This window comes from Mastigoproctus giganteus, chromosome 4 (genome assembly GCF_048544385.1).
Source record: "Mastigoproctus giganteus isolate SK-2022 chromosome 4, ASM4854438v1, whole genome shotgun sequence".
Taxonomy (NCBI): domain Eukaryota; kingdom Metazoa; phylum Arthropoda; class Arachnida; order Uropygi; family Thelyphonidae; genus Mastigoproctus; species Mastigoproctus giganteus.
This window is the reverse complement of record NC_143578.1, coordinates 193,567,775-193,816,732: the sequence shown is the minus strand read 5'-3', so window position 1 is coordinate 193,816,732 and position 248,958 is coordinate 193,567,775. Positions and strand designations below refer to the sequence as shown.

Here is a 248,958-nt window from a genome sequence, read left to right as displayed (position 1 = left end):
AAAGTAAGACAAGTGTAACCGCTCCTAAAGCTAAATCAGAACATCTTGAATCTTCAAGCAAAAGTACCAATTTCTACGACCACAAATGTCGCTACTGATTCTTCACAAATAAAACATTTTAGTCCGGACACGTTGACTAGGGCTGCTACTTCAACTGCCAGGAAAATTAAAATACCAAACGTCGGGACTATCTTACTTTCAGATCTTTCCCCTGTCGATGCACTTACTTTCCTGCGAGAAGAAATTGAAATTTACTTATTAAACGACAATAGTAAGGTTACAAAAACTGCCATCATAATTCAAGACCTTGGAGCGGTCTTGAATTAGTTGTGAATGGTTTGATTACAGAAAACGAAGCTCTTAAGATGAAAGCAAACCCAGGGTCCTGAGCTGGATATCATCATTCTTCTCTTTCTTGGTGATTCCTTTCTACTTCTCTCTCTCTCTCTCTCTCACTCAGGGGGGTAACTTGGGAATTTTTTTTTTTTTTTTTTTTGGCTGGTGCACCATAAGCCTCAGGCTTCCTTGTACCATATGGCCATTAATAATAATAATAATAATAATAATAATAAATAAAGATGCGGCAGATAAGAAGTGATGAGTCAAAAACTATGCCCACACCTCTCTCATATGCTTCTGTGGCAAAATCTTCAACTTCTACAGAATTAGTTGATACTTCTTTGAACGTAGTTTCTCCTGAAAATTTCTCTGAGGCTACTGCACAATCCCTTGCAAAAATTTCTATTAACCAAACAGACAGTCTGCAATCCGCTAATGTTAAAACTACTTCAACCAGAAAACCACATTTATTACTCCTAAAGGCATCTGAGAGTTATACTCTTACTACGAGCACTGATGTTAAAGAACGTGTAGTTAAAACCTTAAAGCAAGACTTGAAAGAAGTCAAAGTTAAAGCTCTCCGTCTCATTAAAAACAAAGGCGTAATTTTAGAAACTGATTCACGTAAAGATTTGGATACCATCTCTTCCTCAAAAACCTGTCTGATGTTGGAATCACCCCTGAGATACCTAAGAAATTGAATCCAACCTTATTGGTATACAATATTGATAATGATTTAACCAAAGAGGAAATACTTGATGATTTCTACTTCAAAAACCTGAAAGAATTTAAATTCACACGTGAAGAAATCTCACTTTCCGATTTAAAATTAGCTCCAAATCAAAGAATACTTCGAATTGGGTGTTTGACTTTACCCCACGTATTTTTTCAGCTATCTCTACTTTAGACAGGTTATTTATTGGGTGGACCGCTCACCGATTTCAGCCGTTCACTGTTGTGACGAAGTGCTATTGTTGTCTTGCTTTTGGACACACTTCAAGTACGTGTAAACAAGAAAGACCTTCTTGTGAACATTGTGACAAACTAGGCCATATCTTTGCTGAGTGCCCCAGCAAGGATCAACCGCCTGTCTGCATTAATTGCAAAGAGGCACAAACATGATGAGAGATATCAATAAGAGATATGGTCAGAGATATCAACTGTCCTGAATACATAAAGGCTCAAGACACAGTAAGGCAACGAACAATTTCCTTCTAATATCACAGTCTTATCGAGTTCAAGCGCTTCCCAGTCAAATATTTCGACTGTAAACTTAAAATTTCTGCAAGCCAATGCTCACCATTCACGCACCGTGGCAGATGAGCTACGTCGTGTATCTGAGGAGGAACTCATTGACATTCTCATTCTTCAAGAACCATATCATAGAAAAGGACGAATTGTCGGATATCCTTGCTCTTATCGGATTTTACAACCGACTCATACAGATCCTAAGGTAGCCATCGTAATATTTAATAAAACTGTTGACGTTTTACTCTTGTCCTGTTTAACATCACAGCATGCTATTTGCATTCAAGTCTTGAGTCCTAATCACTCGACTTATGTTATCGCAATGTATTGCCCCCCGTCATCTGACATGATTCCTCACCTTATTCAGTTTATTAGGCCCTATTCCTCTGTTAATTTTACTCGACTCAAACTCCAAGTCTGCATTGTGGCATAGTTCTTTCACAGATGCGCGGGGATTACTGATTGAGGATACCATCTTCTCTCATCAGCTTACTGTCTTGAATCAACCAAACCAGCCATGTACCTTTTCTAATTCCCTGGGTGAATCAAATATAGACATCTCTCTAGCCACAGCCCGTATTGCTCCTTATATTACAGACTGGCACGTCGAAACTGACCTAACAACAAGTGACCACCGCTCTATCGTCTTCCTGCTGGGATCAACTCTTTCTCTTCAACAACCTCTTCGTAATCTCATACGTTACTCTCTTAGAAACATAAAATGGGAACGTTTTAGTCGTTCCGTTCTCTCTCACTTGCCTGAAGACAACCTAGAAAATTTTAATTCTCTTACAACCGAACAACTAGCACTGCAGATTCAAAACATTATCATCACTGCAATTCAGAAATCTACGCATAAAAAGAAACTAAAAACTAACTGCACACCTTGGTGGAATAACGAACTTTCCTCTACTCGGAAACTTGTACATAAAGCCAGAAGAAACGGCGTACTTGGCCTCAAGAAGAAGTAAACAGATTACATGAAGAACACAAAACTCTCAAAAGAAAATACATAAAATTGATTTATGAAAGCAAATTACAATCCTGGCACAATTTTGTCCGTACGTCTGGGATTAACAATAATCCTTGGGGCGTCATCTATAAAATTGCTAAAAATAAAATGATATTGGGTGACATTTTTAACTCAATTACCTCCGACAGTATGGAAACTATTACACTAACAGACTCCATAAATGCCATCTTGGACCAACTGCTGCCTAATGATGATCTCACTATTGACACTTCACACCATCTATCTATTCGAGATTTAAACCAAAAATACCTTCCTTTAGAAGAAACAAGTCCATTCACTGCAGAAGAACTTACTTCAATCTTAAATAAAATTCAGTCAAACAAATGTCCTGGCGATGGCCTAATTGACAATATATTTATCAAACACTTTTATGACCTAAGGCCCAAAGTTCTACTTAAATTATTCAACAACTGCTTAAATACTGGAACGTTTCCCAAACCATGGAAACACGCCATTCTTAAGATTTTTTATAAACCTGGTAAGCCACTAGATAATGCCAGATCCTACCGCCCCATAGCCTTGCTCTCTCACCTGGGAAAAGTGTTAGAGAGATTAATCGCCAATAAAATAACCACACTGCAGGGAGCCACAAGCTCCACATCCTCTCTTCAATACGGATTTAGGCAAGGGCTTGGATGCGAAGACGCCTTATTAGAACTCCACCACCTCATTGACTGCTCCACTTCCAAGTACGTTATGGCAATCTTTATCGATTTTGAGGGCGCTTTTGATACTTTATGGTGGGAGAGTGCCCTCAGTAGACTCCGTTCCAATCACTGCTCTCTTCAGCTTTATAAACTTGTTAGAAACTACTTTGCTGATCGCACCGTCACCGTCATCATTAAAAGCACGAAGATTAACAGATCTGTCTCCCGTGGTTGCCCCGAACGATCAATTTTTTGGGTCCCTTGATTTGGAACCTAGTTCTCGATGATTGGCTGCTTAGGACGACTGAATTTCAAAATGTGCAACAACTTGCGTATGCAGATGACATTATCATTTTAGTGAATGGAAACTCAAGATCTGAATTAGAACTCTATGCCAATAAAGTACTCTTTGAACTATCGTCCTGGTCCTCTAAGAACAAATTAAAATTATCCCCAACAAAATCGAAGATCATGATTTTTAAACACAAATTAGACTATCGCAGACCACCTTTTGTAAAACTTGACAAGAAATCATTTCCACTTGTCCGAAGCACCAAATTTTTAGGAGTCATCATCGACGACCGCTTTTCCTTTACTGAGCATATTCAACATTTGTCCGTCAAAGTTAAGGGTTTTACCGCAATGCTGCTCCAAATTACCAGACAAGACTGGGGACTGAACACTAAAACCCTACATCTATTTTACAATGCTGCCATAAGCCCAATTACAACCTATGCTACCAGCCTTTGGTTTAGACGTACTGCACTCAAAACAGTACAAACCAAGTTATCGACTATTCAACGTTGTTTTCTCCTTAGCCTACTTCACGTTTGCCGACAGTATCAACTCCAGCTTTACAGACTCTTGCAGGCACCATTCCGCTTGACTTGCATGTTGCGTTTAGAGGGCTTTGCTTTTACATCCGCAAAGGCATTTCTACGGAATTTCAGGGAATCATTGTTAACCCTCAGGCTGATCCCAAAACTGAGCGAACCAGATGCTGGAATTTGTTAGTGAACACCTGGCAGAATAGATGGAATTCTACTGAAAAAGAAGCTCTCACCAAAAATTTCGTTCCCGACATAACTGCACTACTCTCAGTATCCACCAGAAAATGGTTTTCGCCCTCACTGTTTACCTCCTACATACTAACTGGTCATGGTTCGTTTAACGCAAAACTCTACCAATTCAGATTTTCCAATACAGTCTCCTGTCGATGTGGGCTACTGGAAGACTCTCCTCACATACTTTTTGAATTCTCCATTTACGAGGATCTAAGATCGACTCTTAAGGCAACAGTACCAAACTTGTGTCCCGGAGGTGAGAAGATACTCATTTCTGTCAACAATTTCCAGGCCCTTCAAACCTTCTGCAATGCTGCTTTTAATCGCAGGAAGTCTCTCAACCTCAATGTTAAGAAAACACATCATAAATCATAATACAACTGTGCGCTGCCTCGTCGTCCTGATGACGTCACATACAAAATTGCTGTGGCTTTCAAGAACACGCAAAGATTTTAACAGATGCTGCACTTCTCTGACTCATCCTTTATCAAGACTCTATTCAACTAAACCTCTGCTCAGTGATACCGTCATCGACCAGAGTCTTCTGACACCACTCCAGTTTAACAAAATTCAGAATTATATCAGAACTTGTTCCTGCCGATCATGATTGAATGGCATTACTACTTCTGTGTGACACTACACCTTTTCTATTTGTGGACCACTTTGGGCAGCACTGCATAAAGATGTGGGCAAGAAATGGATAAAGATTTATTTTACTTTTTTTTTTCTTTTTTTTTTATACATATATTTTTTATATGTATTTTTTATTTATTTTATTATTTTTTTTTACTTTATGCTATTCTCATCCTTATTTCTTCGTCTTCTGTTTGTCGTGTGTGTGTGTGTGTGTGTGCTGTTGCCGGCTTGCTGGCACGGGTTCTTTTGAATGGCTCCAAACCCTTTTTGGACATTCAGTACGTGACTGTTGATGCTGGCCATGGTTCCTGCGCAGTTGTGGCCTACCTCCCCGTGGTGTAGACGGACACTGGGCAGGCTTTCCAGGTGATCGCCTGCCTGGTGACAAAACGGCCAGAAACAACTAAACAACACACACACTGCACGAACATACGTTACACACATTTCTGGCCTGTTACAGTGCTTTGTAACCATCACAATGTACAAAGACGGAGTTGAACTTTCGTTCAGGTGCCGTCCTACATAAGATACTATACATGTCTACATATTCCACTCTCTCTTTCTCTCTCTCTATACAGGGTGATTCACTACCAATGCGACAAACTTGCAAGAGGTGAAGGGGGCACAAAGACGAATCAGAATCACATAGCATTACAGGGTCCAAAATGACTTCGTCATGCGGTAGAGGTTGTGTGAACAGCGATCCCGCTGGAAGTCAGCATTTGCGAACCGGTTCCCGAGGCAGTAGGATGGGCGAGTATTCAAACGTTGAACTGGCCGACATGCACCTCGCGTATGGAGCTGTGGACTCTAACGGGCGCGCCGCTCTGCGCTTGTACCAGGAACGTTTCCCGCACAGGCGTGCTCCTCATCATACGATTTTCGCACGTGTGCACTGAAGGTTACGTGAGACTGGTTGTTTCACGAGAGGTACCATGAATCGAGAGCGAACGACGAGGACGCCAGACAATGAGGAGAATGTCCTACGTCTTGCAGAAGGCAATCCGAGTACGAGTACTCGAGAGATAGGCCAACGATTGGGTATTTCCCAATACACTGTATGGAGGATCCTGTCAACAAACCAAATGAGTTCATACCATCTGCAACGCGTCCAATCATTGGAGCCTGCGGATTATCCACTCCGGAGGATTTTTGCTACTTGGTTTCTTCAACAGAGTACGGCAGACAGGGCATTTGCTGCGTCCGTATTGTTCACGGATGAGGCAAGTTTCACAAGAGAGGGAACCTTCAATCAACGTAACGCCCATTTGTGGGCTTTGGAGAACCCCATGGTAAGCGAACACGTGCAACTCAACACCGTTTCTCTGTCAATGTTTGGGCCAGCATTGTTGGAGACCACCTCATTGGACCGTACCGTACCTTCTTCCCCTCGTCTGTACGGTAGGGCATACTTGATCTTTCTACAGCAAGTCTTGCCCGAACTTATTGTAGTAGTAGTATCTTATGTAGGACGGCACCTGAACGTCAATTCATCTCCGCGCCCGAACTTATTGAAGAAGCATATGTTGCTCAGTCGTTGGCCCGCTCAATGTGGTTCCAGCATGATGGGGCTCCCCCTCGTCTGGACGGTAGGGCATACTTGATCTTTCTACAGCAAGTCTTGCCCGAACTTATTGTAGTAGTGCAAAGTGTGTTAAGTGTCTAACGGCACCAGGGGTTCCCCCCCATCTCCGCGTTGCTTTCATTGTGAGTGTACCAGTTCACTGGGAAGACCAGAGATTTAAAAGTGTATGGATCATGTGAGTGTGTTGTGTTATGTACCGTTGTTCTTCTGGCCATTTAGCCGCTGGACCCCAGCTGAGGCCCAACGTTGCCCGCACTTCGCCCCGTGGAGGCAGACCAGGTAACCACTAGTTTAAATTTGCACTCTGGCAGGTCCTGCCACCTAGTTTCCTGGGATTTCAGTGGCTAGGACCTTTAAAAAAAAAAAAAAAAAAATTTGCATGGGAATATGGCGCTAGAATTAGAGAAGCCAAAATGGTGGGCGAACAGCGTAATTTAGACACGGTTATTTTTGGCGTGTGGGACATTCGCTTGCATATAGATAGAGTTGGGTAGGGAGAATGAAGACTGGAGGGATACAGACAGAAGAATGGGGTCAATAGGGGAGACGACCCCAGGTAGAATCAGTGGGGCATGCCCATACCCCACCAGAGGGAAGAGTGGGGTCGGCAAGGAGGGGAGGAGACAGGAAAGCCGTCACCTCCCCCCCGCCGGGGTAAGGGAGAAGAAAGGGCCGAACAAGGGAGCCGGCTCAGATCACTAACATGGCGTGTATGTAGCAAAGCTGTGGCTTCGTCAGGTCCATGACAGTGTACAGTCCATTAGTTGGTCAGTGTTGGGATAGGAGCCCATCCACTGCTGTTCCAATAATCAGGGTGTCAGTGTGGGATGGTGTCACTAAGGGGATATATGTCTCCTCCAGTTAAGTCCTAGTCATTGTTGTCCGTTTCAGTTGTCAGAGTTCCAGTGTCGAGTTTAGGGAAGTTGTGGTAATGCTCGTAGTCTGCTGAACAGTTCGTGCGCAAATTTCGAGAGGCTCTATAGTACTCCTCCTCCGACAGTACAAGGTGTTCCCGATCCTTCGGGTTGAAACATATTTTGGTTATAAAGTGACATCTTATATCATCAAAGAGGGGGCCATTCATGCATCAGATGGGTCCATGTCTGATTTTCACTGCAGTGGCATAGCGGTGATTCTTTTATTCCGAAGGTCGAAAGTTTGGCATTAAAGGAACCATGTCCCGTTAGAAGGAAGGTGGTGTAGAGCCCCGGTGAGAACCAGGCCGGCTGGTGGGGGTAGACTTGGGTAACGTCCGGGATAAATTTCCGGGTTATGGCGCCTTTAGTTGATTCTGCCCATCCGGACTGCCAGGTTTGCCGGAGATGGTTGATAAGACGTTTTTTCTCTATGTTGCTGTTGTTGGCTGGATCGGTAATGAAGCCGATGCAGGATACACTTTTACCTCTGGACAGTTGAAAGAGCATGCCGCAGCGGACAATTTCCAGGTCCAGGGGGAGTGATCCTGCCAGGGCCTGCAGCGCATGAGAGCTGACAGTGCAGCATGCTCTTGTGATGGTGAGCAAGATGCTACGCTGTATTGATTCTAATTTCCTTTTGTTCACAGCCGTGGTTGCTTTGTTGTACCAAATCCCTGCAGCGTATGAGACGGCAGGGATGAAAAAAGCCTTGTAAAAGAGAGACAGGGTCCGTTTCCGTAGTCCCCAATCTTTTCGTGTGACTCTTGCTATGAGGGCTGAGTAGTTCCTGATCTTTCTCTGGAGATAGATGAGATGTGGGGTAAAGGATAAGTTTTTATCCAATACGATTCCGAGGTATTTTAGTTCTGTAGTTAGTGTAATCGTGGTTCCTTCTATTTTGATTTGTGGTGGCCTTCTCGTGTCGAGAGAACCTTTGAGGATGTCTTGGTTGGTGATATTGTTAGGTGGTTCTGCTTCGCCCACGTTTGCAGGGAGTCAATTGCCCGGTTTGCAGTGGCTTCCAGTTGTGCCCGGCTGTCCCCCTCCAGCATCAGGACCAGGTCGTCTGCAAATGCTTGTGCATCTGCCCCATTGAGATTCTGATTGAGGAAGCCGTCCATCACCAGATTCCAAAGGAGTGGCCCCAGGATTGAACCTTGTGGGCACCCCCCGGAAGATAGGCCGAGTAAGTTGAGAGTAGGGAGCACATACTGAGATCCTTCTATCAGATAGGTAGGTTTTGATACAGTGGTATAGGTTATTGGAGATATTTGCCTCCCGGAGTCTGCCGAGGACACTTGGCCACCAGAGTGAGTCAAATGGCCCAGCAAAATCGACAGAGATCATTAGGAAGTATTTGCGGTTACAGTTGTTAGCTGCGGTTATTCTGCGTTCCAAGGCGTCTACAGTGGAGCAGCCTCTACGAAAGCCAAATTGTTTGGGGGATCGTAGCCCTGCTTCTAGGTAGTGGGTTTCTATTCTGTTGTGGAGTAAGTGTTCAAATAGTTTGCTCAGTACCGGTAATAGTGCTATAGGTCTGTACGACTCCGGAAGTTCCGGAGTCGTACAGACTGTACAGATTGTAGTAGTAGTATCTTATGTAGGACGGCACCTGAACGTCAATTCATCTCCGCGCCCGAACTTATTGAAGAAGCACATGTTGCTCAGTCGTTGCGCCGCTCAATGTGGTTCCAGCATGATGGGGCTCCCCCTACATTACACCAATGACGTCCGCCAACACCTAAGCGTTATATTTGGACAGCATTGGATAGGTCGTGGTGGACCAGTTCATTGGCCTGCCAGATCGCTGGACCTATCATGCCTGGGCTTCTTCTGCTGGGGTCAAATGAAGACATTGGTGTACGAGACCCCCGTTGATTCAGTTGAAGACCTCGTCGCTCGTATCTCTGTAGCTGCTGGGGAGAATCGAGACACGCCAGAAATCTTCCAGAACGTTAGGGATTCCATGCAGCGGCGCTGTGAAGCCTGTGTGACTGCTTCTGGTCGAACATTCGAACACCTTCTGTAGCATGGCTTTTTGCCAATGTAAAACTTGTCATTAAAATGATTTCTGTTACACTAACGAGTTGCTGTTTCTGTTCTTTTTCTTTGCTTTTTTGTTCACGCGACCTCCCGCATGACGAAGGCATTTCGGACCCTGCAATGCTATGCGATTCGTCTTTGTGCCCCCTACACCTACTGCATGTTTGCCGCACAGGTAGTGAATCAACCTCATATATATATATATATATATATATATATATATATATGGCGCCTCCGTAGTCAGATGGGAAGGAGCAGCAGTGCGTAGCACACGCTTCTTGATTAGACCGGGGTTCGAGCCCATCACCACCAAATACGGAGGATGCGGAAAGGTCAGGGAATTATCACCACATATCCCGGAGCAATATGGCCTTAGTTGCTAATGCTCCTAAAAACCAAAAACAACAACACATGTGCATATATATATATATACTGAGTGGTTATAAAATAAGTTTTCCTGTCCAGGAGACCCTAATGTCAAAACGGTTAGAATTAACGCTGTGAAATTCTGTGGCTATGTCATTTAGGGTATGGGGAAGCGATCTGTAGAAGGGAAAAAAAAAAAAAAAAAAGTTCAAATTTCGGCAACTAGGGAAGAAATTGGCACTGCAAACATGAGATGGAATACTTAACTTACGATTAGATTTTAATATCAGAACTTAGAAATCTACAGATATTGTTCTATGTTCTTTCCTTCTGAAAATGGAGGACTGAGTGCGACACAGTTTCATTGGAGATGTTGGCTACATGCTGTTTAATGTTTACTTTCAAATCGACAAGCGTCTGTATGCACCACGGTAAACTCTGTCTTTCAGGTTACCCCATAGCCAGAAATCACAGGGATTGAGATCTGTGATTTATCGGGCTGGCCAGAACTGCGGAAAGTCTCCAGAAATGATCGCATCATTTCCGAACATTGAACGGAGCAGTTCCTTCACTTGTCAACCAACACAGTGAGGGGCACCATCCTGCATTAACGTCTCCAAGCATTGCCTTTCTTACAGAGCGGGAATAATGTGATCTCGTAGTGCAGTACCCTGCACTAGTTAACGTACACCTTACTGGGGAGGCATGTGGTGTAGACTCTTCAAAGAAAAATGGTCCGATTATAACTGAATCCGCACCATACTGTAACGTATGGACTTCGTAGTGGTCTTTCATGCACAGCAGATTATTATTATTATTATTATTATTATTATTATTAGCCATATGGTCAAGGAAGCCTGAGGCTTATGCTGCACCAGCCAAAACAAATTCCGGAGTTACCGAGAGAGAGAGAAGTAGAAAGGAATCAAGAAAGAGAAGAATGATGATATCCAGCTGAGGACCCTGTGTGTGCCAAGCCCATACTCACCAGATGTGTGCCTCCTGGGAGTATGGACGAGAAGTTCGTACTCCCAAGAGGGAGTACGAATTTCTCCTAAATGTACAAAATGCACGAACTTCTCTAAATAGTTTTGTGCATTTACAGCCCCATGAAGAGTGAAAGAGCCTCATCAGACCACAAGATCATTCCAGCCCATGTATGGTCAAGTTCCATAAGAGCCAGAAATCGTAGAGCAAAGTCTATTCGTTGTTACTGATCACAAGAATCTAGTTGTTGCACTAAGTGAATCTTGTACGTGAAAACCAGCATAAAATTATTCGAAGCATTTTACGTACAGTAGACCAAGGAAGATTCAAATCCCTTAACACACCTCTGGTAGTCCACTACTGATTGGTAATGTTTCGCATTGTGACCAGTGGTGTATTCGGGCCGGAACGACGTCCCGTTACTGTTTTCTAAATATCATAATAGAAAATCATTAAATTTATACACCTAATATTATGAAACCATGGCATAATCAAAGGGGAGGGAGAAATAATATCGATTTTACCCATTGTTACTAAAAATATATATTAATCTTTAAAATTAATAGATTTCTTTAACATTTACTTAAAAACAAAAATATAAATTTCGCAATGAAACTTGAACGTTTCTTACTGAAGTACAATGTGTTAGATAAAGAGATCCAACGAATGATATATACTGTGATGCATGCGAACGCTGCATTTTGATTCGCCATGAGCTGAACGCTAGAACTTGTTGTTATATGAACCATGAGTATGAAGTCTGATTCAGTTACTGTACAGTCGATGTGGCGTGATCATAAAGTCTTCTGGAGAACGAGCATTCCGGTACTATTTTTTTTAGCAAGACACCTATGATAGTGACCATTGCAACCGCCACTTCATCCACTACCTCTGTCTTGATACATGGTTGTCCCCTGCCCGGAATTACACCTAACTCCCCAGTCAGTCGCTTAAAATTTCTTTATTAGTTTTCGAAGCCACACTGACGTCAAAGGTCCTTTAAGTAGTAGTAGTAGTAGTGGCATGTGATGCAAGAAATCAAGTGTATGAGCTTATGCAGCATCAGCCAAAAAAAAAAAAAAAAAAAAAATCACACCATTCCCTCCAAATGCCTGTCCAGTTCCCCCTTAAATTTATTCAACCTATCAACTTCCACAACGACAGATGGAAGTTTGTTCCAGCAATTAACCACCCACTGGCTAAAGGCAAATTTCCACACATCTATTCTACAGGTGTCTTTCAATTAGGTTCACGGCTCACATCTGGTGAGTATGGGTTTGGCACACCCAGGGTCCTGAAGAGGATATCATCATTCTTCTCTTTTTTGATGATTCCCTTTGACTTCTGACTCTTGTTCTCTCTCTCAGGGTAATTCAGAAATTTTTTTTTTTTTTTGGCTGGTGCAGCATAAGCCTCAGGCTTCCTTCCATCATATGGCTGATAATAATAATCTGAGCAAGTGGAAGAACCCCCAGAATTCAACGTGCTCAATCCATTGAAGGCCATATACACCTTAATCAGATCACCTTGCAAGTGACTAGTCTCCAGCTGCTGCAATTTGCAGAACTTAAGCCTCTCTTGGTAAGAGAACCCCTTTGTTCCTCTCATTAATCTTGTTTCCCTTCCCTGTATACGCTCAAGCAAATCTACATCCTTACTATAACGAAGCCTCCAGACCTGTACGCAGTACTCAAGGTGTGGCCTGACCATTGCTTTATGCTAAGGGATAATCACCTCCTTTTCCTGCTAGCAAAATTACTGTATATCATTGACAAAACCCCATGACCTGCTCTTGCCGGCTGTCTGCATTACTCAGAAAACTTCATATCTGACTGCACGTACTCCCAGGTGTTTTTCAATTTTTACCACCCTAAGAGTAGTACCACACAGTTGGAACGTTCCTCTGGGGTTACTTCTACCCATATGCAGTACTTTGCACCTGTCAATGTTAAACTTCAGTTGCCACTTCTCAGCCCATCTGCCCAAATTTTCTAGATCCTGTTGCAGTAGCACATCGCCATTAACAACCCTACCAACCTTTGTATCATCTGCAAACTTCGACACTAAGCCTGATACACCTTCATCAATATCATTGATAAATATACAAAACAACAGTGGGCCCAACACTGAACCCTGTGTGACTCCATTAATAACGTTAGTCCACAAAGAGCAGCGTCCATTGATTTCTACCGTCTTCTCACACTCAACCACCCTTTTATCCATTGTAGCAACTTACCCTTAATACCCTTCTGCTTCAATTTGTACCAGTAGTCTTCCATGCGCAACAGTATTGTTGTTGTTATTTGGTTTTTAGGAGCATTAGAAGCTAAAGCCATATTGCTCTGGGGATATGCGGTGGTCATTCTCTGACCTTTCCGCATCCTCCGTATTTGGTGGTCACGGGCTCGAACTCCGGGGCAACAGTGTCAAAAGCTTTCTAGTCCGTGGGGACTTCCACTGAGTCCAAGGATGCTCTCATAATTATGGCTAAGGGTTTACTTAGTTCCTTTGCTGCCCCCTTTAATATACCTGGATAGATCCCATCCACCTCAGGTGCCTTTCTTATGTTTAACTTTTAACAATTTCTCCTCCACTTTGCTCTGTTATTACAATATCATTAAGAAAACACTGTTACAATTTGATAAACTTTTGGCATTTTCCTTCTTTAAAAACTCATGTGTGAATGTAGATGCAAAATATTCATTCAGTTTGATATCTCAGCAGGATCATCAACAGTAGAACCACAGATATCAAGTGGACCAATGTGATTTATCCCCTTCCTTTTAGTTTATATAAGTAAAGAAATCCTTGCCATTTTTCTTAGCATCCTTTACCAAAGTTTTCTCGTAATCGCCTTTGTGACTTGATTACAGACTAGCTTATATCTGCCATAGGCTTCTGAGTCGCCTGATAATTTATATGCATCCTTTGCATTTTTTAGTTCATTTGACAACCATTTAGGCATAAACCTTGAACAATATTTCTTAATAGGTGTGAAGTCTAGTAACTTCCACGATTAATTCCTTGAATGTTTCTTAGAACTTGCTGTTGGTAACATCATCAGTTGGACCCGCTGTACAGAATTTAAAAACTGCCCGAGACTACTGTAACTGTAGTCACCTTTACGGAAGAAAAAAAAAAAAAAAACTCTTCCCTTTACCCCCGATGGTAATTATATCTTTAAGTAAATCCCACATCAGCAACACTGTGATCACTACCACCTAGTGGTTCCTTTATCTTCAAATTCTTAACACTCGAATGATCACTGCTGATAACCAGATCAAGGGTATTCTTGATAATTCGAGAATACCCTCGCTGGTTGCCTCCCAAACATGCTACTGCAGGAAACAATCATCCAATAAATCCACACGTCGTGTTAGTCTGCGAGTGACCAACCAAATTTTCCAGTCAATATCTGGGAAATTAAAATCTCCCATTATAAGACATTCCGATTTACAAGCCCACTCTATTTCTCTGTAGAACTGTTCGTTGTACTCATTCGAGTCATTAGGCTTATAACACACTCCTACTCTTATTTTTATGTTACACCAAACTGACTCAACATTGCACTGTCCATCTATGGCAACTGGATGCACTTCTTCGATTTTATGTTTTTCTTAATTAACAGCATAACCCCTCCTCCCTGTACTCCCCAAATTCCAATTTTGCATTTCTAATATCTGTGTAACACGTCTCTACTGTCCCAACAATATCCACCTTTGATGTCTTTACTAACACTTCCAAATTTATTTACTATACTTCTAGCACTGGTTTTCATGCAAGTATACATGCACCTATTCTTATTCTTAGTTACCTAACACATCCCATGTATTTTTCATGGCTGCCACAGTCCCTTAAACCATCAGCATCCCTCACTGCAGCTCATTCTAATAGTAGAGCAAGAATCACCTCTCCCTGCGGCTACTTTTAACTTTCAGTCTGCGATTTCCCCAAGCTTGCAGTTTTCCGACCGATCTAATGCTGCCACGGTAGCATCAGCAAACACTCTTGCACCCTTTCTATTTAACTGTATACCACCCCTGTAGAAGCAATTGCTCTTGTTAACAAGCACAGACCATGCTGGAAAAAATTTTGCCCATGAGCTTTGCTCAATCCTCGAGGGTCGAATTGATTATACTCCCATCATATACTCCCTCCTATCGTGTCTGGACAGAATTGCAGACTTTCAAATTTAACCCTAACTCACGAATTTTTTCAACATCGACCTGTACTTAAATAAATCTGCAGATCTCCTACTCTTAAATGTCATTTGTACTAACATGTACAATATCACACTATGTGCCCTTAAAAGATGATATCTGCTCTATAACATCATCAACTTTTGCCGCTGGAAACATACTCTGCTCCTGTTCCGTCTATAGAAACATACTCTGGTCCTGTTTCGTCACCAACAATAACTAAGTCTTGTGGCCCAGCACATTCTGCCTTGGAGATTGCCGCCGTGTTGTCTGATGCACAAGAGTAAGCTCTGGCATTGAGTTAGGCAGCTGAGAGCTTACTGGCTTTTCATATTAATTTCTTCAAGGGCATCTACTGTACACCTTAATATCTCAGACGCCCATCAGAATGCTGATGCCTTCTAGAGAGTGCAGTGTCTAATATCTAGACACTCTCTGCACCTGGCACACACACAGACATCCTCCTTGGCTAGATTTTGTTCTGTTCCAGAGGGTTCAGCAAGCACTTCACAAGTTTCACATCTTTTTTAGGCTCTGATGCGTTGGAGAATCTCCTCCCTCAAGTTCTCCCCCAAGTCACAGCACTCCAGTCTCTTTGCTGTTTCAGTCTGGGGCATATTTAAATTTAATAAGATCAATAAATTTAATCAACTGTCAATACTACACTATCTAATAGAATCCTAAATACAGTGATGTGTATTACGCTAGAGCTACCTAGTTACCACAGTTAAAAATTTGAATTCCCTACCACTCTCTATGTGAAAACAATGGCTGCAAGATTCGAACGAAACAACGGTTTAATGTATATTAAGTAATCTACAAAAACTACCTAAATTAAAAATTAAAAATAACAACCGCTCATTTAAGTTATGGGGGCCACCGTAACTAGAACTATAAAGCTACTTATAAAGTGATATAACCGACAGAAGGGGGATGAATGGACTGGCAATGTGCGCTTAGTGATTTTGAACTCACCCTTATGGTTAGTACAAATCTGTTTCCAACTGGAATGGAGAACTCATCCCCACCCCTTGCAAAGAGATTCTAAAGTGTATCTTTCATCATGTAGTATGATTGGTCCTTTGAGGTTATGACGAACATGGTGAGATCTAACCTTCCTTACATTTCAAGGGTACAGCTCCAAAACGGAGTACACAGGCCAGCTGCTAGTTAGTACATCAGACTGAACCTATTGTTAACTCTAGGAGGCTTCCAGATCAGCTAGTGTATAATCTTGCTACCTCTACTCTGCCAGATACTGTTGTTTATTTGGTTTTTAGGAGCATTAGCAAATAAGGCCATATTGCTCCGGGGATATGTGGTCATTCCCTGACCTTTCTGCATCCTCCGTATTTGGTGGTCACGGGCCCGAACCCCGGTCTCTAATCAAGAAGCGTGTGCTATGCTGCTGCTCCTGTCCACCTGGCAGATAGTGACTGGAGGGAGTCTGAGTAGGGTGTATGTGGTGAGCATTGTCGAGGCCACATCATATCATGATGTTCTCTTATTCCTACCATGTGTACACTATATCCAAAAAGATTAGTTACTTCAAACGTATCCTCCCCTTCTATTGAATACACCATGAATTGTCAAACTAATAGAGCAAGCTTATCTGTAAAAAGATCTAAACACTTCTTAGTTCATTTCACAAATACAGGGTGTCTCAAAAATATTGATACAAACGTTTAGGGGAGGTAGGTAACATCTAAAGGAAAATGAATCACACAGGAACTCATAACCGAAAAACGTTTATGAACGAACCCATAACCCGGAAACGTCACAGTAAGTCGGTACATGGCACTGTTCAACAGTTCGCGATAGGGAAAATTTCTGGTTTACTCATTCAAGCAGTAGTTGCCACATGAAGAGCATGCATTGATGTAAGAGCTGTGAGCTGGCAGACATGCACCTAGTGTATGGATTAGCAGCAGGCCCACAATGTGCCCCCATGCGGCACATTGCTTCGCAATAAACATGTATGGTCAGTGACTGCTTAGTCGGCCCATAGCTGTTACCATCCCGCATGAAATCTGCTAAATATCGGATCTTTCTTGAACAAGTTCTACCAAGGTTACTTGACGATGTTCTAGCAAATGTAAGATGCAACATTTGGTTTCAACACGATGGGGCACCTGCCCATTATGGAAGGTGTGTTCGTGACCATTTGAACAGGCGTTTTGGGCGTTGATGGATTGGGCGTGGTGGACACGTTGCCTGGCCCCCATGCTCACCTGATTTATTTCTGCGGGGGGGGGGGGGGGGGCTCAAATTTATCATGTAATGTATTCATACATTATAGATCTGATGCTGCAATGCATTGATTCCAGCTGCAAAGGAAGTTTTCTCTTGGAATCCAGCAATGGATCCACTGCAACAATGTCATTGATGGTGGGAAAATGGATGTCAGACAGGTATTTTTTGGTTAGAAAATAGATGAAATTCTGATGGTGCTAGATCTGGTGAATATGAGGGATAGTCTAAGATTTCAAAGCTGCACTCAGCAGTGCAGCTATGGTAATGAGACCTTTACAAAAATCTATCTATAAATCCATGCTCCTTTTTGGTTATAAGGACAATTTTTAGCATGGTGCACTTAAAAGGATTTAATTTTTTCTCTGGCATGTTATCCTGGTGGAAAGAAACTCCTTGGCTGAGTTTTCCCCGTGTTTGTCTTTGATGTATTTATGCAAACACCTTACAAGGTCTGCGTAACATGCCCCTGTGATTGTCAGAAGGTAATCCACCAGAAACACATCAGCATCCCAAAAAAACTGATGCCATTATCTTGCCAGCAGAAACAATTGACCTGGCTTTCTTTAGAGGGGGAGAGGAGAAGAGCTGCATTTCCACTGTATGGCCTGCCCCTTTGTCTCTGGCTGAATGTGACAGATCCACATCTCATCCATGGCAAAAAAACATTGCAAGGAAATTTGTTGGATCTGCTTGAAAATGTTCACTTGATTTGATGACTCTTGTGAGTTTTTGATCTGCTGTAAACAATTTTGGGGCCCATTGTGCTGACACCTTTTTCATAGGGGGAGGATCTCTTCAGATGAAATGTCCTTGATTCTGGCAATATAATGAACTCCCATCCACTGATCACTTTTCACGAAATCATGCACACCGTCAGCAATCCGAAGAAATGGTCTTCAGTAGGGTTAACACTGTACTACTACCCTTTCACATACTCAGACCACAAACTTTTCAAATGCTCTCATATTTCTAAATTCAATGCAAAACAAACCAGTTGCTGCAACAGAATTGCTAAGCCGTTTCTTGCATGAAAAGTTTATGATTACCATACTGTTATTTAAATCTCATCAGCTGCCAAATGAGACAGAGAACTCAAGTCTACCCCAATGCTTCATGTAGTAACGTAGCATTACATGCGCACTGAACCGGAAACATTTGTTTGTTTTTGGTTGAACTACTGATGTTGGGCAGAAACCAACTCTTCATAATATGACTTTTTCATACCTTTACATTTTGAAGGATCATTAACAAGACTGGTAGGTTTCACCAACTTACAGTACTTTCATTTGTAATAACAGCATTCTTCCAAAAGTGTAACATGCCACAAGTCGGAGGACCACAAATATTTGTGTGCACAATTTTGTGATCCTATATTATATAAATTATAAATAAAATTATACATTAACACAGCTGTCAACTTTTGACTTCCAAAAAGCTAGAGATTTGATAATGGTAAGCATTTCATTCTTTTATGCCACCATTGCTGGTGGTTTTACACCTAGTACTATATCCAATCCCCACCATTTATGACACTTGATGTGACTGAATTTCATTATAGTACGTAGCATAATGTAAATGTAAGCAAGAAGGCAGATTTTTTAAAATCCAGACTACGAACCTGATATTAAATTTCACCAGAACATAGGCAATTTATATTAAAATACAGCCACAGGATTGTTCTAGTACAGTATACTTGCAAACATTAGGATTTCTCAGAATGTAGATTTCTGTGTGGTTTGTCTGTCAGACACTAAATGATCATGACTGCTTCAAGGAGGATACCGTTGCACATTTTGTACCCTAAAGAAATGTTGCCACCAAGATCATTTCAAAAATTTCACACAAGAATATCTGAACTGTGTATTTTTTCATCTGCCCGAATATCCTTTTATACTCAATTCCAAACAAGACTTGAGATAATTTGTTATAAAATGGATGTTGCTTATTGTGATCACTTTGGGACTTAGTTAAACTGATAACCAAAGAATGCAACTGTTCAGCATTGTTTACTAATGCAGAGAGGAAATGTGTACATAAAAATATAGAAGTGGACAGAAAGAAAACATTAAAATCAAGCGATACACAATATTTCAATTTGACTGTTCACTATTTCTTCAAGAAAGTCAATGAAAATGTAACTGTAAATGTTTCTGGAAATCCATATAAACCATTAAAAACAAATAGAGAAAATATTAAAATCAAGAATTTGAAAAGAGTTAATGCTCTACTGTAAAATGTCAGATTGGTTGGAATAGATACAGTATTTTCTTTCATGGAGCAACAAACAAAGTAAAATCACTAACTAGCAAGACGAGCTGGGATTCAAGAAAAAATCAGTTTACATAATCACTTCCACTGCACATGCATAAACTGTAATAAAGCAAAAAAGTGACAACACAAACTGAAGCACTGATTACAATAAAACAACAGATGCAACTTGTTTTTTTTTACATGAGTCTGATCAGGAGAATGACTTCATAAAAGTGATAACATTATGCAAACAATTACATTGTCTGAGTTCACAATAAGTTACACATTATTTCAAGTTTCCTCTTGCATTTTAATTCCCCAACCACAGTCCATTTTATATAATTTCTTGCTTATTTCATAATGGCTTCTGGTACATTCTTAGACTGAAACTGACAGAATTGATACTGCCAAGTATCTATTCCTTTACATTCAATGACAGAGAAATACTGGAAACTCCATAAAAAAAAAAATTTCAAATTTGAAAATGACACACTGCCAATTAAAATTTGCAATATGCTGGCACTAAGAAAAACAATTTGCAGTGGGAAATTGTGCACTATGTAGTCACATGCTATAATAAAGTACTTCTAATTGAATAAATTTACATAATCTTATTGTATTTTAGACTGTCCATGACATTGGCAGCAGAAGTACTTAAGTCAGAATCATCCTAATTCTGTCCAGTTTGTTTAATTTTCTTCCCAAATGAAGTTGGAAGAGGGGGGGGGGGGGAAGCAGCTGGCATAACAAATTTAACGCACATTCTACACACATGCTTTGAAATCTTTGTCAGTGACATGTATTAATTTAAAGTGTTTACATTATTTTTCCTTTTAGCATTTCTCTCTAAATAGTGGTAAATTTCCATCAAATATTCATCTATTACAGAAAAGCATACTGACCTCTTTTCAACACACAAATTAATAAGATGAAAAGGACAGCCTATTTCCACCAAGTGCTCAATCTCCTCTTTTAATACATTGCTTCTCCAGCCTTCTGTTATGTTTAAACCTAACATAATAGGTAGGCTGACCATAATTCCTTGAGGCCAAAATGGGATGGGAACGATGAAAATGGGACTATGAATGAGCTGATGCTTTGAATTCACAGTTTTTTCCCTCAGCACAGCATCCTTATGTTTCTGGCTACGTAGATGTTGGTTAATGTCACTCCTACCTCTATGACTCATGGATGACCATAATTCCTTGAGGCCAAAACGGAACAGGGAGAAGAAACATTGTTCAGAAAGAGCAGAAAAAAATATTCAATAAATGTTTTTAGGGCAACTGTACATCAAGTTCACACCAAGAATATTTTTCGGATGAATGTATTTCGTGTAACAAATTTTGGTCTTTTAAGATCTTGTCATAAAACTTATCACACTCCATATTACATTTTGCTTCATGGCTTTCAAGATTTCAACACTTAATCAGAATTTCTCCTTCGACCACATGCTATTCATTATGGAAAATATTCTCTCCACAGGTAGGGAAAGAAAAAATTTCACAACATTACTAAAATCCTGGAAAGCTAGACATTTTTCATGCATTTCAGAAAATATTTGAACCGATCCATCAAATACAGAAATGTTTTCTTCATTCCATGTGTCCAACTGCCTGACAACAATTGCTTTTATAAATGCCCACTGATCAAATATGTGAGTTTCATCTGCTCTTGTTTGTGTAACAAGCTCTTCGAAACTGTCCGGCATTTCTTTCCATTCAGGAAAGAAATGACTGACAGTATTTCTTTCTCAGTAATACCCATTGAAATTTTTTAGAATTTTCCAAGCTGAAATATTATCTTTTTCAATAAAACTAATATATATGTTTGGAATGTTGAACCTTGATCTCTTGCAAATGCTTTTAGTTGAAATACTTTTTTTCAACGTAAACATAACAGGACATTTCTCTTGAGAAAGAAAATATGAATGAAGTCCATCAAACATGATTAACATTCTGTCAATTAATGGGCCTATGGACAAAAACCTTGTATTTCCATGTTCCAATATTTTTTTATAATTGTCTCCAGCAAATTCACAAAAGTTAAGTTCTTTGACTCTGACTGTGTATGTAAAAACGTATTCGTATATTTTAACTGCAAAAATGAATATCGATTTGTAGACAGTCAACAACACACTGGAGACAACCGTGAAAAATGTGTACCACAACCAATAACCTCTCGCTCCAACTGATTTTCAATTTTTTTCCATACATTATTTTTACCAACTGTTTTACAACCTCCAAAATCTGTGTTGGTATTATCAGCACACAGAGCAACGATTGTTTTGTAAGGAGAATTTATCTACCATTTTCTTCAACATAATACTTTGTAGTTTGGGTGTTTCACCATGTAAAGAAGTAAAATCTATAATTTTAACTTTAACACCACAGTACGGCAAAAATTACAGCACAACAATTGGAAACAATTTTTTTTTTTTTTTTTTTTTTTTATCATTGTTTTATTCGGGTTTTTTTTTTTGGCTGGTGCAGCATAAGCATAGGCTTTCTTGCACCATGCAGCCATTACTAATACTAATAGTTTCCTGTCTTTTTTTTTGTGTGACACATCTAAACTTGTAATGCTTTTATTTTCATTCAAATCCATTATTATTTCATCCGGTATATATGGTGATAAAATGTTAGTAATCATTGCTTTTGACTTTGTATGTGCAGAAGAAATTTTTCGCTGATAAATCTTTTTTTTTTTTTTTTTTTTTTATCAATTTTGACAAGTGGTCATTTGTGAGAAAAGTCTGTGATGCACATGGTATGATAGGCAACAAGAGCTTCATATGCTATGATTTATCACATTCTCCATCATCATGTCTTACCAATTGAGCTGAAACTTTGAACCAAATTTAAAGTTTTCTCAGCATCCTTATGTTTCTGCATAGTAGATGTTGGTTAATGTCAGTCCTACCTCCATGAGCAACAGAAAAATGAACATTACAATGCTGACGAACCATTTTTGTTTTATCACTATACCAATTGTCCAGTTTAATAAATTTGAATTCTTTTTTGAAGGTCTTTGTTAAATGTGCAATTTCTTTTTTGACATTTTGAGGCTTAAAACTTTTAAAATTGTAAAATAAAAACTTTCAAGTGTGTGTATGCGATAACTGACAAGCACACAGAACAAATGCTGACTACAGATTATGACATGCAGCACATTGTTGAAATGATGTTAAAGGCCTATGACAAAAACTGGTCTATTTGAGTCGTAGTGGTAACCACTAGCAGATGGAATTCTCTGCATTTGATTGATGCACCTCTACCCAGTGGCAAGTGGAACCCCTTGCAATAACATTAGACAATATGTTAAAAATGTTAATGACCTTTTAGTAGCTTGAAAATATAATAGTTGTGGGTGGGCCCCCTTGTCTCCCAGCAACCAATATTTTTAGACCCAGTCCGCTACTGCCTCTACCTGTGGTTACATGCATGACTACTACCCACAATGGCAGCCATCCTACAACATAATCACAATTATAGGTTATGTAGCACCAATATTTAAGTGTTTTTAAAAAAAAAGGGGACAAAAATGATATTTTTACTAAAATGACCAATCTGGTCATTTTGCAACTAAAATGACAAATTGGTTAAAAAAAAAAAAAAAAAAAAAAAAAAAAACATGGCCCGTATGGTCAGCCTAATAATAAGGGCACTATCAACACTAAGAACAAGGCAGTTTTGTAAAGGAATCCCATGTGCTTTCATATAGTTCAGAATATGCTCAATGTTGTATCCTACAGTCACCTTCCAAGTGTTGCCACTTAGAGCAAGCTGCTTTAATTTGACAATTTTTTAGTATAAGAGATCACTACAATGTGATACAGCTTGGCATCATTGATTACTGCTACCTTTTAGCAATTGAAAATAGCACATTTTTCGTTATCATTATCCTTCTTTCCCTCTGTGCTACTTGCTCTTAGAAAATATTTCTGAAAAATATGCCTGCATGACTAACAGAACTCAGAGGAAGATTGTGTTCCACAATAAATGATATGAATAAACATTTGGCATATATGATAATATAACATTCCCTGTGACTATTATTACAACTATTTTTACATTTCTTTCCACACAGTACACAATATCCCTATGATTACTGGCATGCAAATGTCTAATTACATTTTATTTCTCACCACTTGTAAACTGAAAAATCACACCTGCATACAGTACACAAAACAAATATGTTATCCTTTCGAAATTTAATAATAATTAGCATTAGTAGTGGCATATAATGCAAGAAAGCAAGCTTATACATCAGCAAAAAAAAAAAAAAATCCCATTCACCTATTGATTTGTTTCAAAATGTGTCCAGTTCTTCCTTAAATTGCCACCTTAATAATCACCACCTTATCCTTGCTAGCAAAGTTGCTGAATATCACTGACAACACCTCACGAGCTACTCTTGCAGCCTGTCTGCACTGCTCTGAAAACTTTATATATGATAGCATAATTAACCGAAGGTCTTTTTCATTTTCCACTACCCTGAGTGCAGTACCACACAGTTGGTACATTACTCGGGGGTTACTGCCACCCATATATGCAGTACTTTCCATTTGTCAATGTTAAATATCAGTTGCCACCTCACTGCCCATCTTTTCCAGAACCTGCTGCAACACTGTTCCGTCATTACTGTCATAATGGAAAGCCTTGCATGTGTCTTCCGAAATGTCTTATTTCTTTTGGATTTCACTGGACGACCACATGGCCAGAGGAACTCACAAGGTAGAGAGAGAGAATACAAGAAACAGCACCGTATTCAGCAGTCATGAGCTTGAACCCGGGTTACTCAAGGCACGTGTACTTATGCACCGGCGTGCCTGACCATTTGGCTACAGCGGCCTCAGACTAAGTCTGAGGCCACCGTAGCAGTCTGAATATGACTTACAGTACTCTTAATATTTGTATCATGTACCAGTGTTTTAAACCAAGGACTTGTCCCTTTCACATTTCATCAGCTACTTTAAATAAACGAAATCAATCTCTATTTTAAAATAAAATATGCCAGTTGCAGATTATAATTTTTTTATTATAAAAAATGCATCTGGTAAGTAGGTACATAAAAATTTGAAATAAACATCAGAACTAAATCAGCAAGTAATTAATGAGATTTCTGGTGTTCTCCAGAAAATTATAATTTTATTTCTATGCATTGTGATAAACCATTTGCCAACCCCTGTTTAAACTTGGCTGTTGATATTGCCTTAAACTGCCAGTGAGAAATCTTTACAAGTAAATAGCTAAAATTCTGTCCTATTGTGACATATTAATTTTTTAATTAGAAAATAATCTAAAACTGTACTTTATTTGAAAAAATATCAGGACTGCATTTCTAATTTCCCCCAAATTCCCCTGGATCACAGATTTTGAAAAGGTGGCAATTCTACCTGCAAACTAGATAATCGTCACTCCAATAACGGAGAGCTTGGCTAAACTCTGTACCATTTATCACAAAATATAACATTATTTATACCATGTTACATATACTATTTACAATTCCACAAAGACTGACAAGGAAATGCTTACCTATAACGTCAGGCAAATATGCAGTCAATATTCCAAAATGGATGAAGAATTTTAATTTTAATATAACTTCCAAACTTGCCCTATTAGAAAAATAAATATACCACATGACCAGAATAAAGTCTACAACCCAACCTCAGTTAAAACAAGAAATTGAATACCCACTAAAAAAGTAATGTTAAAAAAACTAATGTGAGGTCAGAAAATGTGACCACTGCTTCAACAAGTACACATACACTCCATTTTATTTCATCTTTAAAACTAACTGAAAGCCAAGTGATTGATATATATAAAAAAAAGCTATTCCCCAAAATGTGAATTGCTGAGGTAATTATCATAACAATAATTATAACTACAGCAAATCTAGCACAACCTGAAAAAAAGATAAAAATCATCCTTCTGCTTTCACTGCTTAGATTATATGACCAGGGGAAACTTTCCCATAGCTTTATAAAGTTTGTTGATAAATGAAGCTCTGTGATGGATGTCCCTCACTGACTGTTACTAACTGGCTGATGGCTACTGTTATTCAAACTATATATACACATAAATATGCAGTTTCGTTTTCCACTGATGCCACATCCCCAGGGGGTTCACATCTGGTGAGTATGGGCTTGGCAAGCCTGGGTGAGAATGATGATATCATCATTCTTTTCTTTCTTGCTTTCTTGGTGATTCCCTTTTACTTCTCTCTCTCTCTCTCTCTCTCTCTCTCTCTCTCTCTCTCTCTCTCTCTCTCTCTCTCTCTCTCTCTCTCTCTCTCGGTAACACAGGAATTTTTTTTTTTTTTTGGCTGGTGCAGCATAAGCCTCAGGCTTCCTTGCACCATATGGCTAATAATAATAATAAATCACACTGCCAATTTTGCTGCATATATTTCTTAACTGTAGGCCAGGCAATTAGTGTATTACTCACCCTTGGGAACTGTAATAGTGGCTGCTGAAGTTGGCTATACAAAAGTTTCCTGGGCATTACATCCAAAGGCTCATTTGACAAGCAACTGACAAGGGACACCAGAGTTTGAAATTTGGTTTTGAGTTTTGATTATTGCAAAGTTTTCTCTGATCATATTTACCTTCCCCCCTCCTCTCTAGTTTAAGGCATAGGGTATTGTTTCCTAAAGCGAGTAATTGCCATAGTGGGAGCATTGCTTCAATACTGTTAAAATACTGCAGGATCTTACTTTAGTTGATCTATGGATTTAATACCAGCAAAGTCAATTATTAGATTTCAAAGTCCACTAATATTTTTGCTGGATTTATAAGGTTCTACTGTAAAATTACTGATGCGTACGAGCACTATTACATGCTTTATGATGGCAGTTGATTAAATATGCTATTTTTATCCATTTATAAAAAAGTGTTGCATGTCACACAATCCTTTATCATATCATTATTTCTATGGGAAATCAGTTTTGACTTATGGCACCCTTTCTAAGAATATAACTGCTGTAAGTCTGAGAAACAACACCTGCACCACATACACATTTATCATAGAATGCAAAAAATAAATGGTGATTCTCATAAGTTAATACTTATCTAATATAATCATTTCATTAAGTGATAAGCATAACAAAGGAGTAAATTCAAAATAGTTTTAATGTAATTCAGATGGGATTGCTATCTAAGTCAATCCAGAACTGTACTCAACTGCTCTGCTGTATTCTCTAGGGCAGTGGCTTCCAAAATGTGCATCACAGCACCCCAGGGTGCTGTGGGATAATTGCACAGCAATACTTGGCATCTGTTAGACACTGCACAAACCACTAGCTTGAAGTAGTTCACAGTTTCAACATTACTTGTTTGGACCTAATTACTTAATAAACAGAACTCTTAGGTATTTCTTTTGTCCTAGGGGCACTGCTAAAAAATTACTGAAACACTAAGGGTGCTGTGAACCGGGAATCTCTGCTCTAGGGACAAAATATAAAAGAAAAACTTCAAGTTAAACACCGAATAGTAGGATTTTAAAGTAACAAATAAGCACATCAGGGGTGATAGCATGGAACAAAACTAAGGGATTATAAAAATAACTTTTTTAAATTTAAAAGAAAATTACATAATGGACAATTAGCAACATAATTTCAACATGAGAAGCTTTACATGATCTAAAATTAATAATAATAATAATAATATAAAAAAAGTGATGTAATGAACTGTTAAGTGATCAGTACCCCTTGTTCCAATATAGTTGAAAATGCAACAGTATAGAATGTTCATGAAATTAGGCATGAAAAAAATGTTTATGAAGTATAAAGGAAGCTTTTAAGGTCTTTGCATTATTTTATCACCATTATCTGCTCTACTACTACTACTACGGAAAACAGGCTGCCACAATAATATTCTAAGAGACAGCATTTCAAGAGGAATTCTAGTTGATGTATTAGGTCCAACAATATTCATTATTTATCAAATATACTACTAGCTCAAGTTTGCATTAATTTACCAGAAATGAAAGATATTTGATACTTTTGTGACAAACCTAGTTTCCCCCCACCCCCACCCAGCTATGTATAAGTGATTAACTTTTGTAGCTTGATGCTAGCAGTACATTTGATTTAATAAGAATGATTCATGAGTTTTTAAAAAGGAATTTTGAATACTACAACAATTTTGGGTTCAACAATATTCACTGTTAGCAAAGTGTGCAGTTATTTAATACAGATGACTATCTGCCGCAAGAGTGTCAAACATCTGGCTCATAATGTTACATAGCTTGAAAAGAATTACTATGATCCATGATACAGTGATGGCAGTTAGGGAGGAAGGAGGAGTAATTAACTTCACCACTGAATGCAGTGAATTTGACATAAAGTTGTTGCTAGCACAACTAGAATTTAAAATATACACTATCCTCCAACATTTAGAGAGTTTTTTTTCTCTCTTCAAATAGGCACCTGGAGTTTGGAAAATAACCATTCATAATAACTAAAATAATATAAATATATTGTCAACCTAACAAATGACAGACTAGTTTAACAAAATAAAGAATTATAAATATAAGGTAACACTAATACAAAAAGTTGGCAAATGGGGCAGTCATCTTTGAAAGCATTGGTATTTTATCATATCACTTTTATCTTTATTTTATTTTAAATATACATTTTTGTATTTATTATTTTATTAAACTAATCTGTCATTTTTTGGAGTGGTATATATTAATGTATTTATTACAAATGATTAGGAAAACTCAATCCAGAAAATAATTACAGAGTACATAGAATAGGTATGTGTAATAGAATGGGACAAGCTTTCTTCACAAGAGGTGAGGCAACAAGTAGTGGGCAATGTCCAATTACCAGATAAGAGAGAGTCCGAGACAAAACACCCAAATCAACTGAAATAGTTATATAGTTATAAATATCGTACAGAAAGACAATATAAAAAGTAACATGACTTCATTTCAAGCCAGGTGGACTAATTTTTTTTGTCCGGTGGGCATGTTGGCAATTGAAATGCATAGTGAGAGGAAATTGCAAAAGAACCCATAATGAGCAGACTCAAAGAACGACTAACAGAAAGACAATTGACATAATAGGTTATCACAGTGAAGCAGCAGTTCATAAGCCATATTAATAATAGTTCAGTAATATGTACATATTACTGCCCATCCTGATGCAAATAGAAGAAGTAATGTGATCTGGAATTTTGAACACAGTACACATATCACCCATATTGTATTTTACCAAGAGTGAAGCTGGTAGATGAAAACAGGTGCAGGCCGATTTTACATTTTCTTTTACATTCATAGAACTGCAACTGCTGCTGCCTATTGTGATAATTCTTTGGACGGCTATATTTGTATCAACATGATTAATGCTTGTCACAAAGGACAGTCAGCACAACCAGTGGCAAGCCAGAACAAGGCAAAGGATACCAAGTTCAAGCGGAGAAATAGTTGCAGCCCCATGTGAAGTGGTGGAGAAAAATTCTTGTCACCATACACCAAAAATGTATGGAAAATGTTCTCAAAAAGGTTAGTGACACCATATACACATGAGGGGAGGGTCACATTGGATATTAAAAATTTGTTTTCTAACCACATGTTTTTTCATTTGGTGTCCCAATAATTGGAGGATAGTGTACATTGAGTATTCCCTCAATTTTCTATCATAATCTGAAATTCTAGTTCCTTTGTATTGAAATAAGTAAATTGGTCCTGGAATTATTACAAGTGCGACTCCTGGTTATGCTTAAAATAGAAGACATTCACTGTTTAAAAGCAAGTAAATAAAGACATACTTATATTTCCAAGGGCACTGTGCAATGTTTATTTTGAAAATGTAATCTGTGTATTTAACAGGAAGTTGTTTCATTGAACATTATATATATATATATATATCTATTTATATATGTGCATAAGGTCTGTGTGTGTATGTATGTGTGTATATATATATATATACACACACAAACTTGTTATTATACAATCTTTTCAGTAACTTCTCACAATGTGCTATATTGACCATTAGACTGCAAAGGTCTCCTAGTCTTACAGACAAGTACCAATAATAAAATTTAGTTATTGATTGTCCTTATAGAAACTTCTAACATGAAAGCTATCCAAAAAATTTAATTTATTAAAAAAAATTAAAAAAAAAATTAAAAAAAAAAAAAGAAAAAAAAGAAAAGAAAAAAAAATACAAGCTCTTTAAATGCTACATCAAAGCAGTGTAGCAAGGGATGAGGTACTCATTCAAAATTCATGTTAGCCTTATTCTGATAAATTCATTAAAATCTCAAATATTTTGGAAGGTAACTTACTTCATATATGGCATTGAACAAAAATCTGTTCATTCTTTATATTCTGCACATATGGAAGACTGAGCAACACAGCACTGGATTGGGAAGGTATGACAATGATTACAGTGAAAAATGGAAATGACTGTCATGATGAAATGATGCTGTTCAAGATTTCCTGAATTTCCATGACAGCCAATATATGATGTTCTCAACAAACAGATAGCTAGCCAGCAGCCAGATAGACAGACACATACACATAAACATATATAATCTGTATTTTGATTGTGACCGTTCATGATGTTTTTCCATTCTTTCATTATTTACAATTTTTTTACATTTTATACACAACATTTAAGAATATCACTGAAGAATTATCATCAGCAATATAGAAATAAACTGGTCATTGCTTACTACAATTTTCTTGAGCACGTTTTTTCTTTTTCTTTAGCTCCAGAAAAAAAAAAAAAAGCAAATGATCCAAAGCTTGATGCAATTGAAGCCTGTGTCCACAACCTTAAAAATACAAACCTTTATCAATGATTTGTGTCTGAGAGCTTTTTTGCTTTGGCTAATGTGTATAATAAAATTACAGTGTACAAAATTAAAAGAAATAGGAACCATATAAATACTGCAGCAGCCAGCTGAAGGCACATGGGGAAGGGAGGAAGTTTACAAGAACATTCACAATTAAGTCACTGCTGCATTTTGAAAAACTGTTTTGAAAGGAAGGAGGGATGTCTTTTTAGCATGTGCACACACAAACATGTACACAGAGCGATCACAGATACTGTCATGTCAGTTTCCTCCAAGCACATGGGTGCAGCACTATTTTCTTGAAAAGTTAGTTTTGATTGCTGAAGAATACTGTCCAGGAAGAATCTTGCTGCCAGCAGCAAGGGAAGCTATCAAAATAAAAGATTCAGTAATTAAAAAAAACTAAACAAAAACATCTGGATTATAAAATTAAGATTATATGAATTAAATGAACATATCAGAAATGATCATTAAAAATTCATAATTTTCATATTAAGTATAAAATTACCTGCTAGCATCCCAAAACGGTGCAATTTCTGCTCTAAGCCATTTAGCTTTTGGGTATTCATTTAACGGGGAATAAATCCTTAATTATAACGTATGTTATAAATAGTAGGGGTTGATGATTGAAGTTGCAAGGAATATCATAAAAAAGTTATTCTCTAATAATATTGACAATATGATGCAATATTTACAGTTTCAAACTATATTAATATGAATTTATCAAAAGGACTAATATCATTAGCAGATCATAACTATATATAAAATGGGATATCCCATATTAATAAAACTAAAACACAAGTTAAATTTAATTAAGTTTCACTCAATAGAAGTTAAGTATAATTTAAAAAAAAAAAAAAAAAGAAGAAAAAAAAAAAGGGAGTTACAGAGAAACTGTTCAAGCTGGTCACTGATGTAAATAAAATTGTTCAACAAAAATATTGAGCTTAAAACACCACACAAATATTAAGTGCATAATAAAATGGCTAATGTGTATAATAACAAAGCACACCAAAAGTAAAACAGAGAACAGGTAGTAAAAATGTACTTGACATATTACGAGCATTAGTATATAATATAACAGAGTAATTTCAACTTTAGATATTTTACAATATATTTGACAGCCCAGAGACATAGCAATGTTATAATGATTAGTGATGGCTACACCACAAATCTCTATACATAGAAAAGTTTCATCACCATAATCCAAAACAGCAGGTATACAAGGTCACTAATGAGAGTATATAAATCAGTCCTTCTGGAGACTATTAGTCTTCCAATGGTAAAACCTCGTTAATTCTATATATTTGAACAATTCAAACCACTGTTTGGAATATTACCTATATTTTGCATGTTTTATAATTGTGAAAAATTCAAAATTTTGTAATCCAATGTCATTATTTAGTCCCAAGAAGTAAAGCTTGAAAATAGGCACTACAAAAAAGCAGAAGATTTTTTCATTCAAAAGAAAATGATAGCTATCCAAGAAATAAAATTACAAATTTAAACTATAAATTATTTTATAGTTTATAACTATAAATTTAAACTATAAATCTATTATATTTATCATATACATGATAAATCTTTTGATTTCAAGCTTTCAATTCATCTGAATCTCTTCACCTGGAGTGAAGAAAGTATGGAAACAAAGAAATTCCAAATACATTTGCATGTAGTGCATGGACATGTGTATATAATGGAAAAACAAGATAAACCCTCCTTATGCGAATTTTTACAGGCCAGCAAACACGTATTTTTATTCTGAGAAATAGTTAACATTATTTATTTATTAAATAAGCGCCATAATGCAGTTGTATATTGACAATGGATTATTGTTCAATTTAACTGAAAACTATTTTAAAAAATTCCAGCAAAGAAAGGAGTACTTACTCTTTAATTTAACGGTTAATGCCTATGCACCTTTATAAGCAAGCATGCAGTGTGTTTAGAAATTTTTAGTCTGACCATATGAATATTTTTCATAAGTTTTATATAATTTCAGCGTAAATACACCACAGTTTACCCATAAATTTAATTACATAAGTAGTGTAACGGTATCGTTCGATTATATCTCATATTGTGGCTACCTTCCCTGGTATTGCATTACTTTGAATAAATAACGTTTCTATAGTAGAGGAGACTACTGTTATTTATTCTCAGTGGGCAGGCAGGTACCTTGATAATGCAGATATGCCATCACGGTTGCAAAGTTAATTCCACAATATGAGAGATGCCAAATGGTGAAGATAATCATAATATTTTGAATACTAAATGCACAAGGCAAAATGTTATGGGTTGAAATTAACTATATAATGTTAGTGTAAATACACCATAGTTTATCCATAAATTTAACTACATAAGTAGTGTAACAGCATCATTTGATTATGTGAAAAGTTCAATTTTTACTCAAGTTAATTCTACTAGAGAAGCTTTATTTATTCGAAGTAGTGCAATACCTGGTATCTCATTGAGAAGGTAGCCACAATATGAGATATAATCAAATGATGCCGTTACACTACTTATGTAGTTAAATTTATGGGTAAATTATGGTGTATTTACACCGTTATTATATAGTTAATTTCAATCCATAACGTATTATTGCAGTGTGCATTTAGTCTTCAAAATAAAAGTTTTATATAAAAAAATATTTATCATAGCAGCACTTAAAGGAAAGTTGCATTTGATTACCTCTAATGAAATTAATTAAATTACTCAAAATCCCAAAGTTACATATAATAAGCATTATAAGATCAAAATCAATTTTGAAAATCAACATAAAAAAAAAAATAAATAAAATAAGAATAGCTCATGGGGTTCTGTCAGTGATGTACAGAAACTTTGCCAGCAGGAACAAAGTGATTACGCCATTGTATAAAGCAAAGGTTGCATCTTGAATAGTGCACAGAAGTCTGGAAGCCCCATTTTAAGAAGGATGTGGATCTTTTGGAAAAAGTGCAGAGATGAGTAACCAGATTAGTCAAGAACACAAAGGGGTACTCTTACCACAAAAGATTTCAGTTCTGCATAGTGCAGTGCTTGGAAACTGGGAACTTTCAAGGAGACCACACTGACTTTAAGACTTTAAACAGATGAGTAAATTTGATGATGCTGGTATTCTTACTCTTTCATGAACAACATGCAAGGGGATAAATTTAAATTAAAAAATTATGGCTGCTGGACAGATGTGAAAAGTTTGCTTTTGGTCAGAGAGTAATTGACTGTTGGTACAAACTACTATCTGGTGTTGTGGAAGTGGGCAGCATAATAAATTTAGGGAAGAATTGGACATATTATTAAAGGAAATGGATACATGAAGTGGGCCGTGTTGTGTTTTGGCTAATGCTGTATAAGTCGATGATGCTGCCTTGCATCACTGACCACTACTAATACTAACTGAATAAAAGGCAAATCTTTTCTGCTAAATCTACAGAAAATAGTTTAACTGTGGCCTTTACCACTTTAAAATTTAAAAACATTTGTGCAATAATAGAACATTAAAAAAGTCTCAAACTTGGTAGGTCCTGGAGATATGTGTGCACGTGCGCATGCACACACACACACACTTTTTTTTTTTTTTTTTGAAAAGGGAGTACTTTTCAAAAAACAGCAGAAAAACACTGATATAGAGTATAAGCAATTTAACCACTTGTTGCTTCAGCTGTCTTGATTTGTAAACTTATTTTCCTTAGTCAAACACTACACAGTATCCTTACAATGTACTTTAGGTTACATGCAAGATGGCCAGCTATTCATTCAAGCAGAGCAAATAAATTACATACGAGGTTATTGTTGGTTTTTAGGCACATTGGCAACTTAGACCATATTGCACCACTGTGTACTATTTGTAGAATGTGTGTTCACAAGCTGATGTGCATGCTGTGGTGGCTGAAATTTATAAATTTAAAACAGGAATAACTAATGTGGGAAAACCCTATTCCCTGTAACAATTTATTATGGGGAAGGAAAATACATATATTTACAGATATATATTTGTAAAATAATAAGAGTAGTTTACCTCAATATAGTACGTAGAAGACTTCCAAAGACTTCCACAACCTAAGCTAAAGATACTCTCCAGAAATTAAAATGAAAAAATTGAACGAGAGTATCATACGGAAGTGTTCTACGTATTATACTGAGGTAAACTCTTCTTATTATTTTACAAATATTAATATCAACGTAGAACGTATTGAGCATTACAGCTCTGATTCATACTATCTAATAGATATATATTTTAAATTAAATTTAGGAAACACTTGAAGCATGAAATAAATACAGCAAAATAATTAATGCTGTTAATAGGGTTATAGGTAAGGCAAGGTGCTATTTTGTTTCTACAAATCTAACCACCTTTATATCAAAACAAAACAAAAAGAGAGAGAGAAAAAAAGGGGGGGAGGGAAGAAAATAACTTGTTTTGATATGAAACGGTTATGTTCACAAGGCTTTTTTGTCAATATAAAAAAAATATAGATATCAGTATATATTTAAAAATATATACTGACATTTAAAAATAGATAAATATTAATGTTAATATAGCACATAATTTATATTTATTATATATAATAAAAAATAAATAAAAAAAATCTACTTGTCACTTTGCTGCCCTTTTAAAATTTTGTTAATTTTATTAGCAATGGAATTGGTGCTTTCCTTGAAGTTTTGAATACACACTCACAATATTTTGCCTAACATTACTGTTTTCTGATTGTGATGTTGATAGTCCTAAGGTCAAAGAGAAAGGCATTGACGATGAGAGTGATATCACTTCCACATAAGGATGGATATAAAATAAAACTAATAAGGAATAAAATATGTCCAATGTTTATTGTACTTGTTCTTCCATACAATAGCAGACTGTTTCTTAAAAATAATAAAAAAGTTACCTGTTTCATCAACACAACCTAAGCTGTAAATGAATTTAGCAAATTTCCTTACCCTATACTAAAATGGGCAAAAGATATTTAGATAGATAGATTCAGAAGATAAAAAAAAAAAAAAAAAAAAAAAAAAAAGTTTTCATCACTGAATAAAATACATTAAAACAGTGTACTGGTTTCTTCTAGCTTAGCACAGATGTATGTCAACAATAATCAGATGAATTACATAACACACATCCAGGGTAGATCCACATTACTGTGATTAACTTTTTTGTTAATTCCTAGAATAAGTAACATTACTGCTAAATAAAACTGTTGGAAAAATGTGTATACTTGGGTGTAACACTGAACAAGAAGCCAGACACCCCAATTATACTTGGGAGTTGGTGGGTAGGATGTGGCACTCAACAGATCAACCTCAGAAGTTTGAGTTTTGTAAGGAGGCAAGTAGGTCTTGTAATACAAGTGATTATTTTATTCATTAATTTATAAATACATTAAAACAAAAAAGCTAAAGACGTGAAAGACCAATATACTACACTGACCTGACCGTTCTGAAAATTACTGCATCTTCCTTGTAGAACTTGTTGATCCTGAATGGCAGATTCACACCTTTTTCGGCCTAAGCCGTCTTCAGAGTGGTAGAATAACATCATAAGCCTACTTTTATGTCGGTAGGCCATACCACTGCGCTAAAAAATGATAATATAGAACCCTATGTATTTATGATTTAAATCCGCATCAAAGGGTGGTGTAAAGATTGTAATCTTCACAAGTTGTTGTGTTTAAATTTAATAACCTGTGCTATCAGTGATTTGGAAATTAATCAGATGATTTTTATTGTTATAATTTGCAGAAATTTAATTTTAAAAAATTTTGACAGAAACTAAAAATCAGTAATAAAGAGCTGTTTTCTTTAATTTATACAACTGGACAACTTTTATCTATTTCAATAACGCAGAAAAAGTTTTAGTTACGGTGGCTGGCAATATTATCATGAAATAAAAAGCAAATAAAGCCTGAGCTGTATGCATGTGACAACTTCATGAGTCAAATATAGCCAATATTTGAAATGTAGTACGAAAGTATTGTATAGATAATATGCGTAATGACATAATTAAGAGCAGGAGTTATGGAAGTGAACATTTCAGATATGGATTAACTAAATATATTTATCTAAGAGTTCATATGTTAGTTTTACAGTGGTTTAAGCTGAAGTTATTCTTCTACTGTACTATTCATCAAGTGGATATTAATACAAAAAAATGGTGTGTGTGTTTGCTTGCATGCGCACACACAGGTGCATTTGCATTATCCTTCAAAGTATAAAGAGAAACACTGGATTTATAGCTTCTATTATATATATATAGATGGATTATTTTAGCTAAAGAATCCAGGTAGGCTTTTTTTTTTGCATCAAAGTGGTGTTATTAAATAGACTCAGTTTATCAGAACTTTAAATTCAACTTCTAAAGGGATTACCATGCTTGCTAGAAATGGCATTGTCACTTAACATAGGAAAAGTGACACATGGTAGATTATTTCTCTAGTTATCACCACACAAGATTTATATTTCATTTCATAATCATTGTTCACTACAGTGAATTTCCATCCATTGTTTTGGTAAAGCACATCTATTTTATTTCTTTTGTCAAAAGTACTCATGTAATTGATCTTCTCATCTTGTACCATCAATAGGAATTAGTGGGTTTTATACTCAGTTCTGTGTGTAATTAAGTTTTATGTTGTACATTTGTCAACATTGTAAGGTTTTGAAATGTTGTTCACTTTCTTTGGAGATACGGTATATTAAAATTTTATATTATCTAAATAAAGAGTGAAGTTTTCTTGGATGATCATCTATCTTAATGTTAAACTTTGCAGTTTCAATTTTGCATATGGCAAAATCAAAGCAGTATCAAAGTAATGATATACATACTTATTCTTATAAAGAATAAATATGTACAACCTTATTTTAATTAATTCAGCTGGTCACTGTATTTATTCTCTATTAAATGCTAATACTGTATTATAATTATATCATTCGTAAATCTTATTTTAAGATCGCTAAATTTAAGAGATGAGATAGAAAATATTGGTCATATCAAGAAGGGTTAAAACACTTGTTATGCCTATGTTACTCAAGAACACTGGAGTAACATTTACATAGGCATAACAAGACTTTCAAGACAAGCTATACTTTGAAATAATTGCAAATGTGTGAAACTGTACGTTGCAGAAAAATGAAACTAGAAGCTGCAGATATGTGCCACCGATAGCTGGCTGATTAATGAAGTATGGAGATTATACATATATTCACATGTTCGGATTTTAATTAATAATTCAGTCCAATTACTTATGTAATAACATTGGGAAGTCTTAATTTTGATTTATTTAAAATCAAAATTAAGACTGGTGGGAGGGAGAGAGAGACTTATATTTTTGATGTTTTAGAACTACAATTCAAATTACAACCTATATACAAGTATTATTGCAACCAAGTAATTTAAAAGACTAATTGACTGTTGTAGTATCTCATTTAGCAATACAAGTTCAAAAATTAAGGTAAAAGGATATTCTTAATACTTGCAATAAAAGTTGATAGGTAAAGTTAAGAGACCTAAAGATTCTCTTTTTATATACAATGCAACCTTGATATAATGTTGGTGTCAGGTGACAACTTCAATAGCCACATTATAAGCAAAGCATATTATAGCCAAAAAATTTTTTTAACCATTTCCCCCCTGTTTTTTTTTTTGTTAACATAAATACACTTTACTTAGTAAATACTTTATTTACTAATGTTTTATGAGCATAGAGACTAAAAGAAAGTATTCCCTTTACATTTTATGCACCCATTTTGCCAGAACTGATAACAGCATTTTTTTCAGTACATAATTCTTAATATGTCACTGTGCCTTCTGTTTGTCAATTGTCTTCTCACTGTTCACAGAGGCTGCAATCTCTTCCTCACACAGGTAATGTGCAACTAGAGCTTCTGCTCAATCCAAGCAGCCAGGTCATTTCCTCCAAGACTGCCACCAAATACATTACAAGCAGCTTTTGCTTCTTGTTCTGAAAATGCTCCAAATTCAAGGTTAGTATTAGTGATCTCATCTTTCGCAATACATTTTTCCAGCAGTGTCCAGCTGTTGAGTTTACCTTCTCCGAAGCTAATCCAATATCGTATGCAATGTCTTTCATCAGTGTTAATGTTTTCAGAAATTCTAGAACTTGAATTTCTGAGTTCACAATATCAGCAAGTAGCTCACAGCGATAGCAGACTCTGAAGGCTTGAATCATGTCCTGATCCGTAGGTTGAATTAGCGCAGTTGTGTTCCTTGGCAAAAATGCAACTCTAATCATGCCATCTTTCAATTTCAGGATATCAGCTAAAAGATGAAGTGGGCACTGATCTAACAGTAACATAGGCTTTTTTGTAACAGTAACAGAAGTTTTTTGGAAAGCAAGTGATGTCTCATTGATGGTACAAACTCACTTTCAAACCATGAAGCAAAAATATTTCTTGTCATACAAGTGTTGGAGCAATTTTTATAAATCGCAGGTAGAGATTTCATGTTGATGTGCTTAAAACACTGAGGACTTCAACTTTTACTGCTGTGTAATGGCTTTATCTTGTGATTTCCAGTTGTGTTTGCACACGCACACACACACACAGAGAGAGAGAGAGAGAGAGAGAGAGAGAGAGAGAGAGAGAGAGAGAGAGAGTCGTTATGCAAATCAAAGCAACTGCAGGTGAACTACGACACGTTCGTGGGTCAGGACATGGTATTTAAAAACACCCGATACCGAGCTCTGTTAATCAGTGTTACGCTTGTTCTTTAGCTGGGAAAGGCAGTCATAAGCGGGTTTGATAAAAGTCAAGTTGTAATGGCCAGATGACTGGTGGGGTGCTCACAGTCAGCCGTGGTTAGTACCTACTGAAAGTGGAAATGCTGGTGATGAAAGTAATGTGTCACAACACAAAGTACAGGCAGGCCTCGATTAACGCGATTAATTCGTCCCGCGAGCGCATCGCGCAAAACGGAAACGCGTTAATCGAATATCATAACCAATAAGGAAAATTATAATTGGTCCTTGAACTTCTGGAATGTCCATAAAGAATTTTAAAAATACCTTTTAAATAACTTTTTAACTGTATATAATGTAAAAGATCAAACCTTTTGTTTGGGGTTCTCTGCGATACGAAAGATTTCATCTAATTCTTTTACCGTTATCTCCTTCGCGGTAACATTTTCATCTGGCTCACTCTGGTCATTTAAAAATTTGAATTTTTAAATGCAAGTCTGCATTGACTTTATTAGCAGGAGACAAACAACACGTCTTCTTCCGATGGTTGATGGAACACACCGAGGCGGGCAGCAAGCAAACGTTTGTTTATTGACCGTACGACTCGCGGTAAGCTTAACGCGCGATTGAAATATTTTTCAACTATCGCATAAAAAAAAAAAAAAAAAGATCACATTAACTGGAAATTTGCATTGTTTAAAGTGAAAAGTGGTATCATTTTTCAAATAGCGTTAACTGAATATAGCATTAATTGAATTTGCGTTATGCGAGGCCTAGCTGTACATCGAACCCTGCTGAAAATGGAGCTGTGTAGCTGCAGGCTGCTCAGAGTGCCCATGCTAACCACGGGTCACCAGCGACAGCACCTATAATGGGCACGCGAGAATCAAAACTGGACCTTGAGTGATTGGAGGAAGGTCGTCTGGTCAGATGAATCACGTTTTCTGTTGTACCATGTGGACAACCGGGTACGTGTGCATTGTTTACCTGGAGAAGTGATGGCGCCCAGATGCACAGTGGGACAAAAACAAGCCGGTGGCAATAGTGTAATGCTTTGGGAGATGTTATGCTGGGATACCCTGTGTCCAGTCATCCATGTGCTGGGCACTCTGATGTCTACCACCTAAATAAGCATCACCTGTGGTCTGTGTTGGAACAGCAACTCTGATCCGTGGCATCTCAACCACGGACCCTACAGGAGTTAAAGGATCTGCTGGTTACATGTTGGTACCAGATAATACAAGACACATTTAGAAATTTTGTAGCATCCATTCCCCGCTGGGTACAGGCTATTTTGGCTGCACGTGGAGGACCAACATCATATTAGGTAGGTAGTCATAATGTTTTGGCTCATCAGTGTGTGTGTGTGTGTGTGTGTGTGTTAAGAAAAATCAGAAATCCCTTCCAAGTTAGCTTTGTTCATTATTTGCAGGAGGGAGAACATTAACCTCAGATTGAAAAATATCAAAATAAAAGAAATCCAACTCAGAAGATGAAATTTCAGGAAGGTTCTTATCCCACCTCTTAATATGAGTATTATATACAGAACAAAGAAACTGGTTGATTAATTCAAGTGGAAAGGTTGAAATTTTCTAAACTAAACTATGATGATCTACTGAAATAGTTCCAAATTTTGCTAAATGAAGGTTTAATTCTTATGGTACCAATTTCTGAAGATTTTGAACAAGGATGATCACAAATATAAAATGAGAGCCATAAAAGAGAGGGGGGGGGGGAAATTGCAATTCGAAAAATTATATTTTTTTTTTTCTCTAACTGCCCCCTAACTTATATTAACTCAACATAGCATTTTGAATTCTGTCTTTACATCTTGATTTGTTGGCAGGTAAATGGAATATTGAGGAATATTAAATGAAAGTTTACTGCAATGCATACTGTCGCAGCTTCCAGTTTGAGAGAGAAATGGGTGGGTGAATTACATTTACAATGCATTTAACCCTTTCAGAAATACAAATGTAGATCCATTTGAAAGGTTGACTTGTACAATGTTTGTTAAAGTATGAACTATCTTAATTCTAGCATATGCTGCCATTTATTATTTGTATTTCCAACCAATTCTAGACAGCTCATAATAAATGGCTAGGGTTGTCAGATGTCCAGTTTTGATCCAGATAATGACTGGTATCTGCTCAATTTGTTTGTGTAACTTTTGTATCCTCTAAATTTTGTAACCATTGTTGCTGTTTAGGTAGAACTACATTAAGTAATCTTTATTATTCTCAGATAGCTAGAATAATAAAATTCTAACCATTTCAATGAAATATAAATTTTTATGAACAGATGAACATAACGGTTTCTTCACTGAATATATGCAATGTAAGTATTCATTTTTTAACATACTTCTCAACTGCTTGTTAACAGGAGAGTGATTCTACAGGGATGGGATACACTTAAATAGAAAGGGTGCAAGAATATTTGCTGATGCTATCAAGGCAGAGTTAGATGGGTCGGAAAACTGCTAGCTTAAGGGGGGGGGATACACAGACTAATAGATTAACAGTAGCTGCTGGCAGAGGTAAAAGTGATTCTTGCACTACTATTAAAATGTAATTGAGCAGCAGCCTGGAAAGCAAGGCAATGGGGATTTCCAGGACTGCTGGGAGTCATAGTGGAACAAGTAAATACACGGGCTGTGTTAGGATAACTAAAAGTAGAAACAGGTGCATGTATACTTGAATGTACACCAATGCTAGGAGTATAGTTAATAAATTCAATGAGCTTGAAGTGAGTCAAGACATCAAAGGCAGATGTTGGGATATCAGAGACATGGTGTCACACAGACATAAGCAGTGCAGAACTGGAATTTGGAGAGTACAATGTGTACAGAAAGGATAGACAAAACAGGAGGGGTTATGCTGTTAATTAAGAAACACAAATGTTTCTTAATTACCTTTTTTAGAAACACATTTTTTATGTGCCTGTTTATTTGTGAATTTTCTTTAAATTTTTCTACTATGTACACCATCTCACATTGTTATTTCTAATAGTTGATATAGTTTTATTAAACGGCAACCTCAAAATAGCCTTGAAAATCAGAAGGAAATCACACTTGGTAGACACTGTTATCCAATTTTTGACTTACAAAAACTGAAGAAAAAGAAAAAAAACAAACTGAAATTTGGATTCAGAAATTAACAGATTTTTCACAATTTTATTCTAATCATAGGCAATTATGGCAAATAGGGTAACACTGAAATTTATTTATTTAGTTATTCAAAATAAGAAGAAATTAATATTTAAAAGCATCAATGCACAAAAATTTCATTTTAAAAACATCAGTGTTTTATGAAGAAATTCCCTCCAGAGCTTACCCCCATCAGACACCAATTACAGGGAGCCCACACACAATAATAAAAATACTAAATTACTTTTATTATAAATTTTTGCTGAATTTATTTATTATAGCAGGATTTTACTATATCTCTTATTTTATTCACATATTTAAATTTTTTTAATAAGCTACTAGGGGGCTTTGCCCCCTGCTCGTCCACACTCATGCATGCTTTTCTACGTAAAATGTAGAGGTATCAGAGTAAGTCAAATCTCTTATACGTAAAAGACACCTGTTGAAATGCACTGGTCGATATCTAATCAGGAAATGATCTATGTAATTATTTACTTGTGCATTTGTAGTGCGCGGCATTCTCAAGGTCGAATAAATATTACGGTAAAATTCCAGAATGGTGTACACCCTCTAACATGGCGGCAAACAAAACAATGGGAAAGCAGTGATTGACAAGTTGTGACTCCCATATTTCAACAAATGGACAGGAACAAAGCAGTGATTGGTAGATGTCAGTGATTTCCCCACCCACTGTCCTCCTAGGTTGATGTGCCTAGGGTGTTTTTCCCCACATTTGCCACTGTTTTTAAATCAGGAACTGGTTTTCCCATTTTAAAACAGTAGGATGGAGAGATAAACACTATCTAAGCTAAGCCCCCCCCCCCCCCTCTTTGATGACACAAAACAATCAGAAAAGGGAGATGCCATCACCTGTCAATTATTGCAGTCTTCCTTGCTTTCATCGAAGTACCTGCGCGGTACTATACTGAACTTCAGCCAATATCACTGTAATTATTTACCTGCATTTACACAGGTCACTTAGGAAAAGGCCTTTTGCTTCGGGTTCCCATAACGCATGAGGAATGTTGCATCCGAAAGAGGACTAAAATATTTAATTGAAATATTTACAAACTATACAAATATTTAAAATCTTTACAAAATACTAAACTACAGTATTTACAAATACTGTATACCAATATTCATTAATATACAAAAAACGTTACAATGGAACGTCAAATGTTAGACAGCGAATCACGTGCATGAGGTTGGCGAACGTTATGGAGGCAGTTTGTCAATAATTAATTGCATTTGTAGTGGCATAATTGCCTTGCTCTCTTCTTCCATTGGCTCAAATAAATATCACTAGGAGGAAAGCATTTTTAATGTACAGAGAGAAAACTGCAATCATTAATCCAGTATGACAACCAATTTGCATATTAAAATTTGTGATCTCAGTTGTCAACTTAAATTTTTATTCAATTCTACATTATATGTTTTGCTATGTATAATATACATAAATTAATGTAAATGCAAGAAATCAAAATACTACCTAAACCTTAAATTAGGTTGCTGTTATGATAAGAAATAGTAAAAATGTTTATAAAGTCAAAGCAAAAAGTTCTAGGACTGAATTTGTCCTAGAATGTTTTGATCCTAGCTTCTTTTTTTAGCCCTTTATGTTATCACTTTTATGAAGCCCAATCAGAAATATACGGGTTAAAAAAAAAAAACTTGCATCAAAATTTACACCAAATATCTATCAGGGTAACTAGGAAGCTGGAAGAATTCTATCCTGTTTCCCCCTTTCAAATTTCCAGACAAATCACTTTAACCAATGAAGTGCCATCTACTTACCTGTTTTAGCAGAACAGTATGGACTACTGACATAAAAAAAGATTTTAAGTTAGTCTATAAGACCTTTGATGGTGACTCTTAACTGAAAATCATATAGCTTATCATTCAAAGTCAACAGGTTTTACAAGGAAGATGCTACAGGGAGCAAAAATGGTCAGATCAGTTTGGTGTGTATGTATATATATATATATATATATATATATATATATATATATCAAGAATATTCCCTGTATATGCATGTGACTATGCACAAAAATTCTACGGTCTGCCTCACAAAGGCAACTACAAATATATATATATATATATATATATACTACACTATGTTAAATGGATACTACAGGCTAAAAAAATAAATAAATAACAATCTAGTGGTTGTTTATAACACTCACCTGGTATAGACAACCACTGCACATTAAATAAAATAAAATAAAAAATTAAGGGCATAATGATCACACTATCTCATTTCTTTTGAAGGGCTAACCTCGACCAGAATGACATATCTCGTACTTCTATTTTTATAAAATAAAATAATCTTAATTTGAAGTATCTGAACAAGACAAGAATGTCATTTAAATTTATAATCATTAAGTATATATACTTCTGCTAAATTCAACTTTGAGTATGGTTTCCAGGTGTCTGGTTTGATCCAAACAGGCTGGTAAACAAACTGAGCAAACACAGAACAAACAAGACTTTAAAATAACCCTCATGGCACCAGGAAGTAAATAAAGACATCTTACATTTAGGGAACTTTGGTGTAACCATTTCTAAGGTTTTGGAGATGAATAATTGTGATATTATGTGTGCATAAATGATTTTTGCTTGTTTTCCAAAGCAAATATATGCTCTCAAGTAATGGAACGATGTGAGAGTTCTGAAGATCTAGGACAATTACCCACAACTGAAGCAACATATTGATTAAGTCTAATTCCAGGGTACACCCAGTTAAACCCTATTTTGAAAAACTGCAAAAAATACTATAAATAAGGTTATGTTTCTGAAGATAACTAGCTGGTCTATGAAATGGCCAAGATTTGAAAATGGATTAAAACTTACAGATAGGTTTTGCTATCCTGTAGTCTGTATTTCTACATAATTTATGAAAACCACTCTTAAATAATAAGAAATGATTTTTTTTCTGTAATTTGTCTGGCTGATTAATAGCTTGCTCTTTTATGGATAAAATTAAGTTCTCAGGATACACACGTTTCATAAGTTATAATCTAAATTATAACCTTATGTCATGAAAGGCTGTAAATATTTTTTTGATCTCGGATAAATATAACTCTGACAGGAGAGCACTTAAATTAAGACCCATTGGTAATCAGTAAATCTGCCTGTAAATCGTAATTTCAAAAGTAAGAAAATTTGTTTCAATTAAAAGTTTTACTAATTCAATTCTATGCAGGAATCTTGTTCTCACTTTAAAAAGAGTTTGGCCATTGAAAAGTAAAGCCCATAAAAATGAGGTGGAAACTATCAAAAATAAAAGTTTTTTTTTCCTAACACAAGTCACTTATTTTCTAGAGAAATAAGCTATTGGTTGGTTAGATGTTATTGGTAATCTACTGTTAACCAACTAGAATAACCCTGCACTGTGGCCGTGATGGACAGGTTGCAACATAAACTGTGTTTTTTAATCATATTATCATTATTTTGTTGCAAATAAAGATTCTCCTCCTCTTCTAGAAAACCTACAGAAAACATGCTTTACTTGCATTCCTTACAACAAACAGTAGTTTTCATCTCTCATACAATTATTTAGAAATAAAGAGAGTGATGAAACCCATTTTTAAATTATAGTCTATCTTCAAATCTCAGTCATTTCATAGACAAACTGGTTCTTTTCAGAATCAAGCTTGTTTATAATATTTTTTGTATTGCATGTGATTTTTCATCTCAGGACTTGACTAGATATATTCTGGAACACAGAATCAGCATGTTGCTTTGGTTGCAGTTAATTATCCAAGGGCTTTGGAACTATCACATTATTCCATTACTTGTAAACATTGATTTGCTTTTGAAAAATTCAAAATAATGGACATACATATGGCATAATATAATAAATTATTAATCAGCAAAATTTCAGAAATTAAGTTATTCCATAAATAAAAGACATCTACATTCACTACATGACTATCTGGTTGTAAGTGCACAAATGTGAAAGCCTCCTGGTATTACAGGATTATTTAAGTCTTGTTCATTAAGTGTCTAAAGTTCAGCTTGCCTGTAAACATGACTCATTTGTAGAAAAATCCAGTCCAGCTTAGTGCTAAGCTATTTTAATAGACTTGTTCCATGATGTCCCATTTAAGACTGTTTGTACATTTCCACATTCGCGTGAACTGCAGATGGGTACCCTTTTGTTGATTTAGATGAAAATGTGGGTTGTAACTTGTTTCCTGAGCATTAAATTAATAAGCAAGTAATTTTATTGTGTGCACTGTCTAAAATGCAGTATTTTTGGAGGTGGGGAAATGAAAGTGTTTTTTTTTTTTTCAAAGCTATCTACTTCAAAATACACTGCATCCCCTTAGCCCTTATGTGGGGGGAAATGAAAGTCAGTGCTTTCTTTTTTTTAAAGCTATCTACTTCAAGGTACACTGCACACCCTTAGTCCTTTTAATAAATATTAATAAACATTTAATAAACATTAATAAATTTTAATAAACATTTATATAAAAAAAAGTTTGTAAATAAAATATAGCAAATCTCTAGTAAAGATTGAAGGAAACATTGAAGATCTAAGACTAAACTTGGTATGAGGTAGGGCTGCACCTTATTGCCACTATTTATAATTATTATGGACTATTTAATAAAAGAATGTAGGTTACTAACAAAGTTTAATGTGGGAAAAGTAAAAATTGGATCATTATTAAATGGAGATTATACTGTGCTGTGAAATAGTAATTTGAAAGGAGAAAAAAAAAAAATCAATCTGAATAAAATAAGGGCTGTAGTGCAACTGGAATGCAAATTAACTGCATAACAATTAAAATTACGAATGCTAATTGAAGAAGTGATAAACTTATTCAGAACAAAAAAAAAAAAAAAAAAAAAGATATTAGATATTCAATCCAGTTTTTAAATCTATGGAGCAGAGAGCTGGGCAAGAAATAAAGGGACTAATGAAAAATTTGAATATTTACAAGTGATTTTTAAGAAAAATAAATGGAACTAACAGATGGAAGCAATCATAAGACCACATTACAAATAAAGAAATAAGAAATTCTTGAAAATATATCCAATCGAAAGTAACTGAAGCAAAATTAAGACGATATTTAGAAAGAATGGGAGAAGGAAGATTAGAAAACATATTTGAAGCAAAAATGAATGGTAATGACCCAGAGACAGACAAAGAAGGTGGTTTGATAGGGCAAACCAAACAGGAAAGCCAGAAGAAAACAGGTCAACTCTGGCTATTGGTAAAGCTCTAGGAGGAAACAGTAAATGGAAAGCAGAGTTTAGGACTGATTTTTACTACTACCATAGTGACTTTCTTCTAATCTCTCTCATATTTCATCTACAGTGAGGCCTCGACTTATGATGACATCAACATCCGATATTCTCAGGAACCGACGTACCTTCAATACAATCTTTTATTTTAAGGACCGATGGCTTTCCAATATAGCATGGGTTGGAAATTTTCAGATGTGTGGCATGAAGAACATCACTTGTATGATTGTTCTCAACCAATTAGCATCTTTGTTATTGTTCAACAAAATTCCCACATGTTATAATACTTTGGAGAGTTTCTTCATCTTCTGTTTGATGTGCTTGTTCAGTGTGTAAGCAGTGTGTTTTTGTTAATTATACATAATTACAATAATTTAATTGTGGTTATTTTTTTAGCATTAGTTGAGGCATGTGTTGCAAGAAAGCAAGTTTATAGAGCATCAGCAAAAAAAAAAAAAAAACACACCTTCCCATTTCACTCATCCGGTCACTCCAAATGTTTGTCTAGTTCAGCCTTAAATTTATTTAAACTATCAACTTCCATAACAACAGATGGAAGTCTGTTCCAGCAATCAACTACTCACTGGCTAAAGGCAAACTTCCGCACATCTATTCTACAACTGTCTTTCCTCAATTTGAATCTATGCCCCCTCGGGTTCTTAATCTCAGCAAGTGGAAATATCCCATCAGCATTGAGTTGCTCAAACCATTCAAGGCCTTGTACACCTCAATCAGATCTCCTTGCAGGTGCCTAGTCTCCAGATGTTCCAACTGACAGAATTTAAGCCTCTCCTGGTAAGAGAACCCCTTTGTTCCTCTCACCAACCTTGTTGCCCTTCTCTGTACTCGTTCTAGCAACTTTACATCCTTCCTAAAATGAGGCCTCCAGACCTTTATGCGGTACTCAAGGTGTGGCCTGACCATTGCCTAATACAAAGGTATAAGGCAATGGTCAGGCAGAGACCTTGTCTCTGCTAGCAAAATTCCTATACAGGGTGTTTCAAAAGTGATGGTCAATAATTTAAAGGTGAACTTGTACAAACTACAATATGCAAAAAAAAGTCTAGTAAACATGGGTCCTTAAGTGAATTGTTTTCAAGACATTTCTAGTTGGGACCACCATTGACAAGGTGAATTGTAGAGAGTTGGGATCCACCACTGACTTGTTTGTTTAGGTTACGTTATGCTCATTCTCTCCATTTCCCTCTCTCAATGCTCTGAGATGTAGCAGGCATACTAGTACTCGTCAAAGGATAGTCAACATGGAAAGAGGTTAAAGCAACGAAGAGTATGCAGACATACACTTCATGTATGGTAAAGCCAACGGCAGTCCACTCAAGGTTGCACGTTTGTACCAAGAAGCATTTCCCATGCGAAGGCAGCCCAACTGGCGCACATTCATCAGGGTACATCAACGCCTTAGACAACATGGGTGCTTCACAGATGGAGTATGAGAAGGTAGGCCCAGAAGCATAACACCTGATGTTGAGGAAAGTGTTAGAAAGAACATCCTGTAACATTTAACTTAATCATCTTATGTTTAATAAAACCACTCTTAGCAAAGGATTCCCAGCTTTTTGCTAAACTAGCGTTCCCATAGTCAGTGGTGTATCTTAACAGAAAATGTGCATTATCACGAAAATGGTTCATTTGCGACCCGATGCTCACTGGGACTTTGTTTGCTTATTTTAGTTTGTACTTTATACCTTTAAATTATTGACCACCATTTTTGAAACACCCTGTATATCATTGACAAAACTCTATATCATTGACAAAACTCCATGACCTGCTCTGGCAGGCCATCTACACTACTCAAAGAACTTCATATCAAAGAATTGCACAATTACCCCTAGGTCATTTTCATTCTCCACCTCCCTGAGTGTAGTACCACACAGTTGGTATGTTTTTCTTGGGTTACTGCTACCCATACGCAGTACTTTGCATTTGTCAATATTAAACTTCAGTTGCCACTTCTCAGCACCATCTACCATGGGGAAGTCTTTTCTAGATATGAAGTTCTCTGAGCAGTGCAGATAGGCGGCCAGAGCAAGTCACGGAGTTTTGTCAATGATATATAGGAATTTTGCTAGAAGAGACAAGGAGGTGATTTTCCCTTTGTATAAGGCAATGGTCAGGCCACACCTTGAGTACTGTATACAGGTCTGGTGGCCTCATTTTAGGAAAGATGTAGAGTTGCTAGAACGAGTACAGAGAAGGGCAACAAGATTGATGAGAGAAACAAAGGGGTGCACTTACGAAGAAAGCGTAAGTTCTTCAAGTTGCAGCAGCTGCAGACTAGGCACCTGTGAGGTGATCTGATTGAGGTGCATAAGGCCTTGAATGGTTTGAGCAGGCTCAAACCATTAATCATCAGGGTACATCTGAGCAAGCGGGATACTTCCGCTTGCTCAGATTAAGAACTTCAGGGTGTATAAATTCAAATTGTGGAAAGACAGTTGTAGAATAGATGTGCAGAAGTTTGCCTTTGGCCAACGGGTAGTTGATTGCTTAAATAAATTTATGGCTGAACTAGACAACCGTTTGGATTAAATGGGAAAGGGTTTTTTTTTTTTTTTTTTTAGCTGATGCTGTATAAGTTTGCTTTCTTACATCATATGCCTCAACTAATGCTAATGCTAAGATCCTGTTGCAGTAGCATACTGTCTTTACTATCATTAAAAACCCCTGCCAACCTTTGCATCATCTGCAAACTTGGACATTAAGCCTGATATACCTTCATTGATATCATTAATAAATACACAAAACAACGATGGGGGCAGCACCGAACCCAGGGAGACTCCACTAATAACATTAGTCCACGTAGAGCAGTGTCCATTTATTACTACTCTCTGCCGTCTCCTGCTCAAACATCCCTTTATCCATTGCAGCAACTTGCCCTTAATGCTGTACCGCTCCAATTTATACAGCATTCTTCCATGTGCAACAGTATCAAAGGCTTTCCTGAAATCCAAGTATATGATATCAAAATTATTTTTTGCATCCAGTTCCTTTGTGACCATTCTGTAGTATTCAATCAGATTGGTCAGACAAGACTTCCCCATATCAAATCCATGCTGTCTGCACTATTACTGCAGTCTTGTCTAGGTGTTCCTGCATCACTTCTTTAACCAGTGACTCCATTATTTTCCCTGGAAAAAAAGTTAAACTTAAAAAAAAAAAAAAAAAAAGAAGACAAACTGCAGCCATTATCAACCCACTGCAGGATGGAAGCCATATTCATGGTGAAGAAAATGGACCATAATCTGCAACACTGGTCCAGTGCGGGTTGGCAGATCAACCATATTTAGCAGTCAGGGGCTTGAACCCCGGTCTACTCAAAGAGTGTGTGCTACTGCACTCCTGCTCCTGACCACTTGGCTACGGAGACACTAACAGGTCTATAATTATTTGTGTCACCCTTTGAATGCCCTTTGTGAATTGGGTATACATTTGCACATCGCCAGTCCACGGGGACCTCCCCTGAATCTAAGGATGCTTTCATAATTATGGCTAAGGGTTTGCTTACTTCCCTTGCTGCCTCCTTCAATATAACTAGATAGATTCCATTTGCTCCAGGTGCTGTTTTTATGTTTAATTCCAAAATTTCTCCTCCACTTTGCTCTCTGCTATTACAAAATCATTTAGCTCCCTGTTAGAGTTTAGTAAACTTCTGTTCTTCCCTTTCTTATAGAATTCCTCATGTACAAATGTAGATGCAAAATACTTATTCAGTTTGTCAGCTATCTCTGAGTAAGATCATCAACAGTCCAACCACCAATATCAAGTGCACTAATCTGATTAATCTCCCTTCCTTCTAGAGTTTACATAATTAAAAAATTCTATTTTTCTTTGCATCCTTTGCCAGGGATTTCTCATAATCAGCCTTCGCTTGCCTAACCTTCTTTGTGACTTGATTACAGACTAGCTTACATGGCTTTTGTGTCACCTGCTAATTTATATGCATCCCATGCATTTTTCTTCTCTGCCACGAGCCTCATTAGTTCCTAAATCTTAAATAGTATTTCTTAGTTGGTATGAAAATCCTAGTAGCTTCCAAGATTAATTCTCTGAAGGCCTCCCGTTTACAATTCACTGTTTTTAACATCATCAGTTGATTCCACTGTATAGAATTTGTAGTCACCTTTACGAAAGCAACCTTGATGGTAGTTACATCTTTAAATAATTCCCACATCAGTACATTGTGATGACAGTCACCCAGTGGTTCCTTTATCTGTAAATTTTTAATGCATGAATAATCACTGCTGATAATCAGATCAAGAGTATTACCCCCTCTGGTTGCCCCTTGAACATATTGCTGTAGAAAACAATCCTGCAATAAATCCACAAAGGTCATGCTAGCGTGCAAGTGACCAAATCACAAGTTCCAGTCAATATCTGGAAAGTTAAAATCACCCATTACAGACAATCTAATTTACTAGCCCATTCTATTTCTCTGCACAATTGTTCATTGTACTCAGAGTCCTTAGGCATATAACACACTCCTACTCTCATTTTCCCTTTCCCAGTGTTTATATCACACCAAACTGACTCAATATTGCTTGTTATTGTTTGTTTGTTTGTTATTTGGTTTTTAGGAGCATCAGCAATTAAGGCCATATTGCTCCAGGATATGGGTTGGTCATTCCCTGACCTTTCTGCATTTGGTGGTGACAGGCTCGAACACCGGTCTAATCAAGAAGCATGTGCTACGCACTGCTGCTCCTTCCCACCTAGCTACGGAGGCGGCTCTCAATATTGCACTGTCCGCCCCAGAGAGTGCTTGGCCTTTGGCACTCGCACAGTGGCTCCTGCCCCTGTGACTTTTGATCCCTCTACCCATCCCCTATTTCTCCTTACTCGGGTGGACTGCCTTCTCTATCTGTCCACTTTAGCTTGTTCTTCACATTCAGAACCCCCTTCCTCTTGTTCCCCAGGCCTTCTCTTCTCTTCCTCTCTCTCTCTCTTTTTTTTAACTTGGTCTTCGTCCAGGACGCTCAGGCGACCCTGGCGGAGACCAGCCAGAGAATAAAGGGCAGCCTGGCTACCTCCTAGCAGTGTGTGCGGGCAATGTGAGGTCCCATCAGGGGTCCTGCGGCCAAATGCCAGGACACCCAACAGAACCTAACGCAATATGTCATATACAACAGACAACACTTTTCTGGCATTTACAGTAGTTCTGTATTTCTTCACAGCGTACATATGGTGCAGATGTGAGAAATCACAGGTGGCACCTGAGCCTAACACTATGTACACTATGTCCATCCATGTCAACTGGATGCACTTTGTTAGATGTGTTTCTTAACTAACAGCATAACCCCTCCTCCCTTCCTACCGTCTATCCTTTCTGTACACATTGTACTCCCAAATTAAAAGTCTGCAAAAACCCATGATAAAAAAACATGAGAGTAAAAATTAGTACATTAGTACAAGAGAATGATTTTCCTCAATCTACCATTTCTACAATACTTGGATATTCTAAAGAGTGTTAAAGTTAGTGATGATTCCACATCAGTGCATAAAGGAAGAGACTTTATTGTGGAAATGGAAAGGCTTTTGTTGATATGAATTAGGAAAAAGCAGATTAAGTGTGACATAGTGCCTAGACAATTTATCTGCAAACATGCTAAGGAGATCTATGATGATCCAAAACTTAAAACTCCATGAACCAGTGGCAGTGCTGTGCACTTTGAAGACTTCAAAGCTAGCAGAGGCTGGTTCAAGCACTTCAAAAAAACAGGCAAATATCAGAAATGTTCAAAGGCATGGAGAGGCATCCAGTGCTAATAAAAAAAGCAGCTGAGGCCTTTAAAATTGAATTCCAATAATTTGTTGATCAGAAGGGTTATCTTCCCCAGCAAGTTTTTAACATTAACACTGGAAGTGAATGCTCAGAAGAACATACATCACTATGGATGAGGCTAGTTTACTTGGGCATAAGCCTATGCAAGATAGGCTCACTCTCCTGTTGGGTGCCAATCTCTCTGGAGATTTCAAGTTGAAGCCTTTTCTTGTGTATCACTCTACCACCCCCCCCCAGAGTATTTAAACAACAAAAGGTTGACAAAGGCATGCTGGGAGCGTTTTTGCACAGTAACAAGAAGGCCTGGGTTACAAGATATATCTTCAATGAATGAGCGCTTGAAGTTTCTGTCCTTCAGCAAAGAGTTATCTTGAGAAAAATAAGCTTCCTGTGAAGGTGCTGCTCTTGCTGGATAATGCCCGCCCCAGGCCATGATCCCAACCTTGTTCAATCTCTTGAAGCACAATTTGGCTTTGTTCAATTCAAATTTTTGCCACCCAACACCACTCCTCTTTTTCAATCAATGGACCAGCAAGTGATAGCAAACTTCAAGAAAATTTACACCAAGAAAATGTTTGCAAGTTGCTTTGCAGTGACCACTGGTGGAAATGCTGTCGTCCTCATGATTTTTGGAGGTCGAAGTTCAACATCCTGGACTGTGTGAGGATGATTGTAAGTTCTCAGAATGATGTTTCCATCAGGTGCTTATATTCAGTCTGGAAAAACATCTGGCCTTTAATTATCCATAACATTGACAGATTTGAAGATGATGGTGCTTTGACAAATGATAGTGTCACTCTTGGTAAATCAATGGGTCTGGAAGTTAACAAAGGGGATGTGGAGGCCCTTAGTGATGTTCATGGGCATGAGCCAACAACAGAGGAGCTACAAGAGTTGGAGAAAATTGTAGAAAGTAATACTGGAGAGGAAGAAAACCCAAAAAGTGTCAGCTGAAGACTGTCATTTCATGATGTACAAAATGGAAGACGAAGTCATTTCTTACTTCAGGAAGCTACAAAAAAGTCGTCAAAAACAGTCTACTTTGGATAGTTTCTTTGTTAGTAGCATCAAAAGGCTGAAAAAGAACCTGATGCCTGATATAAGTCCCACTACCACTAACATTGATTTCATCAGCTCTACACTTCAAATCTAAGGTAAATGCTAATTTATTGTTTGTTTTTTATTTTAAGATGTTTTATGACTATTTATTAAATAATCTTTATAAAACACTCATTTTTAATATAAAAATGAAGTATAATATTTCTTTGTCCAACATCATTTCTTCTCTTCTCCACCTTAACATAAAACTTTTATATCCTGAATTCAAAAGTCCCCTCCCAGCCAGTCTCACAGCACTCTACCATGTCCACTTTATCCCTACATATTGCCTCCTTAGTTAACCAATCAACAACCTCCCCCCAGCATAATCACAAACCATACTGCTCTCTTAATTCTATTTCCTATCCTTCTCTTTCTCTCCAATGAGCATTTTGCTCAACAGCCTAATATCCTTCCTCTCATATGTGATGGGTTACCATCATGAATGAGGGAAGTCTAATTATGGAAGTGGGGCCTCCGTAGCCAGGTGGGCAGGAGCAGCAGTGCGTAGCACACACTTCTTGATTAGACCGGGGTTTGAGCCCGTGACCACCAAATACGGAGGATGTGGAAAGGTCAGGGAATGACCACCGCATATCCCTGGAGCAATATGGTCTTAGTTGCTAATGCTCCTAAAGAAAAAAAAAAAAAAAAAACAGAGGAAGTATTAAGATTTTGAATGTGTATTGAAAAGAATTTTCCTCAAAATAGATTGCAATTATCCTGCAACTATTGGCCAAATTCTGAAAGAAACCTTATTCTTTGAGACAGTGATGTGGCAGGATTTTTGCATGTTTATACTCCAACTAAAAGATAAAATATTGTCACCGTCTGGTATATTTTCTTTCATCATATCTTAGTTTTCAAAATTACCAGATAGAACTAATATGAGAAAGAAGTATTTCATATGCTGCCTCAGGAGTGGCCAACCTACAACATAGTATCACACACAACTCTTAACAGTGGCACACTTAAATTCAAAATTCAGAAATGAAGATAAACACATTTAAATCCCACTTTTCTCAAAAATTACGATCTGGTTTCATTATATGACAAACACAATTCATATTTACTGCATGTTAGTGTTTGGTGTAGGATGTGGGGGCATTAGTGAATTCAAGACATCAGTACAGTAAGGACAAACATTTCTTTCATTATCTTGCATTAAATTTATTTTAGAAACATTACATGCTTAACTTAAAATTGCCTTCCACTATTAACAGCCCAGGTTTTGTTTATAACAATGGCACTGCCATTCAGACTTGGCTGTCAGGAGTATTTCTGAAGCTGTGCCAGAATGACAAGATCTGAATTCAGTTTTTTCTTCCTGGTTGCATTCCTATGAGGAATTATTAAAATGCTAAGATGAAGGACCACTGTACATCAATTCTTCTTTCATAATAGCATCTGGTAGGTTCTCACATTATAACTAGCATAACAGGTCTGCAAAATATCATTTCTTTACCTTCAACAATACTGAGAAGTACTGGAAACTTTTCTGAAATCAATTTGTTTCTGGTTCAAAAATTGTTCTCTGAATAGCATTGTTGGGTGACAAATTGGTGCTCCAAATACAATTATATTTAACTTAATGCTTCTGAAAACCTAGCTGGGAAGCTTGCTCCCTACAAATTCTGTATGGAGCTAGCAGCCTTTTTAACAACATACATTTGGTTCTAAAATTCGCAACAGAAAGTCACTGGCCAACAAACTTTCAAAATTTATCAAACTAATTCATGAAGTCATTCCACTTCTATGCATGTACTCAATATTTGAACACTTTATGGTGAAGTTTTACTGCATCAACCAGTTTTGATGTTCAACATACATATTGTCTCTGCACATGTCCCTCACTGGTCTTCTGTGCCCATGATTGACAAGGAAGGTTGTCTTTAATTTACTGGCAGGGGAGGTGTTGTTTTTGCTCATATTTCTAGACTATCAAGCAATGCGAGTAAGGAGTTGAGGTGTGCAATTGTTTTCTCTGAAAACAAATGTTTAATTATATTAGCCAGAGGTTGTGTCACGTGTTGCACTGGAAATGAAAACATGTAGATAAATCTGGCATGTAGAAACAATGAAATAATGTGAAAGAAAAAACTTTTTTCAAAATATTAATATATAGTATCAAATTGTATAAATACCTACATGCCATGTAGGTAGCATTTATGGACAATATGGGAAGGTATTAGCACACTGCTTTGTGCATGTGAGAGGGAGAAAATAGAAACAAAATTACCTGCTCTAATGATCCCACATTGCATTTGTTACTCAGAATTTTTCTTGGAAGAGATAAAGGTTATTTGTGGCTGCTACAGCAATAATATTTTCATGTGGATGCCAAGCAGTATGCAAGATTTTTTTGTTAAAATCTAAGCTATCAGCACTAATTTCATCTTTCCTTCTTTTTACTCCAGCACACACCTAAGAAAAAAAAAAAAAAAAAACCTTAACTGGTACTATAAAATTGAAATTATGTACTATTGCATAATCATTTTTATACTAATTTACTGTCTAATTATGAGAGAATTTCAAAGAGTAATAGTTCTTGGGCTATTTTTTTGATATGGTTACACCTAAATAAAAAAAAAAAATAATAAAAAAAAAAAAAGTATAACAATAACAATATTATATGTGAAATGTCTTGTTTGAAGAGTTTGAAGGTGGTGCAAGTTTGTCAAATCAACATGGGAATGACAGTTCTTAAAACATAAAAAAAAACCCACCAATGATTAGTTATTTCTTTGTTATGAGCAAAAAGTGTCACACAGCAAACATCAATGAAAAAAAAAAGTCTGTGCTAACAGATAAATCAAAATACCTAACAATATATATTTTCTATTTTAAATCATATGTTACCTGCTATCAGAAACAATAGTGCCTGTTTTCAATGGGTTGAATGTAAAACTGAAAAAATAAAAAAGTGCATATTCTTTGCATCTAGTTTTCACAGTTAAAAAGAATCAGGATAATGTGCTTTTCAGATAATCATTATCAATAGGCTAAGGCAAAGTGAAAGAACAATGACTATAACACAGATAGCAACTTTTCACTTTGAAATTTGGAGATCAGAAGGAAATTAGGAGATTTTTTGTATAGTTCATACTAGACTATAAATTAAATTTCATTAATAACATAGACATTTTATATTAAAATATATACACAGGATTGTTTACCAGTACAGTATGCTTCAAAACATTAACATACCTAAGATTTTTCTATCTGTGGATATTCTATTAGACACTAACTGATTTTTATTGCTTCAAAAGATACTGTTATCTTTTGAAAAAGATTTATACTTCAAAAGACTCTGCCCTCTTCAGAAATGTTGGGGAAAAGTTTTGTTTATAACAATGGCCCTGCTCTCTAGACCTGACTGTCAAGGAAATGTCTACAAGCTTCACCAGAAAGAGAAGATCTGAACTCAGTTTGTTTTTCTAAACTAGCTGAATATTTTCTCAACACTCAGCACTGCTACGATGAATTGTTAAAATACCCAAGCATGACCTGGGCTACTTTATTATATTTCAAGATTACTTGTACACTTGTCAGTTTACCAACTAAGGAATCACTGTACATCAATTCTTTCTTCATTCATAACAGCATCTGGTAGTTTCTCACACTGAAACTGACAAAAATGATACTGCAAAGCATTTCTGCTTCATCTATTTCAACAAGTACTGGAAACGTATCCACAAAAAATGCTGCACTGCCAACTGATGAAATTCATGCTACCTCAGCATTTATAAGAACATCATTTTTCAATGGGAACTTGTGCACCATGTAGCAGCAAAGTGGCCCCTCACCAAAAAAAGCTGTTGGTAAAATAAATTTTCATATAACATTCTTCAACACATCTACAAGTGATGATCTCAGTATGTGATATATATGGTGGATTGAAGAACTATGTTTTGATTTTCAAATGGCATAACATATAACTAATAAGCAAACTGCTTTATTCAAGCTAGAAGAGAGGAATGTTAACAGACTTTCTGCACAAGTGGGATAAGTCATTAGCTTGCTTGGCCTGTTTAGGATTGTTTCACTAGAAGTCCATGATTCGGTTTTTCTTGAACTCTGTGTCTTTCAAACCTTTTGGATCATGAACTGGACTTAGATATAAGCCAGTGGCCACTCACCAGTTGTACTTTATTTTAGTAACTCTGAAAAGTGCTCATATGACTTTTCTTGCCACTCCTAAAGTCTTCTTTAATTACACTTGTCAAAGGTTGCCACTGTTCTACCAGTCTAGTTACACATTTAATCAACATGTACACACAACAGATGAAATTGTTTAAATCTATTTTTCCTTCTAGCACTTCTCTTTACATAGTAGTAAAAATCTATCAGTTATTTATATACGTTTACAGGAAGGCATGCAGCTCCCTTTTCAGCACACAAAGTAATAAGACACTAAGGACATCCTATTGCCTCCAAGTGCTCAATCTCCAATTTTAATACACCAGTGTTTAAGTCTAACATAACAGGGGCATTATCAACTAAGTGCAAAACAGTTTTTTTAAAAGGAATTCCAACTGCATTCAGGTTGTTCAAAAGAAAATGCCCACAAACTGAATATCATGGCAACTCATGAAGATATTCACAATATAAGATATACTTAAATGATACTAATTTTAACTACTTTAGTAGGTTGCTGCATACAAAAATGATGCATTTGCATTAACCTGTATGACAGTAACCAAATTAACTTATACACCTGGTGAGGATGAATTAATGATATCCTATCAAATATTTGCTTGTAGAGATAGGGAGGTCATTATACTACCATATAATGCAATTGTGTGACTGCAATTGAAACACTGTGTCCAAGTATGGAGACCATAAAAAAAAAAAAAAAAAGCAGCAGCTTCTCAAAGAGAACAGAGATAGACAATCCAATTGGTGACACTTGTAACAGGACACATGTATGAGGAAAGACCATGAATATGTGGCATACCGAACCTGGCAACCAAGTACCTTACAGAAAATAGTAAAATGAATGAAAGCACTTGTTTTTTATTATTATTATTATTGATGATTCCAGAACTAGAGGCCATAAATTTAACTTACAGGGAAAGAAATTTAGGCTAGACTATAGGAAGTTTTCTTTTAATCAGAAAGTTAACTGTTGGATTAAGTTACCTCTGTGGGTGATTGAGACTGGCAACTTGGGGAAATTCAAAGGTAAGCTAGATAGTTACCTATGCAAGAAGAGTAACACATAGGTTGTTTATTTTTAATATTTTTTTTGGCAAATGCAGTAAAACAATGTGGCTTCTTTGTACTATATAGCTAATTCCTCTTCTCTCCTCTCAAAGTAACATCACACTGTCACCGATTCCCATAAGTACTTTGACAAGCTTATGCAGCTGTAATTAGAAAGAGTAGTTAGCACCATGTTATGAAATTTACTGAATGAGTGGCAGTGTTACAAGAGAGTAATGTCACCCTTTCTTGTATGGATTACAAAGTATCAAACAGCAAAAATAATAGGTTCTCACTTTAGAAAGTATGTATAATTACACATACCTTCTAAATAAATAATTTATGGTAGAATGAAAAAGTCCAGTGTTCTACTCTTTTGTTACTTTTCAAATGTAATCATTTGAAAAGTAATTGTTTAAATCTATTTTCCTTCTAGCACTTCTCTCTACATAGTAGTAAAAATCATAGAGTTGAAAAAGCTGTTTCATTACAGTTGCAAAATTTTACCTTTGTTGGGAAATTATGTATTTTATTTTAAATAAGTTGTCAAAGCTGAATGAAAGGAAAATATTAAACATAATGATAACCTAAAATAAATAATGCAAAAAAAAAAAAAAAAAAAAACACCCTACTTTCAGGGATGTTAGAACAGTTAATGTAATTTAAAGCAGTGAATTAATTTTAAGCACAAAAAAAATTAATTCCATACAACCAGGTAATATTTCACAACTGTGAAATATTACCTAGTCTCACTCTCATACAATTATTACATAACAAAAACAAACAGAAAAAAACAGCTTGTTTTAATTTTCAGGTAATAGACAAACTGCACAACTATTACAAAGTAGTGGAAACTAAACTCAGCAATCTTTATGTGCAAGAAATTAAAAAAGATTTTACATATCTTGTTGTGAGCTTCCTCCTATCCCTATGTTAGTTGTGTTCAATTTGACCTCAACAATATTTCAGAAATTTGTGCTTCAGCTACTCCATCCATATAGCTGAAACACCTAATACCTGTTGTTGAAAATGTTTTCTCTGAAATCTGAAGAAAATTCCAGGGTTAAGTTAAACCTAATTATATGCATGTGTTGAATGCATATACGATGAAGGGTTATTGGTAGTAAGTTTGATTTAATGCTGTATGCTTTCCTCCAATCATAACAGTTTCTGGCTTCATGATACTGATGCATCGTCTAAAATCAAACTGTTTATGCACATGTGCATCGCATATCATGCAGCAAGCCCTCGTGTTACTGACACACTCTAGTCTAATCAAAGCACAGGTTGAAGTGCACAGTTTTTTAAATTTGAACTGCTCACCAACAGGTCTAAAGACAGTTTTAATTTTTTTAAAAAAGTAAAAAAGATAATAATAAAATAAAATAAAAATAAATAAAAATAATAAATTAATTAATATAGAACATGGATAGGTGGCATAAAGAAATGAACAACTTTGAACTGGATGGGAGGGATTTGTCACTCTTTTTTAGGAATTGTCTGGATATGAGCAAATTTCCAAGCAGAAGGGAAAACACCTCTGGAATAAGAAAGTGAGAAAAAGCAACACAGAACAGGAGTAAGCTCAGGAGCACAGGTTTTGAAAACAAGTGGAGAAATATCATCAAGACTGTTCAAAATCCTTCTGAAAACCTTTTGAAGGGAGACCACAGGAGGCACTGAATGGAGTGTACTGGGAATGGTAGGTGGCAGTTTACCATAGAGCATTCTGGTTTTGACAGAGGTGGGGAGATATGGGCAAAAGTTGACCAATCACTTTGGCAAGAGACCAGAATGCTTGACTACTATTTGGACAAGAAGCAAGTTTTCTACTCTTAGCCTATTCAAAATCTAGTTTGGACTGATTAATAAATGCTTTACAACTTTTGCAAGCTTTGGTAGAGGCAGAAAATGATGCTAGAGATTTGGATACAAGCCAATTGCAATATGCAACATTCTAATCTTGAACAGCGTTAGCACATTTATTGAAAAACCAAGGTTTAGATAAAGGATGAGATTTTAAGGTGGAGTGTGGAATAAAGGATTTCATCCATACAAGAATAATGTCACTGTCATGATCTGAGCAAATGTTGACATTAGAAGAATTGAAACAGTAATCCGACTACGGAAAAGAAGAAAAGTAATCTTGCAGATCATCCCATTTTGCATTCCTGTAATGTCAAACAACAAAAAGTTGAGAATGGCTATGAGAGAAAGGCTCCATTGGAGAAGAGACCATCACAAGTTGTGACCTGAGGTACCTAGAGCAGTGGTCTTTAAACATCTGGAACCCTTGTTTCTAAATATTATTTCTGTAGAATCCTACTCAGTTAATACGGTTTTTAGGTATATAAATGACTTAAAATTTGTAGAATCATAATATGTACTTTACTGAAACAATTATTATTATAATGGTGAGGAGAAGTAGAAAGGAAATATAATTATGGGAAAAAAAATATATATATATATATATATATTTTTTTTTTGTGAAACTTCAGAAAATGTCTTGTGAAACCCAGCTTGAATATCACTGACCTAAAGGACAACAACACCCCAAACGTGTACTTGAAGGGTTGTTTGTAAAAAAAAAAAAAAAAAAGCTCAAGAGGAGGGGAGTTTGCCAGAGATTTGCTCTGGAGACTAAACACTAGTTCCAACACTTCAAGCCTCCAATAAGAAAAGTGGTGGTATTGCACAGGTAGATGAGAGTCATCTACCACCTAGTATTGCCTGGTAACACAGAGGGGCAGCATTCCTCCATGTGGCATGGGTGCCACACCTTGACTCCTCCTTAAGTTAGTTTGCACCTGGGTGGTCACCTCCAGTATACTAGGTGCCATATTTCAGGACTTGCACATGGGGTTACTAATAATCCTACCAATGTGAAGGTGCAAGCAGCAGTCAGGAAAATTAGACCAGCTATTCATTAACAAGTTAGAGGACCCAATGCAGCCTTTAAATTTCATTGTGGACATAATTTTAAAAATTATGTCTGCAGCAAAATGCATATAAACCCCAATGTTGTTTGTCAGGAAACAGCAGCAACTTCAGAATATTGTATTTTGAACAACTCAATATTGAATTAATCATGACATGCTGTGCTTATCCATTTGATGGATATATATCCTTGTTCAGATCTGAGAAATAAGTTATGCTACTATGTCTGTTTATTGATGTTAATTTTGCGATAATAACAGACCGAGTTAGTTGTAGGCCAAAAAAGTCAAGAGAATCATTTATTACCTCATAGAGAACTTTTTTTAATTTAACTTTAGTATCAAACCAAAAATATTAATATCAGCAGAGCTTATGAACCTAACACCACTGACATTCGTCAATTTGGAAAAGCAGACGTCTAAGAGTATTTTTAATTTGATGACAATATGAAAAATATTACAGTTCATCAGTTCTTAAGTTCATTCTATACACAAGTTTTATCTGAATTATGAATGGGGGATGGGGAGAAGTTAATCTACACTACAATTCTCAATGAAAACTGAGAATAATAAATTGCAATAGAAGATATCAAATGGAGCCTCCAAATTAAGGAACAAAGTTTATTGTGATGAATAAAAAATTTCCTTAATAAAACAGATAAAGGTTGCAAAGACCAGAAGTTAACAACGTGTCAAGCGAGTGCTATTTTATTTCATTCATTTTGATTCAATTTCTATTTTAGAGGTTAAAATGTATTTAAGTGTATATTCACTTATAAAAGTACGATTCATGGCTAAATCACATCAAATTCACTTATTTGCACTTGTTCTGGAAAGGAGTGAGAAATTCGTGAAATATTTTAGAGTGGGGGAGGGGATACAAGGTATTAAAAGTTTGGGAACCTCTGTTGTAGACAATCTGGCATGAAAATTAGTTACACAAATAAAAGCTATGAACATTGTGAGAGAGAAGGAAAATTTAGATTTCAGACTAACCAAAAACTGAACAAGTTAATAGGAATAATTTTAATAAAAATGTATGATTAGATGTGGAAATAAACAACACAATAAGTAAAGTAAGACAGCATTGGAATTCAATTAAATTCATTTTGAGCAAAAGAGAAAAATTAGTTGTTATAATAGTTTTAAAGCCTATTTTAACCTCTGGGGCTGAGAGCTGGATAAGAAACAAAGTGAAATGATCATGGAGAGCGTAAAAGATATTTGTAGCAAAAATTAATGGTTGTTGTTTGTTGTTTTATTTTTAGGAGCATTAGCAACTAAGGCCATATTGCTTCGGGGATATGCGGTGGTCATTCCCTGACCTTTCCGCATCCTCCGTATTTGGTGGTCACGGGCTCGAACCCCGGTCTAATCAAGAAGTGTGTGCTATGCACTGCTACTCCTGCCCACCTGGCTACGGAGGCACCTGCAAAAATTAATGGTAATAGACCCAGAGGAAGATAGGAAGGTGGATCAATGGCATCAGGGAAGCATTACAAGAAATGGGCTTACTCTGGCTATGGCTAAAAACCTGATAGGAAAGAGGAGAGCATGGAAAAAAGTGAATAATAATAATAATAAAAAAAAAAAACCGATAGTACAAAAGGATTGATCTGCATACCACAATGATCTACAGATAGTTCTCAACTTTATGAGTTAATTCATTCCTAGTGTGTGCTCGTAAAGCAGGAATTTATTTCCCACAGACAACGTTAAAAGTAGAGGTTACATTATCAACAATGAAATTAGTTAGCTCATTAGTTTGTTTAAACAATGATTGATTTATCCAAAGAAATGAAAAGTAGCCTGTAAAATCAAGCAAATTATAATAATAAAGAAATTATTTATGACTTACAAATGTTAAAGAATGTTTATTCTTCATCATCACCATCGATTAAATGCACACTCTATGATCACTCATTATTTGGCTCGGCACTTGGTTTGTTGCACAATCTTCAGAAATGTTTCAAGAGACGTTTGTTTCCAAGATAATCTTCTCTTTTCTTTATAAAATTTCGATAGCATGCACAAACATTTTTTAACAGAACGCACAAATTGCAACTAATATGATTTGCACGGAGTAACAAGTTTACGAAGCTTAAAAAAAAAAAAGGGAATGAAGAGAAGATTCTGAAAATTTATTTATTTGTTTTTTATACGATTGAAGGTTTCAGTAAAGAGGAAACACATTTCCCCATAATAACGTAAAAAACCACACAACAGAGTTTACTACCCGTTTATGATTGCTTGCAGTAACAGAAAAGGCCAATAAACTGGAAAGTGCAAATTGTTCTTATTGTTTTATGGTAGGGACCTCCAGAAATGTGCTTTAGAAAAATATCACAAAGCAGTTCAAAATTGGTTGTTATAACAGAACATATGATAACGATGGAAGTGTAGTGCATTTTAATGATTTGAATCAGTAAATAATACAATTTCCACTACAAAAATGACCTTTTAAAGAGTTATATAGCAAAAATTTCAACTTCCGAGGTTGTGGAATGAATCACTAAAAAAACAGTGTATTATTGGGTTCACATTACGATATTTTCACGATACGATGGTGTCTCTTGAACGGATTAATATTGTAAAGCGGGAAACACTATATTGTATAGCTATGTGCGTGGTTTGAAATGTGGTATTTATGAATGTTTAACATACATTTTTTGCAATTAATGTTCATATTTTCAATTTTGTTGACACTTGAAGAAAGGAAAAAAAAAAAACACATAAACCCGGGAACTGCCTGTATACACTCACTGGGTGCAAAATGGATGAAGAGTGCTGACCAACAATCATACAGAAGGATAAGTAGCCTACATCTGTAACAGCTATTTAAATTTATAGGAATAAGTGACATCCATTTGCAAACATCTGCTCTGAGGATATGAATTCTGATTAAGTTTTAAAAAATCTGAATTTTTAAAAATTTGTTTTGCCTCAAAGCAGTTATATTAATTAATAAACAATCATTCATGATTTTACAACTATTTATAGAGATTTCCTTGAAGACATGCTAAACTACAAATTTTTTAATTCTTAAAATTTAAGCTCCTGTCATTTCTGACAACAAATAAAATTTTAAGTTACCTTTTTAGGCTTCAGTGCTGTCTTTGGTTTTGCTATGTCTCTACAAGCTTCTAGCATAACTTCTTTTTTTGAATTTCGATCAAAAATTCGAAAGAAATTATTGTAGGATCCTGTCATTATATAACTGAAACAAATAATTTTTCAGTATTATAGCATCATTAGAAATATTTTTAAAAAGCACTCATTAAAAAAATGAAAAGTATTTCCTTTTTCAAACTTAGCTTAATTTTTAAGAAAATCTTACAAGGAGATTCAGAAAATAATATTTTGCTACAGTGAAAGTATTAATTATGCAATATGATAATTAAATATCAGTCCACATACTTCTGGTTGTGTACACTTCAGCATATTTTCTTGATAACATTTGAAAAACATTCTTTGGTAGAATATTGAGACTACTAATGGACTCATCTTTACGGAAACAGAAGAAGGGAGACAAATTGTTTTTTTAAGCAAGTAAGGAGAGTAAGATCTCCATGATGAAACGGTTCTAATGTTATTTTCATAATTTTATCATCTTGGGCATAAGCCTCGAATTTTATATCTTCTAATTGAATTGCCATATTGAACCATATTGAATTGCTTCAAGAAATGTGAAATTAAATTCAAATGAAATTTCAATGGTGAATGAAAAAGATGGAAATGAAAAAAACAACCTACCATTATCCAAATGGTTGCTACGTAACAACGTTGTAGGTTTTAACACGGATAACATTGATGAATTTGTATGAGTCAATGACAACTTATTAACTAGTGGTCTTCCGACTGACGATGACATTGTAAATGCTGTGCTCAACAAAGAATATGATGACAAGTGAATCAAAATCAGTGATGTGAATCAAAAGAGAATCAAAACAAGGTGCAATGGACGCATTAGTAAATTTTTTTGAAGGAACTGAGGCAAGTAATGAGACTTAACGTGTTGAGTGTTTTAAGGGGAAACTTAAGAAATATCAAAGTGAAATCTTTCAAACAAACATCAATTAAGATTCATAAATAAAGACTAATTGAAATTGTGTTTAGTATTACGTGTACTGTAGTTTATACTAGCATATTAATACAAATAATATGTAGGTATATATTTATATTATTTTTTTCTCTCTATTTCTTGTTTTTTGAATCTATCTTTTTATCAAGTTATTGAGAATTTAAAAAACGTAGGAGGTAGATTTAATTCATCACTGATATAAAGGTCTCATTGTCGAATGGCCCCTGGGGTTTGCCCATCTCTGCTATCACTGATATAGCAAGTGATGGTTATAACTAGGAAATTTTGTTGGTCCCTTGATGCTCGTTATAACCAAGTTCGACTGTACTGCAGAATTTAAATTGCTTAAAACCTCTTAAAATACTTTCCCGACTTTAATCATTACTATACAGAGTGGGCACTTAAGTTCAACTACCTAATATTCAGAAGGCTCCTCTTTAAGAACAGCCTAGTTTTATTGTGGCAGGGACTCAAGTTCTGTAAGCATGCCACAGGGATACAAGTCCATGGTGACTCAACTGTTTCCCAACGTTATTTCAAATTAGATGATTGTGGATCTCTCCTCCAAAGGGTTCATCCCACAGATGCACAGATGGATTGAGATCTGGTGCCTGGTGGTCAAATTTTGAATTAGGCTGAATTCACTCCTGTACCTGGAACAAGTTCTGTACAATTCTGGCCTGAGACATGATACATTACCCTGTTGGAAGAACCCATTTGCAGATTGACACATTGCAACCATAAAGATATGCATCCAGTTGAAAACAGTTTCCAGATCAGCTGTGGCATCCAAATGTTACTCCACTGGTATAAAGGGACCCCAGTGTGCACCATTAAGTGCATATTGCCACGACCACTACCACCAGCCTTCATTATTGACACCTGCAGGATGTCCATGGATTCATCCAGTTTTTGCCATATTCTGGCCTCCTATCAGTGTGAAACTAGCAGAAACAAGGATTCATCAGATCATGGAAGAACATTTTTCCAATTCTCCACTGTCCAAATGTTGATATTCCCAAGCCCAATGTAACAGTACCTTGTTGTTGCTTTTTTTTCCCCCTGACAAGGAGAGGGACAGAGTTTGGTCATCATCTGCAATATCCCATCTGTTACAAGGTATGAGTTGTGCATTATGAAATGCCTCTTTGTTTACTGCTGTTGTAGTGGGTTATTATTTGACCAACTGTAGCCTTTCTGTTACCCTTTACAGGTTTTGTTAACTATTGGCTTCTCGCGTCAACAAGCTGCATCTGACCACAGATTATCTGGTTATGGACCAACTGACAATTATTATTTGGCTACTGACACACCCAAAACACAGTTGTACATGAAAGCTTCAGAAGGGTTGCGGCTTCCGATATACTTACTGGTATGTCTGTTGGCAACTATTATGCCATAATCAGCCACTTAAAATCTTTCGTATTGCCCATTCTCAAATGAATTGCACATATACAAGATCTCTTATGTATCTGCCCACTTTCTTTATATCATGATACAAATATGTAATGCTTTTACTGAAAGTGCAGTCCACTTCATGAAAAGGGTAGGTATATCTAATGACATGCCCATTCAGTATATACAGTAATATAAATTCAATTTTGTTTCTGATCTCTTGACATCAGATTGCCATATGAAATGAAGCTGATCTGCAAACATTTTTCTGGGAGGGGCACACCTAACCTGTTCACAGATCAAGATCTCATCTCTATTACAATACTCATACACTTATTGAATTCAAATCAAATGAAAACTTACCTTATAAGAAAGTCATATACAAACGTCTAATAATTTTGATCTATTGCCTTCTGAATTTTGTATATAGTTGTCACTATCTCTCCCTTCTGCACAGTGCAGTTTTCCCTCTAAATGTAGAATACATTTAGAGGGAAATAAAATAAAATGATATTATATACTAGTGAAAAAACTGCATGAAAGGTAGAACACTATTCGACTCAACGGTGGCTATATCAGTAGCCACCATCAAGTCACTCTGTGGAAGCAAGTACATTCTGTGAATATTTTCACCATCTATAATCCCCATAATTCGCCGCTGCAGGCCATAACACAACAGACAAAACATACATAATCTGCATCCCCCAATTACTTATTTTTTGATATTTTTATTTCAGGTTAATGTTTAGTTTACTGTTATTCAGCCAGTACATCAAAAAAAGGTAGCAACCAGCATTCAACAAATTATTTCTTATTTCCACAGAGTAGTGTTCTACCTTTCTTTCTTAATATTAAGAAGTATTCTTCAACTCCTATATTAGGTTCAAACTGATTACATTAACAGTGCCAACAACAGATTTAAATTTCCATGAAATTAAAATTTTACTCACTTGTCTGTGCCATTCCAGCAGCACTCAAATTTGTCAAAAATACAATCATTCTCATAAAGGCTACATAACTTGGAACGCAGATATTCATGAACTGGAAAACATTCTACAGGCTTTGTGTCCATGTTAATATCCCAAAGTTTCACAGTTAAGTAGTCCCTTGAGATCATGTAGCGGCCATTCCTACTAAATTTTACATCTGATATACTAGAGATAATTTCAGAAAAAAAACTTCTATTTGTAGCATCTTCAGGTTCTTCAAACACTAGGAGGGAAATATAATGGTTACACAATATGCATCAGAAATAATTAATTTTTAATAACCATTTAATTATTTGCATTTATATATATATTTTCATGCACTGAGATGGCAGTGCATGTTATTAAATGTTAGTCAAGTTGACTGCACACGAGGAACAACCACTGACAGCTGGGATTAAAGAATCTCTTATATGAATAAGATTTCAGGTTAAAGTAATTAAAGAAAAAATATATATAATAATAATTAAATGTTTACTAATTCATCTTCTCTGCCCAAAAAAGAAATGGCTTTTAATGCATGAGAGTAATGAAAGTCAAATCGTACTCATCTGTGATAGACAATATATGTTTTTAAAATAGATAGCAGTCACATGTTCATTATACATTCTCACATGTCAGAGTGCCATTAGGCAAGTGTCCTATTTATTTTAAAATCTGGTAACCCTGTCCTGCAGCCAGCTACCATAGGACCATAGCAGGACACATAATTGTGCAGAACATCAACGTAGAACATAATTCATGGTTCCTTACATTGGAACAGTGAACCTGGTCTATACCAGGAGAAATACCCCCTCCCCACCCAGACCAAGATACCACCTCCTCCAAATTTCACAGTTGGGAAAATACAATCAGATAGTGTTTTCCAAGCAATTTCCATACTCAGAACATTTATCAGAATAGAAGAGTGTGTGCAGCATGACTTTTTACTCCATACAACCGATTTCTATTGTCCCCCCACTACAAACCATGCTTGGTGTGCCATGCCAATCGATGGCACGAATCTGTTCTTGTCATCGTTTGTTTGTTTGTTATTTGGTTTTTAGGAGCATTAGCAACTAAGGCCATATTGCTCTGGGGATATGCAGTGGTCATTTCCTGACCTTTCCGCATCCTCTGTATTTGGTGGTCACAGGCTCGAATCCCGGTCTAATCAAGAAGCATGTGCTATGCACTGCTGCTCCTGCCCACCTGGCTATGGAGGCACCTTTCTTGTCATCAAAGGCACGTGGGCTGCAGTTCTGTGAAAAGGCATAGCACGTGTGGTGAAAACCCTTAAAGGTTTGCTTATAGCTGCTCTCAGTTCCAAACTTATTCTCTAGGGTCTGATGGGGAGATGAGAGGTAATTGGCCATCTCAAAGTCCAGAGGCAACACTGGGCTGAGTGTTAATGTGGACTTTCATTTCTGCAAAATGTTGTCAACTCAGGAATGTTTTAATTCATGAGTAATAGCACACAAGCATTTTCCCAACTATCATTCTCCTCTAAAACTTTGTGGGCTCTTTCTGCCTGCTCTTAATTCAGTATGCAGGTTTGAAAAGAATTCTGGACTAACTGCTGATGACCTTTGTAGTCATGATTTTATACAATTAGAGTACTCCATAGATAAAGAAGGTAACAGATTTGCACACTTCAGAAGTGTTTCCTAATTTAACATATGCCAAACTTAAGGAAGGCATTTTCATAGGATCCCAAATTAGGAAAAGCCTGAAAGACAATGCGTCTGAAACACAGTTAAAGGCAGTAGTACATGGTTTTTTGGGTAATAGGAAAGAAGAAAACTACAAAATGTGGTGTCTAATTTACTCTAGTACTACAAAAACATGGGCTGCTGAATGCCATTCAAAATTCATTTTTTTCATTCCTATCTCGAAATTTTTCCAGAAAATTGAAGAGATGTGAGTGTTGAACAAGGGAAGTGGTTTCATCAAGATATTTCCACGATGGAAAAGCGGTACCAAGGTTTTAAATTACAGGTAGGTCGATTAAATATCATTGAAATTAACTATTTCGCTATGATTTATATTTTTTTCCGAAGTTAAACGAGTTACAGAGAATGTATAATTTTTTTTACACTTGTATTACAAACTTGAATTATGCATGCATACAATTATATATATAATATATATCTATCCCTTTATTTTAACATTAAACGTTAGTACACCTTTTGATGTAGACTTTTTATGATTTTCGGAATCAGAGCTTTTATTTTCTCCGCAATGAAAATATGTGATTTTCAATGTGGAAGTATGACAAAAAATAATTTTTGCTGGCTAGTGTAATTGTGCAATCCAAAGTTCTCTAAACAGTATAAATGGGTTGCTAGGATAAGCACATGCTATTTTATCAGGAAAGCTTGGGACCAGAAGCTTTCTGGATTTTGGGTCCTTTGTAAGAGAAATTGGAACATATGCAAGATAAATAATTAAAAATATTGTATTAAGATTTACTTTATCTAAAAGGTAAGAATAAATACAAATTTTAATACCAATATAAAACAAATCAATGACAAACAAACAGAAGAATACTTTAAATTAAAACATGTAATTACAAAATAAAAATGAACACAATATATATAAAATCGGAAAAATTAAGTGTAGATAAGTGTAAAAAAAGTATATAATAAGAGATATTAGAACTTCTATATTAAAAGTATGTGTATAATTAAAATATGCTAAAACCCCAGTATAGAGCTATTATGAAATTGAAGAAATGAATAACAAGGATAATTATTCATAATTTTATAGATAATCTCATTTGTTTGGATCTACATTACATCATCAATATATCTGCCATGATAAACTATTTGACTAAGGTAAGGGGATAAATAAACCTTTTCAATCTCAGTTAAATGTATTTCTGCAATAGGACTACTAATATTTAATTCTCTTGGGAGCTCAAATATTTGTGTTATACCCTTCCCTGTATGCGAATTAATATTAAGATATTAATCAAGGCTAAAATGTTATAAATCCTAGTATGCACTTATAATTGGCCATCAGTATGACCTAAACTGCATATACATCCATTATGTATAGCACATTCACATTAGTGTACAAGGAAAATATCCAAAGAAAAGATCTTGGTTCTGCAATTATAATCTAAAAACTGTTGTGTAACTTTCATTTATTTTTACAGCATAACTAAGTGCCATTAGATAAGGGCTTATCTATCTAGTGAAGCAGTCAAAAATAAAATTATAATATAATAAGTAAAAGATGCCAATGGAGCAAGAATTGAATCATGATACTAATGGGATACACTGCTTTGTGGATTTTAACTTGTTTGAACAAAAAAGGAAAATAACAAGTGTGCAGATATTAATATCTGCAAGCTTTTCCACCGCTATAAGATCGAATCTTCTCAATTTATAATCACATAAGATGCCCATAGAGTCATTGTGCACTGAAATAACTTGGGTTCTATATGAGATAAAAACAATCTGTAGAATCCATTGGGAAGGTAAATTATTAGTTTTTGGGGTACATAACCATAAGATTATTAAGAATCAACATAACTTCCATCATTACTGATACAAAGTGTAGTATGATTTTTGCAATTACACAAACACATTCTCTAGATGTGCTCCAGTTACAACATTAATCGTATTTGTGATCCTGGTAAGAAGATCATTTAGCCAGAATTTTAGACGTAAACCACACTTCTAAAGTTCTAGAGATGCTGTCTTAGTGAAAGATGTTAGCGAAATCCAAGCCAAGGAATGTAACAGATGTGTAATGGAAATGCAAATGTTTGTTGTTGCAATCATACTTCCTTATGATTGTGCCGATGCAGTCTCAATGTCACAATCATACTTCCTGTAGTTACTATGATTGTGACATACTATTCTACAAACAATACTTCCTTAGTATGATTGCAACAATACAAATATTTGACCACAACATTTGCATTTCTGTTACATTTCATTTTCAGGTGCCGCTGTAGATGTTTTCAGATCAAAACATATTTTTAATTTTTGAAAATTGAAACTCCATTTAGATTTATTGTGCCCTTCACAACCTATGCTTATATTTGAGGAGGATGAACAAAAACAGGAGTGCTAGTTGTGAAACGAAGTGCACACGTAAACAGTTTGATTCTAGATGATTCATCAATGTCATGAAGACAGAGAGAATTACCGGTTGGAGGAAAGCCAGTTGATATCAATAACTATTCATGACATAAGCCGATCAACGTTTGTATATAATTAGGTTTAACTTAAGCATGAATTGTACCTAACTGTACAATAATTAGAAGACATTCCTGGAATTTTCTGCAGAGAATTCAAAGAAAGAATTTTCAAAAACAACATTAGGAGTTTCAGCTGAATTATTGCTGGGGTAAAATCAACCCTGCGTGACTAATACAGGGTTAAATGAAGCACGAGAGGTTTCTGGGTAAATGGTCTGGGAATGAGACTATAGACGGAGACTTCTAGAGCTGCTGCAAATTGATAATTTCTTAGAAATGTTTATTGTACTTCGATTAGCCAATGTATTCATTTGTGTTTCACAAATAGAGTAAATAGCCTTAAATGGCATTCGTTAGCTTATTTTTTAAATTTAGCTAGTGATCCTGTAAGTAAAAACTTGCTACTCATACAGCTATCGTATTGGTTTTTTGGGGAATATCGTAGCACGTAACCAGAAGCACAAAATAGTAGGGTTTTAATTACTTTTTGGGTATATATCTTTTGTATTTAGCTAAAACTATAAAGTGGAATACACATCTTAGTATTCCACTAATTAATTACACTGTATTTAAACAGAAATCACACCCCAAACTAGAACAGCAAAGCAATATGCACAAAGTAGAGGGAGTGCTTTAGCTCGGGGGAGAACTGAAGTGGGGGGATTATCTAACACATCAAGTCTAAAAAAATGCACAACTTGTGAAATGTTTGCAGACTTTCTGGAACGGGACATGATCAAGCCAAGGATGATGTCTTTGTGTATGCTAGGTGCAGAGAGTGCCAAGAAATTAAGTGCCAACTCAGAGTTCTATGGTCGTTTATGAGAGTTTGAAGAGTAGGGTAGATGCCCTCGAAGGAATTAAAACAGGGACTCATTAAACTCTCAGCTGCCCAACTCACTCAATGCCAGAGTTCACTCTAGTGCATCAGGCAACAGAGCACCTTCACGGCAGAATGCACTCGTCCCACAGGAGCTAGTTATTGCTGGTGACTCTGTCAGGGAGACAGGAAATATATTGTGCAAAAAGGATAGGTGGAACAGGACTAAGGTATGACATTTAAAGTAGATATCATCTTTTAAGAGCACAAAGGGTGATATTGTTGTACACGTTGGCAGTAATGACATTAAGAGTAGAAGATCTGCAGACTTATTTAACAACCACAGGTCAATGTTGAAAAAAAAAGTTGAGTTACGGTTAAATTTGAAAGTGTCTGCAATTCTGCCCAGACACGACAGGAAGGAATATATGACGAGAGCCTTGTCAATCAATTCAGCCATGTAGAGATTGTGCAAGGATCATGGGGAGAATTTTTCTCAGCGTGCTCTGTGCTTGTTAACATAAGAGATTGTTTCTACAGGGATGGAATACACTTAAATAGAAGGGGTGCAAGAATATCTGCACCCTTTATATATTTTGAAGGAGCAGCAGCCTGGAAAGAGAGGTGCTGGGGATTTCAAGGACTGCTGGGAGTCATCATGGAACAAGTAAATACATGAGTTGTGTTAGGGTAACTAAGATTAAGAACAGGTGCATGTATACGTGCATATACACTAATACTAGAAGTATAGTAAATAAATTTGATGAATTTGAGGTGCTGATCAAGACATTAAAGGCAGATATTGTTGAGATATCAGAGATATGGTGTTACACAGATATAAGCAGTGCAGGTTTGGAATTTGGGGAGTATAATGTGTAAGGAAGGATAGGAAGGGAAGGAGGGGTGATGCTGTTAGTTAAACACAAAATCTAAGGAAGTGCATCCAGTTGACATGGGTGGATAGTGCAGTACAGTCAGTTTGGTATGACATAAGCATTGGGAAAGCACAGTTGAGAGTAGGAGTGCGTTAGAGGCCTAATGACTCTGATGAGTACAATGAACAACTGTACAGAGAAATAGAGCAGGCCAGTATATCAGATGATTTACTGGGGATTTTAACTTCCCAGATATAGATTGTAATTTGTGCATTGGTCACTCACACACTAGTAAGACTTCTGTGGATTTATTGGATGACTGTTTTCTACAGCAGCATGTTTGAGAAGCATCCAAGAGTAACACCCCTGATCTGATTATCAGCAGTGATTATTCATGCATTAAGAATCTGCAGATAAAGGAACGACTAGGTGGCAGTGATCACAGTGTACTGCTGTGGGATTTACTCAAAGATGTAACTACTATCAGGGGTAAAGGGAAGGGTTTTTGCTTTCGTAATGGTGACTACAGTGGTCTCAGAGATGTTTTAAATTCTATACATTGGGACCAACTGATGACATTACCAACAGCAAATTCTAAATGGGAACCATTCAAGGAATTAATCTTGGAAGCTATTAGGCTTTTCATACCAACTAAGAAATACTGTTCAAGGTTTAGGCCTAAATGATTGTCAGATGAACTAAATAGACTCGTGGCAGAGAAGAAAAATGCATGTGACGCATATAAATTATTAGGAGACACAGATGCCTATGGTAGATATAAGATAGTCTGTAATCAAGTCACAAAGGATACAAAGAAAAACAGTAAAGACTTCTTTACTTATGTAAGCTTTGGAAGGAAGAGGATGAAACAGATTGGTCCACTTGATACCGACGGTTCAATTGTTGATGAAACTGCTGAGGTAGCTGACAAAACCTACTATCAGGGGTAAAGGGAAGGGTTTTTGCTTTCGTAATGGTGACTACAGTGGTCTCAGAGATGTTTTAAATTCTATACATTGGGACCAACTGATGACATTACCAACAGCAAATTCTAAATGGGAACCATTCAAGGAATTAATCTTGGAAGCTATTAGGCTTTTCATACCAACTAAGAAATACTGTTCAAGGTTTAGGCCTAAATGATTGTCAGATGAACTAAATAGACTCGTGGCAGAGAAGAAAAATGCATGTGACGCATATAAATTATTAGGAGACACAGATGCCTATGGTAGATATAAGATAGTCTGTAATCAAGTCACAAAGGATACAAAGAAAAACAGTAAAGACTTCTTTACTTATGTAAGCTTTGGAAGGAAGAGGATGAAACAGATTGGTCCACTTGATACCGACGGTTCAATTGTTGATGAAACTGCTGAGGTAGCTGACAAAATTGAATGACTATATTTTGCATCTACATTCACACATGGGGAATATCTATAGGGAAGTGGAGGCCAGAAGCTTATCAAAGTCTCAGGGAGTTAAATGATTTTGCAATAACTGAGAGCAGAGTGGAGGAGAAATTGAAATTAAACATAAGGAAAGCACCTGGGGTGGATGGGTTATTTTGTTATTTGTTTTTAGGAGCATTAGCAACTAAGGCCATATTGCTCCGGGAATATGTGGTGGTCATTCCCTGACCTTTCCACATCCTCCGTATTTGGTGGCGACAGGATCGAACCCAGGTCTAATCAAGAAGTGTGGATTACGCACTGCTGCTTCTTCCCACCTGGCTATGGAGGCATCAGGGGTGGATGGGATCTATCCAGTTATATTAAAGGAGGCAGCAAAGGAAGTAAGCAGGCCTTAAGCCATGATTATGAGGGCATCCTCTGACACATGGGAGTCCCCACAGATTGGAGATGAGCAAATGTATCCCCAATTCACAAAGGGGAATCGAAAGATAACATGGGTAATTACAGACCCATTAGTTTAAAATCTGTTGTGGGGAAAATAACAGTCACTGCAGGATCATCTAGACAAGACTGCAGTTATAGTTCAGACACAGCATGGGTTTATTAAGGGGAAGTGTTGTCTGACCAATCTGTTTGGATACTATGATGTGGTCACAAAGGAACTGGATGCAAAAAATAATTTTAATACCATATACTTGGATTTTAGGAAAGCTTTTGATACTGTTGCACATGGAAGACTACTTTACAAGTTTTAGCAGTATGGCATTAAAGGCAAGTTGCTACAATGGATAAAAGAATGGTCGAATAGGAGAAGACAGTGTTAATCATGGACACTGTTACTGTTCTTCATCGACTAATGTTATTGGTGGGGTTCCCCAGGGGTACATGCTGGGCCCATTGTTGTTTTATATATTTATGAATGATATTGATGAAGGTATATCTGGCTTAATGTCCAAGTTTGCAGATGATACAAAGGTTGGCAGGGTAGTTAATAACAGTAAGGAGGGTGCACTACCACAACAGGGTCTAGAAAAATTTTAGCAGATGGGCTGAGAGGTGGCAACTGAAATTTAACACTGACAAATACAAAGTACTGCATATGGGAAACAGTAATCGCAGAGTAACATACCAACTGTGCAATACTACACTCAGGATGGTGGAGAATAAAAAAGACATGGGGATAATTGTGCAGTCAAATATGAAGTTTTCTAAGCAGTGCAGACAGGTTGCAAATAGTCATGTCAACAATATATAGGAATTTTGGTAGACCGGATAAGGAGGTGATTATCCCCTTGTATAAGGCAATGGTCACACCACACCTTGAGTACGGCATACAGGTCTGGAGGCCTCATTTTAGGAAAATGTTGAGCCACTAGAACGATTACAGAGAAGTCCCATAAGAGATTATTGACTGGAACAAAGGGTTGCTGTTACCAAGATATAGGTTTAAGTTCTACAAATTGCAGCATGTGGAGACTAGGCAACTGTGAGGTGATCTGATTGAGGTGTATAAAGCCTTGAATGGTTTGAGCAAGCTCAATGCTGATGGGAGGATTCTTCCTCTAGCTCAGAGGGGGGGGGGGAGCATAAATTCAAATTGAGGAAAGGCAGTTGTAGAACAGATATGGTTGATTACTGGAAAAAACTTCAATCTGTTGTTGTGGCAGTTGACAGCTTAAATAAATTCAAGGCTGAACTAGACAAAATTTTGGAGTGAATGAATGGATGAAACAGGAAGGTTTTTTTTTTTGTGTGGGCTGATGCTATATAAGCTTGCATCATATGCATCTATTAATGCTAATTCAGAACTATCCTGAATGACTGTATCCAAATTTGAATAATAATAATCAGAATTAAACAACATCCACATGAAGGTTTTTTGTTTAGCACTTAATGAGATTGAGTTACTTCATTTATTTGATGAAAGATTATATCTTTAGCTACATTCAGAGTTAAGATCTAATCACCATTTCCAGAACTTTTAAGTATCATAAAGCCAAAAGGAGGATAAGTTTAAGACATTATAGTAAGTATTATTGTTATCATGTATACCATTCAGTAACAAGGTTATGTTAGCCATGGAAGCCACCCCCCCCTTGCTCCTTGATCATTTAACGGAGAGAGATAACTGCATTGCTGAAAGAAATATGTGCAGCTCAAGGGGACATTATAATAAGAAACCACTGTGTCAGCCACTGCTTTGCAATGAGGCTACATACCTTTTGAAATACCCCTATCCCTCCATTACAGTATAGTGGTTTTTTCCATATAGAATCCAGTCTGATTAGAGGAATTTAAGTCCTTAATCAAGCAGTTAGCCAACATCGTGCAGAGACCCCTGCAAATTGTTTTCCCCCCCACCACATATCATGCAAACTAGCCTGTAATACACTTGTACAGACATAATAGATAACAGTACAATATAGCCTATGCAGCTGATGCTCCTAAAATCCCCTTCCCCTAAACCCTTATATTCATTTATTGCTTTGTTTCTGTTATGATCCCTTCATATAAACTCGTGGCTAACTTTATGCCAAAACATTGTAATCAAGAGTGCATGGCTTACACAAAATTCCAGTAATTCTTTACCATTACTGTTAGGTTTACCTTTACCTCTAAATTTCCTTAACATCTGTATAGCTGAAATTAATTGTCATTTTCAAAATTTATTAAAATATTCTGTAGTAATTTTAATTAATTTTCTACCTTACCATTTAATCTCCAACCATTACTGTTCTTTCTTTATCATTAATTTTCATGGCTCCTTTAACAAAGAACTCTTCTACTTCCTCTTTTCCTGGATCTTCAAATAAGGTGCATGCAGATAATTCCATCAATCTAATTTCCAAAATAATTCTAGGAGATTGCCAGATAATTAAACTTCCCTCCAACTAGTTATAAAACTAGTTGCTATACCTTCCCTCCACCATATCTTAATTCTAGAATAAATTAGTTTATAAATATTTAGCACTGCAACTCCTGTGCAGTATCTCTCTCTCTACTAAAGTAGCCTTTAAGAGAATTCTTCTGGTCTCTAACAGGATTTAAATCCAGACCTCTTCACATTACTGAAAAGTGGGTAAACCACTATACTGTCACAGAGGATGTCATTAACCTAGTTAAATGGCAAGCAACTTTTTTTGGTACTTGGGCCAACTCAGGAGTAGAGCAAAAAAATAAATAAATATGCTATCTATAGTTGTTCCATTATGTGTAGTATTTATTGAAAGATTTGATGACGTATCCAAGTTGAAGAATGTTTTCATAAATGAGCAGAACTCTTTTCCAGCCTCAGAGTTTAATTGTAAAGAAAAAAATTACAATCAATCTGAAAACACCAGGTGACTTGAAACCAGATGCATTTTCGGATTAACACTTTTCCCAGTTTCTGAAAGTTTTTTGTATCTTAAAACCTTAATATTTCTGTTTCTAAGTTCCTTAGCTTTCCAACGACATGCTGCACATCCACATTATCCCGTTTATTATGTGAGAAAATTTCCTTGATCACATGTTCATATTTTTCGCTACCCTGTAAAAACTAATGCAATTTTCAGGTTTGAAAGTTTTTCCTCTAGTACAGAGCTAAGACGAAGCTCTGTGCAAAATTTCATTAAATTTGGTCCAGTAGAAAATAAATTATTGTTGCCATCATACAAGTTGCAATAATTCGCTTCTGTTATTCCAAAATTTTTTGGAATAACACCGCTAAAAACGTTCTTAATGTCAAAAATAAATAAATTTTTACAGGCTGCATTATAAATATCGATATATATATATATTTTTTTATTTATTTATCACTGATATTACAAATTGGCCAATTCCATCAAACTTGTCAGGTGCCTGTATTGAGGCTGCCACAATTATTATAATATATAATGATCATCACTAACATAAATCTTTAGTGTTGCCCATTATTGTACTGAGTTGCGCACATATAGCATCCCTTCCTATTTATCTACATGCTTGATTTCACATGGTACAAACACAAGATGCTGTAACTGAAGGGATACTCCTTTTCACAAAAAGGAGAAGTGCACCTAATAAAGTGGCTACTGTGTTTATAATTAAAAACATAACATCAAATGTTTTACTGTCGGCTTAGTCATCAGTAAATTTTATAATCTAATATTTTTCCTTATTCATGAAATTAGATTGTGGACCACGAGGCCTGCAGGTAGTATTTTGCTGATAATTGATCTAGTTCCACTGATCATTTCATTTTTGTTGTTTATTCTTCTTAAAACAATAAAATTAGACGGCACTTATCTTGATGATTAGGGCCTCCGTAGCCGAGTGGTCAGGAGCGGAGTGCAACAGCACACGCTCCTCGAGTAGACCGGGGTTCAAACCCCTGACTGCTAAATATGGTCGATCTGCCAACCCGCATTGGACTAGCGTGGCAGATTATGGTCCATTTCCCTCAACATGAATTGTTGAGGAGGCTTCCATTATGCAGTGGGTTGATAATAGCTGCAATTTACTTTCTTTTTTTTTTTTTTTTATCTTGATGATTATTCCAGTGGCATATATTTAAGACTATCCTAGTTTCATGACAAACAAAGCAGGGACTTTGTTAACTCAGACAATTTACTTTCTTAGTAATTAACAATAATCATCATAAGTAAGTAATTAATGCAAGTCATATCACGACTATTTTTCTTGGGAATTTTTGTTGCATCAGCTACTCAGGCCACAGTGTAACAATTCCTTTAGAGCTAGTTTTAATTCATGCTGTTTTGTTACATATGTCTGCACAAGCATCTAAAGGGTGATGTGTATGTTGCGTCAACTGCAAAACAAGAATAACTTGTGGGGAACTCTACTCCGAGGCTAGCTACACAACCCCAACAGAAGTGGATTTGTTAGAATTCTTCTGGTCTCAAGGAGGATTCAAATACAAATCTCTCCAAAATTATTGCCAAGTGCAGAAACAACTATACTGCCACATGATGAAATATTCTGCGTTTCAATGTTATCATGAAATGTATTAAAACCACATTTTATTTTATATATATATTTATTTTTTTGCTTATATAGCCTAAAAGTACTTAATTTTTATTATTATTCAAAAACAATGAAAGGTGAAATAGTGAGGTTCAATATTCTTGCCACACCTTCTAAAATGAATACCACTAACTACAGCATTTTACAGAAATAAAAACTTACATTTTGCATGCTGATCACATAGTGCCGATGCACGCATATCACATAACCTAATAGTTCCTTTACTACTACTATATACAAAAACATTGCAATGAGACGGGTGGAATTCAGATGTTGTTATTATTTCTGTTAATTCCTCCATATTTGTGGGTTTTATATCAACAATATCTGTTTCAAGTTAAGTCATTCAACCACAATTTATCTTATATGAATGATATAAAAATCATATAACATGACAGTTTAACAGTGCTATAAAGAATAAAACATCCATAATGCTTCATTTAAAAAAAAAAAAATCAATCAAAAAAACATGGTTGCTGCATCCTACTGTGGAGTCTTATAATAGAAATTATAAAAGCTGTTCAGATCGAACAAGTTTGTGCACAGCATCATGTTAGTTCAAAGTAAATCACTGAAGTAGGTGAGATGGCATCATTTTTGTTATACCTAATATTGTGAGTCAGGGCAACTTGTGAGTGCCTTCACAACGAGTTGCCCTGATAGTGCACTCCTGCTTCACCGGTGGAGAAGACTAATGTTACTTATTCTCAGCAGATACCACCACCACCCAGCCAGCCCTGCTGTTACAATAAGTGACAACCTAGTTAAGAAGTATAAGTCTGAGGCTTTCAGCCCTAAAATCTTTTTAAGTCTTTACTATCACACACCATCTGGCATCTCTCATATTGTGGAGTTAAACTTCATAACAGGGTTGTCACTTATTGTAATACCAGGGTACCTATCTGTCCACCGATGAGAGGCCAAGAAGCCTTGAAAAGGTGCAGCCTGGGTAGTGGTATCCGCCGAGAATAAGCAACATTAGTCCTTCCCACTGGAGAAGCACTGCTTATTCAAGGAGTGCAATATCAAGGCAACTCGTTGTGAAGACATTCAACGATATGAGATATAACAAAAGCCATGCCATTTCACCTACTTCGGTGATTTACTTACAAACTAACATGATTCCATGCAGTAGTAGAACTAACTTGTTCGATCAGTGAATTTTCTGTAGTCCGAGTCTTTCAGCCCTAAAACCTTTTTAAGGCTGTTGAGATGAAATGCAGAACAAGTGAACAGTGGAATATCTAATTTAGAGCATATAGACACCCTGCACGTACATGTTGGACATACGTACAGATGCAGCATATCAGTACATAAATTGTGGAATACACATGGATTCACTGAAATTAGATCTGTAATACACACATTAATTTCAATGAATTTATCATTACTCTACGTAATGATCAATTCATTGATCATTACTTGATAGTACTCCACTGATCATATCAGTGGAGTATTCTCAAGTGAATGTTTCCATTGAAAAAGAAAACCACTTATGTAGAACAACTTGACAAACAAAGGGTTACAAACAGTTCAAACAACAAGGTCTGGCTAATTCATCTGGGCTTGAGCACAGATGAATTAACCAGACCGCATGCCTAATTTTAGGCATGCGGTCTGGCTTTACTTGAAGTACTGTTGTACTACATTGTACAACAGAAGTACATTGAAGTACCGAAAGCTTGAGGTACTGTTAATTATCTATTAAGATTCTTAGCAAAGCTAAAAATAAGATAGATCTGTATTGGTTAGCATTAAATTTAAATAAAGGAACGTAAAGAGAGTAAAAGTTTTCAATTATATTAATAGATTAATTAATTTAAAAACAAGTCTCTAGGAAGAGGAAGTGAACCACCTTTTTCCTGGTTGTCATTTATAAAATTATGATTTTAGAAATAAACAAGGAGTTGCTTTTTATTCAGTCAGTAGGATTTCTTTACCAAATCTCCTCATGCAAATAAATTACGAAATGATACATTGAAACAAAATTACATAATTTAAAACTCAATGTGTTCCTCACTATTGACACATGGACAGTCCAACACCCCAGAATCACAACATCGAACCCCAACCCAATCCCAGAAATATTAAATCCCCATGCAACCTCTTAGTGAAGGAAGACATTTTGTCATAAACGCGAATTTGGAATACGAATAAAATACTATTAAAATGAGATAAAACAATGAAATTAAAGAATTCCTCCCTTAAGCAGAATAAAACTTTGGCTAGTGTCATGTTCACAGGGTGGAATGAAACTAACAAAACGTGTTCGGAATCTAATAAATAGGAGAATAGTCTTTGGTATGCATGCGTTCGAATGACCACGAATGTTAATAGTTTTTTTGTATTTTCATTTCTAAAGTCTCAGCAATCAATACCAGTATAATTATGTTCAATATTTAAAATTTTGGCTTCATCCAACAGGAATGTGCTCGGGTTTTCATTTATCGCATGGAATGCTAGTTCCGATGCGTTTGCACATGATGCACAGACTGATGCTTTATGCTGCTTAACCCTCAAGTTTAAAATACATCTGGTAGATACAATGTAAGAAAAATCACAATCCTTACAAGAAATGTGAGGTTGTCACAGACATTCTCTCAGATATGCCAGACAAGCTGTTCTTGCTACCTGGGAGTCTAAAACGCTGATGGAACTGATATTCGGGTGTCACTCAAGTCATAGTGGACCCAATTTCGGCGAAGTCCGGACGGTCTATGACAGCCAAATCCTCTGCTTGCACCTTCACGATGGTGGGACTGTTAGTAATCCTGGGTATAACCTTCATGCACAAGTACATGGTGGGTGATCACCCAGGTGTGAACCAACGTAAGCAGGGGTCGAGGTGTGGCGCCCACACCACATGGAGGAACGCCGCCCCTCTATGTTACCAGGCAGTACTAGGTGGTAGATGACTCATCAACCGGCGAAATACCACCACTTTGCTTATTGGAGGCTTGAAGTGGTGGAACCCATGTTTAGTCTCTAGAGCTAAGTTCCGGCCAACCCTTCCCTATCTCTTCCATCATGCAGTATGATTGATGATTTTTGAGGTTATGATGAATGTCGTGGCGAGATCCAATATTCCTTACATTTCAAGGGTACAGCTCTAAAACGGTGTTCGCAGGCCGGCCGCTAGTTAGTACACAGGACTGAACCTATTGGTAACTCTCTAGGAAGCTTCCGGATCAGCTAGTGTATAATCTTGCTACCTCTACTCTGCCAGATAGTGACTGGAGGGAGTCCGAGTAGTGTGTATGCGGGGAGCATTGTCGAGGCCACGTTATGTTAAGGATCTGGGTATATTCTTACCACATGTATGCCATATCCAAAAATTTCATTACTTCATACAGCATGTCCCACCCACTTTTTCTTACTATTGAATACACCATGAATTGTCAAAATAATAGAGCAAGCTTATCTGCGAAAAGATCTAAACCTCCCAACGACTTCCTAATTCATTTCACAAATATACGTGGTCTCAATTCTAATCTCAATGATGTCCATTTCCACTTGCAGTCTTCCAAACCCCGTGTACTTTTTCTGACGGAATCTCAGTTATCAGTTGATTCAACTACTGCTCATCTCAGATGTCCAAATTATTTGCTGTATGATTCCTTTCGACTCAAAGGTGGTACTTGTGCATATGTCCGTTCTGATATTCCCTGTCAGAGACTTGGCAATTTGGAATCTCCTCTCTTTGATCTTCTCTGGCTTAAAATCTCTCTACCTCATTGTGTAAAATTCATCTGTTGTCTCTACCGTTCTCCCAACTCCACTAATCACTTGGAGCTCTTTGACTTCCTCTCTTTGCAACTTGACTTTCTCCAGTCCAACTTTCCTAACAGTGAGGTAATTTTCCTTGGTGATTTTAACGTTCACAACTCCAGCTGGCTTCCGTTTTCTAGTCACACCGACCCAGCAAGTCGAGATGCTGAGGCTTTTGCAATTACTAATGACCTAGCACAGATTGTTCATTTACCTACAAGAATACCAGACAATCCTAATCATACAGCCAATACGCTTGATCTTTTTCTCACAAACAACCCTTCTAAGTACAAGGTTGAAGTGAGAGGTCCTTTAGGCACTTCAGATCACAACTTGGTGATTGTCTCTTCTCCAATGGAACCTTTATCTCATGGCTATTCCCAACTTCGTATTGTTTGGCATTACAAGAATGCAAAATGGGATGACCTGTGAGACTTCTTTTCTTCTTTTCCTTGGTCTGATTACTGTTTCAAAACTTCTGATGTCAATGTTTGCTCAGATCGTGTCAGTGAAATTATTCTTGCAGGAATGGAATCCTTTATCCCACACTCCACTTTAAAATCTCTTCCTTTATCTAAACCTCGGTTTTCCAATAAATGTGCTAAAGCTGTCCAAGAGAAGAACGTTGCATATCGTAACTGGCTTGTTTCTAATTCTTCAGTTTCATTTTCTGCCTACACCAAAGCTCGCAACAATTGTAAAGCAGTTATTAATCAGTCCAAACTAGAGTTTGAACAGGCTAAGAGTAGAAAACTTGCTTCTTGCCCTAATGGTAGCCGAGCATTCTGGTCTCTTGCCAAAGCTATTGGCCGCAACTTTTGCCCATCTCTGCTCCCACCTCTGTCCAAACCAGATGGTTCTGTTGTCACTTCAGCCAAGGATAAAGCTGACCTGCTAGCATCCCATTTTTCTTCGAGCTCATGTATTAATGATCTTGGTAAAACACCTCCCACCATTCCTAACACGCTCCATTCAATGCCTCCTGTGGTCTTCCGTAAAAAGGATATCAGAAGGATTTTGATGAATCTTGATGCTACGAAAGCTCCAGGTCCTGAAGGTATTTCTCCACTTGTTCTCAAAACCTGTGCTCCTGAACTTACTCCTATTCTTTGCCGCCTTTTTTCACTTTCTTATTCCAAAGGTGTTTTTCCTTCTGCTTGGAAATTTGCTCATATCCAGCCAGTTCCTAAAAAGGGTGACAAATCCCTCCCATCCAATTATCGTCCCATTGCAATTACTTCTACTCTTTCTAAAGTAATGGAGAAATCAATTAACCGCCAACTCTTAAACTACCTAGAAACCTTCCGTCTGATCAACGATCGCCAGTATGGATTCCATCAGTGTCGATCCACTGGTGATATTCTGGCTTATGTTACCCATTTATGGACTAATTCAATGGAAAGGTTCGGTGAAACACAAGTAGTTGCTCTTGACATCTCAAAGGCTTTTGATCGTGTTTGGCATAAAGGTCTTCTAAACAAGCTTCCATCCTATGGTTTGCCAACTGTTTTTAGTAATTGGTTATCCAGTTTTCTCTCTGATCGCTCACTGAGGGTGATGGTAGATGGCTCTCTGTCTTCTAACTTCTCCACTAATGCCGGTGTCCCCCAAGGTTCAGTTCTTTCCCCCACTCTTTTCCTCTTGTATATCAATGACCTTCTTCCATTGACTGGAAACCCTATCCATAGTTTTGCCGATGACAGCACATTGCATTCAACTTTCCATTTTGAGAAACCTTGTCCAGCTCAATCAGCTTCAAGTTCTCGAAAATCTGCTGCCAATTCCTTAAATGCCGATCTTCAGGTAATTCTCCAGTGGTGCAAAGACAACTTAGTTGATTTCAACCCTTCTAAAACTCAATCTTGAGTATATCTCGCAAAAAGGATTCTTCCGCTCCTATGCTTATCTTTAGTGACACTCCGATTTCTAGGCAAAATGATATATCTCTTTTGGGGATTACCCTGACTTCTAATCTCCCTTGGCACAAGCACATTACAAATATTGCTTCCTCTGCATCTAAAAAACTTGGTTTTCTCTTTCGCTCTCAGCGTTACTTTTCTCCCAAACAGCTGCTCACTCTGTATAAATCGCAAATCCGCCCTGCCATGGAATATTGTTCCCACATCTGGGGTGGTGCCCCCAAAACCTCTCTCAGGCTTCTTGATTCCATTCAGAAGAGGGCAGTTAGGTTAATTAATGATTCATCTCTAACAGAGTCTCTCCACTCGCTTTCTCGTAGACGCACTGTTTCTGCTGCATGCCTCTTCTACAGATACTTCCATGGGCACTGTTCTTCTGAATTGGCTTCTATAATTCCCGCTCTCTCTTTCAAAACAGTCCGAACACGTGCCGCCACCAGCCAACATCCATTTACTGTCCAACTTCAAACCCACAGAACCAACTTTTCATCTTCCTCATTTATTCATTCAACTGCCATTTTCTGGAACAACCTTCCTTCATACGTATTTCCTGAAAATTACAATCTACAGAAGTTCAAGTCCAATATCAACAAATATCTTCTTTCGTCTTCTCAACCTCCAACCCAAGCACGGTACTAAGTACTATAGGTTATAATACCTCTCGTGTTTGTTCAGAAGTCGATAGCACCATGTGATTTTTGAGTGTAGCATGTAATTCACGGATCGGTTTTGCTACTATTTGCATTTCTGTATCTCTAAAAAGGTTGTTAATTTGTCTATACCATGTTCAACATACAGCATTGAAATAAAATATTTTTTTATTAATCCTGTCATTATGTTTGTTATTGATTATTTTGTCTTTAGCTTCTAATTTAATACTATTGATAGAGGTAATCGGGTATCCTCTATTTAGGATACCTATTCCTATCTGTAGGGCTAGTTGTGTGGAAGAATATTTGAATGCATTTAAGAACTGGTTTAGCATAATTGATCACTTATATGAGCATGGGTGGTAGCCACTATAGTGTACGAACATCCCCGTATTCATTGGCTTACGATAAATACTGAAATTAACATTTTCGCCCTCCCTCTTAAGCGTAAAGTATAAAAAATTTATGGAATTTGTTTCTTCTTGTTCTTTCTCCAGTGTAAATTTTAACCTAATGTGCATATTATAAGTTTGCAAAACTTCGTTTGTAGTGTCATTATCTGTTATAATGAGGATGTCGTCGAGGTATCTTCCATAAAATGTGATTTTTGGTAAAAACTATTAAATGTATATTTTCTATCTATCTAAATGCAACTCAGATATTAGGCCGCTCAAGTTTAAACCTGTGGGCAAACGGGTTTAAACTTGAGCTTGAATCTTACTTCCAAATAAAATATAATTAGTCACAACCAGTAACAGAGATTATATAGAAATGAAGTTATTGCTTTACGGGAATTAAGGGAAAATAAGGATATTGTAATTCACAAAGCTGATAAGTGGGATACTGTAGCCATTTTAAATAAAATGGATTATAATAAAAAATTACAGATAATTATATCAAATAGTTCCACATACCAAGAGGCAGACCCTTCCGTATTTGATAATGAGGTTAATCAATACAACAAATTATTTACTTCATATCGTAAAAGGGATTATTACATTTCAATGGCAGAACTAAAGCAACTAAGAGCTAGAACATATAATGTACCCATTCTCTTTGAACAAGTAAAACCACACAAACCCAGACACCCTATTCGGCCTATAGTATCATATGAAAATTCTGCTTTTTCGAACACTGGCGAAACATTTATATTGGATTATAAAACCTTTTTGGCAGGTATTAAAATATAGTATAAAGAATTATGATACCTTTTATACAAATTTAAAAGACTGTAAAATTGGGGGAGGAGTTAAATTATTTTCCCTTGACATAATTTCATTATACCCTAATGTTAATGTAATATATGAGCTAGATGTAATTTGGGATTTATTCAATAACACTATTAGCATTAACAGTACAGTCAGTCCTCGTATAGCACGATAGTTGTGTTCCTAGAAACCCTCGTGCAATATAAACAACAGGTCCTATGGGAAAAATAGGGTTAGATGCCGGCCACCCATGATTGAACACACAAACCAAAACATTACCAAACACAAAAAATAATCGTAAAAAATACATAAGTATTTTATTACGACTATTACGTAATAAAATATTGCTAATGCTTTTGCTTCTATCGTAAGCAAACTTGTTTTTTTGTTTGATTTTCTATCCAAACAGATGACAGCCGTTCCATCTCTTCCAATTCTTTGTGTCTCAAACTAATGGATTTTAATTACACTCTGAGTTGTTCCTGCTATGAGTTGTTTTTATTTTCTCTGCATTCTTTGTAATTCTCTGCATTGCCTCATTTAGGTCTGTAGCACGTGCAATATCACATGGTCTTTCATTTCACTCAAAGCGCTTCACAATTTCATATTTTTTCTCTATTGACAGAGGCGGACTGGCCATAAGCTTTACCAGGTAAACCCCAGTGGGCCGGAGGCCGATGTGATTTTGGCTATAAACGCTAGTATGAGGCCACTACAAATTTTCCCGAGTAAGAATTTTTGACCCAGTCCACCTCTGTTTATCGATATTGCTTTTCTTTTTCTCTCTGAATCTGCAGTGTCTTCACACAGGACACTTCCTTTTCACACCTTTTAAGTATTTTACTAATTTTTAGGGAATAAAGCATAATCACAAAATGAGGCAAGCTTGATACACATAAACAAAGCTGTGTGCGTGTAGCAACTGAATAAACAACACCATAAAGGCAGAGATACACTATTAACACTTCACATTTTACTAAAGCACATGTCTAGGGGTTACTACCATAAAACAATAAAAACAATTTCCAGTTGCGTTTCTGAGGGGGTGGAATCTGTTATAAACTGGTAGTAAACTCGATCTAATTGCATTTGCGATTATACCGATAGCTGGAATTGTGTTGGTTTTTACGTTATTATAGTGAAATGTGTTTCCCCTTCACTGATATAAAACTCAAATACATTTTCAGAATCTTCTCTTCATTCCTATCGTGTTGCATTCAGTTGGGGTGATTCCACGTTCGACTGCCATTTCTTGTAAACACAAAGGTAAATCGTGCATAAGCGAATTCGGTTCGTGTTATATAAGATATCATTCCCCCTATTTATAAATAGTGTATGATCGAATTCGTGTAATGTAAACACGTGTTATACGAGGACTGACTGTACGAAGTTGCCCAAAAAAAGAGATAATTAAGTTACTGGTTGAGACTAATTATATTTTATTTGAAAGTAAGATTAATAGACAGGTTTTTGGTTTGCCCACGGGTTTAAACTTGAGCAGCCTAATATCGGAGTTGTATTTCGATTGATAGAAAATATACATTTAACACAGTTTTTACCAAAAATCACATTTTATGGAAGATAACTCTATGACATCCTCATTATAATGGATAATGACACTACAAATGAAGTTTTGCAAACTTATAATATGCACATTAGGTTAAAATTTACACTGGAGAAAGAACAAGAAGAAACAAAGTCCATAAATTTTTTAAAAACTTTACACTTAAGAGGGAGGGCAAAAATATTAAATTTCAGTACTTATCGTAAGTCAACGAAAACGAGGATGTTCCTACACTATAGTAGCTACCACCTATGCTAATATAAAAGATCAATTATGCTAAACCAGTTCTTAAATGCATTCAAATATTCTTCCACACAACTTGCCCTACACATAGAAATAGAACTGAATAGGTTCCTAAATAGAGGATACCCGATTACCTCTATCAATAGCATTAAATTAGAAGCTAAAGACAAAATGATCAATAACAAACAATGACAGGATCAATAAAAAAATATTTTATTTTAATGCCATATGTTGAACATGGTATAAACAAATTAACAACCTTTTTAGAGGTACAGAAATGCAAATAGTAGCAAAACCGGTGTGTAAATTATATGCTACACTCAAAAATCACATGGTGCTATCAACTTCTGAACCAACACATGACCTCTTCTACCACATTTCTAAATGTGGTAGAAGAGGTCATGCAATTTCTAAAGGATTGCATTTCTTCTTACATTGGATCTACCAGGTGTATTTTAAACTTGAGGGTTAAGCAACATGAAGCATCAGTCCGTGCATCATGTGCGAATGCATGAGAACTAGCATTCCATGCGATAAATGAAAATCTGAGCACATTCCTGTTGGATGAAGCCAAAATTTTAAATATTGAACATAATTATACAGTCAGTCCTCGTATAACACGTGTTTACACTACATGAATTCGATCATACACGATTTATAAATAGGGGAACGATATCTTATATAACACGAACCAAATTCGTTTATGCAAGATTCGCCTTCGTGCTTACAAGAAATGGTAGTCAAACGCAGAATCACCCCAACGGATAACTTTATATCAGTGAAGGGGAAACACATTTCACCATAATAACGTAAAAACCAACATAATTCCAGCTATCGGTATAATCACAAATGCAATTAGATTGAGTTTACTACCAGTTTATAACAGATTCCACTAGCAGAAACACAACTGGAAATTGTTTTTATTGCTTTATGGTAGTAACCCCTAGAAATGTGCTTTAGTAAAATGTGAGGTGTTAATAGTGTATCTCTGCCTTTACGGTGTTGTTTATTCAGTTGCTACACGTGCGCAGCTTTGTTTATGTGCATCGAGCATGCCTCCTTGTTTTGTAATTGTGCTTTATTCTCTAAAATGAGTAAAATACTTAAAAGGTGTAAAAAGGAAGCATCCTGGTGAAGACACTGCAGATTTAGAGAGAAAAAGAAAAGCAATATCAATAAACAGAGGCGGAATGGGTCAAAAATTCTTACCCCGGAAAATTTGTAGTGGCCTCATACTAGCGTTTATGGCCAAATTCACAAGGGCTTCTGGCCCACCCGGTGTTTCCCTCACTATTGACACATGTCCACGTGTCAATAGTGGGGAACACATTTTGTAATTTATTCGCATAAGGAGATTTGGTAAAGAAGAAATCCTACTGACTGAATAAAAGGTAATGCCTTATTTATTTCTAAAATATTAATAGAACGTAGGAAAAAATTGAGCATACATAAGCTCTCATTTATATGTAGAAGATTCACATGTTGAAAACCAAGAGCTGGACGAGAAGCTTTCGATGTCGTCGTCATCAGCTGGTGAATGACATGAGTTGCTTGTTGTTTGTTATTTGGTTTTTAGGAGCATTAGCAACTAAGGCCATATTGCCCCTGACCTTTCCGCATCCTCCGTATTTGGTGGTGACGGGCTCGAACCCCGGTCTAATCAAGAAGCGTGTGCTACACGCTGCTGCTCCTTCTCACCTGGCTACGGAGACGCCTAGACATGAGTTGCAAGTGTTGATTTATTATATAATTTAAATTATATAAATCTTATTAATATTATATAAATCTTCTTCATATAATTTTATAAAGGACAATGAGGAAAAGGTAGTGCACTTAGTCTTCCTTGACACATGTTTTTAAATGAATTAATCTATTAATATAATTGAAAACTTTTACTTTCTTTATTTTCCTTTATGTAAATTTAACCCTAACCAATACGAATCTAGAGGCAAGTACTAAGATTATAAGCTTTGCTAAGAATCTTAAAAGTAACATTAATTTGTTTTTTATTCATCAAGGATCAGTGGATAAAAAGAGATAGTTTAAGTAAACAATCAAGTACTATTACAGTAAGTATAGGTGTAACCGATGTTGAAAATGAATCTCAATGTTTGATATCGCCATTCAGATCAGCAGTATGACTCCTATTTGTCTGTGGGGTTTACGTATACAGATGTACTTGTCCCGACGCCCTATGTGTCTTTTGCTACCAAGTGTTATGAAACAGGTCTACATTACCTGCCAAACTTCGTATACATCCTGATACCAATCACTCTCAATACGAGGACAAAGATATTAGTTTTTTTCAAGCATAAGCTTGAGGCATTAACAAACTGTTAGTGCCTTATGGTGAAAAGTTCAAAAACTGATAATGAAAATGCTACCAAGGCCTCCTACAGGATAAGTTACCGCATTGCACTTGCAGGGATAGGGCCAGAGCAAAGACAAGGAAAAACGGCAGGGGTGATGGTGTGTATTAAAGATCAACAAGCACCTGTCTCCAGAATGATAGAAAGAGGCCTAAAAACTGTTAGATGACACTATAAAGATAGTGAACCACATTAAATCTAGGATACTTAATAGCAATGTTTAAGTTAATTTGCAGAGAAATGGGCAGTGAACACACAATGATGCTGCTTCATACAGAACTAAAATGGCTTTCTAAAAGAAAAGAATAAATTTCCAACTTCGGTTGGAAATTTATTTATTTTTTTTTTATTGATCACCCATTTTATCTTTCTCACTGTTTGGTAAATATGTCTTAGCTGCAGAAATTTCCATACTTAGCGGACATTTTTACAAGACTTAATGAACTAAACCTCTCATGTCAAGGAAAATGTTAATATTCAAAAGGGAGAGAATTGAGTCTTTTCAAAGTAAACTTGAATTTTGGAAGAGCTGTGTAGAAAAAAGGCAGTATGAATGCTTTCAAACTCTGAATTACTTTTTCATAGAAACAGTCTAGCCTGGAAGTTAAATGCTGGAAGACAGTATCATCCAACATTTAACTAGTTTGCAACAGGCATTTCAGAAATGTTTCCAATCTTTTACTGATGATGGGTCCGAAATCCATTTTGTTTCACAGAAACCGGAGGGCACGTCTATGCAAAATTATGATTGTTATTATTATTGTTGTTAACAGCTACAAAACAGCAATCAAACGTGCCTGAGGGTGCAGCTACAATTTTTGATATATTCTGATTGTTTGATATATATTAAACCTGATACTAGATTGAAGCAGAAATTCAGGGAGCTTCCTCTGGTTGAATTCTGGTGCAGTCTTCAAGAGTACCTTGAAAATGTCTAAATATGCAGCAGTCAAACTTCTCTTTCCTACAACTTATCTGCATGAAACTGGATTTAAGGTGTTTGGCAACAAAATCTAAATATTGTTACAAATTGGATGTCACACCCAACAGAGAATTCAGTTGTCTACAATCACTCCCAACTTTAAAGGACTTTGTGAGATGAAAAAACAACACCATTCTTCACACCAGTAGACTGAGATACAATTGAAGTATACTCAGTGGCAATTTATTATTCAGTTATTTTTTGTGTCAGTCTGAAAAAAGGTAGTTTTTAAAATAATTCAGTTCTGAGTAGGGACTTTAAACCAGTTATTTGAGCAGATTTATAACCATTTGATAACCAGTTATTTCCTTTTTTTTGGTGCGTTATAAAATTTGAATGGTACTCTACTGCATAATTGACAAGATTGTAGTTTTCGATAACATAATTTTCTGAAAGAGCACATTTTTTTTATGTTATATTGTCGTTCAATGCTACAAGCATCGCTGTTGCATTTCAATATCTTTTAAGAGATAACAAATAAAAAAAATAAGTAATCGAATGACAGTGAATATTTATACACAAAAATAGATCTAAAATTGTTTCTTTGTTTTATATTTATAATGATATATGATATGATTTGTTTTTATTGTATGACAGTGGTAATGTTTTATTATCAAGTATGTAATAAATTCATTAGATATTTTGACTGCAGTGCATTTGTTTGCATATCACAAGATCATTTATTACTCCTTGATTATTTTCGGTTTAATTTTTTTTGGAACAGAGTTTCAATTTATACCATCCTTATATTTTATTATATTAAAATATTTAAAATTATTTTAGGGATTTTTAAGATGAATTCAGAGAAATCAGAAGTATGGAATTATTTTAAAAAAACCGATCAGCATTCTGCTCACTGTTCTCAATGTTCCGTCACTATACAGTGCAAAGGAGGTTCCCACAACAGGACTGCGAAATCATCTATGCAAACACAACATTACATTCGAAGACGACAATGCTACTCCCGACTCTGCAAAGAAACAAAATTGAAAGCGGTTCTATATTTGACATATATAAAATGGGAAAGTTTAGGTGAACTATTGTCTGACTGTGCAGCGAAAGATAATTTTTCAATTAGTGCAATAACTAATTCTAGAGCTGTTCGCGAAAAGGGGTTATGAAATGTCACAGAGTCGAGTAACAGTAAGAAAGTTAATAGTTTTATTTTGTAAGGAGATAAAACTGAAACGGAAAGATGAATTCATAAAGTTAATTAATGTCAAATTTTCCATAACGGTTGATGAATGGACTAGTGTTACTATGAAGCATTATCTTAATGCAACTTTACACCTAGAAAAAAGTAATTATAATTTGGGACTGATTTACATAAAAGGTAGTTGCAATGCCCTTTTCGCACTAAAGAAATTGTCAAGAATGAACTACAAGAATTTGGCACTGAATTTGAAAATGATATTGTTGCATCTACACATGATGGTGCAAAGGTGATGCAAAAGTATGGTTTGTTAACTGGAGTTGAGAACCAGTTATGTTGTAGTCACGCTATTCACTTAGCAGTTCTTGATGTTTTTTATCAAAAGAAAAAGGAATCACTTGGCGAAGAGATTAATGAAGATGAAACTGATTATGTACCCGATTCTGATGATGACTTACAATTAGAAAATAGTTTAGATATTTTGTATCAGAATAATAATGAACTGGAGTTAACAGAAAATTTAAATACAGTCGTAATGCATTCCTGAGCACTTATAAAAGGTTTTTAAAAATTCAAGTGTGAAAAATTCAATTCTTCAAAAATATATAATTGAAGGAAAAGGGAAAGAATTGTCGTTACTTCTAAATATGAAAACAAGATGGAATTCATTAATTCCAATGTTGAAAGATTAGTTCTTGTTAAAAATTGTATTAAAAAAGCTCTACATGATATGGGACAAAATCATGTATATTACGAGAGTGATTTCAAATCTATGGAATTATTAATAAAAATTTTAAAACCGATAGAATTAGGTGTAGTGGAACTCAGCAAAGAAACAACGACATTAATGACTGCGGAAGGTATTTTAAAATTCATGTTTGCAAAACTTGAGGAAATACACATTGATTTAAGTATAAAAATGTTAGAAGCATTCAAAAATAAAGTTTTCGAACACAGGAATAAATAATTAATACCTCTAATGAAAATTTTTTCTAACGGGAGAGATCTGCCTAAAAATAACTTAAGTCATCTTGATCTTGATTATGTTCAAAAGTCAGTTTTATATCCATTTGCAAAAACATTAATTGAGACTATTTCCTAACAAGTCTTTCTGAAAATAATGTTACTATGACAGATAGTACCAAAACAAATAGTAACACTGACATAAATATCACTTGTCCACAAATTAAGAGCGACTATTGATGGCTATTTTAAGTCCAATAATTGTTCAAAAACTAATGACATTCAGAAAGAAATGAAATTCTTTGAAAGTATGGGATAATACACAAAAACCTTTAGAAAATCTTCATAATGCTCTGTTAACAGTAAAGCCAACTTCCACTGCTACAGAATGAATTTTTTCTATGTGCTCCACTACACAAACTAAGATTATAAATAAAATTAATTCCAAACTTTTAGATGCACTTGTTTACTTAAAGTACTAATTTTTGAAAAAATAAATTTTCAAACTTTATATTGTTTGTTTTAATTGTAATAAATAATTATTTAATAAGCAATAAATGTGTTTAAAAAATATATTTTTACTTTTTTTATATTATCGATTTGTTTATGTAATTCATGTTATTAATAAAAAAAAAAAAAAAAGGAAATGGTCAGCAGCATTTTGTTGTACTACTTCAGCATGAATTGCTGAGGAGGCTTCCATCCTGCAGTGGGTTGATAATGGCTGCACTTTACCTTTTTTTTTTTTTTTTACTTCCTATAAGCCAAACAAGTAATATAAAAAATTTTTTTTTTTAAAGTCAATTCCTACTTAGGTCAACAACGAACTTTCGACTTCAAAAATTTATCAAAAAATTATTGATTTTTCACCTTCACGTGAAAAATACTGAAATCCTTGCATTTTACCAATTGAGCTACTGCCTGTTGATTTCAATTTTATTCCTAAATTTATATCTTGCTAAATATCTTATATAAGAGAAATTTTTTTCTCCCATATAAAACTAAAATTAATTAATTAAATTTAATTAATGAATTAATATTTGAAAAAAACTGTATTAACATCAAGTGTCATCCACTACAAGTTCAAAAAAATGTATTTGAACTTGAGCGGATGAATAAAAAGTATTTTATTAACGATTGAAAATTTGAACAAGAATGTGAGGATCTATGCTTATTTTTTGAAGACAAAAGGGTTCCGCGAACAAAAAAAATTTTTTAGCAACACTGCACTAGCGTATATAAGTACAAAGGATGGCTGATTATAAAGTGAATGAATATATGGTTTTCTTGATCTTCTACCAAATAAATTGTGATTAAAAAAGATATATATAAATTTTTACTTACTTTTTTTATATTATTGATTTGTTTATGTAATTCATGTTATTAATAAAAAAAAATTGCAATCATCGGTGGCATTTTGTTGTACTACTCCCTATAAGCCAAAAAATGCTTCTGTTAACTGGTTATTAAAAAAACTTCGGTTATTTATTATCACTAGTTCTGAGGTATAAATTTTTAATTCCTATCATCCATCCAGACACCCTATTTATATGAGCAAGAATGTGAGGATCCATGCATATTTTCTGAAGACAAAAGGGTTCCACAAGCAAAAAATTTTGGGAACACTGCACTAGTTAGTTATTTGTTATTTGGTTTTTAGGAGCATTAGCAACTAAGGCCATATTGCTCCGGGGATATACGGTGGTCATTCCCTGACCTTTCCGCATCCTCCGTATTTGGTGGTTACGGGCTCGAACCCCAGTCTAATCAAGAAGCTTGACTGCACTAGTGTACATAAGTACAAAAGATGGCTGATTATAAAGTGAATGAATATCCGATTTCCTTGATCTTCTACCAAATAAACTGAGAGGTACCTGAACCATAGTACTTATTCATCAAGCATTATTTATATATTTTGAAATTTCATAAATAAAACACCTGTATGTGTGTGTATTTTTTTAATTACAGTCTAAGCTCTTTATAGTGACCCTCTTTTTAAAATCCCATGTTATGTCCTATGTAGTTGGTCCTGTGCTAATTTCTCATTAACCTAATGCCATTTTACATGCACTATAATAACCTTGAAAATAAAAGGATTTCTCCAAAACAATCATAAATTTCTACCTCTTAATCTGAATTTTTACTTTTTTTATTACAATATTCACATTTAAAAATGACAGAAAGCCTCAAATATGTTTAAGTAATTGCAGCCTGACTGTGAGAAATGATTTAAGATTTCCCACTCTTTTCTTGTAGTGAGGAAATGAAATGAACATTGGCTAGAAGTTCATTTTGTTAGGTTGAGTATATGTTTATTGGTATGGCTCCAAGAAAGCAGATAGCTTTGCCAATTGCAGATAAAATTAGGATTTTGCAAGTTGTAGATAATGGTGTGCATTCTAAGACTGACATCGTCAAACAGTTCGATATTCGATATTCTTTTCACTATTCTGAAAGATTGAAAGTTCAGAGAAATCTGCTGCACAGGGTAGGATTTGAGCATGAAAGGTGAAGTATCCAGACCTTGAAAAGGTACTCTTGGAATGGCTAATGATGATGCATGCAGAAAATGTTCCCATAGATGGTAATCTTTTAAAATCTAAGACTGAATTGTTTGCGCATTGAATGAATATTGAAGAAATTAAAAGTTCAGATGGATGGTTTCCAGAAATTTAAGACTCCTCATGGACTGTCTTTCAAAAGTGTGGCGAAAATGCAGCCTGAAATTGACACTACAAATGAATGGAAGGAAAATCGTTTTAAGAAAAACTGCTGAAGAATGCTATTAAACAAAATTGTGCTGTCTTGAAAGTAAAAATAAGTGCAAAATCCTGTAGGCTCTGTATGTTTCAGCATGGGATAAAGTTGATGAAAAAGTGATTGTCAACTGCCTCAAACATGCTGGATTTACCTCCTTGAATGATGCAATGTGTGAAGTTTTGCATGCGTCTTTCTCTAATTGCAAAGAACAGTCTGATAATAGGAAGGAAATATTTGAGCATGTGCATCATCACCTAAACTTACAGGAAAACTTCAGCTTCAAAGATCATGCAGAAGTGGATGCAGACATTGAATGTTTCAGGATATGCACAAATGAAGAAGAACTGTGGTTGAAAAAGAAGTTTCAGTAAAAAATGCCCATCAAGGATTAGAACTTGTACATTTTTTTTTTTCTAGTGCAGTCTAACTGCAAAAGTGAAATAACTGCTATTGCACACCTTCATGATTCTCTTTTAAAGATGCTCTACCATTGAAACAATGTGTTTTTACAGATTATCTTAAAGTATGTAACAATTCTCTTGTTAGGTTTTGATAGGTATGTAGTGAAATTTAATTGTAACCTTATTGTGTTCTACAATCAATGCAAAATTTACAATCATTTCTTGTTTAATACTGTAGTACAAATTATAAATAAGATAATACTATATTGTATTACTAGCATTACATAAAAATTTCAAGCTTTTAATTGTTTTGTTGCAGATTTTATGAACAATCGATATAATATCCTTCCGATATAACTGTTTTTCTCATTCCCCTACAGGGTCATTACCATACAGCTTCAAATGTACAATGAGAGTTTGAAAAGTTTGAGGCCTGAGTTTGAAGGGGTTTATTTGAGGAGTCTGGTAACATGCTACTTTTCAACACAGTACACTTTGGAATCAATACCCTTTTGCCAATGATGCTGCAATGTGTTGATTTCAGCTGCAAAGAAAGGTTTTCTCTTAGGCCTCCAGGAATGCATCCACTGCAGCAAGGAAATCACTGTTGGTGGAAAAATGAATGCCAGCCAAGTATTTTACCAAATTAGGAAATAGGTGGAGTGTGATACATTTAATGAATATGAGAGATTGTCCAAGATTTTAAAGTTGCACTCATGCAGGGAAGCCACGGCAACGGCAGACTTGTGAGTAGGCATATTGTGCTGGTGGAACAAGGATCCTTGCTAAGTTATTCCTCAGCATTTGTCTTTGTTTTCAGGCAAATACCTTGTGAGGAATTTGCATGAAAACATTTGAAGTGTTATATATTAAGTACAGAAATTTTTAACACTGTGCTTTCAGACAGCTAACTTTTCAAAACATCCCTCATACTATATCTGTTTTTATTAAATAACATTTGTGTATGAGTCCTATTTGATTTGCATAACAGTTATGTAACAATATGAGCACAACCAATATACTAGTACTGTTGGGTCAGTCGGATTAGGAACCATTCATAAACAATGTAATGCAAAATGTAATACAGTAAAGGCAGAGGAGAAGACAGCACAAATGCTGTATTAATATTTTTTCTTCTTAAAAATAACGCATAATGTGATTAACTTAAATTAGTATTTTGTTACACGATGATGGAGAGGGAGTCAAAGTTGCTATTACAATTTGGATAAGTTAAATTAAAAAAAAAAAAAAAAAAATCCTATTTCTAATTTGTGTAAAATTTCTCTAAATTTATTCATAAATAATACAGCACCATCCCACACTTTTAATAACACTTCATTAAAGGCTATAATGATAAAAATAGGGATATTGCGTATCTGCATGTACCATCTGATATAAAACCCATTGCAAAGAGACCTCATCCATCTATAACTTCTCTACCAGAAACTGTCAGTAAAATTTCATCATCCAATTTTAATTGTAATGTATATGACAACTGTAACCATATCCGGCATGAAAACCAACATTCACCCAAAACAAACTAAATAATTTGGCAAAAGATTTGGGTTCCCTAGTCTTCTACAGAGATTGTGGGATCAAGACTCCAAGCTAAAAACCTACTCTCTCTCCAAGAACTTCATTTCCTTGGTAAAATTACAAGTGAATTACAGTGAAAGGAGTTCACTTCATATTTTTCTCTGGAAGATTCAAACGTCTATTCCAGCAGTGGATTGATAATGGCTGCAGTTTACTTTTTTTTTTTTTTTTTTTTTTTTACTTGTTTATATGAAGCACATACTATTTTCTCTGCAAAAGGATACGCTTTTCTATATAAATATACAGTAAACCCCCGCTATTTGCGGGGGTTACGTTCCTGAGAAATGCCGCGAATACTGAGTTATGGCTCCCATAGTAATAAAGGGGTTCCATTCCAAAGTATGAAATATATAAGAAAAACTAGTCTAAAATTTTGTCTATGTATGTATTATATATACCTTCATAATATGACTATGTACATAGACAGTACATAGTGAAATGCAAACATAAGGCATCGAAATGAAAATAAACAATTTAATATTGAATGTAATATTTATTAGAAATTTCAAACAAATCTTTCAATCCAGTGCCTTTGCTATAGCTAAAAAAAACTTATCCTGCCAGTTCTATCACCAGTTTCGGTAAAGTGTTGATAAAGGTGTTTTGCTTTTTCACGAATGATGAGTGAACTTAAGGGAATTTTATTTTGAGTTCGGTCTTCTATCCACAGATTTAAGGCCTTTTCCATTTTTTCTAATTTAATATCACGAGTTAAAGAGCAAATTTTTGAAGCAATTAGCATGTTTTCACGGACACCACGGCGGATTTTTTCTTCCGATTTCTTGATTGATCATACTGTTGACTAATTGATTTTATAATATTTTGCCACTGAGGAGATACTTTCACTAGTAGAAATTTTATCTAATAACTCAATTTTATTCGCTAATGTCATCACCTTCTTTGATCTTTTCACAATTCCCTTGTTATTCGTAGCCATATTTTTGTAGGGGTCAGAAAAGAACTTGTCACAATAAAGTCACTTTCTTCCGTTAACACACTCGAAAAAGTCTGTTTACACTAACACACTGCAAAACGGTAGATTTTTAACTTTTGTAAGCATATCAATTTATAAATTGATAAATTTATTCAATTTATAATCATATAAATTAAAAGAAAACCACGAAACCCTCCATGACAAGCGCATAGCACGTACTGAACAAGGATTAGCGAAAAACATCCACGCCTGCGATTTTGTCACCCCTCTCCCCCAACCACTGAGCTCTGTTTTGAGGGGGAAAGATGATTTTAGCCACGCCCATGTTTTTTTATGGTGGAAAATATTCACGGCGATTTAAAATTCACATTTTTTTAGGTTTCATTTTATATTAAATCAGCGACCACGAATACAGATACCGCAAATAGCGGAGGTGTATTTGTTTATTACAAAATTCAGTTAATATGTATCAAAGGTTGTTTTCACCCTGTGAGAAATAAATATTTTTATTTTGTGTGTTTAATACAAATCTCGGCATAAATTAATTTCAAAATTTGTGGTGCAAAACATGAGCTTGAAACAAAACAAAACAAAACAGAGAGGAACACAACTGTGCATCTAATTTGCCAATATCAGGTCCAATTTTGCAAGAAAAGGAAAATTATCTAGCTCAGCAACATAGAATTAGCGACTTCATATGCAGCAGTGACTGGCTGCAAAGATTTAAAGACAGGAATAACTTGGTTTTGCAAAATATTTGTGGCGAGTCTGGATTACTGGACAAAAAAAGGCTAAAGACTGGTTGTGTTCTGTATAGTCCATTCAGTGCATTAGAAAAGGTGTGCCGCCTAAGCAGTGGAATAATGCAATCATAGTTTTGCTGCATAAGAAAGGAGATAAATCAGAAATTGGAAATTATAGACCAATTAGCTTGTTATCCCACATCTACAAGTTGTTCACAAGGGTCATTACTAACAGATTAGAAAGAATACTTGATAAGAATCAATCGAAAGAGCAAGCTGGCTTTAGGACAGAATTCTCAACTATGGATCACCTTCACGTAATATCACAGCTAATGGAGAAAGCAAATGAATATAAAACACCATTATGCCTGGCATTTGTGGATTATGAAAAGGCATTTGACTCCATACAGCATAAGGCAATGGGCACTGGAAAGACAAGGCATAGATACCCCATATATTATGATTTTGAAGAAAATATATGAGTGCTACCTCCTTTATTAGACTAGACAAAGACAGTAGGAAATTTAAAATCGAGAAAGGAGTTTGACAAGGAGACACAATATCTCCGAAGCTGTTTACAGCTGCCCTTGAGGAAGCTTTCAGAAGATTAGACTGGTTGCAGAAAGGAGTTAATGTGAACGGAGAGTACCTAAACCATTTACGATTTGCAGATGACATTGTGGTTATAAGCCACGATCCCAAAGAATTAGAGGAAAATCTTAATCAGTTATGCACAGTTAGTAAGGATTTTGGACTAAAGATGACTATGGCTAAAACAAAAGCAATGATGAACAAGATTGCCACGGAAAGGGAAATAATGATTGAAGGAGCAGTAATCGAAAAGGTGGAGTCATATACTTATCTAGGACAAGTTATTAGCTGTAATAATGATAAATGGCTGGAAGTCAAGAGAAGAATAAATTTTGGATGGATAGCATTCAGGAAATATAGTCACATACTGAAGAGCAATATCCCAGTTTGTCTGAAACGTAAAATAATGAATCAATGTATACTCCCTACCATGACTTATGGAAGTCAAACTTGGGCACTCACCAAAAGAATGGAAGAGAAGCTGAGAACTACACAGCGAAGAATGGAACGAATTATATTGGGAATAAGACTGTTAGATAAGAAGAGAAACACATGGATCAGGCAGCAAACTCAAGTAAAGGACATTCTTATCAAAACTAAAGAACTAAAATGGTCTTGGGCAGGACACAGCTCGAAGACACGATGACAGATGGACTAAGAAAATAACAGAATGGTACCCAAGAGGAGCTAGAAGAAAACCTGGAAGACAAAGGCGGAGATGGACAGATGAAATTCATGAGTTTTTGGGTAGTAAATGGATGGCCAGTGCTCAAAACAGAAGGAACTGGAAAGTTGCTGGAGAGTCCTTCATCCTGCAGCGGATTGAAAATGGCTGATGATGATGATGGTCCATTCTTGGAAAATATGAAGCAAAGAATACTTTTAAATCTTGACGAGACAGGTTAATTTTATAATCTGCTGTTTGAGGAGTCTTGTCATGGTAAAAAATTAAGTAAACAAAGACTCACTATTTTGTTACGCTGCAATTCAGATGGCAGTACAAAACTACACCCACTTGTGATTGGTAAGTTTTCCAAGCCAAGCTGTTTTAAAGAAGTTAACCAACTTCCTGTTTTTATGAGGCCAATAGAAGTGCTTGGCTTATAGTCAAAATTTTTCAGTCTTGGTTATCAAAAGTGGACAGAAGAATGGCTTCAGAAAAAAGGAACATTTTGATGATTCTAGATCACTGTACAGCACATTCTGCTGAGACACTTAAGCTGACAAATATACGGCTGTTTTTTTACCTTCCACCAATTTTTTGCAGCCACTGGATCAACGTATTTATAAACTCAAGAGAGCATATGGAGCCCATCTGATAAGGTACTTGATTTGCAAACTTAGGAGGGAACAATTTGTAACTAAACTGGAATGTTTTGGATGCTATCCGTAATCTTGTTAATGCTTGGGACAATATTGCATCAAGTGTAATAATCAACTGCTTCAGAAAGAGTGGCTTTGGAGAGAATATCATCAAAAAACATGGTCCAGCAGAAGATTGTGATAGCAACATTGAGGAATTTGAAGGAGCATATGGATTTTGTTGGCAATTTTGAAGACTTTGTGAAGGTGGATGATGAAGTTGCTACCACATTAACACCAGAAGAGCTGCTGAGCACCTAGCAAAACAATGATGTTTTTGTTACTAGTGACAGTAAAAATGAAGGACACATATTGTCATCTAAAAAAAGAGCCCAAAGTGAATTGAGCATAATGTGTTTGCCTGCAGCAAAGTTGATAAGAAACAACAATTCCATTTGATAGTCTGTACTGTAGTTAAAAATGCATACAGGACAAAACCTATGCAAATAACATTGGATTCTTTCTTTAAATTAGATTAATTTATTAAAAAGTTAATGGTTTGTATGTCTCATTTCATATTAAGATTGTAATTCTTTTTACTGTGATACTAAAATATATACTGTACAATATTTTCATTTCAGTTAATTGCTTTTCATCTTACAAATAAAATAAAATCTTTAAAAAACATGTTATTCCTATGACTGTATTGTTAGACAAGGATTTTGCTTTTATTTTTATCACTTTATTTTATTAATTTAATTTATTTTTGATATTATTATTAATAGATATACAATACAGTATGTACAAAAAAAAAAAAAAAAAAAGTAAAATTGACACTTTTGGGTGAACCTGTTACTACAAAACAGTACAATTTAGGTCCCTTGAACTTTGTATTAATGAGATTCAACTATACTTTGTAGAGAGCTAAGGATTTTATATATGCTACTGAATCAGCAATCAGGTTACATTGAAATATCATTTTTCATATGTGAATATTACAGCAGAGCATGAAGTCAACAACTAGAGTTAGTAGCCACAGAGGACGTGTGCTGGGTTAAAATATTATTGAATATAAAATCAAATAGAATGAAAGCTCGATTACCTCCACTTCATTTAATATGAAGTGGAGGTAATGGTTAATGACAAGTTGTAAAATCATTAAGACAAGCATGGAAATTTAAGTACCTTTGATGAATTTCTAAGTTTATCTGATACAACTCAAAGGCTATTTCATTTGGCCACAGGTGAGAAAATTAATTTCAAATGAGCAAATGAACAAATAATGACCAAAACTGAAAAATAAGCTTCAATTGGCTTCAGATTTTGCTTATAACAACTTCTTGGGGGGAAAAATTTTAATTATGAAAGTGTTATTGAAAATATGCTTAATAAATTTTAACGATTAGAATGCAAGCTCTCGAAAGCCCATTTCCTTCTGAAAACCCTTCATTTCAGCAGGAAACAAAGTAAGCAATTCAAGATATAGAGGAGATGGAAAGAAGATAACAGAGAAGGGTGGAATGTAAACATGGCAGTAAACTGCCATGTTTACATTCCACCCTTATCTGAAATCTGGCATAATGAATAAAATAAAAACCACAATTCATTTGGATAAAATGAATTTTAAAAAAAAATAATAATAAATAAATTACCTTTCCTAATTTGCATAAAATTAATCACATACACAACAAAGGGATGCTAGATTTGAAACTGGCACATCAAACTTAGGGAAGGGTAACACAATAGAACTGAATGCCAGTCTACACATTTCAGTGTGCAGGTCTATATAATTCCAAGAAAGGGTTCTTTAGAATGAATTAAATATTAAAAAAAAAAAAAAAAAAATATATATATATATATATATATCATATTCTTAAATACAAATTAAACATGAAAGGATACTGAAACTCTGGTTTGTAATCTCCAGATGCCACAAATTAACCCTTAAATCATCTGCAGATAGATAAGTTTCTTGATCACTATTCACAGAAATAGAATTAATATGAAAAGTATGAGCATTGGCAAATATTCGTCGTGGACTAGCTTCTACCATAAGATCCATTGACTTAACAACTGGCACTCTTAATGTCGTGATTGAAGATGGATCCCGAATTTGACCATAGTCATCCTTTAAATTACAACCATCTATCTGCTTATCTCGTTCAGAAACTTTCCATAGTTTTATTGTTTTATCTACAATTAAATAGAGAAGACTAAATGAATAGTATTAAAAGCAATTTTAATAATTCAATTTCTTTAAATTATATTTCATTTTGTTTACCAATTTGCACTTGCTAAATTAAGTTTTGCAATAGAGATCAACACAATTATAAACTTATTTTGAGATATGGAAAGCATATAGGCATTTGTAATAATGTAATTAACTACTACTAGAAAATCATTGATTAACACAAAAGCAGCATTTTTTGCAAGGTCCTCGTACTGCATAAAAGCAAACAAAAAGGTCAAGCTAAATTTTATTAATAATATATGAGGCAACATTGAAATATGCCTCAATATGCTGCAATTTGTTTTAACTCCAGTAAATCTTAGATAAGAAATATCATTTTGCATATTACAACATCCTGCTAAAACAAAGGCCAAACTGATCCTTTGACTTTTACAAACCTGTGATAGCACATAATGCTAACTCAAAGTAGCTATGTATACAACATTCCTTAATGAATTTTTCTGCTGGTCAAATATAATTGTCAAAAGTCTGTATTCCATTGCTCCAATACACTTTATTATACCTTATCTTTACTCAAAATATCAAAGTTCTAAGAGCTAAGTTATGAGTAACAAGAAGCAAGGCTGGAAAACACACGAAAGATGGCAGTGCCAACTTGTTTTTAATAATAAAAGCATGCACACAAAGGAAATTAACTTTGAAGATAGTTGAGCAATATAATTACAAGACTACAAACAACTTAAAAATAAGTTGCCCTAAATAAAAACTAGAGACCTATTAAAACTTTGGCCATAAACTTACACACTCACTTTATTTAAAATATTCAATAAGAAGGCTCTGACACATTTTCTTCAACTGCTGTTCCATAATGTGTTAATATAATTTATTGCAGAGAAATTCTCTTTGAGCTGGAAGACATAAAATAAGACTACAATACATCTGCCTCCCAAGCTTCCATGCAAATAAGCACATTAACTCCTGCACTGTTTTCATTGTAGAAGGAATTAATTCATTTTTGTGTTTTTGTTCTGTTTGTATTTAGGAAATCATCTCTGCAAAAGTTAAACACAATCCACTAACTTCAATATTGCAATGAATATTTACACATGAAGCTAAAATTGTTAAACGAAGTGGCTTTGTTTAAGTCCACAGCATTCCAGTCAACAGCCTACAATATTTACATGCTCCTAACTTCCTACAACATAACTTGTTGAAAAATCTAACAAACCTAGCATTTTCACTAACAGCATTCCATTCTTTACTATTCTCATAGCATGCAGTAAACTGATTCCAAGGACATTCCCATCCTCATGTTGTCTTAGATTCCCTCCTGAATGATTACTTGCCAAATACACATTTTTAATTAGGAATAATTCCTTACTCCCAAGGTTAAAAGCTTTCATGTTACTGCATGTTTGGAGGCAGGAAATTAAGTAAAACAGCATTTAATTTTGGAATGAACACTTGTGTATTATCAACCAACAAAATTATTATTATTATTATTTATTTTTTTTTTTACCCACATTAATTCAATCTAAATTAACAACCATTTAAACTAAAATCCAGCTGGCAAGCTTTACAATTTGAAACATGCTGCACAAGAATTTTTATATCTGACAAAACATTCACTTTTGTATTAATATTCTTCTATTTTCTTTGCTTTAAATGAGCTCTTCCCCCATTTTATTATAACATGGATAAAGTAAATTAAAAAAATATATAAAACAGATATTGAAGGGTCCACTATTTCTTTCTAGATCTCCTTATTACTAAAGCAGCACTAACTTTGTAATGACCAAATTTACTACATCAGTCAGAGCAAAAATGCACTAAAACTAGATAAGTATTATGTACAATTAAATGGAAGAGTCCACAAATAGTAATACATCCAGTTTTACTGAAAAATTACTTCATACTGCAGCAAAATGCAAGATAAGCATGAAAGTATAAGCCTAAGAAAAAGTTTAGGAATTACTAGAAAAAATTAATTAGCAAGGATAAAACAACAAACAGAGATGAAGTTTTCAGGACAAATTAGTCTCTACAATATAATTACATACATTCCAGAATAAGGAATTAATTGGAATTCAAATTTAACTGAAATTACAGAATATACATATTACTTATATATTATTATACATAATTTCAAGCTGTAGTCATAATTCAAAAACAAGTATATATTGACTCACAATCCAGCACAACATAATTTAGATGATATTTGGACAGACAAAAAAAAAAAAAAAAAAAAAAAAAGCCTGTCTGGAGGCTATAAAGTGGCAGCCCCACCACTAGACTTACCCTGCGAAAGGCTGGTACCCTATCCAGGGGACATTCTAAATACTCGAAATAAGCTCAAGGGAAAAAACTGGACAGATCTCAAGGGTAACGACCTAGGCAATGGAGATAGGACTACGATTAAGAAACTTAAAAGTAGCAACTTGGAACGTTAGGGGAATAAATCACAAATTAGATGAATTGACCATGGAACTAGAAATAAAAATATTGACATTACCGAAACAAAAAAGAAGAACAAAGGATTCAAAGAAATAGGTAACTTCATAATGATATACTCCAGCGCACCAAGTGAAATGTGGGCATCATCAGGAGTTGCTGTTATAATAAAGAAAGAATGGGAAAACAAAATATTAGACTACTCTTGGATATCACCCAGAATATTGAAATTAAGACTAAAACTTCTATCTTATACAATAACAATCATTGGCATCTACGCACCAGTAGAAGGCAACATTGATGAAACCACAGAATTTTATGACGAATTACAACAGATCATAGACCAAACTAACAAAAACAAGTATCTTGTACTAGCAGGAGATTTTAATGCAAGGGTTGGTGCTCGATCAGTAGACAAATGTATAGGATCAGAAGGCGAACCAGTGGTCAACAATAATGGAAGATGCCTGATAGACTTCTGCATTTTTAATAAACTTAAAATTATAAATACCTTTTTCAGACACAAGAATATCCATAAATTCAAATGGGAAGCAAGAAACAAAGTCTATAATAGATTATATTATCAATTATGAAAATTTAAATGACAAAATTAGAGACACTAGAGTATTCAGAGGCAGTGAAATTGACAGTGATCACTACCTAGTAGAAAGCACTTTCAAAATAAAAAGAAATTCTTAATAAAAAGAAGAAAATACCAACAAAAACTACTAAGAAATTAAAAATGCATTTGTTGGAAGATGAAAGTCGATTGAAAGATAAACTCAAATCAGATGAAAGTGATAATGTTGAGGAAATCTGGTCAAACATTAAAAAATCAATTCTGGGAGCTGCTAAAGAAAGTCTTGGATATAAACCTATAAAAAATAAAAACTGGCTAAGAACTTGGAATGAAGAATTGAAACAAACAATCAATGAGAAAAACAAAAGACCTATAAACTGTTCCTACAAACTAAAGACCTACATCTACACATAAAATATAAAAAGCTTAGAGCAGAAGTCAGAAAACCAACCAGAAGAATCCAATGAGATGACTGGGATAAATTTGTTAAATCTTTAGAATGCGATATCACAGGCACACAGAGAAGAGGTTTTAAAATTTTTAAGAAATTACAACTAGACACAAATGATCAAATAAAAACCAACTCCATCTCCCAAGCAGGATGGAAGCAACACTATTCCAAACTATGGTATAACCCAGGTACTACGGAATTGGAAGATGAATCTGTGATAACCAAAGATGAAGAAAATATAACAATGGAAGAACTAGAGCTAATACTACAAAAATAAAAAAAAATAAAAAAACGAAAAAGCCCAGGCATAGACAATTTGAATGTAGAACTATTTAAATATGGGGCATCTTACTAAAAAAATGCACTACTAAAATTATTTAACATCATATGGCATAAGCAACAGATACCCAAAGATTGGGAAACAGGAATAGTAATCAATTTACACAAAAAAAGCTCCAGAAATAACCCTAACAACTATAGAGGGATAACACTGCTGTCAACTGCTGCAAAGCTATACTCTATTATACTAAATACTAAATCTATTATACTAAAGAATAAACTTAATAAATACAGTGAACAATTCTTAGAAGAACAATGTGGGTTCAGAAAAGGGAGAAGCACAATAGATGCCATTTTCTCACTAAAACAAATTTTGGAGAAAAGAAAATTCAATCTACCAACATGTCTGCTCTTTATTGATTATGATAAAGCATATGACAATGTAAACTGGAAAAAACTTTGGCAGATTCTACGTGAAGAAAATATCCCAACCCAACTCCTAAAAGTGATCCAAAGTCTATATAAAAACTCAAGTCTGTATAAAATATTCTAATGGCCAACTATCAAACCCAATTAACACCAATAAAGGAGTGAAATAAGGATGTGGACTATCACCAAATTTATTTAATATCTACATCAATAAAATTCTTAAAGAATGGAAACAAACAATTAACAACGGAATACAGTTAAACAACAGGAATAAAATCCAAACTATATTATATGCTGATGATCAAGTAATAATTGCAAAATCCGAAGATGAACTACAGATAGCGGCAAATGAACTAAATAAAATAGGTAAAAAGTATGACATGAAAATCTCCACCTCAAAAACAAAATCAATGGGATTATGTGGAAAAAACATACAAAGAGTCAAAATTGTTATTGATGATAAAATAATAGAACAAATATCTGACTTCACCTATTTGGGAAATTTAATATCAAATGAAGGGAAAGACATCCACACTAAACTACAAAAATATAATAAAATGAATGGAACGATTAAATGCCACTTTGGAAAACAAATGACAACTGAAACAAAATTATGACTGCACGACATCACTTCAAAACCAGCCCTCTTCTATAGCTGTGAGACCTGGGTCATAAATAAGAAAGATGCACACAAACTAGAAGCAGCACAAATGAGATTTTTAAGACCATTATTAAGCTTTACAAGACTAGACCACCAAATAAATTTAGGTATCTGCGAGAAATTAAAAGTAGATAACATAGTAAATGATATAAAACGGTATAAGGAAAAATGGATCAGCCACATAGAAAGAATGAATCCAAACCAGATCCCAAAATTAGACTTTAACTACAAACCTACAGGCAAGAGAGATGTTGGTCGACCAAGACAACAATGGCAAGATAAAGACCACCTTCAAGAGCTACAACGGAAAAGGTCTTAAAAGACCTAAGCCGAACTAAGTTCATGATGATGATGATGAAAAAAAGTTCATATTATATTTAAAACAAAAAAGTTTGAATACAGAATGAATGATTTTTTTAAACAATAAACTTCAATATATTAAACTAATAACTATATATTTGATCAACTATATATGGTCTCCTTCTGGTTGTATTTCCTTTTTTGAAGAAATAGGAAATTCTGTTGAGCAAAGGTTCTAACTGTATTGCAGTCTCGTGTCATTTTTCATTTCTCTTAAGAGTGTGAAAATATATATTTCTTGAATTTGTCAGAATTAAATTTAATAAGAATACTGGAGGTAGCTTCTGGCTTCGTATAATTTTTAACTCTTTCTTTTCTTTTTTCCCCTCCACATACAAATCCCCCCAAACTGCTATTACATTTTATCCATAATATATAACATCTTCTAGTCGCATTTTTACATTCTGCAAATTAATATCCTTTTTGCCACTGTTGCACAATATATTGTGCAACAGTGTACATTGTGCAGTGTATATTGTGCATTCATCTTTGACTCTAACCGAATCCATAAGAACACATTGTTACATAATGGCTTTAAGCACTTACTATTGTACTCACTTTTCACTTCATTCCAACTTGATTCTCAATTAGAAATAGTATTTTATATAAAAATTTTTAATACTGGCCAATTATCTTTTCTCATCTTACTTCCAACTCACTGTTAGAAAACACACCAAACACTAATATCTTCTATTGATAACACTTACGGTTAAATATGACTTTCTGATTCACAGATTAAATGAAAGCTATATTACCTGGGAGATAAGAGAGAAAAGGTGCTTAATACTGCCAAGTAATCTGATAAAATTTCATCAGAAGTATGTGCAGGTACATTATCTAACAATAACAATGCCTGAATATTTCTGTTGCATTTAATTTTCCATTTGAAAGAAAAATTAAATTTCACTTCATCTACAAAGTGCTTGTGAATTCATTCTGAAAAAAAAAAAAGTTCAGAACTGTCATTACATTCTGGTTTAAAAAAAAGCTCCAATATGCAAATAAAATATATACATAAAAAAGGCAGTCAAAATTTAGTTCAAAATTATTTGGTGAGGAAGGAATTCAAATTGGTGAAGTTGTATCATATCATAAGTTCAATCCTAAATGCAGCAACCTTGTTTATTTTTAACCTTATTGCTAAAACAGCATTTTCAGCAATCATATAAGAGTGAATTCAATTTTCTGTCAGTTCTATATCTTGCAATTAAAGTCACACATTCTCCCTTTTGTTACTCAAATTCCAGCAATTTCAATATAAAAGAATAAAATAAAACTTCTATTCTTTTATATTGAAAAAAAAAAAATAAATAAATAAATAAATGTTTACAGGTAACCCTCGTATAACATGGGAGTTAGGTTCCTATAAAATGCCATGTTTTACGGGACTAAAAAAAAAGTACAAAAAGGGGGGATACGTTCCAAAAGCTAACATAAATACACTATTTCTTCAACAAAATGTTAAGAAAACTAACAAAAATACACCATTGTAGATTTTGTGTATCTTCTGCTCTCCTTAAAAAAATCAGTAAAATCAGTAATCCAGGTTTGTTTGGCTTTCAATTGATAAATCTTGGTGAATTTCATGCTATGGAACTAAGCATTTTTGAAGCTCACTTTTGAACTTTGGGCTGCTTTCATTCAAGGATCTGCATTTAAAAAATAAGATTCTAATTGCTTGGCTAACTTTATGCCGTCCCATGTGCTTTTTAGTGTAAAATTTGGAAGTTTAGAATTTATCTGTACTATCATCCTCTGATCTGAATTGATTTAGTTTTACCTCCTATGCCATTTTCCACCAAATCTGCTTCGCCAGCCTCTTTTTCTACCGGTAATTCTTGAACGTCTTCAGTAATCATATCTATTTTTTATTTTTTAGGAGCATTGGTGACTAAGGCCGATGCTCCTAAAATATACACAGAGTAACAACTAAGGCCATGTTACTCTGTGTATATTGTCTATAAATTGTGAGTGTCCCGAGGTCGATTTTCTGGACGAAAAACCAGGAGTTTTCAGGAGAAAAAACCATGCTACCCTCACCTGAGCCCGACTAACTTAGCTACATTGTGAAAAAAGACCCAGACATAAAAATTCCTCCCGGTGTGGGAAGTAGGGCGATTCTATCAACTGTGCTACCCATGAGGGCTTCAGTAGTTATATCATCAAAACCTTCCCCTCCTACCGACATAGCAAGTTCTACTATTGCACTGATTCCATTTTCTGCCAGTCTACCGTATTTCCTAAATGAACTGACTCTGGCCATACATTTTTCCACACGCATTTAATGTTGACGGTTTTACTTCTTTCAGAGATAAAGCTATGAATTTGATACAGTTCACAACTGAGAAATGTTTCCATGCCTCCATTACTTCAATAGATTCAGAATCAATTTTTTCCAAAAATCCATTTTAACGATTTTCCGATGTAACGAGTTTTAAAGGTGGATATAATGCTTCGATCTAATGGGTGAATGAAAGAAGTTGTATTAACCTAACACAACTGTGGTGGTAGAAACATAACTTCAATGTTTGGATGACTTGAATCTTTTGGATGGCCTGGTGTGCTATCCAGTAGTAATAAAACTTTGAAATCTCCATTTTTCCACAGGTTCAATAGCACAGAACGTAACACAGGGATTTCCCAACAAAATAAAATACAGGGATTTCTCAATAATTTTTTTTTTTTTTTTGACTAGTGAGTTAACAGTGGGAATTCAAAATGAGTGGAAATGTTGAAAAATTACATCCAATGTAATTTTCTCCCGCACAAAAGCTTAAAAATACCATTATGCGAGTTTTCCTGAAATTATCCAACCATGTTATATAAGTATCGTGTTGTTCGAGGATTGCCACAATTTATCAATCGTGTTAGAGCAAAACTGTTTTGTAGAAGTACTGTGTTATCTAACACAGTACTTTTACAGGGGATTGCATGTACCATGAACAGTGCTAAGCTGAATTCTAAAAGGATGCTTTTATGATCCAGGAGATTCTGTAAATTAATAGTAACAACATAATGAAGTCAGTATTAGAATGGCCAACTGGAGCAAGGAAGCTAAGCTTTTACTGCATCTAGAGGAGGAGGGGAGGACAACGAGTAGTGGCCATCTCGTTTCAAGATGGCAGATCATAAAAAAATAAATGCAGAAGTGCTGTGAATCTGGTTTGAAACAGACCAAAGAGTTCTAAAAGGATGACAATATATTATTTAATTATTGCCCCTTTGTTTCAAAATGGCAGACTGAAGTAAAAATGCCCTTATCTAACAGAATTTCCACATAATTTGGGAAGAGTTTTCTCCTCAAGATTTCCAGTCTTTAATACAAGGAGTGGTATGTAAGTAATGCCTCCTATTTTTTCCCTACAACTATACCTTTTACATCAACTAATCCTCAATCATTAATAAACACACCTGTTATTTTTCCACAAAGTCACCATTTTCTATGCACTTCCACCATCTCCGAGTCAAATGCTATATTTCATCCCGTAAAAGTCCTTACTCTTGCTCCAGAGGGCTTTGCAAACACTGTGCTTGAGCTGGTCGTTATCCACAAAATGAGTTCCACAGAGTGTATCCTTCATCGGGCCGAAGAGATGATAGTTGGAAGGTGCAAGATCCATGCTATGAGAGGGGTGAGGAAAAACAGTGCACCCCAGTTTTGCAATTGACTCCATCATGAGCAGACTGGTGTGGGGTCGCACGTTGTCATGGAGAAGAATCTCATTAATGTTTTCATCTGGTCGAACTCTACGGATGTGGTCTTTCAACTTTTTCAACACTTCCACATATCAATCTGAGTTGATTGTGGTCCCACGCTCCAAGAAGGCTACAAGCAAGATCCCATCTTTGTCCCAAAACACTGTTGCCATGACTTTACCGACAGACGGCAGTCTTTCAAAAACTTCTTGCATGGTGAATTTTGATGGTGCCACTCCAACTGCCTCTTCATTTCAGGGCCATAACGGTGAACCCAGATTTCGTCACCTGTGGCTATGCATGAAAGAAACCTCTCTTCCACTCTTGTAGTTTTGGAGAAGCTCTGTACAGATGACTTTCCGAGCTTCTTTGTGCTCATGTGTCAGCATTTTCAGGACCCACTGGGCACAAACCTTGCTGTAGCCTTTATGATGGTTATCACAGCAGGTTTCCCCATACCTAATGCATATGCAATTCGCATGTTGTGATGCAGTGGTCCTCTTTGATCAGCACATCAATCCGGATGTTGTCTGTTGTCACTGACTGGCCGCTTCGAGGCTTGTCAGCAATGTCACTTTCCCCACTCTTAAAGTGTCTTACCCAATGCCTAACTGCACTCACATCTACAATATTGTTACCATAAACAATTTTGAGATGCGTATGGATTTTGACCATACATTTCGCCATTTTGAATTATCTGTGTGCTGTGCTCACGAGACTGATCACAGTGCTACCCGGTATGGTGAAACTAGAGACCTCTAGTGACACGCGAAATGATCTATGGCACCTCATTTGAGAGCAAAAAATCAGGAGGCATTACTTTCGTACTGGTCCTCTTACCTCTCCAAAAACTCCAAAATAATTTTACAAATTTTTATGACAATTAATATTAACCTGTTGCAGTCAAGTTCTGAATTTATGTGGGTTACTGTTGAGCAATGACAGGATAGGCAATATAATGTCCTAAAATTCTGGAAAATTATAAAATTTAATTAAGGTCAAGAAGGTTGCTCAAATTTTGTTTCATAAAAAAAATGGGGTTAAAAAATGCTACTTTCCTAGGAATTTGTTTTTAATCTTCACATTATTAACAGGTATACACAGATAGAAAATACTGCTAAATAGGGCAATTTGGCCTAGATTAATTGGTTTATCATACCAAAAAATAACAATCAATTAAACAATACATTTCCTTACCATTTGTGGACAATAAAAAGTGAGCTGCATTTCTTCTTTTTAACCACCTAATTTTATTAATTTTTTCTTCTATTTCTAAGCTCTTTAAATAGTCAAATTCAGGTTCATGACTTTGAAAAGTGCTGTACACGCTGTAATCTCCTCTGCATGGTATTAACTGTTTAGACTAAAGAACAGAATAAAGGAAAAAAAAAGTGCCGTATATGGTGTAATCTCATCTGCATGGTATTAACTATTTAGGTTAAAGAACAAAATAAAGAAATATGAATGCAATAACTGCTTATAAAAGCCTTAAAGACAAACACAGATGCAGTTAAATATTTTTAATTACTATTTTAATTATTTTTAATTAAAATAACTTAATTCTGATATCAAACATTAGTGATAACAAAGAATTTTAAACTTTACCTTCCTATGATTCATACATATATAAATGTACGTTTTCATACAATAAATTCAGTTTGCAATTAAAATGCTATTTGTATTTAGCATATGATTATTTATAAGGATGGCCTGAAAAGTATGTTAATAGGTATTTGTGAGAAGACTTCATACCATTATGAAATTATACGACAATCAAGTGACTATCTTAAAAAAAATAGTACATATCTGTACTATTTTTTTTAAGATAGTCACTTTAATTATTATGGCATTTGTCCCATCATGGGATGAGATATCTACACCAGAAATGGCAAACTGTTTGACCTGCATGCCAGAATTGAGAAGAAACAAAAATAACAATTTCTGCATACATAAAAAAATAAAAAATAATAAAATCCCTGACTGAAATTAGTCTTTATTAATGGTTATAAAATAGTAACAATACTTTAAAGTTTTCGTGAAAACTCTGTTGCTGCATGGCTATATTATGATTTTCACACAGCTGACTGACCATAAAATGAATCTGTCTTTAAATAAAAAAATGCTTTCCTCATAATATAAACTATTTTATGAGTGAACAAATGTGCCATTGGTTCATTATTACTGATCTATACTCACCCAGAAAAAGTCAGAGCCCAACCCTAATGGCCAGCGACACACTTCACGTTGAACATGCACATCTGTATTGATAGGCTATCACCATGCCACTTTAAATTCCAAAATAAAGTCTAAAGGGGCCAAGTCTAGGCTAGGGTGGAAGCTCCAACGCCTACCACTGACAAGGTTGCAGCCACTAATGGTTCCATACAGTAGCACGCGACATGGCATTTTCATGCAACAAAACAAATTCACTGCAAGTGTCCAGTGGCAGGAGTGCTGAACACTTGTAGTGAATTTGTGACTTCAGTTTCTCCAGTGTTTGATAGGTATCAATCAGTATTGGTTGTGGACCAATAACCCCTGAAATACACATTTGTCATTACTTTCCTTACAATTAATATAGTCTTGAATTTTCTGGCTACAGTGGATTCAGGATGCTTCCACATCTTTTGGCAATTCTATTCAGAAACTCATCGCCTTCAATACAGTAACAAGTCAACTGCAGGCTCATCTATGCATGCTATTGTATCAACTGCTTAAGTAATCAGTGTGCACATTTTATGGAATCCAGGCTGCTGGGTAACAATCTTATAAGTAGTTGTGTGCATGGGTGTTGATCAATCTCCTGTGCAATTGTCTGAATTTTCACATGCCAGCTTGACAAAACACACTGCTGAATGCTCTTGAGGTTGACTCTTTAGTTTGCCAAACCACTCCTTGATTCATCATAAACTCTTGAATTCAATATTCCAATGAACAGATTTATTTCTTTGACATCACATTCTTTCTGCAAACATTGTTTGACAAATTACACAGTGTGGTCCTGTTTGCAAGTAAAAAAAAAAACAAAAAAAAAACTAATTACTAAAGCACTCTCACATCAGACCACAACTCCAGCAGCACCATCTCTTTGCAGTTTTCAGAAACATATTCATACTGTTATGAAATTAGATAACAAAGTGCGCCTCTGTAGCCAGGTGGGAAGGAGCAGCAGTGCGTAGCACACGCTTCTTGATTAGACTGGGGTTCGAGCCCATCACCACCAAATACGGAGGATGCGGAAAGGTCAGGGAATGATCATCACATATTCCCGGAGCAATATGGCCTTAGTTGCTAATGCTCCTAAAAATCAAATAATAAACAAACAGATAAAGTCTTACAAATACCTGTGTTGCCTTATCGGTTTTTTTTTTTTTTTTGGAACACCACTATATCTCTGATTATTTTTAAATAAAATCAGAACAATATTTATAAATTTTAAAAGAGAGAAAATTAAACTAGTCAAAATATATTGGGTCTTCTACGAGTGCAGAAGGGGAAAGCATTTGCAAGCAGTGCACTAATTGTTGGCAAGCAATCGTTTGTTTGTTATTATTTGAAAAATATCTGACACCAAGAAATTTATTTGTGAGGTGGAAAGGAGGCCTGCCTTGTACAACATGGCATTAAAGTATTACCCCAGAGGACTAACAAAGAGTTTTAATGAAATTTATTATGTGAGGGAAAGTAATAAATAATTTTAAAAAATATTTTGATTGCCACTTATGGTTAGCCAACTGACTGATTTCTTTTCTGATCAGATTTTTTTCTATTCAAAAATATGTCCTAACATTTTGTTACACATTCCCTCTAATCTGAAATTACCAACTAAGAGGTGGTCTCTTTTGGGACTACCTCTCAGTTTGGCACCTCTGTAGCCAGGTGGGCAGAAGCAGCAGTGCATAGCACACGCTTCTTGATTAGACCGGGGTTCAAGCCCGTGCCCACCAAATACAGAGGATGCGGAAAGGTCAGGGAATGACACCGCATATCCCTGGAGCAATATGGCCTTAGTTGCTAATGCTCCTAAAAACCAAATAACAAACAAATAACCTCTCAGTTGAGGTCATGTACATTTCCTACAATAGTTTTTGATTCAAGATGTTTCCACATATTTAATTACATATTTAGTTATAAACTTAGTGAATTTTTATGTTAACTGTTGCACCAAAGTCAATATAATTCTCAAAATTAAAATGAATTCATAATGGCAATAGTCATTATAAAAAAAAATAACTAATGTAAACAGTTGCAGGAGCAAGTTTTGAAGTTATATACAAATAAACTAAAAGAAAATTTAGCTGGCCAGATTAGAAACACCTTAAACTTGCCTAGGCCCAAAGTTTTTTGCAACAGCTTTAGCCAATATGCTGAACCCAGCAGTAATGCCGCTCTCCCTCCAACACACAGTAGGACCCCAAGGCTCCCAACCTCTTTTGGAAACTATTCAGTCCAGATTCCCAAATAACTTCAGCCAGGAAGAGATGGCCGCAATTCATTAATGATACCACTTCTCAAACACCCTAAACTACAACCATGTAATAGATCTACTACCTCTCAGAGGAGTGGCTCCTCTTGCCAGAAGCCTATTTGTTGCTTCACAACTTGCTCCACTTATAACATGAGGCTTGGTCACAGGTGTTCTAGAGAAGGAATGCTATAAGTGCACAAGTTACCCACTATAAATACAAATTAATTTAATATAGAATGACTGTAGTCAATTCAATCTAGTAGGTAGACAATCAACAAGGGACAATCATTACATTATGCTTTGTTGGTTTCATGCTTTACGCAACATTGGCAACTAAGCCCATAATGCGCCAAGTCAAACACTATGCTTCTAGAAAGCAATGTGCGTCTAGAGTATTACCGATACCCCTTACTGCATGCAAACCAGGTAGAACCACAAGCTGACTCAAACATGCCAACCCAATAGCTCAACCCCCTCCCTCCATGGAGCCACAGGCCAGTTACATTATCAACTCATCCACTTTTAAGAACCATCCAAGTCATCTAACTGTAGAACAATGCACAGATAAAACCAGCACCAGCCTTATGCTGATTATCCCTACATATATCACATCAAAAAGGGATGTCTTGGTGGCAAGAAAAAAGAAGCCACTCACTGGTACAAACTGATTACTGGAATCAGCACTATTCAAATTGTCTTTCGAAATGCAAAAGTCAATGCAAATTTTGCTGTAAACAACTCTGACATTCTCTTTATGACCAAAAGATGGCCTGTAAAAGAGCAAAACTCCCTTGTCCATGATGCACAGTCTAGTTTCCAGATGAAATGCTTCTCTAGAGAAGAGGAACAAGGAATGGGAAATCGCCATACTCTTTAATATTACAATTTTCTCACCAATACACTTAGTAGCAAGCCAATAACTTATAAAAACAAACCATGGTTTCCCTCAAGCTGAACACTAATTTAATAAACATAGCAATAATTATGTTCCACTCCAGCAATAATTATCAAACAAAAGGCAAATTCAAGTTGTTCTACTAGTGGAGACATTAAGATACTATTAGAGAGGTTAAATCTAATTTAAAGAATCTCAAGATTAAAAGTTTTAAAGAAACTCATTACAATGAACTTGTGGTGTGAGTAAGCAACTCAAAGGACACTGAGATGGTGGAATCTAACTCCTGTTTAAAGAGTCTGGACTGCAGGTTATAAGAACTTCTAGACAGATGCTATAATTTACTGTATATGATGTGGACCTGCATTTGATGAAGAAAGAGCTATCAGGATCTATGTTCATAATTTATCTGACTGGAGAATTAAAGAAGATGAGTTCTTTTTGGGATTGTTTGGTTCACTTCTCCAAATTGGAGATCTGGTTTGGGACATAACTGGATATTAAAGGTTTCATTTAAGATTTAGTCTACTTGAAAAAAAAAAATCTTCCTGGGCTTGAGCCACAGATCTTGTAAAGACGTGTTACAGATGTCTCAGACAGGGCACACTACAGAATAACATGGAAATTGTCTGCTCACGCTGTGTGAGAACTGGACACTCCTATTACAAACACCAGGCTAAGGATGGTAAACCTTTGAGTAAATCATCTAGGAAAGAAATACTCTTCATCTCGCTCAGTGTGAAGCACATTTTGTCCTTATATTACAGCAATAGAGCAGGTTAAATCAATAACAAAGTTAGGATATGGTGCATTTTAAAGACTGAAATTTAACAAATATGGATGAGCCACTAAGAATTAAGGCTCAACAAATGTAGGCAAACTGTACAAAAATGTGAGATGAGGCAGAGTTTCTACTTCAAGGTGTTACTGAATTTAGTCTGGGCAACTATTCTTAAAGAACTTTTCAACCTATCATCACGTAATATATTACTCTCTTCCTGCATGGGTACAGAACCCTATTGTTATATTGTTTCAGTAATCTAGAATAGGAGACTAACTCACCTCCTAGGGGTGTGGACAGAATTAAGGTGGTTGACATATTTTGCAGCCATCTAGGCTAAGTGGTCAGTCGACATGAACAACAAACACTTCACATTGTCCTTTATTTATACAAAATCTTCATGTATTACAGCAGGATTGCTAAAGGTTGACCAGGGGGCCACACATAAAATAAATAAATCTCCACTGGCTGGTAAATCACTCCATACTTCACTCAAATGCATTGAGGGGATTTCAACCTTCCACCCACTCATGTACATCTCAGGAAACACAATGGTTTGAATTCCCTGCGGACCAATACAATAAATTACTTCTGCCAAAGAGTCATCTATTGTATCTCTTTTTTTTTTTTTTTTTTTTTTTTTTATGAGAACCCCAAACACGAGAGGTATTAGAACCTATAGTACTTAGTACCGTGCTTGGGTTGGAGGTTGAGAAGACGAAAGAAGATATTTGTTGATATTGGACTTGAACTTCTGTAGATTGTAATTTTCGGGAAATACGTATGAAGGAAGGTTGTTCCAGAAAACGGCAGTTGAATGAATAAATGAGGAAGACGAAAAGTTGGTTCTGTGGGTTTGAAGTTGGACAGTAAATGGATGTTGGCTGGTGGCAGCACGTGTTCGGACTGTTTTGAAAGAGAGAGTGGGAATAATAGAAGCCAATTCAGAAGAACAGTGCCCGTGGAAGTATCTGTAGAAGAGGCATGCAGCAGAAACAGTGCTTCTATGAGAAAGCGAGTGGAGATACTCTGTTAGAGATGAATCATTAATTAACCTAACTGCCCTCTTCTGAATGGAATCAAGAAGCCTGAGAGAGGTTTTGGGGGCACCACCCCAGATGTGGGAACAATATTCCATGGCAGAGCGGATTTGCGATTTATACAGAGTGAGCAGCTGTTTGGAAGAAAAGTAACGGCGAGAGCGAAAGAGAAAACCAAGTTTTTTAGATGCAGAGGAAGCAATATTTGTAATGTGCTTGTGCCAAGAGAGATTAGAAGTCAGGGTAATCCCCAAAAGAGATATATCATTTTGCCTAGAAATCAGAGTGTCACTAAAGATAAGCATAGGAGCAGAAGAATCCTTTTTGTGAGATATAAGACAAGATTAAGTTTTAGAAGGGTTGAAATCAACTAAGTTGTCTTTGCCCCACTGGAGAATTACCTGAAGATCGGCATTTAAGGAATTGGCAGCAGATTTTCGAGAACTTGAAGCTGATTGAGCTGGACAAGGTTTCTCAAAATGGAAAGTTGAATGCAATGTGCTATCATCGGCAAAACTATGGATAGGATTTCCAGTCAATGGAAGAAGGTCATTGATATACAAGAGGAAAAGAGTGGGGGAAAGAACTGAACCTTGGGGGACACCGGCATTAGTGGAGAAGTTAGAAGACAGAGAGCCATCTACCATCACCCTCAGTGAGTGATCAGAGAGAAAACTGGATAACCAATTACTGAAAACAGTCGGCAAACCATAAGATGGAAGCTTGTTTAGAAGACCTTTATGCCAAACACGATCAAAAGCCTTTGAGATGTCAAGAGCAACTACTTGTGTTTCATCGAACCTTTCCATTGAATTAGTCCATAAATGGGTAACATAAGCCAGAATATCACCAGTGGATCGACACTGACGGAATCCATACTGGCGATCGTTGATCAAATGGAAGGTTTCTAGGTAGTTTAAAAGTTGGCGGTTAATTGATTTCTCCATTACTTTAGAAAGAGTAGAAGTAATTGCAATGGGACGGTAATTGGATGGGAGGGATTTGTCACCCTTTTTAGGAACTGGCTGGATTTGAGCAAATTTCCAAGCAGAAGGAAAAACACCTTTGGAATAAGAAAGTGAAAAAAGGCGGCAAAGAATAAGAGTAAGTTCAGGAGCACAGGTTTTGAGAACAAGTGGAGAAATACCATCAGGACCTGGAGCTTTCGTAGCATCAAGATTCATCAAAATCCTTCTGATATCCTTTTGACGGAAGACCACAGAGGCATTGAATGGAGCGTGTTAGGAATGGTGGGAGGTGTTTTACCAAGGTCATTAATACATGAGCTGGAAGAAAAATGGGATGCTAGCAGGTCAGCTTTATCCTTGGCTGAAGTGACAACAGAACCATCTGGTTTGGACAGAGGTGGGAGCAGAGATGGGCAAAAGTTGCGGCCAATAGCTTTGTCAAGAGACCAGAATGCTCGGCTACCATTAGGGCAAGAAGCAAGTTTTCTACTCTTAGCCTGTTCAAACTCTAGTTTGGACTGATTAATAACTGCTTTACAATTGTTGCGAGCTTTGGTGTATGCATAAAATGAAACTGAAGAATTAGAAACAAGCCAATTACGATATGCAACGTTCTTCTCTTGGACAGCCTTAGCACATTTATTGGAAAACCAAGGTTTAGATAAAGGACGAGATTTTAAAGAGGAGTGTGGGATAAAGGATTCCATTCCTGCAAGAATAATTTCACTGACATGATCTGAGCAAACGTTGACATCAGAAGTTTTGAAACAGTAATCAGACCAAGGAAAAGAAGTCTCGCAGGTCATCCCATTTTGCATTCTTGTAATGCCAAACAATACGAGGTTGGGAATAGCCATGAGATAAAGGTTCCATTGGAGAAGAGACAATCACCAAGTTGTGATCTGAAGTGCCTAAAGGACCTCTCACTTCAACCTTGTACTTAGAAGGGTTGTTTGTGAGAAAAAGATCAAGCGTATTGGCTGTATGATTAGGATTGTCTGGTATTCTTGTAGGTAAATGAACAATCTGTGCTAGGTCATTAGTAATTGCAAAAGCCTCAGCATCTCGACTTGCTGGGTCGGTGTGACTAGAAAACGGAAGCCAGCTGGAGTTGTGAACGTTAAAATCACCAAGGAAAATTACCTCACTGTTAGGAAAGTTGGACTGGAGAACGTCAAGTTGCAAAGAGAGGAAGTCAAAGAGCTCCAAGTGATTAGTGGAGTTGGGAGAACGGTAGAGACAACAGATGAATTTTACACAATGAGGTAGAGAGATTTTAAGCCAGAGAAGATCAAAGAGAGGAGATTCCAAATTGCCAAGTCTCTGACAGGGAATATCAGAACGGACATATGCACAAGTACCACCTTTGAGTCGAAAGGAATCATACAGCAAATAATTTGGACATCTGAGATGAGCAGTAGTTGAATCAACTGATAACTGAGATTCCGTCAGAAAAAGTACACGGGGTTTGGAAGACTGCAAGTGGAAATGGTCGTTGAGATTAGAATTGAGACCACGTATATTTGTGAAATGAATTAGGAAGTCGTTGGGAGGTTTAGATCTTTTCGCAGATAAGCTTGCTCTATTATTTTGACAATTCATGGTGTATTCAATAGTAAGAAAAAGTGGGTGGGACATGCTGTATGAAGTAATGAAATTTTTGGATATGGCGTACATGTGGTAAGAATATACCCAGATCCTTGACATAACGTGGCCTCGACAATGCTCCCCGCATACACACTACTCGGACTCCCTCCAGTCACTATCTGGCAGAGTAGAGGTAGCAAGATTATACACTAGCTGATCCGGAAGCTTCCTAGAGAGTTACCAATAGGTTCAGTCCTGTGTACTAACTAGCGGCCGGCCTGCGAACACCGTTTTAGAGCTGTACCCTCGAAATGTAAGGAATATTGGATCTCGCCACGACATTCATCATAACCTCAAAAATCATCAATCATACTGCATGATGGAAGAGATAGGGAAGGGTTGGCCGGAACTTAGCTCTAGAGACTAAACATGGGTTCCACCACTTCAAGCCTCCAATAAGCAAAGTGGTGGTATTTCGCCGGTTGATGAGAGTCATCTACCACCTAGTACTGCCTGGTAACATAGAGGGGCGGCGTTCCTCCATGTGGTGTGGGCGCCACACCTCGACCCCTGCTTACGTTGGTTCACACCTGGGTGATCACCCACCATGTACTTGTGCATGAAGGTTATACCCAGGATTACTAACAGTCCCACCATCGTGAAGGTGCAAGCAGAGGATTTGGCTGTCATAGACCGTCCGGACTTCGCCGAAATTGGGTCCACTATGACTTGAGTGACACCCGAATATCAGTTCCATCAGCGTTTTAGACTCCCAGGTAGCAAGAACAGCTTGTCTGGCATATCTGAGAGAATGTCTGTGACAACCTCATGCCACTCTGCATCCACCAAGACATCCTTGACTATTATTTTTCATTATCCTATTGCCATATTGATATAATTACCTGCACCCAAAGGAACAGGGCTAGTAAAACAATAGCATGCGAGCATAAGAAAATACTTGCCCTTGCAGCATCCATAAATAGTTTATATTATAAAAAAACATGGGACAGTGAAATTTGCAGTTGTATGCAGTCCAGCTTTCCCTTTTCAGATTTATAGAAAAATACTAGAATATAATTTTAAAATAACATTTATTAAAAATTTATTTTAAAAAAATAACATTTTTAAAATAAATTTTAATATTTAGTAGAAAATTAAAATTCTGAAATATAAGAACTTATGCACAATGAAATTGAATTAAATGTATGTGGAAATCAAAACATCTCTTAAATTATTTAACTTTCCCTCACATATAATAAATTTCATTAAAATCCTTTGTTAGTCCCCTGGGCTAATAAAACAGGAGTGTGTTTTATTAGCCCAGTGCAGTGTTGTACAAGGCATGCCTCCTTTCCACCTCACAAATAAATTTCTCGGTGTCAAACATCCTTTCCAAATAATAACAAATATAAACAGATGAATGAAGGATGAAGGCCAACCGCCCCGCCCCATGCACGAGGTGAATTTCTCCTCAGGCAATATAAGCGCGAAGTCGCTGGCACTTTCAACGCCCTCAGCAGGCAGTGAATGCCAGCTAATGTCATCCAACACAGCACTGGAAGCACCTGTCTAGAGTGCATGCCTTTTCCCCTCTGTTTCCTGTAAAACCAGGCATTTGAAGGCTTTCCAACGATGCACTTTAATGACCACTTAGCATAGCCCTAAGGCTTTAAATGGATTGAGTGAACCAAATGCTGATGATATTCTTACTCTTTCTTAAATAAGGCATAAGGCAGTGTTTCTCAACCTGTGTGTTACAAATGCTTCAGGTGTATCATGGAAAATGCAAATAAAAATAATTAATAAGTACTTTGTGTTTTTATATCTCTAAAACGTCATATTCAGTTAATTGGCACAGAGCAGATATTTTCAATTAACTGTATTAGTACATTCTAGAAGTAACTTTAATTTTTTTAGAAATTATTAGCAATGGATAAATTTTTAGTGAAAGGAAATCAGAAGAGGCAAATTGATAATGAGCTTGGAAAAAATGACAAAAACAAAAACTAACAATCACCAACATAAAAAAAAAAAAAAAATCACCAACATAAAAAAAAAAAAAAAAAAAAAAAAAATCACCAACATAAAAAAAAAAAAAAAAAAAAGTCATAAATATGACAATGATTATTTGGCCACGCGATAGGATTTTCGTATACTAGTATCCAAGATTGTCCTCTACCTTTATGTGTGGTAGATGGTTTGAAATTGTCAAATGAATCAATAGTGCCGAGTAAATTGCAGCATCATTTTTCTACAAAACATGAGAATTTATCGTCCAAAACTATGGAATATTTTAAGACTTGCAGGCCTCTACTAGAAAACAAGGTACAGAATTTTATAGTATGTTTAAAATATCTGATAAAGCTCAAGAAGCCAGCAATTTAGCACCCGAACTAGTGGGAAAAAAAAAAAAAGAAATCTCACCTGATTGAGAAAGTCTGATTTTACCAAGCATGTTGGGTAATCGTGAAAAGTATTTTGGGGGAGGAAGCTGGGAAAAAAATAATGACAGTACCACTTTCTTTCGAATAGCACAATTAGCAAGCATACAAAAGAAATGTCCAATGATAGTGATACTGTTTTATTTATACTTTGAAAGACAATTTGTTCTAAATATTAATAATTTTGGGTGACTGTTTGCATTGCAAGTGGATAATTCTACAGATATTAGCGGAAAAGTCCAATTAATAGCATTTGTCAGGTTTATCGAAAATGACACAATTATTCATCTTTTTTTTCTGTAGTAAAGGACAGAAAGAACAACTGGGCAAGATATTTTCAAAGTAATGAACAATTATTTGCAAAAGTGTGTATATTATGGAAGTCGTGTATCGGCATTTGCACTGATGGTGCTCTCGCGATGACAGGAGCACTAAAAGGATTTGCAAACTTAGTAAAACCACATGATTCAAATATTATTACTACATGCTGTTTTATTATACACAGAAGTTCTAGTAGCAAAGACAGTTGTACTCAATTTAAAACTTGTACTTGATCAAGCGGTTAAAATGGTCAGCTATATCAAAAGTAGACCACAAAAATTACATGAGAAACTGGAGTCTGATAATTTCTCTAATACAGCAGTTCCCAACCAGTGGTTCACACTAAAAAATTCTGTAATGGCATCTGTAATTATAAACTATAAAATATAACTAATAATAAACAATAAAGAAAAATAAAATTAAATAAAAAGTAAAGAATTACCAAAGAAATAAACCACATCTCCCAAAATTCCTTATAATTACTTTACTATCTTACAGTAAAAACAGTATATCGTGTTAAATAAATATCTAATATTATTTCTTGACTAAATGTCTAAGAGTATGAAAAAGGTTGTTTATGCATGGGTAATGCGAGATATAATCAGATGCGTGCATACTACCTGGGTAGCAGAAATGATGTAAGTGTACTGTATTACCCATGCACAAACGACCCTTTTCATACTCTTGGACGTTTAGTCAAGTTGTTGTTATTTGGTTTTCAGGAGCATTAGCAACTAAGGCCATATTGCTCCAGGAATATGCGGTGGTCATTCCCTGACCTTCCCGCATCCTCCGTATTTGGTGGTGACTGGCTCGAACACCGGTCTAATCAAGAAGCGTGTGCTATGCACTGCTGCTCCTTCCCACCTGGCTACAGAGGTGCCGTTTAGTCAAGAAATAGTTTTAAGATTAAACCATGCACACTATCAAGCATCTCTCATATTGTGGAATTATACTTCATAACCGGGTTGTTGCTATTGCAACAACAGGGTACCTTCCCACCCACCAATGAGTAAGCCAATAAGCTTCGAAATGGTGCCATCTGGGTGGTGGTAACCACCGAGAATAAGTAATATTAGTCTGGTGAAGTGCTTATTCAAAGCAGTTCAATACCCTGGCCACTCATTTTGAAGGTTCATTCACAATATGAGATATGAATAAACAATGCATTCATGCTACCTGCATAGTAGAAATGATGAAAGTGCATTACCCATACCTAAACAACCTTTTTTAAATATATGTTTTCCATGCTATTTGTTTTTTCCATTCTCAAGAAGCCATTGTTATGTAGAGGTACTTTTTTTTTTTTTTTTTTTTTTTAGAACTTATAGTACTTAGTACCGTGCATGGGTTGAAGGTTTAAAAGATAAAAGAAGACACTTGTTGACTTTAGACTTGAACTTATGTAGATTGTAATTTTCAGGAAATACGTACGAAGGAAGGTTGTTCCAGAACACAGAAGTTGAATAAATAAATGAGGAAGAACGTTGGTTCTGTGAGTTTGAAGTTGGACAGTAAAAGGATGTTGGCTAGTTGCATCACATGTTCGGACTGCTTTAAAAGAAAGTAGGAATTATAGAAGCCAATTCAGAAGAACAGTGCCCATGGAAGTAGCCATCGAGAGAAAAGACATGCAGCAGAAACAGAACATGTATGAGACAGAGTGGACGGACTATGTTAGAGATGAGTCATTAATTAACCTAATTGCCCTGTTCTGAATGGAATCTAGAAGCCCAAGAGAGGTTTTGGGGGCACCGCCCCCAGATGTGGGAACAATATCTCATGATAGGGCGGATTTGCAATTTGTACAGAATGAACAGCTGTTTAGAAAAGTAACGCCAAGAGCAAAAGAGAAAACAAGTTTTTTTAGATGCAGAGGAAGCAATATTTATGATGTGCTTGTGCCAAGAGAGATTAGAAGTTAGGGTAATCCCCAAGATCTTGCCTAGAAATTGGAGTGTCATTGATGATAAGCATAGGAGCAGAAGAATCCGTTTTACGAGATATAAGACAGGACTGAGCTTTAGAAGGATTGAAATTATGTTTTCTTTGCCCCAATGGAGAATTGCCTGGAGATCAGCATTTAAGGATTTAACAGTGGATACTCGAGAAGTTGAAGCTGTTTGAGCATGGCAGGGTTTCCCAAAGTGGAAGGTGGAAAGTAATGTGCTATCACCAGCAAAACTATCGGACAAGATTTCCGATCAATGGAAAAAGGCCATTAATATACAAGAGGAAAAGAGTGGGAGAAAGAACTGAACCTTGGGGAACACCGGCATTAGTGGAGAAGTTAGAAGACAGAGCTGTCTACCATCACCCGCAGTTAGTGGTCAGAGAGAAAACTGATTACCCAATCACAAAGAACAGCTGGCAAACCATAGGATGGAAGCTTACTTAGAAAACCTTTTTGCCAAACACGATCAAAATCCTTTGGAATATCAACAGCAATGGCATGAGTTTCGGCAAAAACTTTTCCATTGCATTTGTTCTCTTCAAGAGGAGTGTTTTCATTTACAATGGATTTCCTCAGCCTACAAGTTATTTTTTGGTAGGAATTTTTCCCGCCATAAAGTGCGGTTCAAGGTGTGTTGGTCGGTTAAACCTCAGGCTGTCGTGCATTCCCGTACTCCATCCACCCATATCCTCCCTTCTTCCAGGAGGTATCCATTCCAAGATAGCCTTTGAATATCTGGTTTCTTGCATCTGTTTTACATATCCATACCACGTTAAATGCTTTTCTTTGATAATGTTAATAATATTTATTTTTCAATTCCATTTTCTCTCTCTTCCAGAAGTTCTTGCATAGATGTACATAAGGCAGAATATCACCAGTGGAATGACACTGACGGAATCCATACTGGCGATCGTTGACCAGATGAAAGATTTCCAGTGAGTTGGCAGTTAATTGATTTCTCCATTACTTTGGAAAGAGTAGAAGTAATTGCAAATCGGACGATAATTAGATGGAAGGAATTTGTCACCTTTTTTAGGAACTGCCTGGATATGAGCAAATTTCCAAGCAGAAGGAAAAATATCTTTGGAATAAGAAAGTGAAACAAGACAACACAAAACAGGAGTAAGTTCATGGGCACAGGTTTTGAGAACAAGTGGAGAAATAACATCAGGAACTGGAGCTTTCGTAGCATTGGACTCATCAAAATTCTTCTTACATTCTTTTGACGGAAAACAGTCAAAAATAGTTTTGATGGAAAACTGACGTAAAAAATAGTTCCCAGTACACTCCATTCATTGAATGGAGTGTACTGGGAACTATTTTTTTTCCCAACTCAATACATGAGTTGGAAAAAAATAGGTTGCTAACAAGTCAGCTTTATCTTTGGCTGATGTGGCAACAGAACCATCTGGTTTTGACAGAAGCGGAAACAGAGATGGGCAAAAATTGCGGCCAAGCTTTGGAAAGACCAGAATGCTTAATGAGGAAATGTACTTTTATGCATATATACGAGTTGCGTAAGGAAATGATCATATTTTTAACTGGAGCAATCAGAAATTTGTGATTATTTAAGTGATGAAATTTGGTGCTGTAAATTAGCTTTTCTAGCAGATTTATTCATCCAGCTTAATAAATTAAATATCAGTATGCAAGGCCCATAGGAAAATTTACTCACTTCTACTGACAAGTTGTTTGTCTTTAAAGAAAAGTTGAGTATATGGAAAAAATGAATGTATAAATGAAAAAAAATTTAGAAATGTTTTTTGTTGACTGCTAAAATGAATTATACTAAAATAATTAATGTAATAAGCAAAACATTAGAGCTGTTAAAGACAAAATTGAGCATTACTTCCCATCCCTTGATATCAAAAAATATTTGTGGGTAAGAGACCCATTTGCAGGAAGAAACCTTCCGACATTAGAACTTCGGAATCTGCAAGAGGAAGAAGAATTGGCTGAGATCCGTAGCGACAAGCAGCTGCTGGAAATTCACTTTAATAACACTAATATCAGAAAATTTTGAATCAATATTATAATACATATTATTTATAATTTTTGTTTATTTTTATTTATAATATATATAGATATTTAAAATATATATATATATGTATATATAATAAGTGTCACAAATGAAAGTAAAATAAAAAAATAAATATAGATGGAGACGTTATTAATCACAAAATGCCAAGCCTAGTTGAAGAGAAAAAAAGAGAAAGAATGTTAAGAACCTATAAAAAAAAATAAAATAAAAAAAAAATAATAAAAATAATCATTAAGTAGAATTAAATCTGAATTAATGCCGAATTAACAGGCTAATCATATGTACAAAAGCTGAAAGAAAAAGAGGGGAGGGTAATAGAGATAAAAATTATAAAATTCAAAAATAAAAATTAAAGAATTAAAAATTGGTACATATATCAGGTATTTCATCAGGGGGCTACATCTGATCATGTACCAAACACTGTGTTTCTATGCAAACTCATGCTGATGGAGAAGCTATTAAAATGAAATAGATAAAAAAATTATTTTTTAAAATTTTTTAATCTCCAGAAACATGAGTGAGGTAGCCCCAATGCAGTGTATTTAGATTAATAAATTAAGTAACGTAGTGTATTTAGAAATAAATTGAGTTGATAGTATGTAAGAACGCAAACGCAGTGTGTTTAGTTTAATAAATTGAGTAGAAAGTATGTAAGAACGTAAGTTTAAATCAAAAGTATGTAAAATTTTCTGTTTATACTCCGGCACGACAACCAAGTCAGTAGAGTTTACAATAAATCGTCAATACAAATATTTATCGTATTTAGTAGTCACGGGCTTGAACCCCGGTCCACTCAAGGAACGCGTGCTATGCACTCTTGCTCCTGACCATTGGGCTACGTCAGGCCTAAGTTAAATAATAATGAATAACAGGGTAGCGGTATAGAAAAAGGAAGCAATGCAAGATAGGGGAGGGAAAAGAAGTTAAAAATATAGAGGCGAAGATAGTGAGAATAAGAAAAGTGAGAATGTCCGAATCACCCTCGTATTACGCTAATAGTTCAACGGACGGAAAAACGAAGAGCAGAAAGTAGAAAGATGTAAAGAGAAGGAAAAGAGTTTAAAGGATACTAGGCAAGCTGAGTGTGTAAGTACCCAACCTCATAGAGAGGTCCGTGGCTGTGAGAGCGTTAGTAGAAGTGGAAATTAATACCGCTAGTTTTATTCGGACATTCTCACTATCTTCGCCTCTATATTTTTTAACTTCTTTTCCCTCCCCTACCTTGCATTGCTTACTTTTTCTATACTGCTACCTTGTTATTCATTATTATTTAACTTACAATACTTTTGATTTAAACTTACGTTCTTACATACTTTCTACTCAATTTATTAAACTAAACACACTGCGTTTGTGTTCTTACATACTATCAACTCAATTTATTTCTAAATACACTACGTTACTTAATTTATTAATCTAAATACACTGCGTTGGGGCTACCTCACTCATGTTTCTGGAGATTAAAAAATTTTTAAAAATAATTTTTTTATCTATTTCATTTTAATAGCTTCTCCATCAGCATGAGTTTGCATAGAAACACAGTGTTTGGTACATGATCAGGTGTAGCCCCCTGATGAAATACCTGATCTATGTACCAATTTTTAATTTTTAATTTTTTTATAATTTAAAAATTTTTAATTCTTATTTTTGAATTTTATAATTTTTATCTCTATTACCCTCCCCTCTTTTTCTTTCAGCTTTTGTACATATGATTAGCATGTTAATTTGGCATTAATTCAGATTTAATTCTACTTAATGATTATTTTTATTTTATTTTTTTTTATAGGTTCTTAACATTCTTTCTCTTTTTTTCTTTCAACTAGGCTTGGCATTTTGTGATTAATAACTTCTCCATCTATATTTATTTTATTTTGTGACACTTATTTATATACACGTATCCTGTTTTGCTGCTTGGCGCATTCAGGTACACGTACTGTTTTTCCTATTTTTTTTTTTTTTTCACTTCATTTTTTTCTTCCACTTCTTCGTTTTCATATTTTATGTGTATATATATATATATATATATATATATATATATATATATATATATATATATATACAGGGTGATTCACTACCAGTGCGACAAACTTGCAGGAGGTGTAGAGGGCACAAAGATGAATCGGAATCACATAGCATTGCAGGATCCGAAATGCCTTTGTCATGCAGTAGAGGACGTTGAACGGGAGGTCGCGTGAACAGCAATCCCGCTGGAAGTCAGCATCTGCGAACCGTTTCTGTTGAAAAAACCAAGTAGCAAAAGTCCTCCGGAGTGGATAATCTGCAGGGTCCAATGATTGGACGCATTGCAGATGGTATGAACTCATTTGATTTGTTTACAGTGGATTGGGAAATACCCAATCGTTGGCCTATCGCTCGAGTACTGTTACTCGGATTGCCTTCTGCAAGAGGTGAATCGTATAGGAAGCCATAACCAGAAACGTCATGGGAAAGTAGTAGAAGCACAAGAGGCAGAAATGACACAAGACAGTAATTAGTGGCAAACATTTATTTGACATAATATTAACAATGGAGTACGAGATGGATGCATTTCATGATGTTACAACAGATGCTCGAAGGTTCCACCATGAGACGCGATGCATGCATGACACTGACGCAGCATGGATTGGCAGACACGGTCGAACACACCTGGAGTTTCTTTAGTAGCAGTAGCGCAGATGAGTCTTGCCACAAGATCCACTTCCGTCTCCACAGGCGATTCATACACGATAGATTTCAGGGCCCCCACAGAAAGAAATCAAGGCTTGATAAACCAGGTAAACGTGGGGCTAGGCAACGGGTCCACCACAAGCAATGGCACGTGTGCTGGTAGTAGGATTATTCTGGACGGCATTCAACACACTTTCTTCCATGGCAGGAGTTTGCGTCGAACGTGGTCTGCACGCACTACTCCTATTACTTCTAAATGACCCATAATTGCACAAATTTTGATGCACACACGCAAACAAATGGTGGTCCAGTACATGTCTGTCTGGGAAGCGGTCTCCATAAATTCGTTGAGCTGCTCATCCATTGCCCTCTGATAATCCAAACACTAGGTGCATGTCTGCCAGCTCACAGTTAGTATATCAATGCATGCTCTTCGTGCGGCGACTACTGTTTGAATGAGTAAACCAGAAATTTTCCCTCTCGCGAACTGATGAACAGCGCCGTCTACCGACTTACGGTGACATTTCCAGTTATGGGTTCCTATGCGATTCACATTCCTTTAGATGTTACCTACCTCCCCTAAACATTTGTACCAATATTTTTGAGACGCCCTGTATATACATATATATAAATAGTGATTGTAATGTGACACAAAATTTTAGCATATTTAAAAATGTGCTGCAACTATGAAAATGTTGAGAAACACTGGCATAAGGTAACAAACTGAAAAAGGATAAGTCGCAAGAGATGTGAAAATTTGCTTTCAGCCAGAAAGTAACTGACTGTTGGAACAAACTATCATCTAATGTTAAGAAAGTGGGTAATTTGCATACATTTAAGGAAGAATTAGAGGGGATGGACAGTTGAGATGAATTTTTTTTTGATGACGTATAAGATTTCTCCCACTAATCATTAAGCTAAAATAACAGATCTGTTATATAAATATTAATAAAATAAAAATAAATTTTTTTAATTTTTAAATTACATTATATCCATATTTCACTCTTAAAAGTTCGTCCTTTTTGGATTATAAAATCCAAGGAAGACCCTTGACAATAAACTCCAGAGCAAGACTGTCGATATTCAATAGGTCTTATGATATAACCATTCGGCAAGTGCAAACATACATGCACAATTTCCTGTGTGGGCTCTGTAAAGCCATATAAGGTAGGGCAATAAAGTTCCAAGACGACTGGTGCTGTTGCGGTCATATTTGATGAGTCTGAAAATAAAAGGAAGTGGTATGTTGTAGTTCAAACTTCCTCCAACAGATAGTATTACAGATTTGTCCAGTAGGCTAACAGGCTAAATTAATAACAAACATAAGTAATATTAATATTGCAGTAATATTAGAGCATCAAGTAACAACCAGTTTCGTCAGCAGCATACATATTCCATGTCATGATTTTGTAATGGAGCAAAAATATGAAATTTTGCTTCAAACTGGGAAAATCTGCAACAGAAACATATGAAATGTTAAAAACTGTTTATGGTGATGAAACATTAAGTTGTACCAGTGTGTTTGAATGGGATAAGCAGTTTAAATATGGACATGACTATCTTTGCAATTACCCAAGTAGTGGGCATTCATCAACCTCTCAAAATGAAGAGAGTTGGAAAAGTTTGGGAAACTGTGGTAAGAGATAGTCATTTGACCCTCAGAATGCCTGATGAGTTCGATATGAATAAGGAGATGATTTGTCAAATTCTGCATGAAGATTTAAGGAGAAGGAAGGTCTACACAAAATTTGTGGCACACAGCCTCATGGACAAGTAGAAGCAATGAAGAGTATCATCATGCAAAAACTTCATCCAGACTTGTCAAGATAATGCTAATTTCCTCAACTGTATTGTCACTTGAGATGAGTGTTGCATATTTTGGTACAATCCAGAGATGAAGCATCAGAGCACGCAGTGAACTTCAAAATCACTCACACGGCCAAAAAGTTTCACTTACAAAGTCCAAGATCAAGACAATGCTGATCACGTTTTTCAACAGAGTGCAATTCAAAAGGAATTTGTGAGGGGGGAAAAAATTCATACAGGTGCTTCAAAGGTTATTCAAGTGTATTTCTCAGGTGAGAGTGCAACTTGAGAGAAAAGCAGCTGTTTCTTGTTGCATGAAAATATCCTCACCCATTCTGCACTTGTTGTGAAGACATTTCTGATGAAACATGGCACTGTACAGATCAACCATCCATCCTACTCACACAATCTACCACCAAAGAACTTATTCCTTTTTCCCAAGATGAAAACTGGCCTCAAAGAAAAGATATTTCAGACTGTTGAGTATATAAAGAAAAATGTAACTGCCAAACTGAACATCTCTTTGGATGCCTCTGTCAACTCTTTACAGAAACTTTTAGAACAGTGTAATAAGTGCATCTGATCAAGTGGTGATACTTTAAATAAAATAATTTTTTAGCTCATTCACTTTGTGTTCTTTTTATTGCACCAGTCTAGTGCAATAAAAAGTCAATTGTCACACCTCATATACATATATATTTTGAAAGTTGTTTCAACATAGTGTTAACAAATGACATCAGTATGTGTACAGATTGTCTTGAAATTCTACAGGGACAAGCTTAGAGTACCTGTTTTTATATTTTTGATTTTAAAAACTCTGCACTGGAAGAAACCATTCAACAAGGTTCAAGATAACACGAAGTTATGCAAGCCAAAACTGAAATTCTCAAGAATTCAGAAGGTAATAAAACTGAATCAAGTAATAGGTAGATAAATGAAGAGTAATATTATAGCATCAAAAAAAGTAAAGACTAGTTTTATATTCTAAAGTCTTCTTTTAAACTTTTTAAAAACTGAATTTTGATTTATATTTTGCTTTTGATAACACTGGTTACCAAAAGCAAAATATAAATCAAATTAAAATTTGCTGATTAGCACTTGTTTTTGAATTACAGTTGAGGTCTTACATCAGCAAGTTACTCTATATTATCAACTAGCTGTCGGCAACACCACAATTTCAGTACCACCACACTCTTATCACAATATAAGTTGTCGCCGCCTCAAATGTGTCTTCAACTCTGTTGCAATGATCACCGAATATGGCTAGGAACTGAGTGATTTGTTCTCAGTTAACAGTTGTTCTCTGTGACATTCCTAATTTTTGCACAGTATTTGGGTTGTGTAAGATTAATATGCCCTGTAATTGTGTGAATAGTCTGAATGATTTCTGTTACATATGTGGAGAAGTCACGTTTCAAAAAAAAGAAGTGGAGAAGATGCTTCAAGAAAGTGTCCCTTAACTTGAGCCATAAAAAAAGACCTACTTCTTGTACTTTGGGTGTAAAGTAGGCGACCAGGACAAGAACTGGGCTCCAAACATATGCTTCACTACCTGTTCATCAAAACTTAAAAGGGACGTTTTATGCCTTTCACAGTGCCCATGATATGGAGGGAGCCAACAAATCACGTAACAGACTGTTACTTCTGCATGGTACCTCCCATTAGAAAAGGGATGATAATGAAGAAAAAGTGGACAGTGACGTACCCAAATATACCATCTGCAATTCGTCCTGTGTCTCATGGTGAAGTACTATTTCTGAACCACCCAACCACTTTTCTGTACACTGTGATGAAGATGAAGACACTGATGAACATCAACTTGACATACATGAATGAAATATGGCAGCCATCTGTCAAGGGATCCACCATTCTGTCCAAACATTTATCCTTCTGAACCATATAAGTTCACAGAAAGTGAGCTTAACGACCACATCAGGGATCTCAAACTGCCAAAGAATAAGGCAGAGCCTTCGGCCCCGAGGCAACAACAACGGAATCTTCTAGATAATTCTGTGAAAGTGACAACATTTCATACTTGAAATAAAGACTATGATAATTCTGTCAAACATTAGAATATCAACATCCTCACTGTTGATATTCTAATAGCAGCAATGAACACGAGGCACATTCCCAAAGAATGCCGACTATTTAGACTCTTATCAGGTTAGCTTTAAGGCTGTGTTATTACACAATGGAAATATGTCTTCAATAACTCTTGTGTATACCATCCACAAAAAAGAAACAAGCAAATATAGAGAAGGTTCTGTTAGGTGTTCACTATCAGATGTATGAGTGGCAGATATGTGGTGATTTAAAGGTTCTTCCTGCTGAACTGTGGTGCCATCAGCGATGAACATGGTGAGCACTTCCATCAAGACATCGCAACGATGGAACAAAGATACAAAAGCAAATGGAGTGCCGCCATGTTAGCCGATTATTGTTGAAAGGTGAAAAGGAATGTTCCCAAAGCTGAATACAAGCAAAATGCGAAAAGGTCCTGTGTTTGATATGGGTATGTTTGTAGCTACATCTTGCTCCACATAAATAAAAAATACCTTGTGTAAATATAAAAAACTACTTTTTTCGAAAACAAGAGCCAATCTGCCATTTTAAGCCCTATTTCAATGTTTAGCACCCCAAAATGTATAAAGTAAGCTTACTTTCAAGCCCATAACAAGATATGATCCAAAATTTGTTGTTCAGTGTAATATCAGCAAAAAATTGTAAATCCCTTGATTTTCAAAATTTGCTACACAGTGTTAATTATTGGCCCCCCTTTCAACAAAATCTATATCTATTTTCATTATAATGAAAATAAATTTCTTCATAGGTTGATACCCACACAGTAAGTATTGTACACTGAGGAATATATTATACCCCAGTTCATAGAAAATGGGCAGCAAAGAACCTTCTCTGCCGCCCCAGATCTTCCACACAAGAGAATATCTAGGATACTAACTATTGTGCAGAAGAGAGTATTGGCAAATGGATGCAAAAAGAAGAGAGGAAAAACAGTAAGTGAAAGACATTTGTGGAGTGATGAAACTGGGAGCAACAACAGCAAGAATATTTTATAACTAAAAAGAGACAAAATAAAGGAGATGGTGCCGACGTGTTTATGGGGCTTTACTGCACTGTACAACAAGAACAAGGAATGAAATAATGGATAAGCCTGATTACACTGGATTAATAGAAGGAACAAGCATCCCTATTAGTTCCCTCATTAAATACAGAAGGCTCTAATGTTTATCTGATGAGCTCAAGAAGAAAGTTGCTAAAACAACAGATTTAACTGTTTTATCAATAGATTTAGCTGGTACAACAGATTTAACTTTCAAATCAAGTCATGGATGGTGTGAAAGTTTTAAGCACATGCAGATTCCGTGCAGAAACTTTAACGAATCATTAATAAAGAAGGGTGTTCACCTAGACTGATATTCAAGTGTTGGCATAAGTATTTTGAAAGAGAATGCCTCTTCTTTGGATTTATTCCTAAGGAAGAAAAGGTACCAGGCTTCAAGGCATCAAAGAATAAACTATACTGCCTACCAGTGGTAACCATTATAGTGGCATAAAATTAAAGCCTTTTCTTCTCTACTACTCAAATTTCATGAGCACTGAACAATTTAAACAAGAACACTACCTGTTGTCTAGCATTCAAATCAGTAAAGCGGCAGATCTTCAGAAAGTACATAACTACCTATCTATGCCAATTCATCATTTCATATTGTGTAAAAAATAATCTCAATAACAAGATTGCTTTTCCACATTAATACTTCTGGTTGCTCTACAAATATTAATGAGGATTACGGTGATATCAGAGTAGTGTTTTTGCCTCCAAATACCACCTCCCTCCTTCAATCACTGGATCAACTTATCACAGTAACAATTGAGGTTTACTACCTACAAAGGTGGCAATAGAAGGAACATCAGTCTTTGGGAGGCTAACTGAAAGTAACATGAATAGCATGTGGAAAATGCCATTACTTACTGAAGTATGCTCATTATTTCCATGGGTTTCAGGAAGATATAAGCAACGTTCACTCTGAGGTTGTATAGTAATTTATTAGTTTATTAGAAATTTTGCACTGATTAGAATTCAGTTTAATTTATGTTAATAAGGAAAGATTATGGAATTTTGTTATTAGTGTAGATTAATATTTCTGTTCATATAGATTAACTGAAATTTAGTCAGTCATAGTTTGCTACAAGACAGCAATTTCAAGATACAGGGTTGGTTCCTGAAATTTTGATCATGCTGTGTATATCCGAAACCCTCTGATTGGTTGCCAAATCCCAGAAAATTCACAAAATAAATTTCACACTTACAGTTGTGTAGTATAGGAATTCTCCATCACTGCTACCATTATTTGTGTGTTAATTAATAACTATTAAAGCCTAGTTAACCTAACAGGCCACTTTTACTTTGTTAAATATGATGTTTCCATTGTACGGTAATTATGGTATTTTCATTCTAAAGAATGCTTTCTAAATAAGCAATAAACAGTTCTTTCTTTTATGAAAACCTTAATTATTATTAATATAGAAACGCACTGCACTTAGTAAAGTAAAATAAAAACAGAATTTTCTTTAAGTGTTAAAACCTTAATAAAGAAAGTTACAGAAAAAAGTTGTATTTATACTCTGATACGAAATCAGGAGTTCAGAACTAATCATTTTAACAAGAGTACCACCATTACTGTATTTAGCAGTCATAAGGGCTCAAACCACAGTGACTTTAAATGCATGTGGTATTGCAGCACTCCTATGTTGACCTGGTGAAAAGACTTGGAATCGGTGTGAAGGAATGGAGTTGTGGTAGAGGACATGGCATTAATTGGTGATTGCCTAGGGTGGTGATGTTTGATGACAAGACCTCCATATGATCATCTGTATCATCATAATTTAAGGGAAGCTCACCATAGCTATGTGGTGGGGGTTCAGCAAGATATGATTACATTGAAGAAGTCAGGGGTGACGGTCAAGGTTCTTCAGTTGATGTCTAATTGAAAAAACTGGGATGGGAGTGTTTTTCTAATTTTTCTTTATGCTTCATAAAGCTTTCTATAACAATGAGTTGCATAATTGATCACTCGCTTAAATATGTAACTTCGAAGCTGATTTCATCTTAGTCACTCAATTTCACTCAATATATTTAGCTCTATTCTAAAACATCAGTTTCAACAGTATTTTTGTGTATAATGTTTTTCCTTTGAATCATCATTTCCCTCGACTTTAAATTTTTTGTGCGCTCTCGCTCTCTCTCTGCCAATGGGAGAGATCAAGAAGATGTTGGATCTCACTGAAACCTGCTTGAGCTACTAATAAGTTACTTACCGAGGGTTCATGTTGAAATATAACAATCCTTCCTCCTTTATCACCTGTTGCCAACAGATCACCATCTGAACTGAATTCAACACAGGAAATAATATCAGCTGAAAACAGAAAATCTTATTACATATATAACTTGATATCACTTAAACTGCATATAGTAACTCTTAATTTTACAAGAGGAATTAATCAGTCATCAAAAGCACTTAACAGTTATGGCAAGTTGGTTAATAGGACCATCACACGACAAGAAATAAGTTATATAAAATATTTCACTTCTTACACAATGCATTTCATAAATAGTACAGATGTCCATATAGTCACTATGCATCTCCATAAATAGCAGGGGTGCCATGAAAAGCTGATCCACTGTTTACAAACAGAAGCAACCTTGTCACATGCAAACAGTAATATCTCTCTCTCACCTTATCCATTTATCCCTAACCCAAACTTCAAATATCTGCCACGTGGCAAATCAGTTGGTCATAGTTTTACCAGCTGAGGTAGCTTTTTGTGGTAGAAAAAGAATTTAACAGTGGTGGTGAATATACAGTAACCTCCTGCATTCTTTAAAAGTAGTTTGTAAAATAAAAGTTTGTAAATAAAGAATGATTCTCCCATAGATATGAAACATTTACAAAAAATAAAATGTTCACTCCAAAGAATGGATGATAACATATGATGAAATTGCAAATTACCAACTATTTCTTTTTAAGTAAAAGTGATTTTGTTTAGAATAGTCTAATTTAATTTATTGCCTGGGGAAACTGTTTTTGCTATTCTTTCATTAAGTCATTTCAGTGATAATAACCAGATACTAAACAACAAACTTTTTAACAATATGTTAAAATAATAAGATTTCCACTGCAATATACAGTTCAAAGTGGATTGAATTTGCAGAGTCATATACCTATGAGTTAATTGAAGTGAGGTATAGAAGTATTTTAGGTAAAGAAGCCGGCCTCCGTAGCCGAGTGGGCAGGATCGGGAGTGCAGTAGCACACGCTCTTTGAGTAGACCGGGGTTCAAGCCCCTGACTGCTGAATACGGTCGATCTGCCAACCCGCACTGGACCAGCGTGGCAGATTATGGTCCATTTCCCTCAGCATGAATTGTTGAGGAGGCTTCCATCCTGCAGTGGGTTGATAATGGCTGCACTTTACTTTTTTTACTTTTATAGAAGTATTTTTACTTGGGGTGGGGAGGAAAATTGTATTAAGGTTTATTACAATGGCTTTGTAGTATGCAGAACAGTTATTACTGTATAATTTAAACAGATATAAACAAATTAAAAAAGTAACACTTTTATATCTTGTGCTTACAACTGGTTAAACCTCAGTCCCCACTTCCTTCTACTAGTTTGTTTAGGGATTTATTAGGTGCATTAGCAACTATGGTCATAGTGTGCCATCCTTCAACTGGTCAAACAGTAATTGACATTAACCTAATGGAAACAAAAAACTCTATAGGATAAAAAATATAGGATAAAAGCTAAAAATATTTTATTCTTACCCATTTTGAACTTTCAAGAGATGTGCTGACAAGACACAAAAAAGTTCATAAGATTGAGATAACAAACAGTTCATAAATTGAATATTCATAAACTGGAAGCTCACTGTACTGAAAAGTGCAAAATGGGAATCTGCTGAATGGTTTCCCCCACAGTGATCATATTCTGCATCATAACTGCAAAAAACAGTTAACTGTAAAGTAAGCATCTCCAATAAAATTATTGGATAGCTGGTTATTATCAGTGGAATCATGAAATGACTTCATGAAAACACAGCAAAAACAATTTCCCCAGGCAATAAATTAGACTATTCTAAACAAAAATCACATTTACTTAAAAAGAGAATTTGGTAATTTGCAATTTCATCATGTGCTTGATAGTGAATTTCACCATAAATATACTTTATATAATGTGCTATACTTAACTGCTTACAGAGTATATGTTAAATATATAAAATATAGGATAAAAGCTAAAAATATTTTATTCTTACCCATTTTGAACTTTCAAGAGATGCACTGACAAGTCACAAAAAAGTTCATAAGATTGAGATAACAAACAGTTCATAAATTGAATATTCATAAACTGGAAGCTCACTGTACTGAAAAGTGCAAAATGGGAATCTGCTGAATGGTTTCCCCACAGTGATCATATTCTGCATCATAACTGCAAAAAACAGTTAACTGTAAAGTAAGCATTAGTAAAGGCATATGATTCAAGGAAGCAAGCTTATACAGCATTAGCAAAAAAAAACCCCAACTCATTTCACACAACCATTCCCCCTAAACGTTTGTCCAATTTTTCCTTGAATTTATTTAAGCTATCAACTTCCACAATAACAGAAGTTGATAGCTTAAATACATTTGTTCCAGCAATCAACCACCTGCTAGCTAAAGGCAAATTATCCAAACCATCTATTCTACAACTGTCCTTCCTCTATTTGAATTTATGCCCCTTCAGGTTCATAATCTGAGAATGAGGAAGAAACCCATCAGCACTGAAACTGCTCAACCCATTCAAGGCCTTATACACCTCAATCAGATCACCTCGCAGTTGCCTAGTCTGCAGAAAATTGCAGAATTTAAACCTTTCCAGGTAAGAGCACCCCTTCATTCCCATCACCAATTTTGTTGCCCTTCTCTGTACTCATTCTAGCAACTCTACATCCTTCCTAAAATGAGGCCTCCAGACTTGTACACAGTACTCAAGGCATGGCCTAACCATTGCCTTATACAAAAGGAATAATCACCTCCCACTCCCTACTAGCTAAATTCCTGTATATCATTGAGAAGACACCATGACCTGCTCTGACAGCCTGTCTGCAATGCTCAGAAAACTTCTTGTCTGACTACATAATTACTCCCAGGCCTTTTTCATTTTCTACCACCCTAAGTGTAGTACCACACAGTTGGTACGTTCCTCTGAGGTTACTTCTACCCATATGAAGTACTTTGCATTGTCAATGTTAAACTTCAGTCGCCACTTCTCAGCCCATCTGCCCAACTTTTCTAGATGCTGTTGCAGTATCTTACTGTCAATGCTGTCATTAACAACCCTGGAAACCTTAGTATCATCTGTAAACTTGGACAATAAGCCTGATACACCTTCATCGATATCACTGATAAATATACAACACAATGGGCCCAACACCAAACCCTAGGGAACTGCACTAATAACATTAGTCCACGAAGAACAGTGTTTATCAATTACCACTCTGTCTTCTCCCACTCAACCACCCTTACATCCATTTTATCAACTTGTCCTTAATGCCATACTGCTCTAATTTGTACAGCAGTCTTCCATATGCAACAGTATCAAAAGCTTTCCTGAAATCCAGGTACAGCCACTCCCTGATTAACGTAAGGGTTGTGTTCTGCGGAACTCTGCAAGTCAGATTTTACGTAAGTCAGAATTTCCCCCCATGCTTGTGCAGCATTCTCAACTGCTCTCGCTGAATTGATTGAATCAAAAAAAGAAATGTTCAACGAACATGTGAATAGAATTATTTATTGTATTTATTCAGTTTATCTCGTGCATAGAAAAAATTACAAAAGCATGCAATTTAAAAAATTTTAAAATCATAAAATTACAAAAAAAGAGAGGAGACAGGCATAGCGTCAGTAAGTTTTACCTCTTGAGCATCATTGCTGGAATCGACATCTTCAGCTGATAAGTACGCCGCTGCGGAGTTTGAGGGCTGTGGAAATTTAGAAGGGGTCGGCTGCTCAACCTTACGAAAGAACATATTAATGGATGACTGGATAGTGGCTTTTTTCTTTTCATCATAGATTTCTTTGTAGCAAGCAAGCATATCACTCATCCATCTGTTAACTTTTAAGAATTGTTTGCTATCAGGATCCATCTTCTCAAACCTCGCCATTGCCATCTCTCTGGTGATAAAGCATCTTGGCTCCTCATTTGGTTCATCTTGAGCTTTGTCAGCACTTTCTTCTTTCACTATCACTGCGTGCAAGTCAATATGTTCTTCATTAGATAATTCCTTCTCTTCTTCCTCTAACTCCTCCACACCTTTGGCAACAACTTCCAAATGAAATAGCTCCGCAACCTTCACAATCTTATCTGTAACCTCTTCATATGATTCTTCTTTTTCGAACACTTCAAAGCCTTTTACGTGCCGTGGACATATTTTCTTCCATGCACCATTTAAATAACTTTTAGTAATTCTGCCCAGGCCTTATTAATGTGTAAGATGGCATGGTAAATATTGTAAGATTTCTAAAAGTCTCTTAACGTAAAATTTTTCTCACTATCTACTGCAGACAATGCCTGAGCAAATGTTGTGTGTAAATAGTATGCTTTTAAATTCGAAATAACACCCTGATCCACAGGTTGGATAAGTGAAGTAGTGTTTGGCGGTAGATATGACTCTCACGTTCGAATTGAAATCATCTAGATGCGTAGATGTCCAGAAGCATTACCTAATAGAAGCAAAATCTTGAAAGGAATGTTGTTGTCTTTACAATATTTTTCAACCTCAGGAATGAAGCAGCATTTAAACTGATCCTCAAAGAGAGATACTATTATCCATGCTCTATGGTTTGATCAGAAATGCATGGGTAGGGTGGCTTTATTGATGCCCTTAAATGCAAGAGGATTTCCAGAATGGTATACAGGCAGTGGTATTAAATCTCCCACTGCATTAGCCCCAAGCAAGAGCGTAGCCCTATATTTTGAAGCCTTGAAACCTGGCACTGTCTTTTCCTCTTTGACAATGTCTGTTTGATCCGGCATTTTTTTTCCAATACAGAGCAGTCTTGTCAACGTTAAAAATTTGCTGCGTTGAATAGCTGCCTTCATCAATAATTTTTTCCAACACATCACAAAATTTGTCTGCAGCTGCAGAATCAGCATTGGCAACTTCACCGCATACCTTAAGGTTTTGGAAACCAGCATGATGCTTGACCTATTAAACCACCTGTTGCTTGCCACGAACTTGGCTTGAGGTTCGTCGTACTTATTAATATCCTCATAAATACTTCTTGCTTTTGCTTGAATGGCTATTGGGCTCAGGGGCACTTGCTTCTGAATCTGATTTTCCATCCATATTATTAGCTTATTAATAGCTAATAATAATATAGCACCCGAACGCTGTTTTGTGATCACTGTTGATCTTAAGTGGGTTGATCCTTTGACATGTTCTTTTATACGTGCACTGTCCTTTAAAATAGTATTCACTGTTGAAGCAGCAAGACCTAATTCCCTTGCAAAAGATGACAGACTTTGTCCTGCTTTGTGATTTTTTTTAATCATTTTCATCTTCATTTCTAAATCAATTTTGTTTTGTTTCCTGGCACTGCCAGCACTTTCACTTTCCATTGGTCCCTTTCCCTTCATCATTGTAATATGTAAATAGGAATGAAGAGATAGTTCTGAAAATTTGTTTTTTATATGATTGAAGATTTCAGTGAAGGGGAACTCATTTCACATAATACAGTAACGTAAAAACCCACAGAATTCCAGTTATCAGAATTATCGCAAATTCAATAAGATAGTTTACTACCAGGTTTAATAAATTGTGCTAACAGAAAAGCCCAATAAACTGGAAAGTGCAAATTGTTTTTTGGTTGTGGCCTCCAGAAACGTGCTTTAGAAAAATAACACTAAGGCTTTCAAAATTGATTCTTATAACAGGAACATATGATAACAATGAAAGGGTAGGCATAAATATGACCTTTTAGAGAGATAAATAGCTTAGTAATATAGCGAAATTTAACTTCCAAGGACTTGGAATGAATTAAAAAAAAAAAATAAAAAAGTTATAGGGTTCGACATCACGATATTTTCACAATACCTCCACTTATCCCTACAGATGCAAAATACCGGCCAGCAAAAACTTACATAAAGTTGAATTTGCGTAAGTCGGGGAGTTCCTGTATATGATATCAAAATTATTTTTTGCATCCAGCTCCCTTGTAACTACATCATAGTATCCAATCAAAATGGAAGGCTTCCCTCTAGCAAACCCATGCTGTGTTTGAATTATTACTGCAGTCTTGTCTAGATGATCTTGCAATACTTCTTTAACTAGTGACTTCATTATTTTCCCCAGAACAGAGGTTAAACTAAGGGGTCTGTAATTACTTGTGTCACCCTTTGTTCCCCCTTGATGAACTGGAAATGCTTTTAATATTTTAAGTTCTATTAAAAATTGAAATAAATCAATCTTGAAATTACTTGGTGCTTTGTGTCTTCACAAAGCACCAAGTAAATGTCTACATCTCTATCCCTATAAAGTGACAGTGTGTGTGTAGAAACTCAAGGAAGTAGACAACAAGTACATGCACTGTTAAGAATAGGTATGAAACTACTGACGGTGGAGATTATCAGTAATACAGTTTCAGATGGAAAGTGGCTTACTTATTTAAATGGAAATAGTCTTATTTATCCAATTATAGACAAAATCCCTGCATATGGTTAACAGAAAATCTGCAAACATGCTACAAATTAGTGTGCAATACACCATCTCACATAGGCAGATAATTGGCCCCATAATATATGAGAAAAAATGAGCGTGAAAATCAACTTCACCCCTTCATTTGACACACAAATGAAGATGAAATCAGCAGTATATATTTACAATGCCATCCCACATACTTGTATGTCTGTAAGTGAGGTAGCATTGCAATGACAGTAATGCAACCACTCTAGAATGTGTTTGGAGACACTCATATTTCTTATTTTCACTTTTTTTTTTTTCATTTTAAGAAATGTTTATAGGAGTTGTCATTTATAGAAATGCACAGCAACTTTTTGGACACACTGTATTATAAATTTGTAATTGGTTTTGTAATATTTTTTACTACATAAAAGCCTAAGTATTATATAGCAAATGCTTAATGTACATAAAAGCATATTCAATTAATTAAATTTTGTAAAAGCAATAAACAGCTGTATGTGGCATTTTCAAAAATAAAACTGAGTGCTGCCAATAGCAGTTCAATACACTCCACACAACTCAACTCATATAAATATGATGCTTCAAATAGCTTAAAAATTATAGTGTCTATTAAAGTGATGTTAAGTTAATTTATTGCATTCTTTCAGTACAGTTCTGGCCTCTGATATGTATCACTGATTGTGCTAGAACTGGAGAAGCAATTAATAAAAAGTATGAATAAATTGCTGGATAATATGAATAAATACAAACTGTACAACCATGGGAATACCTTTCCTTCAGACTCATATTCTTTGAAAGGATATGAAATTCATAACAAAAGTCACTTTTCGTAAGTACGAAACCCAACAAATGCAATTTTTTCTCCAGATACTATGTTTAAATCACAGTGCTTAAGTTTTGCAGGTAGCACCTGGATTGTTGACCCCTACAACAAGGCATGGTGTGTGTGTGTGTGTGTGTGTGTGTGTGTGTGTGTGTGTGTGTGTGTGTGTGTGTGTGTGTGTGTGTGTGAGAGAGAGAGAGAGAGAGAGAGACAGACAAGTTTCAATTCCCCTTGATGTAGAGCTTAAAACACCCATAAAAAAAGTTAACCTTTAATTTGGGATGTGAAGATGCTGAACCAGGAACTATCTGACTGCAACAATTCAGAGATCAAGAAAACATACAAAGTAAACCAATATTGGTGAATCAAGCAGAGCCTATGCTGCCAGTGCTGATGAGTGGATTTCAAACTGATGACATCACAAATAGTTATCCTTTGTTAGACATTTAACTGCTGTGAAAAGGGACGCATAATCAGATATTACCTTCCAGGTTTCCAAGATGACAAGTGTGAAGAAGTAAGGAAACAAAGTAGTATGCTGTTTTCTACATTAAATATGGACAGCAGTGACAAATGGAAATCTCCCAAATAGAAAAATCTACAAACCTTGTTCTCAACTGCGTGCCTCAGCACTTTGGTATACTACAAGTCTGGAGGACTCATTTTAGGAAAGATGTTGCTTTTATTTGCATTTGTTCCTAAAGCAAATCTGTAGGAAAAAATTGCAGAAAAGAGTAACAAAATTAGGTGAGGGCAAAAGAGTATCTTATATGATCAAAATCTTTGTCATAAATTGGAAATTCTTTACAGTATTTCCAGTTTGGCCAGTAGCAATTTAGCCATTTTCTTGTTAATTACAGTTATCAGTTAAAAGTCAATTTAAATCAAAGAACACACCTTTAAAAGGCATGCACTGAATTAAATCTGACTAGCCTGAAGAGCAGTGAAGTTATTTCCAACAGGGCCTCTCAGGCACCCAAGAACTTGCATGTTCTCCCAAGGTGTCTTTAGCGCTACGATAGGGGAAAACTCTGGGGGAGGGTAAATATACACAGCACTATCTCCAACACATGCTTAGTGAGCCAAGCTACAGCAGGGTGTATCTGTCATATCAGTATAGATGATCTTAATATCACACGTTGGTAGATTTTTTTTTTTTTTTTTAAACTATATACAAAACATGGTAAAGTTTGCCACAAACCTTGTGGAAAACTTTACCATGTTGTGGCTATAGAGGAATAACATAAATACTATCTTATTACTGTGTAGTTATAGGGTACTATTGAAGTTTTCATCTATCAACCTGTCATGATGTGAATGCTTCTGTATTTACCTCTCATTGGTCTTTTATAATTGTGATTGACAACGAAGATGGCCTTGATTAATTTATTTCCAGGAGGGTAAATAAATGAACTGTTTTTATATTTATAATTGCTTTGAAAATTGACATAAGAAGGTATACCCTCAACCTTTTTTTTTTTTTCAATTTCAGCTGGTATAGATCCGAGATTCAAGGTTATACCTTGAATCTCTGATCTATACCAGCTGAAATTGAAAAAAAAAAAAAAAAAAAAAAAAATTGTGGAATTTGGATCCAAAAGTGTATTAGTAATGGCCGCATAGTGCAAGAAAGCCTATGACTTATGCTGCACCAGCCAAAAAAAAAAAACTGAATAAAACAATGATAAAAAAGAAAAAATAAATAATAATAATTAATAAAAGAAAAGGAAATTAAACCTATCATCCTATGTGCTTCCCTCACCCGAAGGTACTATCCAGATGCCCTTTGAATTTCCCCAAACTGTCAGCCTCTACCACCCATGTAGGCAACTTATTCCAGTAATTTATAACTCACTGGCTAAAATAAAACTTCCTGCAGTCCAATCTAAACATTTCTCCCCCGTAACTTGAATTTATGTCCCCTAGTTCTAGCATCATTTATAATCTTGAAATTTTCGTCCTCATTCATTTTACTGATGGGTCTCAGAGCCTTAAATACCTCAATCAAATCTCCTCTAAGGTGTCTAGTTTCCAAACTCTGCAACCCACATATTCGAAGTCTTTCTTCATAAGGATGCCCTTTTGCCGATCTCACCAATCCTGCCCTAGTGTTCAGCTATTAAGCAAACTGCTAACCATATCAGTTCAAATTTTTACAAAGTCCAAATGGTCCAGAAATCCACTCATGAAAGGGTTAAGGAACATAGACCTACATATTTATTGTGAATTAGTATCGTAGTTAAATAATTTTTACCTTTCTTAATAAAGAACTTATATATTCCACTGTCGTTTTATTGAATAATCCTATAATTTCCATTATATATGATGTGGATATACTTTTAATGCAGCCAGCTATGCATTACTTATTTAGCAGTAAAATGGAAATGGCCTTTATAAATATTTTAGAGAAGAAATAAAGATTGTTCCTAATTTTTGTTATGTTACCTTATTTATTTTTGTTACTTTTCTCACTTGCAAATAGTTATTGCCAAAATTGCACTTGTAGAGTATTTAGAAATAACCTTAGACCACATGGGTGAAGTATTATCTTTTTTTTTACCAACTTACTGAAAAGTAGGAAATCTATTGAGTGTAAATAAGGGAGAAACAAAAGTGATTGATTTCAGCTGGAATTCCACAGGGATGATTCTCATTCTGATTTCAACCATTTCTACAATTACATCATAATATAACTGCATACATAGACAAGGTCTATCCCGAAGACTTGAAAAATAAATTTCCATTTGTTCCTGATATAGATGAGAACAGAAGGGCTTCATATTCATTGTGACAGCTCACATATTCAATTTATTGAGTGCTGCCAGATTTTCAGCACACAGTGCACAACAGGCCATGTACTTTTAAGGACAGCATACAGGTGCTTGCAGCCATGCACACTAACCAATGGACTACTGCAGCCCCTTATCTGTAACACAAATGATTAACTATATGAATAATTCAACTTTGCCATGCATCCACAAAAACTGGAATCTGCAAATACCAAATTCTAAACATCTTCTTGCTATAAAGGTATCATTTTGTTAACAAATTTATCCCAACCATAAAGATCTAAGTATATTATACAAAATATTCAACTTTTTTTTTTTCATGTAATACATACATAAAAGTGCGTTAATAAATTTAAGAGTGCAGAATGATACTCAGAGCAGACAGTACTCAATATTAAGCAAGGCAAATACTATCACTAGATCAGTAGTGGACTAAGGAAAAATCGGGCCCTAGGCAAGATTCTCATTTCGGGTCCCACCTAGGATTGCCACCTTTCAGAAATTGTATATAAAAATACAGATCTTGTATTATGTTGAAAGCTAAAGAGAGTCCTCTGCCTATAAAAAATTATACTATAAAAAATGTATAATAAAATCGTTTTATGGGCCACAAAAAATTATGGGTCCTAGGCAGTTGCCTAGTCTGCCTAGGCCAAAGTCCACTCCTGCACTAGATATCTAGTTAAAATGATTGATCCATTCATATTTTATGCTGCACCTACTTGGCTTGTTGTCTTAGCTTCTAAGGTGGACTTCTTATAAAGCCAATTAAGAAATGCATATTGAGTAAGTCAAAAATGATGGTAAGGCTAAATTATCAGACTCTTAAGTTTAAATTAACATAACACTTTTTTTTTTAAGCTGAAGAACTCCAAAAAACAAAAAAAAAAAAAAAAAAAAAGAAAGACCACCCTGAACTGTGGTCTACAATCAAGATGGAAGATTCCAAGCAACATTCTCAACTTACACAACCATATATTTACATTATAAATACTCCTGAAGCACTAAAAGCTTGTCTAAAATTAAGGTCATCATTTTTCCAGGAATGCAAAGCAAAACACAAATTAATTCCAATATATTATGTACATATTTTTATACAAATATACATTGGTGCTGCTCCTCTTTTAAAACCATCTTCACCAAATGAAAACAATTCATGGAATTCACTGGAAGTTATATTTTTGGATTTACTTTTCATCAAACTCTCAAAAAGGTAAACATCAGATACTATACTGTCAGTTTCTTATAGCAAAGACACTTCCATATTAAGGCACTGTTTATTGAAAAATCAATCTGCAGTACGAAACAGCCAGTGAGTGAGGCTCAGTTTCGTAATCAGTCTCCCAATACACATATATCATGTGTCAGAGGATGTCATGTAGTTGCCTATGCCAGGAGGTTTTGGTTTCACAACCTTCTAGTTAGGGAGTACCATATACACTTACTGCTTTCTTTACAGTTTAGTGTGCAGTGAAATAAAATGATAGTGTACTTTTAAAAGAGCAGAAATAACTGAATTAAAAATAAAGTAATTCTTAAAGCTGATTTCATTGTCATAGACTACTATGTTAAATGTATGAAATTACTGTAAAGAAAAATGGGATTTGAATTACATGGTGAATTAAACATGAATTTTCATGGCAAAAAGAAGTCAGCTTATATGTCCGAATATACGGTAAAGGCAAACCTAAACTGACACATCAGGTAAAATCCAGCATCCGAAATAAACACTTTCCATTTGTATCAAATCAAGATTACAAACCCACACCCATATTACCATTTTTCAAGGAATTTTTTTTTGATAAATAATGCAAGGAAGCAAGCTTATACAGCATCAGCCAAACAATTCTCATTATTACCAGTCCATTACCTCTAATATTATCAGGTCTCAGTTAAAGTGGAGATGATGACAGAATCCACTACCACCAGAAAATTTGAAAACTTCACTGAAATTGGCAACTAGTTATTAAACTCGACTTCACAGTCGATGTTTCAACCATTTTCATAGCACAGTTGATGTTTCAACCATTTTCATACAGTGGGTGATCACATTCTCAAGAATCACTCGACTAGCATCAGTTCTTTGTCAATAAGAAAAAGGGAGAATAAAATAATGTCATAAACATGAGTATGCTATACAAACAAACAAGCTCAAGGAAGCAATAAAACCATGTTTTATTTGTTTCACAAAATTTAAAATCCCATACAAGAAAAAAATAAAATCTGCCCCTCAGAAAAACTCAAGGAAACTGATACATAGTTAAATGAGGAAGACAAAAAAAAAAAAAAAAAAAAAAATCAAATAACCTTATCACAATTCTGATCCTTGCGCTGCTTTTAATTAAAGAAAGCTCTGTAGCAACTCAAGCATGTAAATGCATTCTGACACTGTTCTTTATATTGAGAAATTAACTCAATTCCTTTTGTTGTATGAACTTATTTGGAGGTGGTTGCACCATGTGTCATTTCTAATATATATCTTAGATTTAATTACTTGTAATTAAATTACAAAATAGATACCCTTTATTATTGGACAAGCAGAATAAACCTATACAATTCCCATTCCAAGTGATTTGTAAACATTCAATTTGATTTTTGAACAATTGTTTACCTCTAAAGGCTGAGACAAAGCAATATTTAAGTTCTGGTAACTGTGGTTTCATATACTCCAAAAAAGCTTTACACAATAACCATACTCAACTCATAAGCAGGCTGATGGAAGCTAATATTAGCATCCATACAGCCTACTATGTTCAAAAAGGGTGTTTTTGATGATAATTTTCACTTGGTCTGTGTACTTCACCTTAGCAATCAGCCCACATAATATGCCATATCTTCGTCAATCGCTCACTCTCTCTTTAACTTAATAAAATATTAATTCATTGATGTGTCTCAGCGTTTTCTAATGGGGGTGGGGGGATGGGCAGCTAAAGCAGCTGTAATGCTTAATTTAGAATGAAAAAATATATTTTTTTATCCCGTTAGCTCCGCCACTGTTCGCTGAGAACCTCGTATTGAATAAAGTATTTATCATTACAAACATTACGAATTCATCATTGGTAAAACCAATTTATATTCTAACCACATAATATATTTAATTAAACAGGTATTGCACAAGAGTTCAGCAAAGGCACCTCTAACATTTACGAAAGTAAAAAACCTAGTGAAATATAGAAGCAAAAGTGAAAACTTTCACCGCTTAAAAAAGAAAAAAACAATTCAAGGAAGTACTCACCTTCAGTAACATCATCGTCCAATGTTCCCTTCACTTGAGAAAAACACCACTGTATGTCTCCATTTCCTATAAAAAAAGAAGACAAGGCATTATAACTATCTGTATAAGTATTTTCAATAACTTTGGCCACACACGGCAAAATCGTTGCCATTACAACACCATAGCAAACGGAAGGACGGATGTGACAGTAAAACGTCAGTTATATAAGCGACCCACCTGCCATTCCAAACAAAACTTTTCACAAGTTTTATTTGTGTCGAGATTAAATTTTTGAACAATTTTATAATTATCCCCTCACAGTTATAAAATCCCTAGGATGCCATTGGATTCTTAAGGAATCAACAAACTAATTTCCAAAATGGCGCACTGTGAGTCACATGACCACTTCTGAACCACTGAAATAAAGAGGCATGGTTGTTTACAAATTGTACCACCTGCTTTCATTATCACTGAACAGGCCGTATGCATACAACTTTATTTAAATTTTGTCGAAGATTTAAAATCAGAAAAGTTACGGGCATAAATGGATTAATAAGTGTTGAATTATTTATTACCAACGCTATTCACAAATGTTGGCACTTCATTTATTCTATCATATATTTACACACATATACTGTGGATATTGTAGGTGCACGCACATAGAATGAGTGGGTCAGATTAATACATATGCTATGTATTATTCAATACATCAACTTAATATGACAAGTCTCTGTAACTCTTTGCTTGGTCAAGTATCTATTAAGTTACAATTAGATACATTATTTGAAGTTAGTTAACCAATCACTTTAATATGTTGTTGCTGTTTTTTTGGTTTTAGGAGCATCAGCAAATAAGGCTATAACGCAATTTATAACGTCTATAAATTAAAAAATATATATATAAATAACGCAATTTATAACGTCTATAAATTACGTGTGTTCTGTGGTCGATTTTCTGTTTTGCCCAGTAACTCGGGTTTTTCGAGATGCCGGGCAAAACAGAAGGTACACCCAGGGTCATGAGCTGGATATCATCATTTCTCTCTCTCTCTCTCTCTCACAGGGTAATTCAGAATTTTTTTTTTTTTTTTGGCTGGTGCAGCATAGGCCTCAGGCTTCCTTGCATCATATGGCTAATAATAATAACAATAAATAAAAACCCGAGTTTCCGGGAGAAAAAACCATTTGTCTTCCCCTGAGATTGATTAACTCAGCAACTGTGCTACCACAAGGCTGACTTTAATATGCTTAAATGAGAGAGAGAGATATTATTTCACATAATGATTTTTTTTTAAAATATTTTCAACTTTTAGAGCTTTCACAATAGACTGCCAATTTCCACACTTCTAAACAATCAAAGCACAAACTTTCATTCAATTACATGAAGTTAGTAGAACAGCTTCATGTGTTATCTCAGAACAAACTTTGCCTTCAGAACTAGACAAATCATTGAAGGGGATATGGGAAGGTTTTTTTGTTTTTTTTTTGGGTGATGCTGTATAAGCTCACTTTCTTGTATTATTTAATGTATACAGTTAATCACATTAACTGTATACATTAAATAATGCAAGAGTATAGATTAGTCATGTACATTAACTGCTATGCTGTATACTGTATATAGTTAATTACATTAACAGTATACAATACATATACCTTATGTTAATGTATATATATATATATAATTATGAGTATAACCGTATACTCAGAATACCAGAATTAACGTCAAACATAATTAATGTATGACTATTACATTACAGTACAGTTTTTAGTCACCATCCTCTGGGTGGAAAAGACCTGAGTTCAAATTTCGTCTATGACGCGATGAATTTTAATGGATCTTTGAATAAAGTGGCTGAGTCAGTCGGTCTCAAGAGAGTGTAGCAGGGTTTCTTATTCCAGAAACTCGGGTGCTTCGTCCAGCAAAACAGTACTTTTTCTTCTATGTAAATTTGCTGTTTTGCAAAACAAAACAACAAATTGACCATAGAACACACACGGAAATTACATATTATACGATATGGTGCAATTGGCCTAAGTTGCTGATGTGCCTAAAACCCCACAACCAACCAACTCCCATCAAGATGATGAGTGTCAGAGGAAAGGGGACTTCCTGAAAAATATGAAACAATGTGTGCCATCATTAAATTTCTATTTACAATATCAGGCTGATGGAGTCCTCTAATGGCGTTATGATATGTAAGTCATCCCTTCTTTCTGCAAAGAGCTACAGAGGTACCTCACGTTTGTTGTATTGGAGAGGAAGGTTGAAATCCCCCCCCCCATATACGTGATGTATTCGGACGAAACGCATTGATGATATCATCAATATTAATATCTGGAACTGGGAGATGGCGATAATGGAAAACCTAATACTTTTCGTTTTACTCTTCGACATCACTATTGAACGAATTGATTGCTTTTGTGGTTCTGACGGCACTTGGTACCACACAGAATATCACTATCGCAAATATGCAAATCTCAGATTGGAATCGATTTCCAGGGAAACGAAGTCTGAATTGTTTGAAATAGAGCGATGAGCATTTATGCATTGGTTCTAAAGACAATCTCCTGTGAGGGCTTTGCTACCTTTCAGGAGATTATGAGATGTGTGTTTAAATGGAGGAGAACGTCATGTTATGAATCTATGAAAAACTGACTAAAAAGTACAGAGCTCCCATACAGGAATGTTTGTAGAGGAGCTGTGTGTTTACAAAGTCTCTTGGCGCCTAGCACAGTGGTTATAATCACTGTCTTCCACACACCGGATGGAAAAGGGCTCGGTCTGAATCTCGTCAATTATGCCCGTAACATTTCATTCCGTGACTCAGTAAGTCTGTCTCAAGTGAGGACATCAAGGTTTTTTCTAGAGGAAAATTGGGCTTTTCGTCCAGCAAAACAGATTAATGAACCAGACAACATACGCGTTACAAATATAATACACACGAGTAAATGAGGTAATTCTGGGGTAGTCATAATATGAGAGTTTTTGTATGTTTACAAATTTAGAACGCAATTTTTTTGTTAAATATCATAGGAGTAAGCATGTATAAGAGTTAAGCGTTCTGAATATTTAGTAGGTTACCTACTCCTAATTCAATGTACGGCTTTATGATCGAAGAAACAACTCAAGTGAAAAATTTAGGACGCTGCCTATAAGGAGTTTGCTGGAACTGCTTTTAAAAGCCTGAGAATGCAGCTATGTTGTGAATACTGTATATTGAAAACTGACTAAGGATCAGATTGAGTGACGTTGAAGAGGGGAGCTGCATGTTTACAAATCCAAAACAATTTTAATGTTAAATACCTTAGGAGCATGCATAGATGAAAAATGACGTGAAGCGCCAAATTGAGGCGTTTGTATGACAGAGCTTCTGAAAATTAGGATTGGTTTGGTTTGGACAAATTCTGGGAGTCCTTCAGTCAACAGAGTACTGTGCCAGACCTTGATTCTGTTCTATTGCATCGTGGCTTTGGTAGTGTGAACTTTTCTAGGATAACTAAATTGTCTTGAACTGACATGCAACTGAGAACAGAAAACAATCGGTTTGGACAAGTTATCAGAGTTGGTTCAGTCTTGTCAATAATTGAAAAATTGTGTCTGGTCTATGTAGAATTTTTACCTGATCCCGGATGGTGGTTCATTAAGCTGCCTTAGTGATAAATGATGGCAACTCATTGTTACCTTTGTGACTTATTCCAGATGGTGGCTCATTGAGCTACATATATTTTGGTGCATGATCCGGGATGACTGAATCCAGATAGTGGCATCTTGTGTTGCCTCAGTGACTAATCCTATATGGTGTTTGTTCTCCTTTAGTAGTAACGTATAAGTGGGATACTTTAGTGATTGATCTTCAGTGCGATGCTTTTGGGATTGATCTTGAGTGGAATGGTGGCTCGAGATGCGGCCTTAGTAACTAGTCTTGGATTATGGCTTATATTGTGCTGCCTTAGTGACTGATCCTGGACAAAGTGTAAAGTGTAAAGTGTTCATTGTCTAACGGCCCAAGGGGTTTCCCCCATCTCCGTGTTGTGTACTCTGTTTGTGAAACACAGAACACTGTGAAGGCCAGAGATTTTAAAAAGTGTAAGGTACATGTTTATGTTATGTAGTGTCATGTTGTGTTGTTCCTCTGACCTTTTAGCCGTTGGGCCCCTAGTGGGACCCCCCGTTGCCCACACTTAACCCCGAGGAGGCAGGTCAGGCATAGAGGGATCGCATTAGAAGTAATTACTCTGGCAGGCCCTGCCACCTAATTTCCTAAGATTTCAGTGGCAAGGGCCTAAAAAAAAAAAAAATAAAAAAAAAAATAATAATAAATAAATAAAAAAAAAAAAATAAATAAAATAAAATAAAATAAATAAATAAAATAAAAAAAAAAAAAAAAAAACTGATCCTGGACAGTGAGTCATTGCTTTAGTGACTTATCTCGGATGGTGGCTCATTGTACTGCCTTAGTAATCGATCATTACGATAGAATGCGGGGATGCTACACGTTGGCTAGATTACCTAAAAGCAATAAAAGTAATGTAATGTGTTAAAGAAAATTGCCATTTCACCTCCTCCCCTCCCTGAGCTTGATACGTAAGCTGCGTTCCACCCAGCGATATCTATTGCCTCTTCGTGCTGATCAAGCCAAGTTTCAGAAAGTACAAGGATTTCGATGTGGTTTGAGAAAACAATCGTTCTAGAAAATCCAGTGTATTGCCTATTAGAAAATCCAATGTATTGCACATTATAAAATCCAGTGCATTGCATATTAGAAAATCCAGTGTATTGCATATTAGAAAATCCAGTGTATTGCATATTGCATATTGCACTTTGAAAGCTCAACTTGATTTCTTCATATTTTCAGAAATCATCCTAATTGCTGTTCTGTTGTTTCTGGCAGCATAGACAGGCTGATTCGTCATTCCTATGACACGTATTTGTATTCACTGGTTCAAATTAGCAGTATGCCGCATTTCAGGAAGAGATGTACTTAGTCTGTTATTTGTAAATATGGTCTATTAACCTTGTTTGTTTTATGTAGTGGTAGGAATTTTCCGTTTCATTTGAGACGAGTAAGGCGAGGTCTTTCACAGAATGGTCTCTGTGTGCCTTCTAGCCATCTACAAAGTTTAGAAAAATGTCGTAGACATCAGGTAGGCAAGAATATGGAAGAAAGTGTATGTTGTTTTCTTTGCTGTCAGCTGAAACACATGCTTCAATATTGTGATCTTTCTTCAGTACCACGACAGTGTGATGCAACATAGTTTAGGGCATTATATTTGTGATAAAAAGATCACTGCGATTCTTGTTGTAGTGGGCAGGTGCGATGCCTCCAGGCTAGAAGTGTTTTATGTACGATAAGTTGGCTTAGAGCAAGGTTTTACTTTACTTGAGGCTGTTATGACATTTACATTGGGCATTTCTTTATGATTAGGCATTGTAGTTACAGTGAAGTGGTAGGTAATGGGATGAGGTTGGGGTGGGTTCAAAAATGATTTCAATGAGAGAAGGCTGGGCTGGAAGATCCACTTGTTCTGGCATGAAGCGATATTCAGTTATCTTTAAATTGGTCACTTCCGGAGTGTTGTTGGTCACATGGACAAACAGCAGTAGCTTCTGTATAGGGGATGGGGATGTCCCAGTCTAAATTTCAAGCAGGTTTTCAGCTCAGTGGCCATTACTGTATCAACTGATATGTGTTGACCACACATCAATATCAAAATAGGAAAGAGGGCACATAGTACTTAGAATTTCACTGAAATTTGGTTTGGTTGCGAGTGGTTGGATCGCCCGTTGACGTGTGTGCTTAGATTCAGCGTTAGCTCCTGGATACGTTTTATTTTAGTGTTTCGTGACAATCCCAGTTTTAAATGATGTGTGCCATAAGTCTGTGAACTGTTGGTGAATCTGGAGATAACTTTCTTTAGGCTGACAGTTAAGGGAAACGCTCTTTAGAAATGGATTTAGTTTATACCTTTACATCGTTCATTTTCGTTGTATTTTGCAATAATGGCTGCCTATGTATTTGTCTTCCTGTAACTGTCAGCTACAGTTATTATTTTTAACTTGTTGTTTACCCCAAAATCTTGGGTTAGGCAAAAAATAATTGTTATTTTGGACATTTGGGCGGACGCAAGTTGGCTAAGGAATACTGTACTTTTCAGCTTATTTTGGTCATAATTTCTTGACGTCCTAGCTGTAATGGCGGCTGTTGTTATTATTTGTGACAACCCCAGTTTTAGATGACGTGTGCCATAAGTCTGTGAATTGTTGGTGAGTTATCTCGAGAATTTAGTGATAGCCAAGTCCCGCAGTTGTATGCACTTTATGTCAACTACATGTGTAATATAATTTTGCCTTTCCTATTAATTGTACTCTATTCTAATTGTATGTGTCTTTATGCTTTACTGTAATCCCCTATAGCTGTTGCATTAGTTGTCCCGGTGCAAGCTCAGCATTGTCAACATGCTTATTATACTGTATTGATGGCACATCTCCACATGGCCATGCTGGTCTGGCACTTTGTCCAAGATGCCTCTTGGACAAACTTGTAACCACTGGCTTGTCTGGAGCTGTTGCCTCTATGCATTGTAGGAACGAGTGACCGAGAGCTAATAAACGGAATTTATTTTGGAGGGAAACTAATACTGGAGGATGCCATTTTGTCCACCTCCTAGTGGAAATAGTTGGAAAATTGTATTAAAATTGAAAATAATTAAATGTTTATGTCTAAATGCGTTTTATTTAATGTATATAGCGATAATATGTGGGTCTGCATATTTATTTAAGTTTTAAAATGAATTTTTGTAAATTGTTTGAAAATTACCTTCAAGTCATACTTTGGGCTACTTTTGGGAAAATTTTGCCTTTGTCTCTTGGGCTCTCAATAAGCCCTATTGAAGTGAAACTTTTATTTTGAGAGAACTTACTTTTGAGAGTTTTTTCGGTGCCGCCTATTGCTTAGTTTTTAAGATAAAATTTTCAAAGTTTTATATGTTTTCGTGTTACATTCAGCATCTCTTCAGACTGATTAAGTTGGCCACAGATACTTTGTATTGTATGCATGACTATAGGATTCTTGAAAACTGATTTTGGGTCCTACAAAGAATTCAACCTGAACTTATTTTTGGCTACCAGTGCATAATTTTTATATTGATTTGTGTGCTACGGGACTGTGGTACTATAAAAAATACAGTGTTTCTGGTAAATTGAGTTATAACCAAATTTTTAATCCCTCAATTTAGTGTTTAAAAACTGAAGTATGTCGGCTGAAACTTATCCTCTTAAACGGTTATAATGCCAAATAACCTAACTTTAGCCCAGAAGTCCTGGAGGCTGAGTTGCAAGTCTTAAAGCAACCTTCAATTCGACTTGTAAATATCCTTGAGGAACAGTTTGCTCCATTGCCAAAGGCTCAGTTTGAGCCTATCACTCCAAATGTAAATATTTTAGATAATTCTAACAACTCAGTTCAGTCAGATGAGCCTGCAAAACTTGATTTCGTTTTTGCACTCAAGAACAATTTTCTTGATGTGCTTTAAAGATGGTATAAAAGTCACACCTAAAATGACTGTAGAAATTAGTAAGATATTTAACTCCATGGAAAGAATGTTATTAGACCTTACCATGGGAAACACTAAACTTACAGTGTAGCCAGGTGGGCAGGAGCAGCAGTGCATAGCACACGCTTCTTGATTAGACCGGGGTTCGAGCCTGTGACCACCAAATACGGAGGATGCAGAAAGGTCAGGTAATGACCACCGCATATCCCGGAGCAATATGGCCTTAGTTGCTAATGCTCCTAAAAACCAAATAACAAACTAAATTTACAACCAAATTAGAAAGCCAAACCATGCCTACAGATTTATTGGCAGCCAGTTATGCTACTGTTGCTGCCTCAAAAGCTGGCGAACAGGTGACAGTTAATACTTTCCCTTCGAGGGTACAAGCTAAGCATATAGTCATTGTAAGGGTAACTGAGACTTGTGACCTGAAAACAAGCAATGAAATAAAACAGGTGGTCTCTAGGGATTTCGAGGAGAAGTTTAAGAAGGTTAAAATTAAATCTGTTAGGAAAATAAGAGATAAAGGCATCTTAATTGAGACAGCCTCAAAGAGAGACTCAGAAAAATTAAAAGAATCTCAAAAGTTCAAAGAACATAAATTAAACATAGACCTCCCAAGGAAGTTAAACCCCGCATTAATTGCATACGATGTTAGTAAGAAAATTTCGGACAGTGAATTTTTCGAAGATCTGTTTGATAAGCATATTGCTGAGTATGGCATTAGCAGGGAAGAATTTAAAAATACAGTTAAAATAAGATTTCAGATAAAATCAAAAAACAAAAACAACTTGCATCTGATATTCGAAGCTCCAGCTATAATTAGGAAAATAATCTTCAGCAATAGTAGTCGTATATACAAAAAAAAAAAAAAATATTGGTGGTTATCCCATGGCGTGGAGATTCTTATCGCTTCTCGTTGTTACAAATGTTTAAATTATTGTCGCTCTGCAAGAAACTGTCGTCAAACGGAACATACATGTGGTCACTGTGGTGAGTTAGGACATCAAATAGATAATTGAACAAAAAAGGATTCTCCTGCAGTTTGCCCAAATTACAAACTGAGGAAGAACCGCGCGTATTATTCTTATCGAGACATGGAATGTCCCGAATATATAGGGGCAGAAGAATTAACCAAACTTCCGACCAGTTACGTATAATAACAGCATAATTGGAAACAATGTTAGTGTAAAAGTTAAATTGACATGGAGTGTCTCGGTAATACATGATCTCTAAAAATTGATTGATAAACACAGCATTTCGGTCCTAAATTTACAAGAACCCTACTTGTACAAAGGAGTTATTAAGGGTTTGCTTTTGAGATCTGGAATTGTTCAATCTAATACTGAGATAACCGGGGTGGGAGGAAATGCGGTGGCCGCCAGGTCTGGCGGCCTTGGCTGTTCTGGATCGTACCATCACTGTAACTAAAATTGTGGGACTTTGCTCAAATCATTCAGCATGTGCTTGCCTTGAAGACACATTAGTGATTGGAGTGTACGCCTTTGGTAGACACATTAGTGATTGGAGGGTACATACCTCTTGGCTGTCAAGCGACCATAATGTTATAACTTTTAACGTCAATACTGATACTAATTACCCTGTTTTTAGATCATCATCACATGATTTCCCCAGGTATAACACGGGAAAATTTTGATAGGAACCTGAGAGAGAAAATAACACCCGAGATTTTAAATAGTCTCGCCCTGTTTCCCGCACCGTCCCAGGCGGAAGAAGTTCAATATCTTATAAGGGAACTATGCGATGCATCGTTTAAAAAGAAGAAAAGATACAGAAATTATGTGCCGTGGTGGTCCTTAATCATTTCAAACTTGAGGAGAAATCTTAAGAATGCCAGGAGCTTCCAAAGGGCTAAGCCGAGTAATAGCCCTGCCGACGAAGTGGGCCGTTTGGCGGAACTCTACAATCTGCCAGACGTCTATATTTTAACACAATATATAGAGACAAAAAATCGGTGTGGGAGCGAATGGTCGAACAGACATTAAACAGCGAACCCCGGGGCATGGCTTACAAAATAGTAGCTGAGAAAATTCAGCCCAGCGAGGTATTTTCATCAATGTTAACGATTGATAGAAGGGAGACCCTTTCCTGGGCCGATTCTATTAACACTATATTGGACAGTATCATATATCAGGATAGCACTGCTCCGGAAACTAGAGAACAAACAGATATGAGAATTGAACACTTGACTTATTCAGGTCTAGCACTTGAAGAGCCTTTTACTTATGAGGAAAATGCACAGGGTATTGATTCAATGCGCGATGGGAAATACCACGGATTGGATCTTCTCGAGGTTGTGATTTTGAAAAGAAATTGGCACGTGTGATCACAGCTCAATTTAAACTTACTTAATTCTTGTCTAAGGGATGGTTCTTTCCCTAGTATTTGGAAACGGACCAATCTCAAAATATTGCTTAATCATTCGAACAGGTCTTCGAATGATGCATTGTCCTATCGGCCAATTACCCTCTTGCCTATGTTCGGCAAAGTGTTAGAGAAGTTAATCATAGGCAGATTTTTGGTGTATATTATCAAGATAAAAATTTCCAGGTACAATCTCAGTATGGTTTTAACAAGGGTAAATGCACGGTTGATGCTATCAGAGACGTGATCGATTCTGTTTCATCTACGGAATCAAAGTATGTCCTCGGCCTCTTCGTGGACTTCAAAGGGGCTTTTGATACCTTATGGTGGCAGAGTGTCCTGGCAAGCTTCCGGGAGGTCGGAGTCTGCTCCTATTTATAGACTTACATCTGATTACTTTAATGATAGACATCTTTTAGTCTCATCGGGCTATTGCTTTGTAAGTAGACCTGTTACTAGGGGCTGCCCTCAAGGATCCGTACTTGGTCTAATTTGTTGGAACGCAGTCCTTGGTGGGTGGCTCGCTGTTGAAAATGAAGTCCTGAAAATAGGGTATGCTGACGACCTTGTGGTCTTAGTATTTGGAGAATCTAAACCTGAGTTAGAAATAAGAGCAAGTGACATACTAAGTGATTTAAATTGTTGGTCCAAAACTCATAAGCTACAAATTTTTTACATCTAAGACAAAACAGATGCTTCTGAAGGGCTATTTAAACTTGAACAGACCACCAAATATTAGACTCAATGATCAGTGACAATGCTATTCAACTTGTAAGATCTTATATTTAGGGATTATGATGGATGACCGCTTCAGTTTCATTATACATGCTAAATATTTGCTTCAAAAAATTAAGGCACTTACAGGGAAAATAATTAGAATTTCAAAATGTGTCTGGGGTGTTAAGTCTGCTACTTTGAAGCTTTATTACAAATGTATCTTTATTCTGATAATATGTTATGCTGCAGTTGCGTGGGGCTATCGTTTCACAAATTGTCAAATCAAAAAATATATAATACAAGCACAACGCTTTTTTCTACTTACTATATCTAGAAACTGTAGAAGGTCTCCACTTTAGCCCTGCAAGTTGTAAATGGAAAGCTACCAATAAATTATGAAGTGATGTATCATTATCTTCAGTATTTCAGGCGGAAAGCCTTGCCGGCTAGAGTCGGGAATATCTCTATTGATTTGGACACACCAGTGAAGGAGGACAATCTTAGAATAAGATCAGAGTTTATAAATGACTGGAAAATGGTCTGGTCAACTGCTGAACAAGGTAGAGTAACTAATAAATTTATCCCAAATGTGATGGAATATACTAAACAGCAAATTGCTTGGTTTAACACAAGTATGAATGTCTCTTTTTTACTGACTGGTCATGGTAGCCTTAACTCTAAGCTATATAAGTTTAGGTTGTCTGCCACGCCATTATGTAAATGTGGGGCTCAGGAGACTGTTGTCCATTTAATATTTGAATGTTAATTGTATTTAGATTTACGAAATAGTCTCCAACTCCTCACAAATGTGTACACGGGATGATTTGCCTTAGTTTCTTAGTTGCAAGGAAAATGTTCATGCTTTTTTGAATATCGCAGATAAATTATTTAGAAAAAGAAAGCGAATTAATGATAATGAATTAGATACGAATGGTTAACGTATAGTAAGTAAATTTAATGCTGAATAGTGTTCAGTTTTGTTTTACTACATGTTTTGATGTAGTAAAACATAAACTACTTCTGTACATATTTACATTTACTACATTAAAAGATGTAGTATATATGTACAGAAGTCCTTATAATCCAAGGCATTATACATTTGAAAATTGCAAGGAAAATTCTTGTGATGGATTTCATTGAGTTTGGAGTTTTTCTGGATTACCTGGCAAATTGAGTCAGAATGAGGGTTTTTGAGCTAGTGTTTTTTGCTCAATTGAAACACCATTGGTCTTATGGATTGGGCATTAATTATGTTCTTTAAATTATAGAACTGTTAAATTGCAGATCTTTATGTTTGTATCTGAGCTGGAGACTGTAGGGTCGAAGGTTCCCTGTTGCACTGATTATTAATGTAGCAGTGACGGGAACTGGATATTTTATAGGACAATAGAAATGGGTTGTGTTGAATGTTGTCTAATTATTCTGTCAACTGAGTGTAATTGATTTTGAATACCGGTAAATTGTTTGCAGTTGGATAATGATGTGACAGCTCTTTTGTCATGAGTGCTGAAATGAGGTATTGTGATTGTTAGACTGGTTGATGGTCGTTCGGGTTGAGGATGTTTAAAAAAAAAAAAACAGAAAAATTGTAACTTAGGGAATTGTAACCTGAGAGATAGTACAGTTCTTAATGAATATTTTGCTGGTTGGACATCTTTGCCTGATGGATTGTTGGATAATGGTAGAAAGACTAACGTTGATGGTGTCTATTTAGACTTGTAAATAAATTGGCGTCTTCTGCTTCATTCTGGGTGCTTGGGCTGCACCTGGATCGTTTGCCGAAAAAGAATGGGTTTTATAATCGATGTTGGTCTGTGTAGCTTTTAGACAATTGGTCATCTGTAAAGTAAAACTTATGGCCTGATATAATAGTTTGTTCTGGTGGTAGTCAAATTATTATCAAATGTATGGACGCTTTTAGTTTGTTCACCTGATCGGGAACTGTGTGGATTGAATGTCCATGTGTTTGCTTGGATTCATTCTTCCAAGCTATGTTTGATTGTGAACCATGTTTTAAGTTGCCTACACTTTGCGTTGAAATTCCTGTGGTCTGAAATTGAGATAAAAGAATTTCTCTAATTCTGTCTGCAGTTGGCAGATTAGAATAATTCTATATATGTAAATAGCTATGTTGCTAGCTCTGCATCATAAAACATTATAGTTTTAATTTTAAGATTCTGTTAAAATTGATCCACTACATGTTTCTTTTTGTGTAAATTTTTTCACACTTCTCTTTTCTTACTCAGGGGATATCTTTTCTTTCTTCCTCTTGCTCTCTGTCCACTTTCCTTCCCCTCCATTTCCCATACTATTTCCTCTAAAACCTATTTTCTTTCCTTGAATACCATGGGGCTCCGAGGCTCGCCTGATAGCCCTAGTAAGAGCCAATTTTTTGGTGGTCAATCCTGGCTGCCTCCACGTGGCTTGGGACGGGAGTCAGGGGGTGGGGGACCAGGTGTCCTCTGGTCCCCCACCCCCTGACACAATCCACACATACACTGTACAAAAAAAAAAAAAAAAAACCCACACCAAATTATGATATTAGGATCGCCCGTAAATGATTACATCTATCCATATATTTATTTTGTCTGTAAATTGCGTGTGTTCTTTAGTCGATTTGCCTGTTTCTTGGACAAAAAAACCCCCAGTTTCTGGGAGACATACACACACTTATTGGCATTGGCGATATGTCTTTTCAGATGCATCAGCAGCTTATAGAGGATAACCTGGAAACTGCTATACAATACACAAATACTTTAAATTTGTGCACTTCATTGCACAACTTCAAATGTTATAAAATCAGAAATCCCTGGAATTTACTAGATGGTAGATGACTCTCATCAACCGGTGAAATACAACAACTTTGCTTATTGGAGGCTTGTAGTGGTGGAACCCATGTTTAGTCTACGGAGCTAAGTTCCAGTCAACCCTTCCCCAACTCTTCCTTCATGTAGTTTGATTGATGTCTTTTGAGGTTATGATGAACACCATGCCGAGATCCAAACTTCCTTACATTTCGAGGGTACAACTCTAAAACGGTGTTCGCAGGGCAGCCGCTAGTTAATATACTGGACCGAACCTACTGGTAACTCTCTAGGAGGCTTCCGGATCAGCTAGTGTATAATCTTGCTACATCTACTCTGCCAGATAGTCACTGGAGGGAGTCCGAGTAGTGTGTGTGCGGGGGGCATTGTCGAGGCCACGTTATGTCAAGGATCTGGGTATATTCTTACCATGTGTACGCCATATCCAAAAATTTCATTACTTCATACAGCATGTCCCACCCACTTTTTCTTACTATTGAATACACCATGAATTGTCAAACTAATAGGGCAAGCTTATCTGCAAAAAGATCTAAACCTCTCAAACACTTCCTAGTTCATTTCACAAATATACGCTGTCTCAGTTCTAATCTCAATAATGTCTATTTCCACTTAGTCTGTCAAACCCCATATACTTTTTCTGACAGAATCTCATTTATGGGTTGACTCAAACACTGCTCATCTCAGATGCCCAAATTATTTACTGTATGGTTCCTTTCGCCTCAAAGATGGTACCTGTGCATACACCGATGAGCCAAAACAGCTCGTACCCAGCGAGACATGGACCCTACAAGTCCATGTCTCGCTGGGTACCAACACGTAACCACCAGATCCTTTAACTCCTGTAAGGTCCATAGTTGAGATGCCACAGATCGGAGTTGCTGTTCCAACACAAACCACAGATATTCGATGGGATTGATGTCTGGGATATTTGGAGGCCAGGGCAATACCTGGAAGTCTTCTTCAAGTCTCGAACAATCCGGGTGGCGTGGCATGACGCATTATCCTGCTGAAAGACGGCACTGCCAGAGGGGAAGACCGCTGCCACGAAAGAGTGCACCTGGTCAGCAATGATCTTCAGGTAAAGTGTTTTTTTGTCTAACGGCACCAGGGATTTCCCCCATGACGTCACAGTGCCTGCCATATGGATAACTGGACCCAGGGTGTCCCACAAGAACATTGCCCAAAGCATGACACCGCCGCCGCCTACTGGTTGTGTTCATTTATCTGGGGAATTGATTCACACGGTGAATGCAGGCACCATCAATTCCCCAGATAAATGACGCACACATACCCAGCTGTCCACATGGTGCAACAGGAAACGTGATTTATCGGACCAGATGACCTTCTTCCAATCACTTAAGGTCCAGTTTCGATGCTCGTGTGCATATTGTAGGCGCTGTCGGCGGTGAACCATCATTAGCATGGGCACTCGGAGCGCCTGCGGCAACGCAGCCCTATTTTCAAAGGGTTCGATGTACTGTGTGTGTCTTGTGACACATTGCTCCCATAACCGGCATTCCAATCATCGGCGAGTTGCACCACAGTCGCCCTTCTATTGCTATGTACCATCTGGGAGAGCCTTCACTCACCCCCAGCATTGACGAGCCCGTGGTTGTCCAACGCCCCGCGGGCGGTTCGTGGGTTTTCCTTCCTCGGACTACTTTCAGTAGGTATTAACCCCGGCTGACCGTGAGCATCCCACCAGCTCTGCAGTTTAGGATATGGTCTGACCCAGTCGTCTGGCCATTACAATTTGGCCTTTGTCAAACTCACTTAAGTCCGCTGCCTTTCCCATCTGAAGAACAAGAGCACTGATTAATGGAGCACAGTATCAGGTGTTTTTTTATACCGTGTCCCAACCCGCGCACGTGCCATAGTTCACCTGCAGTTGCTTCGATTTGCGTAACGACTCGCTGGTCATAAAGTTTTGGCTCATCGGTGTATGTCCGTTCCGATATTCCATATTAGGGACTTAGTAATTTGGAATCTCCTCTTTTCGATCTTCTCTACCTCATTCTGTCAAATTCACCTGTTGTCTCTACCGTTCTCCCAACTCCACTAATCACTTAGAACTCTTTGACTTCCTCTCTTTGCAACTTGACTTTCTGCAGTCCAACTTTCCTAACAGTGAGGTAATTTTCCTTGGTGATTTTAAACAACTCCAGCTGGCTTCCGTTTTCTAGTCACACAGACCCAGATGTTCGAATGCTGAGGCTCTTGCAATTACTAATGGCCTCGCACAGATTGTTCATTTGCCTACCAGAATACAGGACAATCCTACTCATACAGCCAACACGCCTGATCTTTTCTCACAAGCAACCCTTCAAAGTACACTGTCGAAGCGAGTGGTCCTTTAGGCACTTCAGATGAAAATTTGGTGATTCTTTTCTCCAATAGAGCCTCTATCTGATGGCTATACCCAACCTTGTGTTGTTTGTCATTTCAAGAAATTTGCATTTGCAAAATGGGATGCCCTGCGAGATTTCTTTTCTTCCTCTCCTTGGTCCGATTACTGTTTCAAAACTTCTGATATCAACGTTTGCTCAGATCGTGTCGTGAAATTATTCTTGTAGGAATAGAATCCTTTATCCCACACTCCACTTTAAAATCTCGTCCTTTATCTAAACCTTGGTTTTCCAATAAATGTGCTAAGGCTGTTCAAGAGAAGAATGTTGCATATCGTAATTGGCTTGTTTCTAATTCTTCAGTTTCATTTTCTGCCTACACCAAAGCTCGCAACAATTGTAAAGCAGTTATTAATCAGTCCAAAGTAGATTTTGAACAAGCTAAGAGTTGAAAACTTGCTTCTTGCCCTAATGGTAATCGAGAATTCTGGTCTCTTGCCAAACCTATTGGCCGCAACTTTTGCCCAACTCTGCCAAAACCAGTTGGTATTGTTTTCAATTCAGCCAAGGAAAAGCTGACCTGTCAGCATCCCATTTTTCTTCCAACTCGTGTATTAATGATCTTGGGAAAACACCTCCCACCATTCCCAACACGCTACATTCAATGCCTCTTGTGGATTTCCGTCAAAAAGATGTCAGAAGCATTTTGACGTATCTTGATGCTAAGAAAGCTCCAGGTCCTCATGGTATTTCTCCGCTTGTTCTCAAACCAGTGCTCCTGAATTTACTCTTGTTGTTTTCCGCCTTCTTTAGTTTCTTATTCCAAACGAGTTTTTCCTTCTGCTTGGAAATTTGCTCATATCCAGCCAGTTCCTAAAAAGGGTGACAAATCCCTCCCATCCAATTATCGTCTCATTGCAATTACTTCTACTCTTTCTAAAGTAATGGAGAAATCAATTAACCGCCAACTCTTAAACTACCTAGAAACCTTCCGTCTGATCAACGATCGCCAGTATGGATTCCGTCAGTGTCGATCCACTGGTGATATTCTGGCTTATGTTACCCATATATGGACTAATTCAATGGAAAGGTTCGGTGAAACACAAGTAGTTGCTCTTGACATCTCAAAGGCTTTCGATCGTGTTTGACATAAAGGTCTTCTAAACAAGCTTCCATCTTATGGTTTGCCAACTGTTTTTAGTAATTGGTTATCTAGTTTTCTCTCTGATCACTCACTGAGGGTGATGGTAGATGGCTCTCTGTCTTCTATCTGCTCCACTAATGCTAGTGTCTCCCAAGGTTCAGTTCTTATCCCTACTCTTTTCCTCTTGTATATTAATGACTTTCTTCCATTGACTGGAAATCCTATGCAGTTTTTCCGATGATAGCACATTGCATTCTACTTTGTATTTTGAGAAACCTTGCCTTCATACGTATTTCCTGAAAATTACAGTCTACCGAAGTTCAAGTCTAATGTCAGCTTCAACTTCTCGAAAATCTGCTACCAATTCCTTAACTGCCGATCTTCAGGTAATTCTCCAGTAGGGCAAAGAAAACTTATTTATTTCAACCCTTCTAAAACTCAGTCTTGTCTTACATCACGCAAAATGGATTCTTCTGCTGCTATGCTTATCGCTATTCTGCTCCTATTTCGCCTATAAATCGGAGTGACACTCCGATTTCTAGGCAAAATGATATATCTCTTTTGGGGATTACCCTGACTTCTAATCTCTCCTGGCACAAGCACATTACAAATATTGCTTCCTCTGCATCTAAAAAACTTGGTTTTCTCTTTCGCTCTATGCGTTACTTTTCTTCCAAACAGCTGCTCACTCTGTATAAATTGCAAATCCGCCCTGCCAAGGAATATTGTTCCCACAACTGGGGTGGTGCCCTCAAAACTCTCTCAGGCTTCTTGATTCCGTTCAGAAGAGGGCAGTTAGGTTAATTAATGATTCATCTCTAACAGAGTCTCTCTCTCTACTCACTGTCTCATAGACGTACTTTTCCGCTGCATGCCTCTTCTACAGATAATTCCACTGTCACTGTTCTTCTGAATTGGCTTCTATAATTCCCGCTGTCCCTTTCAAAACAGTCCGAACACGTGCGCCACCGGCTAACATCCATTTACTGTCCAACTTCAAACCCACAGAACCAACTTTTCATCTTCCTCGTTTATTCATTCAACTGCCGTTTCTGGAACAACCTTCCTTCATACGTATTTCATGAAAATTAGAGTCTACCGAAGTTCAAGTCCAATGTCAACAAATATCTTCTTTCGTCTTCTCAACCTCCAACCCAAGCACGGTACTAAGTACTATAGGTTCGAATACCTCTCGTGTTTGGGGTTTACATTAAAAAAAATTTTTTTAAAATACAACTTAGTTGATTTCAATCCTTCTGAAACTCAGTCTTGATTTATATCTCGCAAAAAGGATTCTTCTGCTCCTATGCTTATCTTTGGTGACACTCCGATTTCTAGGCAAAATGATATATCTCTTTTTGAGATTACCCTGACTTCTAACCTCTCTTGGCACAAGCACATTACAAATATTGTTTCCTCTGATCTAAAAAAGTTGGTTTTCTCTTTCGTTCTCGGCGTTACTTTTCTTCCAAACAGCTGTTCACTCTCTACAAATCGCAGATCCGTCCTACCATGGAATATTGTTCCCACATCTGGGGCTCCCCACCCAAACCTCTCTCAGACTTCTACATTCCATTCAGAAGAGGGCAGTTAGGTTAATTAATGATTCATCTGTAACAGAGCCTCTCCACTCTCTGTCTCATAGACGTTCTGTTTCTGCTGCCTGCCTTTTCTAGATACTTCCACTGTCACTGTTCTTCTGAATTGGCTTCTATAATTTCCGCTCTCCCTTTCAAAACAGTCCGAACACGTGCCGCCACCAGCTAACATCCATTTATTGTCTAACTTCAAACTCACAGAACCAACTTTTCATCTTCCTCATTTATTCATTCGACTGCCGTTTTCTGGAACAACCTTCCTTCATACGTATTTCCTGAAAATTAGAGTCTACAGAAGTTCAAGTCTAATGTCAACAAATATATTCTTTCGTCTTCTCAACCTCCGACCCATGCACTGTACTAAGTACTATAGGTTCTAATACCTCTCGTGTTTGGGGTTTTCATTAATAAAAAAAAAAAAAAAAAAAAACACTAGGAGCAAGTCTGTCCAGTAGTACTGTAGTATCGTGACTGTCCTCCCCACATCATGCGGAAAAGGCCGGGTTCGAATCCCGTCGATGACGCGACGAACTTTAATGGTTTTTTTTTCACTCTGTGGTTGAGTTAGTCGGTCCCAGGCGTAGGTAGCATGGTTTCCCCCCCCCCCTGAAACTTGGGGTTTTCGTCCAGGAAAACAGGCAAATCGACCAGAGAACGAACGCAGTATACAGACACAAAACACATGGGTTAGATGTATCAATTACGGTCAACCCTAATAAATAGTTTAATGCTAGGAGCACTGTAATTAAATTTCATGAATTTGAAGTATTCATTAAGTAATCAAAAGCAGGCATTGTATGGATATCGGAGTAATGTATCACTCAGACATAAGGGATATAAAGTTTAAAAATGAGGAGTAAAATGTATGCCGAAAGGATAGATAGAACAGGAGGGTCTAGGTCATCATGTAAATTAAGAAGCATATTAAATCTAAGGCCGTGCGTCCAGTCGACGTGGGTGGCCAGTTCAATGCTGAGTCAGTTTCTTGTGATATGAGCAACGTGAAAACGAAAAGAAGAATAGGAATGTGTTATAGGTCAAATTACTGTGATGATTATAACAAACGATTCTACAGAGATATAGAGGCTCAGTATATCAGTCTGTTTTATAATGAAGGATTTTAACATTCCAGATATTGACTGGAACTTGCAAATCGGTCACTCATATACTAACAAGACTTTTATGCATTTATTGGATGCCTGTTTTTTACAGCAGAATGTTAAAGAGGCAACAAGAATAAGCAATACTCCTGATCTGATTATCAGCAGCGTTTCTTCATGCAATAAGAATCTATAGGTAAAAGACCTACTGGGTGGCAGTGATCACAGCGTACGTGGGATTTACTTAAAAGGGATAACTACTATAAAGGTTAAAGGGAAGGGCTTTGGCTTTCGTAAAAGTGACTACAGTGGTCTCAGACAGTTTTCAAATTCTATACAGTGGGAACAAATGATGATGTTACTAATAGCAAATCCTAAATGGCAAGTACTGTATTCAGTAAAGTAATCACAGAAACTACTAGGCTTTTACCAACTTAGAAATAACGCTCGAGGCCCAGTACTTGAATACCTAAATGTATTCAATGAACTGATCAGACTTGTGGCAGAGAAAAAAAAAATACAAGAGATGCGTATGAATTATAATTATCAGATTATATACGAGGGGGGGTTGAAAAGTTTTTAGCCTAACATAAAAAAAGACAAATAAAAAAAATCAAAACTATTTTTGTTCAACATATTGCCCCCTTATATCAATGCACTTTTTACATCGGTTCTCCAAGCATTTTAGTACCTTGGAATGGAAGTCCGAAGTTTACTACTCCAACCAGGCTTAGAGGGCCGCACTGATGACGTCATTTGTGGTGTCAAAACGCCTTCCTTTTAAATTTTTTTTTGAGATTGGGGAATAGATGGTAGTCAGAGGGAGCCAGATCAGATGAATAAGGTGGATGGTCCAAATACTTGAAATCCAATCGTTCGATTTTTGCCATTGTGTGGTGTGCCTTGTGTGCTGGTGCGTTGTCCTGAAGGAAGATCATGCCTTTGCTCAATTTTCCACACCTTTTTCTTTCAATTTTTCCTACTTTGTCTAACTGAAATTCTTCGATTTTTAAGTATCATTTCATTAATTTGATCGATGTTTTCGAGAGTTGATGCAGAAATCGGTCTTCCCGACCAAGGACAAAACTGCCTCTTTTGAATTTGCCAACCCAATTTTTTATAGTTGCATAAGAAGGACACCGTTCTTTTATTGTTTTGGTCATATCTTCAAATATTGCTTTTGCAGAAAAACCTTTGAAATGAAGGAATTTATGATCGCACGGTACTCCATCTTCTCAAACTTGTGATTTTCCCTTGACTCCATTTCTTTAAAGGCTGAAAAAAAATAATTCAATTTTTATTTATTTTTTTCTGGATTTATGGTTTTTATATTAAAAAAGATCGCTGATCACAAATATGATAATTAAATTGGTCAAATATTTTTAAAAATGGGTCAGGCTAAAAACTTTTCGATCTCCCCTCGTTTCGATCTTCCCTCGCTTCTGGCAGATATAATCTGTAATCAAGTGATAAAGGCGGTTACGCAGGCTAAGGCGGGTTACGAAAAATCTCAGTGGTATCGTCACCGTCCTCCCCACACCGGGTGGAAAAGGCCCAGGTTCGAATCCCGTCGATGACGCGAGGAACTTTAATGGGCTTTTTTCACTCCGTGGCTCAGTTTGTCGGTCTCAAGCGTAGAGAACAAGGTTTTTCCCCCAGAAACGGGTTTTTCGTCCAGCAAAACAGGCAAATCGACCAGAGAACACACGCAATTTACAGACACAAAACACATGGGTATATGTAATCAAAGACGGGTGACCCTAATAAATAATTTGAAATCGTATAATTTTGTCTGCTCCGCGCCAAGATGCCGAAACCAACAAACGGCAGATACATGGCGAGCAGATTTGCCATCAAAAAGGCAAACTGGGAGCTCTTTCGAGAACAATTGATCCGCAAAGCACAAGCACAGGAGGAAGTGACCGGACGGGAGAGTGACAGGATGGGAAACGTGGACAGGATGCAGAGAAAGTCATCCACATTATAACCACTATAGCGGAAATGGTGATGAAAAGGAAGACACCCTCTGTAGGAGCCATGCCGTGGTGGACCTCAGAGTTACAAAGACTACAACAGCAAGTCCAAATAAAGAGAAAAGAATACCAGAAGGCGCCGAGAACCTGGCCACTGGCAGAGGTAGCCTATCTGAAACATCAAAACCAACAACTACGCAATGCCTACACTGAAAAAATAAAGGAAAATAAGAACGCCTCCTCGGAGCGACTAGTCTCCGCGACTGGAAATGAGTACTCCTGGAGGGGAGTATACAAAATAATCTCACCTGGGGGGGGGATAACGACGGCAACAAAACGCCTCAAAGATCCCTCACTACAACATGGGATGATTCGATTAATAACATTCTAAATACAATCATTCTAGAACCCCCAGACAACCTCAATGACAATCAGGAAGAAATCTCCCAGACGAACGAGGCATGCACATCGCAACAAATGGAGCCGTCCTGCACCATGGAGGAGCTACAAAATGCTGTGGCACAGATGCGAAATAGGAAATGCCTGGGACCGGACCTCCTGGAGGCGGAGCTGTTCAAAAAGGCTGTGGAACACATACCTCGCCTCCTGCTCAAACTATTAAAGTGCTGCCTGCAAGCGGGGAATTTCCGACCTCCTGAAAAACCGCAAATCTGAAACTTATCCTGAAGAACCCTAACAAGCCACCAGAACAACCGGATTCCTACCGACCGATAGCTTTGCTGACTATACTGAGTAAACTATACGAAGGGCTGTTGCATAAAAGAATTATGAGCCACTACAAAGCCGCACCTGGAATCACCAAGACAATATGGATTCAAACAGGTATTATCAACCACAGAAGCAGTTGGGAGGCAGCGCTCTCAACAAACCTCTATAAGTGTATAAAGGATTACCTAACTGACCGAAGAATTGAGGTGGTAACACCCTTTCCGAAAAGTGGCTCGATGGGTCCGCAGGGACTGCACCCAGGGCTCGGTCTTGGGGCCTTTCCTGTGGAACATTGTCTTTGACGACTTCCTGGCTCAGGACTTGGGGAAGTGAACTGCCAGGCTTTTGCTGACGATTTGATCATGATGGGATGTTGGAGGCGGACTCCAGATCGCGCCTGGAGATCATGCAAACCAGGCAATACAGGTGCTACAGGATTGGGCAAAGCCACACATGTTGAAGATCCCACCCACGAAGAACTCTGTTCTAGTGAAAGTGCTCGACATCCACCGACCACCGCAAATAAAGATAGCAGGAGCAACCATCAAACTTGCAAAACAAATACGATACTTAGGAATTACAATCGACAGTAATTTATCCTTCACCCCCACACCATCCACCTGAAAGAAAAACTAAGGAATTACGCAGCATTAATAGCAAGCGTCTCACGCAGGGACTGGGGATTAAACAGAAAAACCCTGTCCTTGTACTACAAAGCAATTTTCATCCCAGCCATTACCTACGGATTCCCGATATGGTACAAAAAGGCAGGAACAGTAGTAAATAAAAGATACCTGGACACAAACCAGTGTAGCATTGTGCTCATCATCATCTCTCGTGCATGCAGAACAGTGAGCACGCACGCCCTCCAGGTCCTGACAGGAGCTGGAGGTGACTCGCTGCGGGTTGATGTATCACCTGTCTAAGGGAACAGCCACTACAATCTGTGGACTCACCCTAGAACCAAACAACCGCAAAGCAGAAAAGCATAGAATCGTGGCTCACTTGCAACAGCTGTGGCAGGACAGTTGGACAGCATCAAAGGAGAAGTGACGAAGAGATTCATACCAATGGTTGCCAAGACATATCCAAAAGCCCCCCCCCCCCGTGGTTTACCTCGGGATTAAATGCAACCCATTTAATATCGGGCCATGGCCCATTCAAGGCAAAATTGAATACGCTGGGTATAACGGAGGAGCTAACTTGCACCTGCGGCGAGCCTGAAACATGGCATCATATTATGCACGACTGTGAGTGCTATGAGGAACACAGGCGCGTGCTAATAACTAAAATACAATACATACCAAAAAACCAAGAACACCATCTCTTAGACACAGAAGTCGACCACGGTTTTCAGCCGGTTTGCACGAGAAGACTTCGACCGAAGAAGAACGGAAATTGCCATCCACAATGAATAAAAACAAACTGCATACTCGAAGAAAATCGACCACCCCACAAGACTGCAAAGAGCAAGAAGAAATCAAAATGAGCACGGAAGAAGATAACCCCGACCGAAGTGAGGCCATAAATGGATCAAAGGACCCAACAAAGATCAAATAAAATAGCAAAGTGACAAAGAACCTGGTTAGACAGCCACAGGAATTGCCCGACGAAGATGAGTGCATGCAAACAAACCAAGTGAAAAAAACTCGAACTGGACATAAATGCAGGAACTACTTGCGATACGCCATATGGCGGTCTGAATAGGACTCCCTAGCCCTATTCACCTTTAATTAAGTTTTAAATAAATAAATTTTCTGTGTATACTTGGGACGATCAAACAGTCAGAGAAGTTCACAAGATAGATAGATTACAAGAAACAGCATCGTATTTAGCAGTCATAGGCTTGAACCCCGGTCACTCAAGGCACGTGTACTTCTGCACCCGCGCACATGACCACTCGGCTACGGAGGCCCTGGCGGGGGGGAGACGGTTTCCTGTTTCCTCCCTCTCCTGTCACTCCCCGCTTCTCTACTCCTGGTGGGGCATTGGCCTGCCCACTGCTTTTGGGGACACCTACTCTATTGTCCCCGTACTTCTGATTTATCACCCCATCTTCAGTCTCCCCCCTACTCTGTTTATACACCATATGTCCCACACAATGTCAAAAATTAAAACACGTCCAAATTCAAACCGCGCACGCAAAACTCTTTCAGCTTAAACCTTTTTCAGCCATTGTTCCCCCACAATTTTTTTTTTTTAGGCCCTAGCCACTGAAATCTCAGGAAACTAGGTGGCAGGGCCTGCCAGAGTAAAATATCACCTACTGGGTACCTGGTCTGCTTCTACGAGGCTAAGTGTGGGCAACGTTGGGCTCCGGCAGGGGCCTAGCGGCTAAATGGCCAGAAGAACAACGATACACAACACTACACTTACAAAATCCATACACTTTTAAATCTCTGGCCTTTGCAGTGAACTGTTACATCCACACCGAAAGCAACGTGAAGATGGGGGAAACCCCTGGTGCCTCTAGAGATGAATACACTTTACACTTTTTTTGTCTGCTCCGCGCTCCCTTGCGTGGTGCCTTTACTCTTGTTCCTTGGGGATAAGGTTCTCTGTCCCCTCCCTTCCCTGCCACCCCCTCTTTCCTCCTGGTGGGGCCTGGGCCAGCCTCACTGACCATATTGGGGTCGCTTTCTCTATCATCTCCATACTTCTACTTTTCACCCCCAGTCTTCGGTCTCCCTCCCCTACTCTACCTATACACTAACGTACGCCCCACACAAGTTCCAAAGTTTAATTACGTCCAAATTATATTGTTTATAATCCTTTTGGCTTTTCCAATCCTAGCACTTATCCCCACGAAATTTTTTTTTTTTTTTACATCGGCCCTAGCTACTAAAATCTCAGGAAACTAGGTGGCAGGGCCTGCCAGAGTAAAATATATAGAGCTACTGGGTACCTGGTCTGCCTCCACGAGGCCAAGTGTGGGCAACGGTGGTTCCCAATAGAGGCCCAACGGCTAAATGGCCAGAAGAACAACAGTACATAACACTTCACATATCCATAGCCCACACACTTTTAAATCTCTGGCCTTAACAGTGAACTGTAACATACAACAGTTTATAAAACTCGGAGATGGGGGAAACCCCTGGTGACGTTAGTCACGAAAACACTTTACACTTTATTTTAGTAGAGGTCACCGTAGCCCAGTAGTTAGGAGCGCAGGTGCATAAGTACACGTGCCTTGAGTGAGCGGGACTCAAGCCCGTGACTGCTAAATACGGTGCTGTTTCTTGTATTCTGTCTATTTGTGAACTCCTCTGACCGTTTGGTCGTCCCAGAGTATAAACAGAAAATTTATTTATTTTTATGACTGCTTAACTGTTGATGATCCTGTTCAGGATGCTGAAAAACTGAATAGATATTCTGTATCTACTTTCACACATGAGGAATTTTTCAGGGATGGAGATGCCACACATTTATCAAACTCTAGAGGGAGATAAATTGTTTTGTTATAATTAAGAGGAAAGCGGAAGAGAAATTGTTGAACTAAACATAAAAGAGACGCTTGGGGTAGATGGGATCTATCCAATTATATCGAAGGAGGTAGCAAAGGAGATAAGATTATTAATATTAATATCAGTAGCAAAGGAGATAAGATTATTAATATTAATATTAGTAGCAAAGGAGATAAGAAAACCTTAGCCATAATTATGTGATCAATTGCATTCAGGAGAGGCCCCTATGGACTGAGGATGTGTGAATATATCCCCAATTCACAAAGCGAGATGAAAAGGTGGCATGGTTAAGTACAGCCCTGTTGTCTTAACTTTTCTTCTAGAGATACAAGAGAGTCACTGGTTAAAAAAATAATACAGACCATCTAGACAGGAATATAATTGTACTGCAGTCACTGCATGGATCTTTTATGCGGCAATCTTATGTGACCAATCTGATTGGGTACTATTATGAGATAACAAAAGAATTAGATAAAAAAAAATAATTTTGATATAATATACTTGGCTTTCAAGGAAGCTTTTGATACTGTTGCACAGAAAAGACTGCCGTGCAAATTAGAAGTGTGGCATTAAGGGCATGTTATTGCTGTGGATAAAGAAATGATGGAGTGGGACCTCGTAGGAAGCGCAGCTGGTAGAATCGACGTCCGTCCCACAGCGGGTGGAAAAAGGCCTGAATTTAAATCCTGTCAATGACGTAAGAAATTCTTTAAGTTTTTTGTTTTGTTTTTTTTTTCCACAACGCCGTGAATTATTTGATCTCAATAGAGGATAGCATGTTTTTTTTTTTTTTTCTTCCGGAACGCGGGTATTTCGTCCAGAAAGAGTAAATAGACGAACATACGCAATTTACAGACATACTATATACAGCACAACATGGCCTTAGACGAACATACGCAATTTACAGACATACTATATACAGCACAACATGGCCTAAGTTTATGATGTGCCTAAAACTTTACAACAACAACAGCCTGGTTCAGTGGTAACGGGAGAGAGGGTGGTTATTAATGGAGACTGCCCTTCATGGAAAGTGTCCATTAATTGGCCATTGTGGCTTTCTGTATTTATTAATGATATTGATGAAAGCATATCAGTATTAATTTATTAATAGAAAAATGAGGCAGATAGGCTGAGAAATGGCAGCGGAAGTTTAACAATGAAAAATACATTACACTGCATTTTGATGTCAGTAATTGCAGATTAACGTACCACACTCAGGGTAGTGGAAAATGAAAAAGACCTGAGGGTAATAGAGCAGTCAGATATGAAGTTCTTTGAGCAATGCAGACAGGCTGCCAGGAGAATGAAGGTTTTTGTCGATGAAATACAGGAATTTTGCTAGCCGAGATAAGGTGATTATGTTCCATGAGGTGTAGACCTGCTGGAAAGAGTACAGAGAGAGAAGAGCAACGAGATTGGTGAGAAGAACAAAGGAGTGCCTTATAAAGAAATGCTTCAGTCCTACAAATTACAGCATCTGGAGACTAGGCACCTGCGAGGTGATCTGATAGGGGTGTTTAAGACTTTGAATGGTTTGAACAAGCCAATGCTGATGGGATTCTTCCTCTTGCTCAGATTACGCACATGCGGGGGCATAAATTCAAGCTGAGGAAGGACAGTTGAAGAATATGCTGAAGATTACCTTTAGACAGCGAGTGGTTGGTTGCTGGAACAAACTTCCATTTGTTGTTGTGGAAGTTGATAGCTTAAATAAATTCAAGGAATAACTAAACAAACAACTATTGGATGGAATGGATAGGTGAAATGGGAAGTTTTTTTTTTTTTTTAACTTATGCTGCTTGCTTTCTTGCATCATATGCCACTAGTAATGTTAATGCGTATATCATTCACTGTAGGCAGAATGTCATTCATTTCAAGGGTAAGATATGTACAGTCAGGTAATGTGCTTTCATTGTCCTACTTGATCTGTAATTCTATTTGGTTAGGTTATATGCACGTTAAGCACCACAGCACGCTAAGATGTCACTATGTAATGTGGTATAGTGGTATACCATATCACTATGGTATAGTCATCCTCCTATATCGAGTGAAAAAGGTTCAGGTTCGAAGCGTGTTAATGACGCCAGGAATTAATTGGCTTTTTTCACAAAATTCTGAGACTGACTAACTCAACAAAGTTGAGTTAGTCAGTCTCAGAATGTGGGTCGCATGATCTTTTTCTCAAAAATTGGGTTTTAGTTCCAGCAAATAGACCGAAGAACACACATAATTACATAAATGCACTGCTAGTCAAAATTAACAGAATACGTGGTATGATTCGTGCAATTTGTGATGAAGCGGGACAAAATTTGTTATGGTGGTGTACAATAGAATAACAATGAAATAAGGAGACAGAGAGAAACTTTGAACAGGTTATAAGAGACATTTATACGGGTTGTATAAGCATTACCAAAAAGGTCACATTGCAGAAGTTGAGAGAAGATGCACGAAAATATAGGCACATGCTATCATTACGGCTGCTGATCCCCTCCAAAGCTAAACAGGCCTGGCAGCGGTGAACCATGCTCAATATAAGAGTGTCTACAAGAGTCTGTGGCAACAAATCCCATTCTTCCACCAGCGCAGATCTTAACTCACCAAGTGACGGAGGAATTGGCTGTCGGCGTGCAATGGGACACGAAAAGGCGTCCCACATATGTTCGATTGGATTTAAGTCTGCTGATCGTGCTGGCCACGGCAGACGTTGGATATTTTCAGTTTCAAAATATTCAGCCACCACTGTATGTGCAGCGGCGTTGTCGTGCATGAAAAGAAAATCTGGGCCAACCGTACCCCTAAAAAGTCGCACATATGGTTCGAGAATCTGTTCTCTGTACCTCTGCACAGTTACGGTACCCTATCAAAAACATGAAGAGGGGGTGCAGCCGTTGATCGTTATTCCACTCCACACGAAAACACCGCCTGCTCCGTAAGTGTCCCTTTCCCTAATGTTGGTGGATTGATATCGCATTCCTCGTTGTCTCCAGATGAAATAACGTCTAGAATCTGTTTGTAGGAAAAAACGGGACTCATCAGAGAACAGAATTGTACCTTATTTTTCAGGGCTCCAAGTCATGTGTATGGAACCAATTTCGACGAGCTCTGTGGTGGTTTGAGATTAATGGGATACAAACCACTGGCTTCCTTGCGTAGAGTCCACTTGAACTGAGCTTTCTTAACACAGTCCTTGTGAAAATGTTTTCATGTGTGGGCGCAGCAACCTCAAGAGACAGTTAACGACAGGACATATAGGGTTCTGTCTTGCTGTTAGAGCCAGACAGCGGTCTGTTCTGGTTGACGTAGCCCTAGGGCAACTTTGGCTAGCTCTTCTTGTAATGGTCCCTGTCTCTTGAAACTGTTTCCATACATAGTACATAGTGTTTGGGGTGAGACGCCACCGGTGGTTCTCATAACTGTGCCTTTAGTACTCTTGTGAGGAAAACAGTGCTCCGTAAATGCCAGAAGTGTGTGTGTGTGTGTGTGTGTGGGAGGGGGGGGTATGTAGATTTCTGTCGTGTTCTGCTGTTCTTCTGGCTACTTCTCCTGCGGCCCCTGGTGGACCCCGCTCGTTGCCCGTACGCACCACTACGAGGTGAGCCAGGCAGTAGTGATTGCTTATCTGGCTGGTCTCCACCAGGGTCGCCTGGGCTTCGTGGACGGAGACCAAGTTAAAAAAAAAAGTTACAGTAGTGAGGGAACAGTGTAAGAAAGGGTGGATAACAGGAAGAGTGATTGGAAGATGCAGAGGAAGGTCCCCCAATAAACAGTGGAGGTGCGAACGGTCCAACAGGGGAAGGAAAGGTGGAGGACCCCAGGGATAGGGATGATAGTTACACAGCAAGTTTGCTGTGTAGATCGCCAGTGGCATGAATGGTCAACTGCTTCCATAGTGCCGAGACAACACTGCGTGACACATTAAGCCAACGTGCTACCTACACCTGCGACTGTCCTGCTTCAAGTCGTCCAACAGCCCACCATCTCAAAGAATCATCTAAACAACAATGACTTTGCCATCCGGAGTACTGGAGATGTGGCTATCTCATTAAGCAGGCCAAAAAGCGAGAACGAAGAGATGTGGTCATAACCCGTGTTTTTTTATAGGCATGAAGAATTTGCATAATGCGCGGCTCTGCAAGCTGGTAGATTGATTTCTATTGGATACTCGGTATTTGCATGCCAGGATGCCTATTATATCAAATATTCGCCTTCAGCGACACTGTTCACAATAAAATATTCATAAAAAATATTTTGTTCTGATAATTTTGTCGAGCAGAATAACATACTGACGCCTAATAGCCTTAGCACACATATGTGTGTGTTCTGCGGTCAGTTTGCTGGACAAAGAGGAGGTTTCGGGAGAAAATCCATCCGATAATCGTCTGAGGTCGATAGTTACGTTATTAAAATTCTATAATAGTTCCTCAAGTCACTGAGGGATTAGAACTGAACCTTTTTTCATACGATGTGGAAGGACGGTAATTATAATCACTGGGCTACCAACGAATGCTCTTAAGTCTCCGCTTCTACTGTAAAACTAATAACCGTTGCTTCCTGTCACTGGAATAGCACTCGATTATCTAATAATACTACATCTTTTGTTAACTTTTGTATAAATAAAATTTCTCGAAAAGACTCTTTTGTAATTAAAATGTTTATCTTACAACTGTTTAACCAAGAAAAATGTTTTATCTGCGTACGTTACTTTTGAAATTAAGTTCTGTCATCACTCTACTGCGAATGGCTCTAATTGTCAAGGACGCATTTCCGGACCCAACCTTACACAATATTTCTTCATTGTTTTGGTCCATGGAACACGCCTTCCAATTTACTGCGCTTAAAGAGACACCCTGTATTGTCCAAGGAAACTAGTGATGCCAAAGGTATTTCACGACGGTTAGAAGATTGTGGATATCCCCTATATAATGCGCGACTTTTGACACATCATGTATATACAATATATTATTATTATATTTTTTTAAACACTGATGCTTGAAGCTCACTTAGCAGTTGCTATAACGAGCTCCTGTTCACATTTTATCATTTTTTTAACTTGGCCCCTCCTTCCCCCAGACTGACATTAATATTCTATTAAGAAAAAAAATAATTAAGAGAAAACAATAGGAATAATACTTTACGTACATTAACAAAGGCCTCCATACGCGAGCTAAATATTTTAGAAAAGTGCTAAATGCTCGTTTATTGATCTTGGTTATTAACTGAAGTGATCATGCGCTAATGAGTTTCCATAGGAAGTCCCACGCAACTCATGCTGATATAATAGTTGTGCGTAAAATGGAATTACTTTCGCATTCGAAATTAACGTGGGGTTGCTATCAGTGGAAGATTCAGGGTAGGGGCACCGGGGAACGTGCTCCCCCTGTCGTTTTTCGGAAAATATACACCAATCGTTTAAATTCCCTTTAGCTACAAGTCCGGGTTGTATCCACTGAGAATAAGCAAAACAGTCTGCGTACGAATAAGTAACGCTTCTCCTTTGGTGAAATGTTACTTATTCGAAGTAATGCAATATCATGGCAACTCGTTGTGAAGGTATTTACAATATGAGATATAACTTAAACGATGCCGCCTTTAGTAAAATTTGCTAATTCACAGTTTAGCTGTGTACTAATATGATGCATTTGCACTAACTTGTACGTAGTCTAATTTTCTTGCAACCTGAGGCATAAGTCCTTAATGCATCTTAGTTAAAATGCAGTAATAATAATAATATAAGTAATAAAATAATTCAAAATAAATAAATATATTTAAGCTTCCCTGCTTTTAACCGACTGATGGCCGGTCCGATCGCGTCGGATAAGAAGGCTTCTTCTTTAATTTACCTTTTCATTTTATTTATTTTAATTAATTTTAATTACTATTATTATTTTTTGGTTCTTGCTTTTCAAATACATGACAATATATACGAGAATTAAATTTATAGACAATGATTGACCGAAATATTCCAGCACATATTATATAATGTGTTATGAAATAATGGATATGAATAACTTCTGTGCTACCTTCACTCATTCCACGCATAAAATTACAGCACGAAGTATGAAATCAGCATAAAGGCACTTTGGCGTGGATGGCATGCGGAAACATGGCTTACAGCCAAATTGATACGCGAGTCGCATATTAATGAATTTATAACAGGAAAATGACAATGTTTAGTATAACTAATGTCGCATTTAAGAGATGAGATTAAATGGACTATTTAAGCAATATAATCTCTGTCTGTCGGAGAAGTCTCTTTTGTTAGAACGGGGGTCATTGTAGCCCTTTCTCACAAATGCACTTTTTATTTATATTTTTTTTTTTATGCATGCTATATAAATTGTCAACTGCTAACAACACACACATGTGAGTGTATACTAGATTTACTATCCTGTCATTTGGTCCTATCATCATCAGCCATTTTCAGTCTACTGCAGGATGAAGGCCTCTCCAGCAACTTTCCAGTTCCTTTCACATATTTGGTTCTAATCTGGTTCTAATTCTGCCGAAGACTGGGCAGTAAAAATTTCCTTCATGAGTTAATCCCATTTTTTTTTTTTTTTTTTCCAGCCTGTGCAATATAAAAATCGATCGCGAAAGATACCATTACAGACATAACACAATAGAATTCACACCCAGCACCACATGAACTGGCGCATTATAATCAAAGCAGTCGAAGGTTCCAAGAAACTCCAACCAACTACTCTATAAGCAGCATTCTATTAAGAAAAATTAATGTTGATAGAAACATAATAAATTTTATTAATGTAGAATTTATTATGAATAGTAGTCGTGTTCTATTAACATTATTTATTTTTAGTTTTTTTGGACGATAGTATCTGTTCTGTTGTCAATGCATCAAAAAGTTTACATTATTGAAACATGTGGTTCGACACTTAACTGTATACTGTATTCGACATCGATACAAGAATCAGTGATAGAAAATGAAAACGTAAAAAAGTAGAGGAGTCTGTCAGCAGCATAGTCTGATGATGGGTATCGGAAAGATACCTGAAACGTCACCTTAATATACAGTAGTTCAGTTAATTTCACGTGGTTTATGAATAGTATTAAATATAAATAAATTTTCTGTTTATACTCCGGGACGACCAGACGGTCAGAGGAGGTTCACAAGATAGACAGAATACAAGAAACAGCACCGTATTTAGCAGTCATGGGCTTTAATCCCGGTCACTCAAGGCACGTGTACTTATGCATCCATGCTTTGACCACTCGGCTATAGTAATAATCGTAAAAAGTAAAGTACTCTAGTGTTGGTTGAAGGTATTAGTAATTAACAAGTTAGTTAATGTACGCAGTGCTATGATTTATAACAAAAAAAAAAAAAAAAAAGAAAAGCAACGACTTTTATGCGCGAGCCATGAACATTTCCTTTCTGCGCACCTGCTACGTTGCCAGCCCATTCTCCAATCAGCGTATAGCAACAAATTTAATATCAGTGCTTCTGCTACAATATACGCTATATAATAAATAAATTTTCTGTTTATACTCCGGGACGACCAAACGGTCAGAGAAGTTCACAAGATAGACAGAATACAAGAAACAGCACCGTATTTCGATAGCCTATGCGATACATATGAAGAAAAATTAAATAATAATTGCCGGATTTCTATTTGTCCGATTTTAATGAAATTTGGGAAGGCTCGACAGATCGTTCGAAAAGGGTGAAACATATAAAATATCAAGAAAATCCATACTGGGAGTCGGGCTATTACACATGTGGATGATTGCACACGTACAAAGAAGTAATAAAACGAATTTTTAATGGTCAGAGTCTAATAAAATTTGTGATGCCTCAACAAATATTTTTAAAATGCCCAAATATAAAATTTCATGAAAATCCATCTACTAGGAGTCGAGTTATAACACGCGGATAGACAGACATAGTGAGCACAATAGACGCATTGCGCATATATGCTAACGCACCTAAAATGGGTGAAAGCCTTTTTTGCTGTTTATGTAATGATGAGTTTGACAAGCCTACAGGTAAACAAGGTGAAGAGAAATTCTCCGAAGACAACTGATAAGAAGTTAAACTCCAGAAGTTTTTGAGTACTAGTGTCCAAGTTGTTAAAACCATAAATGAGTAAGCTTTCACGTGAAATTTAACATCTCGTAGGTATTAAGCACAATAAATTGAAATGGGACATCAAAATGCGACTTTCACCTCCAGGGTATGCATATCAGCTATACAAGAACACATTAAACAGCGCCACTCATCTCTATTCTAACGCTGTGCAGAACGCATCTTTCGGTAAAATACATTAAACATTTGGAAGATTCGAATTTCTGAATGGCGAAAGGCAGGAAACGCAGGATAGTCGCAAGCTGCAGTGGCCAAAGGGATACATATGTCGAGGAAGATCATTTCAAGGTTCAGGCAAAATTGTTGGCAACGTCTGGTGAAGGAAACAGGAAATGCTGACCCTTGGGGTATAATCTATAAGCTTTCAAGAAATAAACTTTTGTGTGGTGAAATTTACAACACGATAATTAGAGAGAATCAAGAAACTTCGGACTGGGAATCTACAGTCGAAGGGATAGTGAGTAGCCTATTTCCGGAAGATTTGCCGTTTATGGACAGCCCTGATCAAGCAGAAATTAGACGCATTAATCGTGAATATAAGGGGACAACCGAAACTGCCATTTTTAATATGCTTGAGCTAGGTGCTGCAGTAGCTAAATTGAACCATAAAAAATGTCCTCGCATTGACCTCATTGAGAATCAAGTAATTGGAAAATTTTATGAATTCTTCCCTGAGATTTTATTAAACTTATTTAATAAATGCCTGCTAGAAGGGCTTTTCCCTCTCGAATGGAAGCTTGCGCTCTTAAAAATCTTGCATAAACCGGGAAAGCCAAAAACAAACCCCAGAGCATACAGGCCAATCTCTTTATTGGCTAATCTTGGCAAATTATTTGAAAGGATGATTGCCCCAAGGATTTTTAAATTATTTACAGAACATAATCTCTCCTCTGATTGCCAGTTTGGATTCAAAAAAGGACGTTCCACTGAGGACGCAATCTCAACCCTGCTGACTTACATTCAGGAGGCAAACAGCAAATATGTTCTTGCTGTTTTTATTGACTTTGAGGGCGCTTTCGATTCCCTTTGGTGGGAGAGTGCTCTCAGGTCACTGCAACTGGCAAAGTGTGATGACTACCTGTTCAGAGTCCTCAGATCTTACTTTAAGGATCGACAAATTAGAGTATGTGCAAAGCATTTATCATACACGACTACCGTTTCAAGAGGATGCCCTCAAGGTTCAGTCTTGGGACCTCTCTTTTGGAATGCAGTGCTAGACCAGTGGCTCACGAAGGATAGCGATGAGTTCATCAAAGTTGCATATGCAGATGACTTGGTGGTGGCGGTGCAGGGAGGATCAAGACAAATTCTCGAACAAAAAATTCAGTCAGTTTTGAATAATTTAGTGGCATGGGCGGGTTTGAATAAACTAAAGATTTCTGTCACCAAGACCAATTTCATGGTGTTTAAACACCACTTCGATTATGGAAGGCCGCCAAAGGTAACCCTATATGGTACTCAAATTCCATATGTACAGAACACCAAATATCTGGGTTTAACTTTAGATGATCGTCTCAGGTTTCATGTACATGTCACTAAAATCAATGAAAAAATCAAAAAGTTCGTAGCTGCAGTTGTTAGAATTTCCCGCAAGGAATGGGGTTTATCCAAAAAAACTCTGGTATTGTACTACAAGACGATATTTCTTCCCATTGTAGATTATGGTGCTGGTATTTGGTTTGCGGTTGCTACCAAGGTTACAACTAAAGCCAAGCTTCTGTCCCTGCAACGTACAATGTTGCTTACAGTTATACGCGCTCCAAGGACAGTGTCGACAAATGCCTTACAGGTTATTGCAGGTACCATCCCCTTGGATTTACACATTATTTTCCGAGGTATTGTATATAACTTAAAGAAGGGAAGGGCGTTACAAATATTGAATATCACCTCTAATCCAAATAACAACATAAAGGAGGAAAAACGTAGAATTTGGGGCGAGCTTGTGAATTGCTGGCAGCAACGTTGGGATTTGAGTGAGTATGGAACCATTACAAGAGGCTTCATTCCAGCCGTAAGCTTTGCAATGGACAGGAGGGTGTCGTCTTGGTTTGCTCCCACCATGACAACGAGTTACTTAATCACTGGACATGGCTTAAGGGCCAAACTATTTGAAAGAGGATTAGAACCTGACCCCTACTGTTCGTGCGGTGAGGTGGAATCTTGGAGACATGTCATCCTTGAATGCGGACTGTATACTTCAGACAGGCAAGAATTACTAAATAGGTTGCCAAACCTCACGGAGAATAATTTACCTCTCTTGGTTCAGAGGTGGGACATCTTTGCTTTGCTTCAGGAATTCTCGGCCAAAGTTTTTAAAAGAAGACAGGAGCTAAGAAATCTATTGCAGGATACCAATTAAGGGAAGTGCTGCACATTTGACGACAGAACACTTCGTGTAATGTCATCTTTATAGGATGTTTCTTGTCTACAGCGAGATGATCTTCTGCTCCTGGACACCCAATTCAGGCTTGCATTTGTGGATGGACTCTAAAGTGGAGATAATGTTAATGTTAATGTTTCTAAGTGTTAAGTTAATGTAAGTGTATGTATTTGCTATTTGCATGTAAATAATCGTATAATGTTGCTTTTTTTTTCAACAAGTGTACATTGTTCTTAGTTGGAAAATTTTTATTTTTATTTTTTATTTTATTTTTATTTTTATTTTTTTTTTTATTATTTTTTTTTTTTTTTCGCTGGCCTCCAAGTTTGGGCAGCCTTGGGGGCGGGATTGCTGGCACCTACCAGTATAGCACTACTTCCGGTAGGTGCAGGATTTGTGCATTACAGCACACATAGAGAATGGTGGATCCAGGTGTTAGTTAATCCCTGGTGGCGAAATGGCCTGACATAATACTCTTTTTTTCAGGCCTGTCTTGCAGACGTTCTGAGCTTTCTCAGGAGTAAAAGGTGGAGATGGGCTTGTGTCTAGGAGCCACCCTTCATATCAGGACACACACAATCAATGTACAGAAAGACTACAGTATATATAAGAGCATGTATATAAATCTGTATATAAATATTGTATATAAATTGATTAATATTGTATGTAAATTGATTAAGATAACTTGAGAATGTATATACAGTTGTGTGTTAATAAATAAAATAAAAAAAATAAAATATATCAGGTGGGGGGCGACTTCCCACTAGAGGGCCAGTCTAGTAAGTTGTGTGATATTTGTTCTCTGTGTTTTATTGTCAAAAATAGTGGTTTACTGAAACCTGACAATTTATTAATATATCACAGCAGCTGCCCAAAGTCTCCAGAAGCTATCGAGAAGACAACGGAGTCAAGACTCCCGAGTTAAGTACATTTTATTTAAATTTTTTTGTATAACTTCCGTACGCACAGTGATACTCATTGAATCATTTCACTAACCATCTACTATCAGAGAAGACACAAACAATGTTGACCGCTGAATGTCTAAAAGCGATTACTCATCCACCTGGGCTATTGTTCTTCTTCTGCTACTAAGAGCTTTTCTCCCTGCTACTTCTAGGTACGGGAACCATGGCGATCGCTAGAATTGACTAATTTGAAGAATGCTTAAAACTTATGTCTTACCCTAATGTAACTTTCCACAAGGTTCTCTGATCGCTAAGCCTAATTATTTTTAAAATTCACAACTTTCCATAGAATTGGGCTAAAAATCTACAAACCATCTCAAAATTCATATAAATTTAAAATCTTTAAGACAATAATGAATTCGGATCGACCAAATGAGTCGTTGGATACTTTTCCTACGTTGCCTTCTTCCTCTCAAGTTGATATGGATAGAGACTCTATTAATAGAATAAGTGCTATAAGTAAAGAAACCAGGATACAAACTTCTAGGCTTGATCCGATATCATCATCTAAGGAGAAGATTCCTCCACTTCCTCCTGTGGATCAGGTTGTTGTTTCTATGGAGGCTTTGTCTGAAGTTACAGACCAATCTTTGACGAATCATGTTATTGGTGTCCACATGCAGCAAGTTTTTACTCTCAAGTCTGCTCTATCTGGCATTATATCCGATGGTGGTAGACTCACCAAGCAAGTAACCACAGATATCTAAAACATCTGGTCTGTCATGGAACAGATTATATCTAATGTAATTATGGAGAATGAACGCCTCAAGGCAAAACTGGAAGTAAAAGATTCTCAAATAGACAAACGTTTACAAAATTCTGGTAAATCAGAAGATGTTCATCCCACAACAGCTGTGCCTACATTATCTTATGCTCAGGCTACTCAGCTATATATTCCGGTGCATAAAATGAATACCAAAGGTATTTCAGGTAAATCTATACCACAAACAACTCAAAAGGACCCCAACGAGGAAAGACCACAGCATCAACCTTTGGACCCCACCCTACCAAAAGGTATGCTACAGGCAAAAATGCTGTACCTCAAAACGGCACTAGAAACTATATTTAAAGACTACCCCAGTAGAGTATCGAGTAGAGTTCGGTCCCATATCGTTACCATATTTAATAAATTAGAAGCGTTACTGAGAGAAACCTACCTCGACAGCGAGAAAGCGACGGCTAAACTTCAAGCCTACATGGAGTGTGGGGCAAACAAAATGCTACAGCGTGCGCCCACATACGCGGAAACAACCAAATACAACGGAACACCCACAAATAAATTGCTGTCCTGAGACAGCTTCCCACAGATGATGATACCTCCAGCGAAAATATCAAGACACAATTCATACAGGAACTAGCTAATGATTTAAAGTCAACAAGAATTAAAACAATAAGGAAAACCAGGAACCTGGGTATAGTCATGGAGATCAAAACCAAAGAGGAAGCTACCGAAATAATAACCAACCCCAAGATAACTAACATAGGGTTAAAAGCGGAGGAACCAAAAAGGAAAGGACCCTCCATAAAAATCTATGGCCTGGATGCCAGTATGACACCAGAAAACCTAGCCTCAGAAATATACGCCAGGAACCTACAGAGATCCCTACCGGAAACCAATATCAAAGAGCAAATAATGCCTAGATTCGCCATCAAACCGGCGACAGGAAACACAAGGAACTGGGTTGTCGAGCTCAGCTCCACAGTGTGGCAGATCCTAGCAAAGCAAATGCGGATCTTCATCGACTGGAGCAGCCATAGATTTCACGAACATATAGTAGTTACAAAATGTTACAGATGCCGCAAGTTTGGCCACACTACTCACACTTGCAGGCAAAACACCCCAACCTGTGGTCACTGTGCCGACAAAGGCCATGACTACAAGGACTGCCCAAAGAAAGATGAGGAACCAACATGTGCCAACTGTAAGAGTCAGAAGTTGGACGCTTCACACTCAGTTCGTGACAACAAATGTCCTATTTACGTCAAAACAAGAGTTTAAACCAAGCCAGAATCAATTATGGCAGCACACCATAACTACTATAATACCACAAAAATCAAATTCATCCAACTGAATGCACAACGGGCAAGGGCCGTAGCCGACCAAGTCGGGCTCAAGGCCGATGAAATTAATGTTGATGTAATCATATTACTCACTCCAAACTAGTCAGAGGGTATCCCCTCAACTACAAACTAATACAAGCAGATGATACCACCCCATGGGTTGCAATCCCAATTAGAAATCCCGACATCACTGCAACCAAAGTCTCCCACCTGTGCACGGACTGGGCGGCCTGCAATCAAATTATTACCGCACTATGTGCCCTCTACATAATCTCGCTATAGTGCAGACCTCGTGAAGACATCACCACAGCCACCAGATACCTCCAACATGCTACCTACTAAGAGGGGAAAGAATTATCATCGGAATGGATGCAAATTGTATATCACCAGCCTGGCACAGCCAAACCCCCGACAGGTAAAGTACTAGGAATGGCCAGAGACTGGAGGAATTTATTACGAGCTCATCTATTGTAGTCCTCAATAAACCAAACCAGCTGCCAACTTTTTGCAACCTCCATTGGGAGGCTACAGATGTCTCTCTTGTCACTCGAAACATAGCAGGAAACATCACAGACTGGATGGTCCAGGATGCCTGTACCACTTCAGACCATAGGGCCCTGACATTCCAACTCAACAGGTACCTAAATCGACAACCGCCAGCAGAAAGAATGCCCCAACGCTATGCGTTGCAAACTGGGACCTGTTCCAGAAAACCCTCACAGACAACAAAAACAAAAAGATGCAATAAATCAAAACGGCTGGCAATCCTGACGAACTTCAGAAGACCATCACAGAAATTATAACAGTGGCTGCAAACGCCTCAATCAAACGGAGACGGTCCAACTTGGTGCTGTATCTTGGTGGAACCAAGACCTTCAACAGCTTCGCAAGGACGTCCAGGACAAAAGGGCAAACTTCCAAAAGGCAAGAAGAACTTCGCCTGAGCGGGAGGTGGACGCACTCAGAAACCTGTATAGAGAAGCACGAAATGCTTATACCGCCCTCATAAGAAAAAATAAAAAGGAAACCTGGGAGAGACTAGTAGCAAACTCGGGGAACACTGACCCCTGGGGTGTTGTGTACAAGGCTGTCACAAAAAAGCTCCCCTGAGGTGAAGTGCTTACAACCACTGACACGCCCCAAGGAGAAGAAACCTGCTCGTGGGAGGCATCAATAAACAATATACTAGATATCACCTTTCATCCCAACAAAGACCCACAAACGGAGGAGCAGATCCAGACCTGCAGGGAAAATGATAAGTACAGAACCGCAATTCACTACCGATGAGCTCATCCTGGCGGCTTCACGTATAGCGGCGAAAATATGCCCAGATCCGGCCTTCCTGGAGCCGGAAATAATCAAAAAAGTCATAGAAATAGAACCGGAACTCTTGCTCCAACTCTTTTACCTATGCTTGACAGTGGGAGCATACCCGCAAGATTGGAAAATGGCCAATATTAAACTAATAATTAAGAATCCAAACAAACCACAAGAACAGCCATCTTCCTACAGACCGATCACACTACTTACAGTACTAAGTAAACTTTTTGAACGACTACTATTATCCAGAATAAGTCACCACTACCAACAAGCAAACCTACCCTCACCAAACTAGTACGGATTCAAACCAGTTCGATCCACAGTTGATGCACTCCAAAGCCTAATTGCCCAAGCACAAGAATCTAAGAAAAAATACGTGCTAGCTATCTCAATTGATTTTGGCGGGGTGTTCGACACCCTATGGTGGCCGAGCGTTTTGGGCCGGCTCCAGCAGGCAGGGGTTCCTGGCAACCTCTTCAATGTGCTTAAAAGCTATCTCACCGACAGAGCAATCAAGATAACAGCTCCCTACAAAGAATTAGAAAGAAAAATATACAGAGGGTGCCCACAGGGGTCAGTACTTGGAACAACAATGTGGAACCTCCTGATGGACCAGTTTCTAAACAAGGATCTGGAAGGGGTGCGCTCACAAGCTTTCGCGGACGACCTCATCCTGACAATAGAACCTAACTCCAGGGCACAACAAGAAATACAGGCAAACTACGCTGTGCAAATTCTCCAAGACTGGGCTACACACCATTTACTACAAATCTCACCGACGAAGACCAACTCCATACTCTTAAAGGGAACACTGAACATCTGCAGACCATCCCAAATTAAAATTGGCACTAGAACAATAAGGCTCAGCACAGAGCTCAAATGCCTGGGCGTCATCTTGGATACCCACTTATCCTTCAACCACACCTAAACTACCTTAGAAGAAAAATAAGAAACTGCACTGCCTTAATAAACAGAATTGCCCGAAGAGACTGGGGACTGAAACAGAGAACGATGATGTTTTATTATAAAGCAGCCTTCTTACCAATCGCGACATATGCAGCTGGTGCCTGGTACAAAAAGGCCAGTAAACCTAACTGCAAACCTAAGAATATTTGATTCCATACATAGAATCATGCTACTCTCTGCTACTCGCGCCTGCAGCACAGTGAGCACACATGCTCTGGAAGTCATCGCTGGAACCCTCCCCTTAGACCTAGAGGTGGTGAGGAGAGGCATCCTCCACAAGCTCACTAAAGGCAATACTTGTACACACCTTGACTTCAACGGAGATCCAGGAAATAACCACACTGCGGAAAAAAAACTCCAGACCCACTTGCTGCAGGCGTGGCAGGCACAATGGGTTGTCTCCATCAAAGGTCGGATAACAAAGAAATTCTTTCCAAATGTAGATAGATTCCAACCTAAATTACCAACCTGGTACGCACCTGGTCTGTTTGTGATGTACCTACTCACAGAACACGGTGCCTAAAACGCCAGACTAACAACTCTGGGAATAAATGAAAATCCAAATTGTACTTGTGGCGATCCAGAAACTTGGTCGCACCTAATGTTTGACTGCCACCAATACGACGACACCCGCTGCCAGCTGGTGACAAGACTACAACATTCACTGAAAGACCAGGAGCAATTCATCCTGGACGATAAAGAACCATATATGGCATTCACTGAATTTGCACAGAAACTGTTTGACAGACGCTAAGCCACACTGGCCCAAAAAAGCAAATAACAACACATCTGGAAACTAAAAACTAAATGGAGTGACAAATGCAGAAAGACCCGCAGACTAAAACGGTAGAGGAACAAGTATGAAAAGGCAACTAAGAATGGAACAAACAATATAACGACAATATAAAATGGGACAAGCTACTATTCCCACAACAAATTCCATACCTCCAACGAGAATAAAAGGACATGATCTACAACTCTGTGACTGACTGAACCCTGAATCTGCAAAAGGGCCACAGGGACCTGAAACATGCAGCTTCGTTGCCATCAAGCCTCATTGGGGATCAGAATCAAGCACCTGACCCGATTCCTTTCCAACCCTACCACGACGGAGAGGAGCCACCTTGTTTCCCCACACCGACCCCCCTTTTTTCTCTCTGGTGAGGTATGGGCATGCCTCACTGACCAACTGGGGGCACCTCCTCTATCGCTCCCATACTTCTATCTTTACCCCCCAGTCTTCTGTCTCCCCTTCTACTCTATCTATATACAAAGCGAACGCCCCACAGACTAAATTTAACAACACTCAAAATAATCTTCGCCCAGTCTCGGCCTATCCACCTACGTAATATCAAACCCCCCAGCGGTGTGTATGGGCATACAACGTATGTTGTATGCAGACAAGCGAAATGAGTATATACACATACATATTACGAATTTTTTTTTTTTTTTTTAGGTTCTAGCCGCCGAAATTTCAGGAAACTAAGCAGCAGGACCTGCCAGAGTAACTAAGTCTATTGGGTTTCTGGTCTGCCTCCACGGGGCGAAGGTGGGGCAACGCAGGGGTCCAGTGGCTAAATGACCAGGTGAACAACGGTACACGACATTACACATGTACAATATCCACACACTTTTAAACCTCTGGCATTCCCAGCAAACAGGTACACATACAATGAAAGCAACGCGGAGATGGGGGAAATCCCTGGTGCCGCATGACATCATTATACCTTACACCTTACACTTTATATCAGGTGGGGTTTCTACCCGGCCCAATTTACAAATGCAAATCTCGCAACCAGCTTTATTAAGCGGAACAGCGAAAATTTCACTATGGGCTTTTTACTGATTTTCTGACTAAAATATGTAAAAATATATAGCAAAAAAATAACTTTCCCATAAGTTCACAGATTACTGCACGATACTTGTGCAAAAGGCTATATGTGCGTTGAAATTCAAATTATATAGGATGTTCAATTTAAAAGGAAATCCATGTTATTCTGAGTACATGGCTACCGAATAACGATCATTGATGTAATCGTGTGGGAGCACTAGTACAGGATGTTACGTAACTGGAGGAAGCATACTTTTGCATTTCATGTTGTCACAATCCATGTTTGAAATCGTATAAATTATTACTGTTAAATAAACGTAATTCCGTATACAATCGAGCAATGTGTTATTTTTAGAGAAATCTTACTTGGAAACGAAGTCTTACAATGAATGTCAACAAAAATTTGTCCAAAAACTTTAACACAAACTACGCAAGCAAAACTGAAGTTTTTAAGATAATACAGGAGTTTCCTAACTGCAGATAAGTTGGAAATAAGGAAATGAAAGGAGTGCGCTTACACATGATACTTTAGATGACATTAAACAAATAATTTCGCAATCTTCAAACAAATCTCTACGGAAATTTGGCAATCAGATGGGGATGCCACTTGGTTGAGCTCATTTCGCTCTAAGAAAACACCTATACCAAAATGTTTTCCATACTGAATCCACAGAATAAATGAGCTTCAATTTCAGAATAATGTTAAAAGATTACAGTACTGTCGCTGGTTTAAAGAGTTTATATCACCGTGAAGGCATTGAAATTTTGAATAAAAGTCATTTCAGTCATTTTAATAAAAGCCTATTGTCTTCACCATATCCTTCCATCTGTCTGTCTATCCATTCGGGGCGAGATGATGGCAACCGGAATGTGAATGGTTGAATTACTATTATTAGCCATATGGTGCAAGGAAGCCTGAGGCTTATGCTGCACCAGCCCAAAAAAATTCATTCCAGAGTTATCACCAAGAAAAAGAAGAACAATGATTCACCAGATGTGAGATCCTGGGTGTACCCGCTGTATTCCGTATTATTTTTTTCGTTTTGTGTACTACGGAAGCAGTATTTAGTTACTTTACAGTGATACTACATCAGGAAGGACTCCTGCAAATGCCAAAGGTGACCATTCAATTATAAGCGTGGACAAAAGATAAGTACTGTTAAAATTTCTGCATGCTCTTTGCTATAACTGCTCTACCAGCGTGTTCGGCCATTGTCCATTGTTCCAACAGTTCTCCGAACGCATGTCCGAGAACAAGCTGTGTGACCTTGACCGGACGTCAATAGTCTGCTAAAGAGTCTCATTCATTCTCATCCCATGCACACCGTAGTCCACAGCAAGTGGACTTTGAGCTAGCCTTTTGTTTGCCATGTCCACTACAAAAATAAACAAATAAGGTTGACAAATTTCCTTGTTTAATCTAGTATTTGTGATCACTACACCGAACTGCCACCTTTACTATGCTGTTACATAGTTTCTTTTCTCAGGACAGCATATGTCTGAGGGAGGAAACGACAGTTTTCCCTTATTGCCTCCCAAATATTTTTTTTTTTTTTTTTTTTTTTATGAAAACCCCAAACACGAAAGGTATCAAAACCTATAGTACTTAGTACCGTGCATGGGTTGAAGGAGAAGTATGGGGGAGGGGGGGGGGGTTCCGGAAACTTTGCTCTAGAGACTAAACATGGGTTTCACCACTTCAAGCCTCCAATAAGCAAAGTGGTGGTATTTCACCGGTTGATGAAAGTCATCTACCACCTAGGATGCCACAATCATCTCCTGAGAAAGAGCGGCGCCTCCGTAGCCAGGTGGGAAGGAGCAGCAGTATGTAACACACGCTTCTTGATTAGACCGCGGTTCGAGCCCGCCACCACCAAATACGGAGGATGCGGAAAGGTCAGGGAATGACCACCGCATATTCCAGAGCAATATGGCCTTAGTTGCTAATGCTCCTTAAAACCAAATAACAAATAAATAACAAATCATGAGAAAGATACTGAGAATCGTCTCCTGATCAAAAGCTGGGACAACCGCAAATTCTGAAATAACAAAACGATTGAAGAATTGGATATTACGCAGGATGCATCATGCGGCCTCCATAACCGAGTGGTCAGGAACGGGAGTGCAGTAGCACACGATCTTTGAGTAGACAGCGCTTCAAGCCCCTGACTACTAAATACGGTCGATCTGCCAACCCGCACTGGACTAACGTGGCAGACTATGGTCCAATTCCCTCAACATGAATTGTTGAGGAGGCTTCCATCTTGCAGTAGGTTGATAATGGCTGCGGTTTAACTTTTTTACCTTATCAGGATGCATCTTCGGTTTATGAGGTGATTTCAAAATGCGTAAAGATATGAGGAGCTTTGTTTTGGGAGAGACCAATAAAGTAACTAAAAGGCAGGAGATCCTTGAGAAAGTAACACCAGCCCTCTTGATAGAAAATGAAAAATTGAAGGCCATTAATCATGAAATAAATATGCGAGTTAATCTTCTAGACAAAATAATACAAACCTTTTTCGCAATGACTTCAAATAAAGCCAATACAATTTCGCAATGTACAAGAGCCAGAAATTCAGGCCCCTGCCGATAGGGAAGTGCAACATGAGGGCCTCCTGTTACAGGGAGCCCCTTCTGTTAGATCTTATCCTGATGCAGCCCGAAATAGGCTCACACTGAAGGAACAAATAGATAAATTAGAATAACTCAATTAATAGCTAAATTAATATGAATTTTTAATATTTGTGTTATTCAAGTTGCAGAAGATTTTTTATAGTGCTTTTTGAGTTTGTTTTTTAGTTACAGTATTTTATTGCAAGTTATTGTGGAGAAACAGACGGCTGAATTTTCAACCTCTGTAATTGCTGACTTACAGTGGCTGCCATTGTAATGGTAGCGATAATGGCTATCGTTTTAAGTGTTGAACGATTGAATTAATTGTGTGGATTATAAATTGTGATTGTTGTGTTCAGGTTAGTGTTTAAATTTATAAAGTGTAGTTTTAATTATTGAAGATGTAGATTGAGCAGGGTATTGTACTGGTAATACTTTAATACTTTGTGCTTATTTAGGATTGAAAATTTTATATTGGGGTTAACACCATTAATTTTTTTTTTTTTTTTTTTTTTTTAACTTTACTTTCCTGGTAGAGTTTTAGATTGTATCTTGGGTTAGTGGGTAAATTTATATTTATGTAATTAATATTGACTGGAGCTGTCTGACTGACTTGTTTTACCGTAGAATTTTACTATTTTAGTATTTTGAGTATATTCACATTGGATTCTGGACAATGTTGATTGGATTCCCATCCAAAACTTTGAATCGATTGATCATTAATTAATTATCTGTATTTAATCCTCCATTTTGCAATTTCTGAATTAGTTCCCATCAAATTCTCTTAATCGTAGTAATTTCCCTCACTGGTTGGCAAATAAGCTTGTGTAATTAATTCGTCGCAAAAATTACCTCCACAAAAGGTATTTAAAACTCAAAACTAACTAGCTATTTTTCCTTCTCTCCCCTTAGACGTCATGTTAAGAAAGTTACGAAATCTCAATATGCTCATTAACTTTACTCAGTTAAAGCTGAACTTACTCTAAATTTCAATTCCAGACCACTATGGTGCTATATCAAACAACTATCGAGATCTCCCAGAATTCCTATGTCAATCAATGATTCGAATATCTCAATCAACTGTCCTCTTGGCACTGCCAATCTTTTTGCTACCGATTTTTCGAAACCTTGTTCTTCTGAATAGCAAAGTCCTATTTCCTGTTATCCGTTTGAATATAATACTAATGCCTATTTTGATAGATCAGTTCTCACAATAATGATATCCAGTCAGTCATTTTTCGGATTAAATATTTCACTGCTTATGGTCCTGATACCACCCTCCTTGCTCTTTTCTTCAAGAAAAGTAGTTCGTCTCTAGCTCCAATTGTTATAAATCTCTTCAATTACTGTTTTCTTCATGGTTCTCACTATTCAGCGTTCAAAGAGGCCTATATCATCCCCATATACCAAAAACGGGTAAGAAAGCTATGCCTAATAACTATCGAGCTATTACTATACTGAATACGATTGCGAAAAATTTTGAACTCCTACTTTATAAGCCCTCGTGGGTAGCACAGTTGGTAAGATCGCCATCCTCCTCACACCGGGTGGAAAAGGCCTTAGTTCGAGTTCCGTGATGAGGTGAGGAATTTTTATGGGCGTTTTTCACAATGCGGCTGAGTTAGTTGGTCTCAGGCGAGGGCAGCATGGTTTTTTCTCCGGAAAACTCAGGTTTTTCGTCCAGTAAACAGTAGACTACAGAATACACGCAATTTATAGACAATATACACGGAGAGGGCCTCCGTAGCCGAGTGGGCAGGAGCGGGAGTGCAGTAGCACACGCTCCTTGAGTAGACCGGGGTTCAAGCCCCTGACTGCTGAATACGGTCGATCTGCCAACCCGCACTGGACCAGCGTGGCAGATTATGGTCCATTTCCCTCAACATGAATTGTTGAGGAGGCTTCCATCCTGCAGTGGGTTGATAAAGGCTGCACTTTACTTTTTTTTTACTTTTTACACGGAGAAATACGGTTTTAGTCGTTACTGATGCTCCTAAAACCCCAACTAGAACAACCACCTACTTTATAAATTTCTTAGTTGCTATCTTCACCCTTTTATCAGTAATCATCAGTATGATTTTCTTCCCAGGAAATCAACTGTTTCAAATCTGGCCTTGTTCTCTCATATCTTACAAAATAATTTGGAAAAAGAAAATTAACTTTATTCGTTTTTCCTTGATATTTCACATGCATTTGGCCCTGTCCACATCGATCTTCTGATCGATGTGAACAGGAGTTTTCATCTTATGGTCTACGATCCGCTTTACTGGATTTGCTTGATTCACTGCTTAGAAATCGTAAACTATCCGTAATAAATGATGGTACTTCTTTCGCAGTGTTCCCGAAGGTTCACCCTTGGGTCCGCTCTTCTTTATTTCAGTCCATTAATGTTGAGTGGCAAGTCTATGTGGATGATATTAAACTTTGCAGTTATTTATTCTTCAACGGACAGCGATGAACTCCAGTTATGTCTTAATTCCCTCTCACTCTGGCTCAATAAAAATACTTATTTCTAAACCCATTAAAATGTAAATTATATCGCTTTCCCTCGAAATTCTCTAATTGCAAGTGCTGATACATTCAAGGACTTAGGTGTCCTATTTCGATATGACTTCATCCCTCTTCCCATGTTGATCACTTAATATCTCAGACTTCCAAACTTCTTGGCTTAATTAAGTATTCTTCCTCGATTTTCAAGAGTGACAAAGTTATAATTATTTTCTACAAACAGCTTATACTTCCCATTTTTGATTATTTGGTCTCCTCAACACAGTGGCGCGTTGTCCTATAGGCAAAAAATACATCTGCCTAGGGCCCGATCAGATGGGGTCCCCAAAATCACTGTTTCAAAAACTCATTGCTGTTTTTATTTTCACTGTTTTTAATCTGTGAACTGTGACGATACAACTGCGCACAGTGGTATCGTCACAGTTCTCCCCCACACCGGGTGGATAAGGCCCAGGTTCGAATCCCGTCAATGACGCGAGGAACTTTAGCGGGCTTTTTTCACTCCAGAAAAAAGGGCTTTTTTCCCCAGAAACTGGTTGGGGGGGTTTGTCCAGCAAACAGGCAAATCGACCAGAGGACACAAGCAATTTACAGACAAAATAAATATGAGTAGATGTAATCATTTACAGGGGACCGTAATATCATAACTTGGTTTGTTTTCTCACTAATATTTTTTAAGTGATTTTTATCGGAAACTGAATTTCTACTTATCAAAGTCAATGAACTTGAAAATTAATTTAAAATTGCGTTATTTTCAAAAACGGTTTTACCCATTTTGATGAAATTTTATATTTAGTTCTTATGTCATATTTGTTTGTTTTGTTATCACAACAAAATGAAATTGAAAATGTTCTTTATTAGTTTTTTCTTTAGATGCGGCCCCAAATTCCATTTAGCCTTGGGCGCCCAAGAAAGTACAGATGGGGTCCCTAAATTCCATTTTGCCTTGACCCCATGAAGGTATAACGCGCACCGCCTCAACACAATCTTTCTTACAGACCTGAGAGAATTCAAATTAAATTCATTAAATTTTTGTTTTCGAAATCGGCTTACCTTTCACCGTCGAAACCAAGAAGCTATATTTTCCGTCATTTCAGAATCGTTTCTCTTCACTCCAGACGACCACTCCATGGGCCTCATTTTGTCTACAATATCATAAACTTTATCATCTCCATCTCTTCTTAAACAAATACCTTCCACTATACCCCGCTTGAATTCTCATTAAAAACTAATTTCTCACTGCCTGTCCTTCTGTAAGATGTAAAATCTTACACGTTTAATATTTTAGAAATGAGTGAGATTTATTTAAAATAAAGCTTAGGAAATAGCAAAATAGGACAGTAAACATTACCAGTCACTAATATTATTCTAGGTCACTCACAAGGAATTAAAAATTAGACAAGGTTGAATTAGAGAAGGGAGCGGTACGCTATTAGCAATTAGGGGTACATTTCAGTTCCCACCATGGCAGAGAACAAACAATAACAACGGGAATGGTGGCAGTGACTACTGGCGTGCCGGTGCGAATAACCATGGCACTGAAAGAACAAAGGGCTGTAGACTGAACATTGTCGGACATCCCTTTGTCCGGTGACACCTAGAAATTGGTCAGGTAGTAAATACGGGTCAAATTACTCCGGTTAGCAATCACATTGGCGTCTGACTGTCGGCGATGGCAAGGTTAGCATTAGCATTAGCATTAGTAGAGGCATTTGATGCAAGAAAGCAAGCTTATGCAGCATCAGCCAAAAAAAAAAAAAAAACCCACTTCCACTTCACCCCTCTGTTCGTTCAAAATACCTGTCCAGCTGAGCCTTAAACTTATTTAGGCTATCAACCTCCACTACAAGGGATGGAAGTCTGTTCCACCAACCAATCACCCGCTGGCTAAAGGCAAATTTCCGCACGTCTATCCTACATCTGTCTTTCCTCAATTTGAATTTATGCCCTCTCAGGTGATTATTCTGAGCTAGAGGAAGAATCCCATCAGCATTGAGCATGCTCAAACCATTCAAGGCTTTATACACCTCTATCAGATCACCTCGCTGGTGCCTAGTCTCCAGACACTGTAATTTGCAAAACTTAAGCCTTTCTTCGTAAGAGCACCCCTTTGTTCCATTCACTAATCTTGTTGCCCTTCTCTGTACTCGTTCCAGCAGCTCTACATCCTTCTTGAAATGAGGCCTCCAGACCTGTATACAGTACTCTAGGTGTGGCCTGACCATTGCCTTATACAAGGGAATAATCACCTCCTTATCCCTGCTGGAAAAATTCCTGTATATCATTGACAATACTCCATGAGCTACTCTTGCAGCCCGTCTGCACTGCTCAGAGAACCTCATATCTGCCTGCACAACCACCCCCAAGTCCCTTTCATTCTCTACCACTGTCAGTGTAGTACCACAGAGTTGATACGTTGCTCTGGGGTTGCTGTTTCCCATGTGTAGTACTTTACATTTGTCAATGTTAAACTTCATTTGCCACCTCTCAGCCCATCTGCTCAACCTTTCCAGATCCTGTTGCAGCAGCATAGTGTCAGTAGTATCCTTGACAACCCTGCCAACCTTTGTATCGTCTGCAAACTTGGACATTAAGTTTGATATACCATCATCAATATCATTTATAAATACAGAAAACAATAATGGACCGAGCCCTGAGGGACTCCACTAATAACATTAGTCCACGATGAGCAGTGTCCATTGATTACCACTCTCTGTCTTCTCCCCCTCAACCACCCCTTTATCCATAGCAGCAATTTGCCTCCAATGTCACACTGCTCCAATTTGTGTAGCAGTCTTCCATGTGCAACAGTATCAAAAGCCTTTCTAAGATCCAAGTATATAATATCAAAGCTATTCCCTGCATCCAGTTCTTTTGTGACTGCATCATAATATCCAATCAAATTGGTCAGGCAAGACTTCCCCTTAACAAAACCATGCTGTGTCAGAGCTATAACTGAAGCCTTGTCTAAATGATCCTGCAGTGCTTCTTTAACCAGTGCCTCCATTAATTTTCCTGGAACAGAAGTTGTTCAATACCTGAGGGAAACAGAACAGAGGACTTCCAAGTAAGTGGACTTCCAAGTAAGCTTTATACACCTCTATCAGATCACCTCGCACCAGCGAGGTGATCTGATAGAGGTGTATAAAGCCTTGAATGGTTTGAGCATGCTCAATGCTGTACTGGTATAGCATTGAGCATTTTCCTCTAGCTCAGAATAATCACCTGAGAGGGCATAAATTCACAGGTCTATAATTACTTGTGTCAGCCTTTGATCCTCCTTTGTGAATTGGGGTCACATTTACACATTTCCAGTCTATGGGTACCTCCCCTGAGTCCAAGGAATCTCTCATAATTATGGCTAAGGGTTTGCTTACTTCCTTTGCTGCCTCCTTTAATATAACTGGATAGATCCCATCCACCCCGAGTGCCTTTCTTGTGTTTATCTTCAACAGTTTCTCCTCCACTTTACTCCCAGTTATTTCAAGATTCTGTAGCTTACTGCTAGAGTTGAATACACCTTTGGCATTCCCCTCGCTGAATAACTCCTCATGTGTGAATGTCGATGCAAAATATTCATTTAGTTTGTTAGCTACCTGAGCAGGGTCATCAACAGTTGACCCATCAATATCAAGTGGACCAATCTGATTCATCCCCTTCCTTCTAGATCATGTCAGGTTGTTAGATCATGTAAAATAAATCTGCTAAGTTTAATGAGGGGTGGCGAAGGTGACGGCGAACTTCAAAGCAGCGGACTGCCTGAGAAAATTTGCAAATTTATTAAAATGAGCTCTGAATATACAGCTTGAGAAATTTTAAAGGACGAATAGGAAATGATGAAAGTTGACAAAATGAGAAGATTGGGTAAACTCAGAAAAAAGGCGGACAGGAATTATCAGGGGCGTTGCTGAATTCAGAGTAACAAAAAGTGAGTGAGCAGGGGGGAACACACAGATCCCTCAGTTGAGCTTTATGTGGGTGGTTATGAAAATGTGAGTTAAACACAGATCCCTCAGTTGAGCTTTATGTGGGCGGTTATGAAGAGATGAATGAAGTGTAAGGAGAATAAGCCTGTCCGTCGTCTAAAGGCAAGGGTAGTAGCCCGTATGCAAACGACTGAAGTGTATGGAGAAATAAACCTGTCCATTATAGGAAGGTAGTGAAAGTGGCCAGCGTGAAAATAAGTAGTGTAAGGAGAAAAATAACCTTAGTCGATCATCTGAAGGCAGTGATAAAGGCAAGGCGCAGATAAGTGAGCTGAGAAGATAAAGTTGTAATTCCTAGTCCCCCAGAATAGCTGAACCGAAGGTTAAGTAGCAGTATCGAAGACGAGCCCATAAATTCCTAAAAGACACAATGATGCCCTATCCAGACGTAGACTACAGCCCATGGAGAAACTTGAAGTTCTGAGGTGAATGCAGTTGGTAAACGATGATGCTATTCCGAGACAAGGAGCTGAAGGCCCCAAAACGGAGAAATCCGATTCGTAAAATTAAGTAAGTGACTAGTTATATAGTATTCTCCCTCACAAATAAAGGACTGTTGGAGCACTAATATCAGATTAGTATAATGTTTAGAAAGATGTTAAGGGAAGGATATACAAAGATATAAATATATACATAAATATAGAGATAAGTCAGATGATAGTTTTGGGTTTTGATTAATGTATAATTAGACATATGTAGAAAGGCAAAGGAGAGAAATTTGTTATTAGTTATTGTCTAACATATATATTTTGGAAGGGAAGGGTAGAGAAATACAGAGAAAGAAATAGCCTTATGAATGTAGCTAACCCTTGGGACCAGCATTAGTCCAGAAATTGGTGTCAAATGTACTATCTGTCTTGATTAAAGAAAGTTGTGAAGTTATATATTCCCCAAGACAAAATGGGGCACTAATTAAAACGGAAGTTAAGAGTGAAATTCCTAAATCAATTTATAAGGTAATGATTTGATTTAAATAGGAGAAAGGGTGTACCTAATCCTCTTAAGTAATTATTGTTCATGTGTGAAGAAGAAGCTATAGCAGTTTTTGTAAAGATATTAAGTTTGTTGTGTATAAAGAAATAACCTTTCTAGTGTAAAACCAATGTATTTAATTGCAATAAATAACTGATAATACATAGGCAAACTTGAGTAATAATAATATGTGCTTGAGAGTTGTTAATTTTTATATTGTGTATATAAGTGTAAATAAAATGTTATGTTATATATTAATGTGTGTGTTGTTTGTCATTCTTGAACACTCAGCCTGTCCGAAGGGAATTATAAATAATTGAGAAGTTCCCTTAAATCTGGAATTCTCCTAGAAAGTAAAGTCAGATGTGTAAGTGGGGAAATTTAAAATAAGGTGGACAACAGCTCTTATAAGGGAACAAATAAAAATAAATAATAATTAAAATAAATATAATATATATAAATCATCAATTAAAAAATTCCACCCCCCCCCCCCCACACACACACACTTCGCACTTACTTGGAAGTCCTCTGTTCTGTTTCCCTCAGGTATTGAACAATCATAATATTGATTTTAGACTTAAACTGTCTACGAGGGGTTTCGGAAAAGTAAGGTAACACATTTCTTCTTTCGATGATGTTTAATAATACGAAGTTGAAATTACACACCAAGAAATAAGTGAACATGCACTAGTTCACTTATTTAAAGTTTAATGGAGCAGTGGTTTTAATTATGTATTAATTTATTCTACAAGCATAAAAAGCAGTGACTAAACACTGATTTTGTATGTTTGACTCCTTAGTTCTTGCCTAGACTGAGAGGAAAGAGCCTCCGATTGAAAAGGCTCCAAATCCAAACAAATGGGCCCTGTGTTAACCATCCCCCATCAAAAGGACCGGGCCGTGTGCTTAAGTAAAAGCTAATACAGTTTTTAGGACATTTCCTAGTCCTTTTCTCATTCCGTTCCATCTACCTGTCACCGAGTTTGAATACTGGTATCTTACAAGTACTGTAATCTACTTGTCATGTGACCTTAAATTAATAGCTACTTCCCAGGGGTGAAGTGCCCCAATGCACGCGTTGGAGGATCTGTAAAAAGCACTCCCATATGTGTTAAAAACACATATTGGAGTGCTTTTTACTACTTGAAGCTTACTCAGCTGCAAATAAAACGAGCTCTAATAGCATTTTATCACTTTGCAGTTTCGCTCTCCAGGCTGGCATTAGTATTCAATTAGGGAAAAATAATTAGGAGAAAAACGATCGGAATAATACTTCATGTGCATTAACAAAGCCCTTGACAAGCGAGTTGAATTGTTAACTGCTCGTTTATTGATCTTGGTTATTAACTACTGAAAGTTATCGAGCGCTAATGAGTTTTCTTGGGAAGCACGACGCGAGCAGTGCTGATAGAATAGGTTGTGCGTAAAATGGAAATACGCTCCTCTTTTAGAAAATTATAAGGGGACGTTAATGAATGAATACGAGTCTTGCCCCACCCAAGTCTAGTACTTCCACATCCTTAAATTTCTCATTAGGGCCTTGTCAAGATTTTCAGGCGCCCGTTTGCAAACCAGGAAATGTCCTCTCTCCCTCTTCCTACACGAAATGTGTCCCAGTAACAGTGTTCATTTTGTTGTCCCCTACCCGTAAATACCTCATGATACTATTCATTTTTCCGCCACCGAGAGATAGCACCTGGATTACAGCATGTTGGGCGGAATGCTTTATGCATAACGTTTCTAGCAGTTTCGACTTAATAAGATTATTTGTGCTCTCAATGATTCCCACCTGCTCACGGTTCATGTGGTGTAATTCTTGTGAAAAGTGTTCAGCCATAGCTGAATCTGCAGCAGTTCCCCAACTCCCTCAGTGCTCCTTGAGTTGCTTAAGTCCGTTTTGTGGAATTTCTGGCTAGCTTTCCGAATTATACCACTTCACAATCCTCGCATTTTACGGCCTTCGTAGCAGCTTAGTCGTAACAATATATCGATTTATGCTCATGACTGGAGGAATTTCTAAAATTCTATTCAGGCAAGGCTGTAATTAACCAAATTCAGGAAGAGGAGGAGGTAGTAGGGTTTTTCTGCGTGTACAATGTGTAAATCGGCGCGTGAACATACTAGTACAGACAAACGCACAATACGCATATGAGCGACAAGCTTCGGTGAAAGTAAAATAATAATTTGCATTTCTTTTTTATATGTGGTTATAACAGTATACGGCTCCACTCCTTTCCAAGAAAGATATCACAGTCTTAATCCTCCTCTCTCCAAATTCCGCAATGGAATGTCCATCCTCCATTCGGTCAACACGTCTGATTTTACGAGAAAACAGAAAGTGGCTGAGGTGCTCGAAAACAATTATTTCTTCCCATCTAATTTTTCTTCCTATTGTTTCTTCCCATTTAATTTTTCCTATCTTCCTAAAATGTTAACAACGATCATTAATACGGCACTAACTTATTTCAAACGGAAAGCATAAATAAATAAATGTTCGCTTTCTTTACTTGAACTATTGTTTCGTTTACGTAGAATGTTACATGGAAATGGATTCAGTAACGAGTATTATCGACTAAGCTGTCCGATAACCTTCTCTTGTACCTGGAACGTTTCCAATATTGAATTTTGCTGTGCTATCTTTAGAATTTGATTCCATGCCTGGATTATTTTATTCGCTTTTCTAAAACTACGTATATTTATAAGACGGCGCACATACATTACAACTGACAGCGGGGTTACCATTGGTTGGCTGGGACCGCTTTAATTAATAAATAATAATAATAATAAACTACTGTATATATGGACTTATTAGTAATTGTTCATCTGAGTTTTACGAGTTAATACTGAAATTGCTACATAACGCCACAGAAGCCATAAGAGATAAATTAGTTTTTTTTTATTGTAAAAATATTCAGCAGAAGCTTGTGCGGTAAAATTATTTATGAACAAGCAGAGTTGAAACTAAACAATTTGTTACTGGGTACAAACCATGATAAATGGAACCTTTTTAAGATTCACGCCCAACAATGATAATATAAATGCAATAAAATTCCTATAGAATTTCATAAGAACACATTAACTATGGCTTATTACATTTGAATATAAAAATGCAATTCTCACTAATATGATAGGAAAAGTAAGTCAAATATAATAAATTTACACTACCCTTTGATAGGTAATGAAGTTTCCAAATGAGTCATTTTGCATATTATATACTGAGTCATTTCACATGTTACATACCGAGTCATTTTGAATATGATATACTGAGTCATTTCACATATTACATACTGAGTCATTTATTAACATACTAAGAAACTTAAAGTCGAAGAAAACTGTTCGAGCGATCTTCGTCGACCACACTTGTTCACCCATCCATACACCTTTCTGTGTGAAGTATAACTTTCCCCCTTACTAAGTTATAACATTTTCCTGCCGATCTTGAAGGATTTCAGCCCTTTGGAACGTAAAACCTAGTTAGCGAACTCCTCTACCCCTAGCGTATACGCGATTCCAGGATTTCTAGTCTCCAACTGCATTACCTTACATTTAGAAGCATTAAACTTTAGTTACCATTTTTCGGACCAATATGCAAACGATCCAAGTTGTTTTCAAACAACGTAACCTGGCTCAAATTGTTAACAACCTTTCCCATCTTCAAATCATTACCAAACTTTGGAAGCTTACCTTGGATATGCTCCTCAATATCATCTATATAAATTAGAAATAAGAGAGGACACAACAACGATTGCTGAGGGATCACACTTGTTACGATGGTCCACCCCGAAGACTGACCATTTATGCTCTCTGTCTCCTATCTTTTAGCAGCCTACTATCCAGCATAAGATCTTTCCAGTAATTTTAACTTCTTCCAGTTTATATATTTACTTTCCATGGACAGTATCAATACCTCACTTAAGTCTAGAAACTCTAGACATATAATCAAATTAGACTACATCATTGTAATTTATCAGATTGGTCAGGCATGACCTCACCCAATTTACAGACAGACATACTATATAGGCGTAATATAGCCTAAGTTGTTGACTCTAAAAACCACACAGCAACAGGCATAACCTCTCCTTAACGAACCCATGCTAGCACCAATTCAAGATACCATTCTTGTCGAGATGGTCCTTAATCTCATTGTTAACCATATATCTCCCCTTTTCTATCTTCTCTTTGGCACTCCCGTTATGAAAGGAGAGACATTAGCATTCATCCAGTCCAAAGGGATTTCCAGAAGTCCAATGACGCTTTCATTAACATCTCCCATGGTTTTATACACCTTCTTTAATAAAAGCAATTTTTACTAAAAAAACGCTTGCATGAGATCATCATATCACCTATTTTACAGCAGTCTGTTTTCTTAACATTCCAGACTTTCTGGCTTGTTTTCAATTTCAAATATCGAGATGAAGTATCTCTCCAACTTATCTGCCATTTCTGATGGAGGTTTTTATGCACCGTCTATTGCAACCAATTAAACTAGCTGTTTCATTAGATACAACAAATTTTATAGAATTATGAGCTTCTGTTATTAGTTCCCTCACTCTCAAGTTTTAATATACTGTACTCGAAAGTACTCAGTAATCGTTGATATATTACCACTAGTTAATATACAGACTGTCATTAATTTGTGCATTTTTTTTAACATACAATTTTTCTTTATGAAATACAAAAAAGTACATGAAATGCAGAGGTTCATGACGGTTTTAAATATTTTATCTGTTGTTTGGCAATTTCCTGCATTCTGATTTCGAAAATGACATTTACAGATTTTTTTCGAAACGTCATATTTACTAACCATATTTACTTTTACATAAGTGAGTCACTGTCACTGAATTTGGATTACATTTCAATCTGCTTTATATGTCGAAAACTACTGGTCACAAATTTCTCTAGAAAAATTATGTCATAAAAGCCAGAGATGATTGAGAAAAATTATGTTCTCAATCATCTCTGGCTTTTCCACTGCAAACTGTAAGGAGGGGTAGAGTCAGAGGCGGATTTAACTGCGGGAGCACCGGGCGCGCGCCCTGGGCCCGACTTCTGAAGGGCCCTCGCAAAACCCCAACAAATTAGTTGAACATATAAGTTCAACTAATAGTTTTTTTTTTTTTTTTAGGTCCTAGCCGCCGAAATCTCAGGAAATTAAGCGGCAGGACCTGCCAGAGTAAATCTTAGTCTACTGGTGTTTCCTGGTCTGCCTCCACGGGGCGAAAGTGGGGCAACGTTGGTTCACCCAAAATGAAAGCAACGCGGAGATGGGGGAAACCCCTGGTGCCGTTTGACCCTAAACACACTTTACACTTAATAGTTGAACTAATATGTTCAACTATTAGTTCAAAACTTTGTGATTATTATTATGCTATTATTAATTATATTATACATATATTATATTCAAATTTTATTGGAAATAAAACATTAATAGTACATATTTTTTTTTTATTTATTTAAAAAAAAATGGTTAACATGTATTTTTATTTTCCCCGTCTTTCTCTTTTTTTTAAGGGGCCCAATATTTTATTCTGCGCCCGGGGCCTCAACCGACCTTAAACCGCTCCTGGGTAGAGTGAAGGGAATTATTAAATAATTACTTAGTATATGCGATATATAGAACCTTTGGTTTCTTGCCTTTCTGGATTATATTGTATGCATTATTGTTTTGACATTTCGTTTTATTCTTACAGCTTTGAAAAACTTTTAAATAAATATATATATTTTTTTTTAATTTCTGTTACTTGCGATTTTTTTTCCATTGCTATATACTGAAGAATGTACATAGCGGATGTAGAAAAAAATTCAGAAATTAAACATCATAACGGATAATAGGTCAAGCTTCAACTTGACCAACTTCCTCTGTAATCAGAATTCGAATAATGATTTGCATGATTTGTTCTTAATTATAATAATAAATATTCTTAATTATAATAATAAATATGAGAGTTACCTCAATATCCAAATAGGAGATCTTCTGGACATGAATAAACACAATCCCGGAAATTGAAAAAATATCTCCTATTTGGATATTGAGGTAACTCTCATTTTTATTATTACACCATACTGTAGTTTAATAAGAAATGGACTACTGAACCCTGTACTTAAAGCAGATTCAAACCCTTTTAATATGCTAACCAATTCGAACTTTTATTTTGTTGTTTCATTAGCTCATTTTCCTGGACATGAATAAACACAAAGAGTACACTGTTTGATACATTCTGCCACTACTTCCCGGTTACCTCAAATGCAATTGTAAAGAACATAGATCATCAGTTTCGGATAAACAAACCTTGAACAGACCAGTATTTACACCTCTTCATCTCTTTTGATGTATTTAAATCTTTTTCGAGTGGCCTTCGTTTTCCATTTGGAAAATGAATGTGACATACGGTTATGCTCTGTCATCATACTTGGCAAGACACCAGCAGCCCTACTGACCTGGCGAAGAGGCTGCCAACAATCCTTAGTAATAGCTGAAGATTGTATAATGTCAAATGTAGCGACACTTAAACAGGGAGGGGCTGAAACTATAAAATTAGGTCAGAACGTATGCATGAGAGGAGGAGAAATGGATTTCTGATTGATGAACAGTGGCTTGTCCTAGATACATAGCAATCAGTGCATATATAATACTAACACCTCCTTATAGCGAGTTCCAAAAGACCACACACACTTATCATAACTGTGACCTTAAGAAGCATTTTCGATATCAGACAGATTTTTTTTTTTTCTACGAAGCAAGAGCAATGAAATCGTTGATCCACGGTGTAATTATTCCTCTTTAGAATTCAATACAACTTTACTTTTACGAGTCAACAGTCGTTTCCTCATAAGTACTTTCAGTGTACACAACAAAGATGATTCAAAGACTAACTGCAATAATTTCTTTGAAGTTAAAATTTACGGTAATTAAGAGGCAGTGCTTTATTTCCTTTCAATAATTAAACGTCTGATAACAACTCATACAACGTTCGAACTCCTATATTGTAAAGCAACTGGATTATTTTGAAAATTAAAAAATGCTCTTTATCTTGTTCTTAAATATCCATGGAAGAAACCAGAGAAATATCGTGGGTAGCAGTGTAATGAATGAGAAATACAGTAAACTATCGCTGATCCGGAGTAACTGCGGGGAGAGGTCATCCGGATTAAGCGATAATCCGGATTAGTGAAATGATTGCCTTAAAAGACAAAAAAAAAAAAAAAAACACTTTAGAACACAAATAAATGGAAAATTTAATGATATGGGTAGTGCTGATGAAAATAAATAAAAAATATCACTGTAGAGCTTTTTTTTTTTTTTTTTTTTAAATTTATACATCGATAGATGTATAAATATATTGTCTTTTTATACATTTATCAAGTGGCGTTGGCGTGCGACGCCAAAGCCACTTGATCGTTGCTGTGAATACCAATTAAATACAGCTTCTTCCAGCAACAGTTCTTTTTTGCTTTTTAAATGTCAGTCCGTTTGATAGACTGCTTTTATCAGTAACCACATCGAATTTTAAAGGAAATGTCTTCATAGATAGATTCTTTCTGTTTTTTAATATCTGACACAGGTTGCTGGCCAAAACTAAATTCTTCAACAATTTTTTTATTTCCAAGAACACCATTTTCAAGTTGTTTTATCACTTTGAGCTTGTTATGTTTTATTTTTTATTTCACTTTTTAATTCTTTAGAACCCATTATTATATAAAACATGTTAACTTATGTACGTATGTAAAGGTAAACTGCAGCCATTATTAGCATTAGCAGAGGCATACGATGCAAGAAAGCAAGCTCATGCAGCAACAACAAAAGATGGAAGTCTGTTCCACCAATCAACTACCCGCTTGCTAAAGGCAAATTTCCGCACATCTATTCTACAACTGTCTTTCCTCAATTTGAAACTGTAGGTTCTTAATCTGAGCAAGAGGAAGAATCCCATCAGCATTCAGCTTGCTCAACCCATTCAAGGCCTTATACACCTCAATCAGATCACCTCGCAGGTGCCTACTCTCCAGGCGCTGCAATTTGCAGAACTTAAGCCTTTCTTGGTAAGAGCACCCCCCCCTTTGTTCCCCTCACCAACCTTGCTGCCCTTCTTTGTACTCGTTCTAGCGACTCTACATCCTTCCTAAAATAAAGCCTCCAGACCTGTACACAGTACTCTATGTGTGGTATGACCATTGTCTTGTATAACAGGATAATCACTTCCCTGTCCCTGCTAGCAAAATTCCTATATATCATTGACAAGACTCCATGACCTGCCCTGGTAGCCCGTCTGCACTGCGAACTTCATATTTGACTGCACAATTACCCCCAGGTCTTTTCCACTTCCCTGAGTGCAGTACCACAGAGTTGGTACGTTTCTCTTCGGTTATTGTTACCCATATGCAATACTTTGCATTTGTAAATGTTAAACTTCGGTTGCCACTTCTCAGCCCAAATGTCCAACTTATCTAGATCTAGTTCGAGTGGCATACTGTCGTTAACAATCCTGCCAACCTTTGTATCATCTGCAAACTTGGACATTAAACCTGATATACCTTCATCAATATCTCTGATAAATATACAGTACATACTTATTATAAAGAATTACGCAAATGAAGCTATATAAGCAATATCATCAGTCCAATTCAGAGTCATTCAGCCTCTCTCTGTGCAGTCAATCAGCACGCAGTGAGAGTTACTCATATGCCTTTCTAAATCCCGTGTTTTTCAAAGTACTCAACTGTGAACGCAATTTTTCATATTTCGATCCAGATTATCCAACATCCGGATTAACTGTAAGCGGATTAGCGAGGGTTTACTGTAATCGTGTATTTCTTATTCAATACAGTCAAAATTCCAACTTGTAGAGAGAGAGAGAGAGAGAGAGAGAGAGAGTCAAAATCTTCTTATATTAGGTTATGTTAGATGTGTGTGTGTTAAGTACCAAAGCAACTAAGGCTATGAAGTGCCAGTATACAATGTCTGCGATTGCATGTATTATTCGCTTGGTTCCTGGGTGAAAAACGATGTTATGCTAGCCTCAGACAGACCACCTTAGGCACTTGTGAAAAAAGCCCATACAACTCCCTCGCGTCATTGACAGGATACGAATCCGGCCACTTTTCCGCACGGTGTGGGAAAAATTAAAATCACCACTGTGCTACCCAGAGGGCCTTTTATAATATTATATGATTGAAATAGGTGTGATGCAATACAAGCTTAAGTAAATACAGAGATCATTTAACCTGTCTATCAATTACTTACTGTTAACCGAAGAAACAGGTGGTGTGGTCAAGAGGGAAAAGTATTGTGAACAATGTTCAGTTAGTTTGTTTATTTCAACCATTGGGGACAATTTAAAGTGAAATAACATACAGTAATGAATAGAGCAGATAACAGTAAGTACTTTACAAAGTACATACTATTATGAAGTACTTGCTATTATATGCAAATAAGTTAAGATTATAAAATTGATAAGAAAACTAAAGCAACACACACACACACGCACGCACACACTTAAGAACAGAACTATTTCTCGAGTGTTAACAGCACTTTAGTTTTAATAACATACATCATCAGATCGAATCCTTCCGTTGTCTTTTTTTTTAATAAGTACAGAACTTTTATTTTACACAAACCCAGATCCTTGATGGACAGCCCGATTTTCTTTCCCTAAAGCAAGGTAATGAAGACATTCAGTCCTTCCACCCATAACATTGAATGCAGGACCTTGTGTAATAAAGGAAAGTATGTACTTACTTTTGTGTTAAACTAAAGTATGTACTTAATTCTGTTTTAAACTAAAGTATGAAGAAAAGTTTTGAGAAATACTGTTCCACAGAAACTGTAGATACACTAACCAAAAATCTAGCATTTTCCCTCATCACTAAGTCAGAATTTGTTTGTATGATAAGTGCAACAGCATTAAGTGTGTACATGTGGGGAGGGGGTATATAGGTGATTCCATATCTAAACTAAAATTAATAAATCATAGAATGAATTTATTGCTGTAGGCAGTGCAGTGGCACACTGGCATAAAAAAACTTGGAGGATGACGTGCCTAATATATATAGTTGATGTATTGTACTATTTTAAATTTCTTATCATTTTATGCATTATTACAATTTTAATCACTCTGCAAAAATCAAAAAGCAACACCCTCCTTCCACACACCTATTCAAAAAGTAGTAAGAAAAATGTTATAGCTTTACTACAGAGATAATAGTTGCATTTCCAGAAATAACCAGGCTAAAAACATAAACATGATGTCGTGCACCTTTTCTTGAATTTTCCCTTGCTTCTGATGGAAGTATTAATTCCATTGTCCTCAAGACTTTCCAAGCCTCTGCAGTCACGGTACAGTAGTTATGAGTCCTTACTACCTAAAATGTCTTTTCTTTTCAGGCTTGTGTTATGTCAATGAATCAGTCAGCAAGTTTTACTTTCCTTATCTTTTATAAGCAAGTAGGTTGCTATCTACTAAACATGATACTTAGCAACCATCCGTTGCTGTGTGAACAAACACAATAAATCTTTGCAATATAATCCATATAACACGATATTTTCTCTTATCTCAGCCAGCAGCTCTTCGTAAATGCAGTACTCATTGAAAAGGCAAGAAAGTTGGAAAGCCATATACACTTTCCTATCAAAAGTCACGGAACACTTCTAGTTATGAGAAGTATGTATTTATTCAAAAAAAATAAATAAATAATAAATAACAGGAGAAACCACTATCTATTAATTTCTGGAAAAAGCCGATGGTATTCTTCTCCATTATACTTATACCTTTAAAGCATTCTAGAAGAAGCATATCGCCTTCATGTGCCTGTGCATGAAGCGCTATGTGGGTCCGTCCGTCAAAGGACTTCCAGGAAACAGTTAGGAGGAGGAGGAGAGCCCACTTGGAAAGATGTCTATAAGGGAAAACCATTTATTGACTTCGTGTATTGGGCCTCTGATGGCCTAAATCCGTCCTTGATTCATGAGTGCCAATAACGAAGAGGGGCCACCTTGAGCATGCTCCAATTCTCAATTCTACGTTCCAGTTCATTAGCATTAGTAGAGGCATATGATGCAAGAAAGCAAACTTATAGAGCATCAGCTAAAAAAAAATCCCATTTCACACATCCATTCGCTTTAAAGTTTTTTTGTCCAGTTTTTTATGAATTTATTTAAGCTACCAACTTCGACAACGACAGACGGAAGTCTGTTCCAGCAATAAACTACTTGCCGACTAAAGGCAAATTTATGCACATCTATTCTACAACTGACTTTCCTCAATTTAAGTTTATGCCCCTCAGGTTCGTAATCTTAGCAAGAGGAAGAATCCCATCAGAATTGGGCCTGCTCATGTGCCTGCTCAAGGCCTTATACACCACAATCAGATCACCTCGCAAGTGCCCAGTCTCCAGAAGATGAAATTTGCAGAACTTGCCTTTCTTGATAAAAGAACCGCTTCATTCCCCTCACAAATCTTGTAGCCGTACTCTGTACTCGTTCTAGCAACTCTACATCCTTCCTCTATGAGGCCTCCAGACCTGTACGCAGTACCCAAGGCGTGGACGGACCATTGCCTTACACAACAGAATAATCACTTCCTTTTTCCTACTAGCAAAATTCCTGTATATCATTGACAAGACCCCATGACCTTCCCCGGCAGCCTGTTTGCACTGCTAAGAGAACTTCATATCTGACTACACAATTTTCCCGGGTATTTTTCATTCTGTACCACTCTGAGTGTAGTACCAGACAGTTGGTACATTTCTCTGGGGTTACTTCTACCCATATGCAGTACTTTGCATTTGTCAATGTTAAACTTCAATTGTCACTACTCAGAACATCTGCCCAACTTTTCCAGATCCTGTTGCAGTAGCATACTGTCGTTACTGCCATTAACAACTTTGCCGACCTTTGTATCATTTGCAAACTTGGACATTAAGCCTGATATATTAAACCCTCATTATCATGGATAAATATACAAAACAACAATGGGCTCAACATCGAACCCCGAACCCTGGGAGAACTTCACTAATAATATTAGTCCACGAAGCGCATTATCCATTGATTACCATTCTCTGTCTTCTCCCACTCAGCCATCCTTTTATCCATTGTAGCAACTTGTCGTTAAAATTACTCAATGTGATTTTTGGAGACGATTTCGATGTCTTAAGATTATCAATATGCTTTACTGCTCCAATTTATACAACAGTATTCCATGTGCAACAGTATCAAAAGCTTTCCTGAAATCCAGGCATATGATATCAAAATTACTTTTTTTGCATCCAGTTCCTTTGTAACCACATCATAGTGTCCAATCAAATTGGTCAAGACTTCCCCTTAAAAAAACCCATGCTGTGTCTGAATTATTATTGCAGTCTTACTCGCGTCACCCTTTGATCCCCCTTTGTGAATTGGGGATACATTTGCACATATACACTCCATGGGGACCTCCCCAGTGTCCAAGGATGCTCTCATAATTATGGCTAAGAGTTTGCCATATTTTTAATATAATTGGATAGATCCCATCTACCCCAGGTGCATTTCTTATGTTTAACTTCAACAATATCTCCTCCACTTTTCTCTCAGTTCTTACAAAATAATTCAGTTATTTCATCCCAAATATGTTCAAACGGGATGAGACCAACGATCTGCGCTGGGCACTGCAATGTTCAATGTTATTCTGTTCAAAAGCTTTCAAAATGCTTACGTTGCGACATGAAGCATTGTCTGGCTAGTTGTAAGTGCCACTTCCATAACATTTCTACAACGTAGGACACAGAATTCATGGTTCGATCTACTGCAACCAGTGGACTTAATCACCACAAAAAAACGTCCCCACAACATGATACCTTCCTCTCCTCCCAAGTCCATAGATGGGACAACACACTCAGGTAGTAAGCATATTCCAGGTATTCATCAGACTTTAAGAACGTGTAGCACAATTCCTCGTTCCAGTGGACAAATATTCACTGTCCTCAGTCCAGGTTAGGTGTGCCATCAAATCCACAGTAAGTATTTGCATTTGTTATCAAAGGCTTGTGAGCTGCAGCTCTTCTATTAAAATTCATGGCATGCAGCTCTTTACGTATTGTAGAAACGCTTACTGGTTTGACTGTAGCTGCGTGCAGCTCCAAACTCAAATTCTATATGGTCTGATATCGAGATGAGGCAACTAGTCATCTCAAAGCGCATCGACACCTATAGTCATATTTTATGCTTACGTGGTCTTTTCACCAGCGAAGTGTCAGTTCCGGATTTATACTTCAGTAAGTTGTCGACTGAGAATGTTTAACTCCTGAGTAATAACAAGTACAAGCATATTCCCATGACATCCACCTATCAACCCCCTCTGAAATTCAGTTAAATTTTTCCATATGCTCATTGTTTGGCCTATAGATTTTAAATTAATTCCGGGCTAATCGCCAATCACCTGGGTATATCTGTGTTCTGCAGAAAGTTCGTGTATAATCTAAACTGTAAATTAAACAATAGGCATTGTCAACTTAGCAGAATGCTTCAACCCAATGAGGAAGGCATTTGCTCCTTTGAAGCAAAGGCAAACTGACGATAACTAAAAACGAGAAATACGATCTGAATCGATTGCATCCCTGCAGCAACTTTGGTACATATTATACAGAATAATCATTTTAAATGAGAATAACTTGAAATAAAAGAGTGCTAGAGACATGACATTTAAGTATCGCTCTTTGTTATTCGAGAATGACATTTAAGTAACGCTCTTTGTTATTCGAGAATGACATTTAAGTAACATTGGCAAATAATATTTTTCATTCTATGCACGGCGTCAACATCGAAACCCAGTAAAACTATGAATTCGCATGCCCAGCGCATGCAATAAATGAACATCGCGTTCAGTATAGAGGAGCATGTGTTCATGGTGAAATATAACCTCAAAAAGTCGTTCAAAATTACTCAATGTGATTTTTGTAGACGATTTCGATGTCTTAAGATTGCCAAAATATGCAATATGAAAGTGCCTGTAAATATGTTCAGAGAGATCGAGAAACCGAGAATATAACTGTTGTGACTGATGAACACCTAGCGCCGGTTGGTTAGGTAGAACTTGGATGCAATTTCACGTAATTTCCTCAGCAGTGGTGGAGAAATTAAAACTGGTTACGTACAAAGCGCATTCATGCAGCAACTTTTGCCATTAGACTGTAGAAAACAAAGCCATTACTTGTGATTGTTAAGAAACAAAAAATGGATGAAGATCCTCAGATGTCAAAGTGGACTTTTTTCTCCGCTGAGGCCTAGTTGTATCTGATTGAGAATATAAACTCTCAGAATACTCGTCTATGGTGTACGGAAAATTCCTATGCAGCACATGAAACTTCCCTACGAATATTGGAGTGTGGTGTCCAATGATCCATCCCAGGATTGTTGGGCCTATCTTTTTCAGAAACCATAATCTCTCAGCGGTACACTGACATATTTCATGAATTCTTGGAACACCCTACTGAGGAGGAGATTGTTAAAGCGTGGTTTCAGCAAGACAGCACAACAAGTCATGCTCCAAGTGCATTTATGGCTGAGCTATTCCTCCTTGGAATATCGCATAATTCCAAAAGCAATATGGCCCCCACACTTTCCAGATTTCTCTCCATGAGTCTTTCATGAGTTCTCTCCAAAAATTTTCAGCATTTTTGTAACAAGTAAAGTAATATCAGAAAATATTATTTGTAAATTTCATGTCTCTAGCGGTCTTTTACTCGAAGTTCTCGCATTTTAATGAGTACTCATTTCAAAATAAACACCCTGTACTTCCCTGATGAGTAAAACACACATATTAAGAAAGGATTACACCGATGTTCTCCATAAAGTTTATTCCTAAAGCTTTCCTACAGGTTCTTAGTATAGATTTTTCAGTATACTGTTTCGTTAAACAAGTTTGCCAGATTTGCTTAAAACAAATCTGAAGAGTATAGATTTCAGTTTTAACTACAGTTGATCAAATATCAAGGCGTGAACTTCCACTTAATGAATAAAAAATATATATAAAAAACTAAATTAATGAGTATAATGATCTAATTAAGCGCATTTCTGCCAAGTTTCTGTTAATTGACTTTTTCCCTCACAAGAAAATGAAATGTATCCTCAGCCTTCAGCATATCTGTCACTGCCACTATCATGTGTTCGTGCAAGCGGACTTCAACTTTGACCTAAGACTAGATGCTGATCTGGGTCAATGAACTGATTGGAACGCAAGTACACTACGTAATTTTTTTTCCAGACTTCTTGATGAACCAACATTAAAATGTCTCTACACAAAATTTCAATGTAGCCAGGTTTTGTTATTAAAGGCTCCACACAAATTACTACTTTCGAGAAATAATGGACTTTTAGCTAAATAAAAGTCTGGCGGGGAAGCTTTAAAGAACGCCATGGGAAAATGCGCAGAAAGCACGGAAAAGGAGTGGAATAAATGTAGTCTTATCTTCTTTTATAAAATACATTTGAAAGTTACATCATCCAATTATCCATAACGTAACTAACCAAGTTAGTCATTTCGTGAATAACAAAATTACCCATAGTAAAAGAGTTCATTTATATGAAACATAATAGTGTTTCCGCAATAAAAGTCGACTTTTCTTACTACTTAAAATTTATTGTCCTCATCAGTTCTCTCTTCTTTTTTCCCCCACTTTTATTACAAGGCAGCCTTCTGTAACTGATTTGTAAAAATTACGCTCAACTCTTGTTTATTTAGTCATTTTTGTTAAAGCCATACACTTAAATTACGGTACAACAAATAATATTAAAATTCATAAATCTTTACAAAGTCTGCAAGTATCCTTTAGCATTTGTAAACAGCTCCCTATGTTTTCGTTAATAATTTTTCTCTGTATCTGTTTGAAATTCCAATATCATAAGGGTGTGTCAGCAAGTAAGTCAAAAACAAACGCTGCTCCATAAATACTAAATGAACTATAGCGATTTTTAGCAATAGGCAGCAAAGAATTCCATATATTTTATTGGTATAAAGCAATTTTTTGCGCTTGGAAGCGTTCTGGTTCACCTAATAGCAAAGAAATTTAAAGCTATGACTACAGAAGGGAAAGTATTCGTGATTTTTCTGGAATTATCATGGCTTTCCTCTTGCGCATTTTTCAAAACACCGTGAATGATGTGAATGATGCATCGTACTGCACACCTCTGAAACAACTTGGGTTCAATTAGTATAAAATTGAATCAGCATGGACTACTGAGGTACACTACTGTTTCATAACAAAGCAAAGATACACACGGCTCCTGCTACCCAAGACGATTAACAATTTGGGCGGAAACCTCTTATTATTATTATTATTATTATTAGCCATATGGTGAAAGGAAGCCTGAGGCTTATGCTGCATCGGCCAAAAAAAAAAAAAAAAAAGAGAGAGAGAGAGAGAGAGAGAGAGAGAGAGAGAGAGAGAGAGAGAGAGAGAGAGAGAGAAGTAGAAAGAAATCACTAAGAAAGAGAAGAATGATGATATCCAGCTCAGGACCCTGGGTGTGATGCGAGCCCCTCGCTCTTGATCATCCTCTCTACAGGCCTGATCTCGCTTCTAGCAGCTTCCATTTCATTGGTACGCTTAAGCAACAGCTTGGTAGTAAATTGTTTTGCTTACGATTAGCAGAGGTTGAAAATGATCTACATCAGCATTTCCCAAACTGGAGTCCGCGGACCCCTGGGGTCTGTAGATTACTTCCAGGGAGTCCGCAAAACGGTGGTCGACCATATACATGTGTGTGTGCATATAACATATGCATATGTTATATATAGGGGTCCACAAACTTTTTTTGATATTTGAAGGGGTCTGTGAACTTTTTTTGATTTTTGAAAGAGTCCGTAGATCTCAGTAGTTTCGGAACCACTGATCTATGTCATTGGTTTTTTTCTTCTCTTTTTCTCTCTCTTACTTTGCAACTTATTGATTCCGTCCCATCATTCCTTCGTACATGAGCAGTACCTCATATTTCTTTCTAAATTTTTGAGCCTGGTAGAATAAAATTACTCATCTGCATTGGTCCTCGCAAGCCAGCGGTTAAGGGAGTCACTCGAACCGTGACAATTACTCGGAAAGCCGACGCATTAGGACATAATTCAAGATAGCACAGGCTAGGGATATATGGATATTCAAAGATTTCATTACCATATTCATTACACAGGCCTACGATGGGTTTTGGGGTTTTGATAATTATGTGCATGCTCTAGTAAATGGTGTACGCTAAGTTAAAAAATACATCCATTTTTTTCTCCGTCACATACAGATTTTTCGCAAAAACGCCATACTAATTTTTCGCATTTCTAAATAAAGTACGCATAAACATATTACATTTATTATTATTATTACAAGGCTGGCTACCATCGGTTACCCATTTTTCAAATATCATCGCGACCGGAGAACCTTCCAGAAATGTTGAGAATGCACAGCGCAAGGTGGCGTTAGCATATAAGTAACCAAGCTTTTCTAGGGTATCAACAGCAGACCAATAGGAAGCAGCATAAACGTGTACGAACTAAAACTGTACATCCCAAGTAAAGCTGTATTTATTTCCATTTGTTAGTTTTGAAGTGCAGTATGCAACAAGAGGCTAGTGTTAATAAACCTGAAACGCTCTGTAAACTTGTATTAGCTTTTGTGCAAAAAAGTAAAAAAAAAAAAAAAAAAACATGACATGTTTTATTAAAAACATACTGTATTTCGGGCCAAAACATAAATGATAGACTCCATACAAAGTTTGTCATATTTGTATTAAACAGTTGAGGAGATTGAGTCAAGGTAAGAAAAGGTCTCTGCCTTTTGCTATTACCATGGTCTGGTGTGAGCCGAGAAGAAAGCTACTGGGATGATTCCTATTTTCTGCTTGTGTAATGTTTAAGGCTATAACACTGAAAATAAAATGGCTGCTTTGTATCCTATCCGAATGAGCTATAAGACCAATCGCGCATGGAGCCCGTTTTCCTGTACCATCCATATCAGAAACTCTTGATAAAGTTTCATTATCAGATTCTGAATGTAATGTATACAGCAACAGGCTGTTCCCAGTATGAAAATGTAGGTGAATTTCAGCAGTTTACGCAAAATGAGAAAAATGATTTCGTAAGACTTTTTTGATATTCCGAAATCTGACAAATTCCTGGGATCAAGTCTCCAAGCTAGAAACTTATTCTCTAAATGGGTGTCATTTTCTTGACCCCTCGCAGCGACCCTAAGAACAAAGAAAATTGGAACAGCGCATTGGTTATTTTTCCTAATATGGACTGCGAAGAAAAATGATGAAAAATGAAAATGATGAACAATGAGGAGTTTTTCACACTCGTTGTAAGATTTACAGCAGTATTGCGGTAGAATTTCCGGATAGTAATACCAGTATGCGAAACGAGTGAATAGAGACTTCATCTGTTCCTCTGTAACTGTCCTGAAAGGAGTTCTCCTTCATAAAGCTATTATTTATGCGACTCTTTCAACTGAACAATTCGGTACTTAAAGGAGAAGTATGAAACTTCAAACTTTTTAATAAAGTTAAAATATAGAGGACATAATTGGCTACTCTATAGACATGAAGGTTCTATGTATGTTGTTGAGTCAGGAATCAGGTTTATTTAAATGCTATGGCCACACACTTGTACAAATAACCTTTTGTAATAGCCTGTACTTAGAAAAGAACTGAAAGCGAAATTTCTATTACTGGGAATAGAAAATTGTTACAGAATACTTAAAGAAGTTACTATCTTGGCTAAAGCTTTACAAATTGTTATTATTATTATTATTATTATTAAATCCGTTTATTAAAAATAGCAAGTGTTTGCTTTCACCCCTTATACACAGCCGACCGGCTAGAAGGGTGTACAAAATGTAAGAATTGCAATTATATACAATATAAGAAGGGTGTACAAAAAGCAAAAATTACAATTATTTACAGTATTTACAAAATAAGAAGAGTGTACAAAAATGCACGAATACAATTATTTACAATATTTACAATATTGTTTACAAATTTACTCATTGTCAAGATTATAGTTGAAGTAAGCTGTGCGCTTCTGAGATGCTCTTCATTCTGTACTGCTTGCTTTCAGAGTATTTCACAGGGTCTATTGTCAATGAATTGAAAAGGTTCACTGCGTTGTTTGGGAAGAAATTCTTCAGACAGCACAGGTTGCACAGTATAGAATGCAACGGTAGGTAGGGACTGTCATTACTGCGTCCAGCACGTGGAGTAGAGATAAGTCCTCGAAGACTGGGGGCGTCAATCACACCGCTAAGTATCTGAGAAAGAAGAAGAATATTCCTGGATGCAATGTGAACTCTCCAGGGAGTGATATTTAAGTTGGTATATAAAACAGCCCTGGAGATGGTGAACGCATTGCCCGTGACCCTGTTCATCCATCGCATTACCCAGTACTCGACTGCGAGGAATCTATTTATATACGACGTCGGGGTGGAAGACCAGATTGGTGCAATTATGCATACAGTGCGATAGGTTGTAGGCACCGCTGGACGTATCCACCGACTACATCGACGTGCAGTAACCCTGTCAGCTCTTGTCGAATTGCCCACATCGCCGAGAAAGTCTTAGTTTTCATGGTCGAGAAATGGTTCTGAAAAGTGAGGCCCTCGTCCCAAGTCAAGCCGAGGTCGGTGTGAGACTTCACTTTCCTTATCTGCACTCCGTTGTGATAGGTTGTGATGTCATTTTTTATTCTCTTTTTTGTAAAGGTAAGTTGAGCTGATTTTGATGCATTTATTTCCAGACCTATTTGCAGTTATTAATCCTAATTTGACGTGAAGGATCAATAACAATTTGTAAAGCTTTAGCCAAGGATAGTAACTTCTTTAAGTATTCTGTGGATAGTAACTTCTTTAAATTTTCAACGATGTTTCACCCGAAACTCAAAAATGTTTTCATTCTCAGACGAGCAATCTGAAGGGTGGATGATTACAGCTAAAAAAAATCATAGATTGCCTTCAAAGACGTTGTCTTTAACGTCTTAGGGGGAAAAGAAGATAGCAATTAAGAAGGTATGCTCAACAAATTTCAAAATTTATGATGTTAAATGAGCTTGGAAGGTTTGTCTTCCACTCCCACACAGACCTTTTATTAAAAATCTTGTTTTTGTCAGTGAGGAACAGGGTGAGCGATTCCAATTGCACCAAGACATAAAAAAATGGAAAAACATTTATAAGAAATCTGATGAGTCTACATAAACGTTCACTTTTGTATTAATATTATTCTATTTGCTTCGCTTTAATTAAGTTTCTACATTTTATTATAAAAAAATACGCTATTTAGATAAATCAAATTTAATTTCCTTTACCCCAGTTTGTGGAATATCTTTGTGATAAAAAAAAAAGTATGTAAATTTGAAAATCAGCTTAGTAAACTTGGGAAGATAACAAATTAGAATACAAACTCATTCTACAGTATAAGTATTAATTTGCTTCCTTCCTCTATTATTAATCGCCGTACTACTATAAAACATGAAAATTAAAAAATATATATATGAAGTAACACCCATATAGCAATAATGCTATAAAAACAAAGCATAATAAAATGAAAACTAACTTAAGACGTACACGTAGATACTAAAAAGATCATGTTTCGAAAATAGCGTATGCTGATTAATTAAAAATTGTAATACAAGCGAATCTCTATTTCGCCTAATTATCATATTTGCATAAGTGACTTTCATTTAACTGGAATTTAGATTATTCAATAAAATGAAAAAACTTATTGATTTGACTTATTCATTCACCAAGTGAAGTACTATAAGGTACGGGTACCGTTTATTGCCACTGCTGCAATTCAGCTTTTTTCTATTATTATTTTTATTTTGCTAATATAAAGTAATAAAAATCTGCAGTTTGTTCAAGGAAAGACGTTAGGCAGTTTTGTTAATCAAAATGAAATAAGTTAATGAACACTTTACTCCACGTGTTAGCTAATTAATCTAGTTTACTGAAGTTCTAAACAGGAAGGGTCTGCAATTATTCTACATCCACAGTACATTTAATTCACTTGAGGTCTTTTGGCTATATGACAAATAGAGATATGTTGCTGAATTCAACTGTCTGTTTCGTCAAGTCCTCAAGTTCGAGCACCTATCATAGGGGTGCTTGAACTACATAATTATGAACTGGTAGATCTCAGCACTGACGATTTCTTCACAAATTAATGGTTCTACAATGCGCCATTTGACATCTGTTGCACGATATTATGACAATACTAGAATACCCGTGGCGAATGCTTCCCCAAAACTGTTTCAGAGAAGAAGTAAAGATTAATATCGAAGTAATTACAAAAGGACTATATCGCCCTTTAAAAAAAAATTACAATTATTGCGCAAATATTATCTGGACCTGGAAACTGCTACGTAGTTATCCATGAGTAAAAACATCAACTTTGTTGAAAGTCTGACCCTGAGATGTTTTTATTGTGGTGACAAAAGCTAAGAAATTGTTTTCTCTTCAAAGTAAACGGCAAGTTAGTATCACTGGGAGCTAAATAAATTCTCGGAATTAAAAATCGGTCGGGAAAATTTTTGGATTTTTTCCCCCCTCAAGTTTACTGCTAAATAAAACCAATTGCAAAAAGAAATCAGGTCAAATGTTTGTTTAGTCTGAGTTATTCAAGTTCAAAGAGCGTTCCGGGCAGAGGGACAGAAGCAAATTATTATATAGATTATGGTGTGATAAGGGAGTTTCTGCCCAGATGAAATAAGGCTTCGTTCGTAAAATAATGTGCTATTCAATTTCATCATAGATGAAGCCTTTGAACCACGTGCAGTACAGTAATCTTTTATTGATGTTGGGAGACAAAAGGCCAACCAGAAAACTTATCCATATTCACAACTAAATATAAAAATGTTTTCGAATTGGTTTTTTTTGAACAATTAATAGATTACAACTTGAGTGATCCATGCTTATTTCTAACGAGTTTTGTGAGTTTCTTCAGTATAGTAGTCTAATTAATAAATAGTAGTCTAAATATATAAATCAGTATAGAGGGGACCGCTAGGTGGCGAAGGTCAGTGAGTTCTGAATTATGTGCTCCTAAAAAATATTCAAATATCTAAGTTAACCTGAAAGGATCATACGTGAATTGCATATTGACAGAGCTTATGAGAAGTGGAATCTGGATATAGTGTCTATTAATGGAATCCTAACAGGTAATATGTTTAATCTTAATTTTAAGCATTCATACTGCGGATAATACTTGAAATGAACGATTCAGTGCAGCGGAACGCAGCAATATTCTGCTTAAGGCAATAGGGTACTTAAGCTCTGGACAAGGTCAAGTGTGATAAGGTTAAGGATTATACCTCCCCCACTCCCACCTGCATACTTCATCTACTAGTCATTGAACGAAAGACGTGCGCTATCTTTTGGTGCTAAAGACTACCTGCGACGAAATTAATGAAATTCTGCCTCCCGTTTGCATTGCAGAATGACAGATTTCAGCGCATCAGCCGTGCCGCTTACTTGCTGTATAAGCCTGACGAAAGATGACTTTATAATTAAATGCGTTACTTGTCACAAAAACTATTGCAATAAGCGTGACTGTACTTCTGTCGATATTAAGAGATTGAACAAAACTAGAAAACGCGTTTGAATATGACGCTCGTAGGCAAAAAACAGAAAAAAATAATGAAGAATTACATAATGAAGTCATTTGTGAAGATTCTTGTGAAGAGCAGATTAACGACCTTGAACAAGCAACAAGAGTAACCTTCTCGCAGACTGACCCAGGAAATGCCATTTTGGGCCATCCTGAAGGATCAATTCTTGAAACCTTGGGATGCGATATTTGTCTATTTGTCCGGAAGACTGCGAGTACTCTGAAGGGTATTCCGCTAGACAAAGGAGCAATCACAGCCCGAATGAAACGCTGGAAGAGAACCGTAAACAATATGTCTCGCGTGCGGAATTAAAGGACATCCTTGCAGACTGTATCAGTCCCTTTTCGATGTGGGCTGCGGAATATGCTGAAAATCTGGCAAGCAATTTCATCCCTGTGCATAAAATGCTACAGGAACTGCAGGAAGAGAATTTTCTTCTCAAGGAACAAAACAATAGAATATTGCACACCCTTAAACGACTGGAGGAAAAGCTAGGATGCTTTGAATCCGTCCTCGTTGCATAAGGTGCCTAGGCGGCCCCCCGTAACCGACGAATCGTGCTATAAGAGGCAGAGCTACCCAAAGAAAAGAAGTGATATGCATGGACTGCACATGAGGATAGAAAGCATTGAAAAACACAAACAGAAGACAAGAAACGAATGGAATTCGGGGGGAAACACATCAGAAAGAATAGAAATCTGCAAGACAGCCAAATAATATGTGAATTTCAAGCCCAGCCACGAAATGTTTGTTTGCAGCAGGACCTCGCAAGCAATAGCACCAAACCCAGTGAAACTTTAGGGGCAGCACAAGGAAATGACTTCACACATTCCACTAGGAAAAGTAGAAACCAAAATAAAAAAGTCTCAGAAATATTAGGACAACAGGAATCCACTGAAACGATTGGGACATGCATGTGTCCCGAGAGTATGAGCGCCAGAGTTAACTCTTCCCCCTTGGATCATGTTCCTGCAAACCCACTCACCTATGCGCACATCGTTAAGCTACCTAAAAAAGCATAACACTTTTGAGGGTAGAAAAACCCGCCCATCCCAAAATTTCATTCCTGCTATGGCCGAGGATGTAAACCAGTTCATAGAGAAGGTATTAACATGTCTTGCTGTAACACACCCGAAACAAACAAACGGTTTTCTGAAATCTACAACATTACTTCCGTTGCAACCAGAGAGCAAATTTTTGTATCAAGGCTGGGGCCAACAACACAGCCCAGAAACATTAAAGCCATGTGTGAGGGCGAACATGGGATAACTGTGGAAGTAAAGCAAGTGAAAACACGACACCCAGCTTACTCCTCCTTTATAATCTCTTGTCCACCAGATAAAGCAACTCGCCTACAAGACGTAAGCACCTGGCCAGTAGGTACCTTAGTCAAGCCCACAGAGACAGATGGGCCAGATCACTGGCTAAAAATGATGCAGGGAATCAGGCTCAACAGCAATCAAAAGAACTATCCCCAGCTGGGGATGTGGAACATCACATCCACTTGTTTGCACAAAACGTGAGGAGCATCTCAAATAAGCTCCACACCTTACAAACGATGATGATGCAGGATGACCTAGATTTCATTTGCTTAATCGAAACCTGGTTGGGGAAGGGAAAACAGTTAGATCGGCTAACTGCGACAGCAAACTACAAATGTGTGGGAACCGGAAGAACGGATAGACGAGGAGGGGGAGTTATAATTTGCTATCAAAATAAATACCAGTCTATAAGAGAAAGAACAATCGATTCAAATAATTTTTAAGGGATTTGAGTTTCCTTTTTAAAAGAATATTTGAAAATACAATTGTGCATCATATACCTCTCACTTCAGCACACAAAGGAGACAAGAAATGAACTCTATGCGTGGCTTTCTGCAAATCTAAATCCATCAGTCGACACAATAATAACGGGAGATTTTAATATGCCTCTTCCAAAACACAGGGGAGGCCAAGAAAGAGCTGGATGTTACATTAGGTGCATTGCACTTAACGCAGCTATGCAGCAACTTGACCTGTTGTACCATAGTTCCTTAGACATAAGGCTAACACAAAACTTCATAAAATTTAAGTCGGACCACAATCCCATTGCAGTAGAAGTAGCACTGAAGATCCATAAATACATGCAGGGTAAGCACACGAACTGGGAAAAGCAAAGTAAGTATCTTTTCTCCGTGAAGTATATTAATGCAGAAGTCATTCTCAATCATCTAACTAGTTACAACTGGAATGACCTGCAAGAAAAGCCGGTAGACGAAGCTTTACCAAACAGCATTAGATGGAGCAGCAAAAGAAATTTGAATATCTGAGAGAACAAAAGAATGGTTCAACCCACAACTGAAAGCAAGTTTCCTCAGGAAGCAAAAACTGTATAGAAAATGGCAAAGAACGGGTCATCCCGCCGAGTGATTTGATTTGGTAGTTGTTGGCGCATCGGCTTCTGTGGCATATTGCACCTCCCAAGGTTTTTGCAGTACTTTGATCCAAGCCCGAGGCGGGAATCGAACCCGCGACCTTTGGGTTGCCGGGCAGGTACTTTACCCACTCGGCTAGCCCGGTCGGCTTCATCCCGCCGAGCACATTCGTTATAAGGAGAGAGCACGTTTCATCAAAACAAAAAGACAGGCACACTGCAATGTTGTTCATAACAAATTAAAACAAGCAAAAAGAATTACTAACAACAGAAATAGCACAGAGAATATGACTGAATGCATTTTTAAGGAATGGGCTAATAACACTTTTGGTAACCTTCCTAGACTGAATCAATTTGAGTCTACTGATAATAGGAACAAAATTTTGGACCTCCTGAAAGATTTAAACAAGCGAAACTATTCGACACGAGAGGAACCAACAAGACCTCCCTTGAATGAAATACAGATTACGAAAGAAAGCGTAATGAAAGCAATTAACGATCTGCCCAATAAGCCCACTGTTGGACCAGATAAATTTCCAATGTTCATCCTTAAAATAAGTAGCCCATTTATAATAGATCTATTATTACACGTCTATCAGGAAATCATCAAATCAGGAGAGTTCCCGAAAACTTGGAAAAATTACATTGTAATTCCAATACCAAAGAAATTTGGTATTGGAATTAAACAACCAAAATTGGCTAAGGATTACAGACCAATTTCTGTTAGTTGCAACCTATAGAAGGTATTTGAAAAAGCACTTCTTCCTACCATCAACCAACACTGCTTCAGCCATAGACCACCACATTTGCACTCAGTCATTTCGGGGAGATCAACAATAACAAACTTACTGGAAACCCTTTTTTCGCGTGCAGAAAGCACTAAATGAGAAGAAACAAATTTATATTATTTTTTTGGATATCTCTGCAGCCTACGACAACATTTCAATTCCAGCCCTCATTGGGATTTTTAGGAATTATTTTAATATGAGGAAATCTGTTAACTATAATAAGCAGCCTGCTAGAACAAAGAAAACTTACTGTTAAGCACCAAAAGCTACAATCTTGCCTTACCATCTCGCGAGGAGTGGCACAGGGGGGTGTCCTTTCGGCTACCCTCTTCGCGGTGGCCCTGGAGCCGTTTCTTGCACGGTATTACAATTTCATAACATATGCTGACGATGTAAAATTCTTCATCGCTTCCAAAGACCACGAATCAGCAGAAGTTATTTGCCAGATGGCGAATAACACATTCCGAGAATTTGAGAGCTATCTGGATTGGATCGGGCTCCGTATTAATGCAGAGAAGTCTGCCCAAATGCCCATAACTCAAAAACAGAATAAAAACGACATCATCTCGATCTCTGTGAACGGGTCTAGTGTGAAAAAAGTACACGCTCACCTGGAACCGGGGCTTAAGTGGGATGACAGACTCACCTTTGCTGAACACTTCGCCCATATGAAGACAAAAATATTCGCTGCTTTATGGGCTACTAGACAAGAACTGGTAGGAATTAGGGATCCTCAGCGAGCGACCAAGTACATTTTAATGTGTGTCCTGCCAATTGTAATGTACGCCTCTCAAGTCTGGTCCTCAGCTCCCGATTCACATTGTAAGTCCGTCCTTGGGATCGAGTACTGGTTCTTGCGATGGCTTAACAGAGTTGCTGGCCACCCTTTTACTATCTCAAGGGCCATTCTCTACTCAAACCTTAACATCACAACCTGGATGCAGCGGCCAATTAACAGGAACATACACACTCTCGCACAAATTCTCACAGGCAGAGTAGATGCTCCAGTCCTGGATAATATTCTAGTCAAACCGCGTGCCACTGCTAGACGTTGCGGAGAAGTAAATAATCCACTGCGTCCAGTCCTGAACAATCTTAGTAGCCTGCAAAGATTCTTCCCATCAAATAAATTTAACTCTCTGCACATACATGCTGAAAAACTCTGTGAGAATGCAACATACCGGAAAGAGATCTTTCAGAATTCTTACAGACTTACTGTAATATGAATCGGCTGCAAAGTGACAACTTCTAAAGAATTGAGTAAATGTGAAACTTTCCACTTTAAGAATACAGTAATAATAATTTGGTAAACTATTGACTGGCAAAATACTTTCCCTAACAGTTGTGTAAATATATATCGAATTGCTGAATTGTAAATATATGATTTGTATAATGTATGTATGTACACAATCATTAATGTGTAAATTAAATATAAAATGTTTATATAATATTTGGGGACGAGACTACGGGTTCAGTATATGGAACCCACTGCTCGTAGTATCTCGCACCCTGACATGTAATTTGCACCCTCCTGGCACTTTGCCGTCCCGGGGTGGTTTCCTTATGGGAATAAACTGATGATAATAATAATAATTACAATTTTATTTTTTAAATGTTTTTGAGTCTAAATAAAAGTATGCGCCCTGCTTACGTATTACTGTACGCTTAAAAAAAAAACATATAACGACGAGATAAAGGTGAAAATAACGGAATTAAGAATAATCAAATAGAGGAAATTAATTGGCGATACTTAAAAAGAGTTGTTTTCAGTACTAAGAGGCATTAAAGAGATAATTTCTAAAAGAGAAAATTTCGTTTTCGTGGAGAGTTAACAGAAATTCCTGTTATTCAAAGGGAAAGCCCGTGGCTATTATTTGCTTGATCAGTCAACTATAACCAGATTAAATTTTATATTAATGGGAAATTCTAAACCACTTCCTCGTGCGAGTGAAGTAATTGCTAGTAGTCAGGGGAAGAACACCCGTGCGCTCTGTGTTGCGTTGAAACAGAAGTCAAATTACGCAAATCAGTAATGCAATATTGGTATCCATTGTGAGAGGGATGCTGTTACCGAAATGCCTAATTTTGTCTCATGGTAGTAAACAGGACTTTAGTGCATCTTAATCCATTTATACTACATATTTTAGTATTCTCTGACAGCTAGGAACCAGTTTGTATTTACAATGTATGGGTTGAAAGAGGAAATACATTGATTTCTTTGAAGTCCACGATCCATATCCGGATCGCCAACGATTTTCACAGACTGCGAATGATATGAACGTAAGTCAATAATTTGTACATGATGTTAGAATTATATTTTTGTAATTTTCCTTAATTTCACGTGTAACATTTAAATAAAATCAATCATACATTATAGTGAATGCGCCTTTCTTCGTGTTCTGTAACAATATGTGTTCGGTAATAAAAGGAAATAAAAATATATTATTATAATAAGTGACTCCTGATTTAGTGTAGCGGTAAAACGTCAGATGTAGAATCGATAAAAGGAGAGCATGACAATGTTTCTGGTTCTGTTTTAGAATCCAGAAATGTTGGTAATTTGAATTCTATTGGGAGGCCTGTACTTGTTTGACAATAAACTAAATTAAAATTTAGTCACGTGGAAAAGTACAATTCTTTAATTAATAAAAAGAAGAAGTTAATACGCAGTCGTTTATTCAATTGTTTTCAAATCCATCGAAATTGAATAAATTGGAATACTATGGGACTAATTAGCCACCTGTTCAATGAAATTATAATTTTTGAAGCATTATCATACCAAAAAAAATGTTAACAATGTTGAACGTTTTTGAGGGATTAGCGATATCCCAGTTTGCTGACGATTTAGGTAAACAAAAACTAATTTGATTCTTGTCGGAATCAAAGACCAGCTCGTTTTATATCTATAATGCCAAATTCACTTTGCAAAACAACTGTTTATTCTTTTAAAACAGTTTAAATTGCTTTAATATTAATTATAAAATGATAACGTCAAATTTATTCTTTAAACTGTGAGGAGCAAAGGGACGTAAATATCAGGTTTTGTCTACAGAGTAAAACGCCTGGGTATTTGGCCCTCGAAGTGGCGACTAACATCAGCCACATGTGCGGAGCATCCTACCTCCTCGTATTGTCGGCTGGGCAGGTTAGCCTGGCGAAAGTGATGCACGCTTGTTCTCTCTGTCGGGGCTCCCAACCCTGACAGGGTGTATCTTGAGCAGCCCAGAGCGATTCAAGTCCACCACCTGGGATTCCTGTCACCACTAGCCGGGATGATAAGCCTTCCAGACCGTCTGTCACTGGTAAAGCCTGGGCTGCAGTTTTTGTGCTAGTTTTTCCACCAAATCAGGTCGCGGTCTTCATGTGAAGACAGCCCATCCTATAGAAACAAATGGAGCTATCGACACGCACCGAGTCAAAGCGCGATGGTCCGAAGAACTGTTATTACTTGCACAAGCCGACGAGGCTGATCTAATTGAAACCACTGTTCGGAACATCGATCTGCAAAACCTTTTCCCTAATCGGACGGTGGAAACAATTAAAGGTAGAAGGAGGATGGCATCTTATCTGGAGGTACTGAATCGTATTTCGCAAGAGGAGGCCACTCCGAGGGAGCCCCCGCAGCAGTCAAGTCCTGAGTCTATTCCTGTGGAAGCGGTGGGCGCCTCTCCTTATGACGCGCCCTATCCAGATTCAAGTGTCTACCGATCTCCTGAGTCTACAGTATCTGTTTATCATCCATCTAAAGTGGATACCTGGGAAAGGAGAGTGTGCCTATAACATTGAAAAAGGAAGCCCTGCATGATCGGATCCTTGGATCTTAGCGGAGTTGCCAGAGGAGACTTTTAATCATAGGATTCTGAAGAATTTACTTGCTGAGGATATTGATGACAGACTGGATATGGAGGAGGTAGACTGTTTCATCAACATGAATATTACAGTTTCAGAAGTTACAATTCGTCGTCCACGTCCAGCTCTTAGAAGAGAGCAACCGATGAGGAGATACGAGGAAGTAGGAGGAAGAAGAGGAAGCGGGAATATGCCCAGACTCAGAAGCTCTTCTACAAGAATCGGAAAAGGTGTGCTGATAACATCTTAGATCCTGCCACCACTTCAGAGAATACAGTTGGTTTCCAAGATTTTGTGAAGTTCTGGACGGATATTTTCTGTGGAGATCCCATTAAAGATCCGCATGAGTCTACTGCAGAACATCATGAGGAAGATGATGAGTTATAGAAGTCAATATATAGTCCAATCAGTATACCGGAATTAAATGCAGCTTTTCCAGCAAATACAATAAGCCCTGGTCCTGAATGTTCCTCCGCTCTTTTTGAGGAATATTCCCTCCAAGTTTCTTATATATTTATTTCGCATCTTCCTCTGGATCGACTGTGTTCCTACACTGGTGTGCAAAATTTCAGGACCAGTCAGGTTTTCACCTTTAGCTTCTCGTAGGAGTGGCCTGGAAATGGGAAAGCATTCCAAAGTAACCTCGTGAGGTACAGAAATGATGAAGGAAACAACACCGACACAAAAACGGAAACAAAACGGTATAGAGGGACTTCATTCAAAAATGACAACATAGCACTGGCTGCCATGATACAGATGCATCACTGACAAAGATGGAACAAAGGGAAGAGGTGGTCCTCAGTAGGAGATATGGCTACCCCTAATGTCGATGCAGGCTTTGCACCGCCTGGTCATACTTAGAACAATGTTGTTGATAAGTCCTTGCGGTAACATCGTCCATTCCTCTGTCAGCGCCATCTTCAGCTGGTGAACATTTTCTGGTGGGTGTTGACGAGCCGCTAGGCGTCTCCCCAGAGCGTCCCATATGTGTTCGATGGGATTTAGATCGTCGGAAACGGGCAGACCAATCGATACGAACAATGCCCTCACTTTCCAAAAGCATATCACAGCTGCAGTGCGATGGAGTCTGGCATTATCATCCATAAATACAAACTCGGAGCCAATGGCACCTCGGAACAGACGCACACGGGGAAGGATTACCTCAGTACAGTAGCGTGCACCGGTTACAGTACCGCCTTCCAGTATCTGGAGTTGTGTACGTCCATCCAAGATAACGCCTCCCCAGACTAGAAAACCTCGACCGCCATATCGATTCCTTTAAATGATGTTTGCGGGGTGATAACGTGTGCCAACCTCTCGCCAGATTATCTGACATGCAGAATCACTGCTGAGACTGAATCTATTCTCATCAGTAAAGAGTACCTTAAGTAAAGATTTTGTGGTTGTGACCTTTAGGAATAGTGTTGGTCCTTAAGTTTTGCACACCAGTGTAGTTCCTTATATAGAGCTTATACCATATCTGTGCCCAAAAAGGAGATGTCAACAAATTCAATAGATTTTCGTCCGATAATGGACAGAACTTATTACGAACATTTCATAAGATCCTTGCCAAGAGAATCATGAAAGTAGTAAAGATTGATCTTCGACAGAGAGCAGTTTTACCTTTGGATGGAGTTGTTGACAATGTCTTTCTTTTGCAGGCAATGATTCATCATTCTCGAAGTCACCTGAAACGTCTGCACTTAGCCTCCATCGACTTGCAAAAAGCCTTCCATAACATCTCGTTTCATGCAATAATTGAGGCCTTAGTGAAGAAGTTTCCGAGGTCTTTTATAGGATATATTAGAAGGATGCATTTAAATTGTGCTACCACTTTGAGGTTTTTCGGCGAATCCAGAGACCCTTTGTCCCCCTTGCTATTTAACCTTGTTCTTGACCTTCTATTTGTGGAGTTACCTAGACATGTAGGGCATGAAATTAATACTAGTAAGATAAACTCTATGGCATTCGCTGATGACCTCATCCTGGTGGCTAGTACGTCCATCGGTATGCAACGCATGTTGGATAGAGCATATCAATTCTTCAATAGGAGAGGGCTTATAGTAAATATGCCCAAGTATTGGACACTCTCTCTTATACCATCAGGAAAGGAGAAGAAAATGATAGTTGAGGGCTATAGCTTCTTAAGAGGCAATGAGGGGTTACCAACTGGTGTTGTAGGCATGTCTTGGAAATATCTAGGGATATAATTCACTCCTTCTGGAAAGGCTTTGGTCAGTGCTTCCCTGGATGACCTGCTGGTGAGGCTTCGTAAAGCTCCATTCAAGTCCCAGCAGAGGCTGTTTATCCTCCGCACTTATTTATTGCCCAGATTCTATCATCAACTAGTGCTTGGTAGGATAACAGCTTCCAGGTGAGGCTGGCTGTAAAGCAATGGCTTCACCTTCCGAAGGATGTAGTGACTGCTTACTTCTATGCTGACATTATAGAGGGGGGATTAGGTATATCACCATTACGTTGGACCATCCCCCTTCTGAAAACAGAGCGTATTGAGGGGCTGCAGCACCCTCCTTCAATTTTGATTAGATCATTAGCTACTCCAGCTGTTCTGAGAGAGTTAAATAGTGCAATTAAATTGCTATTAGATGGCAGGGCTAGGCTTGATTCCAAGGGGCTTGTGAAGGGGTGGTGGAGCAGTCTCACACTCATCCTTTTTTGGTTGTGCCCAGTGCCGGATTAAGGCACGAGCTAGCAGGGCTCTTGCCCAGGGAGCATTTTTTAAGGGGCGCCAAATTTTACAAATCATGAAAAAAATATATATATATCCTTAGCAAAGGGGGCGCCGAAAAATCTTTCTGCCCGGGGCGTGAAAATACCTTGGTCCGGCACTGGAACTTGTGCCTTAAAGGAATCAGCAAAAGTACGCTCCCAGCATCGGTAGGTGGGAGACGGGTCCAGACTTTTATCCGGCCATGCTTATATAGATTCAGTAAGAACAAGAATCAATGCTCTTCCAACCATCTCTAGAACATAAAGGAGAAGTAGCTGGGAGAAAAATTGCAGGGCTGGATGTCTGGTAACCGAGTCTCTTGCCCACATTGCTCAAAAGTGTCATAGGACACATGGCACACATGGCACTCAAAAGTGTCATAGGACACATGGCATTCGTATCAAACGCCATGATGCTGTGGTTAGCATTGTAGAGAATAGGCTAAGCCAGAAAGGATGGATGGTTCTTAAGAAGCCACGTTATAACACCCAAGCAGTCCGAAAACCGGACCCTCTTTGTGTTAGGGATGGCGCCCTGTTCCTTCTGGACGCATAGATTGTTGGATCCCGCTATAACTTAGAAGCTTGTAACCGGTTGAAGTCTAGATATTATGATAGTAATAGCAGTTTGAAACAGTTGATTGAATAGCAACCTGGAATTAAACCGATTGTGTCCACTATAACTTTGTCTTATAGAGGGGTTTGGTGCAAAATATCAGCAGCCCTTTTAAGATCTTTTGGGCTGACTGCATCAGACCTGAAGGTCAAAATCAGTCTCGGCTGATGATCTGAAGGTTGGGAGCATTGTTAACAATAAAATAAAAAAAAGACCAGGGCCGGACTGGCAGCTTTCAAGAACGGCGACTCCCAACAATTTTAGCCTCATCTGAATCACTCATCATGTCATGACTATTAACGTTCTAAGTTTGACCTGTTTGAGTCAATGACCTAAATTTGCTGTTGGCTCCGGCGGCGATTGCCGCTCCGTAGCCTGAAAGAGGGTTATGATACTTCAAAATTATTTGGATCAGTTATAGATATGGTTCAGAAAATGATAACTATGATTAAAATCTCAACTCGCTGTACGACTTCGACAAAAGGGGAAGTCACCCGAAGATTCATACCGGATAATCAACTAGTGTTTCCCAAAAGCCCAAACTGGTTTTCACCGGGACTGCTGACATCTTACATACTCACGGGACACGGCGCAATAAGAGCAAAACTCTCCAGTTTCGGTTTCAGTGACACCCCTCTCTGTCACTGTGGACAGCCAGAGATGTTGGAGCACCTCATGCACCACTGCCAACTATACGAAGACCTCCACTGCCTCTTAATAACCAAAATACGTTTCTCGCCAATAAACCAAGAACAATATCTCTTGGAGAGCGAAGACAATTATAAAGCCTTAACGCAGTTTGCGCAGGATCTTTTTACTAGAAGAAAGACATACCCACAACCTTAGCAGGAATTTTCCTACAAACCAACCACTCATCATCCAGAATAAAGGATGCGTCAACCAAAAGAAAACTTAACAGCTACAATCTGAAGAACAATTTATCATTAACTTAATCTGGAACTGACCACTGGCTTAAACTGGAGTCATTATTTGGACTTGACCACTCGCACGGACGGACGGGACAACATGTCCCAGGAATGCCATAGGACGACCCGACAATGACATTGTGCAGTTTGCTGCCGAAACGTCATTCCGAACCGGGTACCCTCACTAGGTTCACTTTTCATCTCTTCCCTTGGCAAGGGGATGGTTACTCTGTAACCCCCCCTGCCACCCCGTATCTTCACCTGGTGAGGCATGGGCCTGCTCCACCGACTTTTGGGCGCCTCCGTAGCCAGGTGGGAAGGAGCAGCAGTGCGTAGCACACGCTTCTTGATTAGAGCGGGGTTCGAGCCCGTCACCACCAAATACGGAGAATGCGGAAAGGTCAGGGAATGACCACCGCATATCCTGGAGCAATATGGCCTTAGTTGCTAATGCTCCTAAAAACCAAATAACAAACAAACAAACAAACCACCGACTTTTGGGGTTATCTTCACTACTGACCCCATATTTCTGTGTTTCACCCCCAAGTCTTCAGTCTCCCTTCTCTCTCTAGCTATCTTGCGACTAGCGTTTGACCCGTTTCAAAACTACGCAAGTCCCACACTCAAAAAAAAAAAAAAAAAATTTAACTCCACCCCGCATAACTTATATCTCTTTCGGCCAGACCTAATTTCTAGCGTTTCTCCCCCCCCCGCTTTTTTTTTTTTAAAGGTCCTAGCCACTGAAAATCTCAGGAAATTAGGTGGCAGGACCTGCCAGAGTAAATAGTAAATCTCTAAAATACTGGTGTACCTGGTCTGCCTCCACGAGGTTTAGTGTGGGCAACGGTGGGTCTCATTAGGGACCCAACGGCTAAAAGACCAGATGAACAACGGTACAAAACATTACACACCACAATATCCATACACTTTTAAACCTCTGGCCTTTACAGTGTTCTGTATCACACCACAATGTATACTACGCGGAGATGGGGGGGTGAGAAACCCCTGGTGCCGTTAGACCCTAAACACACTATACACTATGATTAAAATCTCTAAATGTGACGATCTTTCGTAAAGTCTTTCGTACTAAATGTTACGGTCTTTTAGCCAGATAACGTTACTATCTGTATCCTTTGTTGTTATACTGCAGTGGTCACCATGTGGTTGACAACAGGGGCATAGAGAGGCACCGATATAACGCGGTGGCTACGCTCATATCTGGCTTTTGACTGGGGTGGGTGCCCCCACTAGTGCAAACCTGGGCTGAAAGTGCCCCAACTTTTAGTGACAACAAAGGTGTTTTTTTTTTTAAACAATAAAACTGAGTTCAGTGACTTACCCCCCCCCCCTTCTCCACCAACTTTCGTTGGAAGAAGACGCGATTAATTTCTATTGCTCCTACACGAAAATGAATATTACCATTGTGTTTATCGCCCCATAAAACCTTAAAAGAAATTAGCCCCGTCCCTCAGAGGGCATTTTAGCACTTGGCTGGCTGTCCTCCCCCCCACATGATGTGGGAGAGGAGCCCAAAATTCGCTGAAGGACTTTTCAGCCTCAAATTCACATACAGAACACTGACCTGGGAGAGGTTCGGAGTCAGGCATTCGCAGACGACCTTGTCCTGATGGTGGAAGCCGACTCAAGGGCCCAACTAGAAGTTCTAGCAAACAACGCCCTAATGATCCTTCAAAACTGGACCACCGCCAGTCATCTACAGATCTCACCTGAGAAAACTACATCCATCCAACTCAAAGGAACACTGAATATTAGAAGACCACCACAGATCAAAATAAATGGAACAACTGTACAGCTGGCTACACAGATATCTGGCTACGAGATATCAAAAAAATAAAAAAGAAAAACTATTATATTTAGGTCACCCGAATAATTAAATTCATCTGCCGTGTTGTGTCTTATGTCTGTTAATTGCTTGTGTTCTATGGTCGATTTGTCTGTTTGCTGGACGAAAAACCCCAGTTTCTGGGAAAAAAACCTTGCTATCTACGCCTGAGACCGACTAACTCAGCCACGGAGTGAAAAAGCCCATTAAAGTTCCTCGCGTCATCGACGGGATTCGAACCCGGGCCTTTTCCAGTTGGTGTGGGGAGGACGGTGACGATACCACTGTGCTACCGCGCAGACACAGATGAGATACCTCGGTAATACTCGACAACAACCCCTCTCCTTCTAACAGCATCTGAAACACTTAAGAATTAAAATCAGAAGATACACAGCTCTGGTCGCCAGAATTTCCAGGCAACCTCTCTTATTGAGTTATCTCTCCCTATACTACAAAGCAACCTTCCTACCAATGATTTGCTACGCGGCCGTAATCTGGTACCATAAAACAACGATGGCAGTAAACAAAAGAATCCTGGACTCAATCCAAAGAATAATACTCCTAGCAATGATCCGAATATGTAACACTGTCAGCATGCAGGACGCAGCCTGCTCTATCACTTGTCAAAAGGAGTTTCAACGACATTCATGGGTTTCAAAACGGTACCGGCAAACGGCAAGACAGCAGAAAAGAATCGACTGGCGATTCATCTGAAACAGGAATGGCAAAACCGTTGGACAAAGTCAACCAAAGGAGAGATAAAGCGAAAGTTCCTACCCAATGTCGACAAATTCTATCCGACATCACCACCCTGGTTCCAACCAAGACTATACTCAACATATTTTCTAACGGGCCATGGACCCTTCAACGAAAAACTTGTAGCACTCAGACTGATTGAGGACCCCACAATGTTCAAGTGTGGAAAGAGAGACACGGCATCACCTGATGTACCAATACCCAAATTATGAGTACCTGCGCAGGAACTTCATCACACAGCTTGCTTACATACTCCAGGCCCAGGAAAACCAACTCCTGGACTCCTATGATGAGTACAAGATCTTCACAAAGTATGCTCAAGACCTCAACATGAGAAGAAGAGCTGCAACAGTAAGAAGAAATACACAACAATGAAAAGAAAACCCAATGCCGTATTCCAAGGAAGTGGACCTATCATAATAGTGGACATGACACCTCCTGAATGTGACCGACAACCCAGATGACACCAAGCACAAGAACGAGACCATCGCCTGAAGTATGACATTCGACCTGACGTGACAACCACAAGATTCAGACCAACTATCAACGTAGGACAATGAACCTTGGTGACAACGCGCCAATGGGCGATCCGAACCAGGCCCTAGCCTGGCTCACTTTATTTCACACTCCTTGGCGGGGGGATACAACTGTCCCCCCTCCCTGCTGCTCCTCTTTTCTCCTGGTGAGGCATGGGCATGCTTTACTGACCACCTAGGGGCATCTTCTCTGTCGTCCCCATACTTTTGTCTTTTCCCCTAGCCTTCAGTCTCCTCCCCCTACTTTTGTCTTTTCCCCTAGCCTTCAGTCTCCTTCCCCTACTCTATCTATACACCAGCATACGTCCCACACGTCTAAATTTAATCACGCAAAACTGAACCACGATCAACGATATTTGGCTTTCCAATTCTAGAGTTTCCTCTTTTTTTTTTTTTTTTTTTTTTACATAGGCCCTAGCCACTGAAATCTCAGGAAACTAGGTGGCAGGGCCTGCCAGAGTAAAATATATAGAGCTACTGGGTACCTGGTCTGCCTCCACGAGGCCAAGTGTGGGCAACGTTGGGTCCCATCAGGGACCCAGCGGCTAAATGTCCAGAAGAACAACGTACACAATATATACATGATCCATACACTTTGGGGGGAACCCCTGGTGCCGTTTGATACTTTGCACTTTACTATATAAGGCAAAACCGAATCTCATGGCGTTTACCTTCGGGAAGCGTGTTGTGGAACAACAGAATTAAATTCTAACCCCTCCACCAATTAAGCCAAGGAGGGAAGTTTAGCAGGTGAAATTAGATTGGAATATTTCGCTCATGGGAATTTTTTTAAAAATTTAACGTTTTCAATATCATAACAAGAAACAGTTTTAATCTGTTAAAAGATGAGAAGAAAGAATTTTAAAAAATATTGTTTAACTCGATGCCGTATAGCACTCATTTAAAATGTCTAAATTTGTTCTTTACGAAACTGATTTATAGTCATCTGTAGAAACTGTAGTTTTGTTTTGACATAACACTCCCAAGCAGTTGGCATTAAATACTTGGTCTGGTTATCAAAACTAACCATTATTAAACAGAAAAAAAGTTCATGATTACTACGTCCAGCTGTTGGTTAAATCGACAGGTTAGTTGGACTCCAGCATTAGACATTGCCAGACGCTGTCATCACCTTGTTCCTGAGGCAAGGAAACGATAGCCAAAACACACGTACAGCGACCTGCGAAGACAAAATGATCGATATCATATCGTCATGGCAACGGCTTACGGCTCACCCTTTTCTTTCCGTCACAGCTAGCCTTTTAAGTGCTTGATGTACATCAGAAAACCTGTGCAGAAAGGCATGCTGCCAGGTGTGACATTTTAGCGGTAAAAGATGAAACAAAGTGACCCGACCATTGAGGGAAGAAGGGGAAATCGATGGCAAATGGTTAATCCAGGGAAAAAAATGTGTGTGGGGGGGGAATCAGCTAGCGGGATGCATCGTTTGAAATTTTATGACATAATTATAAGCGGTCAGTGATCAAATAAATACCCTCACTGTTTATGATATAAGAAATAGGCTTAATTTGCAGACAATCCAAGCTTATTGAAACCTGCCACACCCACTATAATTATCAGTGGAATCTTCAACTCCATTAAAGTAGCGACTACAGTTATTTCGAAATCGGAAGCTGCAGGTTACGCCGTGTCCAATTAATGCATTTGATATGGTCATATTGAATAGATATTTGATTTCAACATGCCATTCCTTATCTAGATAAGTGGATAACTTTCCGTCATAAACCTAAGAGGGACAGAAAAGAGATTAATGATGAAAGTAGCATTCAGATAGTCGTGAATTAACTCATATAACAAACTTTTATACCATATGAACATTAGATTTTTGTTGTTACTAGTTCTTTTGAGCAGGGGTTTTTTTTTTTTTTTTTGTGGAAACAAATTGAATGCTTGAGAAAGGCACACTTCATTTAAAGTAATTTGGGAAACATACGGAAGCAAGAGAATCAAATCAAGATTAATATGAAAAGAACTGAGAAGAAAAAAAAAAGAAAAAAACAATGTCAATTAATGGTGAAAAACGCGCAAACATTATTAAACAGCAACTTACACGCACTTGTAAATGATATAAAGAAAGTCAAAGCTCACCTTTCTTGGGCAGATTGTTGATGATAGAACTAAGACGTGTGAGGCTGGCCTGCCTGATAAGTTCAGCCATGGCAGCGGTCAGGCTGGTTCGTGGCGACGCTCCTTGGCATCCATGACGCGAATGAAAGGATCGTGATAAATACACCGTGAATTGACCTGAAAATTCAAGCAGAAGGTTAAGTTCCCTGCAAGGTCGGCAACTGATCACACTTCATGTACAACAAAGTAACCCGTTAGACATGGAGAGTCTAAGCCTGCACTGCATGCACGCGCTGCAGTAAAGTCTACTGCGTCGTTTGTTTGGGCTCAGGAGTTGCGTCACATCCGCTACCGAATCAAGGAAATTGGTGCGCTCTTTTAACGAAACTGAACCTGCACAGCTGTGCGAAAGAAGATTACGGTGAGTGGATGTCGCAGACATCAGAAAGATAACTCGCTGCAGTCTTCCATTCACTCGGAATCCAGTGTTTGCATTTGGCTGACCATACCCGTTGGATGCTGGACTATTGCTGAATGTAACGGCAAACTAAATAACAAAAACCTTTTTTGATCACGTGACTAAACACACCACTGCTGCCCTTGAAAGCAATCTTTATTTATATTTCAAGGGCGCTATCAAGAGGAGAAACCCCCCACACAGGATGTGCGTGTGTGCAGTTGCCTACTATGCATTCCGAGATAGTTCGTTTGTTAAAAAATGAAAACCTGACTACCCACTGGAAAAATTTCACTACTGGCATTCATACAGCCCCGCATCAATGCCCTTGGTATAAAGTGGTGTAATCTTCACTGGATAAAAGAACTGGTTAACTTGTAGGAGAAAAGTTGTTATAAGCGGCTACCGTTCTGAATGAACCAGGATCACGAGCACAGTTCCATAAGATTAAGTAGTTGGTCCTCACTAGCAAGTTTATCTATGATACAAAGATTTGGAGGGTAGTTAACAACAGTAACAAGGGTTTGTCTTCAAAATGACCTAGATAAATTGTTCAGATGGTGCGAAAAATGGCATTTAAAATAAGTCTGGTAAATGGAAGGTTCTGAGCTTGAGTAACAGTAATTCCAAATTAATCCATTACTTCCTGATTGGTAAACTTAGGATAGTTGAAGAGAAAAGAGATTCAGAGCTAATTATACAATGTGACAAGTTCTCTCTCTCTCTCTCTCAGTAGTGCTAACGTGCCGCCGCAAT

The 248,958-nt window shown here is 37.1% G+C and overlaps 1 protein-coding gene across 3 annotated transcripts; it reads right to left on the bottom strand.

Moving 5' to 3' along the window:
* Positions 1 to 30,265: 30,265 nt before the first annotated feature.
* LOC150087293 (serine/threonine-protein phosphatase 2A 55 kDa regulatory subunit B beta isoform-like) lies at positions 30,266 to 248,048 on the bottom strand. Of its 3 annotated transcripts, none has more exons than XR_016546876.1 (11): positions 247,767 to 248,048; positions 155,077 to 155,142; positions 141,811 to 141,908; positions 116,705 to 116,870; positions 106,312 to 106,602; positions 81,426 to 81,590; positions 68,925 to 69,186; positions 65,592 to 65,715; positions 56,597 to 56,781; positions 35,800 to 35,946; positions 30,267 to 30,742 (listed from the first exon to the last, which is right to left on the bottom strand). XR_016546876.1 is itself a non-coding variant. In XM_090371959.1 (10 exons), the coding sequence occupies exons 1-9, from the start codon at positions 247,834 to 247,836 to the stop codon at positions 56,629 to 56,631; spliced, it is 1,395 nt and encodes a 464-aa protein (XP_090228085.1). In that variant the 5' UTR covers positions 247,837 to 248,048; the 3' UTR covers positions 30,266 to 30,742; positions 56,597 to 56,628. The 3 variants fall into 3 exon arrangements, 1 of the variants encoding a protein (XP_090228085.1); XR_016546877.1 differs by lacking the exon at positions 247,767 to 248,048 and adding an exon at positions 155,293 to 155,363; XM_090371959.1 differs by lacking the exon at positions 35,800 to 35,946 and having other exon boundaries at positions 30,266 to 30,742.
* Positions 248,049 to 248,958: the final 910 nt, after the last annotated feature.

What these genes read in the sequence shown, in the direction of transcription:
- LOC150087293 (XM_090371959.1), bottom strand. Translation starts at nt 247,836, where the DNA reads ATGGCTGAACTTATCAGGCAGGCCAGCCTCACACGTCTTAGTTCTATC. An exon ending in CAACAATCTGCCCAAGAAAG is followed by an intron (nt 155,143 to 247,766) that starts GTGAGCTTTGAC and finishes CTTTTTTTATAG; the next exon opens with GAAATGGAGACATACAGTGG. An exon ending in GATTACAAACCAGAGTTTCA is followed by an intron (nt 81,591 to 106,311) that starts GTATCCTTTCAT and finishes AACTTGAAACAG; the next exon opens with ATATTGTTGATATAAAACCC.